Source organism: Microtus oregoni, unplaced genomic scaffold (assembly GCF_018167655.1).
Source record: "Microtus oregoni isolate MIOR12 unplaced genomic scaffold, Mior012 000031F_ref0000149, whole genome shotgun sequence".
In the NCBI taxonomy this organism is placed as follows: Eukaryota; Metazoa; Chordata; class Mammalia; order Rodentia; family Cricetidae; genus Microtus; species Microtus oregoni.
The window spans coordinates 4,004,431-4,292,788 of record NW_024543090.1 but is presented as its reverse complement, the minus strand read 5'-3'; the positions used below and the strand labels follow the sequence as shown (position 1 = coordinate 4,292,788).

Below are 288,358 nucleotides of genomic sequence, written 5' to 3'. Positions count from 1 at the left end.
TTGCTGGTAGGCCACAAGCCTTGTGGTAAAATATAAAATAATAGAAATGGGTAAATTTAAGATATAAGACTGAGTCACACGCGAGAGAAGGAAGCCCTGACATCTAAAGCACACTTCTCCCTCCCACACACACACGGGCAGGACCTCTTGCATGCTGCCCTTTCAAACATCAGCAAATAAATGTGCTTTTTAAGACCCATTTAAGCCTGGTATACTGGTGTGAGAGCCAAAGTTACATTTTAAGTTTTAATTACTGTGGCTAAGAGAGGCACGAAACAAAAATGCCTTTGATCTGCAAGCCCCTGGCTCAAGGACAGACAGTTCCTGAAATGCTGGGGACTATTGTTTATGGTAGATAATAAGTCACATGTTTTCACTCCCCTAAACAAGTCGGCTTGACCCATCTGCATGGGATGTGGCTGATCTCATGTGGGTCAGAGGTTCACGGGCAGGAAATATGTCAGGATGTATTCTTGTGCCTGACTGGACCTGATGGGAAATGCTTTAAGCCCTTGCAAATCGTGGCTCAGGGCCATTTTCTGGAAACACAGAGATGGACCTGGCCAAAGACTCTATCCACCTGGCCAGTATTTCAAATTTGGCTTTAAACTGTGGTAGAGGTTTTATTTTCGACAGGTGGGATTAAACAGAGGCAGGCAGCCTGGTCTACCAGGGTAGCCAGTGTTACACAGAGAAACCCTGTCTCAAAAAACTAACCAACCAGGGGCTGGAGAGATGGCTCAGTGGTTAAGAGCATTGCCTGCTCTTCCAAAGGTCCTGAGTTCAATTCCCAGCAACCACATGGTGGCTCACAACCATCTGTAGGGAGGTCTGGCGCCCTCTTCTGGCCTTCAGGCATACAGACAGAATATTGTATACATAATAAATAAATAAATATTTAAAAAAAAAAAAAAAAAAAACTAACCAACCAACCAGCCAACCAACCAAACAAACAAACAAACAGAAAACCAAAACCCCCAGACAAACAAACAAACAATCAAACAGACCCATTTAAACAACAAAGAAATGTCACTGGTTTGTTTACTTCCAAGAACGGTGGAATCTGGCTTGAGGTGTGCTTCCGTCAAATGACTCAAATGATTTCAGGTAAGAACTTGTTTCTCTCCATGTTTTTTCTTTGCCTTCAGCTATACTGGTTTCAGCTTACTTTTAATTTGTCTCTGGTGATGGTTGCTAGGCATGCTGGGTAAGCTCTCTCCATCTGAAACCTTTTGTGCTGGCTTTATGGCTTTTACAGAGTGTTCCTGCCAACTCCAGATGCCACCCTAAGTAAAAAAAGAAGTGGCTGTTTTCCAGGTTAGACCTCTTATCTTTATGAGCACTGTTCAACCGGAGAGAGTGTCGTGTGGTACTCCTACTGTCGGGAAGGAAACTTCCTCTGCTTCAGACACCCCCAAATCTCTTCCAACCTTGATGTCTTGGCTGCGATCGCAGGCCCATTTTGGAAAAACCATTGTTCATGCAGACCGGACTATCCTAGAATTACAGCTGAGCCTGCCCCATCCAAATCAAATGGCCAACCTGAAAGAGAGGTGCTTCCCCCAAGGCAAAACTTGCAGTGATGGGTAAAGTAATGTCCACTACATGGGCTGGAGAGGCGACTCAGCAGTTGGAACACTTGTTCTTGCAAAGAACCTAGGTTCTATGACAAGCACCCACATGGTGGTTTGTAAGGGTCCATAGCCACAGTTCTGGGACATCCAACACCCTCTGCTGACCTGCATGGGTACTAAGCATACTACAGAGACATATGTGCAAGCAAAGCACTCATACACAGGCAAAAAACACCTGCCCCCATCTAGAGTTCCCATCCACCATCCAAAATAAACCTTTTCATATTTCCTTCTTATCATCAGCAGCGGATGGTCTGGTCTCGTTTCCCATTACTGCTCATGTGACGACAGGAAGATGAGACATGGACAGCCACTGATCCTAAGGTTTAAGTCCAACTACCCCACAGTGAAGGGTCCTTCAGTGCCTCTCAGATTCATCTGGAACTGCAGATCCATGCCGAGAAATGTTAAGTCATCATGTGCCATGAAACTCCGCTGTAAAACTTCACCACCTAGAAAAAAAAAGTCAATTTCAGAATGTAAAAACAACTTTAAAGATTGATCTTAGTTATGTATATGCGTTGTGGTAATTTGGATAGGAATGCCCCCCTTAGGTTCACATGTTTGAATGCTTAGTTGTCAGGGAGTGGTTCTACTTGGGAGGAATTAGGAAGTGTGGCCTTGTTGGAACATATATGTCAGTAAGGGTGGGCTTGCAGGTTTCAAAAGCCCAAGCTGGTCCCAGTGGCTGACTCTACCTGCTGCCTGCCGGTCCCAATGTAGGACTCTCAGCTACTTCTCCAGCTCCATGTCTGATTGAGTGCCACCATGCTGTTGGCGGAGGCGCTTTTTCGATCCCGGCTGCCAGAACCAAAATAATCACATAGAAATCAGTATCAATTGCAATACTGTTTGGCCAATAGCTTATGTATATTTCTAACTCAATATTATGTTACAGAAATTGTATCACAATCTTAAAAATAAGAACTAACATCTGACAGAAAAAAAAATGTTCAACTTAGTATGTGTGGAACCTCTGAGTGTCTGTTGCAGGCCCTCAAAAGGTCAAAGGTATTTGAGACCTGTCTTTACCCACTGAAGACCTTTTCTCCAGCTGTGTACAGGCAACCCACCTCGGTTCCCAACCTGACTCGGCGGCTTTCATTCTCAGGCTCTTGAAAGAAGGGAGAGAGCAGGAGGGGATGGAAGAGAGAGGGAGAGGAGAGAGGGAAGGAGAGAGGAGAGAGGGAAGGAGAGAGGAGAGAGGGAAGGAGAGAGGAGAAAGGGTAGGAGAGAGGAGAAAGGGAAGGAGAGAGGAGAGAGGGAAGGAGAGAGGAGAAAGGGAAGGAGAGAGGAGAGAGGGAAGGAGAGAGGAGAAAGGGAAGGAGAGAGGAGAGAGGGAAGGAGAGAGGAGAAAGGGTAGGAGAGAGGAGAAAGGGAAGGAGAGAGGGAAGGAGAGAGGAGAAAGGGAAGGAGAGAGGAGAGAGGGAAGGAGAGAGGAGAGAGGGAAGGAGAGAGGAGGAGAAAGGAGAGAGGGAAGAAGAGAGGAGAGAGGGAAGGAGAGAGAGGGAAGGAGAAAGGGTAGGAGAGAGGAGAAAGGGAAGGAGAGAGGGAAGGAGAGAGGGGAGGAGAGAGGGAAGGAGAGAGGAGAGAGGGAAGGAGAGAGAGAAGGAGAGAGGGTAGGAGAGAGGGTAGGAGAGAGGAGAATGAAAAAGGAAGAGAGGGAGAGAGGGAGAAAGGAAGTTCTTACTCAATGTAGTACTTACTCTGCCAGATACTGTGTGTTGGGCTGGAGTCTCCAGTTTACCCTTGCATGATCAGGAAAGCCCCATGCCTGTGTCTCCAAACCCTGCCCACTCAGAGAATCGCCAACAAAGACAACAAAAAGCCTAGTCCCAAATTCTTGGTAGCTATGGCAGCTCCTTCCCTGAAGTTGCCAGCCGTCCAAGTCCCTGCCTAAGTCATTCAGTTTTTGGCCATATTTGGGCACAAGCCCAGTTCGTAGTGGTCATCACCCCTTGCTTACCAGCTATTTAATCTCCCTGCTTTAGTTCAGGCAGTGACTTATCTGGCCTGGATCTCTGGGACTGGAGAACTCACTCGGGAGTTGCTTTGCTCAAATAAACTTCTGCTTTTTTCAGTTCGACTTGACCTGGCTTACTGAGTTGGCAGAGAAACCTATTATCAGGGTACAGAAAACGCATTGCTGTGCAGAGTAAGTTCTGTTATCATCTGATTTTCTCTTATTAACTATTTTTCTGTCATCCTTATTTTATGAGTGGAAATGCTGATGGTTAGGAGAGTGAGCTGGCAGATGTGGGCTAGAACTTGAGTTGCTTAGTGGCCATATTCAGGGTTAAAGGCTCCCCTGACAACATTAGTTATCAGTGGAGGAAGCCAGAGAAGTCCAAAGCCTCTAAGGCATAAATAAGTTCTCACAACAATTCCTCCTCTCTAAGCAACAAAACCAGAAAAATAAACAGACTTCTATATCAAGTGTCTGAGACCCCGGGACCTTTTATTTCTGATTAGACTTTTCCTAACAAGAGGCTAGAGAGATGGCTCAGCGATTAAGAGCACTTGTTGCTCTTGCAGAGAACCTGAGTTCAGTCCCCCGCACAGTTCCAGGGCACCTAACATTCCCTTCTGTCCTCCTTGAGTAGCGGGCAAGTGTATGGTACACACATAGAACTCATACACATAGAACAAAATTAATTAATTAAAAATTTCGAGGCAAGCTCTACTCTGGGGAAGAAAGGGGATGGCCAGTCTTACAGTTGCTGTGTCACTGTATAACTAAATTACGGGGTCAGCAGTGGGCAAAGAAAATGGGATGGAAATAGGAGCTAAAAAGGGATTTGACGGATCCTGGATGGCCTAAATGCTGTGACTTTTAAGAAAGATGGTGTCTTAGACAAGTGCCTGAGGATAAAGGCAGGTCTGAGATACGCGAAGGGCTCTGACGACGTGGACAAGGTATACCCCAAATCCTAAAATGGAATAGCTATACAAAGATATAATGTAAATATAAATGTATGGAGATTGGAATCCAGATCTCCAAGTCTGCCAGGAACACATTATCAAAATAAGCAGACTGGTGCTCATTATCAAATCCCAAAAAAAAAGCATGAAGAGAAACTGATGAAATTGTAGCTAAACATAAGCCCAGGGCAGCAGCATCCACACCACACCTAATACCCCAGTGTTCCCTTGGCATCAGATACCGTGCAAGCTTCCTTTGTACCGTCTCATTTAACCATCCTCGGAGGTAAGCATAGGCAATAAACGTGAAGCTCGGGAAGGCAGTTAATTCACGGAGATCTCCCTTGTCTAACTAGAGGTGTTTGATTCTTGCTGTAGCTTCCCCGGGGAAATAATTAAGATGAGCCCCTAAGACTGAGAATAGAGCCTTGGCTGGTTGGACCAGAAATAGAAACCTCAGCCTGTGCACTGATTTTAAGTTATCAGAGCCAGTCAGACTCTTGAGGTCCTGTTACTGCAAGAGCTGAATTAATTCCCTGAACAGATGTAGCCTCCACCATCTGGTTGAAGCGCATTGCTGAGCAGTCCAGTAACTAGTTGTCATAAACAACAGCAGCTTTGAAACATTTTCTAGATCTTGCATCATCTATAAACAAATTGACTCACTAGACAGATGTTCGCCGATAGCCCAGTGGGTGTTGAGATCTGTAGAAGGGTAAATAGAACACTGACCTTCAAAGAACTTCTTGTCTGTTGGAGAAAGCAAAATGGTCCTTGAACAACTCTGCCTTTAAAACTTACGAAAATAACAGTGGGGGTGAGCCGTGATGGCTGAGTAGAAACTCTTCCAGAAGAGTTTAGGAAGAAAAGATTCTAGGCAGAGGAATTGGCATCTGTGAGGTTGTAAAGATGACAAATCTGTTCACAGAATAGCACCAAACTTTCTGAAGCTACAGTGTGGAGGGCATGGAGGCTTTGGATGAGAGGAAAGCGATGAGCAGGAAGTACAACCCTAGGGTCATGGAGACACCAGAAAATGTTAAAACACAATATGGGACCAGGGACATGACTCAGTTGGCCTTGAATGTGTGGCACTCTGGGTTCATTTCCCAGCAGGAACTGGAAGCTTACAGTTGCCTGTGACTCCAGCTGCAGGGCATCCAGTGCCCTCTTCTGGTATCCTTAGCACCAGGCACACATATGGAGCACATATACACATGCAGGCCAAACACACATGTACAAGTAAAATTGATAAATACATTTTTAAAGAAAAACCTCGGAATGGACCTACCTGAGTCCATATTGAGTGTGATCACTTGCTGTGTGGTTTCAGGAAAGTCACTTGACTGATTACAGCCTGACCATCCCCATCCAAAAGATAGACTTTGTGGAACTGTGGTGATAATTCACTGAGGTGATATATTTAGATTCTTTATCTTAATGTGCATCAACATTGCCAACCTGCTAATCACAGAAGCTGCAAGGATGACAGCTACTATATTAGTCACACTTTAAAATAAGGAGCCAGAGGGATGACTTAACTGTTACAAGCACTTGTTGCACACGCCTTTAATCCCAGCACTTGAGATGTAGAGGCAGACGGATCTCTGTGAGTTCAAGGCCAGCCTGGTCTACAGTGAGAGTTCCAGGACAGTCAGGATGGCTAACACCGAGAATCCTGTCTCAAAAAACAAAACAAACAAAAAAGGACACTTGTTGCTCTCCCAGAAGATCCAGATTTGGTTCCTAGCACCCAGCGTGGTGGCTCGCCACTCTCTGCAGCTCCAGTTTCAGGGGAATTATCTCTCTCTTCTGACCTTCATAGGCAGCTGGCACTTCTGCAGTGCACATACCCTCGGGCAGGCAAAACACACATACACATAAAATAAATTCAATGAGTGTTTTAAAAAATTTATCCTAGTAATAACAAACGGCTTTAATGTATTATTCACCTGATATTATATGTTAATTTTTAATAGTGTTTGGGAAAGAGATTGGTAAGAACTGTTTCAGAGTTCTATATCTCTGAAACTTTGGAATTTTCTGTTCCTTTCTCTGCCTTTTAGATTTTTTTTTATTACATTTAAAGTATGTGTGTGAATGTATTGTGAGTATGTATATGTTCTTGGGTGTGCATGCAGGCCAGCATATTCACTAGGTACACGTCATGGCATACGTGTGGAGGTCAGAGGATAATCTGGGGAAGTTAGTTCTCTCTTTATACCATGTGGATCCCAGGAATTTAACTCAGGTCACCAGGCTTGGCGGTAAGCTCCTTTTCACAATGAGACATCTTGCCAGTCCCTCTTTGCCCCTCTGAGATGCCCCTGCTGTGTGCCGATCTTGACACTTCTGTCATTGCCTCTGTGGTTCTGCAGAAGTGATCCTCATAGACTGAGTTCTTCACGAGCAAGATTATCAAATTGTTCTTCCTTTCCCTGACAGACTTTTAAAATTAATATGGAGTAATAGTCACTCATATATTTGTCAAAATATGGTTTTCTTATTTTTAAAACATCAGATTTCCTTATTAGTGCATATCTTGCAACCTTTGCAAACATTTACAAAGGTTTAGAGCTAGAAGGAACCAGAAGAACCTAATGATCTTGTTTTACAGAAGAGGATCCAGAGACCAGAGTGGTTGCCAGTCTAGGCTTACATGACTAGACCCAGGATAGACCTACAACTAGAATTTAATTTCTATTTGAGTACTAATCGCTCATGACTTATTTTTGTAAGCAGGATCTCCTTATGTAGCCTGGTTTGGCCTCAAACTCATGATTCTCTGGCCTCAACCTCCCGAGTGCTAGGATAACAGGCCTGTGTCACCCTGCTGGACTGTTTATCACACAGACAATAGTGGGATCTACAAATCTGTGAATTAAACATCCACATCTGCCTTTAAAGACCTGATAACATATTCGAAAAAGGAAAACTCCAATGACTACAAAGCAATGAGGCGAGTGTCGGGCGTGTGACAGGGAGATCGGAGCATCGTTGACACACCGCTCCTGCACAGGGCCACAAGATGGTGCAAATGGTGAAGAACTCCTGCCAGTGGCCAGCAACCACTTCCCCACCTTCCTCTCCCCAGATATTTCTATGGTGCAGAAATTAGTTAGAAACAAATCTGGGGTCTTAAGAAAATGACCAAGCAATCCAAAGTGTTCCGGCAAGACAAGAAGTTTTACTTCTGTAGAATAGGTGTGTGGTCAGGCCAGATCAGAAAGGCTGACACACCCAGCCCAGGTCCCACCAGGTTAAATTCCTGATGTAAACGGGTCCTGGACCTCACATTCTTGAGCCATTGGCTGGTTTAAAACCACCCAGTTGATGGGAAGAACGTGATTTTGTGCAGGGAGTACCGCCTGAGCACGTGTTTTGATGTCAAGAAGCGCTAACCCTGGAGAAATTTGAATTTCTGCCAATTGCCTTTTTTGCAGTTTTTAAAGTGTCATTTCCCACAGGCATGAGTGTCCAGAGGTCTGCTTCAGGTCTTTGAGATAGCCTCTTCTGATTGGATGTTCCCAAGGCACAACTAATCTGTTGGTGTCTCTAACTATTTCAAATATCACCCTTGGGAATACACAGAGAGAATTAGGATTAGAGGCATGTAACAGTACAGAGAACAATTCAGGACGAAGAATTGGAAACAATTCCAAGGACTGGGGGAGATTACATAATTATAAAAGTACAATACAAACACAGTCGTGCAAGACGTTATTGGGTAAACTGAGAAAAGGATGTCTAAAACTTTTCTGTACTTTTTTTTCTTGCTTTTTTTGTTTTGTTTTTTTGAGACAAGATTTCTCTGTCTAACAGCTCTGGTTGTCCTTGAACTCTCTTTGTAGACCAGGCTAGCCTCAAGCTCAGAGATTCACCTGCCTCTGCCTCCCAAGTGCTGGGACTAAGGGTGTGTTCTACTACATCTGGTGTGAAGAGTTGCTAGGTGTATGGGGTGTGTGTGTATGTATGCATGTTTAGATTAGCTTCTTTCAGCTTTTTTTTTTAAATATTTATTATTTATTATGTATACAATATTCTTTCTCTGTGTATGCTTGCAGGCCAGAAGAGGGCACCAGACCTCATTACAGATGGTTGTGAGCCACCATGTGGTTGCTGGGAATTGAACTCAGGACCTTTGGAAGAGCAGGCAATGCTCTTAACCGCTGAGCCATCTCTCCAGCCCCTTCTTTCAGCTTTTGAGATGCAGTTATGCTAAATAACAACAACAACAGAAAAGCTCAGACAGGCTTTAAACTTGCACCACCAGCCTGGGGATATTATTAATAATTAATATATTATTGGTTATGACATTCTGTTCATTAAAGGACAAGAACTCTGCAATACTCGGTAACAATGGTGATGTCCATCTGTAATCCCAAAACTCAGATGGGGAGAATCAGGAGAATCAGGAGTTGCAGGCCACTCTCCCATCTCTCAGGAGCTACAGTTAATGGTCACGGGGGATGGGGTCAGATTCCTGAGTAGTGTGGCCACGTCCAAGCTGCCCTTGCTCAGGTAAGTGCCTCCTACCACTCATGCAGACAGCCCTAGTTAAAGGCAGTGGAACAGACACACATACACACACACACAACATACACACATACAACACACACACTCAAAAGGAAGAAAGAAAGAGATGGAAGTAGAAGGGAAGTTTGTTGGGAAAGAGGGGGTTTGGTGAGGGTGAAGGCAGAAGGGCAGAAAAAGGAGAATATGATCAAACTGTATTATACATACATGAAACTGTTAATCAAAAGCTAAGTAAATGCAAGTTGAAGGCCAGCCTCCACTACATAGTTAGTTTGAGCCAGTCAGGGCTATACAAAACCCTGTCTCAAAAAAGAAACAACATATAAATGAATAAATATTAAAAAAAAAAACATAAATTGCAGCCGTGTGGTGGTATCACACATTTTTATTTTTTTATTTTTTTTTATTTTTTTTTTTTTGTAGTTTTTCGAGACAGGGTTTCTCTGTAGCTTTGGAGCCTGTCCTGGAACTAGCTCTTGTAGACCAGGCTGGTCTCGAACTCACAGAGATCCGCCTGCCTCTGCCTCCCGAGTGCTGGGATTAAAGGCGTGCGCCACCACCGCCCGGCTGGTATCACACATTTTTAATCCCAGTACTCAGGAGGCAAAGGCAAGCGGATCTCTGTGAGTTGGAGGCTAGTCTGGTCTTTATAGTGAGTTCCAGGACACAGAGAAACCCTATCTTGAAAAATAAAAGCAAACAGACAATTTATTTAGAAAAATGACACAAGTCATCTCTCTGAATAGTCATATGTAAATTCCTTTTTTTCTTCCAAAGTTCTCAGGACCTCAGGCCCCACCCTTTGTGGGGCTGCTGTGTGTTGATAACCCCCACTCCCCTATCCCCCTACTTCCTACACACCCACACACATCACATCCCTCCCCCCTATCCCTCTCTCCACTCACCCCCACCTCCATATCCCAGTTGCCTGGGAAGTCCTGTGAGTTATGAGTTCACTCTTCTGTCCCTGCAGCCACTGGTAAGAGTTACTTGGTCAGGAGAAGGCTAATATTCACTACTTCTTCAACATGGAAATGTTTACTCCAAGTAAGGATCAACACCCTTCAATTCTCCTGAAAAGAGTTAAAGACAGACAGATAGACAGACAGACAGACAGACAGACACAGTCTCTCTCTCTCTCTCTCTCTCTCTCTCTCTCTCTCAGTAAAAAGATCAGAACTTCCAGAAGATTCTGCTCACCTCTGGGCAATCTAACCTAAAGCACTAAAACACCACAAAGCCACTTCTCCTTCTTCAAGGTCACTCAGGCTGGTTAAAGGCAGGTCTCCATCTTTAAGCAGACCACAAACTTTTCAATTTGAAGCATTAGCTCTCAGACTTGAACAGTGAGCACTATAGCTCATGCTCAACTGGTTTATGAGAGCTTCTCTAGCAAAAAAACAACACAGGTCAATGCGGAAGTGAATCTTCTTCCTCTGTCTGTCTGTCTGTCTCTGTCTCTGTCTCTCTCTCTCTATCTATCTATCTATCTATCTGTACCCCCCCACTCCATCTTGTGGGGTGCTCACACAGGAGAGCATGTGTGCATGTGTATCTGCCTATGAGGAACTAGGATTAGACAGATTCCCTGCTAGAAAGATAGGAAGCAAGCCATGGATTAGGTAGGAAACCAGGTGATGAGCTTCCAAGATGACTGGCTTCTTCCTCAGCCTTCTGACCTGAGACAAAATCCTGGAAGCTTAAAACAAGGGCCTGGAAAAAAAAAAGCAAAAAGCAAAAACAACAAATAAAAAAGCCAAGGGCCCGAGAAGGGGTTTTGCTGTTGTTGCTGCTGCTTTCTTCCTCCAGCAGGACCCCTCCTGATGGACCAGCCTGAGGAGTCGAGGCTGATCAAGACATGCTTACAACAGTTGTGGGCTAGTCAGCCATCACCCTAGATATAGGAAGACCCTTCAGAAACTCAAAGGAAACCCCAGCCCACAGGGATTGATTCCAGCCTCAGCTTCCCCTCTGCTGATTACAGTTGTTTTCTGCACACTTAGTAATGTGTGTGTATGTGTGTGTGTATGAAAGAGAGAAAATGTGTGTGAGAGAGATAGTGATGTGTATGTGCATGCATGTGTTTGTGTGACTGTGACTGTGAGTGTGTGTGTGTGTGTGTGTGCTCAACTCTAATAAGCCTTCTTTGCTGATTCTGTATACTGGGCTTGAGGATTTCCCCACTGCTATCTGTCATGCTTGATTTTTCTTGCCTTTTAATTTTTTAACTAGCAGAGAAAACAAACCCGATCAACAGCCCTATTGGCAGCACCAGAGGCCAGAGGAACATTCAGAGGCCAGCAGAGGACACTGGACACCCTGCTCTGCCACTCTCCATCCTATTCTGAAGAGGCAGCGCCTCTCATTGACCCCAGAGCTACCTGGCCAGCAAGCCTCAGGGTGGTTTCATCTCTGCCTGCTTCCTTTTGTTAATCCCAGCTGGCGAGAATAAGCCTACTACCACAGTTTGTGAGCCATATTATTTTAAATTTGAGTTTTATTAAATACTATCCAGGACAATGAACATTGACGAGGTTCATACCCAGGATACCCTGAGAATGGCTGAAAATTTACATTAATCAGGTGCTTATAAAGGAAAAACTCACAAGGCTATGTACTTCCTGCATTGATGCAATTGGTGGCAAGTTCATATCCTCACCTACTTCCTGACTATGTACCTCCCACCTAGGTGTGATCAAGCACATCCTATGCAGTTGGGGTAACCAACCTTGTCTACATGCACATACCCTCAGGTAGGTATACACAAATGCACATAAAATAGATGAATTGTTTTCAGTTAATAATTTTTAAGTCTGACAAAGTTAATTCTCCTGAATAATTATTTAGTTAAAGACTCCTTAATTTTTTTATTTTATTGTATGCTTGTGGGTATTTGCTACATGTGGGTGTGCTGTGTTCATGTGTTGCCTGTGGCAGCCAGAAGATGGCACCAGATCCCCTGGAACTGCTGTTACACGTGTTAGGAGCTAAACGCAGGTCTCTTCAAGAACAGCAAGCGCACCAGGCATTGGTGGCGCAGGCCTTTAATCTCAGCACGCGGGAGGCAGAGGCAGGCAGATCTCTGTGAGTCCGAGGCCAGCCTGGTCTACAAGAGCATGTTCCAGGACAGCCAGGGCTTTACTCAGAAAAACCCTACCTCGAAAAAAAAGAAAGAACAGCAAGTCCTCTTAAACACAGAAGCATCTCTGTAGGCCATATATCTATATCTATAGATAGATAGACAGATAGATGATGGATAGATACATACATACATATCTATACAGATAGGTACACAGATAGATAGTCTCACTCTGAAGCCCTGCATGGCCTGGAATTCTCTCTATAAACCACACTCACCTAGAACTCACAGAGGTCCCCCTGCCTCTGCCTTCTGAGGGCTGGAATTACAGGCATGCACTACCATGCTTCCTGGCCCTTAAATTAATACATTTAAACTACTGAACATTATGGATTAGTTGACCCTTCCTTTGATATGCTGTGAGCACTTATATTAGCTTATAGGTGGAAATCCCAAAAGAAGATCTTACCATGAGTTGTTAGTCCAAGAAATAACCAGAACTTAAAGTTGGAAGTCAGGTTTGTCTGAATGCACATCACTTTCTCAATGTCATCGCCATAAAACTGGAAGCCCAAAGTCAAATGATAGTCAGGGACTATCTGCAGTAATTAAATCAATTCTGATATTATAAATCTGATTGACATAATAGTGCCCTATTCCTCCCAAGTACTTCAAATAATTTACTGGACAGACGATTCATGCTTGCAAAATCATTTTATGCACTTAAATGATTTTTATAAGTGTTATAAATCAAATACATTAATGTAGTAAGTTGACTTCTTGGGGTGTAATACTTTAAAAAATATCCTACATTCTTGAGTTTAAAATTACCAACATATCTAGAAGAGCTAGTTACAGGACAGGCTCCAAAACCACAGAGAAACCCTGTCTCGAAAATCAAAAAAAAAAAATTACCAACATAATCTAAAATAAGTTACATATTTCAGATAAAATAAGATAGCTTATTAGAGTCTCTGGATGCTAACTTTTAGAGTGGTATTTGTAGGGGTGTTCTCTAAATCACAGCTTTTCTTTCTTTTCTTTCTTACTCTTTTGTTGTTGTTTTGTTTTGTTTTTGAGACAGGGTTTCTCTGTGTAGCTTTGGAGCCTGTCCTGGAACTCGGTCTATAGACCAGGCTGCCCTCGAACTCACAGAGATCCATCTGCCTCTGCCTCCCAAGTGCTAGGATCAAAGCGTGCTCCACCACTGTCCTCCCCTTTTCTTTAAGACAAGGTCTTACTATGTAGTCCCAGCTAGATAGACCATTCTGTGCTCATTGCCTCTGCCTCTGTCTCTTGACTGCTGAGATTAAAAATGTGTATTACTATGCCCAGCCTAGCTTTTGTTTTGAATTTCTAAAATGACATTTTGTGCACATGTGTGTGCATGTATGTGTGTGTGCTACCACAGCGTCATGGAGCTCAGAGGACAACTTGAGGGATTTGGTTCTCTCCTTCTACCATGGTAGTTCCGTGAACCAAACTCAGGTTATCAGGCTTGACAGCAGGTGGCTTTACCCACTGAGCCATTTCACTGGCTCTGGTCCCAGTTTTTTAAACTATTGGACTCAGTTCCAGATGGGTAAACTGAAAGTCAGAGTCGTGAAGTTGTACAACAATTAAAATGTTTCTGAGCGCTAGGAGTTTGTGGCGCACACCATTAACCCCAGAACACAGGAGGTAGAGGCAGGCAGATCTCTGTGAGTTCGAAGCCAGCCTGGTCTACAGAGCTAGTTCCAGGACAACTAGGAGTGTTACAGAGAGAAACCCTGTCTCCAAAAGCCAAGAAAAAAAAATGTTTCTTATAAAATGTACAATGACCAGGCTGGAGAGATGGCTCAGAGGTTAAGAGCACTGGCTGCTCTTCGAGAGGTCCTGAGTTCAATTCCCAGCAACCACATGGTGGCTCACAACCGTCTGTAATGGTATCTGGCGCCCTCTTCTGTTGTTCCTGTGATACTGTGAGGTTGAACCTGGAACCTCATAGGAAATCACTCTACCACCCAACTATGACCTCAGGTCACAGAATTGTTTTGTTTTTGCTTTATTTTTTAGGACAGGGTTTCTCTGTGGAGCCTTGGCTGTCCTGGAACTCGCTCTGTAGACCAGGCTGGCCTTGAACTCAGAGAGGATCAAAGGCATGCGCCATCACCACCCAGTTGAAAATTGTTTTTAAATACACTTCTTTTTGATTTATTAAGAGTACATGTTTGGTTTGTGTCCAGTGGTCTGTTGGAGTCAGTCTGTATAGTGTGTTGTTTACTAGTTCCTTATAAAGTGTACACTAGCTTACTAGTTAACTGGTAAATTTTCAGGCTCTTTGGTAGTTGTTAAAAGTCATTATCTAACATTAAATTATGAAAGCTTATCAATAAACTACATTTAAAAACAAGTTAATAAATACTCAAAATTAGTCAGGCTTATGACACAGACCTGTGATTCCAGCTACCTGGAGGGCTGAGGCAAAAGGATCAAAGTTTGAAGGGCAGCCTGGATAGTTTAGTGAGTCCTTTTTTTTCAAAATCAAAAGGACTAGGGTCATAGTTCACTGGTAGAGAATTTGTCTGGCAGGCGTAAAGCTCTAGTTCCATCCTCAGAATCATAAAAATAATAAACAGAGGCTGGAGAGATGGCTCAGCAGTTAAGAGAGCTTGCTACTCTTCCAGAGGATCTGGGCTTGATTCCCAACATCCATGTAACAGTTCACACCACCTTCTGAAGTTCCAGATTCAAGGGATCTGAACCCCTCATCTGGAGTCCACAGGCACCAGGCACAGGGAACACAGGCAAACAGGCATGCACATAAAAATAATAATAACATTCCATATTGCAGAAAGGTTCTGGTTCTTTTTTGTGGCACCTCCTAGACCATTGACTGTGTCAAGATGAAGCTGAATATCTCCTTCTCAGCCACTGGGTGACAGAAACTCAGTGAAGTGGATGATGAACACAGAGTTCATACTTCCAGTGAGCAATGCATGGCCTCAGAAATAGTTACTGATGCTCTGGTGAAGAGTGGAAGGCGTTGTGTGGTTCAAATCCACAGTGGGAACAACAAAAACGTTTTTCCATGAAGCAAGGCATCTTGACCCACAGCAGAAGATACCTGTTGCGGAGTGAGGGGCATTCTCGTTATTGACCAAGGGGAACTGGAGAGAGGAAGCACAAGTCTGTTCAGAGATGCATTGTAGTTGCCAGTCTGAATGTTCTCAACTTGGTTATTGGGGGTGGGGGTGGAGAAAGGTATTCCCTGAGTGACACATATTCCTGTGCCTTAGCGGTGGAGCCAAAAGAGCCAGCAGAATCTAAAAGCTTTCCAATCTCTCTAAAGGAGCTGGTGCCCTTAACATGGTGCTGCATGCCTTTAATCATAGCACTGCTCAGGAGACAGAGACAGACAGATCTCTGAGTTCAAGACCAGCCTGGTCTAGCCTGGTCTACAGAATGAGTTCCAGGAGAGCCAAAGTTACACAGAGAAACCTTGTCTTGAAGGAAAAAAACAGTCCGCCAATGTGTTGTTGGAAAGTCCTTATGCAAAAAAGAAAGAAGCCCAGGCCCAAAGCACCCAATATTCAGGATCTTCTCATTCCCCACCTTCTACAGCACAAACACTGATTGTTGCCCTGAGACAAACACTAAGGGAAATGAAGAGAAACCTGCAGAATATGTTAAACTTTTGGCCAAGAGAATGAAGGCAGCAAAGAAAAGTGGCAGGAATAGGTTGTCAAGAAATGAGGTTGTACCCATTGAGAGGTAGTTCTAAGTTTGAGTCCAGTCAAAAATCAGTGTTTAAGAGTAACAAATAAATGATCAGACCTTGAATCTAAAATAAAACCAAACCCGAAACTTAGGAGGTGGCTGGGAGGTGGCTCAGTAAGTAAGATGCTTGCCTCTCATGTTAGGTAAGGCTACTGTTGTTATGACGAACACCATGACCAAAAGCCATTTGGGGAGGAAGGACTTATTTGGCTTAAACTTCTACGTCATTGTATATATTTGAAGGAAATCAGGGCAGGAACCTGGAGACAGAAGCTAATGCAGAAACCACAGAAGAATTCTGTTTCCTGACTTGCTCATTGTGGCTTGCTACCCCTACTTTCTTCTAGAACCCAGGACCAGCAGCCCAGGGATGACCCCATCCACAGTGGACTGGGCTCTCCCTCATCAACTACTAATTAAGAAAATGCCTTAAAGTCTATTTACAGCCCTAGTGTAGGCATTTCCTTTTATTTTATGTTTTGTGTGGGGCTTTTTTGGTTTTTTGTTTGTTTGTTTGTTTTTTGTTTTGTTTTGTTTTTGAGACAGGGTTTCTCTGTGTAGCCCTGGCTGTCCTAGAACTTGCTCTGCAGTGCAGGCTGGCCTTGAACTCAGGGATCCATCTGTCTGCCTCCCTAGTACTGGGATTAAAGGCCTGCACCACCTCATCCAGTTCAATGGAGCTGCTTCTTAATTGAGGCTCCCTCCTCTCAGATGACTTTAACTTGTGTCAAGCTGACATAAAACTAGACAGGACATCTTGCAAGCATGAGGATTTGCATTTAAATCCTCAGAACTCACTTTAACTTGAAGATGACAGCACACGTCCTACTTACACTACAAAATGGAGACGGATGCAGCAGAATCCCTGGAGAACCATGGCCCAGCTGGCCTGGCATAGGCATCAGCAAAAAAACTGAACCCCCATCTTACACATGGTGGGAGATGAAGACCGACTCGAGACGTTATTCTCTGACCTCCACATGATCACTATGGCAAGCACAAGATCAAAACCACACACAGGAATACACACACATAAATATTTTTTAAAAAAACAGAATGTAGCAAATAGATGGAACCAATGCAGTTCAGAAAGTAAACAAAACTCACAAGTCTTAGGAAGTTCCTGAAATTTACAGGATTCTTATGGCCTCTCCTGAGTGATATAAGCAGTGACCCCTTCTGGAGAGAGAGCTCCTCCAACAGTGTGAGATGCCTGCAAATCGTTGATAAGCTCCAGGGATGCAGCCGTCAAGAGTCATCAACCATGCTGGGGCCGGCTTTTCAGTGCTGCTGCTACATGCTCCTATGCATACTCTTTCACCCCTTTAAATACTGACAATAAGCCCACTAGACTTGATGAAATGGTTTCTTTGACCTCTTGTGGGTGGCCTCTATGAGGGGAGCAGACCTTTGCTCATATTTCCTCAGGAAGATTCACACGGCACTTCTACTCGTCGTGTTCTTTAGATCGTCTGTTTATTGTATCTGTATTGGTACAAATACTGCTTTCTGTTTGTTGGTTTCTCCATGCAGGGTTTCTCTATGTAGCCCTGGCTGTCCTGGTATTCCATCTGTAGACCCGGCTGGTCTTGAACTCAGAGATCTGCCTCCCTCTGCCTCCCAAGTGCTGGGATTAAACCACCACTGCCTGAGAGCTAACCAACCAATAACTACGAGACCTGCATTAATTCCTCCTGATGGTGGTGTCCCCATCAGACCCTCCTCTGAAAGTTTCCATCACCTTCTACCATGCTAAGGTGAGGACCATGCTTCCAATACATGAAGACCTAGGGTCCAACCACAGACAACCCATAGCAGCAGAGATGCTTAGGAGTCAGAAAGCAACACAGAGCAGGGCTGGATTTATTGTTTGACTGATTGTTTGGATTTAAGAAAGTAAAGGGGCAGGCAGTGGTGGTGCACACCTGTAATCCCAGCACTCGGGAGGCAGAGGCAGGCAGAGCTCTGAGTTTGAGGCCAGCCTGGTCTACAGAGTTTCAGAACAGTCAGGACTACACAGAGCAACCCTATTTTGAAAAACGAAAGAGTGGGGGGGGGGGAGGAAGAAAGGAAGGAAAGAAGGAAGGAAGGAAGGAAGGAAGGAAGAAACATGAAGGATTGGCTGGGCATGGTGGCTCATGCTTTCAATCCCAGCACTTGGAAGACAGGCAGGTGGATCTCTCTGTGAGTTCCAGGCTAGCCTTATCTACATAGTAACTTCCAGAACAGCAGAGGTACATAATGAATCCCTGTCAAGAAAGGAAGGAAGGAAGGAAGGAAGGAAGGAGGGAGGGAGGGAGGGAGGGAGGAAGTTAGGGAGGGAAGAAAGGAAAAAGAAGACAGTAAAGAGGACTGGAGAGTTGGCTCAGATGTAGTGGCATTTCATTTGTATTTTAATAAATAAAGCTTTCTGGAAAGTAAAACAGCCACGCTGGCCAGCCTTACAAACCAGGCAACAATGACACACACCTTTAATCCCAGTAGCCACACTAGTTTGCCATAGAAACCAGGCAGTAGTGGTCCATGCCTTTAATCCTAGAACTAGAAAGGATTATAAAACAGGAGAAGACAGGATCACCGTTTCAGACTGAGGTCGAGGTAAGAGCCAGTAGCTGGCTGCTTGGCTTTTCTGACGTTCAGGTTGAACCCCAGTTTCTCTCTTTGAGTTTTTATTAATCATGCATCTCTCAGATGTTAAGAGCACTTGTTCTAACAGAGGATCCGGGTTTGGTTCCCAGCACCCATGTCTTGACTCACAACTCTCTGTAATTCCAGTTTCAGAAGATCGGACACCCTCTCCTCTTTAGACCGCCTCAGCACCGAGCACACACACGGTTCAAATACATGGGGACAAAAACTCATAACTCATAAAATAAAATTAAATCTAAAAATAAATAAATCTTAAAAGAAACTGATGGGGAAAATGCTAACCATAGTTTCAACTTAAAAAGTGTGTTTTATGGGGCTGGCGAGATGGCTCAGTGGTTAAGAGCATTGCCTGCTCTTCCAAAGGTCCTGAGTTCATTTCCCAGCAACCACATGGTGGCTCACAACCATCTGTAATGAGATCTGGTGCCCTCTTCTGGCCTGCCGGCTTAATAAATAAATAAATATTAAAAAAAAAAACTGTGTTTTATCTGGGCCAGCAAGACGGTTCATCATGTAAAGGGGCTTGCCACCAAGCTGATGACCTGAATTCACATCCCAGGACCCTCAAGATGGAGGGAGAGAATGGACTCCCTCAAGCTGGCCTCTGATTTCCACACATGAACCGTGGCATGCACACACACTCTTATAAAAATGTAACAAAAACTGAGTGTGTTTTGTCTATAACTGCGACATTGTGAATGCCACACGATTGGAGGAGGTATTCTTGCAGAATTCAGAGCCTCGTCTTAGGAAAGAGAGACAGTTGGAGTTCAGACACGCATGACATCATTTCTCTTTCCCCTCATTGGTTACTGTGGTGGGAAGCACTAACCGGCATTTATAGTGAAAACACAATTTAATTTATGTATCCTTGGTTAGCTATGAATGCAAGATTAGGGAACACCAACAAAATCATCTTGTGACAATCAGTTTGTAAAACAGAGATTTAAACCAAAGGTATCATACATCATATCTCAAGTTGTGTGCTAGTCATTACATTAAAATGTAAACGTATGTACATACTTACAGATATGCACACGTGTATAGCAAACACACCCATGCTAACAAGATAGGATAGGGAAAGTCCTTTTCTCCTAAGCACACCTCTCTGTGTTCTGCTCTCAGGGATGCACTCCAGGCTTCTCAGACATTCACACCAGGCTTCTCAGGCATGCACACCAGGCTTCTCAGGCATGCACACCAGGCTTCTCAGGCATGCACACCAGGCTTCTCAGGCATGCACACCAGGCTTCTCAGGCATGCACTCCACGCTTCTCAGGCATGCACACCAGGCTTCTCAGGCATGCACACCAGGCTTCTCAGGCATGCACTCCAGGCTTCTCAGGCATGCATTCATGCTTCTCAGGCATGCACACCAGGCTTCTCAGGCATGCACACCAGGCTTCTCAGGCATGCACACCAGGCTTTTCAGACATGCACACACCAGGCTTCTCAGGCATGCACTCCAGGCTTCTCAGGCATGCATTCATTCTTCTCAGGCATGCACACCAGGCTTCTCAGGGATGCACACCCCAGGCTTCTCAGGCATGCACACACCAGGCTTCTCAGGCATGCACACACCAGGCTTCTCAGGGATGCACTTCACGCTTCTCAGGCATGCACACACCAGGCTTCTCAGGGATGCACACCAGGCTTCTCAGGCATGCACACACCAGGCTTCTCAGGCATGCACACACCAGGCTTCTCAGGCATGCACTCCATGCTTCTCAGGCATGCACACCAGGCTTCTCAGGCATGCACACACCAGGCTTCTCAGGCATGCACACACCAGGCTTCTCAGCCATGCACACACAAGGCTTCTCAGCCATGCACACCATGCCTCTCACAGCAGATTTAGAGTCCCCATCCCCTAGACCAAGCAATCCTACAGAAGATTCTCCAGGAGACACCAGTTGAGTGTCCTCTAATTCTATGTGATTCTGGCACTGTATACCTGGATATGATGTTAAGTCCCAGAGTTTGAGAGTACAGTTCTTACCTGATACCAATATAAAGCATAGGTGATAACCTACACTTCTGTACATCATTTATGTATTGGGGTCCCCAGGACTCTCTCCAGGGTTCAGTTAATTTTCTAAAGTGGCTCACAGCACTCAGGTAAACATTTTGAACTCTAACAAAGGATATAGTAAAAGATTCAAATAAACAATGAGACAGAAAGATATAGCAAATGAGTTTAAAGATTCACAATAGCAGATGGTGCCTGAAAAGTGGGACTGAGCCACTCTGTGGTACCCAGGTATCTCTGCCCCGCAGCTCTCCAAAGCCCGCTCTTTGCGGTTGCTAGGGAGGCTTCATCACAGCAGCACAACTGGTTAAATAACTGACCATTTGGTGATCAAGCTAAACTTTGGAGGCGGAGCTGAACTTTGCAACTCCCAAGTCACGTGGTTGATCATCATGGTGACCAGCTTCCTTCCAGAATCACTTCATCAGAACAGAAAGTGCTTCGGTCACTCAGGAAATCACAATGGTCTTAGGGCTCTGTGAAAACCCAAATGTCAGAGACCCAATATCAGAACAAAAGGATTTTCCCAGGACCCCTGCCTTTAAGGAAACAAGATGAAGAGCAAATACGTGGTTTCCTGTGCCCCTCTTACCCCCCAAATAGGTTTCTCCACTGACACAGTAAGCCAGATCAAACTGAAGTGAAAAAGTATAACAGGTTTATGTGAGCAAAGCAACTCTGGGGTGGGTTCACCAGCCCTAAAGATTGAGGCCAGAGAAGCTGCATGCCCAAGATAAAGCACGGAGATTCTACAGCCTGTAGGCAAGGGGTGATGATGTATCTGCCACACGCTGGGTTTGTGCCCAAGTATGGTCAAAAGCTGAATGATTTAGGTGGAGACTTGGGTGGTCGGCATCTTCAGGGGAGGAAGCTAAAGTAGCCACTAAGAATATGGAACTGGGGGTTTTGGTGCCTTCCCTTTGCTGGAGATTCTCTGAATGGGCAGGGTTTGGAGAGACAGGAACAGGGCTTCTCAGGTCTTGCGTGAACACACATCACAAACATGAAAGCGCCTTTCCCCCTGAGAGCTGGTGTGTAACATTCACCAGCACAATTGCCATGCCACTGCCTTGGCATCTCCCTGGTCTGGGAAAGGCAAAACCGGCAAGCTTTGTAACCTGAAATTGGAAGCTAATAAAACCTGTCATGGTAGACGTTAGCAACACAAAGTGCCCATGATCAGAGACAGAAACAAACAAACAAACAAAAGCCTGAAACCCTGGCTTGCTTCCACATCATACAAAGGCAAAGGAAAATGAAGGTTCTAGATCTGTGAGATGACGCCAATTCTACCTCCTTGGATGCAGGCTTCAAAAATTGGGAAGCCTCAAGAGATGGTTCAGTTGTTAAGAGCTGTTCAGAGTACTTGGTGCTCTTACAGTGACTGCGAGTTCAGTTCCCAGCACCCAAGTCCAGCATCTTCCAACCACCTGTAACTCTTAACTCCAGGACTCTGGTGTGTGTATGTGCACATACAAGTGTGTGGTGTGTGCACATACACATACACACATGCACAGAGAAAGAGAAATGAGGATAAAATAAATTTCTAAAAACATCAATGTTTTTTAAATGACTGGGCTAGTGAGATGGTTCAGCAGGCAAAGGTGTTTTGCCACCAAGCCCAGGAACTTGAGCTTGATACCCAAAACTCATATACAGGAAGAAGGAGAGAAACTACAAAGATATCCTACACAGGCTGCTCTACAAGAGCTAGTTCCAGGACAGAAACCAAAAAGCTACGGAGAAACCCTGTCTCAAAAAAAAATTAAAAAAAAAAAGATATCCTACATACATTCACCATGGGATGTGTATCAGTGCATACACACACACACACACACACACAAAATAACAATAAATAATTTAAAATGACATTGTCGACCATACTGAGGAACTGTGACAGAGAGAATTCAGGGCAACCTTGGCTTAACGAAGGCTGGGGATTGACCATCCAACCTAACTGGAGTAGCCCGCCAGAGGTTCGGTGCTTAAAGACCCAGTACCAGCAACAGCAACGTGGTACTAACAAGGCACAGAGCACACTACTTGCAGACTTTCTAAGGCCTGTCCAGACGGGTATGTGGTGTTCTTGTTGGTCTTTGGCTCTGTAAGGGCTTGCCCTGTGCCAATCCGCAGCCAGGACACACACTGGTATTTATGGATGGCCCAACTTCTTTCCCACAACCAATTAAAGGGGAGGGCCGCTGTAAACACAGGCTCATCTCAAGACGCACAGAAGAGGGGGTAGTTTTACTCTTCATGAGGACTAATAGGTTGACTGTGTGTCGATTTGGGGCCATTAGTCTCCTCTGAAGACCCCATGGAGTACTTTATAGTCCTCTAGGACACTGGTACTAGGGAAGAATTCTGCAGTCTCCTTTGTCTGGGCTCTAATCTACAATGCTGCTCGCTTTCCTGCTGTAGTTCCCAAGGTCTGTCCAGATTGCATGTCTACATTACCTTTCTCTCACACAGTGTTTCCGTCTGAAGAGCAGACGTGTGGCTTGCTCCCCCACTCGCAGCAAGTGATAGTGGGGGGGGGGGTGGTGACTGCTGTAAGTCCCCCTGAGAACTTCACATGGAAGGGAGAAGGAAATGTGACAGACATGACAGCACTCCAATGTCAACAAAGTCAAGGTTTAGAGCTTTCATGTCTTGGTTAAGACCCTTAAAACTATGCTGAGTGGGGCTGGAGAGATGGCGCAGTGGTTAGGAGCATTGCCTGCTCTTCCAAAGGTCCTGAGTTCAATTCCCGGCAACCACATGGTGGCTCACAACCATCTGTAATGAGGTCTGGTGCTCTCTTCTGGCCCGCAGGCATACACACAGACAGAAAATTGTATACATAATAAATAAATAAATAGAAGCAATTAAAAAAAAAAACATCTATGCTGAGTGTGGCTGTGTATGCCTCTAATCCCAGGACCTGAAAAGCAAAGGCCTAAGGATCTCTGTGAGTTCTGGGCCAGTCAGGGATACATAGTAAGACACTGATTCAAAAAGAAAAAAAAAAATCTAATTTAGAGTTCAAGTCAAGAATCAATAAATCCACTCTCATGGGTGACCCAAATTTCAGCTCTCTAACCCTTTCCCCAGTGTTTTCAAGGAAAACTCTGGAAATGACTGGAATCCCTGCTAGTTGATTAAGAAAGTTGGCAGAGACAGAATTGTGACTTCATTTATATTCAAGCCTGTTGAAGTCTGAGACCTAAGGTCAAAGCAGTTCTATGCCACTGCTGTCCTAATCACATTGTCTGTATGCCTGGTATCCTTTTGTTGCTTTAGCTCCACGTCTGGTTGTCCCAGGAGCCGGTGCCTGAGCATATCACAGCCGAGCCTCCACCATCCAAGCCCTAATGACCCAGTTTTGCAGGCCTCTAATTCCATGAGACGAACAGCCTCCAAAACCATGAGGTAGAAACACCCTGGGGTGGGCTCCTGGGAGGAGTGTGCCCTAGGGTGGGTATTAGCTACTTTTCTGTGGCTGTGATCAAAACGCCTAGACCAAGACAACTCTAGAAGGAAGAGTTTATTTGGGTTTAGTGTAGTATGAGAAAGGTGGGCCGCATCCCGCTGCTGGCTAGCTTAGCCCCCGAAATAATCACATGGAAACGGTATTAATTTAAACATTGCCTGGCCCATTAATTTTAAGCTCTTATTGGCAAACTCTTACATATTTGTTTAACCCATCTCCATTAATGTGTATCGCCACTTGACTGTGGCTTACCAGCATGAGTCTAACCAGCGTCCATCTCAGAGAAGAGAGCCATGGCGTCTGCCACACTGCCTTCTTCCTCCCAGCATCCAGTCCTGTCTTCCCCGCCTATCTAAGTTCTGCCCTATCAAAAGGTCAAAGCAGTTTCTTTATCTGACCAATGAAAGCAATACATAGATAAAAGACCCTTCTACACCATTTCCCCTTTTTCTGTTTAAACAAAAAAAGAAAGGCTTTCGGCCGGGCGGTGGTGGCGCACGCCTGTAATCCCAGCACTCGGGAGGCAGAGGCAGGTGGATTCTGTGAGTTCGAGGCCAGCCTGGTCTACAGAGGGAGTTCCAGGACAGGCTCCAAAGCTACAGAGAAACCCTGTCTCGAAAAACACACACACACACAAAAAAAGAAAGGCTTTCATTTTAACATACAAAATTACATATAACAAAACAGTTATCAAGCAAGAATTACAGTCACAATATTTATATCTATTTTACCTTTTATCATAACTAAGGAAAACTATAACTAGCTATCTATTCTTCAACTCCATCAAAGACTCCAGAAGGATATAATATTACCTAAGTAAATAGGAAGTGCATTATAAGCAACTTCCAAAACTCTAGAAATGACAGAGACATCTCGCTGCCTGTACAGTCACCCAAAGTTCTTCTGTACTGTTGGGGCATCCATCTTCTGCCTTCAGGCCCATAGTATCCAGCAGATTTTTCCATGAAGGAGGAAAATTCAAAGACAGTTCAGTCACAGTTTGTGTCCTGTAGAATGTCTCACAGACTCTTTCATGAATCAGGAACCCTGAAGGATCATCTCATCTTTAGGCAAGTTCAGCAGTCCTCTCTCTGCGGGTACTGCATGTCCAGTGAACCAATCCAGGCAAGAGCAGTTTCTTGCCCAAATGGCTAGCAAACTCCATAAGGATCCTCTTCGATGCCCATCTTCCTCTTGAAGTAGATTGGTGCTGCCAGGAGCAGACGTGTCTCATTGTCATGAAAAGCCTAAGTTATTAAAACATCTTAAATGCCATATTCTGTAGTCTTTGAAAAATAAGAAGAATGCCTATTTAACTGAAATATATCTCTATATATCTAGAAAATCTAACGAATATGACTACAAGCTTGACTATTATTGATGATTATCCATAAACAACCTATATTTCCTAGTTATACTTTACATTTTTTTTTTTTTTGGTTTTTCGAGACAGGGTTTCTCTGTAGCTTTGGTGCCTGTCCTGGAACTAGCTCTTGTAGACTAGGCTGGCCTCGAACTCCCAGAGATCCGCCTGCCTCTGCCTCCCAAGTGTTGGGATTAAAGGCGTGCGCCAACACCGCCCAGCTACTTTACATTTTTTAAATGAACTACACAATCACAATACCTTAATCAAGATCAGAAATACATATAACAAAATTGACCTTAAACTTGTATCAATAAGTCAAGATTTATACTAATGCAAATTATTCATACCTATATCAGTTTAGGGTTCCAGAACAAAGGTAAGTCCGTGTGGTGTAGGAAGTGTGGCAGCAGGCAGCCAGAGCAAGAAGCCGAGAGATCCCATCTTCAACTTTAAGGATGAGGTAGAGAGCAAATTGGAAGGGGAGTGAGGCTCTGGATTCTGGAGACTCACCCCCAGTGACACACTGCCTCCAGCAAAGCCGCCCCGGTTCCCCCAAACAGCACCACCAACTGGGCACCAAGTGTTAAAACAAGCACCTCATTCAGACCACCATACATAGTAAAGATCTCTGGGCCCGGGGACATGCTTTCTGGAACTTAGCTGGCAGTACTGAAGTAAGATCACACCCTGATACCATCTTCAAGTTGAGGCTCACTGTCCATTAGTACCGGACCTGCCGTGCTTGAGGAGATGTTTCAGACCAATCTCCTGTAGATTGTCACCCTGTTTTCATCGCCACATCAGTCACTCAGTGGTCCGAAGGTGTGGTCCTCGAACCACCTGCATGACTGAAAAGCTTATAAAGAAATTCTCAGGTCCCATCCCATACCAGTTACAAACCCTGGGGCTGTGGCCTAAAGATTTGTATTGTAATAAGCTCTCACTGTCATCTTAACATGCCTGTAACAACCGTGTGTCCTCATAGACTAGCTATTTCTTGGTCCTGGCTCAGCTTCCCACCATCCTTATGTGCTCTCCGCTCCCCAAGTCTCTAACGCAGTTTCTTCTTGTTTAATGCATTATCTACCGCCACTTCCCACGTACACTCTGGAGTACTCGCTCTGATGAACAGGCACCCTTATATATGCTGCATCTTCCAGGAATGTTTCCCCAGGCTTGCACTGATTGGAACCTGATCTCTGTCGTGATAACTCTGCTCAGACTTTCCTACCGTGAGACAGGGGCTTGCCTTCCTCTCCCTCCTTCACTGTCTCTATCATTATTTTTATCCCCACCCCTTTGTGACAACTCCCATTCCTCAAGGCTCCTGCTCTGCGGTACTTAAGTTTATGTCAACTTGGTTTGGCTGAGGGATGCCCCAAATGGCTGGTAAGACATCTTTATAAAAGATGTTTCTAGAATCAGCTTTAAGAATCAGTAGACTGCAGGGCCGTGGTGGCGCACGCCTTTAATCCCAGCACTCGGGAGGCAGAGGCAGGCGGATCTCTGTGAGTTCGAGACCAGCCTGGTCTACAAGAGCTAGTTCCAGGACAGGCTCCAAAACCACAGAGAAACCCTGTCTCAAAAAACCAAAAAAAAAAAAAAATCAGTAGACTACAGAAAGAAGGTCCGCCCTCACCAATATGGCTGGGCATCATCGTCCGTTGAGGACCAGATTGGTTACTTTTTTCCTTGCCGTGACAAAATTCCTATCAAAAGCAACTTAAGGGACGAAGGTTTTATTTGGCTCAGAGTTTAATGATAATAGTTCTTCTTAGTAGGAAAGTCTCAGCCTCTGAATCTGAGGCAGACCACACAGCATCCCATCAGGAAGCAGGGAAAGGGAGGGAGAAGGAGGGAAGGAGGGAGGAAGGGAGGGAGGGAGAGAGAGACAGAGACAGAGAGACAGAGAGAGAGAGAGAGAGAGAGAGAGAGAGAGAGAGAGAATAGTTCTAAATTCCCCTTTGCCAAGGACCTCAGTCCCCCGAATCCTATCCTATATTTAGGGTGGATATTCCCCACCTCAATTAACCCAATCTATAAACCCCCTCACAAGCTTGCCCAGAAATTTTCCTATCTCTTAGATGATCCTAGATCCTGTCAAGTTGATACTATTACCAGTTATTAAGACCCATATTGAACATCAGTGTGGGAAACAGGTAAATTCTGAATTCTCCGGTCTCATTTGTTCTTCATGGTCTGGGACATAGTTCTCTCCTGCTTTCTTTAACTCTCAGGTATTGCCTGTTCTCGGACTTACAGCTCATGCCTGGAACTTTGTTTGCAGGGCTAGGGCAAGCCATTGAAGAGTTCAAGAAGCTGCCGGAGATGGCCAGAACACACTAACTTAGAAAGACAGTTTCATTTGGGTTCAAAGTTTAACAATAGCGGTCAGCATGGCACAGAAGTCTTAGCCACTAGAGCTGTTCACATTGCATCCCATCAGGAAGCAGGGAGGGAGGAGGTGGAGCCAAGGCACAGTGGAGAGAATTCTGCTGTGGTCCAGCTGGGAGGTGAAAGTGTTGGACTAGAGAGACAATCGGTTTCTTTCTCTGGACTGTTCTCAGCCTAGGAGTGCAGTTTCGTGGTAGAGCACTTGCCAAGTACTTATAAACCCTTGGGGTTTGCTCCTCGGTGCTATAAAACAAACAACCACAACAAAAATGTCTCCACATTGTTCTCCGGAGATGGGATCCTGAACTAGCAGCATTCTATCAGGTAATTTATGGCCCAGATTCTCCGGCCTTACCCTTCTCACATGCTTTTATCCTAACCCTTCCCATCTCCTGTCCTTTTCAGCAAATAGCCCTCACCTCTGTTTTACAAGGAAGATAAAATGAATTCATCCTGTAGCAATCCCGTCCATTTCTGATTGCTGTCATTATCAATAACTACAAAGGATTTCCTTTGGTCGCTCACACAAAAGAAGCATCTCTCCTGTGGCTGAGTCCCCAGTGTCCTCCATCCTTGTATGCCCAACTCTTTGCCTGCATGGGGAAAACACCAAAATTGCACCTCCTCAACCTCCAGTTATCATCCTGGCATTGTCCAGTTCTTAAAATCAGTAGATTTCCCAGTCTCTGTTTTCACTGTCTACAATTGTTTGACACAGTTGATTGAAATCATTTCTTCCTTTGACTTCTCTGATGTCATATTTTCATTTCTTTACTTGCATGTCCCCTTCCCTAGGTTTCCCCATCCACATAGCTTTAAATGTTTGTGGCACCCCAGATACTCTCATTGATCAATAGATCTCATTGATTCTCATTACCAGCTTCAATTGCTACCTGTATATGAATGAATCGCACATTGACTGTTTAACCATAGCCTCGCCTCTGAACTCTAGGACCAATTCAGATGCCTGCTTAGTAAGTCCATATGGATGTCTTATAACCTCTACAAACTTAATATGTGTAAAATTGGACTTTTCACCTTCTCCTGCACCATCTGGTCCTTCTGCAGAGAGGGCTCTATTATTTATCATATGCATAAATCAGAAACCTATGCCATGTACGACTTCATTCCCTCCCTTACCACCTCTCAATATTTTGTCAATTGTCGTGTTTTATTTATTTCACCTCTGAAATACTATACATAAAATATATGTACATCTATATAACCCACTGAAACCTCTCCATATCCCCTGGCAGTCCTTGGTCTAAGTCACTGTCACTTTGATGACAGCAGTGTGTTGTGAAATATTGTTTTAACTGGGCAAAGATGTGTTACATTTATTTATGCTGCAGGATATTACTTTAACTGTGTTTGCTGCATGTGTTTATGCTGCGTGTGTTCAGTGATGTAAGGATATGCTGCATTTGTCTCACCTTGCCTGCCTACGCCACCTGATTGGTCTAATAAAGAGCTGAACAGCCAATAGGAAGGTAGAAGAGGGAAAGGCAAACAGAGAGAATAAACAGGAGGAGAAATCTAGGAATGAGAAAAAAAAAAGAGAAGCTGCTGCCAGTCAGCCAGCTACAAGAAGCAGTGAAAGTAAGACATACAGAAGAGAAAAAGAAAGTAAAAAGGCCGGAGGTAAAGTAGATAAACAGGTTAACTTAAGTTAAAAAGCTAGCCAGAAACGAGCTTAAGCCAGGCCAAGCGTGTCTAACTAGTAAGAAGTCTCTGGGTCATGACTTGGGAGCTGGTTGGTGGCCCAAAAGAAAAAGCCTGGTACAGCAGTGGCCTCTCGTTTTCTTACATCCACATTTGCCTCTCTCAAACCTATTTTCTGCAAAGCGACCAGAGTGAGCTTTTAAAAATACAGATCTGATTAGACCAGTGTATCCTGTTTCACTCTCCAGGGGTTGAAAAATGAGGTCACATTCCTCTCAGTGCTCCAATCAGATGACTTCAGGCCTTCAGCTTGTCCCCCTGGTGTGGTAATTTCAGATTCCAAAGGCTCAGATTGTCTTAATAAACAGAACTGGAAACTTTGTACAGATTCTTTTTCACTTGCTGTGACTGTCAGTAAAACACCAGATTCTTCCTATTCTTCCGTCACACGTAGACCTCATTCTTTACAGTGTGATTTGCTATGGCCAGATGTGACCAAGGAGCCAGGGCAGCATCCACTCAGTGAAAGGTGGGACTTTGATGATCTGGGGGCCCAGCAGTACTTACTTCTAGAAGGAGGGAAAGAGAAACACAATCTTTGGAAGATGTAGCAGTAATTCTAATTGTTCTTAATATTAAAAACTTGGAGTCAGCTATCAGGCCATGAAAGCTGAAGGATCAGAGAAGCAGAGCAGCCAGTCACTAGAGTTCTTACCTCTGCCAATGCTCAGACCAAAAAGAGCGATCCTGTCCTCAGACAGCCTCCTCAGACTGACTGCCATGAGCTCCTGTCTCCTTCCACCTTATATTCCTTTCTCTGCCCAATCATACACTTCTGTCTCCACCTCCCTAGTGCTGGGATTAAAGGCATGGGATGCCAAGTGCTGGGACCACCTTTGTGTGAGCTCTGTTTCTCTGTTAGACTGGAGCAATTTTGTGTAACCCAGGATGGCCTTAAACTAACAGAAATCCCTCTGCCTCTGTATCCTGAATCATGGGATTAAGGTGTGTGCCACCACTACCTGGCCTCTAGTGGTTTAGCTCTGCACTCTGATCTTCAGGCAAGTTTTATTTGTTAAAGCACAAACAAAATATCACCACGGGAAGTGTTCTCTTTGGCTATGATGGCTCGGTGTCACAGGTTTGGGATCCAAACATTTCCTCTCTTACCCACCTCTTAGCTCATACAAGGGTAAGTCGCTCTGATTGGTGTCAACATTTTTATTCTCAGAGGCAAAGCCCTAATGGCTTTGGGACTTGCAGATTGTTTCTGCCCAACTCTGCTGCATGAGAGATTGAGAGCATGTGGAGCACAGACGGGAAAGCAGAGCCCCACGCAGTCCTGAGTTATCTGAAGCCTGCATGTGGAATCAAGCTTTGTCTAAGAGGCATTGTTGCCTCCGTTGATCTTCAATCAAATGTCCTTAATTCACTCTTGGATTCTGTGTTTGCCTCTTTCCCTGACCACTAATTCAGCTTAGAAACTTCAAGAATCAGAGATTGCACGTTCATTTCCCAGCCACCCAGACCCGAATAATCACACATAAACTATATTAATTACAACACTGTTTGGCTAGTGACTCAGGTGTATTTATAGTTAGCTCTTGCATCTTGAATTAACCCATTTCTCTTAATCTGTGTATCGCCATGAAGCTGTGGCTTACTGGTAAGGTTCTGGCGTCTTTCTCATTCTGCAACTACATGGTGTCTGCCTGACTCTGCCTTCTTTCCTCCTCTGTCTCTGCTTGGATTTCCCACTTTGCTATATTCTGCCTTTTCATAGGCCAAAGCAGCTTCTTTATTAACCAATAACAATAAAATATATTCACAACATACAGAGGGGAATCCCACATCATGGCCCAGTAGTTGATAGCACTGTGTGCTCTTCCAGAGGACCCAGGTTCACTTCCCAGCACCCACAGGACAGCTCACACTTGTCTGTAACTCCAGGACTCAATATCTTAACCCGGATATACAGGCGAAACACCAATGTACATAAAATAAATTTTAAAGAGACATGCTATAAATCCCTATATTTGAGATAAAATATTTAATAAAAAATAAACTACTTTGAAAAAAAGAAGTAAATTTCAAGAATCCTAGAAGTGGGTCAGGTGTGGTGGTGCACACCTTTAATCCCAACACTTGAGAGGCAGAGGCAGGCGGATCTCTGTGAGTTTGAGGCCAACCTGATCTACATTCTAGTTGATTGTTTTATTCTTTTGGCTTTTTGAGGGGACCTGTCATCCGGTTTTCAAGTAAATCACACACAAGAATCCTATTCTTACTTATGAATGCCCTGTCTTGACTTGTTTCTTGCCAGCTTTCCTTAAGTTATCCTATCTACCTTTTGCCTCTGGGCTGTTATCTTTCTTTATTTCTATATATGTCTCTTGTTTTATTTATCTTTTATTGCTTTATAAATAATACCATACAAAATTTCCACTTCCTCCCCTCCTCCTATTTCCCTCCTGCTCCCCCACTCACCCTCACCCCTCCCCCTCCAGTCCAAAGAGAAAGCAGGGTACCCTGCCCTGTGCGAAGTCCAAGACCTTCCCCTCTCCATCTAGGCTTAGGAAGGTATGCATCCAAATAGGCTAGGATTCCAAAAAGCCAGCACATGTAGTAGAGACAAATCCCAGTGCCATTATCATTGTCTTTTCAGTCTGCCCCAATTGTCAGCCACATTCAGAGGGTCCAGTTTGATCCCATGCTTGTTCAGTCCCAGTCCAGCTGGCTTTGGTGAGCTCCCATTAGATCAGGCACACTGTATCAGTGGGTGGACCAACCCCTTGTGGTCCTGACTTCCTTGCTCATAGTCTCCCTCCTTCTGCTCTTCAGCTGGACCTTGGGAGCTCAGTCCAGTGCTCCGATGTTGCCAGACGAAGATTCTATGGTGATATTCAAGATAGTCATCAGTCTGACTATGGGACAAGGCCAGTGCAGGCATCCTCTCCTCCATTGCCCAGGGTCCTAGCTGGGGACATCCCCGTGGACACCTGGGAACCCCTCTAAAGCCAAGCCTCTTGCCAACCCCAAAATGGCTCCCTTAATTAAGATATCTTCTTCCCTGTTCCTATATCCGTCCTTCTTCCAGTTCAACCATCCCACTCCCCAAAGCTCTCTCCAACACTCCCCTTCTCTCTCCCCCTCTCCCCTTCCCCCCACTCCTACCCCTATACTCCCAACTTTTGCCTGGTGATCTTGTCTGCTTCCAATTTAAATTTTTAAATTTTCAATTTAGCCACAAATAGCATAAAGTATCTTGGGGTAACACTAACCTGAGTCTATTTCCTCTATAGTATCTTCAGCGCCTGAGATTCTTTTTCTATCTCTTGTATTCTGTCTGTTATACTTGTCTCTGTAGTTTACCCAGATTTTCTATATCCAACCATCCCTCAGTTTGTGTTTTCTTTATTACTTCCATTTCGGTCTTCAAGTCTTGAACTGTTTCCTTTACCTGTTTGATTGCTTTTTCTTGGTTTTCTTGGGTATCTTTGAGGGATTTATTAATTTCTTCTAACGTTTTGTCTTCTCTTCCATTTCTTTTTTTTTTTAAACTTTTTATTTATTTATTTACTTAACTTTATTATGTTTGTTGGTGTGAAGGTGTCAGATCTCATGGAATTGCATTTTTTTTTCAGACAGTTGTGAGCTGCCATGTGGGTGCTGGGAATCGAACCCGGGTCCTCTGGAAGAGCAGTCAGTGCTCTTAACCGCTGAGCCATCTCTCCAGCCCCCCTCTTCCATTTCTTTAAGGAAGTTTTTCACTTCCTATTGAAGGGTCTCCATCATTTTCATAAGGTTATGTTTAAAGTCGATTTCTTCTACTTCTTCTGGGTTAGTATGTTCAATTCTTTCTGTTGCGTGTTCACTGGATTCTGGTGTTATCATGTTGCTTTTCAGGATGTTTGGAGGAATTCTTACATTGACTCCTGCCCATCTCTTCCTTTCCAGATCCCCTCAGCCCTGGAGCAGGGCCTCTTGCCAGGCTCCAAGGACCTCGCAGACAAAAAGGCGGGCTCTCTGGATCCTGTAGCTGGTGGTTGATCCCTGACCTCCTTCCCTCCTTATTCCCTCTTGCTCCTTCCTCTTTCTCCTCCCAGATTTCTCCTCTCTGCCTGCCAGCCCTGCCCATCCTTTCTCCTGCCTCACTATTGGTCGTTCAGCTCTCTATGAGACCATCAGGTTTTAGATAGGAAAGTAACGCAGCTTCGCAGAGTTAAACAAATGCAACACAAAGGAGTGAGGCGCATCTTTGCATCATTCAAACAAATGTTCCATCTACATGGGAAGTAGAAAGTAGAAAAGGACAAGATCTCCTAAATAAATTGGGAGCATAGGGACCTTGGGGGAGGATTGACGGGGAGAGGGGAGAGGCAGGGAGGGGAGCAGAGAGAAATGTAGAGCTCAATAAATATCAATATAAAAATAAATAAATAAAATGAAATATTAGCAAACAGAAAAAACAAATGTTCCACAGCATAAACAAATGTAATATACCTTAAAATAATATTCTACAACATTACACTTCATAGTGAATTTAGGGACAGCAAGGACTGTATAGAGAGGCCCTGTTCCAAAAAAACAAAAAAAGCAAAACAACCAAACCATCCAAAAGCAACAAACAAACAAACAAACAAAATACCCACTGAGTCATCTCTCTAACCCTGAAAAGGAAGGTGCTTAGAATCTGAGACCCATGAACCAAGAGTCAATGGCTAAGTGTCAGAAACTGTGAATTATCTACAGAATTTTATGCATGCATTTCCCCCTGAGATGATCTAAAGGTTTCATGAGAACATCAAGGGAAGACGTTTTCATAGCAAGGCTAACACCATGCTTTTATGTGTCCAGTTTCTTTGATTAAACTTTATGTAGAGTCATCCACATTGTAAAATATAGCAGTGATCTACCCATTTCTCAGATGCCTGATCTTGTAGTAGTACGTGCGTGGCTGCCAGAGGCTTTCTGTTTAGACGAGGAAGAAAGTTCCTGGTCCTTCCTTCTGTCCTCTGTAAGCAGTGTGTAATGGGGATGACCAGCCTGGCCACTGTGAAAACAGAGTAACGACCGAAAATGTGGCTGCATAGCACACTACTGTTACCTTCTGCTACTTTAATTTTTTTTTCTTGTTGGGAATAGTAGTTCATGACTTTAATCCCAGTGTTTCAGGGGTGAAGGAGGTGAATTCAAGCCCAGCCTGGTCTACAAGGAAAGTTCCAGTCTAGTCGGGGTTGCACAGAGAGACCTTGTCTCAAACAATTTATCCTTTCTGCTGGTGTTTTTCTTGCTTTGACAATTTCACTTTTTTTTAATTTCTTTTTTTTTAATTAATTTATTTATTATGTGTACAATGTTCTGTCTGTGTGTATGCCTGAAGGCCAGAAGAGGGCACCAGACCCCAATACAGATGGTTGTGAGCTACCATGTGGTTGCTGGGAATTGAACTCAGGACCTTTGGAAGAACAGGCAATGCTCTTAACCTCTGAGCCATCTCTCCAGCCCCCCCTTTTTTTTAATTTCTTAAGAGGACTGGAGAGATGGCTTAGCAATTAAGAGCAGTGGCTGCTCTTTCCAGACTCCAAGCTCTCACAGGGCTGCTTACAGCTGTCTGTAACTCCAGTTCCAGGGGCCCCAACATCCTCTTCTAGTTTCCAAGGACACTGTACACACGTGGTGCACAGAAATCCATGCAAGCAAAATACACATAAAAAGTAAAAATAAGTAAAAATTTAAAAATCACAAGCATCTTCTGACTGTGGTCTTCAAGCTTGCAGTAGCAGCATCACTATAAGGTCCAGTGGTCCTACAGAACATCTAATGCATAGGACTGGCTACTCTAGCCAATTAGATACACCAGGGTTGGGTCCAAAAGCAGTGCTTTAATTTTTTTTTTAATTTTATTTTTTGAGAAATTTTTGAGACAGGGTTCTTCTGTGTAACAGTCCTAGCTGTCCATGTTGTAGACCAGGCTGGCCTCAAACTCACAGAGATCCACCAGCCTCTGCCTCCCAAGTGCTGAGATTAAAGGCATGCCCTACCACTGCCCGGTTCAATTTTGTTTTTATTGTCTTACCGGTGTGGGTATTTTGCCTGTATGTATGTCTGGCGCTTGAAGAAGCCAGAAGGTGTTGGGTCCCTTGGAACTGGAGTTACAGATGGCTATTGTTATGCCCAGATCATGAAGTCCCCCTAGATCCAACCAGAAGACTGAGTCCTGTATATAAAAGCAAAGAGCCTTTATTCTTACACAAGTTTGCAAACTCAGACTCTCGTACGTCCAACATATTGGAGGGATCAGAGAGCCCCGAGCTCAGTTAGAGTTGAGTTTTTATAGTAGCAAAGGTGGGGGGGGGGGGGGAAATGAGGGATTTCTAAGGTTTAGGACCCCTGATTGGCTGACATTTGTCTAGGGGGTGTCCTGGTGAAAAGCCATGGGTGTGTGCTGGCAGGTGATCCTATCTACAACGGTTGGAACTTTTGGAATTTCCTCTGTAAGGTTTGTTCCTGGGTGGTGCCTGGGTAGTCTCAGTTTGTGGTCTTTTACCGGAACCAGGTATTGCCTCAGGGTAAACTCCTGAGACTCAGGCCTCTATTGACCTTGTCATGGCTGGGTCCTTTAGTTGTGAGCCCCCAGGTCTCAGGAAGAACAGCATCCAGTGCTCTGAACCCATGAGCCACCCCTACAGCACAAGCAGTGCTTTTAAGGGGGTCCTAAGTGGGTGATCTCTTCTGGTCTTCACCCCACCCCACCGTCTCCCCGACTTGCTGAGCCACCGTTCTTTCCCTAAACATCCCTTCACCATTCTGTGTGCATTCTTCTGCCAACCGATCTCTCTCCCACCTTGCGATCTGTTTGCTTCTTTCCTGTACCGGCCACCACGGTGTGGTGATTGTCACCATCTCCATTTGACAGTTCCTTACAGCACTCACTGGGAAGAGAGATAAACTGATGGCATCGGAAGAAAAACTTTGAATATTTTGGTTGCTTGTTTTGTAAAAATGCTTTAATACGTGCAACTTCCTCTGGTGAACAGAGATTCGCAAACTTAGGTGTGCAAAAAGGATTTTTACATTTTGTGTTTGTATTTGTTTTTGGAGACAGGGTCTTTCTGTCCCGGAACTCCCTATTTAGGTCAGACTGGAACTCACAGAGATACCCCTGCCTCTCCTTCCCTAACGCTGAGTTTAAAAGTTTGTGCTGCCACAGCCTGGCTTGAACCCAAGTTTGTTGTTTTTTGTTTTGTTCAAGATAGGATTTCTCTGTGTAGCTCTGAGCATGAGTTTTTTTAAATGTGTTGTCCTCAAGTGCCAAATTTGGGGATATAGATGCAATGTCTGGATGGAACCTGGGAATCTCAATGTTAATAAGATACTAGGTGATATTGAAGCCTTTGGCTCACACACCTCTTTCATTTGCAAATCCTACCTTCCACTGAAAACCCTGTGCAAGACGTTCACATTAAGTTCTTATACTATTAAAGTTAAAAAGGTATTAATGAGTTGGAGCGGTGGTGGCGCACGCCTTTAATCCCAGCACTCAGGAGGCAGAGGCAGGTGGATCTCTGTGAGTTCGAGGCCAGCCTGGTTTTCATATTGAGTTCCAGGTCAGCCAAAACTGTTACAAAGAAACACTTTCTTGAAAAACCACAAACAAACAAAAAAGTTATTAACATTTTTCTGTTAGGTGTGAAAGCCAGTTTTAGATACTAGATATCCTGGCTAGCTTAGGAACAATTTTGAACAACCGTATTTATATTTCTCTTGCCCATTCTATACGTTTGGGATTCATCGTATTAATGTCATGATTCATGGTGGTGGGACCCTGGCAGGTCCTCTGGTGGGTGGGAGACTGCTGCAGGTGAGAGACAGACAGATACACCATACAGAGAGAGCTGGGATATAGTTTATTCGGTGGGCACTGGGAAGGGTGTAAGGGTAAGGAGTTATGGGGGGGGGAGAAAAGGGGGACAGAGAAACAGAAGAAAGAGGAAGGAGAAATGGGAGAGGCAGAGAAGGACTGAGAGAGAGAGATGAAGAGGAGGTGTGAGATCTGTTTGCCTCAGCCCGAAGGGGGAGATTGGGAGTGGGCGGGGCTTGTCTCTAAAAGGAACAGGGTACCTAGGTGACAAGGCAGGCGAGCAGATTTATTATTACAAAATTTAGCCCCTGTAATATTTATGGAGCAATTGACTGAAAAGATTTTTTTCTCAAATTCTTATTCACAGTGGGCCATCTGTGTCATTCATAGCATCTGTATTGTCTGAAAAAGACCAGGGTTGCACATCACCCTCCAAAATGCACAGTGATTACCTATTTATAGCTTAGTATACGTTTGCTTACACTTTTTCTCTGTAATGATTTGAATAAGAATGGACCCCAGAGGCTCTTGGATTTGAATGCTTGGTCACTAGGGAGTGGCACTATTTGAAAGATCTGGAGGTGTGGCCTTGTTGTAGGAAGTATGCCACTGAGGGTTGGGCTGTGAGTTTCAAAAGCCCATGTCACCTGTGATGGCTATTCTTAGATGTCAACTTGACTACATCTGGAATGAACTACAATGCAACAATCCAGAAATGGAGGGCACATCTGTGATTTTACACACACACACAAACACACACACACACACACATAATATATATATAATATATAATATATATATAAATATATATTATATATATATATTTGGTTTAGTTTTAAGTGGGTGAATCCACTTCTAGTTCAGACCTTTGAGGTAGGAAGATACACACATCTTTGATTCAGAATTTGAGGCAGGAAGACACATGCCTTTAATTTGGATCTTGAGGTAAATGCCTTTAATCTGAGCCATACCTTCTGCTGGAAGACTATATAAGGACATAGAAGGAGGAAGTTTTTACTCTTTTTTTTAATATTTATTTATTTATTTATTTATTTATTTATTATGTTTACAATATTCTGTCTGTGTGTATGTCTGCAGGCCAGAAGAGGGCACCAGACCTCATTACAGATGGTTGTGAGCCACCATGTGGTTGCTGGGAATTGAACTCAGGACCTTTGGAAGAGCAGCCAGTGCTCTTAACCACTGAGCCATCTCTCCAGCCCCCGGAAGTTTTTACTCTTCACCTGCTTGCCTTCGCCTTGGTAGCACATCTATTCCTTCACTGACATTGAAGCCTACTTCTCTGGGATTCCAGCGTGTACAGAAGACCAGTCCAGACAACCAGCCTTGTGAACTGAGAAGCTACTGGATTCTTGGGTTTTGCGTTCACAGCCAGCCACTGTTGGATTAGCCAGACTATAGCCTGTAAACTATATTCCAATAAACCCCCTTTATTTATACAGAGAGAATTATTCTATACATTCTGTTACTCTAGAGAATCTTGACTAAGATGCCCACCCCAGAGACTGTCTCTCTTCCTGTTTCTCTGTGTTTCAGGATGTAGAACTCTCAGCTACTTCTCTAGCAGAATGTCTGCCTACACACTGCCGTGCTCCTGCCATGATGATTTGGACTAAGCCTCTGAAACTGCAAGCAAGCTCCAATTAAATGCTTTTTCAGATTATGTATTTTTGGCTTTTTGAGATGGGGTTTCTCTGTGTAATGGCTCTGGCTGTCCTGGAACTAGCTCTTGTAGACCAGGCTGGCCTCGAACTCACAGAGATCTGCCTGCCTCTGCCTCCCAAGTGCTGGGATTAAAGGCATGCGCCACCACTGGCTGGTGGTTGTGTTGTCTTTTTACAGCAACAAAACACTGACTAAGACATCTCTAAGTGCTTTCTCTTTTGCCAATGTCATTTCAATGTTTTTACTGTAAAATGTTAATGATAAACATTTTTTTTCCACTTGAAATGAAACAGGCATTCCCAACCCTGGCATTCCTGACATTTCGGCTCCAATAATAGTGGTTTTTTTTTGTTTGTTTGTTTTTTTGGTATACTGTATGATGTTTAGAAGCACCTTTGACCTCTATCTACTGGGTACAATTAATATCACTCCCTCAAATTGCCAGACATCCCTAAGGAGCAAAGTCACCATAGATAGACAAGCGCTAAAGTAGAACCACGAAGTGAAAACTAAGTCATCACAGCAACTACATGGACGAGTTCAGTACCTCTGGCCAAAGTGTTTTTTTATTATATTAAACATAGTGTGTAACTCCTAAGAGTGTTCCTTAAGGAACAGCAGTATTGCCCTCTCTCTGTTGGCTTGATCCTGAGTTGCCTGCTAAGAGGGAAGCCAAGTGCCCACATAGATACCTCTAGAGAGGCAAACTTGCTCCTGTTGGGTCACCCAGCACACTGGGTCCAGGACTCCACCCACTACGTCCTTGAGGAGTTCTCAGAAGAAATGAAGCTCAGATTTCCAGAATACCTTAAAATCTGCCTGAAGGCACCTCATGCAACTCTAGCTGGAAAACCTTCGTTATCTTGAAGATTGTGGTTCGTGCTGTAGAGATCCCAGCTGTCTACTTGCTTCCCAGAAATCCTAGGACCTTGGAAAAAGAGAAAAATATCTTCCTTTCAAGGAGACCAGTAAGGAGGACCCCTTCAAAACGTGTAGTACCCGTAGTACCCCACCACCACACCTGTGCTGTGTTCCTTGACTACTGCGCCTGACCTCAGAACAAAGTCTTTAGACCCTCGACTCTGCCTCTACCTCCACCCTGGCTTTGCTGCTTCTGCTTTGACATTTTGTTTTTGTTTTTCTCTGTAGCTTTGGAGCCTGTCCTGGAACTAGCTTTTGTAGAACAGGCTGGACTCGAACTCACAGAGATCTGCCTGCCTCTGCCTCTGACGAGTGCTGGGATTAAAGGAGTATGCCACCACCGCCCAGCTCTGGAACTAGCTCTTATAGAGCAGTCTGGCCTCAAACTCACAGAGATCTGCCCGCCTCTGCCTCCTGAGTGACTGGATTAAAGGCAGGCTCCACACAGCCTCCTGCTTTGACCTTGAAGGGCCGAGAGACTTGCCGGGAGTTTCACCTGTGGTGTGTTCGATGTTGAGATCCCTAAGGTTCCCGAGAAATCCCGGGGCTCCAGCCTGCACTCCTCTGGAGTCCCTCCATGATGGTGAAACGGACACGAAAGTGGTGTGGCCACAAGAGCTGAGTTTGAAACTGCAGAACAGTTTGGTCTTCTGGTTAAATGAAATGAAGTTAGTCTGGTTAGACTTTCTCTTCTCCCCCTTTATACTGTCCCTCAAATGGAACAAGACACATCTTCACTGACTGTGTCAGGGTGGGTATTGCTGGCCCTTTATTATGTTGTAAACTGGTCATGTTGGTCTTTCAAGAGTACTAGGGGTGAGAACGACTTTTGCTCTGCACCAATCAGGACAGAAATAGGTCCCACAGGTACGACTGACCTTGAGCTGTCCCTTTGTAGCTTCCCCCTTTGGGTGACTTGGAGCTCAGCCATCAGCCAATCTGTGTAGAGGCTTCAGGCTTTCTCTTCAGCTCTTTAGAAAGTCTGAAAAGAAAAGCCAGAGCTAGGTATAGCTGGACCCTTGAGGAAGAAGGTGAACATGGAGGCTGTGGGGTCTGAAATGTGATGGAAGGAGGGAGCCATAGTTGAGTCGAGCACAAGCTCAACTTTTAATATGGCGACCATTAAACATCTGTTCTGCAGTTGACATACTGGCCAATGGGGCACAGCTGCTGGGGCAAAGGGGTATATTTCACGGTGTGGTCCAGACGCCACTAACTTAGGGTTCACAGTCTCTGGTTGCCTACCTGGGGGCAAGGAGTGAGTGTGTTTGTCGCCTGCATTTGTTTCTTTCTAAATGAGCAGCACAGTGTGGTCACCCTGGGATGTTGGCTGAAAAGTTCTGCTCTCATGAGCACTTTGTACTTGTAGAGTTCAGACAGCTTTCCTTATGTGCCAAAATACTGCAGAGCTGAAGGCAGCTTTCACTGTGAGCTTGGATAATATGCTTTCACGAGACCACTCGCAGGGAGGCGCTGCGACTGGAAAGATGCAGGATGTCTAACAATTTTTCTGGGGAGGTGACCTGTTTTTCCTTTCCTCAATATGGTAGAAAGTATGGTTTTGAAGACTATCCTGTCCACCTCCATAGGCCAGGCCACTTGACTTCTTATTTTCAAGTTCAAGGGAGAAGCAAGGGGCGTGGGAAAGGATTGGTAAATGAATGCTGGTGAGGTGAGTGTATGGTTATGGTATCAGACAGGGTGCCAGTCTGACAGGAACAGATAATGGCATGGGGCGGGGGAGGGGCATGTTGTCTGTTCAATCTCTTATGCTGTCAAACCTGCGAGCAGGGACACAGATAATTCTGTGTGGAGCACACTTGAAGAATGTCAATCCTTTGTCTGTGAAGAACAAACCAGGCAGTGTAAGAGAAAACTGGGATTTAATTTCAAACCATCCATTAAAGAATAAAATAGCAGTGTGTTGGGGCTGTGTTTGGAAGCCCTGAGTTGATCCTCAGCACTGTATAAACCAGGATTGATGGCACATGCCTGCAATGCCAGCACTTGGGAACTGAGGAAGGATCAAAAGTTCAGCTTAGGGACGGAGAGAAGATTCAGTGTTTAAGAGGCAACGCTGTTTTTTTCAGAGGACTCGAGTTCTTGTCCCATCACTTGCATTGGGCTGATCAAAAATATCCGTAACTCCAGTTCCAAGGTAGTTGATGTCCTTTTCTGATCTCCACTGGTACTTACACTCACATGCATATACCTATACACAGATGCACACCCATACCCATAATTAAAAATATAGCCTGGCAAAAATCACAAGGTCACCCTTAGCGACATAGTAAGTTTGAGGCCAGCCCAGACTACTTACGACCCTGTCTCACAAACAGAAACAACAGCATTTGGGAAAATTAAAAAACAAAAATCAAACCCTATTCTGAACATACTGCATCTTTCTCTACAAAATGCGAAGTTCTTTATCCAGGAATAACATAATTAAGAAAGGTGTACTTAAGAAAATATATATTGAAAAGAATGTTATTTAGGCTAAGACAGCAAAGAGACAGTATGGATGAATTGTGGTAACTAGTATCAAATTGATGTGCTAATGTGGAGGAAATACATTTATTTACAAAATATTTGTGGCAGGCATGATATTGCTTCTGAAAACACAAGAGCTGAAAAGGCAGAGCTTAGGTTAAATGGTAGCTCGTGGACCATAATTAAATTGACTGAATTAGTAGGACAGGGTTTTAGGAAAAGTATACTAGAAATACTTCCGATTTGTATTAAAATGTCTGAAAGCAGTTGAGTGTGAAAGAGCCTTGTTTGTACATGAAGTGAGGTTCATACTTCATCAGGTCACTCGGTGCCAAGCTGAAGCAAAGATGTACTTGATGAAAAATCTTTCTCCCTACACATGAACTTGACATCACCCAGAATTTGGTAGGCTGGGGAAGGAGGATTGTCATGAGTTTATGTCCAACCTGGGCTACGTAGTGAGTTCAATGCCAGTCTAGGCTGCATAGTGATATTGTATGTTTGTGTGTGTGTAAAATAACTGACCAAAGAGGGGGAAAGGCATTAGTTAGCAGCTGATTCAAACTGAAAAATCTGGACTAATTTTACTAAAACTATTTAAGAACTTCTGTTAGTCAAAGTTACTGTGGAAACATCAGAAAGCTGTGGCCTCGGGGATGAAAGTGAATATCTGCTTGGGAAATCTGGGTTGTTAAAATGCATTATTGTGGCCTGGTGGTGCTGGTGCACACCTTTAATCCCAGCATTTGGGAGGCAAAGACAAGTGGATCTCTGGGAGTTTGAAGCCAGCGCGGTCTACAAGAGCTAGTTGCAGGACAGGCTCCAAAGCTATAGAGAAACCCTGGTTTTTTTTTTTTTTTTTGTTTGTTTTTTTTAAAACCCTATTGTGCATAGTACCAAGCTTTGAGGACACTTGGCAAGTGTTTCCCACCAGTGTTTCGTACTCTCCCTTGGGTTTGTTAGAGCACCTTTTATATTTTTTTTCTCGCCAAAACAATGATTCTATTACACGGCTTTTGAGAAAAAAGGTAAAATACAGTAGTGATTTAAAGTTTTGCATAACCATTTCACTTTCTGTCAAACAGGAAACAGACATATTTGGTTTACTGAGGTCATTGTATTAGGTTAGGCAGGAAGCCAGCCTAAAGATGCAGCTTTCGCCGGGCGGTGGTGGCGCACACCTTTAATCCCAGCACTTGGGAGGCAGAGGCAGGCAGATCTCTGTGAGTTCGAGGCCAGCCTGGTCTACAAGAGCTAGTTCCAGGACAGGCTCCAAAGCTACAGAGAAACCTTGTCTTGAAAAACAGAAACAAACAAACAAAAAATAGGGTGCAGCTTTCCCTTAAATGTATTGGTTTTCCTGGACTTGCTACTGCAAGAATATCAGAACAGAAAGAAAAAGGAGAATTAAGATGAAAGATTATGGAAAGTGAAACAGCCATATGTGTTCACCAAATATTCTGAGTGCACTGAGTTTTCCAACCAGGTTTCTGACAGAATGTCATAGTGTTTCAGGTAACTCTGGCGTGTGTTGCACGTCTGGAGACTTTGACTTCTAGAGCCAGCCGTGGTGATGTGTGCCTGTATTTTCATCTTTGGAGGCTTTGGTAGGATTATGAGTTCAAACTGACCAGAGCTACATAGTGAGATCCTGTCTTAACACCCTTCATTCCCCACTAACAGAGATCGCAGTCTTAGAGTAATCAAAAGATTCTCTGAACAGAGCCCCCTGTTGAACTGCGATATGTTTCAAGGTAGGGACTTGAAAACTTCCATTACAGAAGAGGGAGTAGAAGTATTTTAGATTTGCTATTTTCTGAAGGGACTGTGTGTATGTGTGGACACGCACATTCCACCACAAGTATACGAAGGTCAGAAATCAGCTTGCTGGACTCCATTTTCTCTTTCAACCATGAGGTTCTTGGGGACCAAATTCAGGTTGTCGGGCTCAGAGCAAGTGTTTTTTTCCCACTGAACCATCTTGCTGGCTTGTATTTTAGATGTTGCACACTCTGTGTCACAGTGACTCAGCTTGGATTTGCTCTGGCAAGAAAGTCACCATAGGAAATACACGAATGGATACAGATGTGTTCCGTTAAATCTTTATAAAAACAGATGGATCTGGAAGATAGCTTAAGGGGTGAGTCTCTTTCCTGACAGCCAGCTCCCAAGTAATGACATGGAGACTTATAACGAACGCTCAGCCTATGGCTTAGACTTGTTGCTAACTAGCTCTTATAAATTAACCCGTATTTTTATTAGCTATGTTCTACCATGTGGCTTTTACCTCTAGCTCATTCTGTGTGTCCGACTTGTTCCGAGTCTGGCTGGCTTCTCTGCCTATCATCTTTCCAGAGTCCTCCCTGTGCCTGGAAGTCCTGCCTATACCTCCTGCCTAGAAGCTGGACATTTAGCTCTTTATTAAACCAACTAGAAGGCACCTTGGCAAAATACACATCTTCACAGTGTACAAAAAGATTATTCCACAATATAAATGGGTAGTAGCATTTATTTTGCAAGCAAAGAGACCTAAGTTTGAATCCCAAGTACTCATGTTAAACTTGAGCATAGATGTGTCTGTAATCCCAGCATTGGGAGCGAGGTCAGGAAAATCTGAAGAGTTCTCTGGCTGCCAGCCTAGCCAAAACAAAAACAGTGAGTTTCCCTTATAGTCACAAGGCAATATGGCAAAGAGTAGAGGAGACAGTGTTCCTGCTCTGGCCTCTACATGTGTGGGCACAGCGAATCTGTACACACATGCATGCAGCACATACATATACCCAAAACTATAAAACAAAAATAGAGGACCACTTGTTCAGAGCCATGCTCCTCTGCCCACCAAGCCATCTTGCTGGCCCTCAGAACCATACTGTCATATCAGATCGCTGGGCCTGTAGGTCTGTGGAGGATTTTTCTACTTGAGTATTTAATGTCTGATCGCAAATACATTGGTCGAGTTCTGCAGAACCAATTTTTCAAAATTCTAAAGAGTTTGTTACAGTGAAGGCTAATTTAGTAGGTTTGGCTTGAAAGTCAATTTAGTAGGTTTTGGCTTGGATAGTGACATTGATTGGTCTGAATATACTTGGAGTTACAAGTAGCTAAGGATCATAACCCTCTATAGGCATTAGAATATTTTTTAATCATAGTGCTAAATACAGTTTAATCCTTAAGTCTAATCTTAGGTTAACTTTTTTGCTCTTCTCATACCTGACGTACAACTGGATAGCAAATCTTGTGGTTCTACTCTCACAAGGTCAAATGAACCCAACCCTCGGTGCCACCTTACTGGTCTACAATTATAGTGGATCTAACTCACCTTGCAGCTTGGCTTGGTTTTGGCTACACCACCGTCACTGGCTCATTTCATTAGCCCATTCCCTGGTCTCCTGGCTTCTGCTTTAACCTCTCACCTCCACCACAAACTTGAAATTTTTATATAGCAGTGGTATTTTTTGTCCTTCTCCCCCCCACCCCCCAGAAAGGGTTTCTCGGTAGCTTTGGTGTCTGTCCTGGAACTAACTCTGTAGACCAGGCTGGCCTCGAACTCACAGAAACCCACCTGCCTCTGCCTCTTGGAGCGCTGGGATTAAAGGCGTGTGCCGCCACCACCGCCCGGCAGCAGTGATTTTTTTTCTTACTATTTTGTTTTTATTTTTGAGATAGCATTTCTCTCTGTAGCCTTGGTTGTTCTGGAACTTGCTCTGTAGACCAGGCTGACCTCTAACTCATTGAGACCAACCTGCCTCTGCCTCCCAAGCCCAAGTGTATCACCACCTACTGCATAAGAGTGATTTAAACACAAGAGGACGAAATGAACATGCCCTCTCACTCAGGCCCCTTCTATGTCTATTTCCCACTCCTTGCTCTAGCCACTGTGGAAGCCATTAGGATTTTTATTTTCCCTTTGATGGAGGAAGGTCATTGGTTAAATAAAAAGAAACTGCTTGGCCCTCATTGGTTAGAAGATAGGTGGGAGGAGTAAACAGAACAGAACGCTGGGAGGAAGAGGAAGTGAGCTCAGACTCCACAGCTCTCCTCTCAGGAGCGGATGCCTCAGAGAGATGCCATGCTCCCAGCTCCCAGGCAGACGCACCGCACGCGATGAAGCTCCGACCAAGGATGGACATAGGCTAGAATCTTCCCTGTAAGACCGGTGCTCACAGATTATTAGAGATGGGTTGATCGGGATATCAGAATTAGCCAGTAAGGGCTAGAGCTAAAGGGCCAAGCAGTGATTAAATGAATACAGTTTGTGTGTTGTTATTTCGGGCATGAGCTAGCCAGGCAGCCGGGGTGCTGGGGACGCAGCCCCGCCACCCTTATTACTATATCCCTTGACTGGATCTCATTATGCAGCTCTTGCTTGGGCTGGAACTGTGTAGACGAGGCTAGTCTTCAACTCAAAGAGGCCTGCCTACTTGCCTCTACCACCCCACTGCAGGGGTGCCCATGCGAGGTTCCTGGTAAATGATGCTTTTTTTTTTTTTTTTTGCTTTTTCGAGACAGGGTTTCTCTGTGGCTTTGGAACCTGTCCTGGAACTAGCTTTATAGACCAGGCTGGTCTCGAACTCAGAGATCCACCTGCCTCTGCCTCCCGAGTGCTGGGATTAAAGGCGTGCACCACCATCGCCCAGCATGATGCTCCCTTTAGTTTTAGAAAAGTATCTTCCTTCAGTTCTTGCTCATGAGTACCCAGGAAGGCTCTCACTGGCCAACTTTGCCTTCCTTCACTTTCCTGTTACTTGTGCACGCCATTCCCTGCAAACTCCGTATCCAGTCTGTAGTTTTGTTCACCATTCCTATTACAGAAGAGTTCCTAGTACATCAGATGTCCAATAAATATTCAGATGTACAGATGACAGACTTTACAGCTAACTGGAATATCTCAAGGCCACAGGCTGCTGTTGTTTCTCCAGGAAACCAGCCTGCCGGCATTATTCATTTTAATTATCAGGGAAGAGTAACTTTGGTAGAATCCTCTTCTAAATCTTTTCATGGAATTTATAAATTGGCCATTTGCTGTTGTCACACAACGCTATGCTGAATTTTCCATGGATCATATTCATAGATTGTTCTAGAGTGCTCATTTTCTACTCATTGTCCATCCTCGCTTTGCCCACCTCCCAACCCCCGGAAAAATTCTCTTATAGAAAACTTCCAACCCCATCTAGCATAGTCTTTGAAGTTTTGGATAAAATCTAAAAAAAAAAGTGTGTGTAAAAGCTGAGAAACTCAGGCCCTGGGCGTACTTGTTATCTATCTCAGGGTAGGTGAAGATGGCTTTAAACATGACCTAGGACATTTTAGAACATCAAAAAGCCTTCAAGGATGCTCATTTTCCAGGGATTCTGCAGAAAATGCCAGGTTACTGGATGACTGTTATGTGGCCATTTGTCTTCTTTCAGACCTTTTAGGGTGTTTGTTTGCTGTGCATATAGATGGAATTCTGGAAGCTGGGAATGCACCACCCACCCCACGCACCCCTTACTTTCACAAACCTTTGCCTCCCCCCCAACCCCCACCACCCCCAAATAAGGGCTCTGCAAGGGGCAATCCCCAGCTCCGGAGCCTGCTGCCTGACACCTATTGTCCCCGCTTGGGTGTCAAGTGATATTGCCTGAAGGACCCCAGCATAGAGTCCACTCAAAAACACAAATCACGGCATCAGTGGCCTCTGTGGGGGTACTGTATAGATTTGCAGAGCAACAGGACCCCGGCGCAGAGGTTCCGGCCAGGCGGGGACGCGGTCCGGCGATCTTTCCTGACAGGCGTTCACGTCGGGCAGCCCTAGCGGCTTGAAGGCCCCCGCCCCCCCCCCCTCCGAGCGCTGCCTGGCTAAGTCCCTCCCGCGCCGGCTCTTGTCCCACTAGGAGCAGCTCAGTGCAGCGGGGACAGGGCGAAGCGGTCTGCGCCCACGGAGCGCACGCCTCTGCTCGCAACGCAGCGCCACCCTTGCCCCCGTCGGCTGCCCACTCCAGACGTCCAGCGGCTCCGCGCGCGCACGGTGAGCGCCATCCCGGACCAAGGCGCCGAAGGGGAAGAGGGGCCGCTGCGCCCGAGTGTCTCTTTTACCTTCGGGGCGGCCCGAGCGGCGACGGGGGCTCGCTCCTGCCCTCCCCACCCCCACCCCGCTCACTCCAGTGCCCTCCTCCACCCCTGGCCCTGACCTCTGTCCCTCTCGCTCTCGCCAGGCAACGGGTGGCGCCCGACCCGATGGGGACCGTTGCCCTGGCGGTTGGCGGCTACCGTGCCAGGCCCCGCCCCCGGCGCAAGCTCGGTGCCCCGGGGCGAGCGGGCAGGGGGAGGGGCGGGCGTCCGGGCGCCCTGCTGGCGGGTCGCGCGCGTGCCCGCGGGCCCCTTCCTGCCGGCGGCGCGCGCCTCCCCCTCCCCCACCACGCGCGCAGCCTTCCGCCCGCCCGCTGCGCGTTTTGTCCCGCGTCTCGCCCCGTCCGTCTCCTGACTCGCTGCTCTTGTCCTTCCCTCCCGCTTTTTTCTCCTCTCTTCTCGGTCTAAAGATGCCCTCGGCCACCAGCCACAGCGGAAGCGGCAGCAAGTCGTCGGGACCGCCGCCGCCGTCCGGGCCCTCCGGGAGTGAGGCGGCGGCCGGGGCAGCTGCGCCGGCTTCTCAGCATCCGGCAACCGGCACCGGCGCGGTCCAGACCGAAGCCATGAAACAGATTCTCGGGGTGATCGACAAGAAACTTCGGAACCTGGAGAAAAAAAAGGTGCGAGGAGATAACGGAGAGGGAGGTCTTGTGGCCCCGGCACGCCTGTCTCCGCGCTGGACGGAGTTTGGTGCCCAGAAAACGGGCGCCTCGGGGAGGTGCCTGTCACCTGACCCGAACGCGGCTCTGCCTCTAGGCCTCGGTTACTCACATCACGCCGTGTCGGGCCTTACCTCGCGGTAATGGGCTGCCTAGGTGGTGGGGCCCCTTGCCGGGCCATCCGGTGGAGGCCACGGGGAAGAAACCGAGGGCTTGGTCAGCCGATCGCCTCGTGGACTTGAGAGGCCCATGCCCCGTAGCAGTGGCGTTTGCCCCTTAACACGGCTCGAGGCTGGTGGAATGGCTCTGGCCCCTCTTCCCAGGGAGAGATGTGTGTCAACCCTGAACTAGGGTCGCAGGCCCATCAGGCTCGTTTCGAGCCGGGCTTCGCTTGGGTACCCCCATCCTCTTCTGATGGGCTCCCTACATTTCCCCCTTTGTTTCGATTGTCTGGGTGCTCCGAACCTTACGCTCAGCCTAGTCACGAGATTTTTTTTTTTCCTTTTTTTGCAGCGACTTTTAATTTTAACTAATTTTGTTGCTGCTGCAGCATACTAAAGGGGCCGGGGGCCCATCTTCGATTGCAAGCCTTCGAGGGTGGATCTAGATTAGACTGGAGTAGACTGCCTCTGGGTCTCTAGGCACATGGAGTATCTAACATGGCGGCGGCTGCGGGAGAGGGAAACGCTGTACAGGAGCTGCATTGTGAGCACAAAGCGAAAGCAGAGGGGGAGGGCAGAGACCTAGCAGCCGCCCCGCCTAGCCTCCCCCCCCCCCAAAAAAAACCGAGCCACACCCACTCAGTTTTTGGCTTTAATATTTAGATATTCTAGGCCACACGGTGAGATTACTTAAGTCAGCGTTTTGTTTTACGCTTTTAGTGCAGGACTGTATACCAACACAGTTGATTTGAAGGGTCTCGGTAGAAGTGAATTTCTATCTTAAGAAAAGTAGTGGAAAAGGACAAGCAGATGGGTAGTACAGTAAAAATGGAGGTAATTACCCCTGGGACTGTTAGGCTAACTTGGCCTTTTACCGTAGGTAAAATGTAACTTTGATACCTTGTGCCTGCCCATCTTCAGGACATTTTCAATTTTGAAAAATTCCAGTGAAGATTTTTATTTAGTCATTCACAGGGTAGGATTGAAAAAGGAATATTGGCTTAAATCTGAGCTGTAGGAAGTTGGAAAAAAACATGACATTTTATGTCTTAGCTTGATAACTTATCTGCTGACTTTCCCTTTTTAGTACATTCCCCATTGCTACTTTTCTGTCTCAGTGTTGAAGATTGTTACTTTTTAAAAACTTTAATTTCCCAGACTTTGTTTGAAATTGAGAATATACATTTGAGATCTCAAGCTCTTCTGAGAATTATTTTGTTATACAGGTGTTTTCTTAGTAATTGGAAAATGTATTAAAATAGTGAAAGCATCATAAGCTACATTCAAATATGCAGTTGTATACCAGCATTTTTGGTAATTGCTATGTGAGTTTTTGCCACCCTGTGTGAAACTGAGTCTAGTTATCTTAAAGTTTCTTAATGCAGTAATCAAAAATGCTGATGCAATTTTGGGGGAGTTTTGGCCTTCTAGTATAGAAACCAATATGAACTTCAATGTTGTAATATTCTTAAGTATAGCTGTTAGTGGCTGTAATAAATATATTCATTAAAAAACAACGCTGAGGGGCTGGAGAGATGGCTCAGAGGTTAAGGGCATTGACTGCTCTTCCAGAGGTTCGCAGTTCAATTCTCAGCACCACATGGTGGCTCACAACCATCTGTAATGAGATCTTCTGCACCAGAAGAGGCAGAGGTAGGTAGGAACTCTTTGAGTTCAAGGCCATCCTGGTCAACAGAGTTAGTTCTAGGACAGCTAGGGCTGGTACAAAGAGAAACCCTGTCTTGAAAAATAAACAAAACCACAAAAAACAGTGGCGAGTAGCAGTCATTGTATTTACTAGGTGTTTAAGGGGATTTGATAAACAAGACACAGAAATCTTGATTAAAGGGCCTGTGAAGGCTTGGACCATGACTGGCCAGCTATGTTTAGGTGTAAATATTTGAATTCTTTCCACCAGAGAAATGCTGCTATCACCTGAACAGTGTTGGTGCATGCCTGTAATCCCAGCACTCAGGAAACAGAGGCAGGCGGACCCATCCTGGTCTACAGAGTGAATTACAGGACAGCCAGGGGCTGTCCCAAAACGGTGCCTCAAAAAAGTAATGTAATTATTGTTAAAGATATTATAGACTCAGATAACCTAATGATTTAACAAACAATTACATAAAAATATTTTGTATCAGTTTTTTCTTTTGTTTTCAGTGTTTTGTTTGCTAAATATCAGTGAAAAGATTATAATCCACAGGCAGAGCTACTCATTAGACTATTGATGTGTCTTTAATGGCCACAGATGCTTAAGGCATTGGAGGCATTGGATTTTGTACTAACATAAACAAATCTGGTTTTTACTTTTCATTTTATTACTGGATGATTTGTCCTGTGAGAGCTTTTCAATGACTGTGGGTTTTTTTGTTGTTTTGTTTGTTTTTTTTTTGGAGATGGATCTTCTCTGTGTAGCCCTAACTGTCTTGAAACTTGCCCCTTAGGCTGGCCTCAAACTCACAGAGATTGACTTGCTTCTACTTCCCAAGTGCCTGGCAGGATTGAGCATTTGTAATTTGTAATGGACCTAAAGTAGGGTTTACGCTATGAATCTGTTTTAATATGTCTTTAGAAACTAATGCAATAGCCATATTCTTTAATTTAGCAATTTATATTTGTTTCTTATCTATTCATACTACAACCTGCTAGACCAAGAAGGTATCTTAACAAAAGTTACCAGTAGATAATGTAGTATCAGTTTAAACCTGAGACCTGATACAATTTTATTTCATTTAAGAAAAGTAAGTCCAGGCGATGGTGGCGCAAGCCTTTTATCCCAGCACTGGGGAGGCAGAGGCAGGCGGATCTCTGTGAGTTTGAGACCAGCCTGGTCTACAGAGCTAGTTCCAGGACAGGCTCCAAAGCCACAGAGAAACCCTGTCTCGAAAAACCAAAAAAAAAAAAAAAAAAAAAATTTAAGAAAAGTAAGTTTTGTTCATTTCATTAATTTCTGCCATCAGAGGAAAGTTATTCTCTGTCCAGTGAGAATGCTTACCATTGGTGAAATATTATGTAATTCAGCCTAATAAATAAATGTCTTAGTCATTTTTAAAGTTTGGGCTAATAAGTATACCAATGTAGAACAATAAAATTACATTTATAATATAGAGAATCAAATGCAAACGTAAAATCCTTAGAAATTTGATTTAAACAAAGTACAAATACTGAGTTGAGGGACTTACTGCCTAGTTTCCTTTTAGTACAGAACTGGGTCTTAGACTATATAAGATATTTGGAAACAAAGTCTGAATTTTAAGAGACACTCATCTAATAGCTTAAGATGTAATCAGTTTTGGCCAGGCGGTGGTGACACACACCTTTAATCCCAGCACTCGGCAGAGGCAGGCTGATGTCTTGAGTTCAAGTCCAGCTTGGTCTACAGGAGCTAGCTCCAGGACAGGCTCCAAAGCTACAGAGAAACCCTGTCTTTAAAAAAAAAAAAGATGTAATGAGTTTGGATGTGAGGGATGTTTATAATAGATGGCATTTAAAACAACTGGCAGTTCTGCTAGGTGAAAGGTTAGCATTCTTTTGCTTTAAAAAATGATTTGTAACCAAAATTGATAAGGAAAAGTATATTTTTACACCATTCTCTAAAGCAGTACGCCTCAATCTGAGAGTCACAACCCCTGGGAGGCTGTTGGATAGCCCTTCTGAGGGGGTCACATAAGATCCTTGGGAAACATTTACATTACAGCTCCTAATAGTAGCAAAATTACAGTTATGAAGTAGCAGTGAAAATAGTTTATGGTTGGGGGTCACCACACATGAGGAACTGTACTAAAGGGTTGCAGCTTTAGGAAGGTTGAGAACCACTGCTTTATGCATGTTATATCTTTATAGCTAATATTGTTCATTAAAAAGAGTGAAACTAAGCTGGGCGGTGGTGCATGCTTGCCTTTAATTCCAGTGCTTGGGAGGCAGAGTTCAAGTTTGAGGCCAACCTGGTCTACAAAGTGACCAAAGGACAAGTTCCAAAGCTACAGAGAAACCCTGTCTTGAGAAAACAAAATAATGATAAAAAAAGAAGACTAACTTTTCTAGATCTGCAGTGTCCCTTAGAATCTTTGATGCATCTGTTGTGCAGGGTATATGCTGTTTTGACAGATACTCATTCTTTAAACTTTTATTGATAAAAATTTTTTTCCCGGGAGAATAATTTTCAGATTTCTGGTGAATTAGCTTCTTCATTGATTTGCAAGATCTATTCTTCTGCAATGCAGAGGCTAAAGTTACTTGATTTTGTGTTCTTAGAAAAAAGCTATAATGCTTAATTTGGGAGAAAGCTTAGTTTTTGAGATAGGGTCTTTAAGTAACTCTGGTTGTCCTGGAATTTGCTGTTTAGATCAGGCTGTCCTGGAGCTTAGAGAACCACTTGCCTCTGCTTCCTGAGTACTGGGATTAAACCACCACACAAGGGGTTGGAGAGATGGCTCAGCGGTTAAGAGCATTGCGTGCTCTTCTAAAGGACCCGAGTTCGATTCCCAGCAACCACATGGTGGCTCACAACCATCTGTAATGAGGTCTAGTGTTTTAAATTCATCTTGCCAAGGGGGAAAGTTATGATGTGTAATTGGTTCTTAGCTCTTTCATGTGTCATCTACCTCCCCCCACCATGGTTCTTTTCTTGGGTGAGAACAGAATCATGAGTGTTGTAAAAATGATAGACTAAATGATAGATTACTTGGCCGAAGTATTTTACTTCAGGAACTTACGTGAATAAGAATACATTTTGTGTTATATATAGATTAAGAATATAAATTGTGGAGCTGAGGCCAGCCTGGTCTACATATTGACTTCCAGGACAGCCAGAAGTATATGAGAGACCCTGTCTTGAAAAGGTGAAATAAAAAAATATGTAATTTGTTAAATTTTAAGTAAACAATTGTTAAATTTATTTTGAGAACTAGATGAAAGATTAGCACTGTCTCATCTTTTCAGATTAGTGAAATATTTAGTTGGTTAAAACATTTTGTCATGACTGATTGACTTTAATTTTATTACCATGTTGTTCCAGAAACTTAAACTTTTTTTAGAGCTTAAAGCCACCTTAGAATTAAAGCCAATTCATTTTATGGAAAAGCAAATAGAAACGCTTCTATAGAATGATTCAGGTCTGAATGTGATTGACTATCATTAAATTCATTGAGATAGTTAGAATTCATAATGATGTTCAACCTAATTGTTCATGGTAATTATCCTGGAGAACTAAATAAGCCCTTTTGCTTCAAATTCTTTAAAATATTTTAAAGTTTATTTTGTGTATATGAATGCTTTCCTAAATGTTTTTAAATGTACCATGTTTATATAGAACCTGCTGAGGAAATGGAATTACAGCTGGTTGTGATGTACCTTGTGGGTGCTGGTCTTGAACTCACAGAGATCTGCCTGCACTTTGCCTCCTGAGTGCTAGGATTACCACTGCCTGGCTCTTTCTTTTTTTAAAGTGAGCTTGTATTTTTATTTTCAGGTGGGCAGAATTGATGAAAACAAGTAGAACAAATAGAAATTTCTGGTAGTGTAAGCAGGATTTTGTCAATAGTTGTAGTATAGAGGTCAAGGGTAATTCCTTGCATGAGAACCATTGTGAATTACTAGACCATGCATTCTTTATGTGTTCTTATTCCAACATAGAAATTAAAAAAATTGACACATGGTGGTGGTATGTACCTTTATTTATTTTTTATTTATTTTTATTGAGCTCTATATTTTCCTCTGCTCCCCTCTTCCTTTCAATCCTCCCCCAAGGTCCCCATGTTCCCATTTTACTCAGGAGATCTTGTCTTTTTCTACTTCCCATGTAGATTAGATCTATGTAAGTCTTTGTGTTCACATTGTTGTCTACGGCGTGGTTTGTGGGGTGGTTTTCTCTGCTTTATGTTTAAAAACCACCTAGAGTGAGTGAGTACATGTGATAGTTGTCTTTCTGTGTCTGGGTTACCTCACTCAAAATAATGTTTTCTAGCTCTATCCATTTTCCTGCAAAATTCAAGCTGTCATTATTTTTTTTCTGCTGTGTAGTACTCCATTGTGTAAGTGTACCACATTTTCCTTATCCACTCTTCGATCCAGGGACATTTAGGTTGTTTCCAGGTTCTGGCTGTGACAAACAGTACACACCTTTAATCCCAGCACGAGGATGGATCTTTGAGTTTGAGGCCAGCCTACTACTGTGTTTTTCAATTGTGTAGATTCACCTTTTTGAATAACTTTGTTAAACCAAACAGCAAATAGTTCTAAGTACTAAAAAAGAACCAACAAAATAACAAAAACCAAAACTTTGTGATTATTATATTTTTCAACTTTCAGCTTTTGACTTTTAGGTGGTGTACTGAGGATGGAACTCGGCCTTTGACATACCAGGCAAAAGCACACTAAGCTTCAGTGTGCTTCATCTCTAGTCCAGCTTCAGATTTTGTAAGAGTGTGATCAAAGTAGATGGTGTTGGAACTCTGACTAAATTTTCTTTTTCTTATCAGGGTCAGTTGCTTCCATTTCTGCATGGACAGTGAGTAAGGGTTTTGCAGGATTATCTTTTTAAATTGTGAAATAAAACTTTTGTATATATAACCTGTTTGAAAAAAAAATAGAATGAGATTAGATAACATCTAATAAATACCGAGAAATACCTTCCTCTTACACTCTTAATACTTTTTTGTTTAGGGCAGACTAATGCTACATGAACAGGCCTTCAGCATTTGAAGAGAACTGTTACAGATCTTCTGAGTTGTACGTGTTTTCTCCACTATTCTCTGAAAAACTGACAATTTTTGCTGCTTTTACGAATTTTACCAGCTACTAATTCTCAGTGGAGAGTGACTAGGAAGTAGCTGCCCATTGCTTAGACAGTCAGAAGTGGCATTTCTCTAGGTGATGACGTGGGGAATGGAGGCCTTAGTAACTTGAAATAGCATCTTGAGAAATCACTAATAAAGTTAAGGGAAAGAGAAATCTCTACCTTTCTGTGTCTGGATTTATGGGTGTTCAAGTATTACTGGATTTATTTGACTTGGGAACATAAAATATAGCTAGGTGCTTTTTTTTTTTAATTTTAGGCTTCACTTTTATCTGTTTCAGGTTAGAGTCTTCATTAGTTAAGAACAGGAGTTACCGGCTTTTCCCTGGGTAGCACAGTTTTTCAGGTGTTGTCTTCCTGGGACTAGTTACAGCCGAATAAATTTAGTATTTTTGGAGTTTCACATTTGAATTTCTTTGAAAATGCATAATTAAAAATGTTTTCTTTGGGGTGGCTCAGCAGTTAAGAGCATGTGTTGCTCTTGCTTACGACCTACCATTTGTAATTCTGTTGTACTAGCTCCCAGGGGTCTAAGTCCCTCTTCTGACCTCATTGCACCAGATATACATATGGTGCACATACCTACATGCATATAAACACTCATACACATAAAACAGACATTTAAAAAATTAAAGATGGTTTCTTTAGTGGGAATTGTTGGCTATAATAGTAATGTTTGGGAGTACATCTGTCACAGATACCCACCTTTCTGTATTGTTTTTAGAAGCCTATGTCAGTAAAGGGACTTTGAAGGCAATACAGAACTCTGGGAAGGATGGAGGCTTAAGATTCACTGCTGCTCCTCATAATCGCAGGCCGGAAAAAGGAAGCAGCAGTATAGGCAGAGGCAGAAATGAAATGTAGTGATCTAAACGGTGGGCTGTTGAGGTACACATGATTTTTCTGGGATTTATTATGACAAGTTATTTTACTTCTATCTCATAGTTAGAATTTCATGTAGTACTGCTGACTCTTGAAAGAACAAAGAAACTGGAGTTAGAATGGGCCAGAATAGCACTTGGTACAGTTATTTCTCTAACATCTGGTTAAAGTCTTTGACCTTTGAATCTAGTCATACTACTACTGCATGCCTTTTCTTAAAAGATTTGTTATTTTGGGAAATGCCCTGGTTTTTGTCTTCCTCATATGGTACTATAATTGAAAATTTTTAATACAGTTCACTATATGTAGTAGTTGAAGAAGAAACCCTAACTTGAATTTCACAATTGGTGTTTCAAGACATGAAGGATAGATTAGTGTTAATTAGTATTATGATAGGCTTTCTAATGAAGATACCTCTTTATGCTGTGAGTAGAGCTCCATTTTGCAGGGGAGAAAGGCTTACAACGTTTTGTGCTTAGGATGAGTAGTTGTTTTTATCACTCTGTTAGACGGCCATGTTCTGGAAGTAGGGAAAAACAAATCTGTTGCCCTTTATCTTTGCCCCTTTATTTTATGTTTTACTTGTTAGTATAGCCTAAATGTATTAACGTAATTTATAATGTGGAATTTAAACCCAAATGCATAAATTTCTAGTTGAACTTAATTTGAATTGGAAGTAAAAAATAAGAGCAAAAGCTCTTAAGATAGTATCATTTGTCTCTAGTTGTTTGAAAGCTATCTTATCTTTAAGGTACCACTCACTGGTGGTGTTGGGCAGTGGAGTAATGGCATCACTTTCCTTCACCAAAAGCTACTTAGCAGTTTAACTTTACTAGTGTGGCAAACTGTTTTGTAATGTAACAGTAGACTGTTGAGGCTGTCTAGTACAAGGTCATTACTGAATTAAATTATACACCACTTTTAACTTCTGGGGTCTTAGTTTCTGACTAAGATTTAACAGAAGCACTATTTTTCAGTAAAAGGTGGTGGTAATTCAATGTGAGTAAGCTTTCTGTGGTTATGATCAAATACATGAAAAAAATCAAAGGAAGACAGGTTTACTTTGGCTCACAGTTTCGTTCTGTCTTCATCTAAATGAGGAACACAACCTGGAATAAAGCTGCTATGGTAGCTGGAAAACAGAAAAGAGGAAGGGGCTGGGGACAAGACTCTTGGCAAGTTTCTATTACCTGTCAGGTTGTAAACCTATCAATAGACTAGTATTCATTGGTGAGGATTAATTACTACTCATCTAGTCACTTCCAAAAGTCTTGTCTCGGGATACTCCTGCTTTGGGACCATGGTGTATGCTTTGGGGGAGGAATTTCAGATGCAAATCTTAACAAGTATTCAGACCATGAATGGATAATTTTTCTTATGCAGTGGTTGCTGGGTTAGATTATAGTTGGTCTAGAAACCAAACCATTCAATTTTCTGAATTGTTTATAGTTGAACCTTTAAGCAACTTGTTTTCATAAATTAAAATTTCTGGGCTCTACTGGACATACTTTTAACAGGGGAATTACTCTGTGTTTGACCTATATGGATCTTAAACTTAGCTGTGTACAGAGTCACAGAGAGCATGATAAAATGCAGATTGTTGGACCCCAACATGGAGGTTGGTACGAAGATTTTTGTATTTCTAAAAGTTTTCCCTTGATGATGTTGCTGGTTTTGAGGGTTACATTTTAGGACTTACTGACTTAGAACAACAAAGTCTTTTCATTGTAGAGATTTGGTTGTATGAAATAGTGTACAGAGTTCCTTTCTAGCTCATCTTTGCGTGATGATTCAATTCTATGTCTTAGCAGTGATTCTCTGTTACATATGCTGATAAATAGCTAGTCCCAGGGGGTACTTTTATATTAGAAAGTGTTAACAGTTACAGAATAACCTATGTAATGCTAAGAAGAAACTATTACAGTGACTTCATTTGTTTTACTAATATAATTTTTTAAAAAAATTTGATAACTTAAGGAATTTTTGATCAAAGAACTGTGGTTTCTTTATTTCTGTTTTGGGTGTTTTATCCTCTAGTTTTTAACAGTTTGACTTCCTGACCACTGTTTCATTGTCTGAGTCTTCTGTGAGGAGGAGTCTTTAAAGCCTGGGAAACCTTTTGGGTTTTCTTTCTTTTTTTGTTTTCCAGATAGGGTCTCTTTATGAAGCTCTGGCTGTCCTAGAACTGATTGTGTAGACCAGATGGCCTTAGAGATCCACCTGCTTCCCAAGTTCTAGGATTAAAGACATGTGACACTATGCCTGGCTAAGGTTTCTTTTTTTACAAAAAAAGATAATTTCAAGCCAGAGGATTTTTGAAACCCTATTCAGTTGCAAAGAAGCAGAGAAGTGGTTACAGTGTATCGACTAGGTGAAATGGTAGCTTCATGCTAATTAAGGTTAAATAGAACAAATACACTATTTTCCTGAATGAATTCACTTTATGCCATTTATTTGCATGAATGCTTTGAAGGATGGATGAAGGAAGGATGAAGCATAGAAGTGTAGCTTATGTTCAGTATGTACAGTTGGGTAGAAGAGTATCTTAACTACCATGATGCTCAGTCACATCTGGCTTATGACATTGGTTTTTTAGTACTAAAATAAGCAGTATTTTTGGGTTTACATTCTTATATTTGATGTTGTGATTCAGTTTATTTCTTACTTTGCTATTAAACTTTAGCTAGATGAATATATTACTTAAGCTGGAGTATAGCTGAAAATTGAGACAAGATTTGAAGTAGACTTTGAATATCAATTAGGTTTTCTCATTTTGACATGGTTAAACTGATAAAATTTATTCCTTTTTTATGCAGGGAAAGCTTGATGATTATCAGGAACGAATGAACAAAGGGGAAAGGCTCAATCAAGATCAGCTGGTAAAGATGTTAATGTTTTACTTCAATGAAGGCTCAGTGTTCATTATTTTAAAAGAAAATTTTATAGTTGTGTTCTACTGAAAATGGATTTTTTTTTTTGTCATTTTAGGATGCTGTATCTAAGTACCAGGAAGTCACAAATAATTTGGAATTTGCAAAGGAATTACAGAGGAGTTTCATGGCACTAAGTCAGGATGTAAGTAAAAGATAATGTGTAAAATATTAAAGTTTCCATTAACTTTATCTTTTGGGGTTAATCCCTTCGCTACTGTTGATAAGCTCTCTGCAAGCTGTGGAGACTGGATTCAATTATATCCTATATAATTGCCATTTCTGTATAACTGAGAACACTTTTCTTGAAAAGGACTGTGTTAAAGATAGGATAAACATAATTATGTGAAATCTCAGCTAGTATAAAAATATTTTTCCATAAATTCCTTTAATTTTATGCATATTTATTTCACCAATGTTCTTAAGGAATGTGATAGACAGATAGATACATTTACTGCTCTTAATCAACCCTTGATCCAACAGAAGGGCAAGTTTTCCCTAAATACATGTTACTGGCTGACAATAATTGAATTTTTTAACTAGTACCTTTCTTTTGTGCCAATCTTAGTCACTGTTCTTTTGCTGTAAAGAGACACTATGATTAAGGCAACTTTCAGTTACAGGAGTTTAACCCATTATTATGGCAGTACACAGGCAGACATGGTGCTAGAGAAGAATCTTGAGAGTTCTACATTTGGATTCATAGAGGGAGATGAGAATTGGGTCTGGTTTGGGCTTTTGAAACCTCAAAGTTTCCCCCAGTGACACTTCCTCCAGTAAGGTCACACCACCAGTGCCGCTCCCTGATGAGTTAGCATTCAAATACATGAGCCTATGGGGGCCATTCTTACTCAGACCACTACAGAGCCTTTTGATAGAATAGCAAAGATTGTGCAATCTGTAAACAATAAAAATAGATATTCTCAGTTTGACTGAAAGTCCAAGACCTTGCAAGATATTGGCATCTGGTAAGACCTTTCTTAGAATTGTGTAACAAGACAGAAGAGGGAAGAAGAGTGTGATTGTATTTCCACAGCCTTTTCCATAGCAACATTTATCAGTTCATCAGAGTGGTGCCCTTAGGACCAAAGTAATCATCAAAGACTCTACTTCTCAGCGCTTGAATTTAGACCTTTACTAAAATTTCCGGTATGTTAGTACAGGGTATGGCAGTTACACAGCAACCATAATAACCAAGTGAAAGATATTTGTGCTTGTTTAGGTTAGAACTTTAAGATAGACAAACTATTTTTTTCTCTGACCTTTTTTTTCTAAATATAGTTTATTTTTAAAAAGATGCTATGCAGTTAATCTACATATTTATAAATATTAGACTCTTTTGTATCTATAGAGTAGCATTAGCCTAGCTTTAATCTATCTTTTCTTGCTCACACCTTCACTACTTGAGCTTATATTTTATTACAATTATTATAAAAGAAATCTTTGGGCTAGGATCTGAGTTCTTAAAAGTGAGGACCTGAGTTAGATCCCAAGAACCCATTTACAGGCTAGGCATGGTGGCACTTGCTTGTAATCTTAGCACTAGGAAGTGAAGACAGTCAGATAGATCCCAGGGGCCAGCTATCCAGCCAGCCTATCCTCCTAAGTGAGTGTCAGGCCAGGGGTAAACCTTGTCTTAAAAAAAAAAAAAAAGAGAGCATCTCAGAAAAGATGACTGAGTTCTTCTGTTCCAGGTGTGTATGTGTGTGGGTTTACACATGTGTGTACATTAATACGCACGTATGGGCAGTTATTTCTTTAAGGTGTTCCCCCACTACTTCTCTTTCTGTTTTCTGCTTCCAGCTACCTGTGAAAGACCTTCCTCATTTAAACTGCTCCCAACATTGAAAAGCTCATTCATTTCAGTAGACATTTTCACCTTGTAAGCTTACTTACCCATGCTAACGTAACATCTTATCACTTTTTATATATGTATACTGTGTGATTACTTTTCATTTATTGCTTTGATACCATTTATTCTGGTGCCAATATAAACTATCTTGTTATTTCAATTTTCATTATTCCTTCATTCTCTTTAAGTTAGAAATTTTTTTATGGGTTATAAAATCTTTTATGGGTGTTTTGCTTGTATATGTGTCTGTACCACATGTATGCAGTATCTTTGTAGAACCAGAAGAGGGTTTAGATCCCCTGGAACTTTAGTGAGAGATGGTTGTAATCTGCCCTGTGGGTTCTGGAAATTGAATCTGGGTCCCCTAGAAGAACAGACAGTGCTCCTTGATCCCAAGACAACTCTGCAATCCCCTAATAAGTGTATATATGTCAGTTTATTCTAGCGAAGCTTGAGGTGGTGGAAAAGTGTAAAGAAAAATAGTGCCATGTCTCTTGAAAAAAAATTTACCTTTTTCTTCTAAACTGATGCTAAACATGATAAAGAAGGAGAGAAATATTTGACTTTGTCCTCCTTTCAGCCCTTCAAACTGAGAAAAAAAATACTTTATACTTTACCTAATTTATATGATCCTTTTTTCTGTCATTTTTTTTTTCAATTCATAAAGACTGAGTTTTGTTTACTGTCTTTCAAATACTGAAACTCCTTTCTGATATCAGTGATTTTTTTTTTTTTTTTTTTTAAAATATTTATTTATTATGTATACAATATTCTGTCTGTGTGTATGACTACAGGCCAGAAGAGGGCACCAGACCTCATTACAGATGGTTGTGAGCCACCATGTGGTTGCTGGGAATTGAACTCAGGACCTTTGGAAGAGCAGGCAATGCTCTTAACCACTGAGCCATCTCTCCAGCCCATCAGTGATTGTTGATGATACAATACAGCAAGGAGGAATTGGTAGATTTTTGGCTTGTTCTTGCAAGTTAGTAGAAGGTGGTACCAAGTTGAAATTCTGATGTCTCATGTTAATGTTCTTTGGCAGATTCAGAAAACCATAAAGAAGACTGCACGTCGGGAGCAGCTTATGAGAGAAGAAGCAGAGCAGAAGCGCTTAAAAACTGTTCTTGAGTTACAGTACATACTGGATAAACTGGGAGATGACGAAGTCAGAACTGATCTGAAACAAGGTTTGAACGGAGTGCCAATATTGTCTGAAGAAGAACTGTCATTATTAGATGAGTTCTACAAGTTAGTAGACCCCGAGCGGGACATGAGTTTAAGGTATGGTGGTATCTGGTAATAGAATCTCAGAGATACTGCTCTAATTGACAGTTGGACGGTAGTTAATGTGTTTTTTGTTATTTACAAGGTTAAATGAGCAGTATGAACATGCCTCCATTCACTTGTGGGACTTGCTGGAAGGGAAAGAAAAGCCTGTATGTGGAACAACCTGTAAGTATTTCAGATAATTCTGATTTTGTAGCTAGGAGTCTTTAAAATTCCTTTCTATTTAATATTGAAGACATTTTTTTTTTTTTTTTTGTTTTTGTTTTTCGAGACAGGGTTTCTCTGTAGCTTTGGTGCCTGTCCTGGAACTAGCTCTTGTAGACCAGGCTGGCCTCCAACTCCCAGAGATCCACCTGCCTCTGCCTCCCGAGTGCTGGGATTAAAGGCATGCGCCACCACCGCCCGGCAATATTGAAGACATTTTGTAAAAGTATGAGTAAAAATTTTGATTTTTGGGTTTTGGTGTTTTTTTGTTTTTTTTTTTTAACCATGCCTCAGTGACATCCTTTATTTCTTGTATTTGATACCTTTCTTTGGGCAAGATTTGTGTAAATGGCTTTTCTTCTGCCATGAAATACTTCCCTCATATATATTTGACTTCTATGTTAGCTCTTGCCTGATTATGCAAGGAAAGTTTGGTAGTCTCACCCTGACTAGGACCAATCTGTTATTTTATATCATGTAATTTTGTCATTTTTATATTTTGATAACCCCTTCCATTAGGTTATAAGGTTAGTGTGCACTGGTTATGGTGTCTTACACCTTTAATCCTAGCATTTAGGAGGTAGAGGCAGGCAGATTTCTCTGAGTTTATGGCCAGCCTGGTCTACAAAGCAAGTTCCAGGACAACCAGGGCTACATGAAGAAACCTTGTCTTGAAATGCCCTCACCCAATAAATGATAAAAATAAGAGATTTATTTTTAATTATTTGTGTGAGTATGTGTCTGTATGAGTATGCTTGTGAGTGCAGTTTTCTGAGGTGGTTATAAGAGAGTGTCAGATCTCTTAGATTTGACATTCAGATGTTTGTGAGCCAACCCGTTTGAGCGTAGGTCCTCTGCAAGAGCAACAAGTAAGTACTCTTAATCTCCGAGTCATTTCTTCAGTGCCAAGAACATGCCTAACACAGACAGCATGTGCAACAGAGATGCTTATTGAATGAATCAATAATCTTAGCTTTATTCCTTCTTTACTTGATTTGTAATAGTGTGAGTAGGTTCTATTTCCTTCCTACTATGCTGTAATTTATGTATTTGTGTGTTTTACTAACAGTTGATTAATTTTACTTCTGTTTTATAGACTTTTCAAATCTGTTATTGTCAGACTGCAACATTGTAATTCATATTACATCATTTTTTTTTTCCAGATAAAGCACTAAAGGAAATTGTTGAGCGTGTTTTTCAGTCAAGCTACTTTGACAGCACTCACAGCCATCAGAATGGGCTGTGTGAGGAGGAAGAGGCAGCCTCAGCACCTACAGTGGAAGACCAGGTAGCTGAAGCTGGTGAGTACTTGGGAAGATAGGAGCTTTAGTTTTGGTCCTGACCTGCCTTTCCGTTTCCTTTGATAATCGTGTGTGTGTTTAGTTATTACATATATATTTAAATTTTAAAGTACACTTGAAGTTTGGCAAGATATGTTAGTAATCTGAAGTATTCAGTGCCTATCATTTGTCTTACAGGCTTTGATCATGTAATGACATAAAATATGATAATGTGAATTTTTTTTAGGTGGGGAGAGAGTATAGACTATGGTCCTGGTCTGTAAACTTAACAGCAAGGGATTCTTTGCAGTTCCTATTTATCATCTTAATGCAACACTAGTGGGACTAGATAATCTGAGTACTTTCATGGACATTCTTAAATTGATGAGTAAAATTGAATACAGTTAGCTACTGCAAAATTTTGGGGCTATTTCAAAACATGAGTTCAGAATTTGATTGCTTAAGGTAAAAACCTACTTGAGCACCAGCTATCTAAATTGTAGTAAATTGCTAAATATTTCAGGTTTCTATTTAGGTTGTGCTGTTAGGTCAAGCCTTAAGGGGAAGACTGCTTATTGGTGGAATATGGGTAGTGAGATAGATTTGTCTTTTGGTTTTTTGAGACAGGGTTTCTCTGTGTAGCTTTGACTGCCCTGGAACTCACTTTGTATACCAGATTGGCTTGAACTTAAAGAGATCCGCTTTGCTCTGTCTCTTGAATGCTGGATTAAAAGTGCCACCACTACTCAGCAAGACAGGCTTTTTGTGATGTTAGTTTTTCTGCTTTTATTAATAAATTTTATTGTTACTGTTTTTTTTTCTTCAGATAGTCTTTTTTTTTTTTTTTTTTTTTTTTTGGTTTTTCGAGACAAGGTTTCTCTGTGGTTTTGGAGCCTGTCCTGGAACTAGCCCTTGTAGACCAGGCTGGTCTCGAACTCATAGAGATCTGCTTGCCTCTGCCTCCCGAGTGCTGGGATTAAAGGCGTGCGCCACCACCGCCCGGCTTTTCTTCAGTTAGTCTTATATATAACTTATACTGGTCTGGAATTCCTAGATATCTGCCTGCCTTTGTCTCAGAGTGTAGGATTTAAAGGTGTGCATCAAACTGGGCATGCTTTGAGGCAGGTGGATCTCTGTGAGTACAAGGCAAACCTAGTCTATAAAGTGAGTTTCAAGATAGCCAGAGCTACATAGTGAGACCCTGTCTCCAGATGTGTGTATGTCATGTTACTCCAGGCCCAATCTAGAAGGTTTTTATTTTTCTTTATGTTCACCCTAGAAGCTATTGTTAATGAATGTAATTCATCCTGGAATAACGTAAAGAAACTGTTAAACAAAAGGTATAATAATAATAACTTACCATTAATATATTCATATTACTTGATTATCTGATGGTAACGTATTACTTTAGATTAGATTTTAAGTGGAACTGAGTATGTTGAAACAAATTTTCACCTTTTTTAGGTTATCATTTACAGACTTTGTTTTTCCTTTATTTTTAAAATTTATTTATTATGTACACAGTGTTCAGCCTCCATGCATGCCTGCAGGCCAGAAGAGGGCACCAGACCTCATTACATATGGTTGTGAGCCACCTGTTGTTGCTGGGAATTGAATCTGGGACCTCTGGAAGAGCAGTCAGTTCTCTTAACCTCTGAGCCATCTCTCCAGCCCCAGACTTTGTTTTTCTTAAGAGCAGTTTTAGATTCATAGTGAAATTAAGCATAAAATGTGGATGGGGGTGGGGAAGAGATGTCTCCCTAGTTAAGAACACTGACTGCTTCTGCAAGAACCAGGGTTTGATTTTTTTTTTTTTTTTTTTGGAGACAGGGTTTCTCTGTGGCTTTGGAGCCTGTCCTGGAACTAGCTCTTTAGATCAGGCTGGCCTCGAACTCACAGACATCTGCCTGCCTCTGCACTACCACTGCCCGGTTCAGGGTTTGATTCTAAGCATCCAGAGGATGCTCACAACTGTCTATAACTCCAGTTTAGGGGATCTGCCATCCTTGTCTGGCCTTTGTGTGGACTATATACAATACATGCAGACAAAAACATCCATATACGTATAAACAATTTAAATTGCTCTTTCATTCTCCTGCAATTGCATAATTTCTTTACTACAGCAATAGAGGTATATTTGTTGCAATAGACAAGCCTAATACGTTATCACCTAAATATATGTGGCTCCCCTTGGCTCCTTGTACCTCTCGTAGATTGAGATAAGTATATAACAGGTTTCCACTATTACAGTTTCACTGACTTATAGAAGTTTCTTCTGCTTGATTTCCTTTTTAACTCTAGAACCTGAGCCAACAGAAGAATACACGGAGCAAAGTGAGGTTGAATCAACAGAGGTATAATTTTTTTTAATTTAATACTGCTTTTATCCTTCTGTCTTTAAAACAGATAGCCTAAACATTGATTTTTCTTTTCAGTATGTCAATAGACAATTCATGGCAGAAACACAGTTCACCAGTGGTGAGAAGGAGCAAGTAGATGAGTGGGCAGTTGAGACAGTTGAGGTAAGGGTTTTTGTATTATAAGGTTAATGTCATTTGATGTTAGCAATTTTTACCTATCTTGAGAATAAATTAGGTTTCTAGTTTTTTTGTATTATTGACACATTTAATCTGTCAAAGTCCACGGTTTGCTTTATCTTGTTTTTAACATTTATTTTTAATATAGAGGGATGTTTTGCAAGAATGTATGTTTAAATACCATGTGTGCCCAATGCCATTCAAAAGCCAGAATAAGTGGGCACCAGATAACCTTGAACTGGGGTTCCAGATGGTTGTCAACCACCGTGTGGGTTCTGGAAATCGAGCCTTGTCCACTGGAAGAGAGTCAGTATGCTTAAGTGCCAACTGTATCTCTAGCCTCCTTATTTGTTTCTTTGAGACCATGTTGTGCAAAATTTGGGCTCCCACCTCACAAAAAATACGTGTCGCTGTCGTCTTTGACTTTACTTAAAAGCTGTTTTATTACTAGACTATAGATTTCTGTTGTTTCTTGAAGTAGTCTCTGATATAAGTCCCTTAAATGTTTTCATTAGTCCCTTTCATATTCCTCTATAGTTTAAAATTAAAATAAAATAGATTGAAAGGTAGTGAACTAAAATACTACATGCTAATTATTAAAGTCAAGAAAACTGGAAGCACTATATTAATCCAAAATGTTTATGCGTTGTGTCCTTTTTGAGGAACCTCTTTTTGGGGGGATGGAGGATAAAAGAGGTTCTCTGAAAGAATGCTTTCTGCAAACTTAATACTATTTAAGTGTTGGTTTGGACCATGAGGTGCATGTTGGTGGTAGAGAACAGTTTGCAGTTGCTTCCTTCCACCCTGTGTGTTCTGGAGAATTGAACTCCTGTCCTCAGGTTTGACTGGGAATGCTTTTATCCAGCCATCTGTCTGCTCCCACCTTTTATTGGGTAAAGCTTGTTTTCCTCATGACAGTCTAGATGGTGTATTTAGTGTTTGGGAAACAGCTGTGAAGATGCTGGAGTCTCTTTTCCTCTCCTATTTCAGGTGGTAAACTCACTCCAGCAGCAGCCTCAGGCTGCATCTCCGTCAGTACCAGAACCCCACTCTTTGACTCCAGTGGCTCAGTCAGATCCACTTGTGAGACGGCAGCGAGTTCAAGATCTAATGGCCCAAATGCAGGGGCCCTATAATTTCATACAGGTAAGTGTATTTTAGTAAAGCACTGTTAACAGTAACTTTAAATGTATGTATATTGTTTGACGTAATTCAATTATATTCTGACTTGTAGGATTCAATGTTGGATTTTGAAAATCAGACGCTTGATCCTGCCATAGTTTCAGCACAACCTATGAACCCTACCCAAAACATGGAAATGCCTCAGCTTGTTTGCCCTCCGGGTTAGTAATGATGATTTAAAAATAGTTCAATTTTAGAGAACATATGCCTCTGTGTGTGCACATGTATGCAAGTGTTTGCATGTGTGGTGGACAACTTTCAGGAGTCCCAACTGTTGGTTCTGCAGGAACAAATTCAGGTCATCAGGCTTGGCAGAACATCTTACCAGCCTCCAAAGTCTGTCTTTTAACTATCCCTAGGCCTTCAATGATTTTTTTTTTTTTTAAGAGAGGAAATAAATTTCAGACCTAGTACTGATTTCAGAGTTCTTGAGGGAAAATTTCTGATGATACATCCTTGGAGGGATTCATGAGCATGAAAGGAAGAGAAGAATGAGACATTCAGTATGCATCATTGATTGAAGTAACACCCCATAGAGTCTGCATTATATTGAGTAACTTATATATATATGTATTTTTGAGCTAGGGTCTCAGATAGCTGCAACTTTCCTAGAATCCACTATGTAGACCAGGTTGGCGTTATATTCACTGGGAACTGCCTGCCTCTACTCCCCAAGTACTCCAATCATAGGTGTATGCCACCACACCTGGCATATTCTTTAGTGTCAGAAGGTTGCTTAGTGACAAATAGTTAACTTTTGAAATATAATTAGGATTTCTGTACATGAAAGGGAGCTTATGTCATATCTGAATCAAGAAGTAGATTAATGACAACATGAAGAGCAGCTGTTTTTATTATTATTATTAGGTTTATTTTACATGTTTTGTATGCATGTATGTTTTGTTCCACATGCATCCCTTGGGACTGGAGTAATTGTGAGCCATCAAGTGGGTGCTGTGATTGAACTTGGGTACCCTGCAGCAACAACAGCTCTACAGCCCAACCCTGTTTTTTTTTTTTTTAATGTTCATTTTTCTGAGTTCCACCAGAATAAGGAATTCAGAAATTGGTATTGTGTCAAAGTTAAGGCATGTAGTATTTACATACCTGTAAGGTTATCATACACTCAGCTAATGCTAACTAAGCCCATTAGACTCTCCACTGATGTTTGGTGGTGCATTCTAAAAACCTATGCAATGGCCTGTACTTTTGATGATCTGTTTAGCTATGGATGGGAAAGAAGCAGGAGGAAGTGGAGACTATCTAATAAAGGTGAATACTGTGTGTGTGCTTTATTAAAAAGCCCATGTGGAGCCAGGCGGTGGTGGCGCACGCCTTTAATCTCAGCACTCAGGAGGCAGAGGCAGGCGGATCTCTGTGAGTACGAGGCCAGCCTGGTCTACAAGAGCTAGTTCCAGGACAGGAACCAAAAGCTACGGAAAAACCCTGTCTCAAAATCCCCCCAAAAAAAGCCCATGTGGTTTGTTTGTTTTGGGGTTTTTTTTTTTTTGGTTGTTTGTTTGTTTTTGAGACAGGGTCTTATTATGTAACCCTGGCTGAAGCTCACTGTCTACACCAACCTGGCCTCAAACTTAGATACATTTGCTTCTACCTCCCAAGTGCTGGGACTTAAAGATTTGTTTCATTGTACCTGGCTGTATTATGGTTTGTTTTTTTTTAAATCTCCTATAGAAACATAAAGTTGATCTTAAGATATTAACTTTGCTAAAAATGTAGCCAAAAGTCTTATATTGTTCGGTTTTATTAATACTTGTGTGTATGTGTGTGCACGCGCGCACAATTCTATTGAGCATATTGAGGTCAGAGGAGAACTTGGAGACAGACTGTTTTCATTCTACCATTAGAGTTCTAAAGATAAAAAGAACTCAGGTTGTAAGGGATGACAACAGTGTTTCTTTTCTCTTGGTTTCTTTGTTTGTTTATGTTTTTTGAGGCAGGGTTTCTCTAGCTTTGGAGCTGGTTCTGGAGCTCTCTTTGTAGACAAAGCTGGTCTTGAACTTATAGAGGTCCACCAGCCTCCTCCTGAGTGCTGGGGTTAAAGGCATGTGCCACTACTACCTAAGTGTTTCTTAATCCATTGAACCTTCTTGTCAGCCCTAGTCAAAGTCTTGAATATAAGTAATACTACTTTCTTGTGCTACTTTAAAAATTAACATTGTTTTTATTTGTGTGTGTAAATATGCCAGTGTATTTGGGTGCCTGCAGAGGTCAGAGGGTGTTGGATCCTCTGCAATTGGAGTTACAGGTGATTATGAGCAACCTGTTGTGGATGCTGGAAGCTGAACTCCAGTTCTTTGGAAGGGCAGCAGTGCTTTACCTGCTGAGTCATCTCTCCAGGACCAGACAGGCCACCTGGCTGTGAGAATTAGGAATGGTAACGCTACTTTCAGAGGTGGACTTTCTCAAAAGTACAGGCACTGGTTATTTACTACGTTCTACTGATAACTTTTCTTACTGGCATCTTTACTCAAAGCACAAAATAGATACAACTACAAGACTGTAATCTGTAATCTCTGCTTAGTACTAATTTGAAAGCTGAAATCTTAGTTGTACTTTGCAATTTATTTTGAAAATTCATTAATCATTTGGTTATAGAAATTTACCCTTAGCACTATATATAATGTAGATAAATTTTTAAAAATTGGATTTTCTCTTAAGAAATTTATTTTATGTAACAATGCTCTTAAATTTGCAGTTCATTCTGAATCTAGACTTGCCCAACCGAATCAAGTTCCTGTACAAGCAGAAGCCACACAGGTAAGAATGGATGGGTAGTTTCATTTATGTTTTTTTTTTTAATGAGGACTCGTTCTTAGTCTGGGATGCACTTGATCACTTTTCAAGTTTCTGTTAAAATTGATTGGCTATAGGTAGTTATTAGAATTCATTTCCATGCTTATTTTTGTTTTGGTGACTTTAAAATTTTTTCATACTTCACACATTAGGACCTTGTCTTAAAAGTTATTTTACATTGATAATTGCATATGTAATAGCATTTTTTTATTTTTTAAAAGATTTTATTTATTATGTATTCAACATTCTGCCGCCTGCAGGCCAGAAGAAGGCGCCAGATCTCATTACAGATGGTTGTGAGCCACTATGTGGTTGATGGGAATTGTACTCAGGTCCTCTGGAAGAAGTCAGTGCTTTTTAACCACTGAGCCATCTCTCCAGCCCTGTAATAACATATTAAAGGGAAATAAATGTCTTTAAAACAGTTGCGAGGTTGTGGTGGCACACACCTTTAATTCCAGCACTCAGGATGAAGAGTCAAGTGGATCTCTGAGCTTGAGGCTAGCCTGGTCTACAGAGTGAGTCTAAGACAGCCAGGACTATGCAGAGAAAGTGTTTCTGTCTTGAGCAAAACAAAACAAAAATCCAGAACAAACTAAACCACTACAAGTTAACTACTTTAACTAATTTAGACTTTAAGATTTAAATATCAGTATAATTTGCAATTGTTGCCCGTTTAATTCATTTGAAACAGTTACAATATGTAGCCCTGATTGACCTTGCTATGTAGAACTTGAAGTCAAAGAGATTTCTTTGCCTCTGCCTCCCCAGTACTGGGATTAAAGGTGTGTTACCTATCCAGCCATATAGTCTATAGTTTCAAAAATAACAGAGAGAAATTCTCTTTCTCTTAACAGACATATCTTTCTTTGAATCAGTATTAGAGTTAGTATAATTTTTTAATGATGAATTTTTTTGAAGAAAATAAGGTTTGATATTGTTATTTTTGTATAGGTTCCTTTGGTTTCATCCACAAGTGAGGGGTATACAGCGTCTCAACCCTTGTACCAACCTTCGCATGCTACAGAGCAGCGGCCACAAAAGGAGCCAATGGATCAGATTCAGGTAAGTTCTGTTATCAAGCATTACCTGGCATAAACTACAAATGCAGTGATGATTCTTTTGGGTCCTATTTTGTGTTAGTTTACCATTAAAGTAGTTTCTTCACTTTGTGTTTAGGCAGCAATATCTTTAAATACAGACCAGACTACAGCATCACCATCCCTTCCTGCTGCTTCTCAGCCTCAAGTGTTCCAGACTGGGACAAGTAAACCTTTGCATAGCAGTGGAATAAATGTAAATGCGGCTCCATTCCAATCCATGCAAACGGTGAGCAGTTATCACTGTTTAGTGTGTACTATGAGTCATGGTAAATAGAGCTGAACCTTGTATCTGTGTTATGTTTACTGACCACTAGACTCTGATTGTTAGACTTCGCAGGGATGAGTTTTAGCCTTATGAGTCACTCATACGTAAAATTTTTAGCTTTCCTCCAAAGGTTAAAAGATCTAGTTTAAACAAAACAAACAGGCCAGAGAGGTGAATCAGTAGGTAAGGTCCCTGGAACTCAAATGGGAGAATAAGAAATCTAACTTATGAAAGTTGTCCTCTAGCCTTCATATGTGCAGTTCATACACATAAATGCATATACTAACTCTTTAAACAAAGGAGTGTTGTATAATGTTTGTGGACTTAGAACCTAGATGTGTAACTTGGCATCTCTGCTCTTTATTTTACTGAAATGTTTGAAAGTAGAACTTAGATGTTATGCTTCACTGATTCATCAGTAATTATATTTAAATTATACAATTACTAGAAAAAGTACTATAATCTGAAATAGGGTTGTATTAGTGTCAGCAGAATTCCTGAAGTATTAATCACAATTTTTTTTATTTGATTTGCTACAGGTGTTCAATATGAATGCCCCAGTTCCTCCTGTTAATGAACCAGAAACCTTGAAACAACAGAATCAGTACCAGGCTAGTTACAATCAGAGTTTTCCCAGTCAGCCTCACCAAGTGGAGCAAACAGAGCTTCAACAAGATCAACTGCAAACAGGTAAGAAGGCTAGGGTGACTTTTTATGGTTTTGTTGTTGTCCGTGCCTGTCCGTTGTCATCCTCCCCCTCCTCCCCCAACACAGGGTTTCTCTCTGACAGCTCAGGCTGTCGTGGAACTCTTTTTGTAGGCCAGGCTGGCTTGGAAATCACAGATCTGTCTTCCTCTGCCTCCCAGGATTAAAGGCGTACACCACCACCAGCCAACCTAGGATGAGTTCTCAGTCTTCTATTTTTTTGATAAGATGAAAGGGTTAATCTACACATACGTTTAAAATCTTGTTTAAAATTAGCACTTTAATTTGTTGACGTGCACACATGTTCCGCACACACACACGTGTGTGTGTGGCATCTAGAGGACAACTTTGGAGCCAGTTTTCTACTTGCATTTCAGTGTTGGCCACAGGCTTGCTTGCAGGGCAGACACTTTCTTCACCGAGCTATCCCACCAGCCCTATGATAGGTTTTTATTAACTCTAGTCACTACAGTGATCTCTTCGTTCCTTTGTTCTTCTTGGTTTCTGACTTCTTTCAGTTTTGTATGCAAATGTTACCCCATGAGCACTTTCTTTCCTTCATCACTGTCATTTCAAATATAATTCTCCATCATCTTTTAATTGAGTAGTAAAGCTTCTAAGTGGACAAGACTGTGTGCTGGTAATTTAAACCCCTTGTGTATGGGAAATTCCCTGGTATGTTCTAGGCCTGGTATTAATTGGAATAAAATCTAATTAGCAATTTGTTTCTCCATGAAAAAAGTACCCAGAAAAGAATCTTTGTTTCTTTTAAGACAGGGTTTGCCTTTGCCTGGAGTTTGCTGTCGAACAGACTAGCCTGTAATATACAGATAAGCATGTCTCTGAATTCTGGGTTGAAAGGCATGTGCCACCATGCCTGGCTTGGCTTTTCCTTTCTATGCTACATTTTAAATAAATAGGAATTCTGCTACACTGAAAAAGACTGTTATGTGTTCTCGTTCTCTCTCTCTCTCTCTCTCTCTCTCTCTCTCTCTCTCTCTCTCGTGTTTATTTCCTGGCATGGCGCACATGCCTTAATCCCAGTATTCAGGAGGCAGACGCAGGAAGATCTCTTGAGTTTGAGGCTAGCCTGGACTGCTAGTTTCTGGCTAGCCAGGACTACATGTATAGTGAAATACTTTCTCAAAAAAATTTTGATTTATTACATTAGGTATTTGATTTATATACCTATTAAGTTTTTTTATTTCTTTGTTTCTGTAGGCCAACCAATGTTTCCCTTCCCTCTTGTACTTCCAGTCACTCCACCCCAACTCCTCATCTACTCCTCTTTTTCTCAAATAGGGGCAAGTCAGCCATGATGTCAACCAGCCATGGTGTATTAAGTTGTACCGAGAATAGGCACCTCCTCTTCTATTAAGGCTAAATAGAGCAATCCCGATAGGAAGAATAGGTTACAAAAGCAGACAACAGAATCAGAGATATCTCCTATTCTTACTGTTAAGAGTCCCACAAGAAGATGAAGTTACACAGTTGACACACACACACACCCCTCCACACTTAACCAGAGCATCAAGGTTGGGCCTGTGCAGTCTTCCTGGTTGGTGGTTCAGTCTCTGTATGCCCAGGTTAGTTGATTCTGTGGATTTTCTTGACCCTACTGTCTCCTACAATCCTTTTTTTCCCCCCTTTTACCTGTTGCTGGGTGAAGACACTGACAATTGGTCTAGGCACCAATCCATGAGTATAGCAGAATATTGTTTTATTGTGTCTGAGTGTTTTGCCTGCATGTCTGTCCACCATGTTTGCTGGAGGAGGCCAGAATAGGGTTTTGGATTCTCGGAATTGGAGTCACAGATGGTTGTGAGCCTCCATATGGGTGGGTGGGGGGGGGTGGGTGGGCTCTATATGGTTGTTGACAATTGAATTAGGTCCCCTGGAAGAGCAGCCAGTGCTCTTAATTTCGGAGCCATCTCCAGAATGACAATGAAATTCTTAATGATAAGCCGGATGGTGGAGGCACATAACTTTACTCAGCACTCTGGGTGTCATAGGCAGGCCTGAGTTCAAGTCCAGCCTGGTCTACAGAGAGTTCCAGGACAGCCAGGACTGTTGTTAAACAGAGAAACTCTCTTGAAAATCCAAAGGGGGGAGAAACATGAGGATTGATGGTAGGTTTGATGGTACATACTTGTTTTAATCTAGACCTTGAGAAACTGAGGCAGAAGAGTTCAAGACCAGCAGCCTAGGCTATATAGTGAGACTTGTCTAAAGACAACAGCCAAAATGTTTGAAAAATCATTTATTTTTACTGTTATTTATATGCATATTAATGAACCTTTTCTTTAATATAATGTAATTTGAACCTGGCATTTGCTTGAAATTTTTACGTTGAATATAATCAAAGATAATCTGTACAGAAAACTTCTATCAATAATAATATATAATTCAGTTAAGTAGCTGGAAAGATGCCATGAGTATTTATTTTTCTCTGCATAGGCATTTTCTGCCTTTCTTTCCATGGCAAAGAAAAGGCCCTGTCTGGATTCCTCGGGGTGGGTGGGTGAGTGAATACATGGGTTAAATTTCTAGGAATTGCTGTTGTTTCGGGTACTGGTCTTTATACCTAGTGTGGGAACAGCATTTGGTTCTCTTATTTTCCTCATCTTCCAAAGGTACATAGAAATACTTTTCCTTTCCTTTGAGTTATAAACACTGGAATAATAATTAAATAATGTGTATTGGTATCTAATGTTTGTCTTTTCTTTTAATTCTGCTCATTATGAAGGGGGGTTGGAAAAGGATGGGTGGGTAGGTGGTTGCAAAGTAATGTGAGAGTTTTTAGAACCATCCCTTTCGATAGGTTGAATGCCAGTGTGAGTACCATTTAGATGTCTTCTAAGATGGCTGTATTTGTTATTTTAGATAGGCGCCAAAGGGTGTACGTTGAAAGCTTCTAATGTTTCAGATAAAAAAATTGACATTTTTCTATGTAGCTACTTAGCTATGAATATGGTATGTTTCATCAAGTGTCCAGGAATTAAGAAACTATAAGAAAATTACATAACTAAGGAGCTTTATAATAAAAAGCAATGATATACACTATTTCATCATTAATTTTGTGAATTAAATGGAGTCTAATTTTGCTTAAAGGCCAGTAACTTTTAGAAGGTGTTGGTAATAGAGTCTTTTTCAGTTGTATGTGTGGAAGAATGGTATTGTAAGCTGTGCTTTCAAAAGTCTAGAATTACTTTAGGAAAATGACGCTATAGCGTCATCATACAGGTGGGTAGGGAGAAATCGGAACTTCATTTCTTATTAATAGGCAAATATATTCAAATAATCGACCTTTAAGATGAAGTGTAGTCTCAGAGACATGTTTCTCAAGGATCAGGTACCACTTTCTGGATAGAACTTTGGGTGCTTCAGAAGCTTGGGTAGCAACTTCAGAATAAGAGTATTTATGACTGCCTGGATCTAGTGATCTATTCCAGGGCAGATCTAGTCATTTATTCCCACTGTGCAGAGAGTCAAGGTTAAAACATTGACTTTTGAGATAGTCATGACCTATCTCGTCCTGGGAATGTCCCCAGTACCAATCACATTTTTTGATACAGATGGGAGTAGGGAAGTAGCATGTGATGGCTAATTTTGGTTGTTAATTTAACACATCTGGAAAGAGGGGACCTCAGCTTTCAGAATTGTGGGCACTGTCTATGAAGTTTTCTTTTAAATTTTCTTTTAAATTCATAATTAATGTAGTAGGGTCCAGCCTCCTCTGGGTAGTATCTTCTCAGGTAGTGGCCTTGGACTCTATAAGAAAGGTAGCTGAAAATTAGCCATGGAGACAAGTCAGAAAGCAGTATTGTTCCATGGTCTCTGTTTCAGTTTCTACCTCTAGGTTCCTTCCTCAAGTTTTTACCTTCTGCCCCTCAGTGGTAGACTATGACAAAGAAGTGTAAGCCAAATAAACTCATTCCTCCCATTAAAAAAAAAAAGAATGAAGTGTAGAAGAGATTGTATAATGCACAAGACATGGGAGAAAGAACACTAGTGAACTCAGTTCATGTATGTCCATTTTTCTTTAACAGTGGTTGGCACTTACCATGCTTCCCAGGACCAGCCCCATCAAGTGCCTGGCAACCACCAGCAGCCCCCCCAGCAGAACTCTGGGTTTCCACGCAGCAGTCAGCCTTACTACAACAGTCGTGGAGTATCCCGAGGAGGATCTCGTGGTGCCAGAGGCTTAATGAATGGATACAGGGGCCCTGCCAATGGATTTAGAGGTAAACAAGTAAATCAACTTATGATTACTTTTTGTAGTTTCAAGACTTTTCTCAGTTGTAAAATAAGTAGAGATTTGTCTCATGAATTTTAGGAAAGAATTAGCTGTTTATTTTAGTCCCTTAATGTGTAATTTAAATATTTGAAGTGTGTGTTGTATGTGTGTGGCTTCAAACTTCAGATCCTCCTGCCTCTGACTTTTGAGTGCTGGGATTAAAGGCATGTACAATCATGCCTGGTTTATTTTGACAGGTTTTTTTTTTTCCATTTTATTTATTTGGTTTTTCGAGACAGGGTTTCTCTGTAGCTGTGGGGCATATCCTGGAACTAGCTCTGTAGACCAGGCTGGCTTCGAACTCAGAGATCCACCTGCCTCTGGCTCCCAGGTGCTAGGATTAATTAGGCATGCACCACTACTGCCCGGTTAACAGCTTTTAAAATCATAAACTTGGGAGAGAAAATAGTGAGTTGTTACATAGGTTTGTGTTTATCGTTTAGTCTGAGTTAGCAGTTTGTTTAGGGATGTGTGTATGTGTGTTCATTCCTAGGTGGACAGAAAGTACCATCTAAGGCAGGTGGTGCTTAGATTAGATATTGATAAACAGATTGGATCAAGACAGAGAATTCAAGATTAGTTTAATTAACTAGTGTGGCTTATTTATATTTATTACCCTTCCTTTTAAGGAAGCAGAGTCCTTGTAAGGAAAAATAAATTGTTTCCTTGTCCTAAATTTTAGGAGGATATGATGGTTACCGCCCTTCGTTCTCGAACACTCCAAACAGTGGTTACACACAATCTCAGTTCAGTGCTCCCCGGGACTACTCTGGCTACCAGCGGGTATGTAAACACAGGGTGGATCTTAGTCACTAAGTGATCAGGGGTTAATTTTAGGGTGTCCAACATACTTTCCTATAAAAATGATGGCTTTGGCTTTTTTGTTTTGTTTTACATTCATTTATAACCACTTAATGTAGTTTTCTAAAAGTGGTTTCAAAACAGAACATATAAAAATATTAAATTTAATGTAAGCATAGTAAGAATAGAAAAACTTAGCTGTAATACACTGTCTAGAAGGAGTGATGTATTCTGCTAGTGTTGAGCTATAAGAGTAAATATCGGCATGTAAAATTACTTTTCCTTTTGAGTACTAAATAACTTGTCTTTTAGGATGGATATCAGCAGAATTTCAAGCGAGGCTCTGGGCAGAGTGGACCACGGGGAGCCCCACGAGGTAATATTTTGTGGTGGTGATCCTAGCTCTTATGTGGAGCTTCTGTTCTGGCCTTGGAAGAACTGTTCATAGTCTGCATGTAGGTTATATGTTAGGAGTGCATATATCTTTTCCAGACGTGTTGCTAAAGATTAAATGAAATGCTCTGTTTCTAAAATTTCATTTTGAATCCAAATTTTAATTTTTGAGTGATTTTCCCTGTTATTGTCTTGAAAATCAGAACATTTTCTCTGCCTCAGAAAAGTGTTTTCCAACTGGAAATTTATTTTTCAGGTCTTAAAACCTGCTAAATGTTTTTAGGAAGTACTTACTGAAACTTTTTGTAAGACATTTTTGGAACGAGATTGAACATTTATATAAATTTATTACCCTCTTTGATTTTTGAAACATGCACATTATATTTTAGACCCAGAAACCCTTTAATGGCCAGATAAGCCACAGGTATATCTAGAGAACCATTTAGAAGTGACAGACTAATTGTAATTTGATTACTTTTAGGATCAATGATCTAACTATCAAATGTATTTGTAATGTTAAATAGAATTCCCAAATTCTTAGCAACTTAATTACTTTGGAGTTGAACATTAGAAGTTTATTTTGTTTCAGTTGTCTTTCAAGTAATGGAAATAATTTCTCACGTAGGCAGGAAGTTAATCTGTTGAACAATTACAGACAGCATTTCATGTAATCTGAAGTTCTAAATGGTTCTCTGGTCAAAGGAGGTTAAAGAATTAGGTTTCTAACAGTTATTGGCTGGCCATGACATGTATAAAATGTATATTAAGGAAGAATTATAAAGTACTTTAATTTGAATGCTCGTGGCAATTGACCATTGAGGAAGTGCTTTTCAAAAAGTTAACAGGTCACCTGGGAAATACTGACTTGAAGTATCAAAGGTATTTGCATGTGAATATGGGTTCTGTTCTTCTATCCCACCTTGTAGCATATTCTATGAAAGTTGATTTAACTGATAGATAAAATATCTGTTTTAACAGCATGTAAAAAGTTACTTTACCTGTTATAAGTCAATATACAATTTTGAATGTTATGTAGTTTCTTTTTAACAGTTTAGGTAAAAAGGTCTGTTTTCATTCTGGTGCTTTTATTAATTTTGATAGTATGATGTTCCTCACTATTGAAATGTAAGCTAGCGTGTACATTAGAATGTAAGCTCCACGAGAGCAGGTACCTTGTCTGTCTTCACTGCTGTATCTATTCCCAACGCCTCGTGACAGTGCCTGGCACATAGTAGGCACTCAATAAATACTTGTTGAATGAATGAATGAATGAGTACTGGTGGAATACTCCATTAGCTCTACTCTTCTTTTAGCTAGAGAACATGAGCAAATTTGCGAATGACAACTCCCAGGACAGGTGAAACTTGAACGCTGAAGAATTGGCCTCTTAAGCCTAATAATGTGCTGACAAGCTGCCCACATGCTTCTTGACTTCAGATGAAAGTCTGCTTGAAGGCAAAACAAATAATACTTGAAAGAAAAATCAAATGCCATTTTTGTCTTCTAGGTCGTGGAGGGCCCCCAAGACCCAACAGAGGGATGCCGCAAATGAACACTCAGCAAGTGAATTAATGTGATTCACAGGATTATGTTTAATCGCCAAAAACACACTGGCCAGTGTACCATAATATGTTACCAGAAGAGTTATTATCTATTTGTTCTCCCTTTCAGGAAACTGATTGTAAAGGGACTGTTCATCCCATAAAGACAGGACTACAATTGTCAGCTTTATATTACCTGGATATGGAAGGAAACAATTTTTACTCTGCATGTTCTGTCCTAAGCGTCATCTTGAGCCTTGCACACAATACTCAGATTTCTCACCCTTGCTTAGGAGTAAAACATTATATTCTTACTGGGTGATAATATCTCCACAGTTATTTGAAGTGGCTTGGGGGGAAAAAAAGCAAGCTTGACTTTTTTGATATTGGATAAAATCTACAGTCAGCCCTAGAATTAGTCAGTGGTAATCGACAAAGTTAAAGCATTTTCCTTGAAAGGAAGATGAAAGGAGTGGAGTGTGGTTTGGCAAAGCAACTACATTTCACAGCTTGTCCCGTTAAAATTGGAGCACCGACTGATTAGAAGCATATCAAATTATGCTTGGGTCCTTAATCACACAAGTGAGGCTGTCTACCAGCCTTGCCTCAGCATTAGTCATCTGGACAAACGACTGTGATTAAAAAATACATGTATATTACTTTTCAATAGTGGATATGGTATAAGACAAAGCCAAAATGCAAATTAGGCTTAGAGTGGCTCTTCTGGAAAAATATGCAACAAATACGGGGTATGATCTGGATGAGTTGCTTCTGTACTCAATGTGAACTATTTAGATACCTTTTGAACACTTAACAGTTTCTCGGAAACAGTGACTTACATGAGGATGGTACTGCTTGTCATTCCTCACGATACTGTGCATTGTCATCACTAATCCTTGGATCTTGCTGTATTGTTACCTAAATTGGTATAGGTACTGATGAGAATCTCTAATGGATGGATAGTCATAACACTTATGGTCACATGTTTTTCTCCTGCAGCCTGAAAGTTCTTAAAAGAAAAAGATCAAATGCCTGCTGCTACCACCCTTTTAAAATTGCTATCTTTTGAAAAGCACCAGTTTGTGTTTTAGATCAATTTCCCTATTTTAGGGAAATGACAAGACAGTAGTTTCAGTTCTGATGGTATAAGCAAAACAAATAAAACATGTTTCTAAAAGTTGTATCTTGAAACACTGGTGTTCAACAGCTAGCAGCTGTTAGTGTCACAGACATTGTGGTTATATCCAGCAGCTGGTTCTGAAAGAGTTTCACTTTTGTCTAATTTAACCCTAATTGAATTCTCCTTTTCTTGTGGAGACATTTATGTTCAAAGTGTTGGTTCTTTGCCTTAGATTCACAGGGAGAGTGTACAGTTGGATGGAGATGGACGTTTAGCAGTGTTTAGCAGCCATATGTTCTGTGTTGGATTTTGTGCTAGCAGTTTGAGCACTAGTTCTGTGTGCCTATGAACTTAATGCTGCTTGTTGTCCCACTCCATTTTACTTCGTGGAGAATTCATTCCTCGTGTTAAGCAAAGGCTACTAAGTTAATGTTACTTTCTGTACAGAAATTAAAACGTACTTTTAGCCTTTAGCAGACTTTTTTTCCCCAGGCAGACAATTAGCTACTCAAAAACAAAACAAAATTATTCTCACACATTCATCATTAGACAACTGGAGTTTTTGCTGGTTTTGTTGCCTACTAAAAATGGTTAGGCTGTTGAACATTCCACATTCAAAAGTTTTGTAGGGTGGTGGATAATGGGGAAGCTTCAATGTTTATTTTAAAATAAATAAAATAAGCTCTCGACTTTTCTCCTGTGTGGTTGTGGTACATCATATTGAAAGGGTATCAGTTTGCTTTTGCCAAGAGTATTTTGTCAGCACCTCCCCTTGTGTGCTTTAAATGACATCTGCCTGGGATGTACCACAACCATATGTTAGCTGTGTGTTAGGGGGATGCATAAACCCTCATGGACTGCTGGATAATCCCTGGGGGATGGGCTTTTGAAGTACTGTAGAGAACTAAATTTGATATGTGTAGAAAATAATTTCATGATATTTAGAAAGCAAAATCAAAGTAAAATAAGTTCTTCAGTATTGAATTTGAGTTGTGATGTGAATGTGGAGAATGTGTTCTGTTTCAGACTTCTACACATAGTGTAGAGCAGAATATGTACAATGTGTAGTTTGACGACCTCTATTTAAGAGTTGTTTAATCCTTTCAAGACACCATCTAATTAGGTGTTATTCTACCATTACATGTTTAATGTGTAAAACTTTCTAATGTCTGAATTCGGACTTTTTCTTTTTTAAAGGAATGCCTCACTAGACAGAACTACTAAAGTAGTTCCGTTAAGACCTGAGTTTTGATACTCAGTATCTTGTGTAATATGCAAATACTTGTCTAGATGCAGAAGATCTTTGTTTGGTCAAATGTGTATTTTAGCAGAGTACAGGGAAATGATTGCCACACATGTCTCAGTGTAGTAAGAATATAAAAGATCTTGTACATGCAAAATTACCAATATGTATATATGCTACATGTATAATGAAAATGCCACCCCCCCCCAAAAAAAAAAACCCAATTAACTCTTAAGGTAGCATGTCATTGGTTACTTTTTGGTTAGGGCTATTTTATTAGCAGGCCCTAAATATTCCTCAAAGAAGAGTTTTTCTTTTGATCGTTTCTTGACATTAAAACACACATAACCTTACAATGATTGTAGTAAATTAACTTTTATAGTTCTTTTTCTTCATATATATGTACATACACATATATGCACTCATACAATGCTATTGTATAGAGACGTCAAGGAGACATGAGAATGTGTGCTTATTCTCAGGTTCATTCACTAAGGTGCTTAGCTGACAACCAATTTATAAGTGCAGAATATAGTTGAGCAGCTTATGTGTGCCAGGCAATTTGTTGTTTGCTATATTTTTGATGGTACATTTGATTAAGGGAAATGACTGAATTCATACCCTTCCTTTCATCCTTAAGCTTCTGAATTTGTATTCCACTTGAGTTCCTCTTAGTTTTATTGAATATTAGTTATACTTCAATCAGTACTGCCTTGAGCTTGTCACCTTTATGGAGTTCATGGGATAGAACTCTAGAAAAACTGAATCAGGGCTTTTCATTACTATTTTGAATTTATAAACATCCTGGAAAGACTAGGGAATGTTTAAAATTTCATTGGGTTAAATTGTTTGAAAACTGAATTGATTATAGTTCTTGAGCAAAGCCTGTGAGTTCCATACATCTTATGGAAAACTCCCTAAATACTTGTAAGAGAAGACAAGATTATGGGTCTGGTCTTTAAAAAACTAGAATACTGTGTGCTTTCAGTCTTGGTCCTAATACTATACATTGCTGAGCTGTTCTGATGCTTACCCAGTTTCCTGCAGCTGCCTTGTTCCTTCACTTTTGACATTGAAGCAGTTTCTCAGATGCACTTCTAGTCAGATTTTGGTACATTTATTTGTATTTCCTGTAAGTACTATATTTCTTTAGGGAGACTACATGAACTTTAGCACATTTGGGCATTATGGTCAGTATTAACCATTCAGTGGTGACAACAATAGGACACTGGTGGCGTGGGCCCAATGTGTGCTAAGTGGCATGATTCAGCTGTGTGTGGTTAAGAAATCTAATATGGTCTAGTCCGTATGATCAGGAGAGACCTCATTTAAAGAGATGACTGAACTAAGTAAGATACATGGATGAAGAATGGTAAACTAGACAAAAATCAAGGATGCCCATGCTTCACTGACTGCTGTTTGGTTTAAGTGTTAGCAAGATTTGCTGGTGAAACTCCTATGGGCAGTTTTCCATGTTTGGTTTTTGTCGCTTAACATGTGGAAGGTTATTGAAGATTTTACAATGGTGTGTGTATTGTTTGGGGATCGGGATAGTGGGCCATCCAATAAAACTGCCATTTAAAAGACCCTCACTGCAGTGTTGAGAACAAAAGTTTATGGGTCAATGGAATGTAGAAGGTACATTTTGGTTTTAGCAGCAGAAATTAAGGTGTAAGAGGGCAGTGGTGAAAGGATACCAGGTTCCTGACAGGAACTGAGGAGTACTCTTGGTAAATGGGCTTCATCTCTGGTTATACTTACGAAGGTGACTTAATCCAGTTCCACTGTTTTTATATCATCAGTTATTTTTAGTTACTTTGTCTAGAAACACCTAAGTTCCAAGCCTCTCAAATTCAAAGCTCATACTAAAATACTTGATAGTAGGCCAGTGAGTTGGCTCAGCGGGTAAGGTTACCTGTGGCCAAACCTGACCAGAGTTCTGAGTCCTGGGACCCACGCAGTCAAAGGGGAGAATCGTCTTCCGAAAATTATCCCCTAACCTCAGGTGTGTATTGCCATGCCCATACTCGTCATCTCTCAATAAATATATTTAATATGGTTTTTGGTTATCTTAGATATTCCAATCTTGCGGAGTACTCTATGCCAACTGTTTTTAGTCTAACGATTTGATGGGGGAGGGTACAGTCCTTATGTAAAATCACATGGTTCCATAGCTTTGACAGCTCAGCCACCAAGCACGTGTCCACTTCCTGTTCCCTACCTCTCTACATTGTAGACCAGAAATACACAATATTTCACGGCAGTTTCCCGTTTGTGCGTTATGGTGGTGTCATCCATTTTGCGGTGGTTAGGAGGTAAGCACATTTTTGTCCCCAAAATTCTAGTGGGCTCGGTCCACTTCTGCGGCATTAGCCTAACATTTGCCAACTTGCTGACTGCTTTTAAGTCGAACATTAAGTGTCATTTCAAAATTTTGGGTACAGGTGTGTGTCAACAGTACTCTGCCCACTTTATACAGTTCGGGTAGTTTTATTTTCTCAAACTCTAGTACTTAAGTATTAAAGCTAGGATCATTTGGTACCGATTAACAGACTACTTGTCACGGTAAAGTTTTGTTAAGTGAGTCAACGTATAAGTAGATTTAAAACTGGGGAAGGAATTTAGTTTTGTACATTACGGAGCATACGGTGTCCAAAAGTGCGGGGTATATAGAGTTAACGTGTCTTTTGCCTAAAAGAAGACAGAAATACTTGAGGATTTTTGTGGAGGTGGAAGGACGAGCTTCCTGTAGAACTGCAGGAAAGATAATAGATCCTGATTGGATTTTCAGAACATTTGGCATGATGCGGGTCTGAGAAGAAACTGTAACATACAGCGGCCACGGTCATGGATACAGTTTACATACCCAGACTGCTTCTGGTTGGAGGGTCGAGTGAGATGAATAAAGCTCCTGGCCTTCGTGCGGATCGATAAAACTGCACCCATGCTTCGAACAGCTGTTGCCTCGTGCACCCAGGCTACAGTGGCGTTCTTTAACACGTGCACCAGATGAGTTCGGATACCAGTGGCTAAAGCCAGCTGCAGACCGCACAGATATATAAACAATTATGTCCGTCGGCCAGAACCAGGTTCTGGGGTCATAAGCAAATCGTAGGGTTGCAATGGCGATCGGAAGCTACTGCGCAGCCGCAGTAGATACCGGCGTTATAGCGCTTACGTTAAATGCTGCGTCATCACCAAGCGCCGAAGCAAGGGAAGGTCCCATCGCCCCAGCGGTCCGTCCCTCCTCACTGTTGAGCTAGTCCACACGTGCTGCTGGCAGCCTAAGTGTCCGCACGCGCTGACTGCTCCTGGCTGTCGGCGTCTCCTCCGCAAGCGCGCAGGTCTCCGGAGCGGCTCGGTGCCCTCACGTACTTCGGTGGTGCGGCTGGCTGGGTTCGGGCGGACTCTGGACGCAGGTACTCTGTGGAAAGGCTGTGTGTTCTTTCCGGGCCCGCGGGGCAGGCTCGAGGACGAAAGCCCCTGTCCGGGCTGAAGCCGGCGTCTTCGGGCTGCCTCTCTTCTGGACGCCCAGCAGACAGATTCTCCCGGTCTCGGATACGCAAACACTCTCGGGGCAAGGTTTTTGAGCACTTTCAGGGGTGCGTGACTCTTTCCCACACAGGGATCTCTCTAACGGGGGGAGTGCAGAGTGGGTCGGTGTCAAAACCGCTTTCAGAGAAACGTGCTCAGTTCCTGGTAGGAATGGTAGGTTTTGAACTAAGGCGGGTTGATCCCGAATCTTCTGTTCCTAAGAACTGCAGCATATCCGTTCGTTTATACTCTATTCCGTGGAGTTTCATTCAGGACGCCTGACAGTGCATCTCGCCGCTCCTGGCACAGGGTGCTTGCTGTGTGCACAGGAATGGATACAGCGGCGGTACATCTGGCTCAGTGGTTCTCAACCTTCCGAATGCTGTGTTCCTCAATCATAAAATTCTTTTCATTGCCATTTCATAACTGTAATTTTGCTAACTGTTATGAATCGTAATGTAAATATCTGATGTTTCCGATGCGCTTACCGTGAGGGGGTCGCGACCCAGGTTGAGAACCGCTGATCGAGCTGGGCATGGTGGCCCAAACCTTTAATCTCAGCACTTGAGTGGCAGAGATGGGAGAATCTCTTAGTTCGAGGCCAGTCTACCTGGTCTACAGAGTGAGTTCCAGGACAACTCCGGATACACAATGAAACCCTTTCTCAAAAAGCCAAGCAACCAACAGAACAGAACAAGAAGAAAGGACGAGAGAAGAAAGAAAACAATTTATCTTTTCTTTTTGTCCAGCAGTGCCTTCCTCATCTATTCGGCTTTCTTAGCAAAAGTAGCCGTAGATCATTATCAGATACCTTACTCCAGCCAGGTATTACTTTTACATTTAATTTTGTCTGTGTAGTTCTACCTCGTTTCTTTTTATTTATTTATTTATTTATTTTTAAATTACTCTTAGAATTAAATTTTATAGTCAAAGGCCTTATCTGATAATGGTAAACTCCTGGTAAAGGGCTCACCTACTAAAACAAAATTTAGTACTTTAAAAATTAGGTACCCTTTCATTTTTGTGGATCTTTATGTGTCTGGCAACATAGAACTTACAGACTGAACTGACTGATCCGCAAAGAAAGGGGCTCAGGTGGAGTTGGGTGGACATAGTGTGAAGCTCTACTGCCGTGGGCTACTTGATTTCTTTGTATTGCTTTGCCGTTTTAAACAGGAGCCATCTTTGTGGTGGTGGTTTATAGGAAGGCTTGCTAAAGCCAGTGTTGGGGACGGAGATTGTGTTTAGAACGCTGCAGGTGCTGGAGCTTTAGACTCACAGCCTTGCACTCTGATACTTGGGATTGTTGCTGATTTACTTTGGTGTATTGTTCTAGGTAATCAGATAGGTTTTACATTTTATTTTATTTTGAAGATACTAGAGAAATTGAATCTAGGGCTTCCCCCAGCTAGGCAAATTATGTACCACCATACACTCATGGCCCATATTTGTATGTATAGAAATATGTTTGTTTTATAAGTGACATAATTTTTCTTATGTTTTAATTGTGTGTGTTGTGTTTTGTTGCATGCTGCATGCCGTAGATTGCATGCGGAGGTAGAGAACAACTTTTAGGAGTTGGTTCTCTTCCCTTTTTTTCACAGTGGGGGGTGTTTTCTGAGATGGTTTCTCTGTTTAGCCCTGGCTGTCCTGAAACTCACTCTGTAGATCGTTCTGGCCTCGAACTCACAGAGATCCACTTGCCTCTGCCTCCCAATGCTGGGCTTAAAGAAGTTCTTCACCACCACCCTGCGGTTCTTTCCTTTTACCTTGTGGGTTTTGGGAATCATATTCAGGTCATCATGTTTGGGAACAAGCACCTTTCTTTGAGCCATTTTACCACACGTGAATTTTTTTTTTTTAATGCATTCCAACCAAAGTTTCTCCTCCCTCCCCTCTTTCCAGTTCCTTCCTCCCAATCCCATCCATTCCCCTCCACTCTTTTCTTCAGATACAGATGGGCATACAGTGGATATCAGCTAGCCATGGTTTATCAAGTTGTAGCGAGACTAGGCATCTCTTCTTCTATTAAGGCCAGGTGAAGTAATCGGTGGGAGGAATAGGTTGCAAAAGCAGGCAGCAGAGTCAGAGATGGCCTCTGCTTCCATTATTAGGGGTCCCCCAAGAAGACCGTGCTTCATAGCTGTAACATGTGCAGAAGGCCTGGGTCAGTCCTGTGCAGGCTTCCTGGTTCTCAGTTCCGTCTCTGAGCCCTTGGGAGCCCAGGTTTATTGGTTCTGTGGGTTACTTGTGATGTCCTTGACACCACTGGGTCCTGCAATCTTTCCTCCCCTCTTCCACAGGGTTTTCTGAGCTCTGCCTAAGATCTGACTGTGGGTCTCTGCATCTTTTTGCATCAGTTGCTGGGTGAATTCTCTCTGATTGGCTAGGCACCAATCAGTTCTGACTGGTCCACACCTATGAATGTTACAGAAATCGAATCATAAAAGACAAAACATCAAAATAAAAACCACTATTTAGAAATTACATTACATTTTGGCCTTTTTTGGTCCCCACGCCCCCTTTTGCTATGTATGTGTATCACAATGGTGTTCATAGTGCTGGAAATGACTCTCAGATGGTAGAATGCTTACTCGCCTAGCATGCCTGAGGCTTCAGGTTTGATTCCCAGCATAGCAGAAACTCTTGTGTGGTGGGGTACACCTGTACTTTGAGCAGCTTCCTCTAATCCTAGTACTTGGAAAGTGGAGGCAGGAGGATTGGAAGGTTAGGGTCATCTTGAACTATATAGTGAGTTTAAGGTCAGCCTAGGATATGTCACACAGTTAAAGACAAAACCCAGTAGAATAAAGTTGTATATCATACTTAACTTGCTACTCTTTTGAGTCTATAGAGATGCCATTTTATACCTTAATCATTCTTTATTTATTTATTCGGTTCTGTTTTTTCAATACAGGGTTTCTCTGTCACTTTGGAGTCTGTCCTGAAATTCACTGTGTAGACCAGGCTGACCTCAAACTCACAGAGATCTGCCTTCCTCTGCCACCCTAGTGCTGGGATTAAAGAGTTGCACCACCACCGCCTAGCTTTTATTTATTTTTAACACAAGTCCTGACTCTCTTCTCTCTCTTTCTTTGTTTGGAGACATGGTCTCTCTGTGTATCCCTGGCTATTGTTAAACTCACTATGTAAACAAGGCTGATCTCCAGCTTACAGAGCCTACTTTGCCTCCCCCGGTTTTTCTTCAAATTCCTTGGTGATATAAAGTACACTTCTCTGCAGCATTTGTCTCTTATGCCTTAATTTCCTGATTATAAAACTGAGACCTGTGGAGCTGTTTGAACATTAAGATTGTAATTAAGATTACAAATGTGCCTGGCACAACCCCACGGAAGGCAGCTAGCTGGTGCAGCTCACTCGGATGTGCTGTTTAGTTCATCTGTATCTCCTTTCTTTCTGTTTTAGTGACAGTCTTCCACCATGCACCGGAAAAAGGTGGACAACCGAATTCGGATTCTCATTGAGAATGGCGTTGCTGAGCGCCAGAGGTCTCTTTTTGTTGTAGTTGGGGATCGAGGGAAAGATCAGGTAAGACCTGGTAAATGCTTCGTGTTCTGGTTACCTGGTTGGCAGGTTACCTAGGCCATTTGAGGTTTCAGCACATAGTGCTGTTAGAACCCCTTGACTGATAAAGTCCCTAGTGGGAACATTTGTTCAGTACCTGGAAATGGTAAATTTTTTATATTTAGATTTGTAAGTGGGTGAGACAGTGTCTTTAGAATGCAAAAATGATGGACTGACCTCAAGGTTAAGCTTATGTGACCCGGCTTCTGTTTCCATCTGGTTATTTCTTTCCTAGTGACCTTGGTGCTTTTCAAATGAGGTCTCGGGCCTGGCGGTTCCTATGGTGTCTTTGACACTGAGATTCTGTGATTTCTCTTTCTTGGCAGGTGGTTATTCTTCATCATATGTTGTCCAAAGCCACCGTGAAGGCTCGACCCTCAGTCCTCTGGTGCTATAAGAAAGAGCTGGGGTTTAGCAGGTAAGCTTGACCTCTGGATATCATCGCCACCTTTCAGTTCCTGCTCTTTAAACTGCAGGAGAAAAGCCCTGGAATGTGTAAGGGTTACCACTATTGCTAAGGCCAGTGTTTGCCCTAAAACAGCAGCCTTTGTGTTTCCCAGCCTCCCCTTTCCTGTCTGCTTCTGCTTTAGATCATGATGGCACTGCTCAGAGACATTCCTAGATGTTTGATGCCTAACGGAACAGCGTTGCTCCCTTTCTCCTCTTCAGAGAGTTCTTAATAGGTGGTTATTTTTACACCACCACACTGTTTACCACTGAGCTCCATATCCAGACTCCTGGTGATAGGGTTGAAGAGATCATTCCTTGGCAAGAGTACATGCTCTGCAATCCTATGGACTGTAGTTCAGTCCCAGCAGCCACACAAGCCAGGCTTCCTGCAGATGCCTTCAGTTCCAGCTCCAAAGACCCAGTGTTCTCTGAGCTCCACCCACGGACGCCTGTGTTCATGTATTCACGCAGGCACAGGTACAGATACACAAATAAATGAGCCTTTCCAGAAGACGTGCAGGGGAGCTCCAAAGCAAACACATGTGGGTACCTTGGGACTGTTGGAAATAGCACAGTTCAGGGCCTAAGGGGTTAAGTTTTCAGTTCTGCTGAGTAATTTGGAGCCAGAGTGCATCTGTTTCTTCTCTTGATCATCTCTCATCTCTAAGAATCTGTTCCGTGCTTCATGGTGAACTAGTTCTGTGTATGTGTTTCTGTCTCCCTGGTAGAAATATATGTCTAAGGGCAATTGTATGGAAGTCAGTTTCTCCCAAAACTCTTGTGGAAAGATGCCCCGATACAGGGCACCTCATAGTAACATGGTAGTCATGTGGGAGAAACCTGGCAGTTCTCCCGTAACTCTGGAGGAGTGTGAGATGGGGTAGGCATTACACCTCTGAGGTACCTGCTTTAGTGGCTCCTTTGAGCTTCCTCAGCCCACCCCGAGGTCATCACTTTCCCTAACTACCTACCCAGTACATGTGGTTGTCCTGATGGTCCTCATTTGGCTTATTAGCCTCAGATATGCTCAGCTCTGTTCACTCTCAGGTCCTAGCTCGCCGCTACTTCCCACACTGCAGCAAGTCTCCCTGCTGGCTTCTGTGCTGAGGCTGCCATTTCTTCCCCTGACACTGACTGCTGAGATCCCTTGTTTCCTGTCGGCCACCTCCTTGAAGCTCTCTCCAGCTCTTAATGAGACTTTCCTCTGGTCTGCAGTGTGGATTGATAACTTTTTTTTCCTGTCTGGGCAATAAACTTATTTTGTAGATGTTTTCTCTCATCTTTCTAGTTTCTCTTTTACAATCATATTGTGTTTGTGAGTGGTGAGGGAGAGGAAGAGAGGCGGGTGTGGGGGCATGCAGTGCCATAGCACACACGTAGAAGTCAGATGACACCCTGCAGGAGCTGGGTCTCCATCTACTGTGGAATCCCTTAAGCCCCTCCACATGAGCAGCTGCTGCTCTTAAGCAGAAAGCGCTGACCTATCTTGTCAGCCTGCAAAGCCTGTCGTGCCCACACCATCCCAGTGCACCTCCATTGTCCTTCCCCCTGAAAGTGAAGCAGTCAGCCCTGCTGCGCTCGCCGCATCTCTTTCCCACCAGCTCTGTGGGTCTGAGGATCACCGAGTCTCTCTTCCTGTTCTAATTGCCTTTCTTGGGATGATGGTATTACAGTCACCGGAAGAAGAGAATGCGGCAGCTGCAGAAGAAAATAAAGAATGGCACCTTGAACATAAAGCAGGACGACCCCTTTGAGCTCTTCGTAGCAGCCACAAACATTCGCTATTGCTACTACAATGAAACCCACAAGATCCTGGGGAATACTTTCGGCATGTGCGTCCTCCAGGTGGGTGGCTTAGACTGCCTGATTCCCCGCGGAGAACAGGGATACAGTAAGTAGAGAAAGTTCACATTCAGATATCACTGAAGACTTGCCCACTTTAAAAAGGAAACTCAGTTACTTGCCCTATATAAAATTTCTATAAGAATTTCTGCACCTGACTAGAGGTAGCAGAAAGTAGACCACTCACCATTCTAGGTGGTTCCTGCCCACCGTGACTGATACTGAAGTTCTGGACCAATGGTGCACACCCTTGGATGCTGAGGCAGGAGAATTGTGACTTTAGACCAGGCTGGCCTTCACTGTGTGCTCCTGTCTCATAAAAGGAAACAGCAATCCAGCAGTCTAGCCTGGTCATCCTAAGGGCCAGGTCTGTGCTGGAACTAAGATGCCTAGCCTGGTCCCAGTTACAGCTCTGCACCTGCACACCACTCCCACCTGTCCTGAGCCACAGATGGCCTCTCCCTACCCCATTCATTCCCAGTCTGGCCCTTCAGAGCCACACACTTCCTCTCAGCACAGTTGGTGAAGGTCTTCACTGGTATTGGTTTTCTCGCCAACAAGCTCATCAAACGCATTTCTCAGTTCAGGTGGTTGTTATCCAGTGTTTGACTTCATTGGATATCTGTGATCCTCCTTCTACACCCACCCACGACAGACATCTGTGCTCAGCTCCATTCAGTTACTCACATATGTACTAGGACCATGGTTATGTAAATTTGAGAATGGGAAGTCAAGAATAGGAGTTCTTAGGTTTTCCCCCCCTCATCTCTCGTGAGTTATCTCCAGCAAGGCTGGCTTCCAGCCCACTTGGGGTGTCTCAAGTGGTTGTTTGATTTTTGTTGTTGTTGTTGTTTGTTTGTTTTTTTGGTTTTTTTTTTGTCTCAGTGTTCTACACCATTATCAGGCACTGGAATACACAGGGCAGTAGCGCCCCCATGTGGTGTAGTTCAGTTTTGTCAGTTTGTCTACACATTGTCCAGAAAAAGAAAGATACTTCTGAAATTGAATGTCAGTCAGTGAGATTTGGAAGACTTGCTTCCAAATAGTTCATTAGATTATATTACCCAGTTCTCCTGTACTCCAGGAATGGGCTGTCTCCTGTGGTACCCTTTGTTTGCTGGTAGGAAGGTGTGAGAGGTGAGGTTTTGGGCTTGTGCCCTGAAGCCCTCATTGCTGTACCACTGCCCCTTTCTAAGGTCTCTGATTCCTCCTAGGATTTTGAAGCATTAACCCCGAACTTGCTGGCCAGAACTGTGGAGACAGTAGAAGGCGGTGGACTGGTGGTCATCCTCCTGCGGACCATGAACTCGCTGAAGCAGCTCTACACAATGACCATGGTAAGAGTGCTTCCTGACTAACAGAGCGCTCTGCTTGGGCTGTCGTGTGGGCCCCTCCAGTGGGTGCTCCGCACAGCAGCCCGTCGGCTCCGTCCCCTCACTCTCGCATCGGTGGGTGCTGAGTCCCTGAATGTCACGTGTGTTTTCAGACAGGTGCAGTTCCACACTGGCGAGGTGCAGGGCAGCTTTTGGTTGTTTTTGCTTTGTGATACAGGGTCTCACTTTACAGCCACGACTGGTCTTGAACCCTTGATCCTCCTGCCTCAGCCCTGAGTGCTGGACTTGGGCCCAAGTTTGTGTCTCACACAGAGGGATGTGTGTAGATTTCCTTGCTGGCACTCATCTTTTGAGGGGCAGCAAAGAATAGTTGATTCTGTCTGGCAAGAATTTAAACTGTGGGGGAGCTAGTGCCCCTCCTAAACAAGGCAATGAGGAGGTGGGGCTGTCTTGCCAGGTCATTGTCCTAAGAAGCAAGTTTAAAGTTATCCCTGGGCCTCAGTGGCTCAGGAATGGTGCTGCCATCGGCTCTGGCATCCAGTGAGCTGTTTTTCTGGTGAGATGGGCGTCCTTCAACCTGTAGGCCTGTGTCTACCACTCCCACACCCACCGACACTTGCCACTAAAGGCCCCCTGATACCTTCAGACGTGTTTGGCACTTCTACCCCAGGGCCTTTGTTCTGAATATTCCTTCTGGAATGTGCTTGTCAAGTAGAATCACTGCCTGATGACTGACATCCTGGTCAGGGTTATTGTTGCTGTGATGAAATGCCCTGACCAGGAGCAAGTCAGGGAGGAAAGTGTTTATTTGGCTTACACTTCCATGTCACTGTTCATTAAAGGAAGTCAGGGCAGGAACCTGGAGGCAGGAGCTGATGCAGAGGCCATGGAGGATGCTGCTTACTGGCTTGCTCCACGTGGCTTGTTCAGCTTGCTTCTTACAGAACCCAGAACCCCCATCCTAGGGGTGGCCCCGCCTACAAGGGGCTGAGCCCTCCCACACGCGCCCCACAGGCTTGCCTACAACCCCATCTTACTGAGGAGTTTTTCAGCCGAGGCTTCCACCTCTCTGAATACTCTAGCTTGTGTCAAGTTGGCATAATTAGCCGGATTAACTAAACATTTAAATATATTAGCTTATGGGGGCCATTCTTACTCCAGTCACTACAGTTGTGTTTCTTCAGAGCACTTGACAGCTCCCAGACATTGTTTGTATTCTGTCCGTCCTCTGCTGGTGGACTTGGGGAGAGCAGACTCAGCTGTGTCCACCTGGTATGCATGAAGCACTTGTTAGACACTTGTGAGTGAGCGAATAGACGACTTTGTGCCCACGTTAGTTTACTTACTCATTCCGTCTCTTGTGCTCCTGCTCATCCGTTCTGCTTCTCGTTTCTGACAGCCCTTCTCTGACTACCTTGAGTAAGTGGGTCTTCTCATTCGCTGTCAACGCACTGTGCTTCATTGTTAGACTTAATTGTCTTTAGCTGTTGATCATATACTACGTGCAAACAGAATTCTCGTTAGTTTACAGTGCACATGCAGCGTATCTGGCACTAGTTGGCATGTACATTTAGCCGTGCTGTGGTGCTGGAGGAACCGTGGAAGGCATCAGCGGTAGGTGAGGGGCAGTGCATGGGATAGCGACCTTGCACATGGTGTCTGATGCAGCACAGCAGAGAGGGGCGGTCTTAGTCCTCACAGGTTTGCTGACGTTGCCGAGGGTGGGGTCTTATGTTGCTTTTAGAAGATTTTTTCAATGGACGTTGTCTCGCTTTTTCCTTAGGATGTGCATTCCAGGTACAGGACGGAGGCCCATCAGGACGTGGTGGGAAGATTTAATGAGAGGTAGGTCTGCAGGGCAGTTCCTACAGTTGCTGGGAATCAGAATGGAAGAAATGTTTCTATCTTGGACCCAACAAATTTGCTCTTGTATCAGAGGGCTTTCGAAACCAAGTAAGGCTTGTTTTGTTTTGAGACAGGTTTCTACTTTGTCGCATTGGCTAGCTTTAAACTTAAGACTCACTGCCTCGGCTTCCCAAGTGTTCATCCAGCTAGCACTTGAGATCCTGATAGCACCTGTACTTGTAAAACCAACTGGATGAAGAGAGAGGGCTGGGCCAGAAATTGCACTTAAATCTTGCTGCTTTGGCTCTTAGCTTATTGTTCTGCCCAAGGGGTGGTTTATCTGGAGCAGTGGTTCTCAGCCTTCCCAATACTGCGACCCTTCAGTACTGTTCCTCATGTTGTGGGGACTCCAACTATAAAATTATTTCTGTTACTACATAACTGTAATTTTGTGATTGTTATAAATTGTAATGTAAATATCTGATATTTGCAGTGGTCTTAGATGACTGTGAAAGGGTCATTAGAGTCCCAAAGGGGTCATGACCCTGGTTGAGAGCTGCTGCTTTGGGTCACTTTCCCAGAAGGCATCTCAGAGAGCACTAATTTTTGGGTTTTTTTAGGGGGGAGTTTGAGACAGGGTTTCTCTGTGTAGCCTTGGCTGTCTGGAACTTGCTCTACAGACTAGGCTGTCCTCGAACTCACAGAGATCCGCCTGCTTCTGCTTCCCGAGTGCTGGGATTAAAGGCGTGCACCACCACTGTCCAGCTAGAGTACTAGTCTTTTAAGAGGGACCTTGTGGTAAGAGGGTTTTCTGTCCAGTTAAGTCTGGAAACTGTTGATCGTTTTATGAGTTTGTTGGAGCCCCTGAAATATTTTGCAGCAGCTAGAACAGTAACTGTCGACCCCACAGGAGTCACATCAGATATCTATGTTATGATTTCTAACTGTAAGAATTACAGTAGGAAGTAGCAATGAAATCATTTTATGGTTGGGGGTCACCATAACATGAGAAGCTATATTAAAAGGTTGCAGCATTAGGAAGACTGAGAACCATTGAGCTATAACGTGTTTAACCGATTATTTTCCCCTGGAGCCTCCTTTTTAAAGAACCTAAATAGCCAGTGAAACACGCTGAGCCACTGGTTCTCAACTTGTGGGGCAGGGAGAGAATGACCCTTTTACAGGGTTGCCCAGGACCACCGGAAAACACAGATACTTACATTCTGATTCATAGCAGTAGTAAAATCAGTTATGAAGTAATGTTATGGTTGGGGTCAGCACAGTGTGCAGAACTCTGGTAAAGGGTCACAGCATTAGGAAGGCTGAGAACTACTGCTTTAAGCTTTGGTCTAGATCAGTAGTTTTTTATTGGGGGTGACTGGGGTGACTTTGCCCTCTAGGTATATTTGGCAATATCAGGAGATGTTTGACTCTGGGGAGGGTGGGGTAGAGGTGCTATTGGCACTGAGTGCACAGAGCTAGGGTTGGTGGGGAAACCCCAGTGGACCAAACAGTCGCTGTGAAAAAGAACCATCAGCTCAGTTCTGCTGAGGCTAAGAAACCCTCCAGGCCTCAACAAGCTCAGGGGTTGTTCTGACTTCAGCTGAATATGGTGTAGGCAGGAGAGGAACAACTGCATGCTGGTGACTAGAGTAGGTGCCTGTGAACGTAGAGAGAGTCTGTGTGTGTGTTCGTGTGTGTGTGTGTGTGTGTGTTTGTGTGTGTGCAGGTGCCCACAGTACCAGGAGGTAATGAACTCTTGAAGTTGGTGTTACAAGTGGTTGTGAGCAACCCAACAAAAGTTCTTGGGAAACCCACCTGGGTCTTCTAGAAGGGTGGCAGGCACTCTTAACTGCTGATAGTCTGTCTAATCCCCCCCTTTTCTTTTAAGATTTATGTCTATGAATGTTTTATTTGCATGCATGTCTGTGCAGCACATGTGTCTGGTGTGTCTGGTGCCAGTGGAGGTCAGGGAAGGGTGCTGGATCCCCTAGAATTGGATTCTGAACAGTTGTGAGCTGCCTGTGAGTGCTAGGAGTCAAACCTGGGACTTCTACAAGAGCAAGAGTTCTTAGCCTCCAAGAGGCTCTTAAAAGCTTGCTGTCTTAGTCACTGTTACTGCCGTGGAGACACCATGACCAAGGAAACGCTTATGAAAGAAAGCATTTAATAGAGGTTTACTTGGGTCTCAGAGGTTTAGTCCATTATCGTCATGGCAGACAGCATGGCAGGATCATGGCAGCATCCCTGGCCGTGGAGCAGTAGCTGAGAGCCACATCCTTGATCTGCAGGCAAAGAGAGAAGGAGGATGGGCCTGCTGTTGGCTTTCGAAACCTCAAAGCTCCTCCCCCACCCCCCATTTTCCTCCAAAAAGGAGGAATCCTTTTCCTTCTCAAATAGTGCTATTCCCTGATGACTATGCATTCGGATAGATGAGCCCATGGGGCTATTCTTGTTCAAACCGCTGCACATGGATGGAAAATTAAGAGGGCTTTTTTCCCCTCTTTTGCTTTTTTTCTTCCCGTGACAGGAGGCAGATTTGGGTTTGTGTTTCTCTGTATGACTGGTGACCATATGTGGCTTGGATCTGGAGTCCCAGCTGCCTTATGGGTGGGCCAAATGATCCAGGAGCAGTGGGTACCTGCTGACAGGGGAGCTCCTGTCTAGGGTCCTAGGTTTTCCTGTATAAATACACTTGGGTGACTTGCAGAGCTGGCTGAAGCATCTCATTGAGCTCTACCTGGGTTCTGACTCTGGTGTTTCCTAAAGAAACTTGAGTCTTGCTTAGATGTTGCCTGCCTTTCTTGTCACCTCACTGCAGCTGCTGTGTCCCACAGGTTTATTCTCTCCTTGGCCTCTTGTAAGAAGTGTCTTGTCATTGATGACCAGCTCAACATCCTGCCCATCTCCTCCCACATGGCCAGCATTGAAGCCTTACCTCCTCAGGCCCCAGTGAGTCTGGGTTAGGGGGACTGGGATCTGGAGGATGTCATATAATTTCCATGTGAGCTCTTAGGCCAGGGCAAACTGCTTTCTCTTCTCTGATAGGATGAGATGCTCAGCCCTGCTGCTCAGGAGCTGCAGGAACTGAAAGAGAGCTTGCAGGACACTCAGCCTGTGGGTGTTCTGGTGGACTGCTGCAGGACGCTGGACCAGGTACGTGTGCACTCGGGGCTCCCCGTGCTGATACTGACAACACAAGGTAGGACGTGTCAGCTCTACAGTGTCGGGGCTGTGTTGTCTCAGTCAGTGAGCCGTGGTAGGAATGGGTTGTATTTAAAGAGGAATTGTCTTCCATAGAGAATGATAATTTTGTGTTCTTTAATTTCAGCTAAGTTTGGTGATACAAAAGGTTTTGTTGTGTTTTGTTTTGTTTTCTTCCTAGACAGGCTTTCTCGGTGTAGCCCTGAGTGTCCTGGAACTCACAGGCCTGCCTCTGCCTCCTGAGTGCTGGGATTAAAGGCGTGTACCACCAGTGCCCGACTGGTACAAAAGTTTTTGCTTATGACTTACATACAAGAGTGGGGGGAGGTGCTTCTGGCTCCTTTTACTAATGCCCCATCTACTGCGAATCCTCTCTGGAATCTATTGGCTTGGATATATGCTAATAGCAATTTGAATGGAAACACCAAGACATGTTTCTATGTTTGCTGATGTGACTGGCTAGTTTTATTCAATGGCTTCTGGGCCATGATGCTTTGATAGTTAGCATGGCCCAAGGCCTTCAAGCTGCTGTTCTGCCCAGCCTTGGTCAGATGAGCAGCACAGGACTCATCCCTCCTCACAGACAGCAGCTGCAGTGTTCCCTCCCCCACTCAGGACCGAGTTTCAATAGGCTGGCTTACCTTTTCACTCTGGAAGTGTAGGTCTAAGCTCTTTGGGTGTTGGTTAGGTTGCAGCCTCTAAGTTGTGTTTTTTTTTTTTTTCCCGAGACAGGGTTTCTCTGTAGCTTTTTTGGTTCCTCCTCCTGGAACTAGTTCTTCTAGACCAGGCTGGCCTCGAACTCACAGAGATCTGCCTGCCTCTGCCTCCCTAGTGCTAGGATTAAAGGCGTGTGCCACCACCGCCCAGTTTTCTAGGTTGTTTTAAACCACTGCCAGGCTAGTGAACGAGGGAACAACAGGATTTGAGAGAAACTATAATACTGGGAACAACATTACCAAATAAAAGCAGCTTACTCAGGAGGCAGAAGCAGGAAGATCGCTGTGAGTTTAGTCCAGGCTGTGCTATGTAGTGAAATCCTTTCTTCAGAAAAAGGGCAGAGGCTCAGTAGAGTGCTCTCCTGGTGTGGATAAAGCCCAGGGTGATTACCCAGCATTGTGTAAACTGGGAAATTCTACTGCTCTGGAGGTGGAGGCAGGAGACTCAGAAGTTCAAGGTCATGGTGGGCAACCGTGAGTTCTAGACCAGCTTGGGATTCTTGAGACCCTGTCTTTAGAAAAAAAGAAAAAGAAGCCATGTAAAACAAACCAATTAGTAAAGCATAAAGGCATACACGTTAATGAACTAGAAAGTAGCGTTTATGTTTCCAGCTGTTTTGCTATTACCAACAGTGGTGCCAGGTGTGATGATGTAGGCCTGTATTCTGCATACTTGTCCAGTGACTGACAGGAGGATAATTGTTTCTGAGGCCAACCTGGGCTGTGTGCAGGAAGCCACTGTCTCAGAAAAGAATTACTATTAGGACGTTCTCCCAGATGGATGTGTGGCCATTATAGATCCAGGAGCTGCTGGGTCAGAGACTGGGCATTGGAATGCCCAGCTGGTAGTTCTGCTGACAGTGCAGAAAAATGTCTGCCTTCCAGATTTCTCTACAGTTACATTTGAGTCTATACTGATCAGATGTGGGAACGTCTGATCATTGTTTTTAGTGAGCAAGGCAGGCAAGTAATTATTGGTTATTTCTGTTTTGCTTTCCCTTTTAGTTATCATGTCTGCATTACTTATATATTTGTCTTTTTCATGTTAGCCTTTCATTTTAGGTAAATATTTTAGGATACATTTTAGTCTATTTATAATTAGCATTTAGAACTTCACTTCCCTAAAATTTAAAAAGTAAAATGTAGTTCAGCAAAGGCCAAGTTAGTCCCTGAAGCCTCAGTCCCTTGGGTGTCTCCATCAGAAGAACCTGGTGTCCTGAAGCCTTTCCCCATCTGTATTGGGCCTTCATCTTAGAGCCATGGCCTTAAGAGCAAGACTTGCTCCTCAGGACCGGTCTCAGATTTCAGTGGGTGTCCAGATTTGATCCTGAGTAGTAGTGCGGCTCCTAGTTAGTCATTGTTTCCCTCTAGTGTGGCTGGGTGCCAGGCTTGGCAGTGAATGAGGATGCCTGCTTCAGAGCCCATCCTCTGTAAGATGAGACAGATTCTGTGTGGAGGAAGTTAGCAAATCCTATGGTATAGTGGTAAGTGCTGTGTGGAGCTGAGAAAAAGGATGGTAGTTTAGAGGCCTCGGGCACATCAGGTGGAGTGGGGACGGGTGGAGTCTTTTAGAAGGCCTTGAAGGAGCTTTGCCTTGAGTTCCTGGGCAGAATAGTGGGCCTGAGACAGGAATGTGGTTCAGGTGCTTCAGGACCAGCAGGAAAGCCTGCAGGGCTAGCAGCTAGAGGGAGGTGGTGGGGGAGTTGTTAAGGCCACTGGGAAGTCCAAGGCGTGAGAGATGGTGACAGGAAGAGCTTTGTGTGTCTCTTCTGGCTGCTGAGCTGACTGCAGGCTGTGGGAGGACGTGGGTCGAAGCAGGAAGGCCCATTATGAAGCTGCCGTTCTGGTGGAGTGAGCTGGGACCGGAAGGGCTGTGGGCAGAGCTGAAGAGGAGGGCACGAGGAATGGCAGGACCGTTCTGAACATGTCACTGAAAGGACGTGCTGGGCTTGGGTGAGAAAACTGAGGGTTTAGCGTATAGAATTGAACAGTTAAACTCGGGGAAGCCAATAGGTGGAGGTTTAAGTCTGAGATACCTGTTGTATGAGTGGAGCTGCAGAGCAATGGTTGCAAGCACCTCAGAGTATGGCAGTGGGGAAGAATCTTTCAGTGGAGACAGAAACTTGAGCCTTGGGCACTCACTTGGTCCTTTTGATCTTTTTGCTGTTGTCGTTGGCTCTCCCTCCCCCCTTTTTTTTCAAGACAGTGTTTCTCTGTTTAACAGCTCTGACTGTCCCAGAACTCACTCTGTAGACCAGGCTGGCCTTGAACTCACAGAGATTAAAGGCGTGTCTCAACACGCCCAGCAGTCCTTTTGGTCTTGGCAGAGCTGAGGAGCTGACCAAGGGGGTGCTGAGCAGTGATTTCTGGCCTGTAAGAACTGATGCCCCTTTGGTTGGCCTTGGTGCCAGCCTGACGTCTACACCAAGATGGTGGTGAGAGCTTTTCTGGGTGTTCACTTAATGTTTCCCTTTACACAGGCCAAAGCTGTTTTGAAATTCATTGAGGGAATCTCTGAGAAGACCCTGAGGAGTACTGTTGCCCTCACCGCTGCCAGGGGACGGGGCAAGTCTGCGGCCCTGGGCCTGGCTATTGCTGGGGCAGTGGCATTTGGGTAAGGGTTCCTTATGGGTAATGTGCAGGATTTGGGTTGGAAACCTGGTGGAGTTGTCTCTGCTTCCTCATCAGGGCTGGTCACCTGTAAGTTCTCTCTAGGTCCTGGGTGCTTCTCTGGAAGCAGCAGCACTGCCCCCCGCCCGGTCACTGAGAGGCATACTGGGTGCAGAGGCAGTACTAGGACCCTTTTGTTTACTGCTTGCTTGAACAAGTACAAATATAAAGAAAACCTGTCAGTATAAGTGTCATGTTATGACTTTGGTTGTTGGATTTCAGTAAGATGTTTTCTGTCCTTGTCCTGAGGGGTATATTGCCCAGTGTGCTTTACCAGCTCAGATGATGGACTTCCCACCCATTGTCCTGCATGTGCAGTCCCCCTTGGTGATGTGTATTGTAGGTGGAGGCTGCTCATTCGTCTCCTGGCCGCCCCGTCCCGAATAGTAATACGGGAACTATATTAATTAAAACACTGCTTGGCCTAAGAGCTCAGGTTTCTTGTTAACTAACTCTTACATCTTAAATGAACCCATTCCTATTATTTTGTATTTTACCACAAGGCTTGTGGTTTACCGGTAAGGTTCCATGGTGTTTGTCTCTTTCGGCAGCTACATGGCTTCTCCTTGACTCCCCTACTCTCTCTCTCTCTCTCTCTCTCTTCCAGCTGGACTGTATTCTGCCCTGCTATAGGCCAAAGCAGCTTCTTTTATTAACCACTGGTAGTAAAACATTCACAGCACGCAGAGGGGAATCCCACATCATTTTATAGTTCTGTGGGCATTTTGTATGTGTTGTAAACCAAGGCCCAGGGAGTTTTAATGACTACCCAAGATTCCCCAGCAAGTTGTTGCTGGCAGAGCTGTGGCCTTGGCCTCAGCATCCACTGAACCTTAACTTCATAGTTTCAAAACAGCCTAGCTAGTGTTGAGTGTGAGACTGTGTAGCAAGAATAACAAAAACCTAGAGACAGATGTTGGGGTTCAACCTGAAGATCAGAAAAGCAATACAGCCAGCCACTGGCTCTTACCTCTACCTCAGACCGAAAATGGGCGATCTGCCTCCACGAATCCTCAGATTGAAGCTGCGAGTGAGAGCGGTCTCCTCCCGTTTTATATTCCTCTCTAGTGCTGGGATTAAAGGTGTGCATCACCACTAGCCTCTGTGGCTAACTACTGTGGCTGCTGGGATTAAAGGTGTGTGCAACCACTGCCTGCCCTGTACGGCTGACTAGTGTGGCTGCTTTGCACCGATCTTCAGATGGGCTTATTTATTAAAACACAAATAATACACCACTATTAAGTTGCCCTCTTGTCAGGACACTGGGCTGGGGGCAGTGTGTGGGTTCTTGTAGTCTGCCCTCAGCATCTCTGAACTGATGAGGTAGCTGTGTGCCAGGGCTTGATACCAGCGCATCCGTAACCTGCTAGTATTGGTTTTGAAGAGGAGTGTGCTCAGGTCTCAGTTGCTTTGTTCTTTCTCCCAAAAGCATTCTTCCTTCTCCTTGCTATAGACTCTGGTTATCACTTGTGTGACAGAAGCAATCAAAAATGATTACTTAATTTTATTTTCTTCTTTAAAATGTCCTAAATCTCCTTATTTCTAAACCACCCTTCCCCCTTTCTTTTGTTCTTCAGGTATTCCAATATTTTTGTTACCTCCCCGAGCCCGGATAACCTCCACACCTTGTTTGAATTTGTATTTAAAGGATTTGATGCTCTGCAGTATCAGGTAGGAAAGCAGGGTAAGGTCGTCTGCTTTAATGCTGGCTGAGCCCACTGCTCTGTGGAATGCTTGCTTTCTTGGTAGTCAGCCTAAAACTTGTCCCGGTTCACCTCTGTCTTTATCAGGAGCACCTGGATTACGAGATCGTACAGTCTCTAAACCCCGAGTTTAATAAAGCGGTGATCAGGGTCAACGTGTTCCGAGAGCACAGACAGACCATTCAGGTGAGGCTTGTCTTGGTCCTGCTCTGTGGGCCAGGGTCCTAGCTATGTGGTGTCCCCATGGGTGTGACTGCTGGTCCTTGACACGGCAGTGGCTTCTCAGCTGACCGTGAAGAAGCATTCCGGTCAACTAATAGAAATGCATGTAGTAGGATTGAACAGCACAGTTTGTCTCTTGACTGATGAATGGACTAAGGGTATGCTAATAAGTGAAAAAAATCGTGGTTCTGGTCAGTTTGGGTTTTGCTGAGTTACTTTTAGGTTTTGAAATAGGATATTTGCAGCTGGAAGAATAACGTCACCATCTCAAAGAAAGAAGCTTTGCAGCATGTGCTGGGCGTCTTTGTGGTTTAGCCAGTGCCCCATTTCCCTTTCAAAGGGCATTTTCCAGAAATCTCCATAAATCTCGAGCCCTCTGTAAGCCTAAATGCTCTGTACTTGTCTGAAGGCTTCAGTGTTGTTCAGTCTCTGCGAGGCATCTTGTGACAGGATTACAGAGGCACCGAGACTCACTGGCTCTGGCTGGATGGATTCATTGATTGCTTTTGAAGTTAGATTGGAATGGGGAGTTAGCCGAGTGAACTTGGCAGTTTCTGATCCTTGAACTTTAGCCTGAGGAAGCAGTGAGGAGACCTGTAGAGGAGACATAGCGGTGACCTGTAGAGGAATCATAGCAGTGACCTGTAGAGGAGACACAGACGTGACCTGTAGAGGAGACACAGACGTGACCTGTAGAGGAGACACAGACGTGACCTGTAGAGGAGACACAGACGTGACCTGTAGAGGAGACACAGACGTGACCTGTAGAGGAGACACAGACGTGACCTGTAGAGGAGACACAGACGTGACCTGTAGAGGAGACACAGACGTGACCTGTAGAGGAGACACAGACGTGACCTGTAGAGGAGACACAGACGTGACCTGTAGAGGAGACACAGACGTGACCTGTAGAGGAGACACAGACGTTACCTGTAGAGGAGACACAGACGATACCTGTAGAGGAGACACACCTTTAGGCAGATGATTCACACCATTGTGTATGTGTATGTCTTTACCCTAAGGTTCTTAGTTTTATTAGATTACTTTTTTTAAAAATATTATTTTATGTATGTGGATATTTGCCTGCATATATAACTTCATATCACATATGTGTCTGGTGTGTGTTAAGGCCAGAAGAGGACTCTGCATTCCTTGAAATTGGAGTTAAAAATGGTTGGATCCACCAGATGGGTGATCACTGAGAGCAGCCAGTGCTCCTAACACTAAGCCATCTCTGAAGCCCATGGATCTTTCTCTAGGCTCTTCATTTTGCCCATTCCATCCCCCTGGTTACCTCTGCTGAGGGAAAGCTGCTGCTAGTGTGGAGTGGGGTGGACTGTTGGCTCTGAGAGTACAGGGAACTGTGAAAACTCCAGAAATATACACAAACCAGAGAAGGAAAACATTTCCCTGAAGTGCCCTAGTTTAGCCCTGGTTTCTCTTTAGAATTGTGTAGCCCAGCACCCTTTCTTTACAAGATGCCTGTGTGTGTAGACTCTGGATGAGTACAGAGGAGGCGACCTGGCTTTCTAAGACTCCCACTGTGTTGTTACTAGGCTGGAGAGTGAGAGAAGAGCGTTAGATTAAAGTAGGTGCTCCCTGGAGGCCACTTTCTGTACTTTTATGAGATGATTGTTAGGAATCAAGATTTGGGGCCCCATTGAAGATGTGAGACCAGGAGCGAGTAGGGCAGCTCCCTCCTTGGTCCAGCCACCTCCAGAACAGCCTGGTCTTCTTACTCTCATAGGAAAGCACAGAGAGCAGCCAGCACTCCGATGCCAGCATTCACACTGGCGCCGTGCTGGCGGGCTGCTCTTGTGTGTCTGTGTGCAGGCTTGTGTACTGCCCTGCACCTTTATTGCATCTGTTCCAGACCTGTAGACTGACGCTTACACATCAGCTTGATGCACCCTAAGTGCTGGGGAGGAACTAGGGTTTGTTTTGTTTTGTTTCTTTCTAGAACACTTAGAGATTGTTGAGCTGTAGACTTAGATGTGTCTAGTTTTGTGGATTTCTTCCAAATTCTCCTTTACAGTGTTTGTTCCTAGTTACCCTCAGACCACATTTTTTTTTGAGTTTTTATTTTCTTAAGTCCTGACGCATTGTGGGTACAGTGCAGCAGCTCTGAGCTTTTGTTTTTGTTTTGTTTTGTTTGACCTCCGACTCCTGTCCTCCTGTGTAGGAGTGCCTGCTTGTTCGTCCAGACTGCCCAGAACCAAGATAATGACACAGAAACTATATTAATTAAATCACTGCTTGGCTCATTAGCTCTAGCTTCTTATTGGCTAACTCTTACATCTTAATTTAACCCATTTCTATTAATCTGTATATCACCATGATATGCCAGCAAAGTTTTAGTATTTAGTCTATCTCTGGTGGCAGACCCATGGCGTCCCTGACTCCGCCCTCTTCCTCCCAGCATTCAGTCCAGTTTTCCCTGCCTACTTAAGCTCTGCCTTATCAACAGGCCAAGGCAGTTTCTTTATTCATTAATGGTAATCACAACACACAGAGGGGACTCCCACATCACTCCTGTCTCAACTTTCTTTCTTTTTTTTTTTTTTTTTGGTTTTTCGAGACAGGGTTTCTCTGTGGCTTTGGAGCCTGTCCTGGAACTAGCTCTGTAGACCAGGCTGGTCTCGAACTCACAGAGATCCACCTGCCTCTGCCTCCCGAGTGCTGGGATTAAAGGCGTGCGCCACCATCGCCCGGCCCTGTCTCAACTTTCTGATCACAGGTGTGAACCATCACACCTGGTTGTTTTGGTTGTTACTTGGCTTGGTTTGAGCCATAGTTTGCCTGTGTTACTCAGACTTACCCTAACTCACTGTGGAACCCTGTGCGCCTGAGAACTTCCTGCTTCACGTCCTAAATGCCAGTTTACTCATCTGTACCACCATGTGCAGTCTGTCTGCGTGCTGTCTCCCACAGTTCTCTGATTATTTGTGAAATTGAATTATCTTTAATTTTGTAGTTGGTTGTTCATATTGCCTCTTTGACTTTTAAAAATGGCAAAAAAAAAAAAACCCTAAAGAAATCAATGGGTTGTCAATTATACTTAGGACAACAGAGGTGGGAGAAAGGGAAGGGGTGTTGGCTGATGGGCATGGGGGATGGGAAGAAGAACAATGTGGACTTAGGAGGAGGATCTGCAGTTTTGGCTACATGGGAAGTTTGAGGCTAGCCTGAGCTATATGACAATCTCCTTGCCTTCCCTCACCCCGGCCCCCCCCAAAAAAGAGTCATCTGGAAATTGCCTACCACACCAGAGGTTGGTGGCGTCAAGACAGAGAGCACAGCACATAAATGAAGTTCAGTGCCACTTCATGCAGGAAGAGCTGTGCCTCCCACCACCACCCTCCCCCTAATCTGAGGCTGGAGAAAAGCATGAGACACAAAAGAGGGGAAGGGCTATAGCCACTGTCAGTCAATTCTATAAGCCAGGCTATGTGCATGGTCCTTCTACATAACGATCTTGCTTCTTCTATCTCTGTGTGTGCATGTTGTGTACATATATTTGTGAGTGAACATACACAGATGAGGGTATGTGTTGAGGCCAGAGGCCCACGTTGGGCATCTTCCTTGGTTGCTCTCACTCACTGAACTTGAGCTCCCAGACTGGGCTGGCTGGCCAACAAGCCCAGGCAGTTCATCTCTGTCTCCTGACCACTGGGACTGCAGATTCGTTTGCTGTGTGTTTATGTAGGTGTTGGGCAGGATCCAAACTCAGGCGCTCATGTTTGTGCAACAGATACGTTATTGACTGAGCCATCTCTCCACCCTTCTCCTGTGTTTTGTAGAAGAAAGAACACGAGGCTCTGTGAGATGGCATTACCTGTTCAGGGTCACATAATTAGAGTGAAGTGTTTGGTCCCAGGTGTCCAGTCTGGAGCTCATTTCATTCTTGACTTGCCTAAGTAGATGTGGGAAAAGGGGGGGGGGGACAGTGAGAGCGGACAGAGTGGCCTTTGTGGTCCTCATCGGTAATGGTGACTTCCAGTGGCCACACTTACAGTCCAAATCTTCTTTCTCTGCAGTACATCCACCCTGCAGACGCAGTGAAACTGGGCCAGGCTGAGCTCGTTGTGATTGATGAGGCAGCTGCTATTCCCCTACCCCTTGTGAAGAGCCTGCTTGGGCCCTACCTGGTTTTCATGGCATCTACCATCAATGGGTAAGCAACACTCTTGTCTGTGATCTTGCAGACTAGTTGAAATGTAAAGGCCAGCTGGCCTGGGTCAAAAAAAGCGTGGGATAAAACCGGACTTGCTGAACTTAGTGGACAATGAGGACTACTGAGAACTTAAGAACAATGGCAGTGGGTTTTTGATCCTACTGCATGTACTGGCTTTGTGGGAGCCTAGGCAGTTTGGATGCTCACCTTACTAGATCTGGATGGAGGTGGGTGGTCCTTGGACTTCCCACAGGGCAGGGAACCCTGATAGCTCTTTGGGCTGACAAGGGAGGGGAACTTGATTCGGGGAGGGGGAGGGAAATGGGAGGAGGTGGCGGGGAAGAGACAGAAATCTTTAATAAATAAATAAACGGAAAAAAAAGTGGAAAAAAAAAGACTGTTATGGGTTTGACCATGCAAAACTATTCAGTATTAATGTGAGTCTGGGCAGCTTTGTTCTCCCGGGGCTTCTTCTGCAGGAACTGCCTCTTCCTTGTTGCTCCCCTCTGATCTGATGTTAAGTGGACACCATAAGATTATAGAATTATATGCCGGGCAGTGCTGGCGCACGCCTTTAATCCCAGCACTCGGGAGGCAGAGGCGGGCGGATCTCTGTGAGTTCGAGGCCAGCCTGGTCTATAAGAGCTAGTTCCAGGACAGGCTCCAAAGCTACAGAGAAACCCTGTCTCGAAAAAAAAAAAAAAAAAAAAGATTATAGAATCGTGGAGCCTTATGTAATTCATTCCTGTGTAAATATGGTCAGGTTTTAAAAAGTGCCTGCTAGCAATACCAGTGTCATATCTTAGGATGTGGAAATGTAATATTAAAATAGCTATAGTTAGCATTAAAACAGGCTTATATTATTTTTTTTATTTATTTTTTATTTGACAGTTGGTATTTTATTCAGATAGCAGTCTCATTACATGTGGTCCAAGAATATTGAAAGAACTCAAATAAAATCAGATGTGAAGGTCAGTCTTCACACATCATAGCCAACGATGCCACGTTTACCTATGATCTCTCCGACATAAAACCACATCCACACCTCAGCACAGCTTCCTTAACTGTAAGATGTTTGAAGCTACCAGTTTTAGCACTCTGAATAGCTGCAGGGAGTTCAGCAGGGGTTGGGGGAACCAGCTCAACCTTGGCGTATTGCCAAAATGTGGCCAATCGAGGCTTCTAGTAAGTCACAGCAGGGGATACTAGCCCCAGGGCTTTCCCCGCGAAGTTACGGACAAACTTGGCCATGGTCTAGGGTGGAAGGTCCGTCTCCTCCTAAAACAGGCTTATATTATTATTCTTAAAACTTTAAAAATAGATAATTCAATTCATCTTATATAGAAAAATGGCAGAAAATTAGGTAGCTGACAAAAGGAAAAAAGTAAGCAATAGAATGCAAGGTTAGCATTGCCAAGGCCTTGGATTAATCCCAGCACCTAGAAATTTCAGAAAGAAGGGGTTGGGAAGATGATTCAGTGTAAGAGTGCTTGCTTTGTTAGCACAAGAACCTACTTTGAATTCCCAGCATCCACATAAAAAGCTAAACATGGCCGTAACCTTAGTGGAAGGGGTCGGGAACAATCCGATCTAAGAGCCCACTGTGCAGCCAACCAAACTGGGGGAGGTGATGTGGTGGATTTCAGTCAGTGAGAGTGTAAGTCAGGGAACAGTAAAGGAAGGAAACTCCCAATGTCCTGCTCTGGTTTCCACATGAATACAGTCTCCTGTGCTCATACAAGCATATGCATGTATCACATGTAGACCACATACATAGATATACACATGGAAGAAAGGAAAGAAAAATCCCTCATCCCAGCTATGTAGATACTTTGTGTATGTGTTCTATGCACTTATTTTTCATTTATTTACTTATTTATTTGTTGTTTTGAGACAGGGTCTTAACTATGCAGACCAGGCTGGCATTGAACTCAGAGATCTGCCTGCCTCTGTCTCCTAAGTGCTGGGATTAAAAGTGTATGTCCCACACTGGCCTTTTCATTTAGAACAAGAACATAAAGTTTACATACTGTTGTTAATATGTTTTACATATGTATTGTGAGATCTCTCAAGGCCAATAAAAATCTTTTCAATATTGGAAAGATTCCTGTACAGAAATCACATCTTTAAGAGAGAATTCTCTATTTCAGATTTATGATTATGACTACTAACATCAAAGTATTTAAGTAGAACAGATTTTTACCATTAAAGCAGCTTCATTGTGATGAGCTTCCCAATGTCAAGTCTGTAATTCACAGTTCCATAACCATGTCTATAATTCACAGTTCCATAACCATGCTCACCACAGTCAATAACTCTGTTCTCTCCTCCTACCAATGTCAAGTCTGTAATTCACAGTTCCATAACCATGCTCACCACAGTCAAACTCTGTTCTCTTCTCCTGCCACGTGAGTCCCAGGGGGTCAGACTCTGGCCTTGGGGCTAGGTGGCAGGTGCCTCTCCCTGCTGGGCCATCTCATCACCCAGTGTGCAGTCTTCTATAGTTGGCTTTTTTACGTACTCCAGTGCTCCAGGGTTCACCTGTGTAGCCGTGCCAATATTTCTTTCTTTTTTGTGGCTGGTGATGCTATGCATGGGGAGAGGTCCTGATTGCTTGTCTGTGAGGGCATGTGGGTTCTCTCTCTGCTTGGCTATTAGTGAAGTTCTACACATGTTTGTCTACAGGTTTCTGTGTGAATTTTTTTTCAGTCCTTTTGGATATTGCAACTGAGGAGTAGAATTACTGTGTCAAACTGAAACTATAACCATACAATAGGCTGCCAGATTGTTTTCCAGAGAGCTGCATAATTTAATTCCCAGTATTTCAATAACTTGTTGTCAAACATGATCCACCCCTCCCCCAAAAAACTATTGAATGGGAAGTTGCAGAAATCTTGTTTTGCATAGCCTGTATTAGACTGTATTGTTGAACAATTGTTACTAATTATTGCTATTTGGTTACCGTACCTAATTTATTATAGTTAAACTTTACCATTGATATGCATGTATAGGGAAACCATATGGGATTTAATCCTAGCTATGGAATGCTCCCCCTCTGCCGAAGGGTTTAGTACTGTGTGAGGATTCTGAATTTCCCTTGTACACTTGTATATTTGATGATGGTAGCTATTTCTGCTGATTCTGAAATGGTGTCTCACTTTGCTTTGCATTTGTTTTCCCCTGACTAATGATAATGATGCCCAGGATCCCCTGCTTGCTGTTCTTTTCTCTTTTCTCTGCCTCCCTCCTGTACTGGGGATTGAACCTAGGCCCTTTCACATGCTAGACAAACACTCTACCACTGAGCTACATCCTCAGGCTGCTCTGCTTATTTTTCTGGTTGGGTTATTTGGTTTTTTATTATTGAGGTGTAAGGTTTATATTCTAGGTACAAGACCCTTATCAAATACATTATTTAAAAAAATTCTCTTCTGTTTTGTGGGTTTTCTACTTTTTTGATAACAGCTTTTTAAACATGAAAGTTTAAATTTTGTTGCTTTTTTTATTCATGGATTAATTTTTTAATATTTATTTGTGTGTATGTGATGTGTGTGTGTATACACTTGCAAGGGGTGGGTGTTTGTGTGTCATAGTGTATTATGAGTGGAGGTCAGAGGAGAGCCTGCCAGAGTCAGTCTGCAGTCCCAGGGTCTGATCTCATACCAACCATCAGTATGCAGTCCCAGGGTCTGACCTCAGACTAACCGTCAGGTTTGCCAGCAAGCATCTTTACCTGCTTAGCCATCTTTCTGGCTTGAATTTTTTTTTTTTTAAATAAATAGGATTCCTTTGGAGAAATTTATTCTGTGGGGTAGTAGGGAGGAATAAAACCCTTGAGCTCTGTAGTGTTTGATCATTCTGTACAAGTAGGATTTGAGTAAAAGGAAGCAGTCTTAGTCTTGGAATGTAATAACAGACACTATGAAACTATGTAATAAATACTAAAGTAAAATAGAACATCATCAATATATAGTGTGTGTCCTGTGACTATATGTGACCGTACTGCTAACAAGAAAGAAATGTTCAAAAATGAAGAGCTGGCTCAGTGAGAAAATTATAAATGGCTTAATATTTTCAAGTTTTAAAATAACATTTTGTAGCAGGGCAGTAGTGGTGTATGCCTTTAATCCCAGCATTTTAATTCCAGGCAGAGGTAGGTAGATCTCTGTGAGTTTGAGCCAGCCTGGTCTACAGAGGGAGTTCCAGGACAGCCAGGGCTACACAGAGCACTGTCTGTGTCTGTGTGCGAATGCTCACTCACCTGCACAGACATATGTGGAGGTCAGAGGATAGCTTCCACGAGTCTCTTCCTTTTATCGTGTGGGTGCCTCGGCTTGGCAGCAAGTGCTAGGCGCTTTACCCACTGAGCCATCTCACCAGCCCCAGTTCTGAGGGTCTGGTCTATGCTGTCACTCATGGCACACAGCACATTTCATTTTTATTATTCATCTACTTTTGGTACATGAGTGCTCAGTCTTCATGCACACCCAAAAAGGGAATCAGATCCCATTACAGATGGTTGTGAGCCACCATGTGGTTGCTGGGATTTGAACTCAGAACTTCTGGAAGAGCAGTCAAATGCTCTTAATTGCTGAACCATATTTTCAGCCCTATTTTAATTTTTACTATTTATTTTCTTATGTATGAGTGTTTTACTTGCTTATGTGTATGTGCACTATGTGCTCGCTTAGTGCCCTCCGAGGTCAGAAGAGGGTGTCTGACCCCCTGGAACTGGAGTTACAGATGGTTGTGAGCCACCAGGTGAGTACTGGGAGTGAACCTAGGGCCCTCTCTGCAAGAGCAACAAGTGCTTTTAGCTTTTGAGCCTCCTCTCTAGGCCCATATTTGTCTGTGGATGTATGTGAGGAACAACCTGCCTCAGGGGTGTTCCTAGCTTCTGTCTTGTCGGAGATAGAGCCTGTTGTTTGCTGCTCATACACCAGGCTAGCTGCCTCCTAAGCTTCCCGAGAGGCTCCTGTCTGTGCCTCCCATTGTAGGCACACAGAATTCCAGATACAATGCTACCAAGCCTTGCTTTGCATGGTCTCTGGGGACCCAAACTCAGGTCCTCATGTATGCATGGCAAGCACTTTACCTACTAAATCATTCACCTGGCTCACTGTCAGAATTATCTGGCAGGGGCACTGGAGAGATGGCCCAGTGGTTAAGAGCACTGAGCCCTCTTGTAGAGGACTTGATTCCATTCCCAGCACCCATGCGTTGTTCAAAACCATTTGTAATTCCATTTCCAGAGAATCTGATGCCCTCTTCTAGCCTCAGTGGGTATCAGGCAGGCACTGATACACATTTATACTTGTAAGCAAAAACACTTATACATGTAAAATAAAAGCAAGTCAGTCTTACAGAAAGAATCACTTGGGTAGTGGATTTGATTTTCCACATGAAAAGTCTCAGTTCATATCTTCACATAATTTCTGGTAGAACCAGTTGATAGTGACTGTAGATTGTTCCAGTCTCGCTGGTTAATGGCTTTGTTTATGTCATCTCTCAGGCCTTATTTTCACATCACAGTCCTGTGAAACGCTTTTGGGGATGAAGGTGATCAAGTTCCCCACCCAGAGGTGCTCAAGTCCACACTAGGGCCTGCTTGTGAGCCTGAATCGTTCCTAGCCAAGTCACATCGTGGTTCATCTAGGGCTCTCCCTGGGACATGTGTGTGCTGTGCTGGAAGTTCAGATGAGCAAGACAGTCTTGGCTTCATCTGGCTGTCTCTGCTTAGATAGTAGATTGGGGACCATGTCTGACTGCCTTTGTTTGTCTTCTAGCTATGAGGGCACTGGCCGGTCACTGTCCCTCAAACTCATTCAGCAGCTTCGTCAGCAGAGCGCCCAGAGCCAGGTCAGCACCACTGCTGAGAATAAGACCACAACGACAGCCAGACTGGCCTCAGGTACCTAGAATAAGACCCCAGCGACAGCCAGACTGGCCTCAGGTACCTAGAATAAGACCCCAGCGACAGCCAGACTGGCCTCAGGTACCTAGCCGGCCTCTCACTATCCCGCTCCAGGACTCATGGCAGTACTAAAACCTGATGCTGTCCGAAAGCTTGAGTCCTAGGAGATGGTAGCCTTTTGAGGAGTACTGTAGTCCAGTCGCCAGGTGGGAACTTGGGTCTTCGGATTCCTGAGGCCTTTTGGTCTCTTCTCAATGGGTAGGGTATATTGATTTAGTGGAGATCTTTTAAGTTGGGGTTAGAGCTGGGTAAGTGAATATCTAGCCCAAAACACCTTAAATCCCCCACTTGAAATTCTTGAGCCATGACTATCTGGACACTATCATAGATCAAGTGGAATATCCTTATTGCTCTGAAATGCTGTATGTTGCATAATGGTTTCTAATTGTATGTGTTTTGGGCAACAGCTCGGACATTGCACGAGGTTTCCCTCCAAGAGTCAATCCGCTATGCCCCTGGGGATGCGGTAGAGAAGTGGCTGAATGACCTGCTGTGCCTGGACTGCCTCAACATCACCCGAATCATTTCCGGCTGCCCGTTGCCCGAGGCCTGTGAGCTGTATCCTCTGTGAGGGCTGAAGCGGTTAGAGAAAGGGTTTGGGCTCAGTACAGTGGCATGTACCGATAGTTCTTGTCCTGATTTGGGAGGCTGAGGCAGGAGGTTGTGGACCCGTGAATTCAGGACCAACCCAAGCAAAACAATGAGCAATGAAATCTCTCTCTCTCTCTCTCTCTCTCTCTCTCTCTCTCTCTCTCTCTCTCCTTTATTTGAGACAGGGTTTTTCTTTGTAGCTAGACCAGGCTGACCTTAAATTCCCAGAGATCCGTTTGCCTCTGACTCTCAGGTGCTGGGATTAAAGGCATGCGCCACTACTTGGCAAGGTGTTGCCTTTAAAATTCTTTTTTGAGGAACATATCCAATTTTGTTTCTCAGGTTTTGGCACTGTAGTTTCTGCTCAGGCTGCTAGACTCCTTTCTTAAAATGGGGGGAATGCTGTTCTCAAGCTAGGGGAAATTTTTTCTGGTGTGTCTTGTTTCGGGTTCTTTGTGGTTTGTTCCCATTGCTTAACTCTAGACCAGCTACTATGTTAACAGAGATACTCTCTTTTGCTACCACAAAGCCTCTGAAGTTTTCCTCCAGCGGCTCATGGCCCTCTATGTGGCGTCTCATTACAAGGTAACCTACTTACTGTTCTGCCATGCCCTGCGCAGGGAGCAATCCTCAAGTCTTCCCACTCGGGGATCCAGGTGGCCATTCCATTAGGACTTAAATGTGTCCAGAGATCTTGTTGGAGGGGTCATATTCCCTATTTATAGCTTGTGTGGTTTGGGTCAGGCTTTGGACACAGTGTGTCAGAGTCATGTATAGGACTCCAGAGTAGGCGCTGGAGGGGTGGGGGCAGTGTTGTTGCCCATCTTGAAGGGCACTGGCATTGCTAGCCAGTAGACTGTCTAAACTGATGGGCTGAAGTGGGACCAGTACTTAAAGCCCTGAGGTGCTTTCTGGCCTAAGGCCTGCTCATCTGCTGAATTCAGGAGCAGGGAACCTGAGCTTAGCACAGTGAGACACAGAGCCAATGGCGGGTTGGAAGGGTTGCTCCCTGAGGGTCCGGGTATTACAGCATTTCATGAATAGTGTGCTTTTCTGAAATAGCGAACAGCCTTTTCTCTGGAGAAACCTTCTCAGATGTGCAGTAAATAGTGTCAGATGGCTTCTGCTCCGTGGCCTCATTGTTGAGCCCGAGAGGACAAGACAGTAGGTTTTTAGGCCCGTGAGCCATTGTGGAGTCCTGACTAGCCACAGTGATAGAAAGGAGCTTTGTTAGGCTCAGAGCCTCGCTTGACTTGGAAAAGGCAGAGCTGCAGCACCCGTTGATTCTCAGTGGGCCTCGGGGGTGAAGGATGCATAAGGTGTGCATTGCACTGACCACGTGTGTGCCTGCAGAACTCCCCCAACGATCTGCAGATGCTCTCTGATGCGCCGGCTCACCACCTCTTCTGCCTGCTGCCGCCCGTGCCCCCCACCCAGAATGCCCTGCCGGAAGTGCTTGCAGTTGTCCAGGTACAGAGCAGAGAGAAGCATGGTGTGGCATTGGTTTGGGGAGCTCTTGGGCATCGTGTGGATAGGGAAGCTACTTGGGTCTAGGTGGGTGGGTCAGTTGAGGCAATGTGGGCCTTCACTGGAGAAAGCTGACATGCTCAGAAACCTGCTCGTGGTTGGAGAAAAGGCAGAATGGCTTTTCCCCCTTTATTGCGAAAGCATTACATGATTCTTGTAAACTTAAAGGCTACATGAAGAAAAGAGTTTAACTCCTGGTGTGTGTGTGTGTGTGTGTGTGTTTAAGAGAGAGAGAGCAAGAGCGAGCACACCATCTGCCATTTTTCCTTCCTTCCCATAAACTTGGGATTATAGATGTTAGATTCTTCTACAGTATGTCAGTATTTGTAATCTACATAATATTTAAAGGCTACACGGTGCTTTATTGCATGTTCACACAGTATTTGTCTACACGGTGCTTTATTGCATGTTCACACAGGATTTCTCTACACTGCTTTATTGCATGTTCACACAGGATTTCTCTACACGGTGCTTTATTGCATGTTCACACAGGATTTGTCTACACGGTGCTTTATTGCATGTTCACACAGGATTTGTCTACACGGTGCTTTATTGCATGTTCACACAGGATTTCTCTACACGGTGCTTTATTGCATGTTCACACAGGATTTCTCTACACGGTGCTTTATTGCATGTTCACACAGGATTTCTCTACATGGTGTTTTATTGCATTTTCAGATAGGATTTGTCTCACGCCTTTCCTCTCACAGACTTTGGTTTTTTGGAATTGTGTGCTATTCCATATAGGACTGTGTGTATATCCTGTGTCTTCATTGATGTGTGTTTAAATGCTACATGCTGCTTGCTTGACCTCCATGGAGACCCTCTTATGCTCTGACTTGCTCTTGGGTGCCTTTGAGTTAGTGATAACCTTCAACACAATAGTGAAGCCTCCAATAGTCAGTGCTGGGCTTGAATCTAGAAACAATGGCTTAGGAAACCAACAGAGCTTGGGATCTGGGGCTAGCTCATGCCTTTCCTGTCTTGTTTCCCCTAGGTGTGCCTCGAAGGAGAAATTTCTCGCCAGTCCATTTTGAATAGCCTATCTCGAGGCAAGAAGGCTTCAGGGGACTTGATTCCATGGACCGTGTCAGAACAGGTGAGGGAGGGACGATCCCGGCATGTCTGAGTAGCAGGCTGACTGTCAGAAGCTGTTTGTGTTGCTAAGCCACTGACTTGTGTCTCCCACAGTTTCAAGATCCAGACTTTGGAGGCCTTTCTGGTGGACGGGTTGTTCGAATTGCAGTTCACCCGGACTATCAAGGGGTAACACATCTTCCCTCCTGTCAAATCTTGTGCATTGCTGTTTGATGGGCTCCTAACAGCTCCTTAGGGCGGGTGTGCCTATGTGTCTGAAGAAAAAGCTAGTTATAGAAGGGACATTTTAGGTGTACTCTGCCCTGCAGAATTTAGCCAGAGGTTGGGGTGGGCGGGTGGTCCAGGTTGTTGGTATGTACTGCTTTTCCTGTGTTAGGACTCAGGACATGTTTGATTGTCCGTAATTGCCTTCTGTTGCTCTGAAGTCTCATTGAGGAGTCAGCTGTAGAAGTGTCCCTTTCTGCAGTGGCATAGCCAGCCGTCCTTAGACTCAGGTTGCAAGTGGGCTGTGATTGGTGGGCTAGACTGATGTAATAACTCAGACCCTACTATGTGGGGCACCAGTGCCAGCTTTGACATCTTTGAGTTTTATTGATAGCGTTTTCCAAATGCAGTTTGACCATGAGCAAATCTCTAGAAGCAGGACAACAATGGCTTAGACAGACTGAGATGACTCTTCCCCCTGCCCTTTTCCTGTGTGCAGATGGGCTATGGCAGCCGGGCCCTGCAGCTGCTTCAGATGTACTATGAAGGCAGGTTCCCTTGTCTGGAGGAGAAGGTCTTTGAGACACCACAAGAAATCCACACTGTGAGCAGTGAGGTAAGTCTGTTCTGGCAAAGCTCCAGTCCTGGCTCTGAGAGGAGGATTCTTTGGGCTCTTACCCGTTTGGACAGCCAGCCACGTTCTCCACCGTTAACACTGGTAGAGTGTCTCAGCCTGGTCGCCCGCATCATCTGCCACAGCGGAAACTCTGGGAGTGAGTGCGGCTTACCAGCCTGCAAGTGTGCTGCCCAGCAAGTTGGAAAAACTGCTCGCCAGCGGCCTCTGTTGGTATTAGTCCAGGCGACAGAGTTCTACTTGCCGTCCTGAGGCGACCTGCACTAGTGACTTACAAACCTTCACAGATCTGCATAGAGTGCCCGTGGGAGAGCTGCCCTGGGAGAGCTTGTGGGCTTTGATTTAGCACTGGGCCAAGGTGGGTTACTCTCCAAGGTCACAGAGGCGCCAGGTGCCGGAATCAGTTTCATGCTGCATTTTCAGAACCCTACTTGTCCCTTCTAAAGTGGCATTTCCTTGCATTCTAGCGAGCTTGGGGACGCTGTGATTTCACACATGGCCTAGGTGTATGGAGTACCTAAGGTGGTCACTTGACTCTTGGGGTCCTGTTTAAAAACCGTAGCAGCACACTAAGAAACCTGTGTTTTGTTGTGTGATATATTGGGTGGCTTGAGACCTCTGCTGTCTGCTTTGCTTTGCTGAGGGGATGGTGTCCTCATCCTAGGCCGTCAGCTTGCTGGAAGAAGTCATCACTCCTCGGAAGGATCTGCCTCCCTTACTCCTCAAGTTGAATGAGAGACCTGCAGAGCGCCTGGATTACCTGGGGGTTTCCTATGGGCTGACCCCCAGGCTCCTCAAGTAAGTGCCCATCTGTTGTCTGGCTCCAGCCCATGGCACTGGAAGAGGACAGTTCTGTGGGTGGTGTCTCCCTGTGCAGCTGGGGTCGTGTCACTATCTGCTGCTCTATACACCTCCTGGCCCTTCTCCCTTAATCTCTCAGCTGCTTCCCAGAGGGCATAAATGGTGATCTCCCTCCTCCTTTCCCTTTTTGTAGGTTCTGGAAACGAGCTGGATTTGTTCCTGTCTATCTGAGACAGACCCCAGTGAGTGAGGCTTGGGACAGAGGAAGGGCCGGGTTTGTGTCTACAGTTGGCACAGAGCGTTCGTCTCTCCCTGGCTGTGCCCTGGGTGCTTTCCCTGTGCTTTTGGAGGGGTTCCTCTGCGGGACAGACAGCTATCCTCTTTCAGAGGCAGCTGTCACGGAGTGATTCCTCCATGGCTCCCGGCAGGTCTGCTGCATCCTTGGCTTTGTGCTCCATTATACAGTGGTCAGGGTACACATGGGCTTGTTGGCCAGGTTACAGAGTCAGTCTGCAGGCTGGAGTCTCCCCGAGTTTGTAAACACAGCTCTGGTGGTTTCTGAAGGAGAGAGGCAGACAGTGGACTGTTGGGAAGGTGAGAACAGCAGTGAGTTCTCATAACTGATTTAGTGCCTACGGAGGAGCAGCCAGCGCATGGAGCAGCTGTGAAGCTTGCTTTCTGACGGGCAGAACACAGGGCACTCCTCAGTGGCATGTGCTGTGAAGACCTCATGTTTATTGTAGCACAGTTGCCTGAACTGAAGAAGGTGGGTGGGGCTCGAGCTAGATGGAGTTTGGGAGAATGCTGTGTGTGTTGTCTCTCTACAGAGAGTTTCTGGCCATCCGGTACACCACAGAAGAAGACACAGGAGTGCTTTCTCGGTGTGTTTGTGTGGTTTTCAGGCAGGACCCTAGGAGTCTAGTGATGGCCCTGGGGACTCCACACACCTAAGCATGTGTGGGATCTGGGCTTTGATTGGTTTCCTTCCCTCCAGTCCCCAGCTCTAAAATAGCCTCTTGATGCAGCGTTCTTAGAATCTGCTGAGATCACACAAAGTAAGAGGACAGGTGGCACTGCGTTTGCCAGCGCTAGTGTTCTGATGGAGCAGGGCTGTGTGCCCAGTTGTAGATATGGGAGGTGCACACACAGACATGAATAGACCTTTTCCAGAATGGAAGGGAGCAGAGAGCAGGATAGCTGTGGGGTTGGGCACGAAGGAGGACTTGTTGGGTGGAAGGTTCTTGATGTGTGTTTGTTCACCACAGAGATTATTTGCAGGGGTACAGGCAGAGAGGGCTGACTGCAGGGGTGCAGGTCTTGTGGAGGCCAGGAGGCAGAAACCCAGGATTTGGAGGATGGTAGCAACTCGTCCCTCACTACAGGAGGGCAATGAGTGTGAGTTCAACTGGGACGTTGAGGAGTCTTCATTGTTTTTGTTTCCAAGGCCACAGTGCTGAAGGGGTAAAGCCGGTGCCCATGTGGAGTCTGGAGTGAGACGAGCGGAGACGTGAGTGCTGGCAGGCAGGTGGCTAGTGTGTGTGGTGCGCTTGTCCGGACAGAGCTAGAAATCCGGCATTTGCATGCAGGAAGGATGGAGACCAGTGAGCCACATAGGCCATAGGGCATCTTGTGTCCTTGTGCCTTGAACTGCTGCTTGCTCTGACTTGTTCCTACCATTTTGGTGTGTCGGTGTTCTTCAACAGAAAGTCGTTAGGTGCTGTTGTGCAGTTGGGAGACCTTGTTTATGTAGTAAAAGTCCAAAACTGGCCTTTCACCATTTCAACAGCAGTGTTAGGCCTGCCTGGGCCACATAGCAAAACTGTTTCTCCCATACCATCCTGAATATGCACACTGGCTGCCAGCTTGGAGTCTGGTTTTGTTGGGAAGCGTCTGTTGTGTGAACACCAGGATTGCATGGACAGGATGCATGCTGGAGCCTTTGTGGCCCTGAGCTCAGGTCTCCCTGAAAGGAGTGGGTGCCAAGCACAAGTCAGACCTGATTTGAAGTCTTGCCGGCCAGGCCTGCTCCATTCCCACGGCCTTTTAGGAAGTTGTCTACAGTGTCAGCCTAACAGTGCAGGTGTGAACTGAGGCCACTCATGCAGTGTGGAAGCACCAAGCCCTTCTCTGCAGTTTCCCTTACCAGCAGTGGGAAGCTCTGAGGAGGAAGTGGTGGGGCCAAGCAGTGATGTGTGTTCCCTAGAACGACCTGACTGGAGAACACTCCTGCATCATGCTGAAGACTCTGGCTGATGAGGACGAGGCTGAGCAGGGAGCGTGGCTGGCAGCATTTTGGAAAGGTAACGCCAGTGGAGTGGAGAGGGGACAGTGGGGTGACAGGTTAGGGCACCTCCAGACTGCTAACTGCCTGGCTATGCCCTGCAGATTTCCGAAGACGGTTCCTGGCCTTGCTGTCTTACCAGTTCAGCGCCTTCTCCCCTGCCCTGTCTCTGAACATCATTCAGAACAGGAACATTGCAAAAGCAGCCCAGCCAGGTGAGCTGCCAGCCCAGGAGTGGAGGGCTTGTCTTGCCCTCAGTCTCCGTGGTGCCCCTGTCCCCAAGTGTCTCCCCTGTCCTGTCTGTGACTGGGTTTTGGATGTAAGAGAAGTTCATACAGTGGTTTGGTGGGGAACCTGGTTGAAGCCTGCGCACTAGCTCAGTTGCTGGGGCTCTGCTTCTTCCTTTGTGAAATTGTACTGCAGATAGACAGTCAGCATCTGTGGCTAGTCTGGAGAGCTTTATGCATGTAAGTCAGTTTAGTTGGGTGAAGACTTTAAAAATTTTATGAGAGATTTTTTTTCTATAAACAGTTAAGTCTATATACATTTTTATGTTTATCTATGTCTACACATGTTCCTATTTGTATATTTACTTACCTCTTGCTGATTCTATTTTGATGGCAAACTCTGGGTTCCTTGTGCTAGACAGAGCATGCCCTTGTACAAGCTGGAGGAGGAGTGACGTGGGGAAGGGTGGTGGTGCCTTGGAATGCTAGGGCGTGAGGGGCCTCTGGCCCAGCATATGGGTGACTTCTGCACTGCCGGCTCAGGATGTACTCATGGCAAAAATCTCAACAAATTGTTTGTAGAGATTTACATTAGACTGTTGTCTGCAGGTGTGCAGGTGTACCACATGGCTCCTATGGAGGTCAGAGAGGGCCTAGGAGTTGTGGATGGTTGTGAACTACCACGTGGGTTCTGGGAACTGAGTCTGGGTCCTCTGCAAGAGCAACACGTGCATGCTCTTAACTGCCGAGCCACCCATCCAGCCCCTTTCTGGAAGGCTTTGTGTGTTGGGGACTGTCCTGTGAGGACTGCAGACCGCCCTGACTCATGTGGCTCTTGTTGCTTGTGCAGCCCTAGCCCGGGAGCAGCTGGAGGCACTTTTTCTCCCCTATGACCTGAAGCGGCTGGAGATGTACTCTCGGAACATCGTTGATTATCATCTCATCATGGACCTTATCCCAGCCATTTCCCGCTTGTACTTCCTGAACCAGCTAGGGGACCTGGCCCTGTCGGCTGCACAGTCGGTAGGTCACCTGGGACTCCATGGGGGAGAAGGGAGGACAGTGGAGTTGTTGGTGCTTAGAAGTAGCTTTGTGCCTTGAGCACTGGCAGGGCTGATGGGTGGTCCATTCTCACCCTGCTGGCTGACGTGCTGACGTGCTGACGTGCTGTAGTTAGCAGACTTGCTGCACTTGGAACCCACACTCCCCCTGCCCCACTTGCGGCCTTAGCGGAAGCCCAGGCTACCCTGCACTCACGATGCAGTTGTAAAGGGGTGTCAGGGCAGTGTGAGCGAGAGTGCAGTTCAGGAAGGAGTGGCCCATGGTGCCTTAGTAACAGGATGAAAGAGACGAGACCAAATAAACACTACCGCTCTCTGATTCCTACTAGATAGTGTCATCAAAAGAGACAGCTCCATTCTCATGGCTGTTTTAATGGGAAGGCCTGGCTTCAAAGCCACTCCAGTTGATTCTCCTTCCTCCAGGCTCTTCTCTTGGGAATTGGTCTGCAGCACAAGTCTGTGGATGATCTGGAAAAGGAGATTGAGCTACCCTCAGGCCAGTTGATGGGGCTTTTCAACCGGATCATCCGTAAAGTTGTGAAGGTAACCTTGGTCCAGGAACAGGATTTTGGTCTCTTTCCACTAACACAACACGCCCACTTTTTGTTTTTAACAAGTACTAAATCTTAGATGTCTTTGCTACAAATCTTCCCTCCCTCCCTCCCTCCCTCCCTCCCTCCCTCTCACTCTTGGAGTGTCAGCCAGTGTCTGTGAAGGGCTGGATTCTTTCCTGGCGATACCACTATAGGAGTTTAGTATATCCCCAGCCTGTTTTTATGCTCGCAGTGTGAGCGCGTCCGTGTTCCTAAGGTCTGGAGTATCGCTTTGAATGCTTTTCTTTAAGATACTAAATGCTGTGGTGAGGAGTGGATGACTGACCCCACTGCTCCTGCATCTTTCTTCATGTTGTCTTTGTAGCTGTTTAATGATGTTCAGGAAAAGGCCATCGAGGAGCAGATGGTGGCAGTGAAGGATGTGGTCATGGAGCCCACAGTGAAGACCCTGAGCGATGACCTGGTACGTCCCAGCTGAAGGCTTCAGGAGTTCGTGTTCCCTGTGGCTATAAATGTAGTTGTATTAGCCTGCAAATGTAGAATGTCCTCCTCCACTGCTTCAGAACTGTCCTGCAGGCTGGAGGTGCTGGTGCATGCCTGGTATCCTGTACTCAGACTGAAAGGCAGGAGAGTTGTTCCAGATCAAAGCCAGCCTAAGCTTTGTTTAGAGAGTTGCTGCTCAGCCTGGGATAGAGAACAAGACCTGAAAACAAACAACTAAAACAGCTGGTCCTTTGCACTAGTTTAGCTAAACGGCATTCAGCCAGTGTGGCTCACTCTGCCTCCCGCTGAACGTGTGGTGGGGGTGTGAGCATTGATTTCCCTTTCAGGTACTTTTCCAAATGTGCACTTCATGGGTGTGCATACTGTAAAATTGTGATAGCTACTTAGTGCTCTGAGGACACCTCAGAGGAAGCGTTTCTTCCTGTCGTACCTGCCCCCTTCTCCTGGGCCTTATGAACTCCTTGTCTGACCCCTGCTCTCTGGCTGTGGTCCACAGGATGAGGCAGCAAAGGAATTCCAGGAGAAACACAAGAAAGAAGTGGGGAAGCTGAAGGACATGGACTTCTCTCAGTAAGGTTCCCTCCTGCTCACAGGAAATGAAGAGTTCTTCCCAGACCTCCACAACCTGTAGAGTCTGTTGTGGGTGTCTCCTACCCCGTGCCCCATGAGCAGGGTCTATTGTGGGTGTCTCCTACCCTGTACCCCATGAGCAGAGTCTGCTGTGGGTGTCTCCACCCCGTGCCCCATGAGCAGGGTCTATTGTGGGTGTCTCCTACCCTGTACCCCATGAGCAGAGTCTGCTGTGGGTGTCTCCACCCCGTGCCCCATGAGCAGGGTCTATTGTGGGTGTCTCCTACCCTGTGCCCCATGTACAGAGTCTGCTGTGGGTGTCTCCTACCCCGTGCCCCATGAGCAGAGTCTGCTGTGGGTGTCTCCTACCCCGTGCCCCATGAGCAGGGTCTATTGTGGGTGTCTCCTACCCCGTGCCCCATGTGCAGAGTCTGCTGTGGGTGTCTCTACCCTGTGCCCCATGTGCTCAGAGGCTGTGTCAGGAGGACCGCAGGTGGAGACTCACAGTCCGTGATTATTTCCCTGGATCCCAGAGTCGTGCTTTCTTGACCCCCTGGGTTGTGTTACTCCTCAGGCCCCTCCAGGAAGGGGATGTTGGGCAGAAGAACATCTACCTCCAGTAGTCCCTTCTCCATATTTGGCTTTTGTCTGTGGATTTTTGAAAATCCTTTGAAGAAAAGGTTCTACACCTGAGCTCCCTGCTCAAGAACCCTGTGTACAGGGCCCCGTGTTCCTTTGAGCTTTCCTTGATGTTTCTGCTCCACCTACCCAGGGCGGACAGATCCTGGCATTTCGGGCCTCGCACCATAACTCTATGCCAAGAACCATTCAACTTGTCTGCAACCAGATCATTGGTGATGATGGTGATTGGGCAGATGGGGGTGGCCAGGAGGCCATTTCAGGGCATCCAGCTGGTTTCTGCTTGATGTATTGGAACTGCTTCCTCTGGGAGAAGTAAGATGTTGCAGGGTAGGGAGGCGGAGGCCTGATAGGGCAGGGCAGGAGCTGTGGTCAAGTGAGGACAGCGATGGCAGGGGCAGTGGCAGAAGGTAGCTGTAGCAAGACTGCTTTTTCACTTTCCCCTACCTTCATGTGACCTCTCTGTGTAGTGGGCTTACCTCGAGCCTGGTCGCACGCCTGTCCACCTCTCTGCAGTGCCCATGCTCGTGCAGCTCTTGTGTCTCTGTGGGCGGCTTGTCACTTTCATATTTTCTCTGAAGTAGTCTCTTCTAATGGGCATTGGTGTTTCCCCTTTTTACAGATACATAATCCGCGGGGATGATGAAGAGTGGAACGAAGCTTTGAGCAAAGCTGGGCAGAATGCCTCCATCGTCAGTTTGAAAAGGTGAGGACCTGTGATGTCCCCACACAGTCCAGGAGGCTCTGTAGCTTTTCCTGGGAAGCAGGAGGTGGAAGCAAATGCTTCAGTCGGTTTCCTGGTTCCCACCTGCCTCCCAGTCCCCTGGGGCCACCTTGGTAGCACATCTGGGCAGCATCGTACGCCTGATGTCTTTCCTGGACTTAGCACAGGCCAGGGCTGAGCTCTTGGAGCCAGCCTGAGCAAGCAGATCTGCTGCTGTGTCCTGAGGCTTTGTAAGCCTGGGGCCGTGGCACAGGGGCCAAGTGTTTCCATTGCTCTACGCCAGTGAAGATAGGACCAGATTGGGTCAGATGTGTCTGCTGCAGGCCTATCATTTGAGTCAACAAATTGTCCTTCTTCTAAGCAGTGGTTCTCAGAGTCCTGGGTCTTAGAGGTCTTTCCTTCTTGTTGCTGCTTCCCATAACAAAAATTAAAAACTGAAAAGGATTTGTTTGAAATGAATAATAGTATGGGTTTGGATTAAAGTTTTTTGATTGCGGGTTTCTTTTTCTTTTTTCAATGCTGGGGGTCAAGCCTAGGGCTTTGTATATGCTAGGCAAGTCCTTCACCACCAAGCTAAGCCTTTTTTTTAAAAATAATTTACTTATTTTTATTTTATGCAAATTGGTGTTTTGCCTACATGTATCCCTGTGTGAGGGTGCTGGAACTGGAGCTATAGACAGTTGTGAGCTGCTATGTGGGTGCTGGGAATTGAACCCAGGTCCTCTAGAAGAGCAGCAGTGCTCTTAACCTCTGAGTCATCTCTCCAGTTCCCTCCCGACTCCCTTACCCCCCAAGCTAAGTCTTGAGAAAGACACGCTTCTCCTTTGGCCAGCTCTGGCATACTGAGCGTGAGGGGGCCTCTGCAGGACTGTGGTACCCTCCTCCCTTGAGCCTTCTGAGAAGCAGAGCATGTGCAGGAGGCAGCGAGTGGTAAAGGCAAAGAAGGGATCAGTATTAAAATGAAAACAGTTTTTTGACTTCCTTGGCCACCCCAGGCATCCTGAGGTCCAAGTGTCTCATCTGCAGTGTTGAATTTGCAGACAGTGTGTCCTCGCACCCTCAGGACCAGCAGGAGAGTCCTGTGCCCAGGGCCTGCTCACGAGGCTGGCATGAATTCCACAAACTCAGGGAACGCCCCACCTTCTCCACAAGTCACTCTGGCACTTTGAAGGGGCCTTCGCCTGCTGTCAGCCTGAACTCTGGTTTGAAGAGTGTGACAGATGTATTAGGTTCCCGCGTGTTCTAGCTATGCCCGGGGCTTGACTATCACAGAAGGCCTGGGAGCAGCCTGCTGTGGAGAATCTTGGCTGAGCTCTGCTCCCGCTGGGACTGCCAATGAGGACCTCATGAGTTATCCAGCCCATGTGGCTCATGGACTCGGGACTTAGAAGGAAGGTGGTGAGGTGTAACTGGAGGTTTCTCTCCTGCCTGCTGCTCCCACAGCCACTTCTGAAATAATGGGAGGCCTAGTATTAGTTATAATTGTTTAGCCAATGGCTCAGGCTTCTTCCTGGCTAGCTCTACATATAATAAATAATAACCTGTGTATCGCCATGTCCCCGTGGCTTCCTGGTGATGCTCCGGCATCTTACTCCTCCGGTGGCTGCAGGTGTCTCCCCCGCCTCCACCTTCTTTCTCCCTGTATAGTTTGGCTTTCCTCCCTGGCTATATTCTGCCCTGCCATAGGCCAAAACAGCTTTATTCATCAGACAATAAAAGCAACCCATATTGACAGCGAACAGAAGGGCATCCCACATCAGTGAGGTGAGGTGCTCAGTCTGTCCTTGAACATTCTTGAGGCCTGCCCCCCCCCCTTTAAAAAAAGAATTTTATGAGTGTTTTTGCCGGCATTTATGTATGTATCTGTGTGTGCCATATATGTGCCTGAAGCCTGTGGAGGCAAGAAGAGGGCATTAGATCCCTGGAGCTGGAGTTGTAGATCTGTGCTGTTAATGCTTTCGGTTTCTGCCTCTGATGGTGTGGGTTTTTCCTCCAGTGACAAGAAGAGGAAGTTGGAAACAAAACAAGAACCCAAACATAGCAAGAAGTTGAAGAAGAGAGAGATGAACAACAGAAAGGATGCGAAACTGAAGCGGAAAAAGTAGTGAGACTCGGAGACCTGGACTTCTGAGCTGTGTTTGGCCGGGCCAGGCAGCAGCATGGACAGTAACAGAAATGAGTCTTCATCGGAGGCAGGCCTGGCTCTCACCTGTGTCCTCCGTGACTGAAGACCCCCCAGTCTGCTTAGAACATGGTGGCTGGGGCAAGTCTGGCATTGCCAGAGCTGTCACTCCAACCCAGGGCCACAGTTTCACTTTGGGCCAGGTTTTCTTTCAGACTTGTTCCCACTTAGGGGATGCTGCGCTCGTTCCTGGCCTTCTGGACCCTTCAGTACACAGCTTCCTCGTGGAGTGCTCTGTCTCACTGCAGGCTTATTCCAGCGCCCTGAGGCCTGCTCTTGTCCCTTCTGTTCCATTCCTGGCTGTAGTGGGTCTGCTGTCCTCAGTGTCCCAGGAACGTCTGAGCCCCTCAATGCCTTTTGGTTGCCTCTTCATTAGGAGAGACTGTCAAGAGAGACTCGTGCTACAGAAGTGAGGGGAGGGACAGAATATCTGTCTATTTTTAACAAACGACATCACAGACTGTTTGTCTGTGCTGCTTATAAAATCCACGTCTGTGAAAGCTGCATGTTTCCCTGTTCCTTCTGGTGACTTCTCACTGCCAGATCCAGTGGAGGCCCAGGTGTCCAGGCCATGGTGTGTTGTGGAGCTAGAGTTCCAGTCTAGGCACCTGCAGGAGATGTCACAGGTACCCAATGACACTGTAGTCACCTTGAAAATTAGCTGTCTTCGCTGGGTCCTACAGTTCATTCCGTTAGAGACAGAAATGACACATACCCTGGCCCCCATGTTTAACGCTGTCTGCACCTTTTGTTCGGCACTCGTTGGCAGAAGTAGACAAGGAGGGAAGCTTCTGGACCAACAGCTGATGAGTATGTGACTCCCCTGTGGGAGAGACCTAAGCCCACCCGAGGGCTACACCCCTACCACTGTCTGCAGGGGAGCTTGCTGAGGAGCCAGGAGAGGGAGGGGTCTTTTTCACTGTTTTCTTGGGTAGCCTCCCTAGCCTGCTGTTCAGGGAGGATCTGAGAACAGGGCCAGAAACCAGGATGCAGTGCTGGCGGAGAAGAGTTGGGCAGCTTGCAAACCCTGCCTGGTGTCCACTGGCTCTGTCCAGGCTGCGAGGCCGAGGATTGTAAGTCCAGGCCCACGTGAGCTTGGCCGTGGCTCTACCCTCTTTGAGATCTGGGCACTGTGTGGTTCAGATGTCCCCTGTCCTCACTTGGAACAGTGAGGAGGTAAGGCAATGGTTAGGAAGGCTTTAGTGGATTGACTTGAGAGTGGGCCATTGTAAAAGCCTGCTGTGCCTTAGGTGAGCCTTCTTGTCACACACCGGAAGCCACCCTATTTAGAGTCACCACGGCCTCATCAGATTCTGCCTCTCAAGCTTGGACTTACCGAATTAATTCTCCTCCTCCACCCCCTCTCCCACTCCGTCTCTCTCTAGTTTTTCTAGACAGGGTTTCTCTATATAACCATGGCTCTCTTGGAATTTGCTCTGTAGACTAGGCTGGCCTCAAAATTGAGAGATCCACCTGCCACTGTCTCCTTAGTGAAGTTAATTTTCTTTAAAAACTATTCAGCCTGGATATTGTTAAAAAATGACATGTCGTCACCTTGCTCTGGGTTCAAGTGGGTCACAGTTGAGTAGTGGTGGTGCCACTCATTCCAGCCATGGGGAACAGTGGCTTGGGGTGGGGAACAGGAGGAGCTGCGTAGAACAGTGTCCGACTCATAACGACAGTGGGTCCAGTCTGCGTTCTGGTTGTTCTCGGGGTGATGGAATTATTGGCTATATTCTAAAATAAGCCTGCACACACACAGGTAAATTTTATTCCTTTGAGAGAAGGTCTCTCTTACTGAAACTGGAGCTAGACTGGCAGCCAGCAAGCCCCAGTGAGCCTCTCTCGGGCCCCCACAGTACTGACTGGGGCTACAGGGGGTGCACATGGCTACACCTAGCTTTTTACATATGTGCTAGGATCTGAGCTCAACAAATGTCCCATTGAGCTATTTCAGCACCAATAATATTTTTAAAAAATGATTATTTTAAATATTCGTTTAAAAGTGTGCTTATATATAAGCCTAGAGATTGAACCCCTCAATTAATCCTCCTATTGCCTCTGCAGAGAAACTAGTTAAGAGCCGGATTGTAAGCACACCCCCCTTTTTAGCTCAAACAGCTCCTGCAGGTGGAGTGGCCAGACAAACCTCTCCCGGTCCATCTTCGGGGTGGTACCGAGGACGGCATCTACTTTTGTGGCCCCCAGAGGGCGGTGTGGTGCACTGTTGAGCCGCAGACTGAGGCTCAAGCCACTGCCTGGCCTCCACTTGAGCAGAGCTAGGAACTGTGCCGTTCCTGGAGTCTCTGTCTTCTTCCAACTAGAGTTCCAGGACACTACTAAATGCTAGCCCTTGGGCTCAGTTCCCAGTGATCTTAAGAAGTGGGAGGATGGGTGGTATATTTAGCAAAGATTCCTAGCCCAGGCTGGCCTCGAACTTCCGCTCCTGCCCTTACACCAGGTGCTTCTCATCAGACCATGCAGTGTGGAGCTGGGACAAGTCCACAAGCACTTAAGTAGCTTCCTCATCTCATCTGCAGGGAGGGTTCTGGGGCCACAAGGTCAGAAAAGGCCACTGACGTATCTTCCCGGTCTCAGCTTTGTTCTCGCCCAATGGCACATACGAATTTTCATCTGCCTCATTTCCCAGCTGAAGAAATTGCCCATCTAAGGACAGTCAGACTGGCCGCTGGGTAGGTGGGTGGATGCTATGAGGTAGCTCTGTTGTGGGGTCTCTGCCCAGTGGCACAGACTTAGCTCCGGCTCCCCCATGGTCCACTGGGGCTCCTCTCCAGCTCAGAACTCTAGGCAGTCTTACCAGGAACAGATTTCACGGCCATTGTTAATGCGTGTTTATTGTTGATAAAACCATAGTCCATGTACAGTAAGTGACAACATTAAGGTATAGTTACAGTATCATACAATATTACAGCAATAAAATACCACTCATTCTTTTGTACATCCAGCACAAGCAGCGAGCTGAAAATATTTTCCAGGATTGCAAGCCCCAGGGGCTTCTGATGAATAAATAGTTTCTAAGGTAGCTGTTCTTGATGCTGTCCCAGCGTCTGTCCAGAAACAGGCCAGAGGATGGGAAGCCAAGACTGAGGGCAGGCGGGGAGGGGATGCCCCTTCTCTTCCACCAAGGCCCTGTCCTTCATGCCCAAGAGTCACAGATCCCAGTGAGAAGTGTGCTCTTGCGCCCCAGTCCTGAGTGAAAGGAGCCTTGCACTCGAGACCACGGGAGCACTGCTGCCCGAGCCTGCAGACACGAGAGCTAGGTGGGCGGTCGACAGCTGCCTCTTTCTTTGGCCGCTAGCTGTAGCCGCGAGAGCTGAAGTCCCTGCGTTCCTGTACTATACCCCATCACACCCTCAACTCAGACGCTCTGAGCTCAGACTCCAAGTTAGTAGTCTTACAGGGAGGGCCACTAGCGGCCCAGTCTTCACAGACAGGGGCCACCAGCCCTTTCAAAGGCACAGCTTGGGGGACAGGATTTGGAAAGCCTTTCCTCTGTGTGGCATTTAGGAAAACATCCCAGCCAGGCAGATGGGTCAACTTGCTGCTGAGCCACTGGAGGAGAGCGGACACAGGGTAGCCCTCAGGGTGCAAATGATGTCACACACCCTGCCAGTTACTGGTTGAGCAACAGTGAAGTGGGCTTTCTGCCCACCCAAGGATCAGTCAACACCACAGAGGGTTATCTGGGGAAGAGCAGGAAGCACCCTCGTGAGCCTCCCTCCTCTGGAGGTGCCAAGGGCAGCTGTGTTCGGCCTTAGCAGACCTTTGCACACCCACAGACAGCAGACACCCTCCACCCTGCCTCACACCCGGGAGGTGACGTAGACAGAATGCACTCGCTCGGCCAGGGTGCTCTGCAGGTCCTGCAGTGGGTCCAGGCCCTGGACTTTGCTGCTCCGGCCATAGATGAGCTGCCGAAAGGCGTCCTGCTCCAGCAACGCCTTCATGTGCTTGAGGAAGAAGCCCTCACAGAACAAGGCCAGCTCTGGGGCGTTGTGGATCTGTGGGTAGGGAGAGAATTGGGGCCCATGGTCTTTGTTTACCACCCCCAACTTCAGATGTCTCCTGCTTACAACAGGGCTCAGCCCTGACCTAGGGAGATGTCCCTGTCTGCCTCTGGAAGCCACCTTCCCTTCTGTGAGTATCTCTTGGGGGTGCCTGGTTCAAGTCTCAGTTGGTCACCAAGGCCTATCCTTTTCCTTACCTGTGTCACAGGGACACCTGTATTGGACAGCTCCTTTCCTAAGGGCAAGGACTGTGCACTCCCCAGCACAAGGCCACAGGTCATGGGCAGTGACCTAAAGCTGTGCTAATTCAACAAGTACCAAGTGTGGCTTTGAGTGTGGCCCTAAGCATGGGTGCTGAGGTCCCTCTCAGGCATTCTGGGACAGGGAGGATAAAACCCAAGGAATCACGGAGAGAGCCAGGTGACTGCAGGTGGACAATAAAAGCTGACTGAGGCCTGGGGACACCATCTGATAGAGACACAGGGCTGGCTAGTGTCGGGAAGTGCTCTGAGCCCCGGGGCAGGAAATGAATGGAGGATCTTGGGAGTCTTGTCAGGTCCACCATGGGCTGGCTTCTGTTGTTTGCACACAGCCTGAGTGCTGTCAGTGCCACCAGTGACCAGGGACTCTGGCTGGGGCTTTAACCAGCCCCTCTGCTGGCCTTCAAGTGGTCTGGCCACATGCATTTCCTAGCCTGTGCTGTGAAGCGTGGTGGGCAGTGGCTTGGTGTCCCCAGCCCTTACCTTGGCGTATTTGTAGGTGTTGACTGCGCTCTCCACACTAAGGGTCTGGGAGCACAGGATCTCACAGTGTCTCTGCAGGGCATCCAGCTGGAACAGGTTGGCAGCTGACAGCAGCTGGTCAGGGGATAAAAGCAGGACATGAAAGCTTTCTCCTAAGCCCCAGCACCCAGCCCTCCTGTCAGACTAGTCTGAGAAGAGATGGCGGCCTTGTGACGGTCCTGCTCTAGGCCATCTTGGTAGCTGGGGTGTGAGAGGTACAGGATGGGTGATAGATGTGGGCTACAGGTCAGGGTATTTGCCTACGTGAGCCTGAGCTACATGCCTGAGACGCAGGTGAACAGGAGGCTCAGCCATTGTCTGTTCCTCCTGGACTGAACCATCCAGCCGAGTGTACCCTTCTAACCACAGGCATGGCCAAGGAAGCTGGGCTTGAGGGTGTGCCCAATTTCTGGTCTCTAGTAAGTGCCCTTACTTCAGGTGATAATAGGTCCCCACGTGTATCTGAGGTCAGAGCTGAAGATCTGGAGGATTCTGGGCTGCATACCTGCAGGATGTCAGCAGTGGGGATCTCCATGGACTCTGTTCCTCCATAGTAGAGGTACTGCATCAGCATCTGCGGTGGAGGAAGAGGACCTGTGTAAACGCCACCCATGTGCTGCCAACTCTGACCCTCTAGCATCCTGACACGACAACGAGCCTGCCCCTTGAAAGCCCTGCAGCCCAGGAGGGAAGGTGACTTGTCTCAAGTCAGCCGGGGTTCTGATCCCCAGCAGGGTTTTCCTACACTCTTCCCCCCCCCCCCCCCCAGAATGCTCCTTGCTTCTTTTGTACAGAATTTCAATATGAGCCAGGTGTGCTGGTCCATGCCTATAATCCCAGCATTCAGGAAGCTCAGATGGGAGGATTGCTCAAGTTTGAGGCCCACCCTGAGCCACACATCACCAGGCCAGCCAGGGACACCCCATCTCAAAACAAAACAAAGGTATAAAATGGATTCTACATATGGCAGGCGTGTTGGTACAGGTCTGTAATTGAGCGCTGCAGGAGGATGGCAAGCTCAAGGCTAGTCTGGTCTACAGAGTGAGACTCTCAAAAGCCAAACGAGTCTGATTGGCGCTGAGGGGCCCGTGTACGGGGCCGACTGTCTAAGCAGACCACGTTTTGAGACCTTGGCAGATCGCCCCAAGAAAGAAAGTGCTCACTTTGCTGCCTGGCTGAGACCTACCTGGGGCTCTCAGGAAGTGGGTGCTGGGATTCCATGTGCAGGCCTAGGAGTGGGCAGCTACACTGAGTTCTGACGTTTATGTCACAAATACTGCCATTGCGCTGGAACCTGGGGAGGTTCCCAGTTGGAAAGAGGGAAACAGTTCTCTCTGGCTGGCTGAGGAAACAGCCCCAGCAAGGCGCTGGCAGGCGTGTGAGTAAACAAGGCTCCAGCAGGCACAGTCAGAGTCTGTCAGGCCCGGCCCTCAGGCTGGAGAGGCACCAGAGGGTCTGGGAGAAAGCCCGACAGCATGTGGGCAGCTCAGCCAGGTACTGGCAGGCTCCCATCGGCAAGCCAGGCTCCCACGGCTTCTGTAGCCCCAGCTGGAGCCTGCACAGCCACCACACAGTAGCTCATTAGTGTCTGTGCCCCGCGTGCCGTGTGTCTCCTCGGCCACCAGGACACAGTCTCAGACCTGGTATGCTCACTCAGTTGGGACAGAGGTGTATCAGCTCTTCCGGGATGTAGCCTAGCAACAAAGTGCTTGTCTAGCAAGCCGAAGGCCCTGGGTTTCTACCATACTACAAAAAGAAACATCTCCGTTTTTTATGCCACTGATAATGTTGGAGTGCATATATCAAAGTGCCTTTTATATGCGGGAGTATATAATTAAAGGTGGGCCCAGGGGAGCCATGGGGTAAGGCAGGTAGGAGTCAGGGGCCAGATCTCAATTATTGGCTCACACTGTATCAGGGCCCAGCAACGCATCCAGTGTTTCCAGGCCTCCAAAACCTTGGGCCTCCATGCTGACCAGCTCCTCCACAAGAGGAGCTGAGGGTTAACAGTTCCAAGGCCCATGTGTACCAGCGTGTTAGGCCCCTGTTCCCATTTGTCCTGGCACAGGTGCCCTTCCTCAGCCCCAAGGCCGAGCGCACACACATCTCCCTATCTCTCCACCAATCCCGCGGTTCTCCAGGACCTGCCTACACCTGAGCACAGCTCCCTCAGGTTTCAGTCATCTGCACTTCTGGACGACCTTGGCCAAACTAGCTTCTGGAGCTGTCCTTCCCCAGGGATGAGAGAGAAGGCCTCTAGCCGCAGGCCAGAAGCCCCAGGTCTCTCCTCGCTGCCTCCAGCCGCAGTCACTGACTCCCAGGTCCTGTCTGTTCTTCCCTCCACGTCCCACTGATTTCCCATCTAGTAGCTGAGCTTTCATCTAATTCCTCCTTTGCCTTAATGGCTGTCACTTTCCAGCTGTGCCACCCTGACCAGCTCTCCACCCGCTCTGACTCCCCACCTGCCAGGAGGGGAGTAGGTCTTGGGCTAGGCTCTGAGGCTTAAATGAGGAGCAGGTAAAATGCTTTGAACTATGTCTAATAAAGTGTCTGGTGAGCTAGCGAGATTGTTTGGTGGGGAAAGGTGCTTTGCTCCCACGCCTGACAACCGGAGTTGAAGGCCCAGGACTCACACAGCGGAAGAAGCGAAGCCCTGCATACAGTGGAGTGCCTTCCTGCTGCACCCCACAGGAAACAACTTAAAAGCCAGTGTCGGTGATCAGCGCCACCCTGCACTAGAGCTCCCTGGGTCTGGGACACTATGTGTCTGTCTGAGGTCTTGTCAACTAACTGCTGAGACCATAGCCTGGCTGTCACTTTTCCAGGAAGTAGACTGTCTATATTCGCTGACATCAGTCACAGCCCTATCTGGCTGTGGTGGCCCCATCCTCTTGAGTCCTCTGTCCCAGACTGGCTAGTGCAAAACCAGTGACTAAAGAGTAGGTTCAAGAACCAAGCAGTGCATTTTGGGAAGCTTTCTGAGAGTCTCACACTGTGGTCCACTCTGACCGCAGGCACATGAGCCTCCTGCTTCAGCCTCTGAGGGCTGAGGTTCTGAGTGTTTGTCACCATACCTGGCCTTCGGTATGGTGGCACAGTGGGCCAGCCATTTTAGATGGCCGCTCTCTGAATGAGGAGGTAGACGTTCTGGGATCTCTCCCATGAGCTCTTAATCTGCCCTGGGCAAGGCAGGACCAGCACTACCTACCTGATACCGCTGGGCCTCCGTGTGCTCATTGCCACGAAGGGGGTCAGAGCTAGAGGCCTGAGCACCGACGCCTCCAAACATACACATCTGGGGACCAGCAAGCCCCATTTTCTGGAAAGTACTTCTTAGCTGGGACCCCAACCCAATCTCCAGACCCTCCTCATATGCTGGAGTCCAAAGCCGGACTGGCTCCCCATGCTTTTCCTATCTGGCCAGCAGGACTGGCATGGATTCTTGGGGAGGGGGCAGCCTGCACCTTCACTACCTAACGGCCCAGGTCACTGCATTCCCAGTAGGCTTCAGCAGCTCACTACAGAAAGAGGGCCTACACGCCGCAGGGCAGCATGTGTTCATCCTTTACGTCTGTGTGCAGGCTGCCTGGCCTCCCAGTGGGTTAGTTAGGCTCGGGAAGACTGGGGGATCCCTGATTTGATAATCACACAGGCCTAGAGGACAGAGCGGCCAGACGGACAGGCCCAGGATGGGCTGCACAGAGGACTTCCAGTCTGAGTGCAGCCCTGAGGCCCACGTACCTGGAAGATGTGGTACTTGATGTCGCTGATCTCAATCGTCTTGCTGCTGTCCCCGTCTTGCTCTGATTTGTTGGTCATTAAGGTCTTGAACCTGGAACAAGGAGACCGGGTGGGGCTTGAACATGGGATCCATTGCTGTGCCAACAGCACGTTCACTGGAGCAGCTTCTGGGAGCTGGAACGCTAAAAATGACCGTCCTGTTCCTAAACTAATGTTTGGCAGGTGACAGTTTATATCATCCCACATGGACAGCTGGGGCCAGCTCTGTTCTGTCCCTACCACCGCTCCCCACACAGTGGCCTGAAGCCTGTGGTGAGTGCTGGCTCTTCATTCCGAATACTTCTGTGTTCTGACAGATAGCTGCAGTAACCCAGCAGAAAGCAGCCCTTGGAACTCCCTCTGCGTGCTGGACTCTGCTCCTGCTGCACATGGCCAGTCCACAGTGCACTCCAGAGGCTGGAGGGAGCTCTGTTACCATAGGGCAGAGACTATCATGTTCCCTTGGTCCCTTTTCTCCAGTACTCCTGTCGCCTGGTGTAGCTCTTCTACAGTAGATGGAACAAGGGTTGGAAGTGAAACAGTTCTGAGGAAGCCCCTGAAACCTAAAAAATTCACATCGTCTCCCTAAGTTTATACAGGCGGGCAGCAATGATTCCTGGGAAGAAGAGACTGGGCAAGTCAGGCCAGGAACTTTGGAGATGCAGCTTCCATGCTGGGGTTGACTCTGGGGCATCATGTTCCTGTGAGTACCACCACCGCCCCTCATCTCACTCAAACACACACACAAGACCCCCCCCCCCCCGTTCTCTAAGCTAGACTTAGGAGGAACCATCCATTGGCGTGCTCCCCGGGAGGACTCCCGACACACCTCAATGCTGCAAGAACTGCACTGTGCCCCTGGGGCCGGCGCTGCCACCCAGGCTGCCTACCTGTTAGATGCTGTCACCAAAAGGACTTTGTGTGCATAAAACAGCTTTCCTTCCACTAGGAAGGTGACATCTGACATCTCCTTGTTGTTCAGAAAGTGAGGATCTGTGGGTGGGAAGACAGAGGGAGTGGCAGGGTGTCCGTCTCCAGGGTTTCTAAGAGGGCTGGGGGTGGACATAGGGCACAAAGCAAGGACTAGAGAAACTGAGGCTCGGGCCTTGGCCCTTAGACACAGGAAAGGAGGCAAGCGCGATGGGGAGGAAGCGGGGACAAGCCCGAGGGGGATGGGCCCGCACCTAGCCTGGCTGGCAGGGTCTTCCGGATCTCTGGGATACTGGGAATGGGGCTGCTGCCGTAGCAGTGTGTGAAGATGGCGGCCAGCTGCTGAAGGACGGAGTCGTTCTGCGGGGAGAGGGGAGGACTGTCAGCACATACATGTGGCTGCCGGTGGCTGGAGTTACAATCAGGCTCCTTTCAGAACCCGGGCCAGGATCAGAGCAGCCGCTGCTGTTTGCTCCTGCTGGATCTGACTTGGCCAGAACGGACCGCCACTTCATCTGTGATGTCCCAAATGGCTGTCTTGGCCGGGCTCCAGCCTGGACTGCCATGGCCTCTGCCCTCTGGCAGTCATGCAGTGTGACTCTGGGTGTCGGGGAGGTGTTTGTCCATGAGCCTGGGGCTGTCCATGTGGGGGAGGGTCTGTGCATGTAAATTTGATACGACAGCCCTGGGACCTGGAACACGGGTCGGGCAGTGGGGCCCCACTCACTTTGCTGGTCTTGAGGATGTCAAACATGAGCTGGAAGCCTTCTGTCACCAGCTCCTCGTTGTACTCCTCCTCCTTGATGGAGCTGAAGTCCCTCAGGAGGCCCTGCACCACCGAGTACCGGGACTGTGAGAAAGAGGTCCGCAGGGACTCTATCCAGATATGCAGCTTCCAGGGGACACCTGGCCGGAGGGAGAGAGGGCAGCCGTCATCCCCTCCCAGTAAAGCACAGCGTGTAGACCACACCTTTTCCAGGGTGGGCTCTACCTCCAAGCCCCACGGCATTGGCACCCTTGCCCAGCTGAGTGCTGCAAGCCCCTGCGCTGAGCTTTGTGGATAAAGCTGGATTTCCTGTCATCAGGCCCAGCTGGTGGGGCACGGAAGCTTTGGCTTTTTTTCATCAGATGACATGGAGGAGGGGCTTCAGCCAAGCTCAGGGCCTACTGCTTGTTGGCCCCGAGAATTTATTTGCTGAGAAGAACCTGTTCGGGAAGGGTGACCCAGAAAATATGCAGGGCACTCGAGCAGCAACAAAAGTAATTTTGTGGTTGGGGTCACCACAACATGAGGAGCTGTATTAAAGGGCCACAGCATTAGGAGGGCAGAGAGGCACCACTCTAGGGGTTGGCCTTTGGCCCCATGATAACACGGCCATGCCTTGTGCTCTAGCTGACATCTTGTTCTTACACAGAGGTGGGAAGGGAGACTCGGGGAGATCATGTGGTGTACAGCTAACAGGATCTGGTTCAAGTCCATCCAGCTGACTAGCCTCCCCGGAGAACACAGAGCCCCCAGGCTCAGATCCCAGGGTTAAGAGCCGGCTGAGCAAGCAAGACACCGAGATCTTTGTAATCTTCAGGGTCCTGTAAGGACTCCTGGTGGTCCATCAGAGAGGAGGGCAGTGGGCCCACGAGCAGCGGAGTGACTGTCCCATGTGCACAGCCTTACCCAGTGCTCTCAGCTCCATGGTGATGTCCACGTAGCCATGCTCAGCGCTGTAGTACATGGCTTCCTGCAGCGCCTTTGTGCGGGTGCGGCTCAGCCTCACGGGCCCCTCACTGCTGCCCTGGCTCGACGTGTCACTTTCTTCCACACCCTCAGCCAGGATCTCTTCGAGGGACAGCACATCTGCTTTAGCCTGCTGCGGCTGAGTCAGAAGTTTCCGTAAGACGTTCCTGGAAGCCAAGAGGTATCAAGATGAGCCCCAAGGTCCCCAAGATGGATACACAGTGCCCACCTGAGCTATGGTCTAGAGCCCTGTGGCTACGATGGGTTACTTCAGGGCAGCTGAGGGCTCTCAGCATTCCCCAGCCCCAGAAGTGATGGGGGTCAGAACCCCATCTTTTTTCTGTCCTGGTATGACTGGAGTCAGCTTTGCACTTGGCTGTATGGTCTCAGGCTGTACTACCTCTCTGAGCCCTGGTTGCCTTGCCACCTTAAGACAGGGCACCAGGGTGATCCTCTCCTGGAGCTGGTGCCAGTCTGATGCAAAGGCAGCAGATGCACCATGAGATGCACACGGAGCACGGCACAGCAGCCGCTCCTCAGCAGCCACCTCACAATGAGCAAGTCTGCCAGCCCCTGCTGCATTCTTCCAGTACGTTAGTCGGGAGGGTCCGGGGTCTGGAAAAAGGTGCGGGGGCCAGCATTGCAGGGTAGGGCATGGCAGGGGCACATGTCTGGTGGTGGTAAGTCACCCTAACTTGCACATTGGCACCTTGCCCGTCGGTCTTCCTTTCCTGTTTCCTTCCCTGTCTTCTAGTAACCTCTTCTCTTGTTCCCCTCTGTGCTCCATCCCCAATACTGTCTAATGGCTCTGGTTTCAGTCACAAGGCCAGACAGGTCTGCCATCTGTTCCAGGAGCTACCAGCAGCCTCTTCAGGGCTGGCCCATGCTCTGAATGGAAACCCTGGGGTGTTCTAGAAGCACCACAGGCACTAGAAAAACAGCATCACCTTCACAGAGGTGTGGTCCTAGGTGGCCCTGGCAGCTACAGGACTAACTGTTCTGCTAAAAAAGGAATGGGCTGCCCCAACATGGGAGGTGCAGGTCCCAGTCAGTGCCCATGTATCAGGGCCCAGCAACTCATCCAGTGGTTCCAGGCCTCCAAAGCCTTGGGCCTCCATGCTGTCCAAGAACCTTCGTCATCCTGGTTGACATGCACTTGAGCCCTGGCTCCGCTGCAGCCTCTGGAAGCCCAGGCTCCTGAGAGCACATCTCAGTGCTCCTGGTTAGGGCGGGCACCCCACAGTTTGTACCTGTGGCCATGGGCGGCCGAGTGGCTGAAGCAGTTCATATCCTCGTGGAGAGAAGAGGCCATGCCATTGGCTTCCAGCATGCTGAGGAGGGGGTCAGCGCCCCGGCTCAGTAGCAAGCTGACCAGCTCATAGTTCCCTGAAAGACAGGCGGCAGCGAAAAGTTTGATGGGATAGCATCTGAGTAGGGCAACCAAGATGGGGCAGACAGGGTCTCCAAGATCTGGTCCTCGGAATACGTGGTGATGGTGGGGGCACAGTCACAAACGGGGGTGATAATGATGCAAGGGTGAGGTATGAGAAGGTGACTGTGTCCCTACCACAGGCCCTGCCTAGGGCCTCAGGAGAGGAGGGCTCCCTGCTCTACTGGACCCTGTGCTCAGCAAGAACCCCCTCCCAGTAGCCTAGAAGGAGCGATCTTAAGGGTTCTCAAAGGTAGCATGTAACTCAGTGACCAGCCAGGGTGACAAGGCCAGAACATCATAGAGATGTGAGAACCTGTTGATCAGGGAGCAGTGGACCTACCAGCTGCAGAGGCCAGCTGCAGGGGCGTCTCGGCATAGCTGTCTTCCCCTCCGTTCACTGCTGAGCCCTCCACGTTAGCACCAGCATCCAGCAGCAGCTGTCCGGGACAGGAGAAGGCACTAATGAGCACAACGGGGTGCCTGGGGAAGGGTGGGGTGCTCTAGGGGGCAGGACCTGCAAGTCTCCAGACATGCGACCAAGAAATGGCTCACACTGGAGTCTTGGGATGCCTGGTCACCCTCGGGGAGCTAGCGCCGTCTCCACGCATGAGGCCATGCACCAAAGCCCCTTAACTGTGACGACCTGCAGCTATGCTTTCTCTTTGCAAATCTTTCCCATCAATCAGCTTCAGGGACCTTCTGGAGGACAGGCAAGTGTCACCTGACATCCCTGGAGGGAAATGAGGTCCTGAACAGTAGCAGGTATAAAAAGCATGGGGTTACAGCACTGGCCACTGACTAGAGAGGCTTGAGCCCTTGTCTTCCCTATCTACTGAGTGGGGAAGAGGACTGCCTGGCAGCATTCCTGACATTAAATGATATGATGTCCAACCCACTGAGGGCTCATAACCAGCAGCATTTGGGCTCCTCCCTGGAGAGGTTCAGCAGCTACTCAGGCTGGCAAGGGGTGGGGGAGGAGCAGAATGTCACAGTGCAAGTGGCCTCATTCTAGCAAGGCCAACTTTGCCAGGGGTCAGGGGAGGTAGGGTTATCTGTTCCCTAAGGGTCTGCCTTAGGGCAGGGGTGTTGTCTGCATTCTGCTTGCTTCAGACACTCCCAGGCTCCTGGAGACACACACCTCAAGTCTCTGATCACCCCTCCCTGGCAACCAGATTCCAGGAGCCCAGGTGAGCTCCACGCTCCCCTGTAGGGCGTGGGGCACAGGGACGGCCTGTATCTGCTGGAGACTGGTCCGTCAGAAACCAGATATGCCCGCTGCTGGGGCATGGCAGTGGGGGTGGAGACCTGCCTGCTGGATGAAACTGGGCACCAGGCCAATCCAGGGCACAGCCCACAGCCTGGACTGAGGCCGCAGCTCTGGGAAGGTGGCGACTACAAAGACTGGGTACAGTAGCCAACTGGTCAACAACCACCTACAGAGTGTTGGCTGCATGCCAGGCTGTGCTGCCTACTGCAGGTGAGCTGACTGGGTTACCCACAGAGACTTTGCATTCTGGAAGAGGAGGAGGGGGTGGTGCCCACCCAGGGGCAGCTCTGTGAAGTCCTGCAGACATTACTGACCAGAAGTCCTGTGAACTGTCTCATCACTGGTACCTCCTTCTAAACTATCACCTTACTGTGATGCCAGCCTTAGCAGCCAAAGCAAGACGGGCAACACTGAGGCTTGACAGACACATGAGTTGTGCCATCTGTCCTTTCTCAGGAACTGGGAACTGGGGGGGGGGGGACAGGACTGAAGGACACCAAGATGCAGAGCCAGCTCTGAGGGAAGAGCCTGTGGCCAGGAGAGGGTTGGAGGTGTGAGATGGAGAAGGCCAAATTCCAGGTCTTTTTAGGACTACCTGGGAAAGACACTGCTTGAGCCCGGATCTCCTCTTTTTACAGGTGAGCTTTATCGGGCAGGTGGACCCTGGCTGCAGCAGTGTCTCTGGCCAGGGCTAAGCCTGGGGCCCAGCCCAGCTGGTGAGCTGTGGCACATGCCGCCCCTCCTAGGAGCTCACCTGCACTACAGAGATGTGCCCATGCAGCACTGCAAACGTCAGGGAGGTCCAGTGCCTGCTGTCCGGGTGGATGGAGGGGTGCCTGGGAGAGTTGTTCGGAACCTGAAAAATACACCAGATCATCACTGTTTCCTGGACAGGTGACACGCCAGAGCAGACGACACAGGATGCCAGCGTGGTGAAATTAACAGAAGTGCAGCTACGTTTGCCTGGTAATGTCTGCTGAGAGCACTGGCGTGGACAAGGTTCAAAGGAAAAGGCTGGGTGTCCATCTGGTGATGTAGACCGTCGGCAGAAGAAGACAGAAGGGGAACACTGTATGCATTGGAAGGATCAGAGACAGGGACAGCCAGGGATTAGCCTCGTGATAGAGGACAAGGGCTATGAGAATGGAATTATGGCCATTCCCTCTACTCAAACTTCAGCCCAAACCCAGAGGACTGCCATCTCTCTTCTCTTGGCCTGTTTTTAAAACAGGGTTTCCTGTGTACCACAGGATGGCCTCAAACTTGGGATCTTCCTCCATAGTTACCGAGTGCTGGGATTACAGGCATGTGCACCATGCGCGGTTCTTTTCTGTGGTCTTTGTGCACATGTCTAGTCTAACGACACACACTGCTGAGTACGTGTAAAATACCACACCAAGCCCAGCTGCTAGAGATATTGGCGTGGCCTCTCACTGGGTGGGTCTGGGGCAAGAGTTTCTTTTTACCTGTATATCTAAGTTGGCCCCAGCATCAATTAGCATCTGGACCATGGCTTCATCCCCAGCAGCACAGGCATACATCAGCGGCGTCATACCCTATGAATCAAAGGTGGATGCTAAATCCCCAGAGACAGAACACACATCACATATCCCCTCAGGTCTCTGCCCAGATGCTCCCAGGGCCAAGGACACTGGAAGGCGAGGCAGGGGGCATTTCCACAAGCATCATGGACAGCATAGGGGTGAACTATATGGCCACATAGCAGGCACTGCAGCCAGATTCCAGGGCCAACGTTTTCTTCTCTCTGCTTCTGTGTCCTCATCTCAGAGTGAAGAAATAGCGTGTACCCCGGGTAGTTGCAGAAGGGTCTCAGCACACACACAGTGCTCAGTACGTACGGAGTAGGCTTGCAACCCTAAGTGAGGGCTAACTAATAGTGTAACTGCACACAAGAGCCCATCACGGGCCAGCGCCTGGACTCCCTGCAGGAAGCGGCTCCACTCGGCAGCATCTCATTCAATCACTGTGCTATTCCTATTGGGGGCTTCTACTGCTGTCCTCATGGTATGCAAGAGGGGCAGAAAGGGGGAGCTAACTGTCCAAGGTCCTGTAACAAACAGGACGTGGGACCTGGATCAGAACCCAGGCCTACATGAACTGCTAAAGCTTGTGCTCAGCGGTGTCTCTGTGGAGATGCGCTTGATCACATCTTGTGCCAAAGAGCAGTCTGGAGTGTACCGCGAGCTGTGTCCATTAGCTCACTGCATCTATGTGGGCAGTTAGTGGAGCTGGGAGTCAGATGGCAAAGGCAGTGGTGGAAAGTGCATTCCACAGCTGGATCCTGGCAAGCCTTTCTCTGGTGCTCTGTGATATTATTAGGTTATTTGTGTGGAGGGAAGATCTTCTTAGCTCATAAATCCTTGTCTAGTTCCTGGAGATAAGGAAATGGCTTGAGATAATCCTGGGGCCAGTGGCCTGTTTAGCTATGCATCTGTCTCTAAACGCCAAGGCTCGGGGAGCGACAGTGCCGGGCATCTACAAAAAAGACTGCGGCAGCGTAACGGGAATTTGGCTTTGTTCCATACTCACACACACACACCAGGTACACAATGGCTTTGTCTCCACATGTCTGTACAAATGCAGAGCATAAAGCAGGCCAAAGGCTGGAGAAGAGCAACCGTTTTGGGGGCTGTTACTACCCTCACTCGGGCACACAGGGAGCTGAGAGAGCAGATTTCAGGGCTAATCGCCACCGCTTTGACAGCAATGCAACAGCAGTGCTAATCATACTGAAAGAACCACAGTGAAGGTTTACTAACGCTGAGGGTGCCGGACAGAAAGTTCTCCCAACTGTTCTGCACAGAGGCCCTGCTACTCCACCTGAGAGGTGAGGAAAGCCAGGCAGGGTGGCAGGGTAACACGGTAGACCAAAGGCGCCTGCAATCTAAAGCTTAAGTGCCTGGGCATCAATGCTGCGCTCCCTGAGGAAGTGGGCATCAGGAAGAAGGTTCGTGCAGAGGCCTTGCATCTGCGCCTTTGTGGGACTAGCCACAGCCTAACACTGAGCGCTGACACTCCTCCCTCTGCGGCTCCTCAGTCCCAGCCCGACCACCTTTGCTTACAATCGCTTCCCTGGGTCTGACTTCCCTGTTTCTCCTGAGGCACCAACCCTGCCTTCCCTTCAGGCTCAGGTTCAGCTCCACACAGCGCTCCAGGCCTCAGGCCTCAGCTGCTGCTCAAGCCTGTGCCACACTGTCGTTTCATCTGAGGCCAGGACTTGAACCGCCATAGTAACCAGACTGTCCCCGGGCTTCTGGATGGGCTTCCAGGCCACGCGGTGCCAGCTGGAGCAGAATAACTGATGCCCGTAGTGGGCACGAGCTGGAGGCAGACTCCTTAGGATGGTGGTTCACAACCTTAGTTCCTCACGTTGTGCTGACCCCGCACATAAAATGATTTTGTTGCTACTTCATAACTGCAGTTTTGCTCCTGTTATGAATTGTAATGTAAATGTCTGAACCAGTGCCCTGGGGGTCGTGACCCAAGGCTGAGAGCCACCGCTTTAGAAAGTCTTTAGCTGTCCCTTCTGGAACTCAGAGCTCACTCCCCGTACTTCCTGCCCTTTCTCCTTATTTTGCTCTTTGGTACTTCTCACCAGTGTGTTCTTTATTTATGTTTGCCACCCCTCCCTTCTCTTCTCTCCTTTGGTGACGCAGCTCAGCAGTAGGGTAGGAAAATATCTTACTACTGAGCCACATCCTCAGCCTTCAGTAGTCCAGACTGGCCTTGAATTCACTCCATATCCTAAACTGGCCTTGAACTCGTGACCACCCTGCTACAGCTTGCGGAGTGCTGGGACTCCAGTCGTACCATCACCCCGGCTTATATGCTTGCTTCTTACTCTCCCGCCAGTGTCACCCATGAAGACGAGATTTCTCTGGGGCTACTGAGTGGCCAGCGCACACACTCCCATTCGCATGCCAGAGATTACGGCTTGCTACCGAGCTGCTTCCCCCGGACCCTTGCTCAGCTCTGCCTCCTCTAGGATAGCTGATTTGCTAGCCCTCCAGCCAGTGAAACAGAATCCATCCACACTACACCACGGTTGTCTGGGAGGGATGGGGGTGCCCAGGCTAGCCTTCTGTCAGGAGCTTGAAGCTCGGAGCTGAGTCTCAGTCGGCTTCAGAATGCAGGGACTATGACTGCTTCTCCCACCCTAGCAACCGTCAGTTCAGAGGCGGCCTCCAAGCCTACCCTAGAGGGGTTCACAGAAGGTACCTGGTCATCCATTGTGTTCACCCCATCCGGACCCAGGGCCTCGATGGCCTGGCTGATGAGGTCTGTTCTCCCACAGTTGAGCATGCGGAAGCCCAGGTCCTGGTTGAATCTTTCAGTAGCAGCGCGAGCGTCCAGCCTCCGGAAGGAACTGAAGCAGCATTCGGGTCTGCCCAGGAGAGACCAGGAGGTGTGTCAGGAGCGCCGTGACACGAGGCCCAGCCGGGCCTGGTGGGCATGGGTGGGAGGACTGGTCACCATGATTAGCCTTGCTCTGTTCTTGCCGCAGAGCAGTGGTTCTCAACCTTTCCAATGCTGTGACCCTTCCACACGGTTCTCCAGGTTGTGGTCACCCTAACCATAAAATTATTTTCACTGCTACTTTGTAATAATTTTGCTACTGTTCTGAATTGTAAATATTCTTTTGGAGACAGAGGCTTGTCAACAGGGTCATGACCCAGAGGTTGAGAACCACTGTCCTGGAGCATGCAAACCTTGGTTTCCCTATACATAGCTTAAGACAGTGGACTGAGTACCTGAGACCTGTCAACTGCCAGGAAACAAACTCTCGGGTCAAAATAACCCATTAAGGGACTCGACCCCCTGAGCCTCCCCCACCCCCAGGAGGAGGAAGTTCATCCTGGGCCAGTGCCTGAGCACTTGGCCGCCGCGTGGTGCTTACACAAAGCAGGGTAACCTTTGGCCCATGAAGTGGGCATTGTGGCCAAGGTCTAGCTTTTCCCTGTGTCTCTTCAGGTTGCTTAGTAAGACCCCCAACACAAACACAAGACAGGAAAAGGCTTAGAATCCCACGAACAATCAACCCAGCCTACTAAGGATCATCACGCATACAACCTGTATCTACACAGGGCACACAGTCATCTAAAAGCTCCTACCCAGGTCCTTTAATTAGGTCAACGTGTGTAAAATTCATGTCTAGAGCATGGTTTGGACACAGTCAGACAGCAGAAGTGCAAGTCACTTTTCAGGTGAAGGATGGCCATCAGGAGCTCCCCAAGAGGAGCTTTGGCATCAGACCTGTCTATGGGCGGGGATCCTGAGGGAGAGCATAAAGAGCACCAGGCTGGGGACCATATGAACCTGGTCTCAGACTGAGGCACCTCTGTGGACAAGTCACTGTACCTCCCTGCTGGGCAGGCTTCCTCTGCAGTATGGGCATTAGTGCCCTCTTTAAAGTTGTCAGGCATAAGGCAGAACTCAATACAGGAGTTGACACAAGGAAACCAGAGTGAAAAGAGAGGAACAGAGGGAAGAGTCTTGCCAATCAGGACCTTAGACTTGCACTGTCTGTGCTCTCCAGCCCAGATGCTAGGTGTGTCTGTCTTGGTAGCACATCAGTGACTGCAGAAGACACACCCTGAAAGCAGCCAAGGCCTACAACAGATCTGTTCTCACAACTTGGCCATGGCAGTTGGGGAGGATACTTAGTGAAACTCCGGTGCCCTACAGCCTTGCTTTTCGATGCCCACCCAGCCACTAGAAGAAGCAGGAAGCAGAGGAGTGTTGTAGGTGCTGGGGCATAGGTGTCACAACCCCCTTCTCCCGGGCTCCATACTTGAGTTGGCGGGGCTCACAGTCCAGGCCTGGTAGCAGCAGCCGGGCTGCCTGCCGGATATCCCCACTGTCCACGGTGAGGCTGCGGCGGTGTTCTGCATAGGTGATAGCCACCCGCATCCACTCCATCAGTGGTGGAAGCAGCATGAAGGGCCTGTGGGGGAGCAGAGAGAGGTCAGGGCTGGGTGCGGGGCTCCATGCACACGGAACGGAATAGGGCCCCTCAGCACGTGGTCTCAGGAAGTAGCTACAAAGGCTGGCCGCTCCATAACTGCCGGGCTGTCCTCAGCCATCAGGAGACTTGTGATCACAGAGACTCCAGTTTGCCCTTGTACTCTATGGTAACCCTGTCATGGGTCAGGAGGAATTTCCATCACGGGAACTGGCAGGAACTGAGGGCTCTTCAGTGGCCAATGAAAGATGTTCACCAACACGTGTAATTGGGATGCTTGACCATCCCAAGACTTCATCTGAGCACCGGATTTTTCTATGGGCAGAAGTGGAACACAGCTGGACATATGCCCTATATACAGACCCAGGCCCCATACCCAGCTTTGCGAAAGGAACTGTCACTCATCACCCCCATAGCACCTCCAGAGGAAACCCCAACAAAACCCTAAGCAGACTAGCCAGACAGGAGCTTCAAGGTGGTTCTTTGGCAGAAATTATTCTGATGTTCTAGATCTGTCCCTACAGAAACACATCTCAGTTTAGGTGATTTAACTGGTCCACAGATGTCAGAGGGGGTACGAGGAAACCAGAGATCAGTAAAGTCTCACTGTCCTTGGTCTCCAGAGCAGGTCCCAGTGCTGGTTGACACCTGCCATCAACCACAGATTCCCAGCAGAGTTTGAGAGTCACCTGCTGTGGTAGTGTGAATGTAGTTGACTCCCATAATCTCATAGGGAATGGCACTATTAGGAGGTGTGGCTTTGTTGGAGTGGGTATGGTTTTGTTAGAGGAAGTGTGTCACTGTGGGGGTGGGCTTTGAGGTTTCCTGTGCTCAGGGTACCACCCAGTGTCTCAGTCAACTGCCTGTGCACTCTCAGCTGTTCCTCCAGCACCATGACTGCCTGCACGTGGCCATGCTCCCCACCATGATGATAATAAATTGAACCTCTGAAACTGTATGTGAGCCACCCCAATTGAATGTTTTCTTTATAAGAGTTGCCGTGGTCATGGTGACTCTTCACAGGAACAGAACCCTGACTGAGACACCTGCTCATTCTCGGCCCCTCATGGGCTCTCACTTCTGCTTGGCTAGCCTCTCTTTATTCTTCAAGACACAGAGCCAATACTGCCTTTCTCCACCCAACCTCTCCAGGACCCCTAGAATTCTCCTCCAGGATGGCGTGTGTCCCTTCATGTGGACTGGCCTAAGGTCAGGAACAATGCCTTTATCATATCTGTATTCACCCAGCCAGGGACCTGACCCAACAGCTTTTCAATAAATGTTTCTTGATGGAGTAAAGCTATGGATTAGCACCTGAAACTTAGCATAACATACGCAGATTTTTACTTGGACCAAGTCAGGTCTCTGCTCAGAAATAACGACATTTGGAGTCACATGTGGTGGCATACACCTATAAACCCAGCACTTGGGAGATGGAGGCAGGAAGATCAGGAGTTCAAAGCCACCCTTGGCTATAAAGTGAGTCTGAAGCTAGCTATAGGAATCCTTTTCTTAAAAACAACAACATGTCCCATTTTCAAGTGTATGGAATTGATTAATGTAGGAGGTGGGGAACACCATTTGGGGGAACTTGTGTAATCTAGGAAGGAAAAACCATCATTCATGATTATCACTGCAAGATTATAAACCTCCATTTGAAATCTCCTCAAATTTCTGTGAATTCTCCGATTCTTGCATTACAGAGCTGGAGGCCAGCACAGGGGGATACCTACTTAAACTACTAGCACTAGAGACGGATGGCTCATTCTTTTCTATTGTAATTAAAAGCACAGCAAAGAGCCAGAGTCTAGTCATTAAACCTCCTTGTGTGTGTGTAATAGGGTCTCACTGTGTAGCCCAGGCTGGCCTCTAACTTGCATTTCTCCTAAATTTTGGGATTGCAGGCATAACCAAGATTAGTTATGCTATTAAACCTCTATGTGGGCATTTCCCAGTTCCTCTAAGGCATGCTCCATGGGGACCCCCAAGGCTTAGTCAGGTGGTATCCTCACTCATCCTCCCCCCACACCCTCTTGTGCCCCGCCGAGCTCACTAGATAGAGAATGCAGTAGGGATAGCCTCAGAAATTGTATACTGAGGAAAGCTCATTCAGCCTCCAATTGCATCACCATGATTAGATACCAGAATGTTGGAAACTACATTTCCCAGACTCCTTTGCAACTAAGGTTCTAGATGCAAACCCAGTTTTATAAGTAAGCTCTTGTTTTATAAGATCCAGGAAGTGACAGGAGGCAGAGGCCACCTTTGTGTCTCTACTGTTTTTGTCAACAGATCAGGTGATAAAAAGCACAAAGTCGTATTTATTCTCTCTTCCTATAGAACATTCTTATGTCCGGGCCCTATTTCTCTTGTGTGCTAGAGGCAGAGACAACAGTGGTGAAAACAACAGACTCATGATCCCAGGCTCAGTCCTAACCCATAAATGCTCAAACCCAGCACCTGAGGCTGTGGACATAGTCCTAACGGGTGAGCTCCATGTTGTCTGCAAGCCTGGTCTAGACTCTGCTCCCTAAGTCTTTTCCGTGGTTTGGTTAGCATCTAATTCCCTGTATTAATCCCCATCCTATTTAAAATACCTAAAGTGATTTCTGTTTCCTGAATTGAACACCGATTAAATACTCTAGAAATCTAAATTATCCCTCTGCCTCTAGGGTGGTGAGTGCCTTGTCTCCAAGCGGAGCTGACATGCCAACAACCAACCTCTTCAGACCAAGGATGGTTTACCCAACCCCCACCCCTACCTGTGGTCCGTGGGCAGGTAAAATGCTAAGCAATTCATGGGTTTTCTTGGTTACATCCTTTTCCTGGGCTGGGATTTCCAGGATGCTATTTTCTTTCTACTAATTCTTTCTACCCACTGGGCATGAGGAGAAAAGCAGGCTGCATTATGGGATATTCTGGAAAATCCCTACAAAAATTCCCATCTCCAGTCTCCACAGCTGTGTCGGAGCTTCAGCGTGGAGGAGTGGGGCCAAGGGTAACTGATTGTATGTCTTCCCCAGTGTCTCTTCCCACAGCTGAGGTTGGCTGACAGCCCCTTGTGCAGAAATACAGTTGGCTGCAGGGCCGGGTAGGAGCCCCACAGGCTGAGGAAAGCCTTTCCATGCCACTCGCCCTCCTGCTGAGATAACACTGGATCCGATACCTTAGAGTAGCCATTCTTGGATACTTTTGCTCTCAAGTCTCTTTCTATATTCCAAAACGTTACTGAAACCCTCAAAAAGCCTGCACTGTCTTATTCTGTGATACCAACAAAAACTAAAGCAGAGAAAATGCTGAAACACAAACGCACACAAGCGTTCCACAAGCCACCGCAGTGACAATATCATGTCAAAAAGCCTCTAGAAACTGCCTTGGACACTGCAAAAAATGAAATTTAAAAGCAAACATCACATTCTTTTGAAAATAGATTTGACTCCTAGCAAGTGTCTTTGGGACTCCAGGGGTTCCATCCCTGGGCACAATTTGAAGACTTCTGCCTCGGAAGATCACACCAGGTATCTCCCCCCACCCCATACAAAGCCCTGAAAGCCTGGCTAGTCAGAACTTGCTGTATAGACCAGGGTGGCATTAAATTCACAGAAACCCATCTCCCTCTGCTTCTTGAGTGCTGGCTTAAAAGTACATGCCACCACAGCTGGCATTGTGCCAGCTTAGGTTTTATTGTCACCTTGACATAACCTAGAGTCAGTTGGGAAGAAAGAATCTCAACTGAGGAATTTCCCAGATCAGACTGGCCTGTGGCCACGGCTGTGAGAGAATGTCTTGGTCACTGATTGATGTGGGGGAACCCAGGTCACTGTGGACAACACCATTCCTAGGCAGGTAAGTCTGGACAACCTACCAAGAAAGCCCACAGAGGAAGAGGTGTAAGCCATGTTCTTCCATCGTTCCTGGGTTCTGGCCTGCCTACTCTCAATGACAAGCTGTGGCCTCTAAGATGACACAAACACTTTCCTCCTCTAAGTTCCTTTGGTCAGAACATTTTATTCAGTAACAGAACAGGCAACTAGTATAGTGTCTGAGGGCAGCAATGCCCAGGGCTGGTGGGCAGCAGCAGGCACAGGCTGGACCCCTGTCCTGGTGGCACACAGTCCTGTGAACCCTGAAATAGCACAGGGCTTGCACATACGCTTCTGTATCTTTAAGGGCAGCATCCTTGCCAGAAGAAAGTTCTAGTGGCACTAGCCCAACTGAGCTGGCTATGGACCCTCAGGCAAGGCACTGTCTTCTATGGGCCTGGCTCTTTATTAAAGAAGGGGTTAGCTTAATGTTTATACATTTTCTTCCATGGTGAGAAGGCTTCTCCCTGAACTGCAGACTCTTCATGGCAATACCTCCCTACAGCCCAGACAGAATACATGGTTCTGGAGGGAAACTGGCTGGCCTAGGAGTAGGTGGCTTCACCAGTCAAAACTCTGACCCTGGATGGTAGCTTCACCTCTTCTACTCACAATTCTCATCTGAGCAAAATGGGTCTAAATTATAGGAGTGCTTCCCAAGACAGCCGTAAGTATGTACACAAAGTGCTTAGCAGAAGAACACTGGGAACATGGTATGTTCTCCATAAACACGAACTAGTCTTACCGCTTTAGTATCTGTTGATAGAGAAAACATAATAGAAAAACACAGGCCATAGGAATCTGGCTCTATTAAATGCCTCAGCCCCAGCCTTCTTCCAGGCCAGCTGACTCGCTGCCTTCTCCCCGCCAGCAAGCATAAACACGTAAGCCTGCAGGCAGACGGCCCACTATCCACTCCAGCCCAGCTCATAAAACAGAGCAAACAAATGCAACCACTATGTTGAGAGGGAGCTACAAACTTTCTGGAGGCACAAACTCTTGGCCTTGGCAATGAAGAAATTGCACAGGAGAAGAGGTGGCTACAAGAAGCACAGTCCTAGAGGCTGGCAGGTCACTGACGTGTGGCAGTGGGGCATTACTTTAAGGGATCTGCAATCCCCAGCACACCCTGCACACAGTCTGCTGCTGCTGTGATGAACAGTGACCTAACACTGGCTTCTCACCGCAGCTGTCTGTGGGCATAGAAGGCCAGTTTTGGCTACAGAATGAGTGTGAGCCACGTGGGACCTATCGCAAACATAACCAACCAACAGAACTGGCGCGATGGCTCAGCAGGTATAGGTGCTTGTCACCAAACCTGACATCTAGATTCAATCCCCACACACACTGGAGAAGAGGAGGATTTGCTCCCAAGAGTTGTCTTCTGACCTTCACACACATGAAGTGGCACCCCCCTACCCTCAAGTAAATACACGGATGCAATAAAAACACTAAACAAACAATACAAAACTACTGGGATGAGGGTGGAGCTCAGAAGAAGTGCTTGCCTTGAGTTTGCTGAGGCCTTAAGTTTAACCCCCAGCACAGCAAAACAAACAAACAAAGAGAACAAGTTACTATATGGGGAGAGGTCATAAAACACATCAGTGAAAAGGGTTTTTTTTCCCTATGTGACCCTAGACAATTCCTCTCACTGCTAGAGGAGAAAGGCGAGAACCCTCCCTGAGGTCACGCAGCTGACATCAGAAATAGGGATACAGACTCCGTGTCTCTCATGACCCCACTTCTCACTTCTATGCTACTGGGGAGCCCGGCTGTGCCCACCCAATACTCTCATGAGGCCCTTCAGCAGGACTCTGCAAAAGTTGTCTTATTCTTTCTCTCTTTCTGTCTCTGTCTCTGTCTCTGTCTCTCTCTCTCTCTCTCTCTCTCTCTCACACACACACACACACACACATACATACAATAAGCTTCTTGATTTTAAGAGATCCCTGCAGCCTGGAGAGAAAAAAAGCCTACCCTCCCCCCACCATGTGTGATTTATTAGAATGACAGTCCTGTAGGTGGCATCTTAACATGGAACAGGAAACGCCTCCAATTTCTAGCTCAAAGCAGGCTCTGTTCTTTCTTGAGGTGGGAAGGGACTTTGGACATGAGTCAGGTTGGCAGGTGGGCACTGGCCAATATCCATAGGCCATGTAGTCCAAACCCTGGGCAGGAGAAAAGTCTTGTGACTCTGTCCCCAACCTGGTTTGTTGAGGCATGCACGCCTCTGAAAGAGGAGAACTGGAGACATGGACAGGATGTGCCTTTTGGCCAAGGCTATGAGACCAGGCTTCAGCTTCACCTTGAGGAGGCTGGGCCAGGGTTTTACTGTATGTAGGAGCATGCCAGCCAATGGGCCCAGAGGTCAGAGGCAGGGACAGCAGTTTTGGGCTTACTTACTAGGGACATCTCTGCATCATCTTCAAGTGATGCCTTACCCAGCCTGAGAGCACCCTGGAACTTAAGAGGGGAGGAGCCAAAAAGCCTGAGAGCTGAGGCAGGGGGCTGCTACTGTGGTTTCTGGTGTCAGATCTCAGTTTCTCCAGCTTGGCCCCACCTTCAGTAGGAGGCACAGGAGAGCTGTGGGGCTGCTCGGGTGGGTTCCCCGTCCACGGATCTCACTGGGAAGCTGCCATCCATCTTGCCATCTGGGCAGGCAGGGAGCAGGGCAGAAATGTGGCAAAGACTGCCAGATTTTTCCACCAAGTGACGATTCCACAGACAGAGACATCTCTGGAAGGACTGGGGTTGGCTCTGGAGCACCAGCCCGAGGCCCTTTTTCTGGTTTCCCTAAGTCTTCCAGAGCTGCTGTGGCCCCAAACCAAGCCAAACGCCCATGTAGAATAAAGCTAACATTGTCCTACTGAAGTCAGATTCCACCCCAGCACAAAGGAAGCGATTCTAGTTCGCCTCACATCTTGGACTAATTATTTTCCTAGAATTGCTTGGTAAACCAGGATGGTTTGGCTCAGCCCAGAGTGAGAGCACGTTTCTCTCCCTGGACCCCCGGGCCCGTGTCCCCCTGGCTGAGCCTGGCTGTCTCAGAACATTCGGCTGATCTTAGCGGAATCTCTGGAATCAGGTGACTTCTGTTGAAAGTGGGGCTTTGGCTTTCCGGGGGTGGGGACAAAACAGTTTCTTATTAAAACTCATCTGGTACAAATTAGAGGCCCTGGAAGAAGCTTGCTAGATATAATACACATGTGATGATTTCTAGGTTTTTGTTGCTCTGTTAGTGCTTGGGATTGAACTCAGGTCCTGGCACATGGTAAGCACATGCTCCGCCACTGATTTACACCCCAGCCCTCTCGGGTACTAGGTTCTGTTTGTTGCTTATTTTTCAGATGAGGTCTTATTAGGTAGCCAGAGCTGACCCCGAGTTCACGTAGATCAGATGATCAGGTTACTTCGTACTTGCTCCTTCCTGTCTCTGCCTCTCATGTTCTGGGACTACAGGTGTGCATGCCCTGTTTCCCCCCACTTGCTATATGGTTGCCCAGGCTGGTCTTGAACCCAGAGCTCAAGTGACTTGTGTACGTCTGTCTCCAGAATAGATGGGATTAGGGTGGGCTGCCTTGACAGACCGAATGTGAACGTGGATATCAATTCAAACATGGCCTAGTCATGATGAGCTATGTCCACTGCTAGCTTCTTGTTAGTGGTTGCTCTTGACGTCTCAGTGGAGTCTGTCAGCAGTGGAACGTGCGGTCAGTGTGACAATGGGGACATGCGGATGAGCAGACGATCACTAAAGAATAATGTTTACAGAACAGGCAGTGAGCCACTGGCATCATTATTATTATTAATTATTATCATTATTATTTTGAGACAGGGTTTTTCTGTGTAACAGTCCTGGCTGTTCTGGAGCTCTCTTTGTAGACCAGGCTGGACTCAAACTCACTGAGATCTACCTGCCTCTCTCTCCCAATTGCTGGGATTAAAAGCATGTGCCACCACTGCCTGGTGCCACTGGCATTTTCCCTCCATCTGTGGATTAATCCTCACAGCTACCTTATGAAGTGGGTGCTATTACTATTAGCGTGTGCACTTACACTGGGCAAACTGAGGCCCTGTGTCATTCACAGAGCAGTGGCAGAACCAGGGCATGAACCAGTGCGGTATGAACCAGGAAGTTTACACCCATCCGAGGTCCTACTCAGAACATATTTCACTACTGCACAGATTTGTCCTTTAGCACTGTTTAGTGTTTTTGTTTTACTTTAATTTTTAAAAATTATTTGTGTCTGTGTGTGTACATGCATGCTCATGCATGTGGATACTAGCGCTTATGGGAGTCAGTTCTTTCTATCATGTGGGTCCCAGGTCATCACTCTTGGATGCAATGCCTCTACTTCCTAAGCCATCTTTCTGCCCCCTCCCCCTGCTTAACCCTTTGATAAGGAGTCACCATGCAGTCTAGGCTAATCTGGAGCTAACTAAGCAGACTAAGCAGGCCGTCACCACTCCTGCCTCTACTTCCCCAGGTAGTGGTATGTGCTACCATGTCTGGCTGATTTAGGATGTGCTAACTAAGGACACTTTAAACTCTGGGATAAGGAAACCACGCACCCATCCAATCAGCATGCTTGTCGCCTTCAGCTCAGTCCTCAACAAACGTTTATTATTCAGTTTTTTATTTAAGATCAGCTTTTAGGGTTCTAGCCATGGTACCACACATCTGTAGTTCCAGAACTTGGAAGGTAGAGGTAAGAGAATCATGCTTTGATGGCCAGCTTGGGCTACAGAGTAAGTTCAAGACCAGACTGTATCTCAAGAACACAAAACAAAACCATGAATAAAACAGTCCCTACATCAATGCATTTTTGACTAGGGATATTTTTGACTAATGATGACTCTACGAAGATGTGACCTATTTCACAATGAGAGGCATCTTTACTATGCTTCCCAATCAGGACCACTTTTGAGAGAGAGAGAGGGGAAGTGCTAACATGCATGCAGCCTTGGGTCATGATGGAAAGAACACAACTACCTGCACTTGGCAGCGGGCCTTGACCCCTGGTGACATTGTAGGTGGGTGAGGAGGTCTAGGTGTCCATGGAGCCTGCGCAGGCCACCGCCACACTCTTTCCAGGCAGCAGGGAAGGCCTTAAACCTTCCAAGTCAAGGCTATGAGACCCATTCTCAGGCCAGCACTTCTCAGCATCGCTGCATTGAGAGTGGCAACTGGTCCAGCAGGCTGGAGCATCACTGCCTCCCACATACACTGGGTTGTTGCACTGTGACATCAAGCCTCTTTCACCTCCTCTCTGGGGTGGCTCTCTTGGACAACATGCCAGAGACACTTTCTCTTTCCACACTTGCATGCAATAACTGACTGAAGACCACACGTTCTACACACCTTACAGCCAGATAGGCGAGGTCTTTTTCTTTCTTTTTTTTAATCTTTTTATTTTATGTGCATGGGTGTGAAGGTGTCAGATCCCTGGAACTGGATTTTCAGACAGTTGTGAGCTGCCATGTGGGTGCTGGGAATTGAACCTGGGTCCTCTGGAAGAGCAGTCAGTGCTCTTAACCACTGAGCCATTTCTCCAGCCCCCTAAGCGGGGTCTTCTGACGGAGCAGGCACTCTTCCCTCTTATGGGCACTTGCCATCACTCACTGGCTTCTGCCAGCAAGGAGCCTCATCAGGATCTTGGGACTCAGCTGTCCTGAGGGCAAATCATTTATCCCACAGACATCTACCTGCTGGGCAGGGGAGCATGGTGGAGTTTTTGGGCTAGACCCTTGAAATGGGTCCTTCTCTTCAAATGCAGCTGAGTGAAATCAGATCACATCTGCTTACCATATCACCTGCAGTCTAGAGCAGAAAGGTGACCACTTGAGAGTGTTACATATAGAGCTTCTAGGAACTTCTGCGAGACAAAGCATGTTGAACTTGAGGTAGACAGAGATGAACATGTGTATGGAGGAATTCCTGATAAGGAACTACTGGTGCTATGGCTAGGGATGGGGTCTTGTGGATGGTGGCATGTGTTCCAACACAGCCAAGGAATGAGGAAGAAAAGGCAAACTCCTAGCCCCTTTATACACCTACAGCCCAGCTGGAGCTGGTGAACACTCTGGCATGGACTTCTGAACTGCACACCAACGGAGGCCATTTGCATATTACTTCTGACCCTTCGGTTGCTTGCTAGGTATGTTTGTCATCAGTTCATGCCTGACAAACAGTGTGGAAGCCAAAGCACACGATTCAAGTCCCTTAGCAGGCAACCATAACTGGCCTGGCCCTCAGAAAACGTAACTGTGCTGGGGTCTCTCATGGTGACCGGCTGCCACACAGGGCACACCGAGAAGTAGAAGATGTCAAGGCTTATCATCCCCAGTCTGCCCAGACCCCAGCTCTGTACTCACAGTCTTGCCAAGCTCTGCACTTGACCTCAAACTGGAAGCTGGATACCAGCGTCTCAAAGGGTGCACCCCAGGCTCAAGAAGGATTAAAAACCCCATTCCAAAACTACATATAGTAAACAGGGGAAATGAAAGGGGCAGGGCAAGCCACAGCCAGCTGAGAGGCTGCTGGTCCCAGTTGTGTGGGAAGGAATAAATCTAAGAAGATTCCTGGCAGGCGAGTGAGGGCAAGCCAGAAACCAGCCTGCTCTGGCTCCTGATCTGCCAAAACTCCAAGACTGCTCTCATCCCCAGGATCTGAACCATCTCCAGCTTGGCCTCGGAAGCACCTCAAGAAAGCAGAATCAGTTCCCTTGAGAGCTGGGACTTCCCCACATGGAGGCACTCTCAGGAACCCTGCAGACAAAAGGGATTGTAGCTGCGTATGTAAAAAAAAAAAAAAACAAAAAACAAAACAAGCCTCTGGAAATGAATGAAACCCTGAGCTGGGTAGTTCCCAGTCTTCAGTTCTGTGAAGACTGGCGGTTCAAACAATGGGCAGGAAGTCACAGGCAACGGGCAGCCTGCAGGGGCACTTGTCAGAGGCCTGGCCAGGATCCTGTCCTGTCCCCATACTCTATTATCTGGCACTGCCACTTTCTTTGTCTGCCCCAAATCCCTGGCTCGCTCCTCGGATGTTGGCAGATGCCCACATTTAGGCTGGCCACCCAGAGCTAGCAAACTCAAGTCTGATGGGAAGCAGTTGAGAGCCAGCCACCCATGTCACAGTGGGTGGGGGAGGAGCTGGTGGAGAGGCAGGAGTCTTGCCAGCTCGGTCCTGGGAGGGCAATGGATTCACCACCATACATACTGAGGAGCCATTGGTTTATCATAATCAGAATTCCTGGCCTGACCTCCACTCTTCCTCTTCCTAGCTGAGACCTTGGGCATGTCTGGGTACTCTTCAGGACCTCAGCCTGCTTATCTATAAATGGGAACAAGAGTAGCTTCTTCCAAGAGCTCCAGGCAAGAGACTGTTAGTTGTGTAAAATGCTTCAGAGATGCTACATAAAATCCCTTAATGTTCTCTAGAGATGATGCGTCCTGGGCTGCCATTAGAACTGACTGCTGACTCCTCTGGAGTTGTGGGTAAGAAGAGGCAAGGAGAGGCTGGAGCAACACATTCTGCTATGCTGAATTCCTGCTTCTCACAAAAACAATAATCAAATCAGCTCCCATTGCTCCTAGATATGCAGGGGCAGTAGGTCACACACAGGTCATAGCAGTCCAACCTTAGTAAGCAGAAGGCCAGGAGCATAACCCACCATGACTGTTGGAAAGTAACCCATAGTTTGGGTGGTCAGAGAAAATCCAGGCTGTAGAGGATTTTAAATCCTTGGGTTGCAGTGTGTAATACATCTAAGTCTCCACAACTAACAAACACTTTAGTTCCAAACAACTCTCACCTAAGTCCTTTGGGACATCTGGTCTACCTCATCCTCTTTGTCCCTCACCAGGTTTCTTTCCTACTGTTGGTATTGAGTTACAAGAAAGTGAAGACAGGAACTGAAGAGCGAGGTACACAAACAAAGGGGAGAAAATTCATACCTTGAGTAGACATGACTTTTAAGCTCACCAATGTTTTGGGTTTATCTGAATTAAATATGATTTAGCTATTTTAATCCTTCTATAGTTTATGATGATGACATTTGTACAGATATTAGCAACTGCCACATTTGGGGAGCTTATTGTGTGGCAAGCTCTTTATGTATTACCTTATTTGATCCCTACAAATTCTTTTTAGAAGTATGTCAAGTCATTTCCATTTCAAGTAAGGGTTTGGTGTAGGAAATCAAACCACTTGCTTACAGTCACATAACTGGTAAATGATAAAGGAGAACCCCTTTGCCCTAACTTCACAGACCCTAACCATTAGGTGCTACTGACTATTTGCTAAATGAAGACAATATTTAACTGCCTGCTGTATTTCAAGGACTGTTCAGTGTGCTAAGGACACCACAGAAACAAGGAAGACTCTTAGTGCTTACATTTTCAAGGGGTGAGAAAAGGCCGGATAAGTAGATTTACACCTAAACAAGGTCATTTCAAATAGAAAAAGAAGGGGGAGAGGTGACAAGGAATGGCTTGGGTGGGAGGGACAGCTCTGTGTGCTCTGAAAACTAGACACCAGTCCTTTAGGAGGTTACTGGAAATGCCAAGTCGGGGAACGTGGAAGCGATACTTAATTCACTCAATAGCTATTATTTCATTTACTTCCATTTTGGGTAAACAGATGGAAATTTAATGCACAAAAAGCGGGAAGAGTCAGGGAGAAAAGAGCTTAACGTTGCAAATCTTCTTGAAGTGGTATTTAAGGGAATCACAAGTCAGTAGCATGAAGCTCCCATCGCCATCATCTCTATTATTTGGTAAGAAAACACTTTAGCAAGCTGAGCAAAAGATTAACGAGCCACTTAGACTCGACACTCTGAACATCAATCGGTGGGTGCTTCCGATTTATTTAGAGTGTTTTTGTGAACATCATCGCCCTTCTGCATCTGGAACAGAACAAAGGAAATAGATGACTGTCCTCACCGAGGGGCTCACTTGTGTAAAGGTCATGTCCCCAGAACAAGGGGAGCTACCCAAAGAAGCAGGCCTGGAGTTCCATTTTACCAGGAACAGAGGAAGAAGGGCCGAGCCAGACTCTCAAGACACCTCTGAGCATGTGCTCGCCAATGGGAAACTACTGACCACAGCTTGACACTGGAGCACTTGCTAATCAGCAGTTGGTAAAGACTGGGTGGTGGTGGGGTGGGTGGTGGTGGATCTATCTAAGTTTGTGTTTGTAAAGTGTGAATTCACTTCTGTCCTGATATATATACCTGGAAATACCAGAAGTTCTGTGACTTTGGTTGCCCAAGCCATGCCACCTTTCTGATTTTCTGTGGCTGTCTTTTGAGGTCTAGGTCTACTCTTCAGAGACTCTCCTGAATGTGATAATGAAGACGTCAGACACACTGCATACTGGACACTAGTCTAGGTGCTTTATACATATTAATCCTTGAGCATCCCGAGGTTGCTAAGCAGCAAGGAGGCACAAAGCTGAAGTGACAGGCATGCGGCCATCTGGTTAGGCGATCTGAAGCAAGGCAGGCTCTGAGCCAGAGGGCCGACCTAACACACTACCACAACAATGAGCTTCCTCTCACAGTTTGATGGCTGAAGGTTCAGCTCAAAAAAAGTATATCCCTGAACCTAAGCTTATTCTTTGGATAGGGCTATACCACCTGAGTGAAGACTGAATGACACCAGGCTTTGCTTCCATCTTAGCTCAGACACTCTTAGTTTAGGGTCTGACATACTGGGAGGGTATCTCCCTGGAGGGTATCTCCTCTACAGAGAGGTGCCGTGTAGAGCTGGGGGAAGGAGGAAAGGATCTGTGTCAGGGCTCAAGGCTTGAGCAAACAGACTGGTAGTGATTCATTATAATTGCCACCCCTTTCTCCCTGGCCTTGCCTTTTCAGGGTCCTGGGCTCTGGTGCACAGGACTGGTCACCCTATGTCAATCTGGCCCCTCTGGACCTTTAGCTCTGTGTCTTCTTCCATTCTCGATGCTTGGTGACATCTTCTAATAACTTGCTGGCGAGAGACCTGTTCTCTTGCTCCCCTGAATGTCTACACAATCATCCTTCTCATTCCTCAGGACAGTTACAGTCTGGGCTGCCACTCCAGCTGGCCAGCCCTCTGCCTCCAGACACCACCACCATCGAGGAGCACACTGGGCCAGATGGCTGCCCAGCCTCCTCCTGGCCTCAGGGGAGGGAGGCACAGACTCCTGGACCTCTGACAGGAGCATCTTTCTGAGCTCAATCTCGGCAGTGATACACCCCGCAGGGCAGCAGCTGTGACTGATCCTGGGTTCTAGGCCCTGTGCCGTGACACAGAGCTGCCAGAGAGCAAAGCATCCTGAGAGGGCACAGGGATGGAGAGCTCCCAAGGGTAACAAGTGGGGGCTCGGTAGAGGATAGGCAGGTGAGTCTAGAGGGCACTGGAGGAGGCAGACCTGAAATTGGGGCCCACTCATGACATCACGGGCCAGGGAGAAGAGCTATAAGCAGCACTGTGAAAAGCCAAGGGCCTGGGGCTCAGAAATTTAATTTTAATTCTCATCTAGCCATGCACCACTCGGGCCTATGCCTGGTACACCACCCTCCTGATAAATTATGGGCATAAGAAACAGAAATAGCTAGAAATGCTCTTTAAAAGAAAGATCACAATCTGTGTGTGTGTGCACGTGTGTGTGTGTGTGCATGTGTGTGTGTGTGCACGTGTGTGTGTGTTCCGTCTAGTATAGAGTTACTTTCCCCTGTCAGGCAGGCTAAGTGGTTGGAACTCAGGCCTCTGCCCTAGAGTGTGAACACTATTCCTGCTATTCCTGGACTCTGCCCAATTCACAGAATGAGACTGTCTTCTCATTCCTTTCAATGGTGCCCTGCCCTGATAGCCATCCTAAGCTCCTGCTGTTTGTGGGACTCCCTTCCCAAGCACAGAACACCCAGGTCTGGGGGAAGGTTGCCTTACAGAGATACAGAGGCCCCCTTGAACAGTACAGGCTCAGCAGGGAATGTCACATTGTGCATGCTGTGTGCCCTTGGTCTCCAGGGCTGTAGACATGCAAGGCTCCTCACTAGAAGGAATCAAGGTATATTTCTTATGAACAAAATAGAGAAGACTTGAACAGACATACCACCAGACTCAGGCCACAGAAATGAGCCCCTTAGGTGTGAGGTAGTGAATGAGGTCACTTAATACCAAAGAGACCTGGACAGCCATCAGTCATCACAGAAGGCCTTTAGGTCAGACATTCACTGCCACAACGGGTCTCACAGGCGCTGTTCAGTTTGGGATGAGTGCTTCTGAGGTGAAGCAGAAAAAGGAAGGACCTCACAGACTGAAACAGTAGAGTCAGGGGAGTATTCTGAGCTTGCAAAGCAAATGCCCTGGAACCCTGGCAAATTCTAGTTACCACAGAGGGGCAAATATTCCTCAGCACTTTGGTGGGGATGTTAGGTTAGTAGAGCATCAAGCACCTACGAGGCACCCAGCTCACCAAGGCCTCTAGGGTCTGTCCTGTCTAAGAAAAGTCTGAGGCACAGCAGGGCCTGCATCAGCAGAGGGGGCCCAGGCCACAGAAGCTGCTTGTCTGGGTATCTTTTGGGGGTCTGCTTGTCATTATTAAGATTTGAAAGTTTTAGATTTCACTGCCCCCACAGTGGTGGCTCCAATTTCTTATCAATCTAATACTTGCCTGAAATGATTCATGGAAAAATATCTTTGTGACCAGTAGACTTGTGGTGCAGAGTGTGGTTTCTAGATAATTGGTATCTAAATACATACACGTGTGTACAGTGCCATTCAAACTCGGTGGCCACCACCACATGCAGATAATGGACTCCTGCCATAGGGAAGCCTGCTGTAGCGGCTATGAGCATGGGGGGAGGGGCACGTGAGGGGCCAAGTCAGATGCTGCTGTCAAAAAATGCTGGGGTTGGGGTGGCGGGCCACAGTCTGAGGGTAGAGCAGCCCAGTCCAGTCCAGGGCAACAGGCCTAGTTCACCTTCTCCAAGCTGGCTTTGCTGGGGCCCGGCTCTGGGCCTCACACCTCTTGAGAACCTTACCAAACAGCAAGGAAGTCTCCTCCTCTTCTCTCTCTAATGCGGTTTGCCTAGCCCTTGTTCTTCCCCAGCCAACTTTTGCAACCGCAACACTTTCTCCACAAAACAGAAACAGCTGGGGTGCAGGGCCTGCGGTCTGGCTCCACCCCCCACTGCATGGGCTTGACTTTCAGAATGCCTTGGGTTTCAGCTGCAGCCTCGTTTTGGGCCTCCCTCAGCCTTCCAGAGAAATAAACTGATGTTTGATGGAGGAAGGTCATTGGCCAATAAAGAAACTGCTTGGCCCTGTGGGTGGAGTAAACAGAACAAAATGCTGGGAGGAAGATAACGATATCAGTAATAGTAATAAGGATGGCAGCATTTATTCCTCTCATTACTCAAGTGTGTGTGTGCCAGGCCACTAGCACGTTACATGTCTTCCAGTTACAGGCTTTATGGCACGGTGGTTATGAGCACAGCCTCTACGGCCTTGGCTAGTCATTGAGTCTCTCTGTGCTTCCATGTCTCATATATAAAATGAGTACCTCCTTCCTGGTAGATGTGAAAGGCATGAACACACAGCCATAAAGTGCTCAGCATCGTGTCTGATAGAAAGTAAATACTCACTGAGCACTGGCTGCCTTCCTGGAATCTGTTCACAGTCTTCTTTACCACTGCTGTGTTCACAGCAGGGGATATGGAGCAATGTGAGCTGGAGAACCTTGCACAAAGGTCTCAAGGTTAATGAATGTAATGTCAGTGTCGTTATTTGTACCCAGGCCACCTGGTCCACAGCACTGCAAGTCTGCTCCAAACACTGCTGCTGTACATCCACAGGAGTACCAATGCTTCCAACCAGAGCATGGAAATACACCTTAGTGTGTGTGCTGTGTGACTGCAGAGGTCCTGGAGAAGGGGACCTTGCTGTAGAGCAGGCTGATGTTCCCTGAAGACAACAGAGGCAGCTGGGGAAGGCCATAGGCCACCTTCCTTCTTGGGGCCCTTTCCCTGTCCTGGGCTCTCTTGGGTAGCAGTAAGTACAAACAGGGTTTCCAAAGGCAAGTGAGGGTTTTTCCCATGAAGGAGAACACAGCTTCAAGCTCACAGGAAGGTACATGCAGCATATACAGTTAATTGGGTATATATACTAAATATATACATATACGTGTACACTACACATTTGTTTTAGGGGGATAGGTCTCTCTACAGAGCCATGGCTGTCTTAGAACTCACTATGTAGACCAGGCTGGCCTCGAACTCATAGAGATCCACCTGCCTTCGTCTCCTGAGTGCTGGGATTAAAGATATGCACTATCATGTCCAGATTATTTGTGTTATATTTTTAAGAGATTTATTTATTAAAACTTTTAGGCTTTTTAAAATTATCTTAAGTGTTTTGCATATATATATGCGTGCGTGTGTGCGTGCGTGTGCGTGTGCATGTGTGTCACACACATGCTTAGTGCTAGCAGAGGTCAGAAGAGGCCACCAGACCCCCTGAGACTGGAGTTATAGATAGTTATGAATGGTTATGAGCTGTTATGTGGGTGGGAATCAAACTCAGATCCTCGGGAAGAGAGCGGCAGTGCTCTTAACCACTGAGCCATTTTACAGTTCTGCTGTATTATTTTTTAAAAATCCTTTAGGAAAAAGGTTTCCAAAGAGTAGGCCTCTGAGGACCTACAACTAGAGCCCTGTCGTCCGGCTTACGTGAACACTCAGGCATCCCTTTCTCAAGCCCTCGTTGAGTCACCCTTGGAAGTCTACAACCTGTAGATGTGTTCAACTTAGAAAGGGCTGGGGCTCTGGAGATCACAAAAACCTGCCAGGGCCCCTAAGAAACAAGTAGCTACGGCAAAACAGACCCAAGATTCCTTATAACAGTGGCACTGCCATCAAAAGAGGTGACAGCTACCACTGATGGAGGGCCAAAGTGTCTGCTCACTCATCCCCACTGCCACCTTTCCATATCAGCAAAGATGTCTCGTTTTGTAGCAGAAACCGAGTTTCAAAGAGCCTAGCTAGTACACGTTAAGCTAACCAATTCCACATGGAGGCTAAAGCCCACTTCCTAGCCTCAATGACCCCTTAAAGCATCTGCCCTGGGTAAAGAAATATCACATTATACATGGGCCTTCATCTGCCTGAGCACACAAGCCTCCCCTCCCACATGTAGGCTAGCACCAGGCTTCTTGCCCGGTCAGCAGGTCAATGTGCACTTGCGAGCATTCCCTACTTGGTGCTTGGGCAAGACTGATACCTACCGTTCATTGTTCAGGGTCATTCTTGGGGGGTCCAGGTTGGGGTTCTCCATGGACTCCATCTGTGGACACCTCAGGAAGTAGTAGAGTGTGTGAAGAGCATCAGGGGACCATGTGATGGGCTGTGGTGGCTGGCGGGCCTGGCGAGCAGGGCTGGTGCCGGGGCACAGGGGGTGGCGCCCCTGCATGTGATGCATGGCTCGCGAGACCAAGTCACCTGGAGAGGGGAAGGGGAAAAGGCCAGAGTCTGAGTTCCCAGCCCACGTTCTCCTCGGGTGGCAGCACCCTTCACTCAGCGTAATTACTGTTTACCCCAGAGTCAACAGGCTGAGGAGGAGACTGTCACCTAGACCACAATAGCAATTTGGTTTCCCTTTCATTCCCAGTCTTGCCTTAGCAGCTGAATTACAAGCCCTTGGCAGAGCTGACTCCTCCAGAATTCATGCTAATGTGGTTTCCTTTTCAACATCTCTACTCTCTCTACCGCCCCAGGGGCCTTCCCTCAGTTCTCTGACCATGGGAACCAGCCAAGCACAGGCTCTGGAGTCTCCCCTATGTTATCATGTGCAAAACCCGGGGACTTTGGATGATAAAGGCTGCCATCATCCACTGGACACTCAACTATACACAGAGGATGCAACTCCTTAGAAATAGAAGTCAGCTTACTCCCTACAGTGCTAAGGATCAAGTATATCGCCACGTTTAAATGAAGGCGTTAAGACTTATCTGCTGAACATATCCAAACTTATGTGTACATAAGTTATGAGCCTATAGTACATGGGCTGTGTCAACTAGTTGATTCTAAAACCCATGAACTTCACGTGCCATGGGCTGTACCTTGCCTTACTGGAATCTGTGGGGTCATAGGTCCCCATATCCTGTGTTGTGTTTCTGTCTTAGTCTTTTCAACATCCCACCAGCCCCTGACAGGAAATGTTCCATCATTGTGTGAGGCCACAATGCTGAGAAAGGATGGTCTGAAACAGCCCCAAGCACCTGCAGGCACCCCTGTTCTGGGACGAGTGGTGCCTCTGTGTTCTCTAGGCCTGAGAACTCAGAGCAGACTGCCACAGATGGCCCTTCCCACAGGAAGTCTTAGAAACCCAGCTAACGCCGGAGTAGCAGAAGCGACCAGGTTCTGACTGTGCCTACAAGTTGCTTTAGATCAGCAAAGCCAATGTGTTACTTTATCTGGCCAGCCTCCATCACTCAGCTTACGGGTGTCTGGTCCTGCATTTCTTGTGTTCCTAGAGCCCGCAGTCTGCCACACACAGGTGTTCAGAAATGCCTGGTGAGTAAATGGAGCAGTCTTGTGCATGAATTTCATCTCAACAATTTCATTTCGAGGCTTGACTTAGGCATACTGGTTGCCACATTCTCCCAGTACAGTGTCAGTGACTGGGTTCAAGCAGGGATAAATGAACAGAATTGGAACACCCCACCTCAAAGAGCCCTCCGTGTATTATCTGTAACCAAGGTGGACACAAAAAGACACAAAGAATCCCTCCTGGTCCTTTTCAGTCCTCAAATTACAGTTAGCTGCCTTGGGCCTCGGGCCAATTCCAGGGTGAAAAGGGTGGTGACAATGTGATCCTGATACTGGCCACATCCAGCAACTCTTGATTGCCTTGGTCCAGGGCAAATCCTTCGGTGATTTTAATATTCAGTCAGGTTTAAAGATCATCCCCAAGACACCTGATCAGAGCCCAGACTCCAGAGTCTAATACTTGTGGCTTCAGACTGAAGGTCAGTTACTGCTGTGTATCCTAAGTAAAGCTCCGAGCCTCAGTTTCCTCATCTGTGAAATGGAGATGCCGGCACAGATCAGTTTTGAGGAGTCAAAGGAATGATAAGGAACTAAGTACTCAGCAAAGCTGAGGTTAACACATCTTTGACAGCCCCCACCACCATTCCTCCATCTTTTCTGAACCCCTGGGGTTCTCGCAGAACCACTGCTCACACACAAACACTGCCCCATATTTCCCAAGAGAGGAGGAATCTGGACCTGCAACACCAGCTCCTGGGTGGCAGAAACTGGCATCAAAAGCAGCAGGAGGCTGCGCCTCCAGCCGTCAGTACCAGCTAAGTTGGTGGCAAAAAGCCGAAACCTGGCTCCTCGTTCTCTAGGTCTAAATGTCACAACAGTTGATGAACCACAGGGCTACGAGAAATCAAAGTGTCTGAGATAGCATCAAAGACAGGTTGTGTTGAAATACCATTCCGAAGGATGGACAAGGTGAGGCCATTAGCGTTAATTATTTTTATTGTTGTTTTATTGTTATTGGTGCAGCACCCTTTGGCAGCATATTTCTAGCCAGAACGCAGGCAGGAGATGCAGGACAGCAAGGGAAACTGCCTCTGGAGTTTCCTTTAAGGGAAAACAGGACACGGGGGCTCAGAGGTTCAGAGAAACCATGGAGGCAGAAGAGAGGTAGCCAGCTTCCTCAATCTAAATCCTTGCTAAGGCCAGCTTTTCTCCAAGATCAAGGGATGGATGCTGCAGATAGACAGGACTTTTGGGAAAGCTTAGGCAGCTTCATCAATGGCCAAAGCCACGGCTCACCTTGGAGCCTCTCCTTGGGTGATTTTTAGCTTCTGTCATTTTCTATGTTTTAAGCTTTATGATAGACATAAAACACAGGTAAAAATCTCATCTGATCTTTAGACCCACCTTGGAAGGGGTATTTATTCCCAGGAGTGCAAGGATGGCCACAGCTGCAAGCTAGCGCGAAAGCTGGCGAGGACCGTACCTGGGGCTCACCTCCCCCACCAGCTCTGGAGGGTCGCATCCATAGCACACGGAGTGCGACCTGTGAGCTGGGGCAGGCCACTCACTGGTACTGGCTATAGACCTGTTAATAGCTCACAGGTTAACTCTAGAAATGAAGAGTGACTTTTTAAAAAGATACCCGTGGCTCATTTGGTAGAGTGCCTGCCTAGCATGCCCAAAACCCAGGGTTTGATCTTCTGCCTGGGCATGATAGGACATGCCTACAATTCCACTTAGGAGACAGAGGGAGAAGAATCAGGAGTTCATCAGCTGTACTAGAGTGTTTGAAGCCAGCCTGGGCTACATGAGACCTTGTCTCAGGAAAGAAGAAAAGAAAGAAGGGCAAAAAAAAAAAAAAAAGATATCTATAGCAATTTGACAGTAATTTTGTGTTTATCTAAGAATAATTTTTAAAAATCAGCCTTTCATTTTACACATCTTATTTCATTTTTTCTAGCTACCCATCTTTACGGTATTTTGCAAAGTTTCAATCTGTAATTGAGGGCACACATATCTGTGGTCCCTTGGCACAGCTCATTCCCGAAGCCTTGAGGTGACTGGGCTGGGCCCTTGCACAGGTGGACGCTTGATGCTTTTGGAGCATCCCCGTATTGTACTTGAGAATCAACTGATCCCAAGCTCAATGAAACCTTGGCCCCATGCCCAGAAACACCCACCAGGCATGGGAAAACAAGCCCTCGCCGCTTACTAACCATGGAAGACTTGATTAGAGGTGCTACAGGTTTCGTGCAGCTCATTCCAGCCCTCATTATGAGCCATCAAATAAAAACAGCAGGCGAGAGAGTCTGGAATATAGCACCATCTTCAAAATAAGACCTTAAACATCTGGCCACCCTTAAACAGAAGGGCTTTACTTCCTGCCCATTCTTTCTCTTTAAAATCCTCATGAGTACAGAGGGTGAGAGAAAAATCTGAGGGCCAGGACTCTCTAGGCAGCTAGACCTGTTACAAGAATGGATCTTCCAAACTTAGCAGGCTGGCTGGTCCTGGGCTAGGCACGGAGAGTTAACACATGGAAAGTCCAGGGTGAATTCTACATCCACGGTGCTCAGTGCCAAGTATCACTAGCCTCATTAAGGTCTTTAGTCTCTGAAACAAAATTAAAATATCTGCCTCCACCTTTTTCCCCTCCCTTGCAGAGTAGGTTAGCAAAACCTTCGGTTTCAGAGGGAGGGACCAGGCAGTGTGGCCTGTGACACAGCCTGTTCTGCTGTCTCTCAGAAGGTGCACTGGGGATGTTGTTTCTCGGTATCCTAAGGAGTGGCCAGGCCAGGCCAGAGACCAAGCTCAGGAGAGTTTCAGGAGACAGACTGGGCGGGACAGACCTCATCCCTTCGAATGCGCCTGTGGACTTTCACTCCCGTGCACACAGAGAGTACCAGGTGCTGTTATCTGTGCTGGGGAACGTTGCGTACTGGAGAAACGCAGTAGGCAAAAGTGAGCAAGGCCCTGTCCTTGTGGCACTAACAACTTCTAGTCAGAACGGAAAACTAAATTCCTTAGGAGTAAATACCTAGGTTTCCAGTGGTGGCTTGTGCTCTGGACGGAATGGAGGCTGAGGATGAGAACTGGAGCAAGAACAAGGGGCTTCGAGAGGCTCGAATGACTTAGTGCCAGAGCCCAGTTACTGCCTCCCCCCCTCCAGGCCCCATCCTTACTCAGCTCTGAGATGCTGCCCACACATGTGGCCAGGAGAGACTGCTCCAGCGTCCGCAGCTCCAGCTGAGCATAGGCATCGGCTCGCTCGTCATGGCCCAGGGACCCACTGTTGTAGGGACTGAAGTAGGCCGGGAGGGAGAGGACACCTGTGGGAGAAACAAGACGCAGAGGTCACACTGAGAGCGGAGAGAAACTCTGCAGAGCAGACCACAGCTTCAGCGCCCTACCCTGTCCTGACAGAGCAGAGTCAGGACAAGCTCCCCCTGAGCCTTGGGAAGGTGGGTCTTTCCTCTGCTTAGTGCCCTGGGGTCACAATGAGAGAGAAGTGGACCTCTTCGGCAAAGGTTTTACCCACATGTAGACAGAATTTGGAATTGTCAAGAAATTAGGCTATAGACTCAGGCCGTACATTGAGCATTTACAGCAAGCTTTGACTGGGCCAGAGTGCTCCTTTGTTCAGGGTTCTGGGGTGACACTGAGCTCCAGCTTTGTTCTATAGCATTTAGACTTGGTCAGTTCAGGTGAGCACCGTCCTTCAGAGGCCAGCTGCCTGCAGAGTCCTCTCACTTCTCCAGCAACCCATTTCTCCTTTCGGCCCAGGAGGCCGGAGCCACCACTGGGGAGGGATACTGCCCTCCCTACTTTACGAAGGGGACTGTCCCAGCCCCTGGCCAAGGCCAATTAGTGTTTCTCATTAGCATTCAACAACAGGGTAGAGATTTCAAATCCATCCCAGGGGATGCCAGCTTGTAAATCTCTCCAGCTCGCAGCTTTAGCATGCAGAACCTGTGGCGCGGAGATGCCCACTGCACGCAGAAATTCCTATGTTTTACCCACATGTAGAAATTCCTAGGGCAGGAATTTCCAAATTCTGGGAGCCATTGCTTCTCTGGTGAACTGTTCAAACTTCTGCCTAGTATTTGTTTATGTATTGTTAAAAAAAAAAAACTCCATAGAAATCTAGCCATTCACTTTGGAGGTGAAATCTAAAATTTCCTGAGAAAACTGTAGAGTTTTTAGCATGTGGGCAAGACCGACTTAGAGTCCCCTCTCTGGCATGCAGGGAGGTGACAAGGGTGTGCAGCAGCAGGGGGTGGTTAGGATAGGCTCTGGAGTTCATAACCACTGGCTGACATGTGACTAGCCACGTGATCTTGGGCAGGCTACATGGTCTCTCTGCTGACTAGAGACAGCGGTGGAGACCATAAATCATTCTCAGGTAGGTTTCAGATCCGGTTAAGATGGTCCTAGAAGGTGTACACTTGTCCCCTAGGTGTCCAGAGTTAGTGACCACACCACCAAGGCTCACGCTGCCCCTGTGAATGGCTCTTGTGCATGAGAACACAGCTGGGTAATGCTAGGCCCTTTGACTTATGCATGCTCCCCCCGAGTCTGTGACATTTCTCTCTTGTGGGACAAAGGCACACAGGCAGTCTTCCTCTAGCCTGGGCCCTTCCTGGCGCATCTCTGTGGATCATCCTGCAGGTGCAAGTGACAGGTCTGTCAATCCATCCTCCTTGGTACCAGAGTCACTGAGGCTAATCCTCTCTGGGCCCTTACCCCCATCACAGTAAGAATTAGCTCCACAAGGCTGGAACCAAAGCCTTCCTCAAATATTTATTTCCACAGGACGAGAAAGAGCACGTGACTGGATGACTCTTAACCCTTGCCAGGGTCCTGGTCCCTAAAACAGAAATTCTAATTGCTGGGTCAAACACATTAGGACGAGTTGGCCTCTGAGTATTATAATGAGTTGAACAAAAGAAGAGAAAGCTACTCAAGTGCAGCTACAGCCCCAGCGGCCTGGGTGGGGGTGGGGCTCCTGCGGCAGCCTAGTGCGGTCCAGCACCTCCTCCGTCTCCCTTCCCACTGACAGAAACAGCACTGGGGACATGTGGATCACATCTGCAGGGCTTAAGGCAAGGGCACAGGAAATTCAGCTGACTTGTCAAAGGCCTCCCAATGAGAAATTTTATGTCACTAGATCTGGCAGCAGGGGCGGGCAACTCCGCTAGTAACTTCCTATTTTGTCAGTTGTCAGCCATCCAAAGGGGCTGAATACGGTGGCAAAAGTAATTAGGAACCTGTTATTAATAATAATCAGAATCACAGCTTTGAAGAGACTCTTCCCTATCTATTCTATAATTTATTCTTTCATCAAGGAAAACAATGAAGACAGGACTAAAGCTGACTTTAAAATATTTTTGTATGTTCACAGAACGTGCCTACAGGGCCCATGTCCACATGTAAAGGACACGGGCTTGAGTGTCCGTGCAGACTCAGAGGTCAGAGGCAGCCACACAAGGGGCCTGCTCTACCACTCTCCACCTTATTCCCCTGACACACGCGCTCTCACCTAGCCTGGAGTAATACTGGTAACCAGAGAGCCCCAGTGACCCCCTTGGGTTACAGCTCCGTTTGCAGCCACATTCAGTTATTCTGGCTCTGAGGTTTCAAACGCAGGTCCTGACGCTTGCTCAGCAAGGACTCTGACCCGTGGAGCCGTCTCTCTAGTTCCCACCGCAGCCGACTTCCTAAGTTTTCTGCATCAGGCATTGTGAGAGCGGCTCCCATATTATTTCACTGAGTCCCTCAGACTTCATGAGGTGCTATGCTCGCCCTTCTTACGGATGACAGATGCAGGCAGGGCGATGGTCACAGAGGTTACCAGACACTGAAAATGGAGCCGCTACAACTTGAAGCTCATCACTGAAGAGATTCTTAGCTGCTGAAATGAAATGGTATTTTAATTTTGATCACCTTGCCCATTCATATCAGTGATTCTCAACCTTCCTAATGCTGCGACCCTTTAATACAGTTCCTCATGTAGTGGTGACCCCCAATCACAAAACTATTTTCATTGCTACTTCATAACTGTAATGTTGATGTCGTTATGAATCATAATGTAAATAACTGTGTCTTCCAATGGTCTTAGGTGAACGTACAGCACTGTGTGGAGGTCAGAGAACAACCCTGGATATCAGTCCTCAAGCTCTTCCACACCTTTTGTCTGAGTCAGGGTTTCTCTCTGGATTGAGCTTTGCCCTGCAGGCCAGGTATGTGGCCCCCAAGCTCCCAGGGCTCTGCCTAGTCTGCTTCCTCCCTGCCATCATCACTGGGATCACAAGCCCACAGAGAGCTATGCTCTTCCACCAGTCAGGGTTTCTCATAGCCGCCCCATCCTTGAATCTTGGAACCCCTGGCTTTGCAAAGCTGCAGCCTTCTGCTCCTCTTCCACTCTTTCCGATAGTACTGCATTCACTCAGTTGCAAAGCAAGAGATATCTGAGCATCCTCCATTCTCTCCTCCTTCCATGGCACCAACTGACCACTAGGCCTTACTGCTTTAACCACCTCAATATTTCAAAATTGGCCACTGCCCTGCTCCTCACTCTGGCCTTCGCTGCCCTCAGTCTGCAGCTCTCCCAAGCCTCCTCATTGCCCCTAAGGAAGAAATTCAAGTGCGTTTGTCCAGGGAAGACTAGACAGTGTCTTTCCTTCCTTGTCTGAGACACAGGGGTGAGGAGTAACTCTGCTAGTCAAGTGGCAAAGCTCCCAGCATGTCCCCGGATGTCAGCAGTGGGGAAGCCCAGCACACTAGACTGTGACTTCTCTGAGCTAAGTTTCAGTGCTGTTTTCTCAGGTGACTGCAGTTCATAGGTGGGGGTAAGTAAGGAATCTTCCCATCAGATTCCTTACTAGTGCCCAGAGAGGGTGGTGTTGTGGTAGGTGGAAAACTCCACCCTAAAGCCTGGGAACCCGCCTTCTCACAAGGAGGCGACACCCAGGAATTAACCCTGGTTTCTGCTTGCAGAGGCGCAGTCTCTCCCGAGCACATGCCATTCCAGGAGCGGAAGGGCAGCACACCTTGCTGGCAAACCAGAAGTTTAGTTCAAATGAACAGAGGATGATTTCAACTGCTTCTCTGAAATATAGGACCAATTTGAAGGCACCTCAAGTCCTCTCTAGCACTTGAGTGGACCCCTCAAGCACTCCCCACGTTTGCCATTCTAGTACTTAACTGCTAACTGGTCAGCAGTGACAATAAACAGAACTGGTGAGTGCTGATTTCTCTGTGTTCATTTCACAGTCATCGCAGCATGTGTGTGTGTGCATGCATGTGGGTACATAGCACAAATACATGCATGGGTGTGTATGTGCATGCATGTGGGTACATAAGCACAAATACACGCATGGGTGTGTATGTGAATATCCCCCCCCCACTTTCCACCCTGACAATATTAATGTAAAAATGTCTTTTTTGTGTGCAACTGAATGCAGCTTAGATTTTCCCGATACTTCATTCCAAAGCCAGCCAGGCTGCAACATAAGTGCCCTTCAAACTCAACACCCCATTACCAGCACCCTCCCTAGCCTTGTGAGTGACTTCTACAAGAGTAAGTCTCCTTGCAGGCCTGTGACTGAAGCCCCATTTCCCCTCCTTGGTACAGGGATCCTCGTGCATGTGCCAAGACAGCAGGGACCACCACCTACCCCACATCCTTCAGAGGAACCAAGAGTTCAAACGAGGACAAAATTCTGAGACAAGGAAAGAGAGGTGTTTGTGTGTGCACACATGGAACAGGATGCCTAAACTGAGTCTGACCAAATGCTGACCGTAAGCGAAGAATAAGTGGGAGAAGGCTTGTGCCTGCTCCATATCCTATGCCAGAAATGGGGTACACAAGCTTTTAGGCCCCTACAAGGACCTATCAGGAAGCTACTACCGCAGTGCCCAGTCTTCTGGTGACACAGGTTTACATGGGTTGGATCACTTGGCTAAAGCCTTGTTCAAAAATGGCAAAATGGGATACAAACTCAGCAGCAGTCACTCTGTCTCTAGGAAGGGACTGAGGTTCAGACTCCAGGGGGATGAGTACAGGATGGGGGACAAGCACTTCCGGTGTCCCTTGTATCAGCACTTGCAATTTCCCTCCTCTCTCCCTTTTTCTCCCCCTCAGTACCAGAGACTGAAGCCCCTAAATGACAGGCAAGAGCTCTACCGCTCAACTCTGTCCCTTTGCATTTGTCTCACTTTTATTTTAATTTAATTTTTTTTTTAAATCTTAAGTGGATTGGTGCTTTGCTGCATGGATGTCTGTATGAGGGTGTCAGATCCCCTGAAACTGGAGTTACAGTTCTGAGCTGCCGTGCAGGTGCTGAGAATTGAACCCAGGTCCTCTGGAAGAGCAGTCAGTACTCTTAACTGCTGAGCCATCTCTTCAGCCCCCTTGTCTTACTTTTTGAGAGAGGGTTGCACTAACTTGCCTAGGCTGGCCTTGAACATGTGATTCTTCTGTCTCAGCCTCTGAAAGAGCTGGGATTATGGGCTCAGGCCACAAGGCATAGCTCATATCCTTCTCTTTAAAAATTTGTTTTTCCTACATCTATTTGTGTGTGTATGAGTGTATTTATGTGTGTATGGGGTGGGGGATGGGAGTGGAACTTAACCTAACTCCCTCCCCCGACACACACGTGCACAGAGCTCAGAGGATAACTGGTGGGTTCTCTCCTTCTACCACGGGCATCTCAGGGATGGAACTCAAGGCAGCTTAGAGAGAAGAGCTTTTACCCACCGAACCATCTCACTCCTCTTCCCACTTTCTCTTTTATGGGCAGGAAATTAAAACCAAATAATAATCACCTCTGGTTAATACTTTGCTCTAGCTAAATTACCAGGTGGTCCTACTGTGAGGTATTTTTTTTTTTGAAGTGAGTGAGACCAGAAGCCCAGAAGTAAGAACTCAAGAGTTACAACTGCCCAAGTGGCCGAGGAGCAAGATTAGAGGCTGGTGAAGTGAGACACAGAGGTGTTAGCCATCCTTTTCTCCTGAGAAGAGGGGCAGTCGGAAGTCAGTGCCACCAGGTAGGGACTGGAAGCCCCAACAGCCTGATCTCACCCATGGAACTGTGAGGTGCCTGCTCTTTTCTCCCTCAGCTTCTTGGGGAAGCCCTAGACAGGGCGAGGATCTGGAGAGGTGGAAAGGGCCAACAGAACACTAGACTGCCCCACAAAACAGTGCTGGGGACTCCGAGTCCCTGAGAGTGTTCTGACACTTGCATCCATTCTAGCAGACATCAGTCTGGTCAAAACAGCACACTGGGTGCTCATGAGGAAACCAGCCAGCAGAGACCACGGATGCCGCTCGAGATGTCTGGAGCACAAACTCGCTTCAAATACAGCTGCTTCACTGATGTTGGTGTCTTTGCAAGAGGGTAAGAGAAAAGCTGCCTAACCATGTAGACCGATTCGGAAAATTAAACCGACAGGTGAACTGTGGAAAAAACAGCAAGTATCACAGCAGGGGCAGCTCGGGAAAACCAACCATGAACAACTGAGCTTCTTCCTGTGGAAAAAGGCTCAATGCTACTTTGAGTACTTTGGAAGAGATTCTAGGTGGCCTCGCTGCAAGGGATCTGGGTGACCCTGGAAGCAGGAGGCTGAGAATGACCTCGTCCTTTAAGGAACAGCCTCCCCGTGACCGTGGTACTTTGTCACATTCTGACCCACAGAAGGAAAGCACACCAATTTCTGTGAGCTACTTTTGTAAACAACACATTCAAAAGACACACGCAGGGGAGCTGGATGTGGTGTTTACACCTGACATTTCTGTGCTTCGGTGGCAGAGGCAGAGGAGGGGGTTCAGGTTAGCCTCTGTTATACAGTGGGTCCAGGCCAGCGAGGGCGACTTATTGTCGCAAAAGCAAACACAGGCAAACAAAAATCAAAAGGCGGACACAGGAGGATCTCTGTGAGTTTGAGGTCTGCATAGGGAGTGCTAGGCTAACCAGGGATACCAAGTGAGACCCTGTCTAAAAACAAAACAACACCCAAATGTTTCAAATCAAGTGCTTGAAATATTGTCTAACAAACATTGGACAACCCCACATTTGTTAAAGTAGTTAACAGAAATATAGTAACACAATTAATAAAGAGTGTGTATTATATTTTATTCTTATATTGATGAATGATTTTTGTACAACAGGATGAAAATGAAATCTGTCTGAACTGTAGAACAGGATATCTATGTATCTCATCTGTAACAAAAAGTTCAAAGTTGATTTCTTAAGATGTTGTTGTTTTGCTTTATTTTTCGAGACAAGGTTTGTCTGTGTAGCCCTGGCTGTCCCGGAACTCACTCTATAGACAAAAGTCATCATTCGTCTTTGATGCCTGGCAATACTTAAGCATGCACGGGCAACTGGTTTATGGCAGTTCTCCAGTTGTTCCTATACTGGGCAGTCCTAGACACTTGTGTTATTGGCATAACCCAAGGTTCCACAGTCTTCCTTTATGCTGTTTTTCCAGCGTTTTCTGAGCCTTCCTCTTTGCCTTATCCTATGCACCCCTCCTCCAAGCAGTGCTATCTTGGGGTATCTGCCGTCATTCATTCTCAGAACATGGCCCAAGTATCTCAAGCGTCATTGCTGTATCCTGTAGTTTCCTTCCTTCTGTATATGGAGATGTTTCTTTCTTTTTAATTTATTTATTTATTATGTATACAATATTCTGTCTGTGTGTATGTCTGCAGGCCAGAAGAGGGCACCAGACCTCATTACAGATGGTTGTGAGCCACCATGTGGTTGCCAGGAATTGAACTCAGGACCCTTGGAAGAACAGGCAATACTCTTAACCACTAAGCCATCTCTCCAGCCCCAATGGAGATGTTTCTTAATGTCATCATTGTGCAGCCTATCTCTTCATGTGATGCCTAGAATCCTCCTGAGACACGCCATCTCAAACACATCTAGCCACTGTTCTGAGGAGCGTTTCCTTGTCCAGGTTTTGGAGTTCTAAAGAAGGCAGTTCAAGACAAGTGTCTCATATACTTGTAATTTTGTTGTTGTTGTGTCTCTTGCTGACCAAACCTTTTCTAGTGCCTGGAATGCAGCCCTCACTACCCCATCCTCCTCTTAATGCCTAAAATAGTTCCTGCCATTGAACTGAGGTTTTCTTCCAGATAGACAAAGTTAACTGTTTGCTTGAGGTTCTGATTCTTTATTACAATGTTAACATCCTTGTGTGCCCTTCCCATGTGCTGTATCTCAGTCTTCTCCATGTTTACTTTCATACCAAGGTTTTCACTGACTTCCACCACTCTGTACCATGGCCTATGGCTCCCTGGGACTTTCAACAAGCAGTGCGGTATCGTCGGCGAAACACAAGTTATTGAAACACCACCTATCTGCACACCTATCTCCTCTCTACTTAAAACTGTAGACCAGGCTGGCCTCAAATTCAGAGATCCGCCTGCCTCTATCTCCTGAGTGCTGGGATTAAAGATGTGTGACACCATGCTCACAGAGATTCATCAAGTTCTTATAACAATAAAATGTTCATAATCAGAACTGTTAAAGACATACTTAATTAATAATTTATATGCAGAACAAATGTTTATGTTATATTTAAGTAGTGGTATCCCTGGAGGCCAGAAGAAGGTATTTGATCCCCTGGAGTTAGATTTAGAGTCTGTTGTGAGCTACTTGATACGGGTACTGAGAACTGCAAGTGTTCTTAACCATGGAGTCGTCTCTCTGGGTCCCATTATTATATTTTTGACATTTTCTGGACACTGGGGAAATAGTAGTTCACAATACAAACTGCGCCCTTACCTTCATGGAGACATCATTCTTCAGTGGCCAAGAAATCTACCTGCGTTTTCACATTCCCTGAGAACACAGATGTCAACTGCTCTTTTCACCTTCCTAACTCCTCCCAACAATTCCAGGTAGAAGGACTGCTTTTTACTTCGCTTCATCAAATAGGGCTACTTGATATATTCACTGATGATGCCTCTCCATGAATAAACTGATTGGGGGCACATCACACGCTATGTCAAAAGGTGTAGTGAAGGCAAAAGTGATTTCTTTCTCAGGAAAAAAATGGAAACCCGCAGCCACAACACCGCCTTCCCCCCCCCCCCCCATTCTTTCACACTTGGCTGTAAAGAGTTTGGAATGGAGTCATTTATTAAAGATAGTTCTTTTTGCATAGCAGAATTTTTTATTTTCCTCCCATTATTCGAGGTGTTTTTAGACAAACCCAGTATTAGCATAACGGTTGCAGGTTTGCAGAAGAGGGTCAAGGGGAGTCCACTACATGTCACTCAGCCGGAAGGGAGCTTCACTTGCGTGCCTCATCCTTGGTCTCTGCCTGCTGCTGAGATGCTGCCATCTCCAGGGAGTTGTTCTTAACTACACACCGGAGTTCTGTGGTCCAGAGCTCGTTTCCCACCTGGTCTACTGTGACTGGTGAGTCCCTCACAGCCACGCAGTGGCTGGCCCTTCTCAGTGGCCTGGGCCAGGGGCCGTGCACTGGGATCTGAACACAAGATCTGGAACAATTCTCACACCACACAGCCAGGCTTGCCACTGGGGAAGAGGATCCTGGCCACGGCCTTAGACTGCCAGCAAGGCTGACTGCAGCAGGTGTGTTTCCGAAGCAGGACTCCAGTGTATAACATCTCTGACTAACACATTCACGTTCTATTAATAACTGCCTTGGCCGTCTGCCCTGGACCTAGTGATAATTGCCCTTTTTCACTCCCAAGGAATGACTGATTTGTACTTGTTCTCCGCGCTCAGCACCTGTCATCGGTTGCTTTCTGGACCAGCTGACACCGGAGGCCTCCCCCACTCCCCTCTTAGGACTGGCAGCACCACAAAACTCCCCAGTAATTTAGAAGCATGAGTCCCAGAGGTAAGGGTTCTGAGCCCAGCCTGGCCACTTACTAGCTGTGCAACTCTGCAACAGTTACTTCACCTTTCTGAACCTCAATCTGCTCATCAGTATACGAAGCCTAACAATAGCTCCTAAGCTGTAAGACTCATTGAGGACTGAAGGAGGTTGACTAGCTAAGCACGCAGTGAAAGGTCTAGCATACAGTGAGTGTTTAGTCAGTAGGAATGTCTTTTACGAATGGCTTCAACAATTTCAAAGGTCAGGAGGAAGGGCCCCAAACCACAACAGTTCCTATCATAAATAATCATGTTGTATGCATCACAATTGGGTCATTTACTCTACATCCATTCATTTGTGTACTCAGTTTGTTGATGATCATGTGCCTTGGCACTGATTTGTACTTGGGATTGCTGGTGTGCAGCACCACATCTGGCAGAAACAGTTGTGCTCTGGGTAGGGACATAAAGGTGAAGAAGGCAGGTCCTTTGCCCTTGGTGGCATGCAGCCTAGTGAAGGAGAGCAGATGGTATCCCTGCCAAGTCAGCATGGTGCCCAGAGGGCTGCCATAGAGAGATACAAGCTCTGAACCAAAGTGATGGCTAAGGAAGGCTTCCTGGAGGTGGGGCCATCTCAGCTGCTATGGAGGAAGAGTCAGAGCTTGCTGGGATCCCTGATCGCTGCCGTCCAAGGCTGAGATTACAGGGGGCTGCCATGCTTCCTTAGCAATTCCATGAGCTCTGAGGATCTGAACTCTGGTCCTCATGCTTGCATGGCAGATGCCTTCACAGCGGAGCCCTCCCCAGTCCTCGGTTCCCATTTGAGACAGGTTCTAGTAAGAATCCCAGGCTGGCCAAGAACTTTCAAGCCTCCTTCCTCTTCCTCTCAAGTGCTGGGATTGCTGGTGTGCAGCACCACATCTGGCTCACTTCTGTTTCCTCCATGTACTTCATGGGTGGCTAGGCCAGCTCTTCTCAGCTATGAATGGATGCCATCTGACTAGATGTTCTTAGCTATAAATGGATGCCATCTGACTAGATGTTCTTAGCTATAAACGGATGCCATCTGACTAGATGTTCTTAGCTATGAATGGATGCCATCTGACTAGATGTTCTTAGCTATGAATGGATGCCACCTGACTAGACGTTTCTTAGCTATGAGTAGATGCCATCTGACTAGATGTTCTTAGCTATGAATGGATGCCACCTGACTAGACGTTTCTTAGCTATGAGTAGATGCCATCTGACTAGATGCTCTTAGCTATGAATGGATGCCATCTGACTAGACGTTTCTTAGCTATGAGTAGATGCCATCTGACTAGATGTTCTTAGCTATAAACGGATGCCATCTGACTAGACGTTCTTAGCTAGGAGTAGATGCCATCTGACTAGATGTTCTTAGCTATGAATGGATGCCATCTGACTAGACGTTCTTAGCTAGGAGTAGATGCCATCTGACTAGATGTTCTTAGCTATGAATGGATGCCACCTGACTAGACGTTTCTTAGCTAGGAGTAGATGCCATCTGACTAGACGTTCTTAGCTATGAGTAGATGCCATCTGACTAGACGTTTCTTAGCTATGAGTAGATGCCATCTGACTAGATGTTCTTAGCTATGAATGGATGCCATCTGACTAGACGTTCTTAGCTAGGAGTAGATGCCATCTGACTAGATGTTCTTAGCTATAAACGGATGCCATCTGACTAGACGTTCTTAGCTAGGAGTAGATGCCATCTGACTAGATGTTCTTAGCTATGAATGGATGCCACCTGACTAGACGTTTCTTAGCTATGAGTAGATGCCATCTGACTAGATGTTCTTAGCTATAAACGGATGCCATCTGACTAGACGTTCTTAGCTATGAGTAGATGCCATCTGACTAGATGTTCTTAGCTATGAATGGATGCCATCTGACTAGACGTTCTTAGCTAGGAGTAGATGCCATCTGACTAGATGTTCTTAGCTATAAACGGATGCCATCTGACTAGACGTTCTTAGCTAGGAGTAGATGCCATCTGACTAGATGTTCTTAGCTAGGAGTAGATGCCATCTGACTAGACGTTCTTAGATAGGAGTAGATGCCATCTGACTAGACGTTCTTAGCTAGGAGTAGATGCCATCTGACTAGACGTTCTTAGCTAGGAGTAGATGCCATCTGACTGGATGTGCCAGAATGTTTACTCATTCACTCGCTTCGCTGCTTTCATGTTTCAGCGATTGTGGAGAAAGTGTCTACAAACATCCGAGAGCAGATTTCTGTGTGGGCAGAAGTTTTCCTTTTCTTTGGGGAAACACCGAGGAGTGTAATCACTGATCTGTCTGCTGAGCATGTATTTAGTTTTGTCAGGAAACTCTCACTGCAGCACTGTGGACTCCCATCTGCAGCTCATGAGAGTTCCTCGCGGCGTTTGGCGCTGTCAGGGTGAACTAGTATCTCATCGCTGCTCTAGTCTGCGTTTTTCAGTGGCACACACTGACCCGCCATCATAGATCTTCTTGGGTACAGTATCTGGTAAATTCTTTGGTCCATTTTAATTAATTTTTTTGAGTACTGGAGATTGAACCCAGGGCTCGTGCCATGCCATCACTCTGCCTCTGAGCCACATCCCCAAGTCCTGGCCCATTTAAAAACTGGGTTCTTGCTTTTCCTGATGTTGAGTGTAAAGATTTCTCTGTATGTTTGGGTAACAATCTTCCATCAGATATGACATTGGCAAATATTCTCTCTTTGTTTGTGGTTTTTCGTTCTTTTGAAAGTGTAACTTACAGAGCAGTTTTTGTTGTTACTTTGGGACAGGTAAGCTCAGGCTGACCCCATACTCACCATGTAGCCAAGGCTGGCCTTGAATTCCTTATTCTCTCACCTCTACTTCTCCTGTTAGGATTATAGATGTATGCCACCATGCCTGACAGAAGTTTTGAACAATGTTGTGTGTGGTGTATGTGTCTGTGCACATGTGTGCGTGTGTAGACCAGAGGCCAGTATCAGGGTCTTCATTTTCCCTCTATCTTATTTATTTTGAGACAGGGTCCCTCAGTGAACCAGGAGCTCAATGAATGACTAGGCCGGCAGTTCATAACTCCAAGGATCTTCCCATCTCTGTCCCAGCACTGGGTTACAAATGTGTACTAATGCTGGAGTTTTACCGTGGGCTATGGAGCCAATTCAGGTCCTCAAGCTTGTATGACTCATCTTCTCCCTGGCCCTCTCAAGTTTTGAATTTTAATGCATCCAGCTTACTTTTCTTTCACATGGATTATATCTTTGGTATCATATCTGAAAACCTACCACCCCAAATCCAAGGTCTCTTTTTTTTCCTGTTATTTTCAAGAACCCTTACACTTTTGCATTTCACGTGCAGGACTGTGATGACTTGCCTCATAAGGATACTTAGGGCTGGAGGTCAGCCTGGGTTCTGCGAAGAGCCCCTGGGGCCTTCAGCTGTACTGGCTCCTAGCCCTGGCCATGCACGTGGGCCGGCGCTCAAGGAGTCCCATTCTTATGGGAAAGCCGGGACTTGAATGCTCTGCACACACAACCTGCGTGGGAAGGCTCATTCTGGGGGACAGGAGAGCCTGGAGACAGCCCTCTGGGAAGGGCAGCCTTCGCTGGAGAGCCTGTGTCCTGCTGTCCTGGCAGAGAGACACGGTCTGGTTTGAGTACAGAGTGAGAGTGAGCGTGTATCCTTCAGCTGCAACTTTGGGCTTTGGCTTGAAGCCCCTCGCTGTCAGTTTTACAAGCTCCTATTTGCAGCCTCACATTAGGCTCATTAAAAAGCAGCTCCCTGTGGGGTCATAAAGGCACATGGATGAGCGGAGAGTGAGCTTGCGAGGCTGCCTATGATCTGCCCACCAACACCGAAGAGGACCTAATGGAAACAGTGAATCAGGCCTCCTGGCTGGAGCAGGGCTGGCAACTTGCCAAAGCAAAGACAGCCTGCAAGCCCGTCACACAGCTCGCTGTGGCTTCCCTGCCTTTGAATGGGACAACCTAGGGAAGGAACTCAGCTCTGTACGTCTCCCGTCTTCATCGGGTCAGCTGTACCTGCTTGCAAGTGGCAATCGTGCCTGATCATAGATTGGGCCTGAGCACTGTTGGCACTTCCTCACAGAAGGAGGGGGTAGGGAGGGTCATTTGCCCTTCACCTGAGTGTCCAACCACTCCTCCCAATCATTTGTATGCAATTCTGCCTGGTATGTGACCTCAGGTCTTGGGGAAGGGCTAGAGTCTATAGGCTGGGGAAGACTAAGAGGGAGAGATGCTGGGGAGCCAGCATCTATGCTGGGTGAAGACTTTGCAGTGCAGCTGCCTTGGGGTCACTCACTATGATGTTGGAATTATATGTCCCTCATAGTCTCAAGTATTTGGCTAATTGTTCCCCAGCTGGTGGTACTATGTGGGTAAATTTAGGAGGTGTGGCCTTGCAGGAGGAAGTATGTCACTGAGGACTGGCTTTAAGAGTTTAAAAGACGTGGGCCATTCCTAGTCCACTCTCTTGGCTTTCTGCTTGTGGTTTAAGATGTGAGCTATTAGCTCCTATCCCTGCCACTGTGACTGCCGGCTGCTTCCACCCCATCACAATTCACCCTCGGCTCTCTGCAACTGGAAGCCCAAATGAAACCTTTCTCCTAGAAGTTGCCCTGGTCATGGTGTTTTAATCACGGCAATAGAAAAGTAAGTAACCTGTACACTCACGCCCCTACCAGTACCCCTCACCCGTGCTCCAATGGTTCCCAGGGTGAACTACTGGGGAACTGTACTTGGGTTTGTTGTTGGGGCCTTATCAAGACAGGTAGATACTGTTTTCATCTACCCAGGGAGGAGTTCTCACAACATACGGAATCTTTCTTCTACCCCCTTCAGCTTCTCATTTCTTCTTCTATTTGTTTTAAATGGAAACCTTTTCTACATTGAGTACACTGCAGAGGCCAAATGGGCTGAGCCGTAGGTAGTGTACCACCTACAGGTTAAGTCAAGGGGCCACGTGGGGCGAGGAGACGGGATGTCTTCTTATGTGATGATGGTGATGGATTTGTTTTCGTGTAGCTTCCAGGTATGCAATCCCTGTGTGGAGGAGGGCAGCCCAGATATGCTGGTGGACAATTCTAGCCAATGGTGGGTGAGTCTCCTGTGAATGTAGCTTCCCGTCCTGGTCTGCTGCTCGGGTCACAGGGTGCTGGGCTGCCTGCAGTTCTGCGGTGTCATTTCAGCCCAGCCTGGCCTGGCCTCCATCATGATTTCCAGGACACTCTGGGGATTTGCAGGGAGAAGACCAAATGTGCGGGAATGGGTCTGGGCCTCCTACATCTAGATGAGAAGCCCTCAGATCTGCACCTTCACCATGACGGCTACTGCAGTTCAGACACTGTCTGCCTGCCCTCTCTCACGCTTTAGCACTGATCCCCTCCAGGGGTTTCCCTGACCCGGGTAGCCTTCTGCAACCCTTGCTGGTTGTGCCCTGCTCCCAGGGCTGACCCCACCATTACCCTACTCTTGACTAGTCAGCACATCTCAAGTCTTACAAAGACAGGAGGGCACAGCTGGCCCACACATCTTACTGTATGTACACATTTCAGCTCACTGCTACATGGCAGAAGAACACCCAAATCTTTTTATCTCCTTGACCAAATTCTAAGAAAATTTCTTTGTGTTATTGCTTCACTGAGAAACACACAAACAAGACTCCTCACTAATTGCTAAGGCTGGAAGGGACTACAGAAGCCAGGACCTCCAGTCCTGCTCCTAAGTCTGTCATTGGGACTCAGTCATCTTCACAAGAACAGGCATCCCCTCCTTGCCCTGATGTATGCCTTCCCTTTAATTCCACACAGGGCTATGTACGGGGCCAGTCCTTGAGTCTGAGTTCTTTCAGCAGTGCTCATCTTTGGCTCAGACCACCAAAAAATTCTCACTTAATGTTCTTCATCTTTGCTGCCCCCCACCCCTTCAACCCAGTGCCTCTTCTGCCCAAAGCCTTCCCTATGGCAACGGAATGCTCATGGGTTAGGCAGCCCCAGTCTTATAAGGTAGCCTGAGACAATCAACGTCTTCTTTGAGCCTCAGTTTACTCAACTGTGAAACGGGAATGCAGCATGATTAGAGAGGACTGAGTGAGACACCACGGTGTCCGTTGATCTCCACAAGCATGCTGTGGAGGACCTGCCCACCTCACACCCTAAATATGCACAGCTGATAGGAGAAAAGGATAATTTAGATCCGCTCATTAGGAAAGTGAACCAGAATCGTGGCCTAGGCTTCAGGTGGAGTTACAGGGCAAGAGAAGGCTCCAGACTCTTGGGGTGGCATGGCTATTGTGGAGGTGGCCAGCAGGAAAACAGGCCCTGGAGGACAGAGTGAGACTCTTCAGCGAAGAAGGGAAATGGGCAGACTTGGCGCTCTGGTTTCTCAGCTCTGATCCTGAGCCAACGATGGCCCCAACAGCCATCAGCGTGCCGAAGTGTCAGTACACAATGCTCGCATTGTTATGGCTGGTGTGGCTGGCTGCACACAGCAACCCTGCGTCCACGCTGAGCTGGCCAACTGCAGGGCCCACCCTTGCTCCTTAATGCTTTTGCCTTGGAAACAAATGAGGTGGAGTCAGGGAAGAAAGGCTCTGCTTGAAGAACAAATGCCTGTGATGCCTGGTGACATGTCTGCAACAAGTTTTAGAAGCTGTCACCGTCTGTGTCACCTGTTCTGCCTCAAATAAACACTGGAATAGTCAGGAACGACGGGCCATGCTATGCTAACTCTGGAATAGTCAGGAACGACGGGCCATCCTATGCTAACTCTGGAATAGTCAGGAACAGCGGGCCATCCTATGCTAACTCTGGAATAGTCAGGAACAGCGGGCCATCCTATGCTAACTCTGGAATAGTCAGGAACAGCGAGCCATCCTACGCTAACTCTGGAATAGTCAGAAACAGGGGGCCATCCTACTCTAACTCTGGAATAGTCAGGAACGGCGGGCCATCCTACTCTAACTCTGGAATAGTCAGGAACAGGGGGCCATCCTACGCTAACTCTGGAATAGTCAGGAATGGCGGGCCATCCTACTCTAACTCTGGAATAGTCAGGAACAATGACAGGCCATCCTACTCTAACTCTAGAATAATCAGGAACAATGACGGGCCATCCTACGCTAACTCTGGAATAGTCAGGAACAGGGGGCCATCCTACTCTAACTCTAGAATAATCAGGAACGGCGGGCCATCCTACTCTAACTCTGGAATAGTCAGAAACAATGATGGGCCATCCTACGCTAACTCTAGAATAATCAGGAATGGTGGGCCATCCTACTCTAACTCTGGAATAGTCAGGAACAGCGGGCCATCCTACGCTAACTCTGGACCCCACCCTCACTCATGGATGTTGTCCTCTTATCAGGAAGGAAACCAGAATCAAGAACCCTCAACCAAATGACAAAAAGAGGCTTCCTTAAAGAGTGCATATTCTAAGGAGTATCTACCATGGAGGAGGACAAGACCTGAGCAACATAGCTATAGCAAACTGTTAAGTACCCTTAGGCAATGGAACTCTAGTTTTAACTTTAAACCCAAAACAAAGTGCTGAACAACCTGCAGGAAGCAGCACAGTTTGTAAGCAGAGGTTTGTATTCTCAGTACTCCAAGGACAGGAAATGGGCCCAGCATTCAGAAGTCCCAGTTGGTCATTTTTTAAAAACTGAAATATAACTCAGACCATAAAAGCCCATCTTTCAAAGGGACAATCCAGCGACCAACCTTTTTGTTCAGCCATGGCTGTAACCATAACCACGAGTTCAGAATGTGCTTGTCCCTGCTAAAGGGAACTTGCAATCAGTCACAGTAAAGTCCCATTTTCTACCCCCTCTGCCCCAGAAACCAAAATCTAATTTCGGGCATTTCACGTACATGAAATCACACATGTGACTTTTTGTGACTGTGTGTAGTTTTTTTTAAGGGAGGAGGTTAGGGGAGGTCTCATTTCTGTAACTCAAGCTGGCTTCCAACTCATGATCCTCCTGTCTTAGCCTCTGAGTGCTGGGCTTCTAGATGAATAGCAGTACGTCTGATTACCATATTGCTCTATTTTACTTATGATGCCAAAGGCATTTTCCTGTCATTAGTTATCTTTGCTACTGCCACCTGCCTCAGCACTATGCTTCTCCCTATGGTACACCCTCCTCTCTTCTGAAGCTCACCCATGGGCAGGGGTTGGTGGCAGGGCTCCCTCAGAGAACCGAAGTGTGCACAGACACATGGCTAATACATGCACATGTGCACTCTGCCTTCCCATCCTTGCCACCATCATTACTGAGAGAGCTAATGCAGTTACAAACCATGCTAAGGGGTAACAGACATGTGGGGAGCTTGGGGGCATGCTGAGGTTTCAATACTGGGTGGTCACCTACCAAGTGAAATGAGATTCCAAAGACCTAAGGTACCACGCGAAGTGTGTGGTAATTGCTAGGTGCCTGGGATACGGGAGTGGCTCAATAATGGTAACTCTGGTCAGGGAGTTAGCATGGAAGTTTCCTGTACGTTGGTGATAGGAAGGATGTCACCTCAGCATCCCAAAGTGATGGCTGCCTTTTTCTGCCATATCGGCAGTCACTGACTGCTTTTCAGAGTGTTGATTTGATAATCGGCGTTTGAAGATTTAGTTTATTTGTATGTGTGTATCTATGTCTGAGCGTATATATGTGCACCAAGTATGTACAAGAGGCCATGGAAGTGAAGACTTCAGAGGTCTGGAACTACACGTTATAGGCAGCCATGAGCTGGCTGATGTGGGTGTTAGGAACTGAACCTGGGTGCCCTGCAAAAGCAGCGAGCACTTTTAACTGCTGAGCCATCTCTCCAGGGCAAGAGAGTCTCTCTCTTATTTTCATTACAAACCTTATTACAGATTTGGCAATCTTTCTCTAGTCTAAACTTCTCTGTGGCCCAGGAAGGGATTTTCCCTGCTCCTGGCTCCTCCCCTGCTGAAGGAGGGGCAGAGGGAGCTTATTTCCCATCCTCCCCAAGGAGGCAACACTCAAAGGGAATCCTGAGTCACTCAGATGAGCTTCCGGTGAGATCACGCCGAGAAGCTATTTGTGGACACCTTGGCTGAGTCAGCTGACAGCTGACTGACTCAGTGAGGCAGGGTGAGGGAGGGGCTGGCCACTCAAGCAGGAACTTGGCACAGCAGATACTGAAAACTGTTAGGGTCCCCTCCCTGGACTTCTGAGAACAGAGTGTAAACCAGAACGTCGGAGTCCTGGTAAATACCCAGAACTTCCCCGCAGAGAGTCCTAGGCTACTTTCACTGATAACAAACTAAACCCTATGTCCACCTGAACCTGGGCAAGGGTAGTGCCAGGGCTAGCCCTGCCCCTTGGAGGAGGGAGGCAATTGCTCCAGCGCTGGGAGTCCAACTTCCTAGGAACCTCTCAGGCAGCCACAGCTCTGCCTCTGGCTGCACCTGGGCAGCGCTAAGGACTAAGGTGGCTGTCAGGCCACAGTGAGACTCAGGGATGTTCAGGTGATTAATTGCTCACTGAGCTCCTCCCCAGTGCTTTCTGCTCCTGCTAACCTCAGAGGTTCTGGGAATCCTGGTTCTGCTCTGGCTCCAGAGACACTTGAGCGATTTCTGAATTAGTTTACCTGCACAATGTCTTCGCCCCGCCCCGCCCCAAACTGAAAATGCACCTTGTTGGCAAGGACTACCTGAACAGAGGCTTAGTAAATACCTCGTGGAAACAGCTGAATGCCACCAGCAGGATGTCTGACCACCACCCTGAATCTCTAGACCTGTTTCTTCATCTGTAAAATGGGCGTGGCTTCTCTCCTATAGCTATGCTCCAATCATACAAAGTCCTAACTCCAATGCTGATACAGAGCCAAGAGTGCAATAAAGCAATATATAGTAGCCTACCACATCCCAAGTACTTGATGAATTAGCTTTTGTTTGAGGAGTCCCAAAGAAAGGGAAAGAATGGGGGAGATCAAAAGGAACCCACCGTCCTAAGAGGATTTGTCTATCAGAGCCATCCAGGCCTGAGAGGGAGGCCCTTGTTTCTCAGCTACAAAGCAGGGGTCCTGCTGCTGCCACTTCTAGGAGGCAGCTCCCGCAATCCATCACTAATTGTCATCTGGCCCTGCTTTTCTTGATCTAGGATGCGGAATCCCTGCTAAAGGGTCTAATTAGCCACAAGAGTCAGTCTTAGCTAAATGAACACTTTGTGCCCGCAGGTAAGGAGATAAGGCTGACAAGGCAGAGGGAACCTGCCCTTCCTGGAAACAGTGCTGTCAGATAGCAGAGCCCTAAACCCAGAGGGCTGCAGGCAGGACAAGGACCTACCGGGATTCCCCGACGCCCAGGCCCAGAGATGGGCTGACTACCGGAGACGGGTGGGGATGGACTTCTAGAACACTCTGCAGGACTGCTGAGAACAGCTCTGGGAAGGGAAAGAAGAGGTCCATGGAAGGTCCCTGAAGATTCTTCCGAGGAAAGAAAGATTAAAAATGGACAAAGAGATAAGCTAGAAAGGGAGAGGCAGGGAATAAGAACAGTAATAGAGGGAAATTTTCCCCTTGTCCCTTGAAATAAGAGGTCACTGGGAATAATCTATTCATTTGAAAAGCAAAACATGCATTTTGCAATAGCTGAGAAATATGGAAATTTTCTCCTTCCTTTGCTCTTGTAGATATTAAGAGAAATTGCATTTGTTTTCTACCGCTGGCCTGTGTGAAGGGCAGAAAACAAAGAACTCAATGCACTTTTAAAAATTATTGTTTAAGTTAGCACATAAAACAGTGGGTTTTGTTACAGAGTCTTTTTGGTATGTGCTGGCTTCATCTGAGGGGTTCAGGGAGCTTGTTTCAGGGGCTTGAGAAGGTCACCATGGCTTCTCTCACAGACAGCATTTTAAGCAACACATTATTGGTAGCCGGCTTCTGGAGAACCCCATCTCTTTGCCGAGCACCCCTCCCCCTAGTTTACTGATTTGCCCAGGGAAGCCTCAGGGCTCAAGGCCAGGCTGGGGTCTCCAGGGAAGGCATAAGTGATTGAGATGCCGATAAATCAGGCCTGTTGGGCAGGCTAGGAAAGGGGAGATAAACAGACAAAGATTGGAGAGGGCTCTCTCTCTCTCTCTCTGTGTGTGTGTGTGTGTGGGGGGGGGGGGGGGGGACTATAACAGCTCAGCTCACATCAGTTCAAGTCCCTTCTTGGGGATCATCACTTTGCTGGAGTCTTTAAAAACAGAGTAGGCCATAGCTTTCTGGAAACTTCAGGGATTCTGACCATTTCCCAAACATTTGGTGGAGCTGTTTAAAGCAGCTTTTATCGGCAGGGGAAATACATTCTTTGCTTGGTGATGCTCAAGTTGATGAGGAGTTGATGCAAATATAAGCAGTTGGTTATTTTAAATGTCCCAGGGATATTTTATGGAGCTGTGACCAAGAACTGGAATTCTGTCCCCTTCTGGACCTTGTGTGTCAAACCTTGTGTTCATGAGAGGTTTTCCATCTGTATGGAAACACATCACCTCCATCAGAGCGCCACGAAGACATGAATGCCCTGCTAATGGATGAGGAAGAACTATCCACTGTGGGCGGCTTTCTAAGGCTCACCATGACTGGACCTCACTATAATCCTACTGTCCTGCTGTCAAGATACCATTGTTAACTCCTCTGCCAGATTATTTAGGACTATGGCAAGGAAACAACCACTTTTGAGCATATTCCCACACAGTCAATGATCATCTGTGTATCTCTGAATTTGTGACTGAGGCTGGCTTCACTGGGGCCCCAGGACACAGAGGTTGGAAGCACACAGATAAGTGGCGGTCTCTACCTTCTCTAACGTATTAATACGGGCGGGATCTCACCCCAGTGCAAACAACCACGAAGACTGGATGTTCCCATGAGGTTGGAGCCCTGGGACAACGGATGAGAAGGCTCCTCTCTTGGCCACACCAGATCCAACTCACTTCCATTTCTGAAGCCCTCTCTTTCTTTTTGGGAGGCAAAAGATACCATGTTTGAGACATTTGTACTGTAGGTGATATTAATAGGTCAGGACTGAGCAGAGCAGGCCGCTTCTACCCAGGAATCTGTGGTCTTCCCAGGAGGCCAGTGTCCATTTCACCTGCTTCCCTGAGACGACCTGGTCCAGTGCCTCTGATGGCCAGAGCTGAGAGGAGTGGTGTGCTCTTCTCTCAGGGATCTTGCCTTTCACCAGCTTCTGGGGTTGTGTGTCCACCTATAGGGTTATCAGAAGCCTCAAGGCTGAGCCGGTCAAGACGTCACCGAGCTTCTGTCTTTGTCTATTCTTCTTGCTCTGGGCTACCAGCCAGAAAAGAACAAGTGCCCTTCTCCGGAACCCTGACTTCCTTTGTAGTACAAGGTATAGTCCTCTGTGAAGGGGCTCATCTCTGCTGAAGGGCGGCTCCCACTGTCCCTCGGTAGCAGCTTTCCTCACTTCTGACAAGGACCCACTAGAGACCCTTAGCCAGAGGGCAGAAAACTATTTGTCTGAGTGGGCTTCTTTCCCAGAGAGTCACGCAGCACTGAAGCATCTCTTAGCAGTCAGGTAGAGCTTATTTCTTTCACATAACCAGTTTCCCTATCACAGAGCAGGCTAATGGACATAGATTTGATGGTTCACGTAAAATAATCATAAGTGCAATTGCTGTTTATCACAGCTCTGGGCTGCTCATCACACACCTCTTGCCCTAGGCTTCCCAAGAAAGGATGAGAAGGAAAAGGTTGTGTACGTTCATCCCGTCCCTCAACCCTGACCCTTTCCCTTTCTTTCCTTCTTTTTTTAGGGGCTGGGTGGAGTCTTGTTATGTAGATTAAGCAGGTCCCATAATCCCAGTAGCCCTCCTATCTCCTTCTTCTGAGTCCTGGGATTGCAGGTACCACCACACCACCACACTCAGCCCCGCTCCCTCTTTAAAGCTCAATGCCAAGCATACCCACAAAGGACACCCTCCTGTCCCCACAGCTTCGCCAACATTTCCATGGGATAAACTGACCGCATTTGTTGACGGTGGAACAGTTTGCTGACAGGAGTGGCTCCAAGGCCAGGGCCACATTCACAGGGAACCTCTGGTCTCTGTCCTATCCATGAGCAGGATGTGACTTGACCCACTAGAAGGGGACCCAAGAGTGGCTCTTCGCTTCCTTCATCATAGCCCTGCTGCCCACAGAGGCCCTCCTGCCGCACTCATAAGACAAAGTCAGTGGAGATTTGCCCGTCCCTCCCAGGATCCTGCTTGTGCACACACGGGGGACTCCTGTCAAATTGCTCTCTTTCAAGAAGGGCTGCATTACAGCCTCATGGCTAAAGTAACTTGGGAACCAGATGGCTCTGCGTGGTTTGGAGCACAATTTTCATTTCTTTTTGCATCAGTCTCTTCGTGGTTCCTCTTATTCTAATATGTAAACATCTTCCCCTTTATCAACACTGAATGGTGCCAAGGTTTTAAAGTCCCTGGCTGTGTTTAAGTCAGAAATAGGCCAAGGCCTCAGAGGAGTATGGGAAGGGCTGGGTCCTGTGAAGTGTCTTGTGACAGGTCCACACTCGCTTCAGCTAATGCAGTGGGAGGGAACACCCTGGTCCTCTCCTCCTGGTCACTACTTACTGCAACTGTGCTCCCTGGTCACCTTCCTAAGGCTGGGGGGTGACTCTAGAGAGTGGCTGGGCTTATAAAAGTCTCCCCGTATAAATGAGATCGGGACTCCTTCCTGCACGGCTGGTGCTTTCGGCTTTCTTGTTCTGAGTGCAGCTCTGTGAAGTACCTCTATGTCATCCTGAGTCACAGCTGGCCACACCCCCTGACCCAAAGTGCCAGAGTTCTGAACCTAGAGGGCAGAGGGACAAGAAGGGCCAGGAGAACATCCATCCTTTTTTTTTCCCTCAGTCACTGGCTATACATCGGACTGCTTTGACTTTTGGAACTGTGAATCCTAACCTCTGCAGGGCCAGCTGTCCACCAGGTACTCAGCGTACAGTGTATAAACACACAGGTGAGGTAGTAACAGCGAGGATGAGGTAGTGACGGACAGATGTTTGCGTCACCCTCATCATGTGGCTCACGAATGCTCAGTGAGCAGCAGCAATGTCTGGGCTCCTATGTTTCTTTTTGGAGAAGCAGGATGGCAGAAATGGCAGGAAGCAGTGTGAGTTCGTTCTCTAGTAGTCAGACGTTCATTCATTCATTCATTCATTCATTCATTGTGAGGTGCTGGGAGAACAGGGGAGTTATATCCATGTGGGGAACGACCAGTCAGACATGTCCTAAGGCCATGGGACACATCTAGTCACCACAGGATGATGTCTACTGAGCCCTTAGTTGTCACCCAGACAAATGGTTCATGTGTGTACTGCCCTGCTAACCCTCAAGGTCCAGGCAGGATGGAACAATGTCTTTGCTTTCCAGAAGAAGAGTGAGAGCTCAGAGAGGTCAGGCAACCATCGTGGACACAAAGTGGAGGACTGAGGTCATAGTGAGGATGCCATGGTGCCCTTCAAGTCAGGAGTCCCAGCCCACCGGCCATGTGCATTTGGAACCCCATGCGGAAATGCATGGCAGTGGAACCCAGTTTCTAAGAGAGATTGCACCATGGTCACCTTGGCTTCTCACGGACAGCCTGGGTCCCTGGGTGAGGAGATGGTTATCTCCACAAATGAGGGAGAAATGAGCGGTTCAGTTCATTCCAAATTCTGCCTTAGCCAGGACAGAGCAGCTTTTCAGAAGCTAGCCTTGTCCACCCGCACTCCGCCCCCTCCAACAGCAGCCGGCACTGACAACGAAGAGCCCTTCCGGCTCTGACACGCTTCTAGCACCCATCTGCTGTTGTCTATAGCATCAGTCCAGGGTGGGTCCCGATCCTGTCACTAGCCTATCGATTTATGATTCGCCTATGAACATGGGAAGAGGAGCACTGATTTTCTTATAGACCTTCCACACACACTGACAGCAGTTCTGGAAAGTCCTTGGCACAGACTAGCATTTGGGAGGGGAAAACTTGAAGCCTGTGGGCAGACAGCAAAACCTAGCCCTGATAAGGCGAGAGCAGGGTTTTCTTCAAAGACACACCCCAGCCTCAGGTATCAGGGCAGAGAGTGACTCATCAGGGGGCATTTCCCAGATCTAGAAAGGGCTGTGCTGTCCAGCGAAAACCCCACCTTGTCTGTGTGTCACCACCCGGTCCCTAGATCACCAGGAGTGCTTCTGGAGAAAGGACTGCATGCTGGCTCTCAAGTCCAGCACTGCAGACTGGCTGCTGCTGAAATCTACAGACCACCCCATTTCTTCCAGTGTCTGTCCCAAGCCAGGCCCTATGTTGGTCCTGGATACACAGAAAAGATCAGCCCCCTTTTCAGCAGGCATCCAAGGCCCTGTCAGGCCATACCTGCCCAGGAAAGGGACACCAATCTTTGGAGACGTCCCCTGAGGACCACAGGAAGTGGGTTTTTCCTCTTGTAATTTTAAACTTACTTCCTGTTAAGTGAATAAGCAGGTCTAGAACACATAGGAGACATGAGGACAGTTTGTCAGGTTTCAGGTTTCCTCTACCTTTCGAAACTCAGTGAAAAGGGAAGCAGGCCAGGGCGGGCAGTGGGAAAAGCAGAGAGGCAGCAGTTTCACCAGCAGCACAAAGGGACTGAAAACCCTGCACATTTTCAATGTGTGACTAGAATAATCCATAGCTGTACCCCAGCACAAATGCAGGGCAACAGTGCTGCAGCAAAAAGGGACATGAGCAGCCTCCCAGGCTCCACAGGCACTTAACGTGGCACCTGAGCCTTTCCTGAGCATCACCTACTTGACATGGTACCTGCACCCTTCCTGAGCATCACCTACTTAACGTGGCACCTGCGCCCTTCCTGAGCATCACCTACTTAATGTGGCACCTGCACCCTTCCTGAGCATCACCTACTTAACGTGGCACCTGCGCCCTTCCTGAGCATCACCTACTTAGTGTGGTACCTGTGTCTTTCCTGAGCATCACCTACTTAGTGTGATACCTGCGCCCTTCCTGAGCATCACCTACTTAACGTGGCACCTGAGCCCTTCCTGAGCATCACCTACTTAATGTGGCACCTGCGCCCTTCCTGAGCATCACCTACTTAACGTGGCACCTGCGCCCTTCCTGAGCATCACCTACTTAACGTGGCACCTGCGCACTTCCTGAGCATCACCTACTTAGTGTGATACCTGCGCCCTTCCTGAGCATCACCTACTTAACGTGGCACCTGCGCCCTTCCTGAGCATCACCTATCTCACTTCATTTCATTTACTCCACACTAGGACAGAGAAGAGCTAGGCTTACAGGCAGTCACATACTTACAGATTATCCCACACCCTTTTCTCCAGTCTATCTGCTATGTGACCTTGGCTTGACCTCTTTAGCTTTGACTTCATCATCTGTAAAACTAGAACACTTGGGCCTACCTCATAAAACTGTTGTCCTCAGTAAGTAAGTTCATATGAAATGAAACCTCACGTAGAATATGGACACAGATCCTCAATAAATACCAGGTATTGTTAAGCCCAACTGATGTCTCACCTTTCCATCAGTCATCATACACTGAAGCAGACTTCCCAAGGTCATGACCTTCTCAGGCCCATGTGACTTCCTCTTAGGCTGCTGTCCATTCATTGCACCTCCTCCCTAATGGACCTGAGGGACCAGTTCTTTCCTCAGAGTACTGTGGAGTAGAGTTTGCTTTGTCCCATGGCAGCATCTTCCCCTGCAGCAAACTGTCTAGAGCCACCAGGAACCCTGGGCAGAAAGACTGAGGCCTGACTCTCAGCTGACTAAGGTGTCAACACGTGAGTCTGGAGCAGCAGGTCCAGTGGTCATGGTTCTGTCTGTGTACCATCTCTCTCTGATATGGGAGAAACTGGGAGCGGATGGGTGACTCATAAGTATGCCAGCGTCCAGACAACAGCTGTCTCCGCCTGTCTCCGTAGACACTTGGACACACCTAGGCTCCTTCTCACAGGTACGGTGTCTCACATGAAGGGAAATGTGGGTTGCTTTATGTGGGTTGCTTCTCCCACTTAGCACTGCTAGACTAAGGCCCAGGTCCACCACACCCTTCGGAGCCCTCGCTGCTGTGCTGCTATGGACTGAACAGTGAACTGGGGAACAGCCCAGACCTGCTGCCATAGCCACAGAACCAGGACTCTCAACAGAGGAAGGGAGCTGCTCACAGTCCAGGGCCACAAATGCCTCGAGTTCATGGTCAGCCTTTGCTGCCAGCTCTTGCCCTACGCATAAACCAGCAGCCTACATCTACAAATGGCAGTGGAAGGGCCATGCGCAGGTAGGGGCCCAAGCCGTCTCCTACCTCACATGCTGAATTGAACACTTCATCCTTCCCAGAATGCCTCTATGCCTATCAGGCTCCACACCTGCTTGAAGATAGGGCTGCCTTGGCCAGACCCACATCTCAGCATTGATCTTGGACATGGGACATGGCAGGTCTCAGCAGTGCCTCTGAGGGTCAGACTCCCTACAAGACTACTGCAAGCCAAGAGCAGGTAAATCCCTACTCAGGGCCCATTCCAAGGGCAGGTTCAATGACTACACAGCCTTTGTGAGGATTTGAGGAGTGTCTGTGGGGAGTGCTGGGAGTTTTGAGGCCTCAACAGTCAACTACTGCCAACTCCCTAATCCTATTCAAATGGAGACAAGAAAAGGACAGGCAGGCTCCTTTAACAAATTTAACCCACAAACCTATGAACACCTGATTTTCGATAAAGGAGCTAAAAGTATACAATGGAAAAAAGAGAGCATCTTCAACAAATTGTGCTGGCAAAACTGGATGTCAATCTGTAGAAAAATGAAAATAGATCCATATCTATCACCATGCACAAAACTCAAGTCCAAATGGATTAAAGACCTCAATATCAGTCTGAACACACTGAACCTGATAGAAGAGAAAGTGGGAAGTACTCTGCAACACATGGTCACAGGAGACCACTTCCTACGTATAACCCCAGCAGCACAGACATTAAGGGCCTCATTGAATAAATGGGACCTCCTGAGACTGAGAAGCTTCTGTAAAGCAAAGGACACTGTCACTAAGACAAAAAGGCAACCCACTGACTGGGAGAAGATCTTCACCAACCCTGCAACTGACAAAGGTCTGATCTCCAAAATATATAAAGAACTCAAGAAACTAGACTGTAAAAGGCTAATCAACCCAATTATAAAATGGGGCACTGAGCTGAACAGAGAATTCTCAACAGAAGAAGTTCAAATGGCCAAAAGACACTTAAGGTCATGCTCAACTTCCTTAGCGATCAGGGAAATGCAAATCAAGACAACTTTAAGATACCGTAATCTTACACCTGTCAGAATGGCTAAAATCAAAAACACCAATGATAGCATTTGCTGGAGAGGTTGTGGAGAAAGGGGTACACTCATCCATTGCTGGTGGGAATGCAAACTTATGCAACCACTCTGGAAAGCAGTGTGGCGGTTTCTCAGGAAATTCGGAATCAACCTACCCCTGGATCCAGCAATACCACTCTTGGGAATATATCCAAGAGAGGCCCTATCATACAACAAAAGTATATGCTCAACTATGTTCATAGCAGCATTGTTTGTAATAGCCAGAACCTGGAAACAACCTAGATGCCCTTCAATGGAAGAATGGATGAAGAAAGTATGGAATATATACGTATTAGAGTACTACTCAGCAGTAAAAAAAAATGACTTCTTAACTTTTGCATACAAATGGATGGAAATAGAAAACACTATCCTGAGTGAGGTAAGCCAGACCCAAAAAGAGGAACATGGGATGTACTCACCCATATTTGGTTTCTAGTCATAAATAAAGGACATTGAGCCTATAATTCGTGATCCTAGAGAAGCTAAATAAGAAGGTGAACCCAAAGAAAAACATATGGGCATCCTCCTGAATATTAACCTTCATCAGGCAATGAAAGGAGACAGAGACAGAGACCCACATTGGAGCACCGGACAGAAATCTCAAGGTCCAAATCAGGAGCAGAAGGAGAGAGAGCACGGAGCAAGGAACTCAGGTCCGCGAGGGGTGCACCCACACACTGAGACAATGGGGATGTTCTATTTGGAACTCACCAAGGCCAGCTGGCCTGGGTCTGAAAAAGCATGGGATAAAACCGCACTCGCTGAACATAGCGGACAATGAGGACTACTGAGAACTCAAGAACAATGGCAATGGGTTTTTGATCCTACTGCACGTACTGGCTTTCGGGGAGCCTAGGCAGTTTGGATGCTCACCTTACTAGACCTGGATGGAGGTGGGTGGTCCTTGGACTTCCCACAGGTCAGGGAACCCTGATTGCTCTTCAGGCTGATGAGGGAGGGGGACTTGATCGGGGGGGAGGGGGAGGGGGAGGGGGAGGGAAATGGGAGGCGGTGGCGGGGAGGAGGCAGAAATCTTTAATAAATAAATAAATTTAAAAAAATAAAATAAAAAAATTAAAAAAAAAACAAATTCCAGGAGAGGCCCAGTCTACAAAAGTTTAAATCTAAACTGCAACCAAAGGTCATTCTTGCTTTTTCTTTTTGTGTGTACGTAATTTTTTTTCTTTTAACATAGCCCTTGTTGGCTTCCGATTCGTGACAATACTCTGGATGGCCTCTCTGAGTGTAAGGATTACAGGCACACCACCACATCTGGTTCACATGGTGACAGGGATCTCCTCGCCAGCCCCCAGGCTTCCCACTTGTTAGGGAAGCTCTCTACCTACACCACCAGCCCCTTGGTTTGGGTTTAAAAGACAAATCTTATTTCTCTAAAAGGCACTCCCACTTGCTTTGAGTCCCATTACAACAGAAAGCCTCACTTATTCCTGTGCCTTTATCTCTAATGTACAAATGTGTTTCTTTGAAATGAGTCTTGGGATGCTCAATAAATCAATTTTTAAAGGTATTTTTATATTTCCTTATTTTATTTTCTGTGTATGACTGTTTTGCCTGCATGTATTCATGTGTACCATGTATGTACCTGGTGCCCAAAGAGGTCAAAGTAGGGTATGAGATCCCCTGGAACTGGAGCTAGTGATGGTTGTCAGCCACCATGTGGGTACTAAGAACCAAACCTAGGCCCTTCTGCAAGAGGAGAAAGTGCTCTTAGCTCCTGAGCCATCTCTCCAGCCCCCACCCTTTTTTGGGCAAGGTCTCACTATATCTCCCAGGCTGACTTCAAAGCTACAATCCTCCTCTCTCATTCTCAGATGATACCCCACACTGGCAACAAATTCTTTTTGCCAATTCAGTTTCTTAATGCGACTCAGTCTGAGTTTCTGACTGATGCAACTGTGGTCCCTGCTGTCACCGGGTGGCTGGCTTGCTTCTCACACTACCCCCACCTCTCTTTTCTAAGACTTTGCTGAAGGTGAACGAAGTATCCCCTGGAGCCCAAGTCAACTAGAGGCTCTCACTGGCAACCAACACAATTACAGGACGACTGTGCACTTCACCGCTAAGCAGGGCCCCCGCTAAGCACTTGAACACATCACTTGGTGCAAGTCTCTCAAAAACTGACGAACGATGTGACTGGCACTGTTTTATGCATGAAGAAAGGAGGCCAGGATTTCAGGGGTGCCTAAGGCAAACATGTTGAGTGTTCAGGATCTTCTGAAGAAGGAAACACGCACAGTCCCCATGGTTAGCGTCTATGGATGCTCACACCCCATACAATGGCACATGTGTGTCACCTCCTCCCATCCTCCTGGACACTCCAGTCATCTGTAGATGACCTGCAACAGCTGCTACAAGGCAGGCTTTGTGAACAGTTGCTGCCCTGCATTGTTTGAAGACTAGTGACAAGAAAAATGTTTTCTACTGGTCCTGGGCCCAGTCCACAGATGTGCGGGACACACTGGATGATCTGAGTGTGTGACACAAGCACAGGAGGACCTACTGAATGTGGGGCGGAAGCCCACACCGGGGAGAAATGCTCATTTCTAAGAGGGGTTGAATGCAGGTTTCCTATAAAATGGAAACACCCTCATTACTGTTGTTATGACTCCATTTCCGTTCGACAGTCCTAGGAACCAGAACAACTATAATCCAAAGAGTGAATTATTAAAAATTAGAAGCATTATGATGCCATCCATGTCCTTATAATCCTAACACTCACATTCAAGCGACAGCGGCAAGATCAGGTTACACAGTGAATTTGAGGCCACCTTGGGCTACATGAGACTGCATCTCACAGAAGAGGCAGGGGTGAGCAGAACTGGACTTGATCCGTTTCAGAGATGGCTCTATCTACTGAGGGAACATCAAGGCCCTGCTTTAGCCTCTGATGGGACTGAAACTCCCTCCCACCCTCCCCCAACTTCCTTTGTGAATAAAAAACAAGCGGTAACACCGTGGTACTCGCCTGTAATTTGTAGAACTCGGCTACCAGAGATGTGTCTCAAAAACCACAAAAGGAGTGGGGGCGTAGCTTAGCATAGACATTTTTTTTCTACCAGGTGAGAGGCCCTAGGTTCAACCCCGCCCTCGCCCAGTTCTGTAAACACATACACACACAACACACAATGTAAAATTAATTCACAAGTGTGGTCTTCAAAAGTGAATGTAAATATACAACTTTTGAAATAGGGTTCCATTGAGTCTGGTGTTAGAAATGACCAACACTGCATAGCAGGAAAATCCTTGCGAGGCTGGGTAGAGTGCCTGCCTCACAAGTATGAAGATTGGTCTTGGGTTCTCAGTACCCATGGAGAAGCCAGATTTGATGGCATGTGTCTGTAACCCAAGCATAGGTGGGAAGGGAAAAGAGAGCTAAGTAGTTCTCAGGGCATGCTGGCTACCCAGTCTAGTTGACATAACTGAGCACAATTCAGTGGCTCTGTTTCAAAAAGTAAGGTGGAAAGCAATAGAAGAGGAAGATACATGGTGTCAGCTTCTGGCCTCATGCGCATTAAACACACATGCATACACACGTGTACACACACACACACACACACACACACACGGGATTCGAGATGCTCATGGCTTCTATCCCTGCAAATGTGCGCACTACAGTCTTGATCTCACAAGCTTTTCGGAGCAGCCATGAACACGAGCCCTCTCATGGTTCTGGTGGAATTAATGCTTACATTGCTCAGTGACCACCATGCCTTCCCTGGAAACTTTGTGACAACTTAAGCTGGCCCTGGAAGAAGAGCTGGGAAACAGAGGCAGAGAGAGTGGAGGAGAGATTCCAGGAGGAGCAAAGACAGAAAACACAGACTGCCAAGCACAGGAATGAGAGGATGTGTTCACCAGGCTAGGGATGGAGGACTGGCAGGACCTGTCTCTCATCTGCCGGCAGTAAGAAGGCACTGAAGAGCATACTCCCTAGGTCTCTTTTGGGGGCCTTAAGAATCCTTCAGCCCTTCCGGCCTTTGGGTTCCAGAGGGGTAGTCATGTTCACACCCACAATGATGTCTAGCATGTAGTACGTGGGATGCTAAATGTTCACCCCAATGTTTGCATTGCTTGTCAAAGTGCCTCTGCTTTCCGTGGGGAGAAGGTGGGTTTATTGGCCCCATATGACAGTAGCAGAAAGCACAGACTGCTGGGCACAGGAAAAAGAGGGGCGTGGGAAGGTGGACCTTCACAAGAGGGGAAGGAAGGCTGTTTTAAGTGCTATAATTACCTTTCTACCAAAAGGGGTGGAGGTGGGGGAGGAAACAGTTCTAGAAGGGGAGAGATAAAGAAAGACAACAATTTTGGCAGAAGAATGTTTCCTTGTTATGGGCTCCAGAGGCCTTGACAGAGATCGCCTAAGAGGACAGCCCCAACACTCTGCTACTTTGCAACAAATCCTGAGCCTCCCCTAGCACTCTGCAGCTGCCACTGTAAGGACTTTCCTGTTCCGGGGGATGATAGTTTATCCATTTTATCTCCAGGATAACACAGAGATAGAAGGCCTCGTCCCAGTTTTCAGATGAGAACACTGAGGCGAGAGAAGTTGTGCAAAGACGTGGGTTAAAGGCAGGACAGAACTGAGATGCAGCTCAGGCTACATCAAACATGGTTTTCTCTGTATTGCGTGCTTCTCAACTCAGAGACTAAACCCAAAGAGTTGGTAGGTAGATGAAGACATGGGCATTCTATACCCTGGTTTCAGAGAGCCTACTGCTGTAGGAAGTTCTTCATAGAGGCAAGCAAAATACCACCTCTCTTCTATTAATACAACAACCAAAACCAAAATAGAAAAGATGAGGCTGCCCTGGGTGTGGCGAACTTTAGAGGGCATTGTTGATTCATGCCTCCATGTAGGTGAGGGGGGCCTGCTCAGACAGCCTGGTTAGCTTCTGATACGCCTCCGTGATATTCAGTGGGAGAGGAAGGGCTTATGTTTGGAGGTACACTGCATGGAGAATCATGGCCAGAACTTTACCCCCCTCCTCCAGGCAGCCAGAGAACATCAGTGGGTAGCTTTGTTGAGGGAACACAGTCCTCTACTTTCCTCTTAGTCACTGTTGACCAGGGGATCAGTCCTTGCCAACTGGCATTAGGCACACTGGGAGAAGCCACACACCCTCTCTATGCTGTGATAGAAGCCACAGTCTTTTGGAAGGGGTAAAAGCATTTATTCTACACCCAGGCCATTGGCTACCTGGTCACCCACACCCAGCCACCTGCTGTCACCACATCTTCTCCAATGTTGCCCCTGGACCACAAGACTCCCAAGGCTTCTTCACTCTGCTCCTTCTGACATCAACCCCTGATCCCTGCTCCACTACAGGCAGACTTGGTTGGGCCCTGAGAAGCTAGCCTCCTTATTTAATTACTGCTACGGAGCAACAGCGGAAACAAACCACCAGTGGTTCTTCAGCTGCTTGGAAACACCCCTCTCCCCATCTCCACAAGGAGTCAAGCTCCCTACTCCCCCAGGAAGGCTAGTTCTTTGGACTCTGGGCACTGAAACTAAAGCCACCACTTGGCCACCATGCCTGTGAGTTCAAAAACGATTCTCCCACTCCTCATTCTTTGGTGGCCTCTGAAGACAGCATCCATTCCTATGGACTTTCAGTTTCCTACTTGGTGTAGCAGCAGCAACAACAGTATCTGCAGCTTAATAAGTCAAGTTTTAATGTCTTAAGCTATTTAATCAATTCTTTAAGCACTAGATACTAAACACAGTGCTTTGTGGACACAATTGTATCGATCTTCCCAGCAGCCCTGTAAAGAAGGCATATTAGTTTTTCTTTGTTACAGATGAGGACGGTGAGAGGCCAGGAAGTGAGGCAATCTGCCTATTCCCCCACAGATAACCCCAGAGACTGAAACAGAGCTGTCCCCATGCAGAATCTTCTCCGTGACTGTGGATCTACCTAGTTTCTAGTCACACAAAACAGCAGCATTGAACAGAGCAGCTGTCAGTTACAAGGGGCTGCTGAGCACTTACAACAGAGCCAGTAGATATTAAAACTAGATTTTTACTTTTATTTTACTAGAATTAATGATTAGTTTCTAGGGAGGTTGGCTACGCAGACCATGCTAGCCTTGAGCTCTTTTGTATGTGCGTGTGTATTTATCTCTGTGCACATGTGTGCATGTGTGCAAGAGGCCAGAAGACAGCCTTGGATATACTTTCACTGGCTTGAGACTCACCAAGGAGGCCCAGCTGCCCGGCCAGCCAGTAAGTCCCAAGGGTCTACCACAGCCCAGGGATTACAAAGTGTAGCACCCCAGTCAGCTTCTGTTAGGTGAGTTCTAGACATCACACCTGGGTCCCCATGATTTAAGGCAGGCACTTCACTAACTGAGCCATCTCCCCAGCTTCCTGGCCTCAAATTCTTAATTTTCCTGCTTCAGCCCCTCAAGTACAAGATCACAGGCACAAGCCGTCATGCCTGCCTTGCATTTGTGATGTGTTTAAACTGATGTAGCTCCATATGGCCACCATACCGGATCACATAGCCATAGTTAGTGCAAAGTATTTCCAGCCACTCTATCACCTCACAGCAGGGCAAACGAGGCAAGCCAAACACTCCATAACAGGTAAGAATATGAAGTCAGACTGGCTCAAGACAGAGTAAACACATTTCTCTCCAAATTCCCCAACTATGCCCTTCAGAAGAGCTTTACCCTAACATGACACCCATCTTAGAGCAAGCAGGGACTAGGTCCTGTCCTGGCTCTAATAACACATCGTGCTCTCACTACGCCCCTACCCTGGGCTGGAAAGCAGGAGGGACAAACAACACAGCCCAGAGCAGGGATCTCCTCAGGGCAAAATGGACAAGGTGATCAGAATCCAAGATGTCCTAGGATGTGGTGTGGTTCCACGTCTGTTATTTTCTTGCATTTCCTTCCTTCCTTCCTTCCCTTTCTCCCTCCCTCCCTCCCTCCTTCCTTCCCTTTCTCTCTCCCTCCCTTCCTTCCTTCCTTCCTTCCTTTTCTCCCTTCCTTCCTTCCCTTTCTCCCTTTTTCCCTTTCTCCCTTCCTCCCTCCCTCCCTCCCTTCCTTCCCTTTCTCCTTCCTTCCTTCCTTCCTTCCTTCCCTCACTCCCCCACCCTGCATGTCTATTTTGTTCTGTATTTTTGAGACAAAGTTTTGCTTTGTAGCCCAGGCTGGTCTCAAACTCACAATGTTCCCTCTTCACCCTCCAAGTGCTGGGATCACCAGTATGCCACCATGCCTGACTCTTTCTCTTCCTTAATTCCTTCCTTCCTGTCCATCTGACTTCCTTCTTCTTCGGACAAAATCTCAGACTCGTTACTTTTCTTCACATAAGGCAAACGAGGCAGAAATGAAATGCACCAATTCTCTCTTCTATCAGTCTTGTCCCAGGAGCCAGAACCAAAGGGAACAGGCACGATTCACACTGGCTTTGAGGGCATTCTGAAACCTCTTTAAAAGAAACCTAATTCATGGTCATTTTTCCTGACCTAACTTCCCCAGCCAAAAAAACATCAGAACATAGCTGCCCCCTAAAATGGAGCAGAACCTACTGAGGAGGTAGTAAGGCCTCACTCACTCCAGCTCCAACCTACTGCCAGTTCCTGATTTTAGCTGCGACATAGGGTCAGCTTATAATCTGCTGGAGGAGGGACATCTCAAGACCAGAAACAGACACCCAAAAAACGTGAATTCAATGAAGCACAAACAGGAAGGAAACCACTGCCGGCCACTAGTAACCAGTGCAATGCTGCTGGCTTTTTGTTCCCAACTCTGGTCCCCGGTGAGTGCCTCTGATTCTGGGAGAAGCTCCCCTTCATCGAGCTGAATACTGCTGTATTTCAGCTTCAGGTTTCCAGTGAGAAACAAACCCAGTTTTGTCATATGATTTTCTCTGTCTCTGCTCTAAAAACACATCATCTGTGGATCTATGCTAAAGCAAACACCAGATGGTAGTGGCGTAGAAAGCTGTCCCCGGTTCTGACCTTCGAGTTAGAGGGGTTTGTTTGGGAAAAGGAGGCAAGTCTGGGGGAGAATCAAGTCAGTAATGAGACCGGGTGTCAGCAACCTGTACAGTGTGACATCCAGGGACTGTGGGGGAAAACTGGGCTGGTGACAGGTTCTAAAGACTCAAGGCAAAACTGCCAATGATATTTTTCTTTCTTAAGTTAAACATGGTTTATAAAATCTATTTTCCTAGCCCTGCCCCCTTTCTCTCTCTTTTGCTTTAGAGGGAGTGGAAGGGTGAGTTACAGGCTACCCTAAAGGGAAATTATATCCTGAGACATCTCACTGGTGGGGTCTCTGTTTCGTGGACTCTCAAGCTCTGCAGCTGCCAGAGCAAAACAGAGATCACCCTGTTTCTAGCCCAAGATGCCTGGGAGGCTCCCATCACTCCCACATCATGGCTTACCCAGACACAGAGCCCCTCACAGCAGCCAAACGCCCTCTTAGCAGCTTAGCCACCAAAGGCACACTTGTTTAGTAAGTTTAAAGGATTTAACACACAGTACAACTTCATTATTCCTCACATGTGAGATGATCCCACGAGACAAGATGAAGAGAAACCGTCACGGTCCTGCTATGTTGGTTTGTTACAAAGATGGGCCTTGAGACTAACCTCTGAATCCTCACTTGTCTATTCCGACTTGAATAAGTCCATTCTGAGCACACATGGGCTCTTTGCGGGCACAGCAACGAAGAAGAAAAATCATGAGTAAAGAAAGCATTTATCAAAGCAACCAAGTCTCCAGGAGGCTTCAAGGACACAAAGAGTTGAAGAGGATATTTAGACAAGAGGCCTCCGAATCCAGCCTAGGAAGGGGCAAGCCTGATGTCATATACTAGGGAGAGCTTGGTAACATCTAGTAGTAGTAGTAGTAGTAGTAGTAGTAGTAGTAGTAGTAGTAGTAGTGGTAGTATTGGTGGTATGTGGATATTTGTGTAGAGTTTAGAGGGCAGCTTTGTGGCGTGTTTTTTCTAAAGTTTGAACCCACTTTATTCAGGCTTTGAAGCAGGTTTTACCTGCCGAGCCATCTCTGCAGCCCCAGAACCTCTCTAGAGTGGTAGTAATGTTTTTTCTCTTCAACACGGTAGTCACTAACCGTTACCGAGTCCTTCACATTTCCTGCCTCGGCTTCCCGAGTGCTAAGATTACAGGTAAGAGCAACAATGCCCAACCTTTTCTGGTTTTTTAGAGCCACTAGAATCCTGGGCTTTTGTCTCCATTCAGGTAAGGTCACACCTGGACACCCACCTGCAAAGTCCAGAGCCCTATCATGTCAGCGGCTATCTTCTAATACCCAAGTTTCCCAAGGACTGTTAATAGCCGTACATAACCACCTGAGCCCTGCAAAGCATATTCCAAATGAGCACTGGCTGTACAGCCTCAGTCTTCCCAGCCAGCTTGGAAGTTCTGGGAACTCCAGGCCTAGCAGAAGGAACACCTTGGCTGCTTTTTCGGACCTTTAGGTAGAGTTCTCTAAATGGCTCCAGGAAGTACTGTGGGAGCCCCTGTAGGAGTCCCAGTCTGATTACGGGCCCTGTGTCAGACTCGGGGTAGCCCACTTTGGCTCTTAACTTCATTTACTCATTCCAGCAGTTACCGACTGTTGTCGTGAAGCCTAGCTCACACGAGAGGATGCCAGGGCAACTTGCTGACACCTGCTTCACCTGGTTGTTGCCATCCAGTCCTCATAATGACAGAGAAGACGAACATAGCACTGTTTTATTGTGTGTCACCTCTGTGTTTTACATGGAAAACACATCTGTCAAAGATTTACAGAGATGTTAGAAGCCTAAAGATGATGGCGTGTTGAAAATTAGTCAACCTCTTGGGACTTCAGTGTCATGTGTGAAATGGAAGGGTGGGCATTACTGGAGGTAAGATATATACAGACCTCAGGCCTGTCCCAGCACCTAGGAAACTCTTAGGTACTTCTGTGCTGTGGGGCATCTTCTTTTCCTGCCTTTCAGCAGGAAGGATCTGGCCTGCAGCCTTACAAGTACTAGAATGTATAGACCATCAGTGGCTTTCAAAATTGGCTTGGTCAGCTCTAGGGGTTAGCACCTCTAGAGGGCTAATAAATCTCCAGAGACCTTCCCCCCAAAAAATGGAAACAATGAAACAAACAAAAGAGCACACACTACATGACAGGTAAGCTTTGGAAATCCATTGTTTTTAGATACTTTGCTTAGACAGTCCCTGCCACCAACACCCAAAGGCCCAGAGAGTTGGTGAGTGTGGTGGAGAGGAATGGAGAAAAGCAAACTGAATACAGAGGGTAGACTTTCTGAATTCAATTAACTCATGTGATCCCGGCAGATACCATACCCGCGCTCTGCAGGGACAGGTTGTAGCTCTTAAATAATAAATACTCAAGTTCCCCATCACCTACTATAGTGTAATTCAATGAGGGTCCCTGAAGAGTACACATCGGCACATGCCCAGCACAGTCCCCAGGTAGAGTTTCCTCCAGAACACTCTCTGGAAACACACACCTGCCTCCTTCCAGGGAGCAATCTGTACTCATAAGGGATTTACGGTTGGCCCAGGACCGCCTCCTTGAAGAATTCACTAACAGTTACTTATTTTGTGGATTCTCCTCAAGCACCCTATCCAACATCCCACTTTGGGAATGTAAAAACGGAAAGATTTAGCTTATAAAAATCTATTATCTTCACCAAAATTTTTGAATTTTTACTAATTGCGTTATATAAAACAAGTACTTTGTTTGATACAAAGTCTCATGTAGCCTGGGCTAGCCTTGTATTCATTGTGTACCTGAGGATAACCTTGAACATCTGATTCTCTTGCCTTTAGGTCCTACCTGCTAGGATTATTGGCTTGTAGCACTACACCTCACTCTGGCTTCATTCTTATTTCTATAGATCCACCGTGATGATAATGAAAACTATTAAGAAAGGCAATAATTGGATTTCTGTCTTACAGATTAATAGAGAGGACATGAATTACAAGCAAAGGAGGAAGGAGACCTCGAGAAAACCTGATGCTTGCTCAGCTGTAATGAGTTAATCTGCTTAGACACTATGCATAATGGGTCTGATGATAAATTTATAATTATCAGCATTTCACTCTTTGGAAATGCTACTACACATCCTCCTTTGGCTTCCTCCTCTCAAAGGCACAACCATTTTCATGATTTGGTGAATAAGCTACATTCTTCTGGCTTTTAACAAGCTCCACACAGTACTGTCTGTCCCACCCCTCAAATTAAATAAGGCTTGTTGTGTCGCAGCTGCAGCTCCCGGCTGCCAACATTCGCGAGGACAGACAACTTCCTACTTGGCAGGGTAGGCTGATGGTTTTCCCAGAGCCCTTTCAGCTCCCCAACGCCAGCACATCCCTGGTCCCCACCAACTCATATCCTCATGTGCAGAAGGGTGAAATCATGGATTATCACACCCATTCTAGTAAGTGCTACCCAGAAATGCATCAGGCTCAAGGCTTGGCACGTCTTGATGCAGGGTAGCATGGTTAGGAACAACACTGTGGGTCTCTAAGGGATACAGAGACAATTCCAGAAAGTCCTCTTCTATCAATGCTCTTGTCTCAGAATCTTCAACCTGGGCCCCTCCTCTGAAGAGGTAAAAGCTTCTAAGTGGAGAAACCTGCCCAAGGTCATGCCCCCTGCCGGACCTAAGATTTACTTCTCCCTCTGACTGGCATATCAGAACCCTCAGGAGTTCAGAGTCGGCGGGCGGAGAGACAAGACAAAAAAGGGTCTTCCTACAACAAAGCTAACAGGGATGCAGAGTGAAGTGTGGGTGTCTTCCAATTAATTACACCTCTAGCAACAATTAAATCCATTCCCACTCCACCCCCACCATCTTCTCAGGGTGGATTTCTCTCCCTCCATTAGCCTTGATAAATTACAAGGCCCCACAGCAGGGACTGTTTCTTCCTCCCAGCTTTGTTTGGAGCATTGTCCCAGCAGGGCTCAAATAAAGGGCTATTATTAATGGTGACAATAATGCAATACTGTTTTCTCAAGGGCCTTCACCAGGGTCAGCACTGGCTTCTTGCTGCCACCTCTTGCTGGTGCCTTTCATCTGCTAAAGGCCAGCTGTCCCGAGGATGGCACCCGGTCCTCTATGCCCAGTTATTGACACTTTCATTACGTCCTCGACAGCCCTGAAAATTGGACTGAGGAGAGCCAGCAAGCCATGGCAGAGAGAGAAGAAAGGACTAACCAGGCCACACAGGAGATACCCGGGCCCACCCCGGGCGATGGGCTCCAGATTTACTTAGAACTGAGGTTACTCCCAGTCTGAGGCCTGAGTGATAACTGACTCTGGAGACAGCTGTAGCATCCGAACGCTATGGGGTTAACTCTGTTTCTACCCCAGGTAATGGGATTACAGGAGTGCACCGCGACACCTATGTGGTGGTGCTGGGGATGGAACCCATGGTTCTGCATCCGCAAGGTGAACACTCCGTCACCTGGGCTTCAGTCTTCATCGCTAAAATTCTTCTTTTTTATGGCAATAAAAGAAAACAGGATAGTTTGACATGGCATCCTGGACCTGGGAGACTGAGGCAGGAGGATCACAAGCTGGAGTTCAGCCTGGGCCACACAGTGAGATCCTGTCTAGAAGAAAAGCAAGCAGTACGATGGGGCAGGGCACATAGACAGGAAGAAGGTCTTAACCATCTAGTAGTCCCCGTTTGAGTTCTTTTCACAGTTTCAGTTATCCATAGTCAACTGCAGCCTGAAAAATGTTAAATGCAAACTCTGGAAACAATTCATAAGTTTTAAGTTGTACACCATTCTAAGTAATACGATAATAATTCTAAGTAACACTCTTACCTCAGATGAGACACCCCCTCAATGCAGTTTGTCCACACTACATATACCTCCTGCCACTAAAGAAAGTCTCGGTCATTAGACTGTCTCAGCACTGCTGTGTCGTGCTCAGATAACACCATTTGACTTAATAATGGCCTAAAGTGCAAGGTTGGTGATGCTGGCTATCAGACTGTGTCAGGAGAAGGCAGTGAAGGCTTTAAGAGGAAGAGTGGACGTTCTCAACAAGGAAGGAAACATCCATGCTGGGGCTGCTAGGGGCTTCATAAAAACACAACCTGCGGATTTGTGAAGACGGAGAAAGAAATTTGTGTGGTTTTGCGGTCATACCCCCAAGCTGTAAAAAGTTAAGGCGACGGTGACAGGTGCTTGCTTAAAATGGAAAAGGCTTTACACTTCGTGTGTATGTGTGTATAGAAAGGGCATAGCACATATAAAGGGTCAGTGTTACCCATGACATTCTGAGGCATCCTCTGTGGATGCTGGGGACGACTGGATATTCTTCTGCTGGTCCTCAGGTCTGGGTTAGCGCATCTCCAATGGCAGAGTGTCCCCTCCCTCTACACTGACAAATAACTCACCTGGATCACCTTTGTTTTGTCTCACCAAGCCAGTTTCTCTGAGTGAGAGGGGGGCTGGTGGAGTGGCTGGTGAGCTGGGCAAGTGTAGGAGCGGGTTAGGAGTCCCCAGCTTGCTACAGGACTGACATGCCTCTGCTTATGGCATCCCAGTCTGAGGAATTCCTTCTGGGAACACAGCTCAAGTCTAGACACAGTAAGGAGACAAAGGTGGGTGAGACAGAGCCGCTTCCTAGAGTCCTTTTCTTGTAGACCATAGAGCAAGAGGCAGCAGACATTCACCTCTGTGGCAGCGTTCAGTCCTCCCTCCAGTCCCTTCTGCATCTCCTCTGGGAGGCTGAGGACAGTTCTCCAAGCAGACCTCCTCCTGGGTCTGGCACCTGACTAGCTTTGGGCTCCTACACCTTCTTTAAGGGAGGTGTCACAGGCCTCACCAGGATTCACCAGCAAGAGAAAAGGATGGGGGGAGTCCTAGTGCCATCAGGGTATCTCCCACGCTGGATTTTCTAGAAGCAGCTTACAGGGGACCGTGGATGAGGAAGTAACAGGGCAGAGGGCTCGGGCTGAGAGTCGACTATTGATCTAGCTCACTCTGGCTTTCTCAGTCCTAGATCTTTCCTCTCAGGAGAGAGCTGTAATTTGCCCAACCCCCATGACTGAATATCATCAAGTATGATGATGTGGAATCATGGCTCCTTTTCTGTGCTCTGGATAAGAGAGGCTATCGGTTCCGGGTACAGTCAGCATTTCTGTCCTCAAGCAAAGCCTGTAGAAGTAAGGCGATGCCTTTGGGTGTTGTTCTCATGGCCCACATCCATTGGAATCTTCCCAGTTGCTCCGGGGAGACCTTTCAAACCTGCTCAGAAAGATCTGACCTTAACCTTAGTGCCGTCTGCATTTAGCTGAATTGGTTGGTTACTCTCTTTACCTTTTCTAGTCTTTTCTCCTTAATCTGACCAAAGAAACCTGCAGAGAAACGCAAAACCAAAATGCTGGCCAACTACAAAAGCTGTCTTTGTTCCAGACCAGCCACTCCTGGAGCACTGTGTGAAGTAGGGTCTAGGGTAGATGTGGCATTCCTGCAGTCGGGTTAAGACTGCCAGAAGTCCCAGTCATGCCCCTCCCCTCTGCCTCCTTCTTCTAGGCAGAGGGCTTGGCTTCTTTTTTATCTAAAACTGCTTCTGGCCTAAAAATCACTCATGCCCGTATTCAAAGTCCTTGGCCACCCAAAAGAGAATTTAGGTCAGCCTAGAAGGTGAGAAGTGAGACGCATCTTCAAAGTCAGCTGTCTCACGACAACTCAGGACTTCTCAAGTTACCTGACTTTCTTATGACTCAGTGGCTTCACTTAAAAGCAAACCGAAGAAAGGGCATCTGGCCTATTCCTGCCAAGGAAGATGCAGGGAAAGGAGGAAAACAACAGCACCGGAACACTCTTGGACATAGGCCTGTAACTCCCTTAGAAAAGAAGCTAAGAAAGCTGGGCGGTGGTGGCGTACGCCTTTAATCCCAGCACTCGGGAGGCAGAGGCAGGTGGATCTCTGTGAGTTTGAGACCAGCCTGGTCTACAGAGCTAGTTCCAGGACAGGCTCCAAAGCCACAGAAAAACCCTGTCTCGAAAAAAAAAAACAAAACAAAACAATACAAAAAAAAAAAAAAGAAAAGAAAAGAAGCTAAGAGCAATGGTTCCTGGTTGGGCTCCTCACCTTCCTGGGGGAGGGGATGAGTGGGGAAGGCCCTGCCAGTATTCAAGCCACCAGGAGAGAGAAAGACAACTGGAGGGGATGCTAAAGCTGATCCTCAGCACAGGGCGTCTTTCAACTTCTGGGCGACACCAAGGAAGTTTTCAGCCCCTAAGTGGATGTCTTAGAGATGTCTCACACGGTCCCTTCCACCAGACACCCTCAGTGGACCTGCGAGGAAACACAAGGCACGATCTGGTTTCATTTCCACCACTCACTCAAGGGACTGTACAGGGGCCCTACCCTTCCTGGCTTTAGCTCCCTTTTCTGTGGAGGATGAGACTGAGTCCCACTAGCTCTGCTGCTGTGTACCCGGTCAGCCTGCAGGGAAACAGTGGTGTGGCTTGTTATTCCCGAGCAAAGGCCCTAATTGTTCTCAACAGCCCTGAGCGCCTCTATCTAAAATCCACAACCTTGTTTCCCCCCCTCCCACTACTCCTCCTTCCTCTGAGACCCACAAGACTGTTACAGAACACTCATTTATTTTTCTTTGGTGCTGGGGCTGAACACTCTGATGACTAAGCCATTGAATTTTAATATGCTACTGTGCTCCTGGGAGGATGCCTTCACTTCCCAGCCCCCACCTCCGTCCTGCGCCCTGCAAGAAGGACATGTGGTAGTCGTTAGGAAGAGTTTGATCAAGTTTAGGTTTTCAGGGTGGAGAGAAGGGGGAGGCTGGTAGCCAGGCATGATAAATGGACGCAACATTCAGAGGGCCACTCGGAAAACAAACATAAAGCCTCCTTTGAGCAAGCCCACTAAAAACAAACTTCCCAAAAGCCTTCTGCTCTATTCTGGTGAGCGGAGGGAGTGCGGGGGGATGTGGGAGATGGCAAGAAGAGGTTGGGTTCCTTAGATGGCTGCTAACACTGCTGAGGTCACAGAAACAATTGTATCAACAGCAGCTAGACTGACTGTCAGACAATGCCAACCGTATGTCACAAATGCAATGTCCCCCATGAGTGAAGGTAGGTTTCTAGCTCATGGAATTCTGGGCTAATTCCCCAGAGAAATCTGAATCCCCATGTCAGCAATGCAGCTAGTCAGAACACCCCACTGGGGGGTTAGTCTTGTTGATTTTCCAAAAGTCCCTTGCAAGAGACAACTTCCTTAACTTCTCTTTCTGGAACCTGCCCTCAGCTGCTTTCCCATGCCAGTGTAATTACTACCTGACCCCAATTTTACATTTCTACCCAAGTATTTTAAAAACTCTAACCTTGAGTACTGAACACACCTGGGCAGACTGACATAGAAGAATTACAGTGTCCTTAGGTGTGATGATGACGCTCTGTCCTGGCTCATGTTAGGCAATACTATTCTCTGAGCTGCACGTCCATCGAACACGGACATCTTTACAAAGATACACAATATGATACATAGTATACACACATTGTATGAAGATGATCAGGAACAGGGAATGTTTCCAAATAGTTCCTCTGCAAGTGACAGATAACGTGAGATGAGCTCAGACAGCTTGGGTCTGAGTGGTGACAGCGCCGGGGTATTCCAGACACCTCTCAAGTTTGTCTGAATGTTTGGAAATATCTGTGATACAGAACAAGGCGATCTGAAAAACAGCGCTAGTCTCTCAGCAGTAAGGTTCTACCTCCAACCAGTGGGTAACTGAGGAGGGAGGAGGGGGCACCTCTGTGTTCTGTACCAGTTTCCTGTTTGTTGTGCAAGAGCTAGCACAAGTGCTCCTGAGATCACCAGTGACTCGGACTATCCAGGAAACTGCTGGAGACAGCCCACCTTCCACGATGGGCTGCTTGTGGAGTCTCTCTCTCCCAGACGGAATCCTCCAATGTGTGGCAAGTAGCTAAGAAAAAGACAGTTCCCGCGGCTCAGTTTTGATAGTAAATAGAACAGAGATAAATGTGAAAACACACCGTTCCTTTCTCTGAGTTAGCAATGCAGGTTTGATCCTACCTACATGTTTGAGAGTTCAAGGACATGAGCTCAGACGACTACAGGAAAGAAATATTCCCCTTGGACATGGTGGAACTGGAAACCATCACATTAAATAAAAAAACTCAGAAAGACAAATATGTTTCCTCATAAGCAGGATCTACATTATTTTTTTTTTTGTAAGATGGAGTCTCACACTGTAGCCCAGGTTGGCCTCAAACCTAAGGCAATTCTTTCCTATCCTGCAGACTTCCCTGCACAACTATGCTTCACATGCATATATTCTACATATCCATATTTTATATTTTAAGTTATATGCTTATATGTCACATGCATACAAAGTGGACTAAGGAGGAACGCAGCAAGGGGAGGAAGGGCGTGGCTAAGAAGAAAGCATTATATATGAAAATATCGTAACAAATCATTGTTTTGTATAGTAACTTAAAAAATGAATCGAAGGAAGGAAGGAAGGAAGGAAAGGAAGATGTATTCCTCAGAGTTGCTGGAATGACAGACTGGAGACAGAAGTCTCTCCCACTGTGGCATCTACTCCCTTCCCTCTTAGAGGATGCTGGGCCCACCTAGAGGAAGGATGCTGATCTCTAGACAGCTTTCCTGCTCAGCTATTGGCCAACCCCATGCGGGTCCCTGGAACTGGCTAATGTCTCTGTTGTTCCATTTGTAGAACAAGGGCTGGATATGGCAAGGGCTCTGGGAGGCACTTAAACACTCCACGGATGCGGCAGGCAAGCTGCTGCATGGGGTACCAGGGGCTGTAGGAATACAGCAGCACAAACTGGAGGTTTTATTCACATTATTTTAAAATGTTTAATTAATCAAATAATTTAACATGGGTTTTTGTTGTTGTTGTTTTGAGATAGGGTCTCATACTCATGGCCCAGGTTAGCCTCCAATCTTCCTGCCTCTTCCTCCCCAGTGCTGGGATTAGAGGCTTGAGTCTAACCTGGTGCGTGGACAACTTTAACCACCAGACATTTATCCTCTCACATTCCAGAAGCTGTCCTGAGTCAAGGTGTCAGCGAGGCCCTGTTTTCTTTGGGATACAGAAGAAGGAAGCCTCCCAGCTCCTGGGGATGGCCACCAGTCCCTAGCTTTTAGATTCCTCTCTCGTCTGTCTGCAGTGTCACAGTGCCTTCCCTGTGTACCTCTGTCCCCTTCCTCTTCTCCCTCCTCATCCTCTCCTTGAACTTCATTGTGTGCGTCTGTGTGTTTATGTGTGCATGATGTGTGTGGAGGTTGGAGGACAACTGTGCAGATCAGTTCTCCCCTTCAACTTTGACATGATGCCTGGGAATAAAACTCAGCTTGCCAGTCTTGATGACGGCAAGAGCCTTTATCTCGCTGGCCTTGGGACTTACTTTAACACCAGTCATGTTGGGTAAGGGGCTCACAGTAAACCCGTGTCACCCAACTGACCCTATCCTCAAGGACTCTGTCTCCAAAGAGAGGAACACTCTGAAGTATGCAGGGTTCAGGAACAACAGCCTCCCTCCCCTACGCCACCCCAGGCTGATCACAGTAGCGGCTATGCATCTCTAGCCGGGAGAGGCATTGAGTCCAAGCCTGCCGAGTGCTCATCCACTGGAGAAATGCCCACTGTAACAGGAACAGCCTCTTCTCTTTTTGTGGCTAATGCTAAAAGGGACATCGGTTTTACAAAAAGTATTGTGGTTTTCCTCAGGAAGTGCCCCCAGTCAGAGCCCGAAGCATGAGAACTCTGTTCAAAGAGAGTTAAAGGGAGAATTACTGGCTTGGCCACATTCCCTCTGCATTGCCTCCCTGGCAATATTCCTCAATTATATATATATATAATTGTATGTATATGTATATATATGTGTGTGTCTGTCTGTGTGTGTGTCTGTCTGTGTGTATGTGTGTGTGTGTGATGGAGGAAATGAAGGGTATATGGGCATTGGTCCCCTCTGTAATCTGCCTCAGATCTGGCAGAGTTTCTCTCCCAAGGGTCAGACTGTGTTTTATACTTTGTGCACCTCTGTCACCAGGAACTACCTCTGCCATAGTTTACACAAGCAGCCACAGACACGTGGAAACAAGTAGGCATGGCCGTGCCCCATGGACCTCTACTCGTGGGAGCTAAATGTAGACCTCAGATGAATTCTATGTACCATGAGACGTGACCTGTCTTTTGATTGTTTTCAACTATGTCAAAATGTAAAGGCCATTCTTAGGAAGGAGGACGTAGCTCAGGGGCTTCCAGCTTCTAGACCCCTGACCAGCACACTACTGAAGATCCGAGGTGTTCCACAGCATAGCACTGCTGTCATAGCAATGGATTTCCCTCTACAACGTTATAGCTGGAAACACACTTTCATGTCTTACCAGTCCCCGTATGAACCCCATTTTTGGTCACAGCAGAATAAACTATTTTGAAGATGAGAAAACTGAGACTCAAAAATGCAATTTCTCATTTAATAAGTGGACTAGCCAGACTGGAATCTCTCTTCTGGTTCCTTATCTGCTAAGCCTGCTAAGAGACCACATTGCCCAGATGCATGCAAACTAACTCCTTCCCCACAGACATAGCCACATATCCACTTTTCAAATCATCCCTTGTCCCTCCCTGAGCCAGTGACTTTCCCAGGAATTCCTACACAATTGGGGTTTAGGCGCGGAACTAAGAATTCTCTCCCAGAGAATCCCTGACTCCCAACTGTTCATAATTCTGGCCCAAGAGACGCTCCCTGGTGTTCTGCAGTTTCCACTCTGAGGCAAGCAGCAGGGGCTCTGGGTCAAGCAGGCCCAGCGAGCTCAGGAACCAGCTACTTTGTTCCACCTTTACGCATAACATTCCTTTATCTCCATGCTGTGGAGGCGGGGCCCATAAAATAAGGGAACTTTAGGAATAGGGTCATCTACATTAAATCAGAGAATTCAGCTACAGCCAACTCTTGCCAGATCTAGAATTATTGCAAGTTTTAAATAATAGGATGGTAAACGAGTATTATGTCAAAAGTCGTCCAGACCACACTGTGTGAGGCCTCTGCCCTCAGGCCTGTCTCTAAGTGTGGGCAACTGGCACCACCTGGCAGTCATACGCGAAGTGTCTGCTCTTTCCCAAAGCTCTCTTTACAAGCCACCAGAGGCTTCTGAAGGAGTGGTAGTGGGGAGAAGCAAGCCATCCCGTGCTCCTGACTAGAGCCACAGGGGCGGGGCTAACGCATGATGTGGAGGAGTAGATGAACGCTGAATTATTCAAGATGGGTTCAGCCCAGGGCAGAAATAGAAAATAAGTCCTTGCTGTGTCCTGATTCTGACTAAATTGAACTTGACGATGCCTTTTCATAAGCTACCTTTGATGGAAATGAAGATGATGATTGCAGATGCCATCCAACATGGTGATTGATAATATCCCTTCTCCCAAACCTTGACTGTGTCCTTGAACACCGGCAAGGTGCCTGGCTTGGGGCCAAGCGTAGAGACTGGTTCCAGGGAAAGGAGCTCAGGGACAGGCAATGACTTCCTCTGTGTGAAGATTCTAAATACAGCCATGAGCCACAAACAGCCAGCCATGTGGTCAATCGTGAACCACATACACAATAACGGTGTGTAGGATTCCATCTCTCTCCTAGTGACGATGCAGCATCTTAGTTTAGGCAAGTATGTTCTGATGCTCATAGGTTGCAGATGAAATCTAAAGGGCACACTGCTCAGATTTTCCACCTGCTAACTGCTGCTTGACTGTGCGTGTAACATGTCTTGCCGCCATGAGAGCTATCTTTCCTACCATCCTGTACTTGTCCTGCTATCCCAGCTATCCCATAAGCCAAACTTTAGCAGAGGGTCTGACTAGCTAGTTCAAAACTATGTCACCCCAACAAAGCTTAAGACTCACAAGGGAATCGGTATTGATGGGGCATCATGGATCAGGTTTTCTCCCATTTGGTATTTATAAGGAAACAAAGAGATGGGTCCTACCCACCGGCCTCACCGCTTCTTGATGCTAACTACCTTAATTGTGCAGAGCCTAGTATTCGAATCTGTAACTGCAGGGAGCAGTGGCATCTATGCATGGCCTACTGGGTGGCCAGGAGACCTGAATATATATATATATATATATATATATATATATATATATATATATATAATGTAAAGAGCACAATAAGCCTGCAAAACACCGTGGCTGCAGTGGGTTTCTGTTTGTACGAGGTTTTAAATAAGTATAGTTACAGAAAATTGGTCTTTAAAAAGTATGAAATGTTCTGTGTGCCTTTACCTAGTTTCTCCTAGATATTTACATCTTAATAATTAAAGCAGCAATACAATGACATTGATACATATGTATGGTTCCATGCCATTTTATCACAGATATGTATGACTTATTTTTATAATTTATAACTACCTTGAGAGGCAGTTCAAGACTGTGGTTAAGAACACAGCCTTAAATTCCAGACTGTCTGGGTTCTAAAACTGACCTGGCCATCCCAGCCTAGCCGTGTGACCTGTTAACAGGTTGCTTTACTCCTCTGCCCTAGGTCCCTCAACTGCAAAAGAAGAGCAATAACAGAATTTCCTTAGAAAGTTTGCTGAGGGGAATTAAGTAACTCATGTGTGCACTGTTTAAATAGTACTGCTACTTTGTAAACCGTCCATGATTTTAACTTTTACTGTGTTTACTATCGTTACTGGTGCTAGGTCCTAGGAAGGGAAAAGTAAGAGGAATCTTGGCTTGGCTTCTGTCACAGGGCTTGGACCCTTATTTTCTTTTCATCAGTGACTGTGATGTTCTATGGAAACTGGCCAAGGGAGCACCAGGGGTCTGCTTTCATTGCTTTAGTTTAGAATATGCCCTTATTGCAATTTGGAAAGAAAAGTGAGGCTACGCAGGACTGAGCCTGTCATTAGAAGGCCTTGGATGTCTGCTAGAGACTCATCTGCCTCTAGCTCGCTGCTTTGGAGACTAAGACAGCAAGGGACACAGAGGGAGAGTTACACTGTTGGCTTTTCCATCACATAAGAGCCTGTACTTGGCTCTAGATGATTCTCTCTCTCTCTCTCTCTCTCTCTCTCTCTCTCTCTCTCTCGCACACACGCATTCACACACACACACACGCATTCACACACACACACACACTCACAGGACCCCTCCTGACACTGGACCTTCCAGAAGAGAACTGGTAATGTGTCTGGCTTCAAGGTCACACTTCCTAAGCAGTAACAAGTCTTTCTGTACTAGCATTGGACTAACAATATAGGAAAGAGGAAGCAATCTGACACTCTGAGTGGTATGAAGGGCGTCACTCAAATCAGCTGCTATGGGGGGAAGGGATAATAATTATGCTAACAGCTTCCACTTGCTAAGCACTTTGTTCAAAATGCACTCAGTTCTCAGACTAATTTATGACGTGGTACTATCATCCCATCTTACAGTAAGAAAAGAGAAAGTCAGAGTGAAGGTCACAGTTGGTAAGCCACAGAGCTGGAATTGAAACTTAGACTGCTGGCCACCTCACTGGACTCCTGACCACTGTGGCTACCCTATCCTCCTCCCCTAATACCTACAGCAGGCCTCTCACCAAGACTCTTGCTCTGCTCTTTATTAATAATGCTGCATTCCTCTTAGCTGATTCATTTTGTTTACTGCTTTTCTAGTAAGCCCTTATGTATCCCCACATGAAGTGGTGGATTGCAATGGGTTATACATATATCCTTTATTTTTTAAAAGCACCTCGGCTGGATAACATTAAGAGGAAACAATCTGGGGCTGTGACTCAGTGGCGGAGGCTTGCCTAACATACACAAAACGCACAAAAGCTCCGAGTTTGACTAACAGCAGCACACAGGGAGAGGTGGTATGAATGAAGAGCGCTGTTTTGGCCAGGCAGGTCTCACTGTGTTTTAGTTAGCGGGAGCTGCACCCCTTTCAGTCCTGGGACCCTGTTTGGCATGAGAGATACACAGAACTGGCTCAGCACAGGGGTACGCCACCACTAACATGCCTTGGAAATCCACAGTGAGCACTCAGCCTGGAAATGTGCTCTGCTTGTCTGCCTCCAGTCAGCTTACCTCCTCGGGCACAGGCTGCCAGTCACTCCAGTCCACTGAAGGATGACGGCAGTGCAGAACTGGACAGGCCGCCCTGACTGCTGACTCCTACCTGAGCTCCTCCCAGCCTCACAGAGGGTCGGGATACTTCCCAGGTGGCTCTGACTCACCTGGGCTCTAGGCAAAGCCCTGCCAAATCCCCCTTCCTTGACTGCACCTTGGCGTTCTGTGTGGTAGACCTTGGGGCCCAATCACACACCACTCCAACTCCCTTGACTCAAAACCCAACAGGAAAAATCAGATTCCATCATTTGGAATCTATTTGGCTTGGGTCCACGATAGCATTCTTCCTTAAGACCTGACTCAGGGTGCAGCTGTAAGCCACGGGCTAAATGCTGTATGAAGTTACCAGCATCACCCTCACGTCTTGGACTTGGGACTGTAAATAAAGATGAAGAAAAACTACAAAAATCTCTCCCACCTCAGCATACAATACTTCACAGTCTGTATGTGGAAGCAACCCACAGCAAATTCGACTTTCTCCAGAGACGGCTGTGAGGACAACGTTCCCACAGGCTTCCCGCGCATAGTGTCACTTCCTTCTCCTCTGCCCTGAGAGGGGCTCACAGAGCAACCTGATCTTTGGTTTCCTGCCCAGAACCACTCACAGATGAAAAGTTAGGAACCACAATCCCAGCTACCATCGACACCCCGTCTACCCCAAGTCACTTCCACTTAGGTGGACTCTAGCTCCATGCCTCCCTTTTGGGATCACCTTTCATCTGCTTTTGCAGTGGTACGACCAGTTTCCCTGGAATAGCTAGGCACAGTTAATTGTCCACTGCGTGCTAAGGGATAATCATATACTGTGCCTCCCTTTCATGTCAGGCCTCTCTAACCTTCTGACTCCAAACTCCCTATTAGATCGAGTACCTGCATTCTTCTCATCTGGCCATACTACAGGAAGGGCTAAGAGTAGAGTCAGTGCCCGCCCCTCCGACAGCTGTATCTGGAGAGACCTTTCACCTTTAATTCATATACTCCCCCAACTTCTAGAAGCAGCACCCAGATGTGTGTGTGTGTGTGTGTGTGTGTGTGTGTGTGTGTGTGTAGGACTTGCCCTGGTGACCTGGAGGTGGAATCTTATTTCTTATGGGAGGCTCTTGAATGATACCACCTAGAAATGCCACGTTCAGACAGGCGCAGTTCAGCATTGGAGGGCTGTGTCAAACCCCTGACTGAGGGTGACTAATGATGCCCAAGACCACACTGGTGAAGGGTCCTGACCAGTCTAAAAGTTTTCAAAAACATTTAAAATTGATCATCTTTCTTCTCCCCTAAATTTAATCAGTTATTTTTGGCTGCAAATAAAACCAGTGCTGGTCCTTTCTTGAAGCTACACTTCATAATCTGGTTATTATCCTTAAGGGAAAATATTAATACATAAGGATCTACTCGGCTGTATACATCATGCAGATCCTTCACACATGCTCCCCCCACTCAGCCCCTCCCACGCCACAAGCCTGCCATTTCATCTTGGCTTTGCTGGCATGCACATCTGGATCACATAAATCTCAAGTATAGTTTTCAATATTAGTACTGCTTAGGGTTACAATACTTGACAAATCTCAAATGCGAAGATGTCAAATCAAATCAGCCTGACCAGTCACAGAGGAGAAAGGGTTGGGAGGGATGTGCAAGGAGACTAAAATAATAAACAAGAGCTTGCAGCTCACCCGTCCACTCTTGTTTAACTGCAGAGAGGCCCAGAGGTGACCTAATGGATGCTTGGGTTCAAAACGGTGTCGACCTGCAGGCTCACATCTCCAGCCCTTCCCAGTCAGCGAGGAGAACCATGTGGCTTGCCAGGGTCTGCTAATGCATCCTGATTCCCACAGCATGGCCTGACAAAGACGCCTGCATTCTTAAATGAGTGTCGTGGAAGCAATTCCACTTTCAAGGCAGCTTCTCGGACGAGTGCCACTCCCAAAGACATAAAGAATATGAAAGATAGTTTCTAGGGTAAATCCGTCACCCCGGGGCTTTCTGCCGCTTGCCAGCTACAATGTGGAAGCTGCGACAACTGGGTGAGGAGCCAGCTCAGCAGATGCCCACTGCTGAGAAGAGTGCATTTAGAGGTTAAAATCAGTCTGTTTGGTATAACCCCGGTGAGCCTACGGTCCAAAGAGCATCTCTGACGGTTTAAGTTTTACTTTTATTAGTTAAGTTGATGTCTTATCCCAGATGATCCAGCTTTATGGCATGTCATGACCCTGGGGTTTCAGGAGGGCAGTGGATTTGAAAGGAAGCTCAGAGAGCTTTATGATCAAACCTAAAAGCGAAGAGCCATAGAAAGAAAACAAGGTACTCTGAACTCCACTTTCTTTCCTATAAACAAAACAAAAGCCAGCATCTTTTGTTAATATTTATATAATGCTTGTTATAAACACTGGGACAATCAAGTAGTCCAAAATTTCTTCAGGTTTTTTTTTTAATCTAGCTCCTAGAGCTGCTGATAAGTGTTATGTGAAAATAAATGTCTATGGAGAAAGACTTGAATACTGCTGGGTTAAACAATGTTATCTATTTCCTTATTGTCAGACTTCTCAGGTTTTTGAATATGCAGATATACCATAAAATGTCAAAAAGAAAAAGACATCACCATATATTTTCTAAACAGGGTTGGCTACAGAATCTTCTATGGAGCCCTCTCTCTTGCGGTGTACTCTGAGAATACCTTGGGGATTAATTGATACTTAAGTTCTCAGTAAATAATGGCCATTCCCAGCCCATTGGTGGGGCTCTACTTTGATGCTGAAAGCCTGCCTAAGGGTACGCTGGTTTCCTGCAGGTTCAGCAAGGTCTGAGCTTGTCAGCTGCACTGCTGCAAGAGTGAAAGGCGAGTACATGTACATGCAATGCTACATGCAATGGTGCGTGCTGGCATTTCCAAGCTGGAGATGCAATGACAAGTTGAAATGCTGGGAAACATGCTCCAAGTCAGGTGACCATCAAACAGGCTGGGAAGATGCCCAAAGATGCCAGCCTCTATAGAGGCACAGTGGTGGCAGACCATGATTAACCCTCAGGTGGTCTAATGTCTAATGGCTTGTGAAAAGCTCACAGGGACACAGCCCTGCAGCAGGCCACGTATGCACAGGCGACCGGCCTGCTTTCTCCTTCCTATCTAACTGTCACCAAGGAAAGCTAAACAGAAACTAGAAACCATTGTCTTCCTGTGAAATGAAACCTGGACAAACAGATGCATGAAGTCCCGGCTGAATGAGCGTAACTGAGACGCTCGCTCTGCTTTCGTCACCGGAGTCAGCCCTGTTGTTTCCTGGGCGTTGGCGGCTGTCTGTCACACGCTTTGAAACACAACCCATAGTTCTCCCTATAACTCCGTGAGAAGTCCAATACTTTATTCCCTTCACAGAAAGGAAGTGAGAGCCGGGGACAGAGACAGAGTCAACTGAATCTAGATCTGTCACCAGAGCCTCTTTCCCACCTCTTCATCCAACAAATATCTGTGAATCTTTATCCTGAACCATGTGCGGCGATGAATGGGTCAGTGAAATAGACGGGGATTCTGTTCTCAAGAGGAAATGAGATGTTAAGATGCAGGCCTTGGGACGTTGAGATCTAAGTACCCGGAGGTGCAAGCTAAAGCCAGTCAGTATTCTGAAGGCTTTGTGTAGCCGAGGAGAATCCCACATGAGAGGATTTGAACAGAGGACACAGGGAATCACACAGGCAGGAAAATGGATTTCAGTATCACATCAGACTGCACATTACAGAGGAGGACAAGGGCAACTGGGAGCTAAGTGCCCTATGCGCCCTACCAGCTCTGCTGCCTGCTGCTGGGCTAGCTCTAACAGGCAGACTGGAGAGGACATCACACAGTTCTCGTGCCCACTCTGAACGACCCTTCCTGAAACTACAGTCACAGAGTGTCTTCTCAGCTCGAGAGCGCCTAAGGCCCCTGTTTTTCTCTTTCTGCCAGTTCAGAAAGCATCCCACTTCAGGACAGGTTCAGATGCCTTCGGCCCTGGGAACATCCTCTAAAACCCCCTCACTCGGTCCATCCTGGGGTGTTCGCTCATGTTGGTTCCCGCCAGTGCAGAACTGTCTGACTTCTCTGGTTAGCACAACGCCCACACCCCAGACCCCTGTCTCTTGTCGGGACTCCCGGCACTGTGCTTTCCACCCACTGTAATGAGTCTCTGGACCTCAAACTGTCATCAGTACTCCTTCTGCACAGCCTTTTGTGGTCTCCTGGTGGGCTGATAGGTCAATGAGTTCCAAAATCCAAATCATTTGTTTTCTTCAGAAAGACTAATGGTTTCCAAGAGCCATTTGTTACAATGAAGCTGCAGCAATGAGCTCCAGGCTGCTGACAGTATTCATCTGAAGCTTATGGGGATGACACAGAGCTACACCCTGGGAGGAGCCAAGACCCTTCCTAGCTCTCGGAACGTCACTTCTTCCCCTCTGTGCAAACGGCGTGATTTTATACTATGTGGTGGAAAAGGTATCCGCAGCAAGTCCATTAGATCCTGTTCAAATATTTGGGTACAGCTGTAATTTACAGTAGTAAGGATGAAAAAAAAGAGTCTGCTCCCAAGAAAAAGCAATGCTTACATAAATTTATTTTCTGTCTCTTGCAGCTGCTATCATAAAATAACATAAACTGGATGGTGTGTGTGATAGGCATTTCTTTCTCACTGTTCTGGAAGCTGGAAGTATGAGACCAAGGCAGACTTGGTATCCAGTGAGCATCAGACTGCACTTTGCGGCTGTGACCCTTCATGGTGAAAGAGGATGCCAACAGCTCTCTGGCGTCTCTCACACCATCCCTCACCAGGACTCTTCCTTGTGATCCAATCACCCACCAAGGTCTCTGAGACTAACCCATCAATGACTGGGCTTCTAAGACTAGTAGTTCCTAACCACAGCAGGTTGGAAATTAGTGGCTTATTTTTGGCAGTGAGAAGGGATGACAGCAGGACTTGAACTTGTGATGCTGCTGCCTCAGCCCCTCATGTTCTGGGATGACAAGTATGCTTTACAATGCCTGGCTGGGGGTTAGGTGTTTTCTCTCTCTCTCTCTCTCTCTCTCTCTCTCTCTCTCTCTCTCAAGACAGAGTTTCTCTATGTATCCCTGGCTGTCCTGGAACTCACACTGTAGACCAAGCTGGCCTTGAACTCAGAACTCTGCCTGTCTCTGCCTCCCAGTGCTGGGATTAAAGGCGTGCACCACCACCTTATAGATATGAACCACCACAGCGGATTCATCTGGTATGATTAAGTTTTAGCATATGAATTTGGGGAGGATATATTTAGTCCACAGCAATATAGGACATCTTGTATAATGAAACACTGTATAAGCCATTAAAAATGAATATGAAGTGGTGGGCAGATGGTCGGAAGTTCAGTGTGCTTGCTGCCAAGCCTGACAACCTGAGTTCAGTCCTGGAACCCACGGTGAGAGGAAAAAGCCAAACTCTGACCTCAACACCTGTGCCATGTGCATATGCACAAAATATCCACAAACACATACACATGTAAAAACTCTCAAAAGATCATGAAAAATTATATATATATTGGCTTAGAAAGACATGTCTAGTGAAAACAGTATTCAAAGTTTCACATTTTTGTAAAGAAAATCCCCCACATATTGAAGACATAAACACTAAGCAATGGCATTACAGATGATTCTAACATTTCTGCTGTGATCTGTTTTAAAGTCTGTCTGCACTGGAAATATTAGACATATAATAAAAATATAGAGAACGGGGTTTCCTTGGAGGACGGGAGGTGGGAGGCACCACTTGCCCCGGCATTCCTCTTTTATTTTTCCCATTTTTGTAAACTTTTTTCTATTTTATATGAGTGGGCATTTTGCCTGCCTGTATATCTGTGCGCTGTTTGTGCACGGTACACATGGAGAAGGGGGTGCGGAAGAGAAACATATGCAGAAGCCATCAGATCCCTGGTGCTGAATTACAGATGGCTGCGAGCTGCCATGAGGGTGCTGGGAATTGGACCTGGGTCCGCTGCAAGAGCAGCCAGCGCTCTTAACTGCTGAACCATCTCTCCAACCCCCTTTTGTTCATTTGATTAAAGTAGAACATATGCCCACTTAGCATATATAAAACCATATTGGAAAAAGAACCCCCAAACCCAAATACCATCCTATAAGTAAAAGCTTCAAAGGTAAGCAGTAGTAATTTAGAACATGCATCAAGACAGAAAATTGTGACCAGAGACAGCCCACCTAGAAGGCGTCACCACAAGATGGCCCTTGAGGATACAATCTTTTTTCTCCCACCGTGCAGTCTTTCAACAGAAAAAAAAAAAAAACAAGAAAACAAAACAAAAAACCAAAACAACAAGAAAACTTCACGAATGAGAAGCAGCCATTGGGAAAGACACAGCTCCAAAGGCTGGAGATCACACTTAGCTCCTCCTCAGCCATGTTACCAACTTGTTTCTTTGTCTCCGACAGTCTCCTCAGAAGCCAGAAGGGAGAACTCTTCACTGGCCAGCTCTATGCAACTGAGCTGTTGAGTTCAGCTTCTTAGTGCTCCAAAGGACCTTCTCCTTGCCTGGGTTTCATCTCACACACCTCTCAAACAGGACCACGTTCAAGCTCCTGTGCTGAGTGCAGGTTCTGCTATGGAGGGCGGGTTGGGGCGGGGCTTAAGGTCTGCTCTTCCAACAAGCTCCTAGCTAATACTGACACTTCAGAACAGACTCCCTGTTCCCAGCCGTCGGACCTCAGCCACAATTTCTCAGACAGGACACCTGACTCAGCTCATGAATGCTGAGCTTAAATCAAAAGTAGGACACATACTGCCATTACCCAGGAGAGCATTGCTCCGCTTTGGGGAAACCCTTAGCTTCTCGGGCCACTTAGAGATCGATCGAGTGATCAAGCAAGTGATCCAACAGAGCCTGTAAGGACCTGGAGGGTCTAATGCTCCTAAAAACCAGCCATTGACACAGTGACCAGGGAGCTGGCTCCAACACCTGAGCAGCCTTATAGAACACTTGTATACCTAACCAGAATCACCGGTAGGTGCCCAAAGATTCTACTCATAAATAGAATTCGAAAGACATTCCTAAGCCAACCCCAAACAAAAATTACTGATTTGTTTCCCTGAAAGCTGGCAATGGGAGAAAGCGCGAGGGTGGAGAACAGGTAGCGGTCTTGTTTAAGTCAAGGGGCATGGGTAACAGACAACAAAGGTGGGAAGAGCAGGGGGAGGACAATGAAAATGGCGTGAGGGGCCCAGGCCACACAGCTGCAGCTGGAAGCCTGTCCCCAGGGACCTGGGACAATGGCAGCAGTCTCTGTGTTTGCGCACACCCCACTTGATACTGTCTGGACCCAGAGGGGTGTTAATGAGGCTCGGTGGAGAGGCACATTCCATTTTTCATCACTGACACTCAGACGGGCAGCCCTCAGCCCAGGACCCAAGCCAGTCAATCAGATACCAGTTCTGCTGTGTATAAACACCTTCCACTCTCCATCAGCGAGGGAGGCAGGTGCTGGCGATCTGGTCACGGTCAGTTGGACAATCTGATAAAGCCTTCCTGGGGTCACAGTGGACCGAGAATAGACCCGGCATAATTAGACCGGGAGGAGGGGGGTTGTCAGGCAATCCAGGCGGAAATAACAGGGCCTCTGCCAATCAAAGAGAAACCCAACTGAGGGGGCGGCCAGGGAGGGGAGTGTCTGTTGTGCGAGTGGACAGTGGGGGAGGGGAGCTTTCCCAGAGGCTGGCTGGTGACTCTAGAAGGACTGAGCGGCTCATTATGCGAGATCCTGAGCTGGGCGTCACTATCGATCACTATCTGGGGTCTCCGGGGATTCATCATTATGCAGCAGGACCTGGTGTGAGCTTTGCTTCTCGCAGAGCAACACGGCCATGCATCCTTGAGGCACAAATACAAGGGGCCCTTCCTTTCCCCAGCTCAACCATCCCGCACGCCTTTTATTCCTGAAGGTGCGGGAACGGAGATTCGGTACAGAAAGACCACAGCAGGCTTTGCGTTTGCAGAGCTGTTGTGTTTGATCACAGGGAAGAAGGTGAGGGCCGAGGGAGGCTGACTGCCTCGCTCTTTGGTTCTGTCACACATGGACAAAATGCCAGGCTTCTTGGGATTCCTCCCTTTTTGAGCGCTCAGCTTTGTCCCAGCACAGGGCTGGACTTTATCTCACAGGTCCTGTACCTCTTGCTGCTTGCCAGGGATCTAGAAAGCATCTAGGCTCATTTCTACCATTGTTTCTTTCCTTACTAAGCTAAAAGTCACCTCCCTGCAGTTTGCTTTTGTACCTAGGCCATTGGTAGCTTCTGTACTTGGCCTCCATGCTTCTTGGAGAAGGATCAACACACATTCCAAATAAATTCAACTTTACAACTTAATGCACTGAAAAAGTTTCTTGGGAGAAAAAAATTGCCCTGCACACGTAAGGCAGCAAATGTTACCAGGGCCTCGCCCTGCTCTGCACACACAGGCTCCTTCCAGTGCCCACTTCTAGGCCCTCTCCGCCTGTTCTTGGTTCTCACCATCCCTCCATTTGGACACATTTATCCCTCCCCATTCACTTCCAGTAAACAAAAGCCTTTTAACTGTTATTCTCAGCATGTCCCCATTGGAGGCTGAAAACCATATTTATAGACATCATTCTGAGTGAAAGCCAGGCTCAAAAGCTTGAATGTGGATTGATTCCATTTATATGATATTTTCCAAAGGCACAGCTATGAGGATGGAGGACAGATCCCTGGGACCCAAGCATTAGGAGAAGCCTATGTGAGGGGGCTTCTTGGAGTGATAGCATCGCTCTGTTTTCTGATAAGTGTAGTGGGTACATGCAAATACATATGTTAAGTTTCATACAATTAACTGTATACATACCATCCAACAATCAGTTGTAAAAAAGGGCAATTAAAAAAAACGTATGCACCAATACCATGGAGGTGAGAAAATTCTTTAACCAGCAATGATCAACTGATCCTTATTAACCAATAGAGTCCTTTCTTGAAATTCCTTGGGGACAGCTTTCTACACAATCTACACAGCTTCTCTTTGCAAGCCAGAGCTTCCATGCACTGCCTGACACTGGGATCTCTCTCCATTGCAGGCAATGTGAATGAAACTCACCATCTGCCCCATGGAGTCCCTTACAACCACAGGAACTTTCTAGGGCCCACCACGTGAGCATCAGGTCACCTCCCTCACCTCTCTTCCAGGCATTTTCTCCCTCTCTCATATCCGGCCTTCTTCCTTTCCTCAAACACACCAGCTGTCTCCACCGGTGACGTTCCTCCTTCCGTGTCTGCATGGCTGGCTCCTTAGAGAGGCCTCTGCTAGTCCTCCGAATGTACATTGTTTCCGTATTTCCTTCCCTTTTATGGAACATCTCACTATCTTGTTTGTCCCTCTGTTCCCTGGAAGATGTGCACTCTACCGAGGATCTCCTTGATCATCAGGATGTCTGGATCACCTAAAATATGCCCCAGAGATGCTCAGAATGGAGTAAGCCACGGAGAAGACAGAGCTCGAACAAAATGAAGAAACTATGGGGTAAAGGGTTGTATATCCAAATGCAAGTCCGTTACAAGTCTTTTACTAACTTGTAAAAACTTTCCATGAGATATTTCAACTCCTTTTTGCTAGCATTGCATCATCACGGTTTTCAAACAGAATTTATTCTACTGTTTACACCTGTGTAGCTATCATCTAGACTCGAGTCATTTTTATTTTGTTATTACTTTATTTTCTATTTTTCTTGCCTCCCCACCCTCTGTCTTTTTCTCCATCAATATCAATTTTAAGCACCTAAAAATTACCCCTTTACTTTAAGAGCACAAGCCAGAGGTAGGGACACTCAAGATTTTCTTCAGTGCAAGAAGAATAATAAAAGGTTTGCAACAGCCGTGTCGCTTCCGTGTTTTGTGACTACTTTAAGGCAGGCCTGAAAAAGCTGCAGCAGAAGGACAAACAGCTGAGCCGGTGTGCTGTCCTTCCAGAGCCCCATTAGTCTTCACAGCCTTGATTGCAGCCTGGGGGAGGGGAGGGTGGGATGCTCTTAGGCCCTTGGGGAGAGGGCAATGAAGAATGACCCTCTCCCCTCCCATTCCAGCCAGGCTTCTGTGCACCGCAGAAACTGCTCCCTCAATACAGAAGTTGGGTAGATAGGTTGGAACAGAACAGCTCCCTTGCCCCAATTTTATGTTTAAGTCTGAAGAGTTTTTAGGTGGTGCCTAAAGTTGATCATAGACCCCACTATTCCCAGTTGTCTTACACTAATCCCAATTATTTTACACGGAACAGCTTTCTCAGAACAAATTAACAGAGATAAATGGCCTAGCCCTGAAGGCACTCCCCAACTGTAGGGAGGCAGTCCTATGGACTACATACTGGGCACTGGTTCTCAATTCCAGGTGATCTCTCTGCAGCCATGAACATTATAAGCCCCAAATTCTTTTATCACCGACTGTTTCAGAATGTCCCTATCCTTGTTAGACAAGTGAACACTAAACATTCCAAGAAGAATGAGCAAATGAGCAGTTGGATGTTAATTTGTTTTTACCTTTCTAAGGTCAGAAAAAAATAAATTAGTAAAAATATTGGTACTATGAAAATTTCTCATTATTAAAAAATAGAAGTTTAAAAAATAATCCCAAATGGAGTCATGATAAAAGCGGTTTAAAAACACTGAGTTTTAATCTAGTAAGTAAACAAAACCTTATCAATCTAATCTTCTGTTATAACCTACGTTGTTCATTCTAAGAGTTGCAGTATCTATGAAAGCTGTCAGCTTTTTATGAAATGTAAGAGTGGAGAGAGGCCATTTTTCTACAAAGACAGCACCCAGGACGGCATGTGTTTGTGCTATACAGGGAAGAGATGGAATTAGGACCCTTCACCGCAAAGGTGCTGAACGCGACAGCTGGATCACTCTGTGCTGAAGGTGCTGGGGGAGAGCAGGTGTAGACAGAGGCCTCAGAACTCTCCTTGCTCGCCTGTCCCAAACTGCAGAGTCCAGTGAGAAAGAGGCCTCTCTTGCACCCATATGAAAAAGCAATTTTTACCTCCAGTGCCTGTGGACTGGCGTATGGCGGAGCCATAGAAAAACCTTTGTAAGTAGCCCTTCCCTTCTCCCAGCTTCGCACCCTTCATGCCCTGCCCTTCCTACAGCTGTCTGTCCTGGCCCAGACCATAGGGCTCGCCATGAAACGGTGTCCTCTGCCTCTTCTGGTTTTCACTCAGTATGAAGGCCCCATGATCATGTAAACATAACATTTGAATGACTTTTCCTGTTAGTCTGTCTTTTGTCATTTCCTAGAACCAGTCAGAGATTAAGAACTAAGGGCAGGGTGACCTTCCCCTTTCTCTCCTGATTCAGATGCTCTTTGACTTACAACAGCTCAGTTTACCATTTTGGACTTTACAACAGTGCAAAGCAATTCACAGACACCCTCTTTTGTGGTCTCATGATACTAGACAGTGCCAACAAGCCACAGCTCTCCAGTCAGCCAGACAACCATAAAGATAAACCCACACACTTCAATGCACTTTGCTAACCCAGGATGATCACTAGGTTATCCCTGTATTTTTCAACTTATATTTGAATTTATAATATTTTTTGGGGGGGGTTATCATAGGTCAAAAGTATCTATATATGGTTAGATAGGATGGTCAATGAACTATCACCAAAAACAAAACAAAACAAAACATTAAGATGGCTAGCTACTATAAACAAAACAGAAAGTAACAAATGTTGAGATATGAAAAAACTGGGGACTTCCTGGGACTGTAAAACGATGCGACTGGCATGAGAAATAGGATGGCAAATCCCTAAAATATTAAAAATATAAACACCATATGATTCAGCGACCCCACTCCTGGGTACATATCCAAAGATCTAAAGCACAGGTGCTGTAAACACGTTTAGGATTATTCACCATGGCAGTGCCCACCAATGCAGGAAGAGATAAAATGGTATGCACATACAATGCAATATTGATCAGCTTCAGAAGGGAAGGAAATCCTGTCACATACTTCAGCATAACTGAGCCTTGAGGTCCTGATGCCAAGTAAAATCAGTCAGGCACAGAAGGTGAGTTCTACATAGCTCCACTTCCAGGAGGTGTCCAAAATAGCAAAGCACAAAGCATCAGAGAGTAGACTCGTGAATATCACCTTGAGGAAAAGGGGGTGATCTGTTAATGAACAGAGGTTCAGATGCGTAAGACGACGTCTGGAGGTCTGCTTCACAGCAACATGGGTACATTCTCCACTATTGAACTTCTCCTGAGATTAGTCACACTGCTAAATTTTGGGTCATGCAATGTTTTAAAACTATAATCTTAAATTATTTTAAAGATAGGAAGGCCAAATACCACCCAAAAAATTGAGTGTCTTTATGGTAGTAGGCTCTTATTTTCTCTCATATTGTTGTTTTAATGTTTTATAGTGATTGAATATTATCACAAAAATCAGTAGAAACATTTCCCATTTATTAAGAAGAAAGTAGTGTTTAATATGGTTCCAAAGATAGGATGTAGGATTATACATTTACACCAATTGCCAAGGTGAGGTGCCAGTCTCTGCTTGAAGTGGCAGGTTACAACCTGAGTTGGACGTGTAGCTCAGTGGTAGAGTGTTTGTCTAGCATGCACACGGCCCTGGGTTCCAGCCAGCCCCTGCACTACCAGAAAACAAAGTATTTTCCATCTAATCCAAGCACCTTAAATAGTATGACTATTTTTCTGAGGTTTATTAATTTTTATTTTGTGTGTGTGGGTGCTTTGTCTGCATGTATGTACACCATATGCATGCAGTGCCCACAGAGGCCAGAAGACAGTGTCTGCTCCCCTGGAACTGAAGCCACAGACTGTGAGTGCTGGACACAGAACCCGAGTCTTCTGGAAGAGCAGCCGGGGCTCTTCATCAATGAGCTGTCTCTCCATGCTCAGTATGAATATCCTAAGAATTCCATTCTAGCCTTTATTTAGCTCTCTTTTCAGAAGTGCTTCTAAATGGGATAGCATTTCTCCATCCCAAGAGACTCCTGCATATTTCTGCACTTTTGAATCAGAATGGAGCTTATAGTCTATGATTATACTAAATGAAGACCCTACCACTTAAAGTTATTTTAAATTTGTTTTTTTTTTTTAAAAAAGCACTTACATTAATTACTGAAGAAATAAGACTCTATGTACAGTGCCTGGAAACTTAGAAGTACTTGGATGAACAACTGCAAGTTTTGAACACTAATAAAAATATAGCAAGTCTACAAGCTCATAACATTATGAATGGTATTACTAAGAACAAGAATGAATTTTAAAAACCAGGTTAAAGAGAAATATTGAGAATCACACAGTTATATTTAAGAAACCCAAGTGAGCAATGAGGAAGAGCAGAAGACAATGAGCAGGGGGCGTGTGTCCCAGATCGGGATGGGATCCGGCTCACGAGATTATCCTTCCTCTCACCGGTCCATAAATAATTTGCATTTTCAAGATGGCAGCTGGAGCTATTGTTTACCCTGTGGCCAGGGAGCAGTGAAGGCAGATGTATCTGCTGCCAAGATGACATCCAATTCTGCCCGGACCATGCCAGTTTATATAACTTCAGAAAAAGACTTTCTAAAATTTAAAAAACGGGTCCTTCTCTCTAATAGAGAACAGAAGTCAAAGCTGGGAGATAATGTAAGAAACTCATTAACCACATATGGCGGGTACGACAATTGCCTTCCCATGTCAAGAGCAGGTGGCCTTCAGGAACAACTTCAGATGAAGAAACACCACGGAACAAAAGAAGTATGTGCTGGAGAGGACAGAATAATTTGACTTGAACACAGATAAGTGTCTCTGGGAATTCCTCAGTCAGGACTAATAGCTAAAATTACCAGCTTAAACTATTTCCCATGTTCACTCTCTGAAGTACTATAAATGGAAACGGTTATAAATTTTTTTTCCCAATAAAGTGTTCACATTCTTCTTTCTAAGACACAAGAGACTAACAGTCATTTAAGACCAACGGAGGAAAAAAACAGCATTAACAGCCACTGTGCAAATCCTGAAAAACTTCATCTGCTGAGTGGAAATGCAGTTAGTGACTCCCAAGTTTCCCTGGCTCTAAGTGTTATGAGAGCCTGGAGTCTGGTCATTATCTGTGTCTATCCATGAGCTTCACTCAGATCTGAGCAATGCCACAGTCATCCCCAAGGAAATAGGCTGAGTGTCTGTAACAGCTAAGAACTTTGGGAATTAGAGGACAAGAGTGTCTTCTTCTAATTGGATCAGAATCAGCTTTGATGTCTTCATTCCATGTGGACCATTCTGCATCCCAGCCAGCCTCACAAGGGGTAAGCATGCTCCCAGCCTGGAAGGAGGCAGCTAGAGGTCCTTTGTTAATAGAGCACCTGCATAGTCAACCAGGGAAAATCGCCTAACACAGAGTGGGCAGAGACAGGTCTTTGGCGTGGTTCCTCCAGCAACTGATCTCCCTTATGTTTGTTTTTTAAAATATTTTTATCAGTAACACAAATGAGCTGCTTTTGGTTGAAATGGTCCCAAAATAAGTCTGTGTTTATGGCTAAGCAGAGCTTTTGCTTGTTCAAAGCTTTGCAGAAGCTTACACAAGTGACACAAAAGTGCCATTTAAATGAGTACCTGAGGAATCAGAACTCAACTGATCTGCACAGACCCACATACTAATTTGGCCCAGTCCTAAGATGACTCAATACAGTTTCGGAATCAACTGACAAACCTAAAGAGAGACATATTTCCTTCTGCTCATGCCCCTGGCCTGATCTGCTGGATGCAAGGCTGCATTCCTTCTCCGGCTATAATTCCTCCCTCCTCATTAACAACGGAAGGAAAAGCCAGTTCTTCTGGGGAGGACTGAGAATCATTTAACAAGCACTCGCTTGGGAACCTCTAGAACAGTTTTAGAGTTATATGTTTTGTGGCACAATACTCTTTCTTCCTTTGCAAATGGATGAAACGTCCAAACAGACCTTGCGTTACAGTCTATGAAGATGGTCGCCTCTGGTTTCTATCCTGGGCAGAAGTCAGTCATTTTGCCTTTGCTCACCAGACGGTCTAAGTCCTTATGGAATACACTTCATGTGCCAGGACATGTGACTCAAAACAAACAAAAGCCCGGCCTAAAAGGGTCTTACTATAAACACACACATGCCTGTGCGCGCACGTGTGTGTGTGTGTGTGTGTGTGTGTGTGTGTGCACGTGTGCATCTGTGCACCACAAAGTAGTTGTTGGTGAGGAAAAAAGTTAGCAAGAAAGCAAGGAAAGATGATGGGTCTGGAAAGCAGGGGTAGAAGAGAAGATGTCCTGTACTAAGAGAAGGAGGCTTCTATGGGCCACTGGGTGGAAGTTACAATGAGGGAGTCTTTCCAAGGGTGGTAATAAAGATTCGCCTAGGAAAACAAGAGTCAGATCACAAAAGGCTGGAATTTTATGCTAAGTGTGATAAGAGGTCTTTGGCCAGGGGAGTATGATAAAACTTGCATCCCAAACAAAAGTAAAAGCACCTGACTCTGGTTTCTAAGAAACCAAAGAGCCAGAGCAGGAATACAGGTTAAGCAGCAGCAGCGGACAGAGGATACAGTAAGTGGCTCAGACCAGAAAAGCAGCTGGGGAAATAGAGTTTTTTAGAGCAGGATCTCCTGGCAAGCTTTGGGCCAGCTTGTGTGGGGTAGAGGAGTGAAGGGTGGAGGGTAAGAGTGGTAGTGTAGGTTAAATGTGCTGTTTATGGGGTCAAGGGAGAGAGGATCAGGGAAGCAAACCCAGCATGTGAGCTTTGTCCCATGACACTGGACTCTCAGAATCAAGGGAATCTTGCAGGGCTGGACCTAGATAGAGAGGACGCCCTTCAGGGAGCCATCCTGCCTGGGTTCCACCAGCCTTAGGAGGGAAGGAAGAACTTGTAAAGAGGACTGAGGAGGAGGAGATGCCTCATAAGCTTCAGAGAAAAGCGTGCAGGTGTGGAGCAGCATGGAGAGAGCAGGGCAGAGGTCAGGGTAATGTCTGGAGTCTGCATGAAGGACACATGGACATTCTTTCTCCTCTTTCCATTTTTGGCAACTTTTATTACATCTGAAATTATGTCAAACGAATGTTAAAAGAATAGAAACACCATTTTGGGGGGAGAAGCAAGATGAGGATCTAAGAAAGGACAGCACAGAACTTATGGACACAGATACAGGTATGTAGTAATCTGTAATCCCCAGTTGCTATAATGAAGGGTCATCATATAATAAAGACTAGGTAGTTTATAAGCAACGGAAGTTTATGTCTAGCAGTTCTGGAGCCTTGGAGGTTTGAGATTACAATGCCAGCTTGGCTGGGGTCTGGTAAGGGCTCCCTCCCATATTGTAGAAATAAGCTCTTTATGAGCTCCCTAGGGTCTCTTTTATAAGGTTACAAAGACCCCATAGTTATGATCAAATCACCTGCCAGAGGTCCCACCTGTCAATACCATCATGCTGGGATGGAAGCAAGATTCAAACCTATGACCCTTTTTTCTCTTTTTTCTTTCTTTCTTCCTTTCTTTCTTCCTTCCTTCCTTCCTTTCTTCCTTCCTTTCTTCCTCCCTCCCTCCCTCCCTTCCTTTATTTTTCCATACACTTTTATACAGTCAATCACTTTAATACTCTGAGACATCAAATCATTAGCATTCTGTTGTTTAGGCAGTGGAGTTGCCCTATGAAGACAACCAAATCTGTGGCACCTTAATCTCGACCTTCTCAGTCTCCTAAGATGAAAAGTTAATCTCTGTTCCTCATATATTAGCCAATCTCAGGTATTCTATTACAGCAGTACCAACAAGCTAAGACACCCAGGCTAAATAAATGGCCCAACTTTACACATCGTGTGTATAAAGAGGAATCAGAACCCAGGACCATTGGTTTTAGCCATTCCAAACTATAGCACAAAGTGTATATCCACAAATCATTACAAACCACTACCCAAAACCAGTCACTCATAGAACACTCGGCATTAAAACTTGTGGAGGCCCCAAAACATGAGCCTATTTTCACCTTGTCTGATGGTCAGAGAGTTTGGAGGTTGCTCCAAATTGTTGACAAGTGTGGCTGGCTACACATCCTGAATCAGGATGTGGTTACTTGGTTCTTGACATTAAGATGGTTCATACAAGAAGATCCATTCTAACCTGACAGACGGTCAGGATATGCAAGCATACTTCTGCTCCTTCTTTTGTAACATGAAGTTAACCTGGGGAGTGGCTGCCTTCAGGATACCTGGTCTAGGGTAGCTTCACTGCCGAAACAACGAAATGCTAATGACCTGATGTCTCAAGTGTTAAAACAACTGTTCCAGTTGTCCTTTGTATCATGTTAAAGGAGTCTTTTGTTGTCTTCTTCCCCCTTTTATATTTGGGTATAAAAGCATATGGAAAATTAAACACAGGCGATTTCAATACTCATGAAAACTCCCTCCCAGTACTATTCTATGGTTTCTGATCTATTATTTTAAAATGTGCCTTCATATTCTTTACTTATATTTCTAATCCCCTACCCTGACAAGTGGTATTTTTGTCGAGCTGATCCCTGACAGAAACTCAGGCCTGAATTTCTACCTTTAAATTAGCATAAGGGATTACAGAAAGAAAATGGGTTGGGGGATCATTTCTTCTCTGTTCTTCTAAACCAATTACCTTTAAAAGTCATTTGTTTCCCACTCTTCTCATCTGAGAGAAGATAAAAGGGGGGCACTGTCAGGCTTGGAAAAAAGCAAAGCAAATGAGGTTAGTCCTTCCTATGTACAACCAGGCCTGCATGGTTGCTTAAATTAATAAAGATCTCTGTTTTAATTTTATCCTTGGTACTTCCTCGGCCTCTTTCAAATTCTGGCTCCTGAATATTTGAGTGATTGAAGACACAGCTTAAGGTTTCATAGGAGCTTTTCAGGGACGTCTGCATTAATCCTCTGCTTCATGCAATGCAGAAAACATTAAGCAAGATTGTCTGAAGTTAAAATATGTACTTAATTCCCACTACAGGGGATGGAGCTTTCTAACAGATGTTTTTCTGGAATGGCTGGTGACTATAAAATAGGAGGAACTGAAAGAACCAAAGTCAAAGTAGGTTTAAAAAGGATGGATTGGGCAGAGGTTTGGACTGGAGGTCGGAATAGCATAACAATTAAATTTCCAGACTGTTGCTTATGAAAAATATGCTGTCTTCGGATGGTTTCTGGGATACAGCTATGCATGGTGGTCATGGACCAGAGAAAATGAACCTAAATTGACGTTAAAAAAAAAAAAGATAATCATTTAAACAAGACATTTCTCTGATGTTCAAGCCAGGATCTCCAAGGGTATCAGATTGCCTTGTTTGGAAGGAGTGTTCCAGAATTCCTGCAGTATGCTTACTCCTCATGGAAAACAATGCAGGCAGTTGTTAGCTTAGCCAAAAGAGACCGTAGGCTTTGCAGGCCAGCTCAGACCATTGCTACATCACATGTCAGGCCACCCTACCCTCCCAATGAACATTTCAACCCAGCAAAGGAACTCTGAATGATACCTTTTAAGGGACTGGACCTTGTCATGAGGTAACTAGCTTTTCTTTTCCTAGCTTCAAACTGATGAGAATTATACTTAGAACCCTGATATCAGCAGGCATTTGCGGTTTGCTCATCTGGGGCTCCCATTCTGCCTTATCTAGCACTTGAAAGAAGAAAGCTACAAACCCTGGAGAGGTAAGGGACCTGGGAGACAACCTGAGGTGTCTGTGGTGCATCCTGACTTTGAGAATGCCAATCACACGCACCCTCCAGTGCTCCAGTTTTGTATCTGTACAATGGAATGACTTCATAGAGTCACCAGGAAGAACGAGCAAGACAAGAAAAAAGCAGATAGCATGGTAGCTGACTCGTGACCAGAGCTCTCTGCCTTCTACACACGATGGGGTGGGAGAAGGGCAAGCATGCCTCAAGGTAAGGAGAGCGTCTCTTACGCTTCTTAAAATACCCTGTTTTCTTTGAGAGGAGCCATTTCCCAGCCTGCGGAATCTAGCTGCCACGCTAGCTCAGCATGAATACCCTCCATTAAGAATCATGTCACACTCTTCCTCCACAAGTCGTGAAAACCCAAATCAGACTGCATTCAGCCTTGGGTAGTGGGAGACGTACTGAAGGTCTTTCAATTTCCAAAGCCATGATCAGCATGAAATGTTCTCACACCGGGCGCTTCACATTGTAGAATTTAATTATAAAACCCTACCATTTAGCTTGTTAGGCTGGCTGTTCCACCCCAGAAAGAGTGACAAAAGATAATTTTTACAGCCAAGCCATGAGTTTCAGTGCTATAAATCACTGGTTATCAGATGAAGTAGAATTCATTAATACAAACGAGAAGCCTGAAAGGCACCCATTACTGCGCTATTAATTTGTTTGACAATCTACCGCATGGCAAGAGCTAAAATAGGCTGAGCAAGACTGTGTCTCATACAGAAGAATAATCTGGTCTCATTAATTTTTTGTCTTGGGCTTGCCAAATGTAATTGGGCACAATCAGAATGCATACATCTCCTTGTAGCTTTTTCATCATCTATGCTTAAGGAAAAACACTGGGGGTGGGGTAGGTATGAGCTCAGAGTCTTGATACTCAATACAGACAACCAGGGAGAGGAGGGTTAGGGGGCTGGGGCTGTAGTCGGTGCCAAAGCATGTGCCTGACATGAACAAGGTCTGGGTTTGATCCCTGACACCAGATAAAAAAGACAGAAGGAAGAAGAAAAATTCCTAAGGAGGTTTTAACTTGGGGTAACTACTTCTTCCTTCTTGGTTCCCTTCCTTTGTTCTGCCTTCTGTGTGATTGTTTTAACAAGTGTGAATCATAAACTCCTTGGGTTAACTTGAGATATCCATCCATCCGATTTATTGGAGCACGCAGTGGGAGAATTTACTTAATCCCTGTGCCTTTGCCAATACGAGAGGAAGGGAGGAAGAGGCTGGAAATGCCCATCTGGTATTTTTGTGCTCTCAAGTTTTTCTGTCCAGCTGCAGGGCATTTTTGTAGCCCACAGGTCTTCCAGCCTCCAAAGCTGGTACTGGAAACAGACTTTACACCCTGAAAGGCTCTGACATGACCATTGCTCCCTGAGACAGAGAGCAGCCTCCATTCCTATGCAGATCTCTTCCTTCTGCCTAGCCCTCAGTGCTACTCAAACGACATGCCCTCAACATCAACAGAAGGGGAGGGAGGACAAACTGTGTTTTCAGAAACTGGGATTGTAGATAAAGGTTTGGGAATCAGAACTGGATCTTCTGGGTGGTCACTTGACTATATTAACATTAAAAAACAAACACAAAAACTCATCAATGGATGTATAAATTTCTTTCCTAACAAAGAGCATAAACAATGAGGCTAAACAAATTAATGGGATTACATTCACCAGCATGTTTTTATAGAATCAGACTATATACACATCAGTATGCACATGTATGTATGTGTATAACCTATGTGTATATACATGCGTATAGATAGTTATTTTCCATACCCTTGTATTCCCTTCAAAGACATAGCTTTTAATAGGGCCTATGCCTTATTTAAGCCTTCTCAGATGACATGGAGACAGGATTTTATTCTCTCCCTAGCATCTTTCCTAAAATTAAACTCTTGCCTGCCTATCCCAGGATCAGCAGGTGCAGAGCCGTCGAGGAATGCTTTCTTTAGGAAACCTGAGAGCAGGAATTCCTGCTGTGGAGGACTCTGGCCTGGGAAGGCTCACTCATGCCCAGGCTGAGAAGCCAGAAGGGTTCAGATCACAGGCAGAAAGGCAGCCGCGGGTTGGCCTGGGCCTGCTGTTTCTGCTGCCAGTTTGAGTTGGCCATTGAGCCTGGAACCCTCGAGTGATTCTGCGTTTGTGGAAATATATCAGGGCAGCAGGCAAAGCATGATGCCCCTGGACCAGCTGATACACGGAGCCTACATCCTTAGAGGCATGACCTCTACCCTTGTGAGGAGTTATTTAAACTTTAGTGACATGCCAAAGCTTCAGTCAGGAAGACAGCTGAGAAATATTCCTGTTTTATGATGTAGGCATCTCGGGTTCTGGTCCTAAATAGCAGCCATATCTGTATCTCATCTGTGTGTGCCTTTCTGGGAGGGCAGAGTTAAGATCAGACCCTGATAAGACATCTCAAACGCAAGTTCCTGGCCCTGGTAGATTTATTCCTGGGGGGTTTCATTCTCTACATTCCTGCTGACGCCAGTGGAAGCCAAAGGGTGCTCTCTTAAGTTGGAACCATTAGCATCTCTTCACTTCATGCTTTTTATGGGACCAAGGCAGACGGCTATGGTCATCTCATTGGTCAGGATAGAGAATCATAGGAAGAAGGGTCAGTTCCTGCCTAAGCACTTCCCAGGAGCAGCACCTATCAACTGCTGTGCTAGGCAACCCCATCTCAGAGCTCACAACATTTCTACCTCCATCCCACGTTTATTAACCATCAAGCATGCTTTCCTTTGTTTAATACACTCTGATATTAAAGCCAGAAACAGCTTCCCTACATCTAAAATGATCTTGTTTGTTTGTTTGATTTTTGATTGTTTGTTTCTCTGTATTGCCCTGGCTGTCCTGGAACTCACTGAGATCTACCCGTTTCTGTCTCCCGAGTGCTGGGATTAAAGGTGTCACCACCGCCAGGGCATTCACACGAGACCAGGTGCAAGCACATGCTACTGAGGACATCACTGTGACACGGGATGTGTCACTCTCCCGCCACACGTGAGAACACAGACACTGAGAGGTCACAGCACGTGTCTGTGGACAGAGGCAGCAACGAGGAGTCAGGATTCAAGTCCAGGCAGTCCAGTTGCAAAGGGCTCTTAAATGCTACCCAAGCCTCAGAGCCACAGTGCAGGAGTTTTAGCCACCACGCCCCTCAATGGTAGAGAGCCCCAGTGGTAGGAAGGGAGCGTGGACCTGCTTGTGCTGCCAGCCTCAGGTCTTGGGGCCTTTAAGAGGATTTCAGCAGGGATTGTGGCCATGTGCAATTTCTGTCGTATGTGCTGACATCAGGTCTCGCACTTGAGTGAGGTCCCGTTAGAGAAGCTTCTGAAACAGCGCCAGCTTTGAAGAGTGTGTCACAGGTCAGACAACGGCCTTCCTTATCAGGATGCACAGCTCAGGATGGAGAAGAGAGGCCCTCAGGTACACTTGAGTTATAAGAACTCTTGTGTCCTCTGGCAGAAAGTCAAAATACTCAGTGGAGTCTCCATACACTGCATACACCAGCACGCCCAAGAGACTGCAGTGCATGGGCCACATGGCATCTCTGGCAATGTCTTCCCGAGCGTGTGGATGGGGAAGCCTTTACCAGACAGGCTTGCTTCTACATGTACACACAACCACACTGCACCTCCTGCTCCCAACAGGAAGCTCTTACAGTTGGAAACATTCCAGGTCCATCCCCAGGGTGGCAGTAATACCACAAAGAACTCTTCTCCGGCCAATGAAAATCCAGTGTATGAAGTTATTACTGAAGTCTGGTCTTTCTGGCAGAAAATAATTCCTCACTTGGTAAGGGTCATCCACCAGTGGCTCAGGCCTAGAAACACTTGCAGTAAGAAGACAGGAGGTAAAAGAGCTGATGGATCCGTGCATTCAGGATGGTTTCGATCTGCAGAGACCGATACGAGAATAAAAGGAGAGTTTACTCCTCCCCCTTCCCTGACTCTTTGGAAAAGATTCAGACTCAGCCAGGAGTGGGGGCTGGCACCTGTAATCAGACGGCTGAGGCAAGAGGGTGGTGAGTCCGGGTCAGCCTTGGGAAACACAAGACCCTGTCTCAAAAACACAAAAGAAAACCGTTTTTTTTTTTTTTTTTTTTTTTTTTTTTGGCCACACTTGTCTTCTTTCTTTTTGCTGTGCTGTATGCAAGCTGAAGGTAAGTGGCCTCACCTGAGTCAAAAGGCAGCGTTTCCAGTTCTCACAAGGAATGACCGAGAAACAGAGCAAAGTTATCTAATATCAGCTCAAACCATTAGAATACTTGTGATGATGTTGAGTCCGCAAAATCTCAGCGAAATAGGATGGCTCAACTAATATACAAGAAAAGCACAACTATACCACACAGACTAAAAACTGCAGCCAATGAAGCTGATGGTTCATGCAGCAAGGAAGTACTTCCAAGGTGTCAGAACTCTGACCTGAAACTACTGTCCCGGTACACAACACTGCAGACTCCACGGACCGCTGATGCTCGAAGCACAGAGAGCCCTGCGTGTATCTGACAGGTGGCCTTTGGGAACTCAAGATGCTATGGGCGTGTGTTCTTGCTTCTTACCTTACAGATATAAGGGTATCTCTGCTTTAGGAAAAGGAAGGCTGAAGGCTGAGCCATGTTCTTTAGTCGTGGGATTACTTTATATAAGGGATTGTTACTGTTTGTAAATTTTCAAAGAGGTTTTTAAAGAAAATTTTACAGTGAGAGTTCGGATGAATTCAACATATAGTTAGTAGTCACAGTGTTTATGGACTGAATTGATACTTGGTTACTTCATTTTCCAGCCACACCGTAACCAATTAGAAGCACAGGAGGGGACTTCCAAAAGAGAAAAGAGAAGGAAAGAAGAAGACAGAGGAATTTTTGAGAAGACTGTGTGGGGCTGTGCAGTGTGGAGCAGACATCCCTTCGTGAATTCCTGGATGGATTCCTCAGAATATGGTGTTCTACGACTCGGTCAGAAGGCTGCCTGGAGTCTTCTGGGTGTCTATTCTATTGCTAGGCCTCCCTCTGACACGGTAGTTACTCACTATCTGAACACCCACGGTTCACGGGGCTTGGAGAGGTCAACACGTGACTGGGTCATAAACCCAAGTCACCAAGGACTAGGTCAGTTTTTAAAAAGATTAATAAGTCAGAACTGAGAAATGATCAGTCAGTGGTCTCAATTAGATTCCTACTTCTCCACAGTCCTTTCCCATCTCCTGCTGTGCATGGCCTTGGTGACCACTACCGAACATCACATCCCAGTACCCAGCTCTTGAGTAACCTTTGTCTAGAAACAGCAACCGGTCAGGAAATGAAGAAAGAGTGGGCAGTCAACAGGAACGCCATGACACTGACCACAACTCTCTCGGGGGAGCTCTGCTCATCTCACACCAGTTCCCTCTCCCCACAACCATCTTTGGGGACACAGCCTGTGCTCTGTTGGCATTGAGGAGTCTAACCTGGTCCCACAATTGGATGAGTCTCTAAGACTCAACATGGGAATTAAAAAGATCGGTCTTAGAATCAGCTCTCAGGCAGGCATCTCTTTGAGCCTTGACTTCCTCATTGTTAAACAGAGTTCTGCTTACACTTCCTTTGAAGATATTATGAAATATACACCGAAAACCAAACACGGAGCACTGTAGGAAAGAGTATGGCTTTGGAGCCGGCTTATAACAGAACCTTTGCCTGCCATCTCCTGACCTTGGGCAAGTTATTTAACTTCTCTTCCTTGGCCTTCTCACCTGCAGGCTGGAGATTATAACACCAGTGTCCACCCCACAGGTCACTGCAAGCGTCATGAGTGGATGCATGTGATGAGCCTAGAGTCCCTGATTTGGAGCAAGGATTATTTCTGTTGGCACATCTCCTAGACCCTCACTCTATACTTATGAGCTACTCAGAAGACTGTACTGGTAACAGGAAGAAAGCTGGCTGGTTTTGTTTCTTAGGCCACAGCTTGCTCTAAACAAGCAAGAAATGAGAGTTGTTAGAGGAGATTAAAACTTCACAAAAAACAGAAAACAGGCATCGAGACTTAAGACTACAATGTGGGGCCACTTAGTATCAGGGTCAGTGTCTGGTGAATTACTCCCTGACCACACAGCACTGTAGGAATACTCACACCACGACCCTGGGTCATCAGAGACATGTTCAAGTGAAAACAGGAAAAGTCTGCCTTGCATGTCTAAGACCTCGGGTCCCAAGGGTTAAAATTCATTGCACACACCAAGTTCTGGCACTTCCAGAACTCTGGAAGCTGTTCTGTGGTCTGATGAGCTGAGATTGTAGTGGAGACAGGAAACTTGAACTTCGGGCAACTCTGTCTTGCAAAGGGTCCTTCCAAAGCCTCAGCCGTCACGGAGCAATGTGCTCGCACTAGACAGAGGTAAGACTTAACTACAGTCAGTTAAGACTGCTGTCCCCTTCTACAGCTACTGAGTCAGGCGAGCAGTTCTGGGACCTACAGGGAAGGAAAACTGAGCTGAGGACACAGTCAGCTGGGTTTGCTGGCAGAGGGTCACTTCCAAATAGAGTTAATGTCCCCAGCCCTCTCAGTGCACCAATGACATCCAGAGCTCCAGCTGACAAATGTGTCATGACACACGGGCACGGTGCCAGAGCTCATGTCACCTGTGTCCTCCAGACTCAGCTTCAGAAGCAGGTGGAGTGGAGGAGAAACAAATGCAAGGAGGCAGAGGCTAATCTGTGAGAAAGTCTTCCAAATTCCATAGCGCATCAGTGAAAAGCATTCCCCAAAATTTGACAATTCTAAAAAAAAAAAAAAATCACCCATAATGAAGGTAAAAGTACAGGTTTTTAAACTATCAGTGACAAAAGAAAAATAAAAACTCTTGGTTACCTATTATAAAAGACTGGCTTATTCCTTTAAAGGGGGCTGGAGACCAGTCTAAGTGGGTGGGTGCTTCCTGAGCAATCATGAGGACCTGGACTCAAACTCTCACATAAAAAGCCAGTCATGGTAGGGTCAGAGGCAGGTGGATCCCAGGTGCTTGCTGGACGGCCAGCCTGGTGTGGTGAGCTCACTCCAGCAGAGTGAGGCTGTGTCAAGGTAATAACACAGAGAGCGGTAGAAGAGGAAACCCGGCGTCATGCTTTAGCCTCTGCATGTTCATGCATGGGGCATGAGCCCTGCACACTCCTGTGTATGCCCACAGGAAGGGAGAGGGAGGGAGAGAGGAGGGCGCAGCGTAACATGTAGACGTGATCAGAGTCAATGAATGTAGGAGAAAAGTATTGTTATATTTTTGGTTGTGAGCCAGGCCTTTAATGGCTGAGCCATCTCTCCAGCCTGAAAGGTATTGTTAAAGGGTTCTATGTACAAATGATCTGTCTGGATTCTGTGACCTCTGTCGGCTTTTAGAAATGTTGGGTGGTATTTTCTCTTTACTTACAAATTCACCTTTAATGCATTCAAGTTGCATTCCTACTTCTGGATTATTCTTGAGTGTAGGAACTTCAGAACTTAACAGACACAGACTGCCCTGACGGTGCTATCCTGTGAACTGACCGCTGCAGCCTGGCCCTGAGACTGCAGTACTGCATCGGTACAGTACCCCTTGGTACTTGCATCGAGGTATCAGTCTGTGATTGTTTCTGAGTCTTCCCCTTCAGATCCACCATCCAACCTTTAATTTACCACTTCACTGGACATGCCTGCCACACTTAGTCTCTCCTCCCGAACCTGGTCTCCGCTCTCGCCATCCTTCCCTCCCTTCCTCTCTCTCCCTCCCTCCCTCCTTCTCTTGGAAAGCCTCAGCATGTACCCTGCCAAGAGTATAGACCTAAGAACCCAGGCCTACTCCTCCAATCTCAAGATGACTTCTAAATCTATCACATTGCGTCTCTCCAGTACTGGAACCTTCCCTGGGCTTGTCTTGCCTCACTCATGACTACTTATTGGCCTCCATATAGGTCTCTTCCTACCTCAAAGACAGAGCTGGAACAAACATGCCCACTGTGTAATATTTCCAGAAAAGAGGCAATTGACTGTGGCCTCTCTTGGCCAAGGTCCCAAAGGAGGGTACCAGCTGGTCTTACAATGACAGTCTGGAAAAAACATGGGAGTGGCCATTTCTCATTCTCAAGAGCCCCGTCTGCCTCCGGAGCCTTTTTGCTGTCCTCTAGTTCTGGCTATCTCCACTTCGCCGAGCTTCCTGCTTCCCCAGCTCTTATCCTGGGAGACCCTGGCAGGTCTCACACACACCCTAGCTTGACAGGCCCCGGAAGAGCCGCAGGAGCCTGACCTGTAAAAGTGAGCTGACAGGAGCATAGCACTTCCACGCCGGGGACCCAGAAAAGCACACTGCAAGTGCTTCTATATTTATCTGTTGCCAAGAAGTCTAAAAATTCTGAAGGTGGGGTTCAGTCCCTAGGACAGCACAGTAGGCTGAACAAGGCCTCGGCTGTCCTCAGAGTTACCCTCGGCGGACTCTCCAAACTGATCCAGACTTCCTCAGAAAGAAAAGCTTACCCTGGAGTTTAAACAGTCTTTAACTGACCCTCAGCTGCCCCAAAGCCAGATCAAGGCAAAGCAGCTCACTTGAGGAGAAGGCTGGAGCTGCCACCTCTTCGGTAACGGAGGAGGAAACACCTCAGGAGCAGCAACTGACAGTGTTCTCCAAAGTCGAAAGCAAAAATGCAGCATGCGTGTGTGCGTGTGTGTGTGTGTGTGTGAATAAGGTGTCCACCCTCAATAAGAGGCAATTATTTAAATGCAGCGTGTGTGCGTGCGTGCGTGCGTGCGTGCGTGTGTGTGTGAATAAGGTGTCCACCCTCAATAAGAGGCAATTATTTAAATGCAGCCTAGTTCCTTACATTCCGCATTAGGGTAACTACTACACATTTCTCTTCTGAAAAGGAGCCATGCTATAAAGTGGGGAGCGAGCACTATAAAAACCCAACTAGTTACAGTGCTGGGGTGGGATTTCCAATGTCCCCCATTCAGAAAAGGGCCCATAATAACTCTACAAATGGCAGGTGGCTTTGCTTATAAAGTCGGTCCCAAACTGGCTGCAAACAAGCATAAGCTGTTGGAATCCCAGAGAAAACCCTGTTGTCGGCTCATTTTCAGAATGTCTTCAAAAAGTAAGGGACCCTGGGCCTGTGCCATTAAGATCTGGGCTGGAACTGGCAAAACTGGATATTTTCTGTGTGGCAATCAGGGTGATGTCTGCCTCCAGGGTTTGCCTGGGGGATGAGAGACCTCTATGACCAGGGCTAGCAGACAGCGGCCTCCCCACCTCCCCCACCCCTGAAGGGAGGCTGATACATTATCATTTCTACACTCCAGCCTAGAGAAGGGGCAGACACCTGGAAGGCCAGCCCTTGGAAGGCTGAGGCGGGAGAGCGAGGACTGGGAGTCTCAGATCAGCCTGGCAACACCTTACCTAAACTAATAAAATAGTCTTTCAGCAAATGAGTTCGTTGTCCTCACCATTCCCATTTAAAAACAATCCCGCCCCCAAGGCTACAATGGTATCTCAGGATGTCCAGCAGCGACTGGTTCTTATTGAGCATTTCTAATACATAATCTGTTTTCATGCGACCTTACAGTCCGCCCTCCCGTGGGCCCTATATAATCGGTTCTACCATTCTTATTTTACATTACCATTCTTAGCTAACTCAGGGGAAACAGCCTCAGAGAAACTTGAGAAATTTAGAAATTCTAAAGCTAACAGAGCTGGGTTTCTAATATAGACCTAAGCACTGCTAAACCCAGGTTCTTAAAAGCAAAACAAAAAAAAAGGCCATTTTTCAGCCAGTGAAACCACATACACTAAAATGGAGACCTGATTCTTGATTTGGGAATGAGTCAGGGACTGAAAGGGTTAATAATAACTTATTGTCAATGAAAAAATTAATAAAGGAGCTTGTGCAAATTTTCTTGTTTAAAGGGTTCTAGAACCTTCTCTAGAATGAGGCCAGTAGCTGGAGAGCTGTTGGCAGTAGGAAGGCAGTAAGAGGATGACCAGACACCCTCAAATTGGAGGCACTGGCTCCATCGCTGGCTTGCAGATGGGCCCTCCCATTGGCTAGCTCCTGTGCACGCCAGTGGTCTCCTGGGTAGGATGTGGTCTGACCACATTCTTTGAAGTGTCTGGTAGCTTCATGCAGGCCACCTGGCCCAGAAGGCAAGCTAATCCTGGAGGAACAGCAGTTTGCAGTACTGTGTCCCCCTTCCCAGAGAAGTCAGACCTCCTGGTCACTGGGGCTAGGGTCATCTGTCATAAACAAACCAGTCATGGAATCTTAGGGCATCTGACAGGTGGATTATCCCGAGAACACAAACCCAAAACATCCCAGGAGATGCGATGAGTAACCTTGTACACACTTTACAAAGATGTTATCCAGCCAAGCCATGTGAGCAAGAGAGATGGCCCTGGGAGGGCCCCGTCCCTCAGTTTCTTCATCTGTTAAGCAGACTAACCACTGGTCTTCGGAGCTTTAAGGAGAATGAGTCAGCACGGGGTAATACTCAAGACAGTATCTGGATCTTAGGGACAGGTCAACCAGGGCACGACCTGGTTTGTGCCTGGCACTGGGGGTGGGGTGGTGTGCCATCTGACGTAAACAAATAAACACGCTCTAGAAGCTGAGAGTTCAAGGCCCTATTTACAAAAGAAAAAGGGAGGGACTTGTGCAAGACAGCAAAGAGAAATACTACCTGGCACACTCTTTGATACGCAGTGTCCCCAAACCCTCAGGGGCATGGAGAAGGCTGTTGGCAGTGGTGGGCAGAACAGCGATCACAAGGCCAGTCAGGGGTGTGTTTTAAGGGCCTGGGTGGCACACATTGCACACAGGGCTTTGGGGACCTGATCTTTTCTGCACCAAAGCTTCGGGTCTGGTATGTCTCCTTTTCGTATCCCTACTGTCCTATCAGCCCTAGGCTGATAAGTGGTGGAGTCTAACTGCCGCCCCTGGTATTTACCACTGGTACCTGAGTCTTTTTTGGTACAACTGGCAACAGGATTTTTAAGGCCCTGGGCAAAATTAAAATGAGTAATAGGGGTCACTTCCTTGTTTAGAAACCACTGAAAATGTCAACAGCCATGATGTGACAGCAGACCATCCATTCCGATGATCTACACGACTGCACAGGCTGCCTGGTCTCAAGGCCTGCCCTGCCCTGCTCTGCGAAGTCAGGGGAGACACCCAAGTGCAGCCACAGGACGGTCCAGAAGCTTTCTTTTTGTATGTCCAGTCGATCACTAAACGACTTCTCCAGAAAGACCGCCACGTATTATCTTACGCTCCTTGCAAAATACAAAGACTGGAAAAATCCCTTCCAGAAGAGCTCAGAATTCCACATTAAAGGAGAGCCTGCTCACCAGGGAGTGAGCGGGGCTGCCTTCTGGACAGTCTGCATTTGCATGAGGCCACGTGAGCTGCAGACACTCTATCTGTGGAAATAAGCATGCCTGGCATTTGGAAACCTAAGTGAGACCAGATCCGGGGCTTGAGGAGCCTCCTGATTAAAGCCAGCCCGCTGAGCTTCCCGGGTTTCACTGGGTACTTGCCCAGTGCAGGGACTGGATCCTGCCAGGGGAGGGGAAGAGTCTCTCAAGTCACCTGTGCCCAGGGGCCTCCTGGCCTGAGCTCTGAGAGGCTGCGATCTGGGGCTTTATAAGCCATTTTGGGGAGCTCCCTGAGACCACATAAAGCTATATTGGGGAGTCCAGAAACGTTTGGGGAACACGGGCCCTTGGAGGAGGAGTGGAAACAATTACTGACTCTGGAGATGTGCTCTGGGTCCTGGTTTCCCATCTTCCTCTCTTCTTGCAGTCAGTTTCCCCCAACCTCAGCAGGGAGGAAGGGGCCATTCTGGTTGGTGCAGCCCTGAGGCTTTTTCCTCCAACCCAACTTCCCCTTTCCTACCAGGAATGAGAGAAGCTGCCACACCCTCTGTGCTTTCTAGGGTCTTTCCTGGCACTTCCCGGTGCTTCCGAGGCACTGACAGAACTCGATAACCTCTAGGGTCAGCGAGGTGGCAAGAGCCTTTCCTTCATGGAGAAGGGATCACTATGGCTTAGGGTAATTTACCCCAGCAAGCTTGCACAGCAGTTTCAAATAACCAGCATTAAGCTGCTTATTATATGTCTGCAATTAAAGCTTAGAGGTAAGAACAAAAACTCACCCTTTGCTCCAACACCTGACGTGACCAGGATCAACTCCGGAGCCAAGTGACCAGACTAGTTGGACCAGGACTAAAAGCTCCCACAGCCTCTGCCTCAACCACATGGTACTAGGAAACCTTACCTCTAGCCTCTAGGTTCTCCTTGGCTGAGGAGAAGGCGAGGGAGAGGCCACAGGAGAGACAGCTCTCAGCTGAGGGCACCCAACACTAGGCAGCAATTGTGGTCTTACCACACTCTGGGCCACCCTATTAGCCCTTGTGGCACAGATATTTGCCAAACTACCAACGGTTCCCTTTTCACCTTTTGTCTCAAACCATCGGCAAACTGTGAGCTTTCTGCCAAGGCAGGAACTCCTTACAGCAAGCAGCTCCCACTTTCCAGATTTCATTGTAGACTCCGCTTTGGGTCTTCTCTTATCTGGATTGTGTCCCTCGATCTATCTGTTCTCCCCACCCCCACACTCCAGTCCACCAGCCTCAGTCAGTGCTGGAGTACAAACATGTTTGCTCCAGATATTTCATCACTAAGTCTCAGCTAAGCTGTGAAGACAGCAATGCCAAGATACTGTTTCTGTTGGTCTTGCTGAAGCCCAAATTTTACAGATAATCTGTGAATGCCAGAAATATATTCTAAGAAATACTCACGTAACCCAAATGTGCTAAAGCTGTAGACAAAATGCCGTCCCGGAGCTTTGGGGAGTAAGCAGGCCCGCACTTAACTATCTAGGGCCCACAAAGGACCTGTGCACGCTGAGGATGTGCTGGGAGTTTAGCGTACAGTCCTTGTCCTTCCGTGCTAATGGCCTCACTGGGGGAGCCCAGACCACACACAGGAAGGAATGTGAAGGCTGGCAAATACTGGGCCCCACTGGTCTCAATTTCCAAGTACCTACGTGAGCTCCAGGGTGGAAGGCACGCAAAGGTTGTTTGATTCCCCAACCAGCCCGACACTACAGAAGGCCAATACCTGTTAGAAATGCGTGCAGAACTTCCCAGCACCCACTTCCAGATGGTTAATACAAACATAGCCCTTTTCTTAAGTGGATTCAACCTTACGCCACCATCAGTTTATACACCATATTTGCTTGGTGGAGCAGGGTTTGGTACCCTGCCCTCCCCTCAGATTCTCATCTAGCTCTCTGGCATGCTTGCTCTGCCTTGCCACATGGTGATGCCTTCCACCAAGTTATGAAGCAACAAAAAAGGCCTTTACCAGACATCCAGCAGTCCTGTGCTCTTGGACGTCTTAGCCTCTAGAACCAAAAGCCAAATAAACCTCTATAATTTATAGATCACTCAATCCTTAGAATTCAGTCACAGCATTAAAAACAAACAAACAAACAAACAAACAAACAAACAAACAAAAATCCCCAAAGATGGAGATGCTGCCGGTCAGTGAGGTTGAGGTCACGCATTTGGAAGGCAGTCCAGAGGTAACCTAGAAAAATATATCTCAACATTTTCTCCAGGAGGAAACCCAGGCTCCGAGGGCCAAGGGACTAGCATAAGGTCTGCAAGGGGTGGCAAAGCTGGGAAATGACTCCAAGTTTCAGTTACTAAATCCACAATGGTACAGTCATCAAGATTCCAATATAGGTTTCTGGTATGCCTGAGAGAAGGTGATTTTGCAAAACTGTGAATCACTCATTAAGTACAGATTCCAAAATCCCAGGGGATTATTGTCTATTCGGTTCCAGCTGGAGAGTCGGAGCTCAGTGTTCAGAGTTGGCAGGTGACCCATGATGTGATAAGAACCCAACTTGTTGTTCTCAGGTCTTTGCTGGGCAGCTTAGCTGGCAGTCAAAGGTAACTCACAAACACCACTGTTCAGATCAACAAGATGTTTTCATAGAGAAATAGTAAGTACCACCCATAGCTAAGGAAGGAAGCTTGTGCTGTGAATTGCTTACTTGGGAGCTTCAGTCAACAACTTTGCCAAAGACACTTCTTTCTAGCCCGGAATGTTGGTGCCAGAGGCCAGCTGTACCTTAGCAAGGCTCACAGTAAAGGGTCAGGCAGTTAAGGGACAGCATCTTATCAGTCCCAGAGTCACAGGAGCAACACTAGACTGGAAACTATCCACAGGCTTCAGGGAAGAGGGGACAAGGCAGTGAAGGGTAAGGCTCAATTATAGATCTGGCTCAAGAAGCAGTCTTGGCCCCCACCTCCTTTCCCATATCCCCACTCACTCTGTGTGTCGTACACAGACAGCTGAAGGTCACAGAGCCTTCCGCAAGGCCATTTTGGCTTTTCTCTGAATGTGTCATGGAACGATGGGTCTCCCCATGGCCAGCTGGGGCTGCCTAGTGTCCAGGTGGCAGGGGAGAGGAGACTTAGGTTCAGAACAGCTCCAAATCAAGGGTGGGCTGGGGGCAAGAAGGGAATGGCCAGCATGGAGCCGCGCTGTCATTATTTAACCTCTCCCGGCCTCAGTGTCCTGTCTGGAAGCCACCATTTCGGAGACACCAAAATGCCGGATATAAAACAGGTAGACTAGTATCAGGAACACACTAATCCCCGGATACATATTATCTAACTTTATTTTCATTTCCATCACAGAGCTCACTCCTCGAGTTCCCCACCAATCGATCCAGGCATGGTTTATGTCTGTCTCCCTCAACAATGCACGGGGACCCAAATAGGAATTCCATTCTGGCTCTGTGAGGCTCTGGGGCTTTGGAGAAGGAGCTTATTTCTTTAAAATCGTTAGACGGGAGCAATCCCGCTGGTGGTGAGCACATGTCCCTGATCATCCTCAACTTGAAATACCATAGGCTGCTCCAACCCCAGCTCTACAGATGCACAGAGAACTACGAAAAGTCTCTCTAATGGATGTGCCCCATTATAGCACAGATTTATATAGGACAGATTTCTGTCCCTCCAAAGCAAGGAAGGGTCGGAAGCTCAGGGGACCATCGGGTCGGTTGAACTGAATGGCTCTTTTATTCTCTCATTCAGACATCGCTGAATGCTAGCTCCTCGGGGATGCAGACAGACAAAGTGGGTCCACACGAGGGGGTTGGACTATGTCTTTCGTGTAAAGCCAGCTTGCTCGCCCCAGCCCTGAGCATACAGCACTCCTGCTCCCCAGCCTCCCGAACCCCACCTGCACCTGTCTTCTAAGCCCCATGTCTCCACAGAGTGTTACTGTCTGGAGATGTTTTCCACTGGGTTGAGGCTCTGCAAGATGGGAAGGAACAGCTTCCCACTTCTCATTCACAGAAGTCAAGCCTCCCCAGATGTTTGTGGGTGAACTGTAGCAGTGCCCCAATGTGAAGCAGGAGCTCAACAGGAAAGCAGAAGCAATAACATCCCAGCAGCTGGGAAAAAACATAGCAAGTTCAATCAATATGGGGGTAGACTTTTTTAAAAATTTTTTCTCAAATAAAATGAAAACCTATACTGATTTACCCAGAAAGATGCATGTAAATTAGTGTGTGTACATTAGGATGCTTATAGGTGTAACCCCCACCCAAAAGTTTCTTAAGTAAAAAGTGGGTGTCATTATCTGAAGGTGCTTAGTTCTCTGACTGCATAGGGCTGTTAAGGATCCAAGCTTTTTCCTTTACCCCCTTGACTATACTGGGGTCCTAGATTTTCTCCGATTGTATACAGTTATAGGACATCAGCTGCTGGAAGTCCGAATGTCATGGCCCCATCAAGCCTGGGTCATTCTTTTAAGAGTAGAAATCCTTTTCTGAAGTCCCACCTAGTGGGCTTCCCTCCTGCCTCAATGGCTTGAAGTAGTTCACAGAGCCGCCCCTAAGCCAATCACCATCAAGAAGACTAAACGTCTGAAAGCCAGGTTGGAGAGGTGGGTCGGCAGTTAAGAATGAATACTGTTCTTGAAGAAGACCCAAGTTCAGTTCCTAGCACCCATGCCAGGTCACTCACAACTGCCTATAACTCTAGCTCCAGGGAATCTGACGCCTCTGACCTCCTCAGGAACCCACACACATATATATACACAACATATTAACAACAATGAACAATGGCTGGTTATATAATACTCATGTGGAACATAACCCCACAGAACATATTTGTGCATAGTCCTCTGCATTTGGCTGAAAGGCATGTAAAAAACACCCAAATATGATAAGCCTGCTGTCAAACACCTTTCTTGTAAAATACTTTGGGTCAATGATCAGATATAACATAAAGGCCTTCTTGAAATCTGATTCAAATGAACCAACTTATATTTCTGAGACAATTCAACAATTTTGATTATAGACCAGATACTAGGTTATATTAAGGAATTATTCATTATGATTATGACATTGGGAAAATTAACTGTAATAACTTGCATTAACACATCAACAGATGCTTATTTTCCACATGGTATGTACCGAAGCATTCCAGGATAAAATGGCAGGATGCAGGGGACCTGCCTTAACTACTTCAGCTGCAAAAGGAGAGCATAGGAGAGGTGAGTGCCAAATGGCAGCCACTGGGGAACTGTGCATGCACATCAGGATCACTACACAAGTCTCTGCTTTCTTAGGATTTAAGGGACAGTTCTGGGGACAAACTCGGGGCCTTGCACATGCTCGATTACTGGGCCAACTAGGCTCTCTTTTTTTACTGCTTCAAAATTTTACACTATAACATTTCCAAAAGTGTTTAGGAGGTACAGCACGAAATCTTCCATCGTGCCCCCCTGAAAGCTGACTGTGCCTCACAGCTGGTCCTCCTTACGGCCTCCAGCTTTCTCATCCCTCTGCAGCGCTCTCCCAGATGTTTGTGTCACTGTCCCTTCTCAAAGGGGCAGTCCTCTCTCTGAAGTCCTTGCTTATCTCTTTAGTCTGTTTTTGTTTGCGCTCAGTACACTTATCTGAAATGACCTATCTGAGTAGTCACTGCCTATTTCCCTCCATTTGAAATGATGCCCGTAGAAGAGCACCAAGTATATTTCAAACCATCTTTCTCCAATGCCAAATCAGCATCAGGCACTAAAAATGTGCTCAACTGTTTCCATGAATAACCCAGGTTTTTCTCTTTTTAAAATCTCTTGCCAGTCCTAAGCACTTAATAGCACATGGCATACATTCTTATTCAATCCTCACAACAATCTTATGATGGCAGGTATTACTACTGCCCTGCAATTAAAATCTAAGGCTTATTGTAATCTTTTGCTAATGGTAAATACCCAACAGAACACTCCCAGTCACTAGTTCTGGGCCTGCGGCAGGCATAACCAATGGATCTCGAAATTCTTCCTCCTGAGCCAGTACTCAGCACACTGCTCCAGACAACTACCGCTTGATTAGACTGGTGTACGCATGATGGCCAGGTGACATTCCTACTTCTGGTCAGGTGTCAGTTTTAACTGCTGCCCCATCAGCAGTTCTTCCCAGGGTTTACTTCTGCCTCTTTGGGAAAATGCAAAACCTAATGGCACAAATAAACCTCAGCTATGGTAAACAGTACTGCCAGACCGCTGAAGCCAGCGAGCCTCCTGAAGGTTATTAAATAGCTCTGCCTGTTGCCAGTCTTCTGAGGTTTGGCGTGAAGGGTGTGTGTTGGGGGGGCCTCTCTTGTGGGGCTCTCTGCCTGTCTCTGGACTGCTACAGATCAGAATTTCCAGCTTTGCTACTCCTCAGCCTCCCACACCCTTTTGCCAAAATCGCCTAAGAAACACAGACACAGAGCCAGAACTGGGGGTCCTTCTGCAGTCCAGGCCCAGCCATTACTGTGCTCCCTTAAACAGGCTACTTTCCCTTCTGCCCACCTTAGGTTCTCTATCTGAAAAGTGCTGACAGCTAAATGAGTGCCTTCCTGCTCCGACCTCAGGTTCAAGATCTGCTTTGGGGGCTTTGGTGCTCTTTCTCTCTCTCTCTCTCTCTCTCTCTCTCTCTCTCTCTCTCTGTGTGTGTGTGTGTGTGTGTGTGTGTGTGTGTGTGTGTGAGCTCAGGCACAGACAAGGTCTCCTATAAATGTTTACAGGAAGACAGGAGAGGGGAGAAGGGCCCCCTAAATGGACCCTCAGTGGGCTGTAGGGGTGGGTAGGTAGACTGGATACTGTGGAGGGTACAAGCCCCCCCATAACAGAATTAGGAGTTCCCATGCCTTCCTGTGTTCTTCCCCCCATAGCAACCCTGTGGGAATGCAGGAAGTGAGCAACAGACCCCACATTCTGCTGCTTTCTAGCTAAGTTAACCTTTTTTATCTTGGTAAGTTAACCTCACTGTGCCTGCATTTATTTACTTAGAGTGGGAATAATTACAGACTAATAACAATACCTGCAAAGAACCATGAACAGGGCATGCGTAAAGTGGATGCTAATAAAGTTAGCTATCAGTATCATTGATCTCCAGATTATATAGGTCAGGATTGAGGGATTCTGCTGCCAGGTACAATATTGGATAAACGCTAAGTGCATGAATGAGATTAACTCAACTCCTTTTGCCTTCTCCATTTTCTCTTCTTTCTACACTTTGATTGGCAGACTAGCCTAGCATCCTTCAAAGTTAGAGGGTAAGAGATGGTGAGACTCTTATACATTCTACCTCTAGTAGGAACATATTAAAATCTAAGTTCACCGAGGCACTATACATATATATATATATTAAAAAGATATGACCAAAACGCAACAGATAAAATTAAATGGAATATTTAAGATAGTCAAATAGGGACTAGAGAAATGGCTCAATGGTGTACAGCTCTTGTTGCTCTTGCAGAGGATCCAGGTTTGATTCTTAGTGCCCACAGGGTGGTTTATGGCCATCTAAAACTCCAGTTCCAGGGGGGTCTCATGTCCTTTTCTGAACTCTAAGGTCAGCAATAATGAACCTGGTATATAGATAGACATGCATGCAAAACACTCACATATAAAATAAATAAACAAATAAGTCTCATAAAAAATAAACACTAATTTAAAAATTTTCAAATAACCTAGAAGAAAGGGAGGGAAAGAGAAGAGAAAAACAGAACAAATAATAGCACTAAACTAGTAGAACTTGCTTTCAAACAGATCAGGAAGAAAGCTAAACCCAAGCAGTCTACACCCGCTAGAACACAGTAAGACCGGATAAACTAAATGCAACTATACACTGTCTATAAGCAACTCACTCAAAATGCGATATGGAGTAGTTAAAATTGAATGTAGGAAAAATGCATTGTTCAAACACATATCAAAAGAAGGCTGGAGCGGCTATAATTCATATCAGATAAAGTAGACTTCAGAGCAAAGAAAACGACAAGGGATAAAGAGACATTATCCTGCCAGCTTTCACACACATATCCTCTAAGGTGACATTTTCAGTACGATGGGAGCAGTGCAGGGCGACCCCCGCTCTACACCCCACTCGAGCTGTCCACTTCCACTTCTTAAGGGGGCATACAGGAGAGTGTCTGGAGTGCATTCCCAGGCCTTTGGCACACTCAGTTATCTTCCCCAACCCACTTTCCTTTCCACTTTTAATTAGCTTGTAAAGGGAAGTAACCCCAAAAGTGACAGGAGTAGGGACCTTGCTAAAAAGCCATCTTTAGCCCGGTACTGAGTATACATTCTTTGGTGTGTGTGTGAATTCTCAATTCCTCAGTTTCATGCTGTACATAACTCTACATCTATATTTCTTTAAAAACCTTTCTCTGTGTATAACTGTGTGTGTGAATGTTCATATGTGTAAGCATAGGCACTCACATGCCACGACACACGAGTAGGGGTCAGAGGCCAACAAGACTGTCAATCTTCACCTTCTACCTTGAGGGCAGCTCTTTGCTGTCTGCTGCTGTGTGTTCCCAGTCTTCATTGCCTGTGCTCCTGTCTTGCTTCTAAAAGTATATATATTTCCACACTGTTACTCTGCCCCTTACCCAGATAGATTTTTTTCCAGGAGAAATTATGTGTGGAAAAATCTTTTCTCTAAAAACCGATAATCGTGCCCAGGATAAAGTCCTGGATTAGGGTTTTGACTTCTCTCATTGGGGCTGGGTTTGGTTTAACAAAGCGCAGCAGCAGTCCATGCATGCTTAGCATGTCCTGTCTGCTGTCTCCGCCACCTAGACCGAGACCTGAATCCTCACAGCCTGCTTCACACCTCCAGCTCCATCTGCCTGCCTTCTCAAGTGAGTCAGCGAGCACAGTGCGCGGACACACCGAGACTAACATGGCCTCAGTCGCCCTAGGCAACTGTACTTTTAGCCAGTTCCAGAATCAAGGTTTAGTCGCTCCTTGGCCTGGTCCTGCTGTCCGGATTGCAGATAGACTGAATCGGTACCGAGAGTCAGAAGTTAGACAGATGGTAAGATCACGTGAGTCAAAGCGGCTGGCAAACCCCCCTCTCCCCCCAGCTAGCCTCCTTCTGGAAAGGCAGGCTCCAGCAGTCAGCAATCTCCTTTCTTCCCAGGCCTCCAGTTCCAGGAGTGATGAAATCTGTTATCAGGGGAGAATGTGCTTTTTTGTGCTGTGAGAAATTTTGCAACGACAGTCTCCATCCTCAGCACGGTAGTGGGGGCTGCACGACAGGGGCTCTGCAACTGGAGGGAGCGTGGTGCCAGCTGCATGTGACATCTCTTCCTTGGTGACTGTTTTGCCTCTTTAAGCCTCTGTTATTTCCTCTGCAAAATGAGGATACTAGCGGCTGCCCTCCTGCTGTTAGTGTGAGGATTACATGAGACAGTGCATGCGGGCCCCTTAGCACTACAGTGCACATAGAAACCGCTGAATAGACAGCCTCCGTGGTATTGCAACTAGACCCGGATCATTCACTCCCCCAGCAGAAGCTGCTCCTTTGTGTCCTCCATGATGCTGGCCACAGGGCACCACTCATGGTGCCCTTGTTGGCTCAACAGTCCTACTATCTGGATCTACTTAGCTGTAGGTACTTCAAAAGGAACACTTAATAACACCCTTCCTTGTCTGGTTTAGTTCTGCAGGGGAAAGCCATGCAGGACCCTGAAAACACATGGTCCCTAACACAGTCTCACCTTCCACTTGCATCTGTAACTGATTAACTAACACAAGGCAACAGTCTCACTCAAACTTCAAGAATATCACGATGACAATGACTCGGAGATAGGGTAGAAGAAGGAAGAGGTGGCATGTTAATTCATCTGACATAAATGAAGACGCCATTAAGCCAGGAATAAAGCCCACCTTTGAGCTATTGAGGGTCTAAATGGCTCTCACTAAAGCCTGCAATCTCAATATTTAAGTGGTACTCTAAAGAAGAGCTTTTCTTCCAGGGGACAATGTTCCATTACAACAAACACACACAGAAGCCAGTGAAATTAAAATAAATAAATAAACTGCTTTCTGACTTGGCAGTGAGGAGCTAGCCCAGTCAGCAAAGGGCTTGCTGCCCAAGTATAAAGACCTGGGCTCAATCCTCAGCACTGAGTCAAAAGCTGGGTTTGTGATCCCAGAGCTGGGGAGGCGGAGAAAAGGGGATCTCAAGACCCTGGCAGCCATCCAACCTGCCTAATGAGTGAGCCCAATCAAAGACCTGACTGAAAATACAAGATCAACAGCTCCTAGAAACAACATCTGAAGCTGTCCTGGGGCTTCCGTGTGCAACTGCACACATGTGCACCCATATGAACACAGGCTCCTACTCATACACAGGAAATAATTGCTCAAACTGTAGCAATAAGAAGATACACCCATTAATGTTTGGTTGGAACCCTCCAAATAAAGAAATCACCCCTGTCTGACCTAATGTGGGGGACACATTTATTTTTTTCCATTCACTTTTCTATCTTGCTCAATTAGCATCTCGTCTCATCTCTCCATCTTCTTTCCATAGCTCACTTACTGTTCTCAGACAACCAGGGCATCTCTCTGGGGCATGGAACAGAGCATGCGGCCCTACACTAAAATAATTGGTTCAGTGATGGACACATGACTCTAACTAAGCCAGTCACAGCTAAGTAGACCTCATGGACAGAATTGTTGTTTGAGCTGTCAGGGAAGCCAACTTGCCCCCTTTTCATTTTTCAAAGCTAAGCCCCACCCAACCTTAAGGCAGTAAAATCACTTTGCTTAAATTGGGTTGAACTGTGTCTGTAACCCGCGGGGTCCCGAGACACTTAGTAAGCAGTAACTTTGTGGTTTCTCAGCGTCAGGCAAATTACCTGGATTCTCAAAACACCTTCTCACTGGCCTTGATATGAGCTCAACATTGACTGTCTCTGAGCTCTTACTGACTGCTGCCTCGGATGCCAGGGACCTCTCTTGGGGACTCTGCTCAGGTAAGCAGGTTCTGGGTAAGAGAGAAACTCTGCTTCCTCAAGGTACTTTTGGTCCTGGCCAGGACACAGCTTGACCATGAGACCTCCAGAAAGTACTCTGTGGTTTTGTTTTCTTCTTGAGAAGGAGCACAAGGTGTGGCAGAGGCCGCACTCTGTGGTGCTCAGGAATACAGTCTCTGAGTCAGGCGGAGCTGCACATCCCAGTCTGTCCTCACCTCAACTAGCGACGAGCTCTTGTGAACCATGGTTGATCTGTAAACCAGAAATAAATCATAGCAGGATAGCACAAGGTGGCTTCTGAGGTTCAAACCCCACAGTTAAATGGGAGCTACAGGAGTTGTAGCTTTCTCAAAGGAGAAAGATGCCAAAGTCATCTGTAAAAACTATAAGGTATTCTACAGCTATTAGGGCTGGTCTCTCACCTCTCTTGAACCAGCTATAGTTAGAGTCATGAGGAATAAAAGCACAAAGCTCAGTGAAGTTAAGGCACTCTGTCTGGAGGAAAGGGGTGGAAAGACAAAGAAGACAGGGAGAAAGGGAGGGGGAAGAGAGAGAGGAAGAGGGCGAGGAAAGGAGGAGGAGGAGAGAGGGAGAGGTGCCAAGAAGGCACAGGGATGCAAAGTCCATGGCAGAACTGGCATTTCTACCGATGATTGAACACATTTTCCAAGAAATATAGGAGGGTTTCAAAGCCCGCTGAATTGGGTGGTTCATGGAAAACGCTATCAACAGCAACCTGTTAAAAGTTCTGGAAGCCTGGAACTAGTCCCAGGCTATGCACAGTCAGGCCCTGTTGAACTTTTCCAGAGTTCCATTTGCAAAAAAATGCAAGCAAGATCCTCCCTCCTAGCTTTTCAATTTAACAGACTTCACCAACAGGATGAAAACAGGCTTCTTTGTGGATGAGACATTTCACTTTCTTAACATGGCGGCTGAAACTTCCAGGAAACCCAGTCGTGGAGTGCCTTACAGCAGGCCCTCCCGTTCTCACTGGTACACCTCAGCAAGCAAAGGGTGCTCCGCTCCCAGCAGGCTGCTCACAGCAGAGAAATACTTGTGGGAAAACCCAAAAGAGAGAAAGTGTCTCCCTGACTGAAGAGACTTTGATTCCTTATTAGTTTGTAGACTTACACACACACACACACACACACACACACACACACACACACACACACTAAGAGGTGCCCTTCACAAACATATAAAGGAGCCACTTTAATTTGCAGAAGTATTGCTTAATGTGGAAAAAGTTCATGCTTAAAAATCAGGTCCATAAAATGGACCTACTTCAGAGGGAGGCTTAGAAAACAGCCCCATTTGAAGCTGGAGAACTCAGCTCAGGAAAATAGATGGACTGTTCTCTTCTCCTTCCCAACTGCAGCCTGTGTGCCAGCCCTGTGTATTTTGGACTCTTTCCCACCCTACCATGATTTCCTGTCAAAGTCTGGGTCCCATGGTAACTGGAGAAATTTGGCGTGCTGGCTCTTTACGCCATGGTTGGCCACACAGGGGATGCCAAGCGGGTGTCTTCTCCACTGCAAACATGTTTCTCTCCTCTGGCTCTGTACTAGAATGATGCTCTTTCTCTCATAGGCTCTTATTAGCAAAGTACGTTTTTTCCACATAGATTTACTGCCTAACCTCTCTTACTTACCTTGGAAGGAAGTGAAAACCCTTTTGCAGAGTAGGAAGGTTCTTGCCTACTTTGAAACATCACTGCACGGAACAGGAGCAGTGCAGGGCTATCAGAAACACATCAGGGGCATGCCGGCTCGTAGACGCATCCAGCAGCTTCACAAAAGTGCAATGTCACTCAAGGTGGGGCAAAAGTTACCCTGGGAAATGTCTTCTTGGGTGACGACTCTCAGGGACACACTGACACAAGCTACACTTTAGATGTCTGAGACCCACACCTGGGTTTTTTTTCAGATCTCAATGAGACCTATGCCTGGAGTTTTATCCAGATCTCAGCCTAAATGATACAGCCTCCAGGACCATGCCAACGCCTGGCCCCAGCTGGCTCACCAGCCGTGGTCTTCCAAACGCACGCAGTACACAGTCTGCACAGCAACCACCTGTTGGATGCAGGCTTTTGGCTCAGAGCTGCTCACAAGACATTGCTCTCTTCGCACAGAACTTGACATATGTGAAGTATTCTGTGACTGGAGGAAGCATGCTCTGTGGATAGATCCTAGCCTCAGACCCATCACTAATTCAGGGAATTTGCCTTGGTAAAGTCCTTGGGTACCTATCACCTACACAGTCCGGCCTTCTTCATGAAGTTCTACAGTCAAGAAAGGGCATAAATACCACCCGGAATAAATCCCAACAGTGAACATACATCAGAAACTCTTATCCTAAAAAGAAAAAAAAATCTCCTCAACTCGGGTATTCTGGGTTTTTCTTCCCTTGACTCAAGGAGATATTTATAACTGTTGATATTTTTTTAAAAGATTTATTTATTTATTATGTATACAACATTCTGCCTCCATGTATGCCCACATTCCAGAAGAGAGCACCAGATCTCATTACAGATGGTTGTGAGCCACCATGTGGGTGCTGGCAATTGAACTCAAGACCTCTGGAAGAGCAGCCAGTGCTCTTAACCACTGAGCCATCTTTCCAGCCCATAACTGTAGAATTTTGGATAATCATGTGGTGTTTTTGTTTAGTTTTAGAACAAAAACTTCAGCAGCCTTGCCACTTCAACAAACATGGCACCTGTGGCACCTCACACCACCAACTCCCAGTTCAGGGAACGAGGTCCAGCCCAGGCCCCTACTCTGCAATATGGCTGTTGATTTTGCTAATACAGCAAACAGACCCTCTAGGAAACACAAGTTTGGGGAGATAGCCTGCAGAATGCTTTCTTTCCTGCTCCTTCCTCCATCAACTCAAGCATGACAAACAGGTTTCTAGAAGTCCTGCAAGCCACTGTAGGAACAATCTGAAGCGTGTTTGAGACGTCAGTAGAACATGGAAGGCTCAGAAGGCCTAAGGAACAAACACTGTAGTCAGCAGGAGCCTGAGTCTCTGGAGCCAACACTGGCAATCAGAGACAGCACAGCTTTCCCCGACCTAGCAATACCTGTTGGATGATCTTTCACTGCGGACTTCATGGACCCGGCCCCAGTAGATTTCACCAAATCAGTGCCATAACACAGCCCTCCATTTGCACTGTGATGATCTTTCACTGCGGACTTCATGGACCTGGCCCCAGTAGATTTCACCAAATCAGTGCCATACCACAGCCCTCCATTTGCACTTCCCACATACAGAAACTGAAGCTCAGAGAGTTTAATAATGTCCCAACCCTCAAAGTTCAGAATAGTTGAGGGCAGCAGAAACTAGATCTCTGGGGGTACTTGAGGTGTATGTGGGAAGGGCCATTGGGGCACCTAAGATCCTTTTGTTGTTGTTATTGTTTGGTTTTGAGGCCTCTTGTACCCCAGGCTGACCTCGGACCTGTGATGTAGTAAAGAATGAGCTGAACTGAGGGCTGGAGAGATGGCTCAGTGGTTAAGAGCATTGCCTGCTCTTCCAAAGGTCCTGACTTCAATTCCCAGCAACCACATGGTGGCCTCACAACCATCTGTAATAAGGTCTGGTGCCCTCTTCTGACCTTCAGGCATATACACAGACAGAACATTGTATACATAATAAATAAATATTTAAAAAAGGGGGGATTCTTTTAAAAAAAAGAATGAGCTGAATTTCTTATCTTCCTGTTTTCATCTCCCAAGTGCTACGTACTACAACTAGCTGGGTAGTGGTGGTATTGAGTCCAGGGATTTATGCACGCTAGGCATGCACTTTATCACCTGAGCTCCATCCCCAGCCCCTCTCTAGACTTTGATCATGCCTAGGTAGGCTGCATACATGGATAGCTGCCCACGTGACAATTCACAGGCCTCAGTTTGACATACAGGAAGAAGCAATACGGCTGCTTCAGATTACACAGTCGAAAGCCCAAAGTTCAAGTTTCCCTAACTCCAAAGTGGGTGCTCTTTTCTCTGTCCCTTCATCTCAGTAGGAGAAGAGGAGCTGGGCCTGAGAATTACTTGTACCCAGAAGCCACTGACCTGGGAGCGTGTGACTGGGCCACCTCAAATATCCACTGTGCTTCCCCATGCTAAGGAAAGGGATCATGGGTAGAGCAAAGCCATAGGCAAAGGTTGTGATACTTGGCAGTGGCAAGGAAAGCAGAGAGGACTAAGACCATCCCAAGGCAAACACCATCCACTCCAACCCTTGGAAAGAAAATCTCCCAGCTAATATGAATGCTCCCAAAGTGACTAATGAAAGCCTTCCATCTGGCACAGCGTGGACAAAACAACCCTGTCTTTGTTCAGGGAGTTTAGGCCCACGCAGGCGCTTATGCCCACGTGTTGCCCCAAACCCGAGGAGCAAGGCAACCTGAATATCCTAACTGTTCTGGGGTCTCTGTAAGGAAGCCGCGGTGGCCAGAGGAGGAAAACCTTGGCTCTTAGGTATTTTACACAAAATCACAGGCAATCACAGAGTACCCAGGGCGGCTCATGGCATGACCCAGGTGGTCCACAGCATGCTAATAATAAGTAGCCACAACCAATTGGGAACCCACTAATTTTTTAACCTCAGGTGCATTAATTTGATTTATTATAGTTCTTCATTCGTGACCACTTTTTAATTAGTTATAATAATGTGAAATCACCTCCCCCAAACAAGCGAGAGCTGCGGCAAGCACAGACATCTAAACCACATGAGCCTGCCCCTCCCTTTCCCTCTCCACAATACAGACAGCTGTTACCTGGATTTGGCCTTCATCTTCCCCTTTATGCTGTATTGATCTGACCCGTATCTATTCCTTTCAGCGCCTTTTTGTTTGAACTTTATAAACACTGAGCTTATGCTTCTTGCTATAATTTTGCTAAGGTTCATTCCATTCATGTTTCCCCACCTAGCCACTCACGGCCAAACGGGCCCTTGCACTTCATCTGAGTACTGTTTCTGCACCTCACCTGTGTGTGGCACAGGGACTGGATCATGTGCCCCACACAAGCTAGGTGACTGTACCTCGAGCTCCAAACTTTAGCTTCACAACCCACGTGGCAGGTACAGCTTTGGTCTAACTGTACAGATTAGAAGACAAGCAAGGCTAGGGTATCACAGCATAGCTCTTCAGCAAAGCGCTTGCAAACCACGCACAAAGCCCTGATTCAATCCCAAGGCCCAGAAGAAAAGAGAAACAAGACAGATAAACCTGCCTAGAATTACATTAAGAAAGGAGCCTAAGCAGGACTAGCCAAGTCCAGACCTCTCCCCTTAATGCTCAGGATATGTATGATATATACATGGACATGTATCAGCACTGAGCCTACACTACATTCCAAAGACCTGACGCTGGCCCCAAAGAACAGCCATTACCATCATCACCACAATGGCTAATATCCCGGGTACTCAGAGGCCAGGACTACATCAGATGCTTTAGAAAGCACTGTTCAATTCCTGAAACTGTCCTAGGAAGTCAGCAGCAACGACTCCATCTCATAGTGTAGCCTGGGACAGAGTTAAGCAGTCACTCACCAAACAAGAAGTGGACCCAGAATCTGAATGCAGGCATTCAGTTTGCACAGATCCACCCTTCGGCCCTTTAGGGGATGTTCCTCTGAGTATCAGTGATCCGACTGAGACACATGACAGCTAGAGGCAGGCCTGTGTTTCTGCCCCAAGTGATGATGGTAGCATCCCCAAAACCTGACCCCCACTCTAGGCCCCATCCAGCAAGAATGCCTGTGTGTAGGGGCTGAGTAGGGGAGAGGGCAGGGGTAGGGAGAAAGGGCAGCAGAGCAGAACATGGACACTTCCCTGAAAAAGCAAAGCAGTCTCAGCTGGTTCTGGAGGGAAATGAAAGACTCCAAAATAGGAGACTAGAAGGGAAGTGGCCATGCCTTGAGGAGAGAGGACACAGACTGTCCTTTGTGGAAAACCGACATTCCTCTTACAGGACAGCAAAGATTTGACTTATTCTTAATAGCCGGCTGATTTAAAAAAAGGGTGGGTTTTTTCTTGTGTGTGTGTGTGTGTGTGTGTGTGTGTGTGAAGCCATGTGTGTTCAGGTCAGGGAATAACTTGCAAGGGTCAGTTTTCTCCTTTCGCCATGTGGGTCTCAGGGACTGAACTCAGACCAGCAGGCTTGGCAGCAGGCGCCTTTACATGCCGAGACACCTCACCCACCCTTGCCGACTGATTTAGATTCAAACATTCAGCCTGGATAGTAGTGGATCTTGAGGAACAGTGGCAATAAATTCAAATGTTGGTTCTTTCCCCTACTTAGGAGTGTCCTTGGACCAGTCATCTTAACTATCTCCAGTCCTCAGTGTCTCTGTCTATGAAATGGGATCAGGAGCTTCAGCTCATAATCTATTGTGAGGATTAGAGGCAAAGGCACTGGGGAGATAGGACTATCCGCTCACTGCGGGTGGTTGAGAGACCTGGATGGGATTGCTGGCTGCTATCTCTTCTCCAAGGTACAGCACCAAGCCCAGGCTCTTCCTCGAGCAGTTCTGACCATAGCCTCCATCCATTACTCAGAGAAGCCACAGGTCAGCCTCAGATGCCATCTCTGCTCAGCCTCTCTTGGCCTGGACTTTCCCAGATGGATACACACTCAGAGGTTCCTGGCATGGAATCCCACTGCTAACAGTGGAACCTCCCATTTGTCTGTGCAGTCCCCTAAGGAGCACTGGAAACCACTGTCTACATCTAGACTTCTAAAACTGCATGAAATTAGAAGGGGGCACGTTGGAGGGACCAGACAAAAGATGGTAAGGGGTGAACATGATTATTTATGGCCAAATTACCACAAACGTGTGAACATACCATGATGGAACCCAGTGCTTTGTAGAAATACTTCACACTGAAAATGTGAACAGAAATTAGTCACTGTCAGACACTAGAAAAAATTAATTTGGGGGGAAAAAGGAAAAGAAAAATAAATATCACACAGACATTCTAGTTCCAATTTTAGAGCTATAAAATTAATACAGCCATGTAAGTACCATTTTTTAAGTGTCTCAAGATGTTTCAGTAATGAGCCAGTCCTGGAAATGGTCAAGTTAAAGGTCTCTTGTATTTTTGAAAGGAGAAAGATATGTGTGGGCTCAAACCAAAACACATTCTCTCTCTCTTTCACACACACACACACACACACACACACACCCTTCTAACACACACACACTCTTTTCCCTCCCTTATACATACTCTTTTGCTCTCTCATACACACACATGCAAACACACTCACACTTGCTCATACACACTATTTTACACTTACACATACATGTACTCATTGGGTCCTTTGGGGCTGACCTCAGTTCTGGTAACAGTCAAAACAACTGTTTGGCAAGAAGAGGCAGAGTTATCCTTTAAAGAGAAGAGATTTGACAGCACTAGGAAAGCCACAAAAACACCAGTCTGGTCAGCCTAGGGCCTTCCGTGGGGCCCAAGTTTCCCAAATGATGACAACATCGTGATGCAATATCCTAGCCTTGTGTCCTTCGTTTTCTTGGAGGTTCTCTTTGTGACTGATTCCTCCCTCTAGGCACAGAGGGGGAGGAGGGGAGGAGGCATGGCAGTTGGATCCCCCAGTTAGTGCCTTCTGACAACTGTGTGAAGATTCCTGTACACCCCGCACGTAGTTCTGAGCTATTTGGAGTTCATCTCAAGTGTCAGGTTTGGCACATCTCGCTGTGGGCAAATGAGTGGCAACTGCATAAACACATGAGCACTTCACACCACAAATGAATCCTACAGCAAGAACTCCGCTCTGATTACACTATAGGGCTGGGCGGTGCTGCTTACACAGCCCAAGACAGCAGGAGGGAAGCGGGCTGGAGGTCACCTGTGAGCTTCTGAAATGACAACTGTGGTGTACTTTTTATCTCTGCCATCCAGGGAGAGGAGAGAGAAGAGAAAAGAGACCACATGCAGTTCACACCACACACATGTAATTTACACATCGCCTTTAAGTGCTAGCCTCCCTCCTGATCACTTTCTCTGACTTAAACCATAGATCATCACATAGAAAATGCAAACAGCTCATGGCAGAGTCAAGGATCCCCAGTGCCATCCCTGGGAAGCACAAAGGATGAAGATGGAAAACGCAGCTCACTCCTGTGAGCTGTGCATGTCAGTCCCATCAGAGGCTGTGAGCCTGGGGCTAGAGACTTCACTGGGCACCATCTGAATCCTCCCAGACACACTACCAGGTGGGTTCTTAGTATTATTCCCTTTTTACAGACGGGAGGACTGAAGTACAGAGAGGTTAAATCGTTAGCCAGGTAAGCTAGGCAAATGAAAGGATGATCCCAGGTCAACCCAGGCCGCAAGTGTGAACAGATCTCCTCCTCTGCTCTCTCTACTCAAGAGAGGCCTCTCCTGGTCCCAAAGATGCTCCTTCCAAAGTTCCCTCTGTGAGATCCCAGTGAGGGTTACGTTTGTCTCAGCTCTCACAGCACAGGTTGGAGCAGACCCACAGGGCACACAAGACACTCAAAATCTAAAATTCTGGAACAGATTCAAATGTTTCTGGTGGTCACCCACAGTCTTGGTGCTAACACCCCAAGTAGTGCGGAGAGGCTTTGCACAAAAAACCCTCAGAAGGAGCACATGCAGAGCATGAAAGGAAGATGAGAGGAGTTCCTAGCCCTGGAGAACAGATACCATCTGATGTGACCAGGGGCCACTCAATAAACCAGGAAAGACAGCCCAGAGCCTAGAAGAAGCAAGCCCTAAGTTTGAGGATGCAAGTAGTAGCAACAGAAGTAGCAGCAGTAGCAATTCCACCCCTTGGAGTTTCTGCCTTTGCTACATCAAGTACTGCACAGCACACTGTGGCACCAGTCAAGGAAGGTGTAACAAACTTTGTGGTCACTGTAGCAAGCATTGTTTTATGCAAGTATTGCCATTTTATTTAACCCTGGTGAAAACCCCACGAGGTATCCATTTCACTGACAAGGGAACTTTTTCAGAGAAGTTAAGTGACTTGCCCTAGGCCACACAGTTTCAAAACCATAAAACATTGACCTCCTGTGAGGGGTTCAAAGGTTAGAGCCACAAAAAAAATCAATGACCTTAATCTCTCCCTCCATGAATCTTCCCACTTCTGCAAACAGAGGGCTTCTGAGAAGCTGGGGAGCGGTTATATGTTTAGACCCATGAAGACCTAGAGAGCTGGCCCGAGTGACCATCTGGTGACCTAGAGTCTAATGGCATGTTGTCTCATAGAATTGTCTGGGATGATGGATGTGTTCTATCTCTGCCTTGTCCAGTATGGCAGCCACCGGGCATGCGAGCTGATGGAGCAGTGGAAAGTAGGCTTGTGTGAAGATGTTTATGGGTGTCAGATTTTACTGTGTTTAAATGTAAGGAGCCACATGGGGCTGTGACCACATCATCCAAGAGTGGCTCTAAAGCTTTTCATCCGCATTCCTGGGCACCACAAGAGGAAGGTGCTGAGAAACCCCTGGCTTCCCTGAGGCAGCCCTTGTATGGGTGAATAAAGAAAAACAAAACTCACTCCAGAGCTCTGATCTTGGAAACTCTGCAGCCGGAGGAGAGAAATGGCCAATTCCTAAACAAATGGCCTCTCACCACCCAAACCCCATAAGAGAAAAAAAATTAAATGTACAAAAGGTCCCAACTTAGTTATTTAGGAGAGGCTGCCACTTTTCGTGAGGACAAAGGCCTTTGGCTTAGGATGACAAAGGACGCAAGGCCTGTAGAAAGGGAAGAGCTAGAAGAGTAAACAGGAGGAGGCCAGGCACTCTCTGAGGTGACATAAATCCAAAGGAAATGGACTCAAGGAGCCAGAAGCTTCCAAACATTCTTCCTCCTGAACTATTTTAAGCAACGGACCCACGCAGTCTCTCAGAGGTTATTTCACTCACTGCACCCGCGAGAAGCGTCCGGCTTTAAATAGGCAGAGGATGCATCCAGCATAGCCCGCGCAGCAGGCCAGCACCCTGCCAAGGGAGGGTATTTTAAGGGACTTAAATGGCTCCCTGTTCTAGGCAGAGGGGGTGTTTTTTTGGGGGGGTGTGCTTAAGCCTTGCTGCAGCCTCTCTCACCCTCTATCAACCCCATCATTTCTTTGCTAATAAAATCCCCTTATGCTTCCCGCTACTCAGGCACCTCTGAGGACAGGAGAAGGGAGGCGCCGGGTGCAGGAGGGCTCCAGGGAAGCCATCCTGGTCTTATCAATAACATCTAGTGGATATCTCTTGAGCATCCACCTCTTCAGCAAGACTACAGACAATGGGAGTGAGAAGACTACATATACTGGCAGGAACCATGTGGCACAGGACACATGAAGTACACAGCCCTGGCACACGGTAAGGCTCAGCACTCAACAGTTTATGTGCTGGAGATCTGAGTTGAGACTACAGTCGGCTGGCTCCTCTGGCCGAGGTGGACGCATGTGTGGCCACTGGGAACTGGAGTGTCTGGAGGAAGGCTGCCGGGGTCTCCCCTGTGAGACCTGAACTGGCTACTTAACCTCTTATAGTTTCTCCCTTCTAGAGATGTAATTAGCAGAGCTTTGCCAGTGGATTAAACATCACGTCCACGTGGCAGCACTGCCACTCCAGGTCTAACTCTGCCCCTCCCAGGTAAGGCCGGCACTCCAGGCTTCTCTTGGAGCTCCCTGGGGAGCTCTGGAGATGAGGAGCCAGCCAAGCAGCATAGCTAAGGAGTGAAGGAAAGCCATCAGCCTGGGAGGGGCAGAAACAAGCATCCAGAACAATGATGCTTTGCCCACTAATAACAGCTAATGTCTGAGTGCTTGCCCTGTACCAGACGTTCCCGAGAGCCCTGCCCACACCACCAGGGCCCTTCTCCACACCATTTCCTTCAGAGTTTCTGAAGGAAGGTTCTGATATTAGTCACACATACACATTTATTTTTAAGCTCTCCAAGTGATGATAACATGAATCTCTGTCTGAGAATTAGTCCGACAGCAACTTAATTAGAATTGTGACATCCTCATTTAACAGCGGAGGAACCTTCAGACACCAGATGGTCAGGCAGTGGCAACCATTAGATTTCATCCACAGCTACATACCCGCTACCCCTTCTGAAAAGCAGGCCCTGGGATACACCCAGTGTCCTGAGAATACTCTTCCTGTATCAGTTCCTGACTCACTCATGACTGACTTGCAAGAACCCAAAGCTGCCTGACTATGGGGTCTGGTTTCCCCGAAAGTGGAGGACGTGTATGTAAGTTACAAGTGGACCTGATTAAACAGACCACATGCTAATGGTTTGAAACAGAAGAGTTGAGAACCTTCATGAAGGCTGTCGGCCACCTACAGAAGAGCTTCTCCAGGCCATCAACTGACGATGTTAAAACTGGAAATTAACCCTCTTCTGCCCCAGTCTCTGGCCAGTCTTGTTGGGCGATGCCTCTGGAAGAACAATGGGGTACAGTGGCTCAATCTATCCCACAATTCACAAAGTCTGAAGTGGCCTTGTCTCCTACCCTGCCTCCTACTTGCCATCGCTGTAGGTTAAGTTTGGGACACTTGAGTCTCTAACTTGATCCTGCCTCTTCAATACTTCAGTAAATGCTTGGCCCATAACCTACTGTCACATCCACCTTTTCTCTCATAACTTGCATAACAGACTGTATGCGAATACCACTGGCTCTGACTTTAAAACACTTCTATGACCACCTGGTGCAAATTCCTTCCTCACCTGGTGCAAATTCCGCCCTCACCTGGTGCAAATTCCGCCCTCACTTGGTCCAAGTCCCTCCCTCACCCGGTCCAAGTCCCTCCCTCACCCAGTCCGAGTTCCAGCCTCATCCACCTGGTCCACCCTCACCTGGTCCACCCTCACCTGGTCCACCCTCACCTGGTCCAAGTTCCAGCCTCTTTCACCTCAATTACTGCAAAACCCTCTTACCTGGTCACTTTGTTTCTATACTTGATATTAAAGTCCATTTCCAAAAGAACACAGGGAATAGCCTTGTTAAACTGCAAACCAAAGTGTGCCAATCTGCCCAGGCTCACCATAACACACTCATCTTTAACGCCAAGGCACTATTATGCAATAGTACTGTGTGTTATTTCCTCTTCTGCACCTCCTGTTCCATGATGAACCACACTGATCTCTGTGCTCTCCAAAGAAAGCAGGGACACTTGCTAGTCCCTCTCCTGGGAGCTGCTTTCTCCGGCCATGAGGACCTGGCTGTGGCTCCTCCATTATGCCCACTGCCCTCGCTTTCAGCAGGGGCAGTACCTCCCTTTCAGGACTTTATTTATTTGGTCTGTCACTGCTCCCTGGAACACTGTCCAGTACACAGAAAGTCCTCAATAAATATTTGCTGAACAAATGATGTCCCCCAAACTGAACTTTCCTCCCAGCTCCTAACCCCGAGTCCCTCCCACTGAACCACTTTCTCCTCAGTGACTAGCTAAGCAGAAGACATCATCTATGAGACTTTACACAGGCCCAGTGGTCAGGGTCCCTCTGGTGAGGTTTAGAGACAGCTCTACCCCTGGGGCCTTGTCCTACACGACTTCACTGAATCCCAGCACAGCTCTGGCTTATCCAGCCTGCCCCGGGAGGATTATGTCCAAGAGAACAGCTGGGAGCAATTTGCTTTCCAATTTTGTCTCCGTGTATAACTTGATCTCCCAACTCCTAAATGAAGAAGAAACCACCAGGCCCTGAGTTCTCAGAGGCAGCCCTGTCTTGCCTTACCTGAACAGTTGGCTGGTTTTCATCTTAGGATCTGAGAGGTGGATGGGGAAAAGGAGGACACAAGCCATCTCAACCTCAGCTCTCATCCTAACCTCCCCAAGTCCTACTCAAACTCTGGGACTGAGCAGAAACGTTAAAGCCTGCACACCAAGCTCTGCATCTTGCCTTTTAAAATTTCTGGCCTCTAGTCATCCTCAATGACTCTGCTTTTCCCTCCTGCTTGAAAAACCAAGCCCGCCAACTCCAACAAAGAGCATTTAAAAATATCTTGGTGGGTTCTACAGCATTGCCTTCTCCATTCCTCACAGTGCCTGTCTGTGTCCAGGGCAGGATAGAGAAGGGTGTAGAGTATTTATTTTTTTCTCTAGCTTCTCCCCTGCTATAAATACCCTAGTCTGGGTAGGCAGGCTTCAAACACCAGCTGTATGAAGTCACCTCAGGGCTGGACCTCACCACAGTGCTGGCCTGCCAGGGCCTGGACACAGCTGTCAAGCAGTTTGTGTCAACCAGAAGTATACAGAACTCATCCTTCTGAGAGAAGGCAAAGCAAAGCTAAGTATAAAATGATAGCTAACACTAAAGATGGCGTTCAGTCTCACTAGCCGGCTAGGTCTCAAAGCAGAGGCTGCTTCGGCCAACAAGGATTGACCCTGGGGGAATGATTTCACAGAGTTCTTGTGGGGTCCAGAAAATTTCCAGAGACAGAAGGGTCCCCAGAGATTCCAGTCCAACCTTCGCATACTGCAGAGATCCTAAGAGCCGGGATGACTCACTCCAGTCACAGAGAGGGCAAGCTCCTGTCCAGAACTTTCTTGATCCAAGTCCATAGTTCTCTGTGCCGGAGTGTTCTAGACACTGCCATCTGTTTGCATGTCTGCTTAGTATAAGAACATCGACTTGTATTGTAACTTCCCACACAGAGAAAATACTGATCTCATACTTTAAAAGGCATAAACCAAAAAGTTTTATACAAAATGGGCTAGGGGTATCTCGGTCGAAGAGACTTGCTCAGCATGCACAAGGCCCTGGGCTGGATCCCCAGCACTTGAAAAACAAGCTTTCAACAAAAGCTTTCGTTGGGACAGTTTTCCTGCCTCCCACTCTTAGAGGCTCAGTTTCATCTCTCCCCGGACTCAGGTTTCTATTGCCAGGACTTCCAAATTCAGTTTCCTTATTTAAATTTTACCCCATGAAACTCTTAGCTCACAATTATTTAGAAAGGAAGACCTTCAAATCATTAACTACAAATAAGTCTATATGTATTTCTGCCACATCCTCATGAAATCTGTTCCTTTCAAGTGACAAGAAAATTCTTTAATCACACTTGGGTCGAAAAAGGACACACGCCTAAGGTGTTAGCCAAGCTGGTATGAGCTCCACGTTTTGCTGTCAGGACTCAACCAAACTCAAGGAAGTCCCACCCAGATGAAGATGAGTTATAAAGTGTATCTATAATATCGAGCATCAAACACAAAATCTTTATCAACATTCCGGAAAGACTTCAGCAGGAACTAGAATGGGACTACACATCAAAAATGAGCGGCCAGCTAGTAAAGTCTGCACTGGACATTGAGCCCATCAAGTTAGACTTAGAGCCAATAAAGACGTCTAGGACCCTTTTAGTTTTTGTTTTATGCTTCTCTGCTTCCATGGTGGCAAATTCTGCAAGAGCAAACTCAATAGTCTCCTTTAACAAGCTTGCCACTCCCAGCCTTCATAATGTGGAGGGATCACTTTGGCCTGAAGAACTAATCAAGCCAGAAGCCAAGTTCACCAAGAGAAGTGAAGCCGAGCGAAAGGTTTTTGTGTCCCCTCCGCTCCAGTTTGCTCCTTTAAGTCTTGTATTACTTTCACTGCTACAACAGCGGACGGGTGCATTGTTGAGGTCGAGCTTTCAATCAACAGGAGGGGTTATGGGAGGTCTGGGCTGTGGTTAAGATGAGCAGCACAGCAGATACACTCCATTTCTGAATTATAAAAATAAAGTTTTGGAAAACTCTCATCCAAGCACTCTGGCAGCCTTCTTCACATCTGGATAAAAGATGTGGGAATTTTTCCCCTTTTACCGTGTTGCCTTGTTAGCCGCTACTCTTCCTTGTTAGCCGCTGAGCCTCCCAGCCAAGCAGGGTCACTTGCTATCGTTCTAAATGTAAGCATCAGCTTCTAGGTCTTTCCCACACTGTTCCAATTCTTTCTCTTTCTCTGTCCAGTCTGCATTGGCTCAGAGGCTACGTCTCCCACAAGAAGCCCCACTCCCTTCTGCTCACTGGGGTGTCCACCCTACCACCTTTGTAAAGCTTCAAGACCTTCATCTAAGGACTGGAAACTATACCTCCACCACAGAGAGGCCGGGTGGCTGAAGAAAATTAGCTCATGAAAAGTCCAAAGATGGGTGACATCATGCAATTAATGGGGGCTATCAGCACTGTTGCCCTCATTGTTTTAAGCGAGATGGCAACCTTCTCTGCAGCTACCCACATGCATGTTATGTTGTCCCTCTTAGATCATACACTCCTTGGAGCAAGGCTTCTTGTGCTCCCTCCCTCTAGTTTGCCTTGCACACAGCCACTGCTCAGCAGAGAAGATCAGTGAGGTCACTGGGGCACTTCTCAGGCTAATTTGGGCTATGTTTCTCCACCATCTCCTTCCAACTCAATATTCAGCTTCAAACAGCCAGAGCTGAAACCCCATTTAGCTATTTTTAAAAACAGGCAAAGCCGGGCATAGTGCTTCAGGCCTCTGGGCCCAGCACTCAGGGAGGTAGGAGGAGGAGGATCAGGGTCTTGAGGTCAGCCTCAGCTACAAAGTAGGGGATAGGCCAGCCCAGCTTACTAACATCCTGCCTCAAAACAAATAAAAACACTCAATGTGCCCACATCACAGATGAGCAAAACAAGAATCACCTGCGATGTCCATGGTCCAGGAACTGGATGCAACAAGCCAGATCCAATACCTACCAGAAAACTGCTCCGTGGAGTCTGGAGCTTTGAGTACGTATCACTGTTTTTATCCTGACAGAGGTGGCATGAACTCAGGGCGAGAGCTAACCTCACTGCCAGACTGCATTGTCCCAGGGGCAGTACATCCACAACTGGGCTTTCCCCGTCTCCCTAACTTCTTCCTACCTCCAGAAACCAAATATTAGTCATCAAGGGGAGCTGTATGACTAACACTGGCCACCTGGGATCTGGGTCATGCTCTACCCCTAGATGAGAGACTCGCATAGTTTGAGTCTTTAGCAAAAGGGGAGAAAACTGGCGCATTCAACAGAAGTTTGAGAAGGAAGAAAGGAAGGACGACTGGTCTCTTATAGAGGTGCTTATTAAGTATTCACAAGCATCCTATGAATCTGCTATTCCAGGCCTACCTTACAGAGCAGCGTTTTCCAGTCAAGGGTGAACTTGCTCCCCACGGAGCATCTGGAAGTGTTGGGAGACATTTGGGTTGTCACGATGGCTGGTGGGAAGACAGTGTTATGTATACAGTGCACAGGACAGCTCATGACAAAACACGATTCAGTCCCAGCGAATAGTGGCAATGTCATTACAGAGAAAAAATCTAAGGCACAGAAGTCAAAGAATTAGTACCGCATCCCACAGATCACAAATGAGGTTGGGAGGACTCGTACTGGCCCCAGGCTGTGCTCTCTCACCAAACCCTCAGCATCCCTAACAGCCCTAGGATACTGAGTGTTCATCAGGCACAGCCAACCAGAGTGGAAAGATGGGTTCCTCACTGGGGTAGCAGAGGAAAGAGACATGGCATGTTTTAAGGACATGGGTCCACTAGTAGGCAGAGCAATTGGGGAGCCTGAGTTGGGCTTTTAAAGCCAGAGCACCCTGGCACAGAGCTGTGTGTTTTGTCCTGGACTCCTAGTGCTAAGATGTACTCGGTAGCTGGACACAGCGGTCCACTCTAAGGAAATCAATGTATTCCCAGAAACACTCTTCGGGGCCTGGACAATGGCTCACTCAGGCAGAGAAAGCTGGATCACTGGGGCTCACCGAAGCCAGTATAGTCTACTTGGCAAGTTCCAGCCAGGCCACAGAGCTTGGCAAGGCACTCCCTGGGGCAGCTGATCTCCCTGCCCCTTCAAGAGTAGGAATAGCGGTGCCTTCAAATCAATGGCACCTCCGGTGTCTACTCTCTGGACCTGGAACACTTCAGCTGGTCTGAGGGATTTCAAGAGCCTAGACACAGGATATCCTTTACAGACAAATCTCTAAGAACAGTGCTGCTTTGCGTTTGACCCAACCTGGCATTTGAAGAGGGTGAACTACTGGGCTGTTCTTGCTGCCTCCAATTCCGTGGTTCTTTATAGGAACAGGACTTAGTCTTAGCCCAGCCCCCATCACAGAGGAGTGGATCACAGGCTGAGGAATCCGCTGTGGAAAGCATCCTACTCACAGCAACTGGGTGAGTACAGACCAGAAAAGCTTTCATCTCAGTTACGGCACTGATCTCTTGGCTTGCCTCCTGGACTTCTGCTATAGAACTCCTCTACACGAGGCACCCCTCACTAAAGGCATCTAACCTGAACCACCCTGCCCTCTGAATCACACATCTCAGTCTTCCCAGGGCACATGGCTTTGGGGAACATGCTAGGACTTAGGATATCCACTAACTGAAAGACATCCCCCCTGTGATATGGTCACCCCCAAACGAGGATATACACTAACTGAAAGACGTTCCCCCTGTGATATGGTCACCCCCAAAGAGGATATACACTAACTGAAAGATGTTCCCCCTGTGATATGGTCACCCCCAAACGAGGATATACACTAACTGAAAGACGTTCCCCCTGTGATATGGTCACCCCCAAATGATGCTTCTATTCATCAAGAGCTTGAAATTCTCTGATTTCATAAGGGAAAGAGTTCTTTCAAAATGTAACAAGGATTCCAATGCAAATTTTGGAAGGAAAAAGCTGTGTGGTGAGATCTACTGGCTGCCCCACACTCGCAAAACACCTAAAAGTTAGACACTGTGCAGGTTCAGGAGAGGGGGTGACGTCTGGACGGTCACAGTTTGATGGAGAGACAGGGCTGGAAATGATTCAAGAACATGCCCTGGTTGCTGTAGAAACTTCAAGGTTTTCCCAGCTGGGGGTGAGGAAGTCAGGTAAAGAGGAGGCCTAACAATTCCAGCTTGTTTCTCATACTACCTAAGGCAGGGGCTGCACGTCTCAGGTAAGCGAGGGGTGGGGGAAGGATAAATTAGCGCTCATTTCCAAAGCTTGCTTTGTTTCTGTTCTGCAAGTGCCCTTGGCTTTAATACAACAGTCAGAGAGGGAGGTGCCTCCTCCCTCAGTCTACCCAGGTGTTAAAACTGATTAAACAGCACCTCACGGCTCAATTAACCCTTGCTCCTTTGACTAATTACCTCAGTGGAAATCCATCCGACAATCTCCTCAACAAATGAATGCCTCGGCCAGACTTTCCAGCCCTGCTTTAGACACAGCCTCTTCATTTCTTGGCTGCAAATGAGAGGTTGACACTTGCCTCAGCTGGTAAATAAGCGGATAATTCAGAAAACTCCTTAGTCACTGTTTGCAGCCAAAAGCTCTGCAGACAGGAGCGTCCGACTTATTAGCTACTACTAATGAAATGTCAGCGAGGCCTTTCTTGACGACCACTCCGACTGTTCCCACCTATCCCATTAACAGATCCTAAACAAACAACAATAAATGCCACCGGACATGGCAGCATGTATCTGTGGTCCTGATACTTAGGAGGTGGAGACAGAGAAGCCATGAGTTAGAGGCCAGCCTGGGCTCCATAATAAGATCCTGTGTAAAAAAGATCAACATACACACATACACACACACATACACACACACACACACACACACACACACACACACACACAGGGGCGGGGCAGGCAAAATGGCTCTGTAGAACAGGCATCTGCTGCCAAGCCTAACAACCTGAGTTCAATCCCCAGAGCCCACACAGTGGAGAGAAGACACTCCCACAAGTGGTCCCCTGACATCTCCATGCACCATAGTACACATATGCTCCTGCAACACAATAAATAAAAATAATGAAAAAAATTTAAACTCGAATGCCATCAAGCATTATTAAGAGTAAATCTTTGTTTACTTTTTCTTGCCCCTGCACTGGATTAGGAACTTTGCAAGAGGATCACCACTCCGCCACTTAATCCCCTGTGGTTTTAACAGTGGGGCCCGGTCAGTGGTGACTAAGTATTTGCTGGGCGCACTGCTGCTATCTGTTGAGTCTTTACTGCACACTAAGATCTTTCTGATTTCCAGCCTCATGCCACCCTTATGAGCTAGGTATTATTATCCTCCATTTCACAGACGACAGAACAGAGGCCTAGAATTATTGAGACCTTTGCCCCAGGTCCACCATAGAGGTATGTTTCAAACTCTTACACTTGCCACTGTGATAGAGCATATGGACACTCCATATACATATCTGGGATGAGAATGTCCTCACATGAAACCGAATTTTCTCAAAGGCCATGATCACTCGTGAAATCTTAGTAAGAAAAATGGCCAGGAAGGAACCTAGAAAAGCTTTACTGTATCAAACCTGCACATAGAGTTTGCTGAGAGAGAGGGAAGGAACGAGGGGACGCGTTGGAAGTGAGATGTTTCTGCTTTCTGCCAGTCCCCTGTTTATAAATATCACGCTGTTAAAGAGGTTTCTCTGCTTCCCATAAGGAAGTCATGAAGATCTCAGAGTTTAATGACTCCGCCCTGGGATCCAAGACATCAATACCAAATGATCAACAATGCATAACTCCTGCTGCTCTGTGGAGCTGGGATCCTGTTTTATAAACACTACAGAACTTTTATCGTCCATCTCAGGCTGAGCAAAACCATATTCATCTGGCATTCCGAGTAATGGACAAGAATAGATGGATTGGGGCTCTTAAATTCCTCGTTGGAAGACGTTAAAAGTTTAAGAGCTCTATATAGCTGAGTCAAATGCATGAGCCCATGCTGTGGAATTAGCAAGCACAACAATACATATATAATTTAAAGGGAAGACCAGCAGGGCAAGAATATCAGGCAGCACTCTCCCTTCCCATATGCAGGCATTCCCCACTTGGTCTTCAGCTGTACAAACTGTAACCTTGCTGGCTTTGGGGCCACTCTAATATAAAAAAGGTTTGGAGCTCTTCATTTCTTCCCTAAGTGGTTTCGGCTTCCCCTCTGAAGACCGCTTTCCAACACATGCAATTCATCGCTTCTCTAGTAAACATTCATTTCCCTGTCTAAGGGGATTTAATAAATCAGCATTTAGTGATGCCACCCCCTAGTTTTTCAGTATGAGAAGTGGGCGTCCATGTTATGAAGGGAGAGACAACAGGTGCCTCTCCTGGACGAGCACTTTAGAGACCAGAGAAGTCAGAGGGAGACACGATGGTGCTGAGCATCCTAGGGAAAAGGACAGCCCTGTCTCCTCCCTCACCAAGGCCAAAGGGCTGTTGAAGGTGGGACGCGAAGGAAGTCACAGGGGCAAAAAACCCACCCAGTAAAGAAAATCCTAAGGGGTTTGTTTCCTAAGCAATGCTTCTCGGCTGTGAGCCCTTAGATGAAACACTCGCTTTCTATGTCCTCCGACCACTTCGCCCTTGCAGGTTCTCCTGGAGGCAGCTGCTCTTCTAAGTCTTGGTTTACAGTCAGAAAGAGACATTCAGCAGGCTGGGCTCTGGCTGGCCATGAGGACAGGCATGGGTTTTGTTTTGTACCCACTGTTAGCCCAATTTGACTTATGGGGTTAGGGTTTAAGTGCTTTATTCCGAGAGCCTTTACTCGCCAGGTTCGGTCCAGGTCCCACTGTGCAGTGAGGGTTTCCCTCAGTACAGAACTCTTCCCCTGGGCTATGACAACTGGATGGAAATTCCCCTTGCCCTCCACTTCCTCTCTTGGAACTGGCGTTCCCAGTGCTGAAGCCGCAAACTTAAAGTATGAAGCATGGTTATCAGCAGTGACATCATCAACTCTTGGATTGACCTCAACTCTGACCTAAGAGCAGGGAAATTAAAAGGCAAATATTCTTGGTTCCAAGAATGCCCCATGGTAGTGCCAGAAATGAAACCCAAATCAAGGAATACCAAAGCAAGCACTCTGAGTAAATACAGTGTCTTACAAATCTGACCCAGCAGGTCAACTGGTCTCCTTGAAGTCAGGCTGATGAAACAGAGCCATGCAGCCTGTCAAGGTTTAAATTCCAGTTTTGTTACTTAGTATCTGTGTAATCTAAGCAAGGGATTGAAATGTTGAATCCTTTAGCTCCCCCTCTGTATAATGGGGTAACAATAAAGGTGCTTATCTCTTGAAAAAACAAACCATTTTCCCTGTTTTCTCACCATCAATACAGAACATGTGTTCTTTCTATATCTCCCAAAGTGTGGACCTCCTCCACCAACAAGCAAACAAGCCTAAAGCACATACAGCTGGGTGTCCTCTGGTTCAACTCAATTAAACCCTGCCACTACCAGGAGATAACACCGGATCTCATTCTCTGGGCGCTCCATCCAGCCAATCCCTAGGTCGTTTTTACTCACGCTTCTGACCACTGCCTCTACCGAGGGTTTCCACAATGCCCTCTTCTGAGTTAATTTGCTAGGGTGGCTCACAGAATTTAGGAAGGCATTTACCAGTTCCCTGGTAAATTCCTGGCTTGTTTATAAAGGAGGTTACAAGGTTATGGATGAAGACATCCATAGGACAAGGTATGGAGACAAGTGACTCACTTGCTGCCCTGGTGTTCAGCTATCAGGAAGCACTAGGAAACTTGTCCTTCTGAGTTTTTATGAAGACTTTACTATACATGTGTGATTGGCCATTGATAATGACTTAACCTTCTGCCTCTCTCTCTCCTGGGAGACTGGGGCAGGAGTTTGTAGGTACTAACCCTTTAAGGCCTGCTGTAATCTTTCTGGTGACTAATCTCCAGCTTGAAACTACCTCCAGGTGGCAAACTCTTAGTCATTACCATACACAAACACATTTTTATTTTGGAGATTCCCAGGGATTTTAGGAGTTGTATGCAGAAAATGGGGGACAAAAACCAAAAACACAGTTCACTGTATCACAGTACCAAACACACGCTGGCAAAAGTGGTCATCATATACAATGTGCTACCAACAATGACTAAAGCATTGCTAGTCTAGATTTTAGCTATCATGAGTATGTTAAGCCACATTTAAATCTGACTTTTATTCATCTACAGAACCCACCTGGTCTCTTCCACTACCCGCTTATTTGCCACTGAAAGCTGCACCCAAGTGATTCTTCCAATTAGACCATAAGGTTGGTCCATGCTTTATTTCCCAGACTCCATGCCATGCAGTTGCCCATCCCCCACACTCCATTCCCACAATGTGGTTTACCCAGCCCATCATCTTTACTTTCAGGAAAGCCCAAAAGGTTGCGCATTTAACTCAACATGAGGTTTTAATCAAATGCTTACTTGGTTAATGACAGTTGGAAAGTCGGGCCCCAGAAGCCAGCATGTGGCTGTCTTTCTGGGGAGGAGATTCAAGAGTACTTGGTTTCCCTGGGCACATAGTATGAAGAGTTGCCAGCTCCCACTCCACCTCCTGTTAAGGGGCCTGACTCTGAGCATCATGAAACACAAGGCGCAGCACCAGATCCTAGGCTCTGCACCCTCCCCTACCCATCCCATTTATCAAAGGCTCAGGTGTTGGGAGTGCTTGGGCTGGTGCTACTGAGCTGAAGAAAACACACCGGGGGAAAAAAACACAGTAAACCTGACCTACTGTTGGGTAAAAAAATAAACTAGCGATCCAACTAAACAAGGCAACCCGTAGCAGGGCAGCAAACTTCACTTTAGAGGATGGTTCAGGAGTAGCTTGGTTCTGCCACCCAGTCTCACCCAATCAATGAACAGCCAACTAATCACGCCTTTATCCTCCAAAAGTTAGACACCCAAATCAACCACTGGGAAGAGCCACTTAAGAATTCTCCCAGAATTCCATTTCTCTCAGAGACCTGGTACACTTCGCAGCTTGGTCCTAGAGCTACTCCTGGGGTAGCCCACTCGGTCCGAATGTCGAGGTTCTGCCCCCTCCCCCGTACTTACCATTGGCGTTCTTGCCGCAGATGAGATGCTCATAGGGTTGCAGGACTCCCCAGAGCTCGGCGTCGTTGTTGATGACCATTTCCAAGGCCTCGGCAGACACCTCTCCGCCTCCTGCCCCTCCGCCATCCGGGCTCTGGCTCGCCAGCACCCTAGCCCGGATCTCCTCAACCAGGTTCTCCATGCAGGCGGTGAGCGAGATGGCTGCGTACTCATGGATGCGCACAGAGATGCGAGTGTCTACCATCCAACGGAAGAAGCGGCCCACGGAGAAAGTGAGGCCGCAGCGCGCCGACTTGCCACGGCGCAACCCATCGCCAGCGCTCATGCTATAGAGGGACAACGCCTTGACGGCCGCCAGCGCGCAGCTCTCGGCCAGCGCCCAGCTGTGCACCAGGCGCACAGCGCTCTGCACCTCGAAGCGGGTGCACTTAGCGTGCAGCACGCTCAGGCGCTGCGCCTCCCGGGCCACGCGGATGAGCGCCCGGCGGAGCAGCCCAGCCAAGCGCCTCACCGCCTCGGCGGAGAAGGAGGGCAGCCTCCGGCCGCTGATGCTTTTGCGGAGCACCCGGGCCACGTCTCCCTCGGTCCAGGGGAACTCCTCCAGCTCCGGGAGCCGCGGGCAGCGCGAGAAGAGGTCGGCCACTTCGGGATCCTCGGGCAGCACCGTGTTCACCGTGTCCCAGCTGTTGTGGCGGCTGTTCATGGAGCCGGAGTAGCACCACCAGGCCGCCCCGCGGTGCTGCTGCGCCGAAGAGTTGAGCGCCTGCGAGTTGGACTTGGAAGACGAGAGGCTGAGCGAGCGGCAGGAGTCGCCGGCCCCATACCCGGAGTCCAAGGTCAAGTCCTCCAGTGTCTTCAGGGTGGAGCTGTATGTCCCGGCCATGGGAAGCCTCCGCGAGCGGCCTCGCTGAGCGAGGGGCTCTCACTGTTCCATGCCCACTTGCCCCGGGGGGCGGGAACCAGCTCTAGGCTCTGGGAGGCGCCTTCCGTCCTCGGCGCGCCGAGCCTCGGTGCTGCAGCATCGCCCGCGCACGGGCCGGGGAAGGTAGGCGAAGCTCCGGGCGAGCCGGAGCCCAACACCGTCCGCGTCCAGCCGCGTCGCTGTCAGCGAGGGGGCTCCCCCACGCTCTACCTCCGCGCTGCCCCCGCCAGCCCTCAGCGTCCCTTACCGAGCGTCGGGAACTACCGAGAAAGAACCCCGAGAGAACTGGGCGGCCACCGAAGAGCGAGGCGCCCGAGGTCCGTCCCGGACCAGCCGGTGAGAAAGCGCCCCACAAACTTCTTCGCGGCGCGGGCTACCCACACCGCGAACCGGTTGGGTTCTGGGGGGCGGCCCATATGCAAATACTCTCGGGCGACTCACCAATCATCAGCCGCGCCTGGCAAAGGTTGCACCAATGGTTTCCGGGAGGGGCGGGAACTATGCAAATTTTACTCAGTTTCCGACGAAACCCCTCTGCTGGGAGGGCGAGGACCTGGTGCCGGAGCGGATTGCTACAGAGGAGGGGGAGGAACCAGCGAGCGAGCTGGCAAGGAGGTGGGGCGCAGAGACCCAGCAAGCAGGCCCCAGAGCTGAGAACTAAACGAAAAGCGAGATGGAAAAGCCTCTGTGCGCTGTCCCTCCACCACTTTCTAGGTTTGGGACATAGGTAGGCAGCTCCTTATGAAACTGTACGCAGCCGAACCTTGGGAAGAAAACAGGAAAGAGACCCGATCCCCTTTTCTTGTCGACTTTCTACCAAGCTCCTCCTCTTTTTCCGAAGTGAAAAGTGATTTATGCTTGGAGAGAAGAGGGGACGCCTCTGCCTCTCTTCAAATCTGTCTGGTTTTAATGGGAGGCGGTGGCGGGGAGGAGGCAGAAATCTTTAATAAATAAATAAATTAAAAACATCTGTCTGGTTTTGTTTATATTGACATTAGGCTACAATGGGAACAGAATTTCTTTAACTGGGATCTGAAAATGGTCCGGCACCTGGAGGCCTGTTATATCTCCCCGGTGTGGGTTCACACTGTTTTCCTAGGATTACCTTGGAGGAGGAGTCCAAATCCAAAGAATGCACGACTTCCTTATTATCTGTGTATTGCCAGGCAGATCCTTTTTGTCCGAGGTGAAAGGAAGCGCTTGAGGAGGAACGCGGTAAGAAGTGAGGACCGGCGCTTGAAAACCCGCTGGACGCAGGTGTTGCCTTTTAAGGACTTGCTGGGCTGATGCCCCTTAGGACTTTGCCTCCTAGGTTCGGGAATCGCTGGCCTTCCATGAGTGCGGAGTTGCATCTGGTGTGTCTGATTTTGCGGTTCGCTAGAGAGCTACTGATTGCACAGATCCACACCCAGCTCACTCACGTCCGGCTGCTGCCCCATAACTATTCACACGCACGCGCACAAACGTGCTTCAGCCCCCCTCCAGGAGAACTGCAAAATCAAAGCGCGGATTGTGCACACGTTCGTACCAAGTCCGCTTCGCCAGTTCCTGAATGGCTCCTTTGTGCTGTTCTTTACAGTTCTGACCTTGGGCCGTGAGTTGGAAACGAACTAGAACAGTCTGGTTTGTCTCTTTTCCTTAAATTAATGATCCCTTTCCCCATGAAACGACTTTTTACTTGGCGGTTTTACTTAATTTTTCCTTTCCCGGTGTATGTGAGGCGTCGCTTACTGATGGTTAGAATTGGGAATGGAGTCGAGGATGGAAGTACTGTGCAAGGCAAAATCAGCTATCAAGTTAACAGAGTCACATTTTATAGAGGCGAGATCAGAAGTCAAATTAGAGGTTCAACTTGTCAAAAAATGCGAAAACATTTGATGGATTTAATGCTCATTAAGAGAAATATAGTAATGGAAATATCGCCCCCTAGTGGATATCTAGAAGAAATAAAGTTAATTTTTCTTTGTTCATTTTCTTAATATATAAAGGCTATATTTTGTCTGGAAAGGTACACTAACTAAGAGGGTGATTTGGAGTTTTTCTTACACAAAACATTGGATAGTTGTATTAATGTATTTAAATAGCTTGATGACTTAAAATGTAAGGATAAACATCACCAAACTGGATATAGGTGTGGTTGTTCATGCCTGTAACCTCAGGACTGAGGCGATGAGACAGGAGGACATCCACGAGTTTGAAGCCAGCCTGCGCTATGAAGTGAGAAAACCCAAAGGAGGAAAAATCAATAAACATGCATAGAGTGAAATCCTGGACTCTCATGGATGTTAAACTGCCCCCTCCCAAGAATTTTAGACCAATAACTGAATTTC

At 46.5% G+C, this 288,358-nt stretch overlaps 3 protein-coding genes and 1 pseudogene across 6 annotated transcripts; 2 read left to right on the top strand and 2 right to left on the bottom strand.

Moving 5' to 3' along the window:
* Positions 1-48,303: 48,303 nt before the first annotated feature.
* Positions 48,304-82,080, top strand: Caprin1 (cell cycle associated protein 1). Of its 2 annotated transcripts, XM_041678750.1 has the most exons (19): positions 48,304-48,470; positions 48,982-49,191; positions 59,889-59,951; positions 60,061-60,147; positions 62,900-63,138; positions 63,227-63,309; positions 64,512-64,649; positions 66,930-66,982; positions 67,064-67,150; positions 68,156-68,311; positions 68,400-68,508; positions 71,064-71,125; positions 72,116-72,226; positions 72,341-72,490; positions 73,069-73,219; positions 77,284-77,478; positions 78,214-78,314; positions 78,645-78,708; positions 80,233-82,080. In XM_041678750.1, exons 2-19 carry the CDS (start codon positions 48,982-48,984, stop codon positions 80,295-80,297), a joined length of 2,124 nt encoding a protein of 707 aa, XP_041534684.1. In that variant the 5' UTR covers positions 48,304-48,470; the 3' UTR covers positions 80,298-82,080. The 2 variants fall into 2 exon arrangements, with proteins under 2 accessions (XP_041534684.1, XP_041534685.1); XM_041678751.1 differs by lacking the exon at positions 48,304-48,470 and having other exon boundaries at positions 48,795-49,191.
* Positions 82,081-85,848: 3,768 nt separating this feature from the next.
* Nat10 (N-acetyltransferase 10) lies at positions 85,849-127,973 on the top strand. Of its 3 annotated transcripts, none has more exons than XM_041679277.1 (29): positions 85,849-86,048; positions 89,590-89,712; positions 90,075-90,166; positions 91,872-92,043; positions 93,255-93,377; positions 95,158-95,219; positions 98,057-98,171; positions 98,268-98,375; positions 101,620-101,753; positions 103,387-103,480; positions 103,600-103,698; positions 107,772-107,908; positions 113,695-113,819; positions 114,290-114,440; positions 114,962-115,058; positions 115,827-115,943; positions 116,998-117,099; positions 117,192-117,266; positions 117,802-117,918; positions 118,601-118,734; positions 118,931-118,979; positions 120,941-121,037; positions 121,123-121,233; positions 122,096-122,268; positions 122,730-122,849; positions 123,225-123,323; positions 123,861-123,934; positions 125,196-125,279; positions 127,294-127,973. In XM_041679277.1, exons 2-29 carry the CDS (start codon positions 89,605-89,607, stop codon positions 127,400-127,402), a joined length of 3,078 nt encoding a protein of 1,025 aa, XP_041535211.1. In that variant the 5' UTR covers positions 85,849-86,048; positions 89,590-89,604; the 3' UTR covers positions 127,403-127,973. The 3 variants fall into 3 exon arrangements, with proteins under 3 accessions (XP_041535211.1, XP_041535212.1, XP_041535213.1); XM_041679278.1 differs by having other exon boundaries at positions 85,849-86,231; XM_041679279.1 differs by lacking the exon at positions 85,849-86,048 and adding an exon at positions 86,962-86,988.
* Positions 108,828-109,159, bottom strand: LOC121465861 (annotated as a pseudogene).
* Positions 127,974-130,316: 2,343 nt separating the features above from the next.
* On the bottom strand, positions 130,317-286,383 carry Abtb2 (ankyrin repeat and BTB domain containing 2). Its single transcript, XM_041679023.1, has 17 exons — positions 285,107-286,383; positions 169,998-170,144; positions 165,552-165,765; positions 147,243-147,395; positions 145,670-145,835; positions 142,897-142,986; positions 142,185-142,286; positions 140,504-140,600; positions 139,982-140,117; positions 138,672-138,898; positions 137,727-137,905; positions 137,254-137,359; positions 136,960-137,062; positions 136,031-136,121; positions 132,795-132,863; positions 132,251-132,364; positions 130,317-131,501 (listed from the first exon to the last, which is right to left on the bottom strand). The coding sequence occupies exons 1-17, from the start codon at positions 285,987-285,989 to the stop codon at positions 131,304-131,306; spliced, it is 3,075 nt and encodes a 1,024-aa protein (XP_041534957.1). The 5' UTR covers positions 285,990-286,383; the 3' UTR covers positions 130,317-131,303.
* Between the last annotated feature and the right edge of the window lie 1,975 nt (positions 286,384-288,358).

Coding starts and splice junctions, on each gene's coding strand:
- Caprin1 (XM_041678750.1), top strand. CDS start 48,982: ATGCCCTCGGCCACCAGCCACAGCGGAAGCGGCAGCAAGTCGTCGGGA. Junction 60,148..62,899: donor TCATGGCACTAAGTCAGGAT/GTAAGTAAAAGA, acceptor GTTCTTTGGCAG/ATTCAGAAAACCATAAAGAA. Junction 63,310..64,511: donor GCCTGTATGTGGAACAACCT/GTAAGTATTTCA, acceptor TTTTTTTTCCAG/ATAAAGCACTAAAGGAAATT.
- Nat10 (XM_041679277.1), top strand. CDS start 89,605: ATGCACCGGAAAAAGGTGGACAACCGAATTCGGATTCTCATTGAGAAT. Junction 123,324..123,860: donor AGACCCTGAGCGATGACCTG/GTACGTCCCAGC, acceptor TGTGGTCCACAG/GATGAGGCAGCAAAGGAATT. Junction 123,935..125,195: donor AAGGACATGGACTTCTCTCA/GTAAGGTTCCCT, acceptor CCCTTTTTACAG/ATACATAATCCGCGGGGATG.
- Abtb2 (XM_041679023.1), bottom strand. CDS start 285,989: ATGGCCGGGACATACAGCTCCACCCTGAAGACACTGGAGGACTTGACC. Junction 147,396..165,551: donor ATGACCCTGAACAATGAACG/GTAGGTATCAGT, acceptor GCTCCCCCACAG/GCCCTTCATGCTGCTTCCAC. Junction 131,502..132,250: donor ACACCTACAAATACGCCAAG/GTAAGGGCTGGG, acceptor CCCTACCCACAG/ATCCACAACGCCCCAGAGCT.